Below are 286,288 nucleotides of genomic sequence, written 5' to 3' on the forward strand. Positions count from 1 at the left end.
AAGGATCCACACTGGAGCAGTCTGTTCCTGAAGGATGCACCCATGGAAGGATCCACACTGGAGCAGTCTGTTCCTGAAGGATGCACCCTATGGAAGGATCCACACTGGAGCAGTCTGTTCCTGAAGGATGCACCCATGGAAGGATCCACACTGGAGCAGTCTGTTCCTGAAGGATGCACCCCATGGAAGGGACCCACATTGGAACAGTCTGTTCCTGAAGGATGCACCCTATGGAAGGGACCCGCACTGGAGCAGTCTGTTCTTGAAGGATGCACCCCATGGAAGGGACCCGCACTGGAGCGGCTCGTTCCTGAAGGATGCACCCCATGGAAGGGACCCACACTGGAGCAGTCTGTTCCTGAAGGATGCACCCCATGGAAGGGACCCGCACTGGAGCAGTCTGTTCCTGAAGGATGCACCCCATGGAAAGGACCCACACTGGAGCAGTCTGTTCCTGAAGGATGCACCCCATGGAAGGGACCCACACTGGAGCAGTCTGTTCCTGAAGGATGCACCCCATGGAAGGACCCACACTGGAGCAGTCTGTTCCTGAAGGATGCACCCCATGGAAGGGACCCGCACTGGAGCAGTCTGTTCCTGAAGGATGCACCCCATGGAAGGGACCCACACTGGAGCAGTCTGTTCCTGAAGGATGCACCCCATGGAAGGACCCACACTGGAGCAGTCTGTTCCTGAAGGATGCACCCCATGGAAAGGACCCACACTGGAGCAGTCTGTTCCTGAAGGATGCACCCCATGGAAGGGACCCGCACTGGAGCAGTCTGTTCCTGAAGGATGCACCCCATGGAAGAGACCCCCACTGGGACAGTCTGTTCCTGAAGGATGCACCCCATGGAAGGGACCCACGCTGGAGCAGCCCGTGAAGAATTACAGCCACTGGGAAGGACTCAGACTGGAGAAGTTAATGGAGAACTGTCCCTCATGGGAGGGACCCCACACTGGAGCAGAAGAGTGTGAGGAATCCTCCCTGGCAAGGAAGAAGCATCAGGGACAACTGGGGGGAAGGTGTTTTTAAGACGAGTTTATTTCTTCTAATCCTCCTCTGATTTGATTGGTAATAAAGTGATTTCCCCAAGTCGAGCCTATTTTGCCTGTGACAGTCACTAGTGAGTGATCTCTCCCTGTCCTTATTTCAACGCTCCAGCCTTCTGTTGTATGTTCTCTCCCATGTCCAGTTGAGGAGGGGGAGCAATTGAGCAGCTTTGGTGGGCACCTGGTGTCCAGCCAGGTTCAACCCACCACAACAACGTAAGCGCAGCAGGAAGAATTCCAGATGGATTAATTTTCATGGAAAATTCTGAGTGTTTCAAGTAGCCTTTAGCTTTTCTTTAGCAGGAGCATGAGAATGAAGTGACAGGCATCAGGGAGGATGGGGAAATCAAGTAATATGTTGAATGTTTCCTTTATTGTTAGATATCAGTAACGTTTATCCTAACATGTCACGCAACCTGAAGTCATGTCAATGGAAAGGCTTCACCAGAGACTGCAAGAAATTGTTTACTCAATAAAGGTCACTCAATTGGTGCTGTTCATTATTTAGCTGCATTGTGAACATAAGGCCAGCTCTGACACAGAAGAGTTTAAAGCTAGGTAGGGTTACTGCTTCCAAGACTGGTCTCATTGCCAGATGGAATTCCAGCAAAATTGTCTGGAAGATGCAGTGTGAAATGTTTCTGCTGATTTAAAGGCAGTGTGGTTTTAACAGGTCTGAGCTATGCATTCCGTGGCCTTGTTTATCTTAGTTAAGAATCAAGCGACAATTTGCTGTTTATAAATATGTGGAAAAAGTGTTTCATAGCATATTTTTCCTTTGAAGTCAATATAAAAGGTCTTTAAAATACAAGTAGCAAAATGTAGAAAAGACTTTGCCTGCTTTGGTTTTGTTAGAAAGTGCTCTGGGGAATCAGGTCTCTTCTCACTGCAGCTTTCTGGCTTTGTGCAGAGCAGAAGCTTTTTAAATGACTGCAATGACAGCTTTCTGATGTTCTTGAGACACCAGCAGGTATTCAAGACCGCACCTCCCACCAAGAACTTTGCATTGATTTCCCAGTGATTTCTAACACCTGTGCTCTGCTTCCTAAAAAAGAGAATGAGACCAGTCTTATGGCTGCCAGAAGATACTCTTATCTACGCTGACCCCAAGCTAAAAAGATATCTCACTATCTTCCCCTTCTTTCATCATAACTGATGTCCACAGCCCAGTGAGGAGGGGTGGGGGTGGTGTTTCTGGTTTTGTTTTATAAAGAGGCAGGAGACTGAATTAGGAGCTAAAGAGATGAAGCACAGACAGCAGTCAGGCTTATAGTGCAGCACAGTACTTACAGGAATGCAGTGAAACAGGTTGCCCAGAGAAGTGGTGAATGCTCCATCCCTGGCAGTGCTCAAGGCCAGGTTGGACAGAGCCTTAGACTACACGGCCTAGTGTGAGGTATCTCTGCCCATGTCAGGGGGTTGGAACTGGATGCTCTTAAGGTCTTTTCCAACCCAAACCAGTCTGGGATTCTGTGATTCTAAATGACTGGCTGTTGCAACACTTGAGCAGCAGGAGTGAAGAGGCCCTGCTAGTAGCTGTCTGGTTGTCTTACTATTCCTTTGTTGCATGCACTGGTGCAAAGTGGAATGGGATGGGAATGAAACCAGAGAAGATGACAAAATAAGTTTGTGGAAAGAAAGAAACAGCATGGCAAACAGCTCTTCAGAAATGAAGGAACAAATTATGTACTGTGTTCGTTCATTTGAAGTCTTCAGGACAGTTTCAGTTATGTCTACTTGTAATCTCTTACGCATTGTGAAATGCCTCAATGTGTACTGCAGAGAAGCTGGAGTTTCAGGTACAGAAAGCATACAAATAGAACTGCTGTGGAAAAAGGATTTGTCATGTTTCCCAGACACAAGTACTAAGGACACAATGCAGCTTGTAAAGCATGCTCTGTAAATCCAGTATCTCTCAGATGGATCAGACACACTGCACTTGAGCAGACAGAATCATTGAATCATTTAGGTTGGAAAAGACCTTTAGGATCATCAGGTCTATCCATAAACTCATACTGCCAGGTCCACCACTAAACCATGGCCCTAAGCACCAGTCTATAAGTCTTTTAAATACCTCCAGGGGCAGCGACTCCACCGCTACATTGGGCAGCCTGTTCCAATGCCTGAGCATCCTTTCTGGAAAGAAATTATCCCTAATATGCAATCTAAACCTCTCCTGTGCAACTTGAGGCCAACTCCTCTTGTCCTGACACTTATTAGTTGGGAGAAGAGACCAACACCCACCTCACTACAACCTCCTGTCAGGCAGTTGTAGAGAGTGAGAAGGTCCCCCTTGAGCCTTCTCTTCTCCAGGCTAAAAAACCCCAGTTCCCTCAGCTGCTACTCATAAGACTTGTTCTCTAGAGCTTGCGTCAGTTTTGTTGCTCTTTGGATGTGCTCCAGCACGTCATCTTGTAGTGAGTGGTCCAAAACTGATAATCTGTAGAATGGATGTATGTTAAGTTGACACTTCATACAACATCCAACTCAGACAAAGGCACAGTGGAACTTCTTAGCACATGCCCAGTGAGCAATCTTCAGCATATCTCCCTATACAACAGCCAGTGGGACCTACCTGATAAGAACTTGTACCACTTGACACTGTGGAGATACTCCACACTCCCAGGCTTCCAGCAGATCTGGAAGATCTTCACCAGATGACAACCACGTGTTTCCAGACACATATTTTCAGTTCATAATCTGAAGCCACTCCAAATGTGGATACATAAGCTCCAACTGACATACAATTAGAAACTGTACAAGTGCACATTTCTGCTCTTTGCACTACAGACAAGGTATTTTTCCTTCCTCCCATTCTCTCTGGTCACAGTTCATTGCTACAAAACTCCTGAAGTAAGATGAATCGTGGCATGAACCTGGAATGTAATCACAGACCTTTCCACCTTCAATCTAAAGTACTCCCAGAGGAGTTACTGTAATGGCATGCCTCACATGTTCCAGAGAAAAATTAACTTTTGCCATATTACAGCCTATTGCTCTCACTTCAGCAATGCCACAACACAGTTTCAGTGTATAACTTAATTCAATATATACCTGACCGCAAAGCCTTTTTTCATTCGAGTCACATCTTTCAAATCACATGTTTAAAGGGATATATGCAGCTCTACTGTTTTCCAGGCATTCCTATTATGCAATGGTTATCTAATCTCTCTGTGTGCCAGTCAGTTATAGCCTCAGGACATTTCGAAGCTGCTGCATAAAAAGAGGAACATCCTTTGGTTTCAATGCACGTCCTAGATATAGAATTTCAACACAATATACAATGAAGTGCTAAAAACTCCTGCTAACCCAATAGCCCAGGCAATGTTTTAGGAAACTATATATACTGACTCCACAAAAATGTCACGCAATGGTTTAGAAATAAAATTCTACATCTTGTGGTTGTCAGATTCAGCTCATACATACAAAACTCATATAGCACATAAGTAATTTCTAATACCATGAACTCCATGGAAAATACCTAAGATTCTTCATTCATTTCAACAATTTCCACACTATCCAGATTAATTACTTGAAATGATATCCTGCTCAGAAAGATAGTAATACAACGTAGCAGCCCCCCTCAACAATGAGCACTTCAAACTACCCAATTAAAATGGAGACATCAATAGAAAACCAAAAGAAATTAGTATTTAATTTGCAGCTAGATGAAAAGGACCTTCCTCTGGAAGGCAGGAGTTCACAGCATCAAGACTTTGTAGGGACCCTTCAGAGCTAAAATCAGTTTCAAATGTACATGCTAAGAACAACTGGGAAGCTTTCTAGTATGTGTCTTCTTAAAGCTGGGATTTAGCATCCCACATGCTATGCCTTCTACCATTAGCCTAGCAACATGGGGATTTCTGAACAACCTTCTTCTCATAGGATATGAACATCATTTCTTCTGTATTGGATCAAGGCAGGAAAAAATCTGTGTGACTGTCCTTATAGCTCCTAAAAGCAAAATTGCTTGTGCATGGAAAGAAACCTGACACCAACCACAAGAAAAAATAGTAGAAGGGGTTAGCCCCTTGGATATCAAAGTAAATACTGACATGATTACAGATTAGGCAGGATTAGACACTGCTAAACTGATACCATAGTGAACTGCAGCCATTCGCATCATTGAATAAAGGTTGCTCTAGAAACAGACTGAGGAATGGCATCTTCTAGTACTGCCACACCAAACTCTTAAGCCTTTTGCCCTGATTGTGCAAGCTGTGGCTTTAAATGTCTGAATGCTCTGGGCACTATAGGGGGACAGTCCCATTGTACCACAGGCTGAACAAAGATGATAGCCACCTAAAGGAATGATGAAGAATGGCTATGTTTTATACCTGATCACTCTTGAGATCTCAGGTGACTCCCTGAGTCAGACATCTAAAACAAAGTAAGAGTTCATTTCAACTTCATATAGGTATAGATGAGTACATCTGGAGACAGAAGACTTGGTTTTTTAGCTTGCTGAAGGGGAGAGGAGTCCTAATCAGCAACTTAGAGAATCATGATCCAATTAGTTCTTTCTTTCTGGCCCCCAAAACCATGCACTGTCTCCTGTATGAGGTACTGTATATCCAGCTCTCCCCAGACAGCTGTGGAAGGTTTGAGACAAGTCCTCCCTACAGCCTCTTGGTCAGGCAGCCTTCTGGAAAACAAAAGGTGCAGGATCTAATTGCTGTGGTCTGAATAAGCCAGTGAACCCATTCAGGTATCAACCTTTCGGATTGGGTGGCAGCACCCTTTCCACCTCTGTTTTTGAAGAAAATTTTGTTCAGATTTAGGATGCTTAATTTGCAAGTACAGATTAGGATAAACTATTGGGACATCCAGCTCTGCCAAGAAGGCAGATGTTCTGGGCACAGACAACAGAACATAGAATCATTGAATGGTTTGGGCTAGAAAGGACCTTAAGATCATTCAGTTCCAACCCATGGGCAGGGACACCTTGCACTAGAACCAGGTTGCTCCAAGCCCCATTTAACCTGGCCTTGAACATGAAAGTACTCAGGGAATTTCAGTTGGGTACCATTGAGTTTCACATTCCCACTAGCACACGAAGGTTTTGTAAAGAGCACTCTTAAGTGATCTTACAAATTATTAGGTGCCCTCTTTAGCATATTCTATATTCATCACTTGTTATGCACTATTGCAGTACTGTGGCTCTAGGCTGAAGCAATAAAGGGCACAGCAAAACAATTGCTTATCATTAATATCTCTCAGTTTTATATTTATTTTGACATTTCTCTCCCTTTCACCCCACTTTTCTGGTGAGCAAGATTAGTTGCTCCTCAGCACAGTGACCACACACAGTATTAATCCAATTGGTCTGGAATGAAATGGCCATGAGACTGCAAAAATCTGACATCAAAATCCTTCTCAGTTCAGTGACAATTCAGTGATGATAAAATGGATGTTCAAGAGCTCTCTTGTTGATAGGATTATAACTTATTGTGGAACTTTCAGCTAAAACTCATTTCAGAGTTCTGACAAACTAAGGTCGTTCAAAGCTTTTAATGGAGAAACGTCACTGAGTGACTTGCCATAAAGATTAAGGGAGTTTAACTTGTCTGACACACTGAAGCCATGAAGGTGAAAAGTTTGGTTCCAATTATGAATTGCATTGTTCTGAATCCACTTCCTATAGCTTATGTTGAAACAGTCCTTGTATTACAAGTTACAAACATAAACATGGTTAAAGTAATAGATATTTGTGGCGACAGAAGATTCCAGTGGTTTCAGATCTTTATTTCCATTATAGATAATGGACTGCAACAACCTTCCTACATAAGGATATCTAACTCCTTTGTCAAAAATCAGAACACCTACCAGTTACTTCAGATTGCAAAGCCAAGCCCTATTCTTACTGAAATCAATACAAAATGATCTATGAATTTAATGGAACAGTGTACAGCTCTCTCAAAACTAGTCAGTACTGTGCTTTGCAAATAACGTCATTACTTATGACTGATAGCAAACCACTAAATTAAAGCTTCAGCTTTTATTTATCTGTCTCATCTGTATTTTGCCTGGAAATATCTTCCAAAATAGTCTCAATTCTTTAAGAAACTTTGTTATAAACTACTTTATTAGAAATTAGAAGCATGTAACTTCTGAACTAATAATTTCCTAACTCTTGTGCAAGAAGTTTCTCTCCTTTTCTCCCTCCGCCTCAGACACCCCCTTTTTCCTTGGGTCTTGGTGTCCTCTAGTGGCGAAGGGTTATGACACGTAAAGCTATGGGAGCATTTAAAAGCATTTAAAAGTCCTCTCCTTCCTTACGATATTCATCATCTGTGCTCCAGGGAATTTCAGGTCTCTCAGTAAACAGATTTTTGAAAGAAGCTGATAATCTTAGCTTGACAGCCTGTAATAAGTTTACTGAGTGAAACAACAGTGAGTTCAGTAGCTATTTGAACTCAGAATTATGCCCCAAGGTTGAATTTGTTAGGCAGTTTACAATTAACCACCTGTATGTTGTATTATTTTTAGCTTGAAAGCGAAAAGCAGATGCATTAGAGACTCTCATAAACGTGCCTACAGAGTTTAGATGGGATTTTCAGCACATATCTACAGACTTTGCAGTCCTATTTCTAAAAAATAAGTCTTGCTTTTGAATGTGAATTTCCAACTTTTTGAGCTAATGATGAACTGTAATGAGTTTCTTAGTTACTCTGTCTCCTGTACTCACTCACAACACCTCAAATTACTCAAACCCCAGTTGTACAATTTCACATCAGGTCACAGAAAGACTGTGCAAGGTGTAAGCCAGTCATAATGATGGATATTGCTCCAGCCATGCTGGGTCACATGAAAAAGGAAAGAAGATCTCTACCTGCCCACCATCTAGCAGACATCCCCTCAGCTCCAGAAGCACATCAGTCATAGTGGCTGGTAATCATGGAACTGCTGCTGCTTAGCATGAAGGTCTCAGAGAAGGACAGAGGCAGATGCCTGTCATGAATGAAATGCAGGCGTTAACAGGGCAGAGACAACAAAGTAATTGTCATGCTCAAAGCTAAGATCTAGCAGGTTCGGGCTTCTCTGGAACAGCAAGAGTACCAGATTCAAAACAGATCATCTCAATTGAAAAATTCCCTGACTTCATTGTGGTTTACATCAGGTCTCATGTAATACAAAAGAAAGAAGGTGAGTAAGTAGATCAGTCATTTGGCTTATTCAGGCTTGCACTCCCTGCACAGGGTTGACTACTGGTGATAGCCAGCAAGTTAATAAAGAACAGCCCAATAGCAGGCAACATTTTAGATCAAAGTTTTCATTTTCCAACCTGGCCTTGAACACTGCCAGGGATAGGGCAGCCACAGCTTCTCTGGGCATTCTGTGCCAGCGCCTCAGCACCCTCACAGGGAAGAATTCCTTCCTAATATGTAATCTAAATATACCCTCTTTCAGCTTAAAGCCATCATCCCTTCTCCTACCACTACATGCCCTTGCAAAAAATACATATAATCCAGGACAAAAACTAATCTTTTAAAAATTACCATACTGCATCTTGTCACTGTCCTCTGTAGAACTCTCTTAATCATGTTCCATCAGACACAGATATTTTTGAATAATGAATGAGATCATAAAAACTTATCAACTTGATTCAGTGCAGGCACAAACAATTTAATAGTGATTTATGAAGGGCTCCTAACGTACTTTGCATATGCCTGTGGTATATATACACCTTTTTTATATATATATATATATACACAGTATATATACAAGGCTATACATAAGGTATGTATAAATATATAAGTGATTTATATATCTTATATACAAGATATATAAGTAACTCCAGCATCTGAGCTAACAAAAAGGATGTTATGTAGAAGTTGGGTCAGCTGCCTTTCATTCATCTTCTGCTTTCAGGTCACAATCAACATTCATTCTAATCATAGCAAGTGTTATTTTTAATGGGTAGTCAATCTGCAGCAACCTTTTATCTTCAAATCTTCCTCAGTTTCCTCTCATCTTGTTGCATCCTGATCTTGTGTAGTAAATTTTACAGGAATACATATCAGACACACTGTCATATAAAATGAACACCTGCTTGGTGTTCATTTGGAACTAAACCTAAAAATGCATGTTAAAACACCAACCTTCTTTCAGATGGCCAGTTCCTGCAGTTGTACTTTTCTCAATGGGACAGATCCTTAGATTTTGTTCATTGACAGTCACCAGCAACTCCTAAAATTAAATGGAATCAAGAGTAAGAATCTTCAACAATAAAACATGTAGTAATACAATAGATACATCAAAGACAAAAGCAATACCACTACAGATGCCACATAAATGGTTTTAAACTGTAGCCCAGCAGATTTTAAGAACATTGGCAGAGTAGTTGTTCCATTGCAGATCAGGAGTACAGACTGCATACTGACCCCAAAGGGGTAGGTAGAAGAGTAAATTTGTCAGAGGACCAGCCAATGTACTGTATTCCTCATTATGGGGATTCAGGGATGGAAAGTAGTCGGGTTCTGTTACAGCTGAAGCCAGGAAGGACCTTTAAAAAGTACAGGTTCTCATTTGACAAATAGACGATGCTCAGCAATAAAACCCAGGGGTTTTCCTTCCAGCACAGCTGTTCCCAGAAAACAGCTGCTGTCTAGGAGGTGGTGAGTGATGCTATTTTCTTTCCTTCTTATTTTCTTTCTTTCTTTAAGTAATTAAACTATCTCTGTCTTGACCCACAATTTTCTCTCTGCCCAACCTGTAGCTGTGCCTGGGATTGCCCCGACCCAGGGGTAGCACCTTGCACTTGGCTTGGATGAACTCCATGAGGTTGGCACTGCCCACCTCTCAAGTGTGTCAAGGTCTCTCTGGATCCCATCCCTTCCCTCCAGTGCATCAACCAACCACACATCTTAGTGTCGTGTTGGTGGCAAACTTGATGAGGGTGCTGGATCCCACTGTCCATGTGACTGACAAAGATTTTAAACCAATTACTAGATGACAGTAGCAGAGGTCCCTTCCCACCCCAATAATTCTGTGATTCTGTAATTACTTTCTGAATTATCCCTATCAATGACTTAAAGCAGCCATTGTTAGTTTACAAATGAGATGCTGAAGCAAGCTATTCTAATTTCTAAACATTAGGGAAACCCCTGTCCATGGCAGGGGGGTTGGAACTAGATGATTTTAAGGTCCTTTCCAACCCTTACTATTCTATGATTCTACGAAGCAATAGGGAAGGAGTGTAATTTTTCTGTTTAGAAAGGGTTGTGTTAATATGGCCTCTACTATCCATGCAAATTCAGTAACACAACCAGAGGCAGCATTAGAGAAACAGCATTTACAGTTTTTCTGATCTATTTGTTAAAGTCCAGTGGTTTATCAGAAGGAATCCAGGCGCTCTGGCAATGCTACACTTTTTACTCTAGGCTTAAAGCTTGGAGATTCTGACTTTCACAACTCAGAATATGAGAACAATTCAGCCCAAGCACCAGCATGAACGTAGTTTTAGTCATTGCCAGAGCTCAAGCAGCAGTGCAGAAACAGACTGATACCAACATGTAAATGAAGGAACCAAAGCCTTGCTTTGTTAAAGAACTACCTGCCCATTTGCTGAATCACGTAATACTGGGCAGGCTCTTACTGGCAATATTAGGGGAAACATAGCAGCAGCCTTCCTCTTCCCAAAGTTGTCACATATTCTGTATCTGTCCTTTTCACTGAAACAGGGTTTAAGTGGAACGGATTACCAGCATAACCACAAATGTTATTCTGACAAGAGATTATTTTTTCCTCTTGAAAACAAAGGAGTAAAGTTAAGGAAAACTGCCCGTATTCCCAAATCCCTGAGTTTTTACTCCAGGAAATAAACCAACACCTTTTCTCTGTTGTGCACAAAAGGGATTTCCCCCTCCAATAGACTTTGGAAGTTAGAGGTGTGTTGTTGGGAAGACATTTCTAAGAATGGCTCCCCTGGTCATGGCTAAGAAACCTGGCACATACATGAGGCAAAACTGCTTTAAAATGGTGCTGTGTTTGCTATTTGCACAATGGTAGGGCAGGCTCTGAGATAGGTGCACAAAAGGACACCTGCTCCATCTGCTCCTCCGAAATCCCCAGGATAAGTGAAGGAACCACACAGGGCTTTTTGAAGAGGAAGGGAGGGAAATGCCATTAGGGGCAGATAATCTATGACCGCCTTATTCCTGAAAATGAAGGTCTTCAAACAGAGAGTTTTAGATGAGGCAGCGCAAGGTGCAGGCACTGAACTCAGGCGTGGCACGGCACAATAACCCAGTACTTACCTCTCGGGGGACCCACTACTTGCTCTTCTCAGGTCGTCTTCTTCAGAGTGTGCCTTCTTCACCATGGAGGCCGCCTCACCATTTCAGGGGAGCGAGAGAGAAATCCCCCACGAGGTCTCTACCACACGAAAGCCTGCGTGACCCTGCTCGGCCAAGGCAAACACTGTCCGGCCTGGAGGCAGGGCCGTGCGATGATGCCGGTGGGAATGGACGGCTTTGCCGTGCCTCACATTAGCGCCTGGTTTTTACAGCAAAACCCTAAAACATCCCGACTTTTCCTCACAGGAGCAGCTTCCCGCCCTTCAGCCGCTACCAGTCCCTGCCGCTCACCGCCGCGGCTCCGCCTTTCCCCGGCCCTCCAGGGCTGCTCCAGCGGCGGTGCCGCCGCTACGGGACGGGGCGGGAGAGGGAGGCGGCCCGCGGTGAGGGTTCCGCCCGCTCTCCCTCCCTTCCTTGTCCGGCCGCCGCACGGAGCGGGCCATGGCCCGCGGGCTTGGAAGGCCCTGCGGCTCGGCCGGGTCGGGGGAGCGGTGAGGGGCGCAACCGGGGCGAGGCTAGGAGCAGCCTCCTGTGGGGGCCCTCCGCCTCGGGCATGTCCCCTCCGGCCGGGCCCTCCGCTCCGTGTTAACGCCTCAAGCCGGCTGCGGGCGCGGTCATGGGGACGGCGTCGTCCCTGGTGAGCCCGTCAGGCGCGGTCGGGGAGGTGATCGAGGACACGTACGGCGGCGGCGAGGCCTGCGAGATCCCGGTGGAGGTGAAGCCCAAGGCCCGGCTGCTGCGCGGCTCCCTGCGGAGGGTCGGTGCCTCGCGGCCCGGCGGCCTCATCGGGGCCAGCTTCAAGTCGACGGCCTCGGTGCAGGAGCTGGAGTGCGTGGCCGAGTACGAGCGGCTGAAGAAGGAGTACGAGATCTTCCGCGTCAGCAAGAACAACGAGGTGGCCTCCATGGTGAAGAAGGAGGCCAAACTGGACAGGGAGAACAAGCGGCTGCGCGCTGAGCTGCAGGTAGTTCCCGCTGCTCTCATGAGGGGTCTGAGCAGAGAAGCAGTGGCAGGGAGGTGATGGGTGAGATGGCTTTGCCTTCCCAAGGTGCTGGAGAAGTCGTGCGTGCCTCAGTGCTGTCCTGGTGTGACACTGGTGTGCGGTCAATGTGCGCCTCTGGGATGGGGACCACAGGGTCCCTGGGTGAGGAGGGATGTGTAGTGCTTGGGATAACATCGTTGTATTCAGAGCTGAAGAGGAATCTAAAACCTTTCATCAGCGATTGCTTTCACTCGGTATGTTAAATGTTTTCAGGCACTTCAGAAAACCTACCAGAAAATCCTTAGGGAGAAAGAAAGTGCCTTGGAAGCTAAATACCAAGCCATGGAGAGAGCTGCTACTTTTGAACATGATCGAGACAAGGTCAAAAGGCAATTCAAGGTATGGCTTCACTTCCCTCCCTGGGAAAAAGGACCAGAGAGAAGATAAATGTCATTTGGGTACATTTCCCCAATGAACTCTTCTCCAGTAGCTTTTGTGAGGACCTCTCCCTCTTATAAAAAATAATTGGAATATCATCGCTGTAGCTGTCTATTTTGTTTAGGGTAATCTTGCCATAACATCTCTGTAAGACTCTGAGGAAAAAGGAGAATATGCAGTGATGCATCTTGAACTAAATTCCTGTGTTATTTGAGCACAGAAAGTACTCAGGTTTGAGAGTGACAGGAAAACCTGGGCTGCAAACTGACACATGCTGAAGGAATGTATAAACACAGAGCTCCATTATTTCTGAATCAATTTTATATATAGTATTGTAATGTTAAACACTGCTAGCTTACATTGAAGAAAAGTGTGTATTGGTGCATCTCTTGGCTGCTGAAGTGTGATACCCAGTTAAAGGCAAAAGCATTTGTGCTTTTGGAGAGGTGACTTGAAACGCTAAGCTGATGCTTCTGCTTTTCCCGTGCTGCAGATGGTGGTATTTCTATCACTCAGAGCAGTAGGTCTGGTTTTGCTGGTCTTGCACTGTTTTCAAGATTATCAATACCTGTAATTGTAGCAGGTGTTAATGTTTGGCAGATATATAAAAGGATTGATTTTGACCTTATTGAAGAAAATGAGACTTGAAGATGTCATCTCTTTGAATTTAGGTTCATGTTTTCTTCCCATATGTAAATGTAAAAACAAAATACATGCAGCAATAAAAGGGAGCCTTTGAAAAAAGTTATTACATATGGTGGGTTTAGAAGACAATAAACTTTAAAGGATGCAAAAAGTTACTTACAGTTTTTAATAAACTTCCCAGACTAACGCAAACTTCTAACTTTCAGAACAGTATGCTGAGGTTTAAAATGGTAAAATTGTGAAAACAGATCATTTAAAACTATGTTTTCCTGCTCATTTATAGGCTCCTGATGGCTTCTTGTTTGCATTTTCATGCCTTTGCCGGCTAAGTGACAGCTAGAACCTTATTTTTCCAACTGAACCAGATAGTATGAATTGAGGAACTAATACTGATTATTGAAAGATTTATGGTTTGTGTTTTTCTCTTCTCACAGATTTTTAGAGAAACTAAAGAAAATGAGATTCAGGACTTACTGAGGGCCAAACGGGAGCTAGAAGCCAAGCTTCAGCGACTCCAGGCCCAAGGAATCCAAGTGTTCGATCCTGAAGAGTCTGATTCTGATGATAATTGTACGGATGTTACAGGTGAGAATTTCAGCCTCAATATTTCATGTTGGAATATCGCTGAGGTTTCTGAGTGGTAAAGCACAAGTCAAGTACTTAGGTCGTACAAAAAGAAACATAAAATAGTTTGAAGGGTAAAAGCAGCTGACTTCACAGGCTTGGTTTAGATTGTGGAAACCCCACATTTCTAGTCCTGTGAATGAATTGATGAAGAAAGTAGAGCACTGTCTAGGCACAGTGACTTGAACAGTCTTTTAAATTGTTCCATGAACAAGTCTTTATTTTTCTAGTCTTTTCTGAGTTTTCTGTTTCTAGATCTGAGGATCATGCTCCAAAGTATCCAAAAAGCACACCCAAAACTAGAGGGAATCTTAGACTTACTGTTTATGAATAATGCAGTATGCCAGTCTCAGCTGCTGTCCTTTTCAGAGCAGCAGTTAGATATTTAACAACCATGAATTGACCAAAAGAGTAACTTTATTGAAGAACTTTTTGACAGGAAATCCCTCACAATATTAGTGACATAAAAGGCAAAAGTTTGTTGTAGCTGTAGGAGGTATTTGATACCATGGGAAGGATTCAGATAGGCACGAGATCAGTCCACTGGCTTTGCATCAGGTTCAAAATACCACAATAATAGTAGCAGACTTTAGCACTTTAACACTTACGGGATACCCACCATTATTTCTTGTACCATGAAGGGTTATTGAGGAGAAACTGTGTGCAAGTGCTGTTGCTTAACCTGTGTTTTGCTTGTAGAGATCAACTGTTACATCTTGGCAGGAGCATAAATATGCAATCTTTAAAAGTAGAAACATTTAAAAATGCAGTGATTGGCGTTTTGCATAGTAACTATGCATTTGATGGACTTCTTTGGTACAGCTAGTCTGTTTTATGTATTTTTTCTGTCTTCTTCTGTGTTAAATTGATTTTTTAATTTGTATTTCCCTTACCTTTTTCTAAGTCATTTTCAATTTCCTGATCTTCTCCATGGAAGGTTTATTTAGTGTCTTGAATGTTGTGTATTGATTGGCAGAAGTGTAATCCAAGCATGCTGTGAAGAGATACCATGAAAGCTCTTTCACACAGCATAGAGACTATATTTCAATTCTGACCTACAGCCCCTTTATGCTTTTCAGTGCTGGAACATTCCTGAGCAAAAGTTGTCAATTTTTGTGGTATACCAAATGACTGCAGCAATCCTGATTTGTAATGCAGGTCAGCATCTGAACCAAACAGATGTCAGCAATCTATATATTGGCAAATAAGCTCATCCTTTAGCTTCACAGTACCTTTGAACAAGTGCCTGTTTAGAACTACAGCACACAAAGGTGTGAGCAGATCTGCTAAAGGAGTAAAAATTACTATCAGTGGTATACGGCAGTGGGTTTCAAGTGGAGTATTTAAAACTGATAATTTACCTTGTTTAATGACATTAAAAAGGGGGTGGTTTTTTGTTGTTTTCCAATTCTTAGCTGCTGGGGCACAATCTGAGTACTGGAATGGAGGAGCTTTGGGAAGTGAGCCATCCATGGGTAGTATGATGCAACTTCAGCAGTCTTGCAGAGGGCCTGAGTTTGCTCATAGCTCCATAGATGTTGAGGGACCATTTGCAAATATAAACAGGGGTAAGTAATGGTGGTTTGTTTGGCTGGGATTATAGGCATCTGTGTCATTTTTCTATTCTTAAGTAATTCTGTTCTTTTCTTAGCTCTTTTTCTGTCCATTCATGGGTATGTGAGGGTTATTTGGAATTCTTCATTGTAAAAATCAAAGGAACTGTAGCAGTTCATGCTGTTACTGTTAATATATTTGGTGACTGAATATGTGTAGCAGTGATTTTTAATGAACAGCAGTGACTTGCACTTTGTTGAGGGTAAACCAAATACCATTTTGTTACTTATATTGACTAAGGAAGATACTGAGGGGGCCATTGATGGAAATCTGAGTACAAGACCAGGATGTATGCATTATTGAGTCAGTGTTAGGTATTTTCATGTCCATAGTTGTTGCTCTGGAACTCTGGCCTCTTGCAAATTGCCTTCTGGTGCTCTGGTTTCCCTCACTGTCCTGGCCCTGGAACCCCTCCTGCATACAGTTGACTTTGCTGGCAGTTTCTCCCTTTTTCCTTCAGTCCTTCAGGCTCCAATTCAGAAGTGTGTGCCTGAAAAGTGGGAGGGCAGGGTCTCCTCTATGATGGCTCCTGCTTCATACACTAAGCCTTTCATCATCCCATGTGGTAATGAAAGTAGAACCTGCTCCTATCTTCAAAAAGTGACCAGTCACAAAATGAAGAACCTAAGAAAGTTTTAAAATTCATTGCTTCCATTGCTTCTGTAGGCCTGTATATGCTTCTAGTTGACATTCAGTGCTACAGAAAGCAATGGACTTCATCTCAATGAGAATTTCCTGTAATGTTCCATTGTGATTTATTCACATGGTCTAATCAAAATAAAGAAATGTAAATCTAGAGGGAAAAGAAAAAACAGCTTTAACTATGAATGATTTTATTGTTTCTGCATATTTTTACTTATTTTACAATTATCAGATTGGTTTTGTGGATACTTTTCATCGATCCTCTTTAAAGGGTTGTAATTGTAATGTATTTGTAATGATAATATATTTAACACTGGTTTTGCCACAGTATCAAATTCTATGACATTGCTGATATGTGGACTCTAAATTCAAATTTACAAAATCGGTTTAGTAAAAATATTACTACTATTTTAAATAACACATGATATTTATGATGTTAAGATGTGACGACTTACCTGTTATCCGGTGTAATCAGGTGTGAAGATCTCTTGACTTTGTTTTGTATTTCTTAGATGATTGGGATGCTGCTGTTGCGAGTTTATTACAGGTTACTCCTCTGTTTTCCCACTCTCTCTGGAGTAACACAGTAAGGTGTTTTATTATTGGTACTGATGAGACTCAACCAGAAGTGGACATCTTCATCAGAGTGAGTACCTCACAAACTTACGCTCACTTACATGCTGGTTTGTTTCTACTGTGATACTTACTCAGAAATTTGGCTGATATTTCTTGAAAACTTTAGTGAGTGTAGCCTGATGTCAGTGAAAGTATTGTCAAGGACTTCAGAGGAAGAAACTGCTTAGAGAAAAGAAACTGAGATTCATCCGGTAGGTCCTTAGTGCCATGCAGGTTTAGTAATGAAACACCGTTACTCAAATTTGCTTTCAGAACTACTCACCAAAGCTTCAAAGAGTCTGTGAAACAATGGGGTACTTCTTTCAAGTTGTTCATTTTTCAGAAGAACATGAAAGGCCTCTTAAGGATGTAAGAAAATGGGAAATTGAAAAAAGTTCATTAATCGTTTTGCTCCTGCATTTAACTTTGCCAAGGTGAGTGTTTTCCAGACTGGTAAAGCAAATGGAAACTGGTAATCCATGCAGAGTGCATAGCTTAGTAAAATATATGTGATGCTTTGCTCAGTACTTTTCCAAAGCTACTATCTTCAAAGTGATGCTCCTTCGAACTTTAGGTTTGCTAGTGCAGACAGTTAAAAGAATACATCAGCTTTGTATCATTTCCTTTTTCTTGTGGCTACAGATACTCTAAAAATACAGCATTGAAAGATGTCTTCATAGCACAAAAATGTTTTGCTTTCTAAGAGCATCTCTCGGTCGTGTGTATTGCTAGAGTCTTAGGAATTCAGGATGGCTGGTGTGAACGTCCTCTGTGTTTTTCATGTGCTTATCTAGCTTTACACCTGGCTTTACCATTTTGATTTTATTCTGTCACATATCATTTTCTATCTTTGGCTGGTTTTCAGACTGATTTCTTGGCTCTCCTGTGTGGTACCTTATGCTAGCTTTCTACAGCTTAATTTACTGAAATCATGAGGGTTTATGACAAAAGGTGCTTCCATGTGTTCTTTTTCAGTAAGTAAATTCCTAACCTTCTAAAAGAGGAAACATGACTCAGTAAATGAAAAACACCAAACTAATAATACTTTTAGAATGGTGTTAGGACTGTTTATGTTATGTATTTGGGAAATTTGGGCAGTTTTGATGTTTGGGAGAGGAAGGGGTCTCCTTTTGATGAAGAAGAGAGAAAAAGGGATTAGAAAATGTAATACTAAGGGTCATGGAGTGGTCATTCCAAAACATCTGTATGAATGCAAAAAGCTGGAAATATTGCTATGCATAAAGTTTCATATTAGGAGTAGATTTTGAACTCTAGGGATTTCAAATACTGTGTGTTATTAGAGCTCTTGTATTAACTAGGTCTCCTGTTTCTGTAAATAAAACATCTGTCCACAGAGAATTAAAGACTGGTTTAAGATACTAGTAGCTAAGATTTACAACAGTGGAGGACTTTAGAGAATAGCCAGGTGCTACAGAAGATGGTGGCTTGTTTTCATAGAGGAATCAGGCTAGAGCTGCCATCCATTTATGCTGGTAGAAGGATAGTATAAGCTGCCTGGGTTATTGGAACTCTGAGGGGATGGTGTTACCAAATAACCAGCTCTGTGTATGTGGGTCATAAGTGTTCAATAATGAAATACACAAGGAAAAAAAACCACACACAAAGGAAATGTTCTTTCCAACAGTATTCACTTAGAGAGTTTCTCTCAGAAAACACATGATGAAAATTGCAGTTCTCAGATAAAGAACATAACATTTGAGAGATCCTGTCTTCTGTTGTCAGCATCCTCAAGTTGTACTGTTCTTTGTGGAACAGTGATAGATTGCTGGGAATGATATCCATGGTTATCATTCACATAATATAAATACAAAGAGCCTTTGAGTTTGGAGATGTGTAGTTCTCCTTTTTAACTACTAAAAATGAAAAGATTATCCTACATCTGACAAGTACTAAAGGACTTCTCCTACAGAGGACAAGGAATAAAACAGCCTTCAAATAAGTGACGACAGAGCACGTACATGGTGTTTATTAATCGTGTGACTCCATGTTCTTGCCATGCAAGGCAGTTAACCTTCACTCTGCATATTGGTATGAGAGGAGATCAACTTTAATTTACAAAGCAATGATCATAAAAAATAATAAATGGGTTTAATGGTTTCGGTACAGAGAGCATGTATTTCTCTCTTAGCTTTTCCTTGCTTCAGAGTTTATCTTAAATTCTCTGCTGTGATATTTGCTTGCCCTTTGTTGTAAATAGATATGACTCTTGAATTAGATTTTGCAGCGAAACCCATCTTTGGAGCTTCTGTTGATTGAACTGTTTACTACAGCAGTGTAATATAGCACAAGAATGCTGATTTCCAATCTAGTTGTTTGTTGGAGGACTGTGAAGAAGCCTTCTTGAGAAATCCAGAAGAGAAACCCCGGCTCATTTACCACAGAAAGGAGGATGGCAGAGTCAGTTCAGCTTCAGTGCAACAGTTCATTGAGCAAATTTCTCATGTGAACAAAGCAAAGGTATGCCGTTTTAAAGACTGAGGAATGCTAAAAGGCTTGTTTTCCTGCTATAAACAACATGGAGTGCTAGTAGTCCCACATTTTAGGAGAAACAGCATTGAACTCATTGCTCTGGATGTTCGTTATATGAGCAGATTGCTGAAGCTGGAATCTATGAATGTTATAAATTTTTCAGTAGCAGAGGAGAAAAACAGCCGCTGTATTTTCACTGAAAATAAAATCCCTGTTCCATAAGGATAGAATTTCTCACCTGTGTTTAGCCATTTAAATGTCAAAGTTATTTATCTAAGGCCCCTCTGTAGCCATGGAAGTGAAAGAAGTATGGCTTCAGAGAGACTGCTCCCATCGCAGAATAGATCAGTTGCCATTTATTTCCCTCTGCAAAGAGAACTACTGGAACTAGATGCCCAACTTTTAAAAGCTTAGACAAAGTGAATCCTGCCTAAGGAAGGCAACAGAATGGAATTTAAATGTGTTGAGAATGTTTTTGTTGGAAGCCCTAAATGCTGTTTCCAGTTGGGTTCAGATTTGTATCATGCTTTGCTGTTTACTTTTTCAGATGATTGATCATACTGGAGGTGTGGAGGAAGGAACATATGAAATCTATAACTGTGTGGAAAAGATAATTAAACAGGTAGAATACATGGTGCATTTCAGCTTTTACCTGTTCCTGCCTTGATTTATGACCTTAAGTGATGTTAGTGTGATTACTACATGTTACTTCAATGTAATTTAAAGGATCATTTTGTGGTTTTATCATTAATATTTGGCAAGCAAAGAAATATGCAAGTGGCAAATAAAAACCCAACCTGATGAGTGATTTTAGGGATAAGAACAGGAATGGCAGGGGGAAGGAGTCTGTTTGTGGCTAAAATTCTTTGAATTTCTCTTTAACCATATTGTAGGATAAGGAAAGACTGTATAGTCCATTGTTTCCTTATTCTTCCTTGTGGGGAGTGCCTCCACTATGAGAAGACTAAACCCAATGTCTTGAGACCTGTGCATTCAGAGTTAACTTGGTTTCATGTAGTTGCTCATTTATTTATGTTCTGTGCTAGTCTGAAAGGAAATGATCACAGTGATGTTAATAGAGCTGTGTCATGCACAGTGGAAATGAGACTAACACCAAATGTGCCTGCACATTTATATATAATAAGAATAATAAATAAGATTTATATATGGTAAAAATTATAGTTGCAGTTTTCTCCATGTAATTTTCTTTCTACTTAGGATATATTGGGGTGTGAAATGACGGAACTAGAAGGCAAGGATTTAGGTAATAAGGAAGAGTCCACTGCTCCTGAAGAAGAAGTTTTTGGTGATGTATTGTGGGATGCACATGATGAACAAGAACAGATGGAAGCTTTTCAGCAGGCCTCTAATTCAACATGTGAGCTGGGATTTGAGAAAGTAAGTACATTGGAAATGTATATGGATGAAGACGAAAGTCATCACTCCCATCCATCTCTCGTTAGGCAAGTTGTACTGCAGAAGAAGCTGTGTCTGAGAGCATCCTTGAGGCTGTTACTCCTTGGGCTAGAAAAAGCCATATGTCTTATATATATGGCATACTTATTTTGTGGGAGAGCTGCCAGTTTGTATGTTGTTGAATGACACTGATGAAGAAGCAGTTGTTGTTCCTGCACTGGAAAAAAGAGGACTGTAATGGCGTGCCAGAAGTTGGGTGTCTTAGAAAAGGCTCTGAATGTTTTGGGGTTCTTGGAGGAAATCCGAGCTCTGTCTTGACACCTGGAGTTAGGTCTTTTGGAGATGACTAATGGAAAGATTTCATCGTGCAGCCATATGTATGTGAGAAGAACAGAGAGAACTGAAGAGCTGTTGAATAGCTCAGTACTTACTCATTACTTGTAATGAAACTTTTAGAACATTTGAAATTGGGGATGTCGGGCACAATTATAGGTAGGGAAAGTATAGTGAATGTAGGAAGATGATAAACATTAAAGTGGTTGTGGAAGGTGATACAACAGCTTATTTTGGCAATATTCCTTGATGTTATAATGTAACATAAGCATGCAGATTCTGTGTTAATTGTGTTTAAATTGTTAGTACCCCTATTTTACTAGCAAAATTTATTCTTTTGCTTCGCAATACTCCTATATTGGCAATGGTTTGGAGGATAGTGCCATCTTTACTACATAGTAGAACAGGAATATAATAGAACATTAATAGAAAAAATACCTAGGTATATCTTAATGTGCCTCCACTTCTTTTTTCAGCCAAAATAGTTCTCCCAGATTGATGAAGGGTAGTTGTTTTTATCATCCTAACTCTGCTACAGCATTGTTGGGTGCCCATGTGGTGAAAAAAAACCTTTCTTTTGTATGCTTACTGCCTCAAAATACCATTTTATTACCAAAGTGCCAACTTTGAAGGCTTTGTCCTGGCAGCCATATCCAAGGCAGTGGAGTAGCTTGGGGGGAAAGAGAGGCAAGGAAGCCTGAACAAACATAGTTCCCAGTTGTTTTACTGTAGTAACATTAGTTCAGTTTATGAAGACTGAAAGTTGCATTTTAAATAGTTTTGAAAAAATGTTTAATTTATTTCACTATTTCTTTAAAAGACATAATAAATTCTGTGGTTTCTGTGTTTAATTTGAGCATTTATTTGTACTGTATTGCATTTCAGTAGTTATTCCCATGCCTTAATAAATCTGTACGTGCCTTTTGTGTCTAGATGGTTTACAATACCAAGCACTGCATTTCTCCTTTAAACAGTGCAATATTTGTAATGATTGTTGCTTTTTTTTATAGTACTTTGAACGTCTGAATGACCTTGTAGCAGCACCAGCACCAATTCCACCTCTGCTTGTATCAGGAGGACCAGGCTCTGGGAAATCTCTCCTTCTGTCAAAATGGTAGTTCAAACTATTATTTTTTTACATGAATGAAATTAGATGGATTTAAAAAAAAAAAGATGGTTTCTATTTCACACATTGTATCAGTTTAATTAGAGGTAAAATGGGAGAATTTACAAAGCACTGAAGTTACTGAAGCATCCTGGAAAGATGTGTAATAATTAAGTAGCTAACTCCATCTGGACTGTCTTTAACATCTCTCTGCCTCTAATATCAATACCCTACAGATCTGCCTTTGTGGTATCAGTAGCTTGATAGCTTTGCCCTTCTCTGATACAGAAAGGGGATCCTTTGAAGTCTTTTTAACCAACCTAATAATTTATCATAGAAATGCATTTTATGGTCACTTGTAGGCTATGACAAAATGTGCTGACATAAAAATAAATTGGTAGTGTCATTACTTCTTGGCAGCTTAGTGACATACGACTGTCCAGTGCCAGGAAGGGCACTTTTTAATGGCTCTCAGTTATGAGAGAACAAAACTTGAATCTGACACAAAAAGTTCAGTTGTAGCTCAGGAAATGTCTATCCTATTTTGCAAGATAACCATTGAACACCTCTAATGCAGACCGTCCATCTCCTTTGGCAAAACTGATTGCTTTGATTTGAGATATATTTGCAAAATTACAGTCTGTTAAGTGCCCTTTCTTTTGGATCTCTCTCATTAGGATTCAATTGCAACAGAAGCATTCCCCAAACACTCTAATTCTTTATCACTTTGTTGGGAGGCCCATGTCTACTAGTGCAGAATCTGCACTGATAATCAAACGCCTTACTTTAAAGGTAGGCTGTGTTATTACATACCCTGTATTGTATAATTCTTTGGAAACTACCTCTGTGTGTGTGTTTTTATGTGAAAAGATAAAATCTTCTACAGGTTTCAGGGTTTTCTGTATCATAGAATCATAGAATAGTTAGGGTTGGAAAGGACCTTAAGATCATCCACTTCCAACCCCCCTGCCATAGGCAGGGACACCTCATGCTAAACCGTGCCACCCAAGGCTTCGTCCAACCTGGCCTTGAACACTGCCAAGGAATGGAGCATTCACAACCTCCCTGGGCAACCCATTCCAGTGCCTCACCACCCTCACAGTAAAGAATTTCCTCCTTATATCCAATCTAAACTTCCCCTGTTGAAGTTTTAACCCATTACCCCTTGTCCTGTCACTACAGTCCCTAATGAAGAGTCCCTCCCCAGCATCCCTATAGGCCCCCTTCAGATACTGGAAGGCTGCTCTGAGGTCTCCACAAAGCCTTCTCTTCAGTTCAGAGTAATACAAATGTAAGGCGTTATAGAACTGGGGGAATCAGATCATATATGTTGACTACAGATCAATTAAATAGCATCCCTGGGATATTCACAATGGATTGGCATTGGCAGTTGTACTTCCAGTAGCCTATATTGATTGATATAAAACCATATAAGCTTCTTCCGAACTTTCCTGCCATCTGGCCAATGAGAGAGGCACGTGGTACCTCTTCTGTCTGTGTGTTTAGAAACCTGAGGCTGTATTCACCAGTTGGCACTATATCTGTTCCTGGACTGGTCTCTCTCCTCTGATTATTTATTTATTTATTTGTGGTGTGTTAAATATGTGGGGAATAAGTGAAGAGTATTTTTGTGCCAGGGCCTGAGCTTTCTTCTTCTTTCACAGGATTAAAACCTTTGGAAAAAGGTCCGGTGGAGGCCAATAAGAATGATCAGGGGTCTGGAGCATCTCTCTTTATGAGGAGAGATTGCAGGAGCTGGGCCTGTTTAGTGTAGAGAAGAGCAGCGTGAGAGGGGCCCTGCCTTGAAAGGGGGTTGGACTGGGTGATCTCCAGAGACCCCTTCCAACCCTAATGATTCTGTGTGAAAAATGAAATTGATTGTGCTCTCCTTGCAATTTTCTCATGTATTTTAGAAGTCTTCCTGTTTAATCTCTTCAACTTTTAAGCCCTTTAAGTCTCCACATCCCTTGTCCTCAGGTTGTCTCTCTAGAATTTACACAGCGAGTTCAGTAAATAGTCTTTGTTCTGCATATGCCAGCTTTCTGCATATACTAGAAGGAAAGATTTCTGTGTGAACTTGACTATTTTGTGCCAGAATAGTATGGGGTTTTGTTTGTTTGTTTCTCTCCTGCTTCTGCAGACTTCTTTCATGAGAGTTTTTAAGGTCAAATTTGTTATGTGTGTTTGTAATTCCACAGCTTATGCAACACTCGTGGTTAGTGTCACCTCTGACTTTCGATCCAGCTAAACTTCTGGAAGAGTTCCCTCGTTGGCTGGAAAAACTTTCTGCACGTCATCAAGGCAGCATTATTATCATTATTGATTCTATTGACCAGATACAGGTATGTCTTCAAGATACTTACCTCTTGTCCGTCTAGAGGAAATCTCAACTATTGCAATAGGTTTGGCTACATCTGCGTAACAGAAATATTAATGTTTGCTTTGCTCTAAACAGCACATCTAGAAAATAGAAAATAGTTCTGTAGATAAATTGTGTTCTTTTGGGATTATTCTTCTATCTTAACACCTTAATTTTTGAAGCCTTTTGAAACACCTTTATGTATTGAAAGATTCAGAGCTGGGAGATGATTTATGGGCATCCAAACAGCCTATTCTTTCTGAGGTATTCTATTTGCTTTATTTTATGGACAGTCATGCTCATATATGTCAATGGGTCATTTAGAATGGCTTCAAGAACCACATTATGAACACTTTTTTTAAGGCAGGGTGGTTGGAACTGGATGATCTTAAGGTCCTTTCCAACCCAAACCATTCTGCAATTCTGTGATGCTGGAGAACGTACTGAGCTGCGCAGTTAATGAAATATATCAACTTCCTGCATTGTTTTGAACAATCTTTGTATTAAGTAACAAAATCTGTTTTTTAAGCAAGCTGAGAAGCACATGAAGTGGCTGATAGATCCATTGCCAGTGAATGTGAGAGTGATTGTATCAGTGAATGTAGAAACATGTCCACAGGCTTGGAGGTATGTTATATTTCTGAGTTGTTTCAAAGTAGCCTGGGTTAGAATTGTTGTTTTAAATTACAGTTACTTGGTGAAGAGCAAACAGCAGCTTTGCCAAGACCTGGAGATTTAAAAGGATATGGTTTTGCAACTATTGATGACAGCAAAAGCTTCCCTATTGTGACTGCAGAGGACAGGTTTTAGCTGTTTTGATTTATTGTGATGGGTCTGTCCATGTGACATGTTAAATGCAGTCAGATGCACATGAAGAACCACAATACCATGATGTAGGTCCAGGATAAGGCTAAAAGCAGAAATTTGACTTGTGATGACTAGAATTTCTTAGTGACAGGGAATAGCCTCAATTACTGCTGTGATATAAATCGTCAGAAAGGTCTGGAACTTTGATGTCTTTTTTTTCCTTTTGTGTGCTATTTAATAAGGTCTGAATATGACTTTGTTCTCTCTTACCAAAGGTTGTGGCCCACTCTTCATCTTGATCCGCTGAATTCCAAAGATGTTAAATCTCTCATTAGTGCAGAATGTAACTCTGCAAATGTTAAATTAACTAAAGAGCAGGTATGTCTGTTGCAGTTCTAAAGTACCTTACTCTAGTATAACTTTTAATGGAAACATACAGGCCCAGGTGCCAAAGGAAAGTATTATATTTAGCTAATGAAGTACTAATGCTCAAGACAGTATACCATTTTTTTACCCCATAGCTCATAGCACTGAAACAGATGGACTAGCATAAATTATTAACACATAAACAGTGCAGTTGTACATACTGCTATAAACATGTTACTTTATATTAGAATAATAGAAGGTTTAACACTGTGTAATACTGTCACAAAGATTGGCAGAGTGGGGAAAAAAAGTATTTTACCTTTAATTTTGCCTTAGAGACCAATTCTATAATGACATCCTCATCTTGAGACGTATAATGGTTAGATCTTAACTCTTTTAAATTCAAAAGGAAACTTTCACTTCTGTGCTCCTATAGCCACAAAACTACGCAGTATTTTGTGTGCTGGTCATCATGTCATAGTGTTCACATCTTACAGATAGAAGCATAGCTAGAACTTTTATTTTCTTATGGAATAGGGAACATGTCATTGGTGCAGTTAATTTCATCTTGGCTTACAGATTTTGTTTGAAATGTTGTAGGAGAAGAAGCTTGAGAGACATTGTCGTTCTGCCACAACTTGCAATGCTTTGTATGTCACTCTCTTGGGCAAAACCATTGCCTGGTAAGTTGAGATGATCTTGAAATTATTGTGCTCATCACTAGATTAGAAGACCTGAAGTAGGTTTGTTAGCATTTTGAAATACATTCATTTAACATAGAATGAATCTTGTTAAGAGAAAAGAGTGGAGCAACCATTTCCCCCTTTCACTGACTGTACATGCAATGGGAAGAATAACCAGAATCACCATTTTGATCCTCAGTGAATCCAAATAGATATATCTACCTATTTCTGCTCTTCTGTTTTATTTTTCTGTTACTCTGCTCTCTGGGTATGTCAGTTGCTTCAATGCTTTTGAAAGGTATTTGGGGAATGTTGGCATTGTTTTATTAAACAATTTAATTCAGGTCTGTTGTATTTACCGATGTACCAGATAGTTTGCCTCATGGATTTTTAAGGCTAAAGGAAGTTCAACAACTGTTTAGTGTAACACCCTGCATATGGTACTTTGCCCTATAATTCCTGCTGTGGAGAAAATTAGTCTTCCCTCTTGTGCAAGAGAATACTTAATAAGTGCATTGGCTTATTATTAACCTAGACCTCACCTTGTTGAGAAAGATGCATTTGTAGTTGAGAGACTCCCAGGAGATGATAGACTGATTGGTAATTTACCCTAGGTGACTCATTTTGATTATTTTTTGTTTCTGTTTTATGTCCTAGAGTGCTTAATTGCTCCTGAAAACAGGCTTTGTAAATGCATTAAGTGGAACAGCAGCATGTGGTCTTACCTTTATCTAACCGGGTGTTTTTATTCTGTGCTCCTGTTGGAGGAAAGAACACTGCAACATACTTTCTTTTTAGTAAATAAGAATGTAGCAGTTATTTACAGAAATCAGCCAGTATAACAGAAGGTGGCTTCAGGAATTCACCTCTTCTGAGTTTAATCTCAGCAAGACCTGTGCACCTGTTAAACCCAGTAGGAATTCAGAGCCTTTTTGAGCTCTTCAGTACCTTCAGTTCATCTTACTCTGCCAAATTTGATATTCTAAACCATGCCCTTTCTGTCCTTCTGCTCAGTCTTGGAAATACAAGAAATATAGATGAAACCCTTCAACAGTGTTTGCAGTGTCAAGACACCGTGTCACTGTACAGGCTTGTTCTCAGATCAATTCAAGAATCATTGCGGAGTGATACAGAGAAAGGTCTTTTGAGAGAGGTAAGCAGAAAATGCGTTGCTGTTTCTGCAGGTATTGTACATTCTGTCCTGGAAGAATCTTAAGTTACAAGTAAATACAAATCTGTGTTGGTTCATATGTAGGATTAGAGATGGCTGTGTTATTAGTATGGAAGGGACAATTTTAGTAATTGAACTATATCTTTTGCATAACTGTAGAACGTCTGACTGCTTTGTGTTACATTTCAACTAAGTCATTGTCTCCCAAAACAACTTTTCCACTATCATGTGATACAGAAATAGCATTTCCTTTCTGATTGCTGCCTTCATCCAATGATTAACTACACTGAGTGTAGTAAATGTAATCAGAACGTGGGATCTTGTGAATACAGGGCACTGCTTCCTCTTCCTACCTTTGCAGAATCTCCCTGTTGTGTGGAACACTGATTTGATTAGGAGATGATACTCAGTTTTTGCTAGAAGTTCTTTGGTGCTGGCAGCATAAGGCCTTCAGCATATTTTACTGAGATGGAAGTTCCTTATCATAATGGAGTCATTTTCCAGTGTTTCAGGGGAAGGTTGAAGGAGCCATTCATTTGTCCCAGAGTGTCCCATTCGGTGCTTTATGTATTAGTATGTTAATCCATTAGCACTGAGGACTGTTCTTTGAGGACTGAAGAGGGGAAAGGGCTTGGGTAGGCAGGTGTTGTATTGGCTCCTAAAGTATTTTTTGTGGAATTTCAGCATAAGTAAGCTCTGCAGCAAACACTGCTAACTATAAAATACTTGTTGTGCTCTATGTAGATACTGTGTGTCATTGGTGTTAGCCACAATGGTGTGAGTGAGTCAGAGCTGATGGAACTTTATCCTGAGCTGTCTTCTGCAGCCTTAGCCTCGCTCGTTCACAGCCTGCACAGAATGTGTTTGCTGACATATGGCTGTGGTTTGCTGAAGTTCCAGCACCTCCAGGTAGGTTTTGTAATCCAAGCAAGTGAAACTCCACCCCCTGAGCCCTGGCTGGGTTTTAGAACAGTTCTGTTGTTAACTGGGATGACTGTGTTATGTCTGTGTTTGCTCATCTATTTTCCCTAAGGTCTGATCTGATGTTAGAATCACCTTGAAAACTGCTAGGGCTATGACGTTAGTATTGGCCATTATGGTTCAGCAGTTGAAACCTGGCATTTCAAACCTTCAGGAACTTCTGATCTATTAGTTGTTAACTAACTCCATGTGTTTTAGAACACACAGGGTGCTGGAGAGGGACTCTTCATCAGGAACTGTAGTGATAGGACAAGGGGTAATGGGTTCCAGCTGAAACAGGGGAAGTTCAGGGTAGATATAAGGAGAGTGGTGAGGCACTGGCACAGGGTGCCCAGAGAAGTGGTAAATACCCCATCCCTGGCAGTGTTCAAGGCCATGTTAGATGGACTTTGAGCAACATGGTCTAGTGTGAGGTGTCCCTGGCCATGGCAGGAGGTTGGAACTGGATGATTTAAGGTCCTTTGCACCCTAAAGTATTCTATGATAAAACACTGGTTCTGCAAAAACCAAGCAAAGTGGTAGAAGGGACTATCTGCATAACCAGAGCTCTGGTCTAATATAAGACAATGTCTTGCTAGTGCTTTTGTCATCAAAAGACTTTCAGTTCTATATGATGTGTTGCATAAAGAAATGTTGCATAGCACTCTGTGTATCATCAGCACGTAATAATCAAATGCATTTTCTTTCAATTATACTGTTTTGCAGGCTTGGGAGATGGTGAGACTAGAGTACATGGAAGAAGGTGAAAATGTTCTTTCTGCCTATAGACAAAAACTAGTGGAGTATTTCACCATGCAGCTAAGGTAGGTCAGAATTCCTCAAAACGTGTTAAATTGCAGGCTTTATGCCTTGGGGATATTTTTGTTTTCTTCATATAGCTTCTTTGACTCAGTTTAGTAAATTATTTCAGCAGAGTAACTCTGCAAAACCCTAGTTGTCAGGGTCAGTTTATTATTGATACGTTGCTTTTTAATCTTGGAAAATGCTGAGGACTATGGAGGGGAATGGGAAGGAATTTCTACCACATCAGTTACTTTGTGGTAACTGACCCCATGTGGATTTTCAACTCCCAGTAAATGCTAGGAACTTTGAAGTTGCTTGGAACTTGGAGAAGCAGAGGACAACTTGTGTTCAGCAAGCAGTTAGCACACACACAAGAGGAGGTCCAGTAGAAAAGCTGAACAGCTACAAGTTCACATCCAGCTTGAAAAGTGGTTTGGATTTACAGTCCTGAGTTAGTGTGTCCCAGCTGTGGGTTACTGCTTACTGCTGCTCCACAGAGCAGAAAGTAGAAAGCCAAGGGAGGCACAGTGTGCCAGGGAAAAGTCACAGAGGGATGGAGGGCTGCTGCAGGGCTGCAGTCCTGCTAACAGGCACAGGTCAGCCCATATGGGAGGGAGGAGCAGCTTCCTGTGGGGTACCTGGGGGTTCCACTAGCTCTGAGGTGAAGTTAAAATGAAGATGTGAGAAAATGGAGTACATAGCTCTTATAGGAGTCAGTCTGGTTAGACATTCAGGCATGGCAATTGTGTGCTTGCCTAGTTTTCACTTCAAATTGGCAAGTTCTTCTAGGCCTCTCAGGGTTTTAATGTTTGGTTTTATTTGCTTTTCTTTCAATAGTCGGGACCGAGTGACTTGGAGAAGCGCAGATGAACTTCCCTGGCTCTTCCAACAGCAGGGAGATAAGCAAAAGCTACACAAGTGTCTTTTGAATCTCTTTGTATCACAAAACCTTTACAAAAGGTACAAAAGCAGCCACTGCTTCAGCAGTTAGAAACACTTCAAAGCAATTTTTTGTCAGTATAAATCAGACAGTGACAGATACTTATTAAAAGAGCTGAAATAGTAGAGGCTGAAATGCTAAATGCTGTTGTCACATAAATCATCTCTTTTTTTCTATCCTGTTACATATGGGGGTTGGTAAAGGGACAAACAAATACTGCTGTTGAACAGCGTAGTCTCCGTGGATTGTCTCTAGATGCTGTAGCCTAAAGACAGCCTAAAGACAGCATTCATGCATATGGGCCTTTTCTTCTAAGCTAGCATGAGTCTGAATAGAGGGGTATCAGAGATAAGATGAGCTTCTTATTTCCTTGTTAAAACAGGGGACATTTTGCAGAATTGCTGAGTTACTGGCAGCTGGTTGGGAAAGATAAGAGCTCTATGGCAGCTGAGTATTTTGACTCTCTGAAAGAATATGAGAAAAGCTGTGAGGGAGAGGCAAGTATGATCTGCCTGGCTGATCTTTATGAGACCCTGGGACGGTTTCTTAAGGACCTAGGTCTTCTCAGTCAGGTAAGTGCACCTAGAGATCGTTGTAACAGCAAGAAGGCAAATTAAGCAGAGCTCAGCGTGTGCTTTCTGTTGCAGTTGTGAAGTCGTTGTAGCACGCAGGGTGCTGCCTGCTGCCATCATACACTGACCTCCCTTGTTCCAGGCGGTAGCTCCTCTGCAGCGCTCTCTGGAGATCCGCGAGACTGCGCTGGATCCAGACCACCCGAGGGTGGCACAGTCACTGCACCAGCTCGCAGGAGTTTATGTGCAGTGGAAGAAGTTTGGAAATGCTGAACAGCTGTATAAACAGGCACTGGAAATCTCTGAGAACGCTTACGGAGCTGAGCATCCTCGGGTAGCCCGTGAACTTGATGCACTTGCAACCTTATACCAAAAGCAGAACAAGTAAGCTTAACTACACCGGTATTTGTATGTGGAGGTGCCCAAAAATAACAGCAAAGATTTTCCTCCTGAAGCAATGTTTCATTGGTTCTGTTTTAGAATTTCATAAGTCCCCATGCAGCCGTGAGCATCCCCTCTGTATTCCTGTAGCAAGCCACCCAGTAGGGGCCAACAGCTGTTTTTCATTTAACAACAAAGCATTGTCTGGCCCTAAGCATCTTGAATATTTTTATCTTTGACAAAAAGTGTGATTTCTCCCCCCAAGATTCTTAAATTCTCCTCAAATTTATACACTCCAGTAATTTAGAAGCTTTCCAGAATACTCATCGATGCTACATTTAGCATTCTTCTAACACTGTAATTGTTCTCAGATATGAACAAGCTGAGCAACTGAGGAAAAAGTCCTTCAGAATACGCCAAAAAGCAGCAAGGAGGAAAGGCAGCCTGGTAAGGAGATGTTTGATACTTATAGTACAGGGCATGTTGTGGCTCTGCAGAATGGATGATAAAGTGCCCCTGCAGAGCTGACAAAGCTCCAGGGCTTTGGTTAATTGAGGGCGTAGGTAGTGGAGTAGCCCAGCAGTAGCTTTTTTAACTGCCCTTTCATCTCTGCTGTGAGTGGAGATGCATCAGTCCTGCTGGTATGGAGTTGGGAGGGGTGGAAAAGAAAGAAGTGGGTATGTACATTTTGGGTGTGCAGAATTACTGCTGATAGAGTTGGCTGTTGAACTGGCAGTGGAATAAGGTGTTCTCCAGAGGGGCTGAGGCATGTATCCTAATAGGATGAACAGAGTGTTTTACTGCAGTGAATAATCCAAGCAATAATTTTAGGTGCCATGCTAAGTTTTTCCCCATTTTGTCTTCTGTGTTTTTCAGCTACAGAATTCCTCTTGCCATTCTTGAGCTAAGGCTTTGTTTGTCATGCAGTGCTTGTACTATGAGTTCAGCTAGTAACTTCAGAGCTCTAAGTTGTACCTCTAATAAGAATAGTGAAGGGCCATAAGAGTGTTGCTATTTCCGCGGTGCTTAAGTAGAAATGAATTTGGATCATGGAGATTTTGTCCATTTCTGTAAGGAGTTCTGCTGCACAAATCTTTCTGTTAAGACTGCAAAGATAGAGAATAGGTGGAGTGTGTAACAGTGGCTCCACTTTTTACTTGTAATTCACTTTGCATGTAAGCATTAGCTTGGCAGCCCATTTTACAATGATCCATTGAACATTTTACAATGATCCAGCCTGGAGTAATAGTTAATGTGTATTTGTAAATGGCATTTTAGGATAGAGATTAAATTGGTTTCGAGTATAGAAACCTAAGAATTTGATCTGAATTGATTATTTGAACTGTGGAGTTTAAGCAGATCAGCGTGTGTGATACAAGACAAAGCGCAGTAACTTTAAAATCCTGGAAGCACTTTGGGTGAAATTCCCTGTTAGATTGTAAATAAGCAAATGTTTATGTGCCAGTCAGCTTGAAAACAGAACTTAGGTAGGATTATTGCGCTCCTTTGGTACCAAACTAAATCTTTTGATGTTCTGTCTTTAGCTGTACTTTCAAAGTAATGGGGATTGGCTTATAGTACCTTGTGCTTTGCCATAGCGTGGCTTTGCTCTCCTGCGCCAAAGAGCCCTGCAATTGGAAGAGCTCACCTTAGGCAAGGATACACCAGATAATGCTCGAACCCTCAATGAGCTTGGAGTCCTCTACTACTTGCAGAATAATCTGGAGTAAGTGTTATTAATTGTGATGCATCCACTGAGTGTCCCTATAGATGTAAATGGAGGTAAAGCATTGAGAACTAGCACTAAATGTGAACGCATGATCAAATATGATGTTGTCCCTGATTCATTCTATTGAGGTTTGTTTGCTGTGAAATTCACTCATCATTTCTAGGGTTGATGCTGTTAGCATGTGAGTATTTACTAAGTAAGTCAGTGCATTTCCTGCATTCAGAATTGCTGGTCCATGGTTTAAGGTCACTATCTTTCGTTGCACATATCAGTTCTTTCTTGACATTTGTGCCTCCTCTACTCAGCTTTTCTGTTTTGTGACCCTCCTTTGTACTGTTCGTATGTGAATGGCAGGATTGTTCTGTAAAATACACTCAAAATATCAGTATTAGTAGAAATCATGAGTAAATATTCACTGTGCTTGGAATCCTTAGGCTTTTACCCTGCTGGCCTTTTTAAGGGAGAAAGAGGACAGAGCAGCACAAAGGTGTTCTAAGAGCAGATAAACAGGGGTGTTGAAGGGGAATGAAAGGTGCAGAACAGTTCTGATTGCATGGCAAGAAGTCACTCTTCACATCAGCTTCTTCAGGCCGCATAGTAGTCTAAAAGTATGTGTTGTGAGGGAGTTGTAAAGTCATGTTAAATGTTTTCAGAGGAAAAGGAGAGTGCACAGCAAAAAAAGCACAGAGTAAGTTCTGGAAGTGTATTGCATTCTTCCTATGCCTGATGTTTATGTCACAGTAGTTGCTGGGGAGCTGCAGACATACATTGCAATTTAGGATGTGCACATGGAATCTCTGTTAAATGCAGAGATTATAAATATTTAATAGTTATATATAATAATTACATAATTATATATAATATATATTGTATAAAATATATAATTATATGTATTTCATTATATATTTTATACAGAATATATAATCATATAATACATAATGATATGATTACATTATATAATTATATAGATATTATATATATTTTAAAGTTATATAAAATGTATCTAATTTTACATTATATATAATTATAAAAATATTATATATAGTAATTATAAAGTTATAACTTCTTTATGGTGAAGAAGTTGATTTTTAACAGTATTAGAAATGTGGGGTTTTCCATCAGTTTTCCCTCATGAAGTCATGCTGAAGTGACTGCTAATAGAGGAGTGACACCTATCTAATGTCATACAAGATCATTTTATATTCCTCATTATTCATATGTAGTTCCTGTCCAACACAACCAAACTTCTAGAGTAACTGTATCTCCACTATTTCATAGGTGAGCAAAAGGATAAACTTTGTGCTAGTGAAGCTTGAAGTCCTTGTTTTAACTGGGTATTGTTTCTCCATTCAGAATCAGCAAGTCCGAGATTGAATTTTTTGACCATTTGATGCAGTTAGAATGAAATCAATGACAGAAGGGGTTTCACTTCAGTCGTGTATGTTAGATCACATCATCCCCCAGCCCCTGCGTAGAGTGAAGACCTTCTGACATTTCTCTGAGATCTCCAGAACTGAACCTACAGTTCTGCGTATAAATGACTTTTTTTTCCCCTGTAATGTGAAATGGATTTTTTCCCATTTCCTAAGCTGACCTCTTGGGAATGGTGTCACACAGAATTTGTCTGTATGTCAGGATGACAAACTGCCTGTTTGTGGATGCTGCCATTGTTACGTGGGGATCACGCGTTGCTCCTGACAGAGGTGCTGTAAATCCATAGTGGAATAGTAGTACTACACTAGTGAGACAAAGTATACCCTTTTGATAGGGCAATGCTTGAATGGTTGCATTACAGAGTCTTTTTCTACTTTGTCACTTCAAGACAGCTTCTTCTATGAGAAGCTAGCTCGACACACATAAAATCCCGTTCCAGTCTCTGTCAGCTGGTGTGAAAGCTGTCTGTTCAGCCCTATGATGTGGTTTATGTTCTTTAAAGTCCCTTGAAAAATACGTGTTCTGGACCTTTACCTCATACCTCACTATTGTTTTATCCATGGAAGTACTTGACTGCTGTGCCCAGAAGGCAGTAGACTGTTTTGAACAAGGAACAGTTACTTGCATAGCTGAAGAGGGTAGGTTGAATTAAAGAGCACCCATGAGTTAGGGTAATGTTTGCTGAAATGGGCTAGACTGGCTTTTCAGCCCTTATAACACTGGAGATACAGGATTGCACGGGAATATATTAACCAGCTTGCTGCCTACATCCTAGACACAGCAGGTCTCTGCTCTGGTGTTTGCTTATTCTGAGGAGAGTCCGCTCTCCGGTGCCAGTGTCTGTGCAGTTTCCAAGGCTGAGTTTGTTCTGTTTCAAACAGCCACTTCAGCCTGTACGGCTGTTCCCAGCTTTCAGGTAACTGCTGACTGAGTGAATGTGTTCTGCAGGACAGCAGAGCTCTTCCTGAAGCGCTCCTTGGAAATGAGAGAGAGAGTCCTGGGGCCCGACCACCCCGACTGCGCGCAGTCCTTGAACAACCTGGCAGCCTTGTACAATGAGAAGAAGCACTATGACAAGGCAGAGGAACTCTATGAGAAAGCTTTAGACATCAGGAGGAGAGCACTGGCTCCAGATCATCCCTCTTTAGCTTACACTGTGAAACACCTGGCAGTGCTGTACAAAAAGATGGTAAGCACAAGCCTGTTACCTTTTCTTACCACCTTGCATTGTTGGTCTTCAATCCAGAGGGAGTGGGGCATTGGAATATTGTCAGCTGTTGGTGATCCACACCAATAAAAGATGCATAAAGATGTGGTCAAGTGGCCTTGGTGTGTTTCCAAAAGGCCCACTAGCTTTCTCGAAACACATTTATTAAATACATACTTATTCCAGATGAGTTACTGAGCATCTTCAAACTGGTGATGCTTTGAAAACATAAGGAGAAAATATGAATTTTGCAATTCCAGTGATCCATTTCCCACCATAACAGTGGAAGTCTGCAATATTTAATTGCTATTGACTATGAGAATTCACATTCTAAGAACGGAAGCCTAAGCATACTTGTGAAGTCTAGCCAGTTAATATGTGAGCAGATTGGAATTTGGAGGAAAACAGATTTGCTGGAAAAATAATCTCCAATAAAACTAGCTGGAATGTAAGAGAGGTATTTTAGATAAACCAAAGTCAAGAAGCCAATGCCTCAATATGGCAAATGGGAAGCAACAGGTACTTGAAATGGCATCAGGCACTGTGGTTGTTCCAGGGAAGATGGTGTGAACACCACTTCAGTACGTGGAAAACTGCCCAAAAGTGAAGGCAGCTCCATTCCCATGTCACCAGTAAAATGCAGGCCCTTCAGGACAAAAAATAAGCTCTGTTCTCATCTGTGGCAGGATGAGGAAATACAAATGGACACACTTGTGGAGAAAACATACATTCTAAAAGTGAGCTAGGCATAGCTGAGAAACACATCACCTGGGAGCTGAATGTGCTCAGTGTTGGGGAAAATTGGGTCCTAATCAATATTCATGATAAAGAATCTGTGCAGAATATAACTATGAATTAATCAGAATTAAACCCTTATTCTGGAAACAGCTACATCTTCTCCAGGGCTTTTTGTTTCAAATAGATTTTACTGTTGCTGTTTTGACACAAAAGAACTGAATCATTTCCACCCCTGTTGTTTCTAGGGAAAACTTGACAAGGCTGTTCCTCTGTACGAACTAGCAGTTGAAATCCGACAGAAGTCATTTGGCCCAAAACACCCCAGTGTGGCAACTGCCTTGGTCAATCTGGCTGTCCTGTACTGTCAGATGGTAAGTGCTTCTTGTCTTACATGTTTATTATGCCTGTCATAGGTTGTATAAGAGTAGGACTAGAGCACAACATTTCCAGTGACAGGGGGTTGTCACACTATGGGGAAACACAGCTTCACTGCTGAGTCAGAGGGAAACACAACCCTTTGAATCATAGACTCATAGAACGGTTTGGGTTGGAAAGGACCTTAAGATCATCCAATTCCAACCCCCTGCCATGGGCAGAGACACCTCACACTAGACCATGTCACCCAAGGCTCTGTCCAGCCTGGGCTTGCAGTGTCTGAAGGGGCCTACAACGATGCTGGAGAGGGACTCTTCATCAGGGACTGTAGTGATAGGACAAGAGATGATGGGTTCAAACTGAAACTGGGGAAGTTCAGGTTAGATCTAAAGAAGTTTTTCCCTGTGAGGGTGCTGAGGCCCTGGCACAGGGTGCCCAGAGAAGTGATAAATGCTCCATCCCTGGCAGTATTTAAGGCCAGGTTGGACGGAGTCTTTGGTGAGATGGTTTAGTGTGAGGTGTCCCTGGCCATGGCAGGGGGTTGGAACTGGATGATCTTAAGGTCTTTTCCAACCCAAACCATTCTATGATTCTATGTAAAAGAAAATCTGAGAAGGCTGTAGACTTCCTAGTTTACAGCTAATATGAAATTCAAAAGAGTTGCAATCAATTTGATAAATCAATTTACCACATTCCTCATTTGGCATCAGTAGGAGTGAGCTGTTGATTTTTTTCTCTATTTCTGCAATATGCATATGTGATTTTAAACAGGGATTAAAGTTGTCTCAGGTAAAATTAAAGAGCATTTGGTAACTCAAAAGCTTTCAGGATCGAGATCTTTCAAAACTGCCCAGAAGCCCAGACCCCAATTATTACAATATTGGGGGTGGGATTGCATTTGCAAGGGCAAACCAATTGCTCTGACAATCTCAATTACCATCCTCATCTGTCAACAAACACCTTTCTGGTTAAATATGCATGACTTTGCATCTAGGATGTGTTGATATTCTGTTGGCAAAGGAGTTACAAGTGTAACATACATCTGTAACAAACGACTCTCTCCTACCCAAAGAAAAAGCAGATTGAAGCTTTACCTCTCTATGAGCGGGCGCTAAAGATTTATGAAGACAGCTTTGGGCACATGCATCCTCGTGTGGGGGAAACTCTGAAGAACTTGGCTGTGCTTAGGTAAGATTATATGGTTTAGCCCTATAAAAGCAAATTACTATAACAACTGCTGGATGAAAGAAAACATCCTGGACTTGGGTACTTAATAGGCAAGTGGAGAGCTTTAAGCATGCTTTGGCGACAGCATGGTGTGCATTGCAGTTTAAACGAAACGAGAGACCTGTTTTATTTGCTTGTTTCAACTTTGTTTTACTCTTCTCCAAAGCTATGAAGGGGGAGACTTTGAGAAGGCAGCGGAACTGTACAAGAGAGCTATGGAAATAAAAGAAGCAGAGACTTTGTTGATAGGTGGAAAAGCAACTTCTCGACACTCATCGAGTGGAGATACATTCAGCTTAAAAAGTGCATTATCACCCAGTATTTTCCTGGAACATGGACAAAGGTGATACAAACCTGCTCCAAGGAAAGGCAGGCTCTGTTGCTATTTTAAAGCAGACATGAAATGACTATCTATTTTTCCTGGGATAATGTACTATTTTGGGACCGACCCCTATCTTCATGAAAGACAGGGAAACAAATGTTAAAGCTTGAAATCCTTCCATGTTAACTTTGCAGGCTGCATGGTACAAAGTGAGCTTCTTTCAATGTATATGAAAGGATATATGAAGATATGTACATTAGTTACTAGCTAAAATCAGAGCTACTGCTAAACCCATGGATTGGTTACCTCTTAGCCTAAGTGCCAGGATTAGAACGAGTTCAGTGAGACCTATTGTATATACTCTATGGAGTAATTCTTATTTCTGTGTTGGAAGGGCTTGGCTTGTAGGATTTGTGTATTTCTGGTTTTCATCCATCCTTCCTGCCTTTTTAGAAGCTTTTAAAGGTGTTTCTAAAAGGGGTAATTTTGAATAAGTCAAAAGTTCCACCCAAAGTACCTGCAGGATGGCTTCAGCTTGAAGCAGACTTACATTCAAGGGACTTGTGCAAAAATAATTGAGGAGCTAATATCTAAATATACCCTCATATACCCTAAATATACCCTCACCTACAACTAAAGCTGTTTTCAGATTCAACTGTGTCCAGTAAAAATACTTGCAGTAAGGAACCAGAATGATGATGATGATGATGACCCGATTCCCTGTTGTTAGCCCTTTAGCAATACTTCTGCTATTTAATCTCATAGAATCCCTTAAAACACAACAATATTTGTATTAGCTGGGAAAGCCTAGTAATGCAAACTAGTTTTCCATCAGATAAAAAGATGCTAATCAAATCTACCTGCTTGCTGTATTTCGTGATACTCTGGTCAGCTGGAAGAATCATTCTGAAGTCTGTTCATTCCAATTCAATCATAGAATCCCAGATTGGTTTGGGTTGGAAGGGTTCTTACAGCTCATAGGCAGAGACACCTTCCACTAAGGTGCCCAAGGCTCTGTCCAACCTGGCCTTGAACACTGCCAGGGATGGGGCAGCCACAGCTTCTCTGGGCACCCTGTACCAGCGCCTCAGCACCCTCACAGGGAAGAACTTGTGCCTTAGATCTAACCTGAACTTGCCCTGTTTCAGTTTGAACCCATCACCCCTTGTCCTATCCCTACAGTCCCTGATGAAGAGTCCCTCACCAGCATCAATCCATGAATCAATTTAAATAAATACTAAAAAACCACATTTTTATTAAGTGAAAAATTGAAACTTCACTATAATGTTTTAGTGGCAACTGATGTAAAGATTTACTTGATCTAATTTTGACTGAAAAATGCAAGTGGCCATTACCATCAGAATGGCACTTCCCTTCCACAGTATTTTCTCTCTTTTTAGAGCAGAGTTAAATATAACCTATTTCAGCCCTTGTTCTGGAATTTAACATTTTGGTAGGGGTGTAACTTAGCAGAGGAAACAATATATAAACCCGATAGAACAAATACACAACCCAAATCTGATTCCAAACGTTAAGATTTAGTTGAAAAAAAAAACCAAATAGCTCTTGAAGGTATTACAGTACAGCAACAGGAATTGACACTGTGTAATAGCTCTCTGGGTATTTCATTCTTAGTTCAGAAAATGGGGTTTTAATCAAAGCAGGAGTTTTTCTCCTCTGTTTCAGCCACCTTGAGAAGCTGTGGAAATTGGGCAGTTCTTTGCAGGATTGTTGCTAAAGAGAAGGAAAAGAGGAAAAGGTAAAAAAGAACACAAAAACCACCCCCCCAAACCCTCAACCTTTTCAGCTTGTGGGTGTTTCTGTTGCCTGCTCTGCTCAGAGCTGGGAGTTCCTTCCTCCAAAGCCAGTGCTGGGAATTAGCAGATGTCTGCTCAAGGTTGTCACCTCTGTTCTGATTTTAAAATGTCTAGTGGTGTATCTTGTTCTCCTAAATAGTTTTCCTCAGTGTTGTTATCTTAAATGAGAAGATATGACACTGGAGGTCTAGAAAGGATCAGACTTGCCCCATTCAGTGGTTTTCACTTCTGAACTGTCACACTTCTTCCCTTGAGTGACTTCTTTCGAACTCACTCACAGGCCGCAGGGTTGATTTTAGGAGAAAAAGCAGTCCCTAAAAAGTAGCAGATCCCTAAAAAGTAGCAGATCCCAACCATCCACGCTCCACCAGCAAAGATAGTGAGGAAACAACAGGCTTCAGCTGTCAACCCAAAGGAAACCTTCTACAGGAAGTAAAACAGGACCATGAGTAATGGTGGAGGGTCTTGCAGGCTGCATGTTGGCCATGAGCTGATGCTCTTAAGACAGTTGTCCATGTATCTGCAGTTGTGCCTCATGGACATCAAAAAAGTAACTTGTGTTATCTGGTGTACGCCAAATGATACCTCTATGTAGAAAACAACAAAGAGTGTGACCAGTTTCAGTGGAGATTTCATCATAGTCAGTATGAACATGTCAGTAACAGTCATGATGCACTGTAAAAACAGAATGCTTCTTTTATCAGATTGCCAAATAAACAAAGCTGGGCTAAACCATTGCAAGATGCTTTGTTAGTTCATCATAAAAGAAGTCATAAATCTTCTTTCATATTTTATAGTCAGAGGACATTATACTTGTAAATGTCTTTTTAACTTAAAATCCTTGAAACTGCTTTTTTCTTTGATGCTGTTTATTTTTAAGTCATTTTAACCATTGGCACATACAATCATCTTAATGCATTTTCTGATTAGTTCAAGTTCTTGTATACACAAGCTGAAAGTAGCAGGAGAACCACCCTGCACGCTCTGTAAGTGAGCATATGAAGTGTATTACTTTGCTCATAAAACTCTCCAGGAAGTAGAATGGTAAATGCTTGCATCTTGTAAAGGTGTCAGTCGTGTGTAGCAGTCATGCGAGCAAATACTGAAGAGACAAGAATAACTGAGCTCTTCCAGAAGTGAGTCAACTGTTGGCCTCAGGATCTCCAGAGCCAGGCCTTACTTCAGTGCTCCCAACAGAAAGGTAAAGTCACAAAGGAATGCAAGTAACACTTAACATGCGATTTACACCAAACTAGTTGGACTTAGTGACACAGATTTGAGCATGTACCTTGTTAATGATCTCATCATCCTATTTCCCATCCCTATTTACAGTTCATTTCGAAAATCTGCTTGCTCCAGAACTGGAATCAATCCAAAACCCCACTTCCATTCTAAAAGATAATGCACCACAGCCAAAACCTCCCTCACCACCTGCATGAGTGATTTTTATGTATACAAGACCTAGTATCAGCTGTGGAGGTAAAAGATCGTGAAGTTTATAAGCATTGCTTAGAAATCAAACTGTTTTAAACTGAGTACCAGAAGCACCTGCCCAGCATTGCTCTCTCTTTACATGTTGGTTAGATACTACTACCATTAATTACTACCTGGTTCTGTGCTGGCTGCATCACACTGTGGAAAGGTAGTTTCTGAAGAGCCCAAGGTGGAAATATTTGTATTATAATGCAATGGATGTTCTTCTAATTCTCAATAATGATCAAATTCTGGATCAGATGCCCCCAGTAGCTCACATAGTTGCAGTGGATACTTCCAGTTGTGCAGGGCACTGTCACTGCAGGATGTACATTTACAGGTCAGTTTAACAGGTGACAGGTTAAAGGTACTATGACTGTACTAATGTTATTTACAGGACAAATGCAATAGTTCAGCTACTCCACTGAAGATACTTGCAACACGAAATGGAGTTTGCAGCATCTAATTTTAGAAGCTTGCCTACGCAAACACAGATGAAGTATATTCCTTAATATAACCCATATAATGGGGATGGATCAGAATTCCAGCTGAAATTTAAATAAGCAACAAAAATACTGAGATTTTCAAAGAGATAGACAACATCTCCTGTTCTCTCCAGTGGTGCTGGTAATTCTTAAGACTGTGTCACAAAAAACATCTGCCAGCTGATGTAGTGGCACTGTTAATACCCAGTTTGCTAGTATAATTACTACTAACTAGAGACTTTGCCCTGTTGCAACATACTCAAAGCATTATCCCATACAAAACATACAGGCAGCTATTTAAGAACAAGCAGTAGTAAAACATTGATAAACCCAGGGTAGTTAAAAAAAATTCCATTCCAGCAGTATTTAAAGTAGATTAAAAGGCTGAAATGATCTACTCAGATCAACAGTCACAGCACAATCCATGCCAAGAATACAGAGACCAGTGAGCAACAACCAAGTACAAGTGCCTGGAAAATCAGGAGCAGCAATCCGAGTGAGGTACTATCTGCCCTTGGCCTACCAGGTGCTCTCCAGCAGATCTCATCTTTCACTTGTCTTATACTGTGTTCTGTTCTCATCACATGATGGTGCATATATTGTGCTGTGGCTGCTTTTGTGAGTTTCATAGAAGCATGGAATGGTTTAGGTTGGAAGGGACCTTAAGATCATCCAGTTCCAGCCCCCTGCCATGGGCAGGGACACCTTCTACTAGACCAGGTTGCTCCAAGCCCCTGTGTCCAACCTGGCCTTGAACACTGCCAGGGATGGGGCAGCCACAACTTCTCTGGGCACTCTGTGCCAGTGCCTCAGCACCCTCACAGGGAAGAACTTCTGCCTTAGTTTGTCCATCTCTTTTTATTCCTACTGAACAGCTAGCTGCACACTAGGAGTGCTGAGAAATTAGAGTTTACAGTAGCACAATCCCTATGTACAAAGTAACCGCGTCTCCTTCCTGCCCCTGTAACAGTTCCATTTCATCAGAAACACAAAGGTAAGTTTCAGTGGAGGTAAAAAAAGGAGGAAAAAAAAGTGTGGTCTTCTTATAATCCACTGTCAACCCAAACTCCCCAGAGTTGTAGTTAATATTGCTACATGTTTCTCATTTTGGCCATGAGTTCTTCTAGGCTTTCTTCAGATTCTGCTACCGTTTCCTCAGTTATCAAATTCTCTTCCTATGAGAAACGGGAAGAAAAAGTTGGCGTCACAAGTATCAAACAAAAAGCCCCCCACAAATAAGCTTGATTTCTGAATTGCAACATTAGGCCTAAATCATTATCAGCTTACATTGTGAACTGTTCTGACAGGGAGTTAGAGTGTTCTGGCTGCAATGACACAGATTCTATGTTCCCCAGGTATACAAATTGCTCTTTGATTACACACAGCTTTTACAAGATAAATATGGTAAAAATCAATTAGTCACCAAAATATTAACTGAGAAATTCAGGTTTTCCTTTCCAAACACATTCATTCCTGTCACCTTGTAACTACAGTCACACTGACATCCATCCTTAAGCATCTTCTATAGAAGCACAAACCTGGACCACAGAAGGCACTACTGGGATGAACTGAGGTACAGCTACACTGTGACTGTTCCAGATGGATTTTTAGTGTAGGTTTAAAGGGTAACCAAACTCACTGCTTATTAGGAATGTAATCTACAACACATTTCAAAACTCCATGCAGAATAAATACACTACCTTGTTCGGGAGAGTGTATGCTACAGTAATGCCCTCGGGAAGCTCAGGAACCGGGCCAGATGCAGCCTTCAGCTCATCTTCTGAAGTTTCTGATACTAATTCAATGCCTTTGCATTAAAACGAATTGAGAACTCCATTACAAGTTAGAAGAACAAGTTCTTTACACACTAAGTAACCAAAATGAGAGGAAAACAGCAGAGACTCTCCCAAAAGAGAAAGAAAATTAAAAGCAGGAAGATCTTTGATTCCAGCTTCTCCATTCCATGATCAATACAAAATATTTTCCCTTGACAATGTATTAAAATCTATGGACAAGAATGGCACCTCTCCTATAGGACTTCCTTCTCCTTACCATTTAAATCTTACTGTGAGGGCACTTCTCCCAATGGTGAGCTAAGATTATTTTCTGTATCATGTAATAAACAGAAGATATATGTCTTTTCTTGAAACGGCTATACAAAACACACCATTCCTTAAGGCAATTCCTTCTAACTTAAAGCCCTGAGAGGAACATAAAGATCCAGGGGATGGTTCAGCACAGTGGGTAGGGAATGACAAAAGCTATTGAGTTACGTATTTAGTTACACAGTGAGTAAATCTTCTCACACCTTTTATATCTTCAGACCATCTCCTGAGAAAGTTTCTTATTCCAACAGCTGTTGCATTTTGAGGCTAAAACCTGCACATTACACTAAAAATACATCACTGAGTTGTGGTAACATTACTATCAAACCCTGTGAAAAGCCAGCAGGAGCTACACAGTGTAAGTCACAAAAGCTGGGAACATAAGGAGTCCACGTACCCTGCAGTGTGTTACCCAAACCAAAGACTTTAACTGAATCTCCATACTGCGAACGTCATTGAGTCTCCCGCTGAATACGTACCCCAGTCATTGTCTTCATGTACTATTTCCTCTTGCTGTTCAACTACTTCTTCTTTTGGCTGTGCAGCTGCTTTTTTCTGAGGGAAAACCACAAAAAGATAAACACCATAATGTATGTAATAGTCCCACAACAGCAAGAAAGAACATATCTAATGTTGACACTCCTTTGAATATTTAAGGCATGCAGTCACTATTCAGAACTTTGTAGGGCATAAAAAGGCAGAATACCTGCAAGGGAAAAACCCAAACCTGTTAACACTCAAACCCATGACTGCCAGAAAGGTTGAGTAATCACTGTAGAAGAAAATACTATTTAACTGAATGTCAATTCTGCTCCCCTTTGCTTTGAGATAATGCCAAGTACTGTGTTTTTAGGAACACATCCAACCATCTGAAGACAATGCTGCTGAAAACTGGAGTAGCAATGTAAGTTTTCTTCTGCTACAGATCTGTAGCTTGTTTTGTTCTTAAGACTTTAAGAGAGGAGCAAAAACAAATCAAAACTAGCAAATCTTTTTACCTTATAATTTTCTTGCTGTTTTCTGCAATTTTGGTCACTACATTGTGGGTTTGGCTTCATAGACATAGTTGGAAAGAAATCCTGCATCGCGTTGTAACCGAGATAGTAACTCACAGTACCAAAGTTTAACAGGTACCTAGAAACACGGAGAAAGCAGGTCCTTATGTACAGATTCGTTCGCTCAAGGGATCCTTTTTCCTCAACTTTTAGAATATACTTTCGTACTAATGCAGTTGTAAGGAGCTACTGTAATTGTCCTGAAACAAGCTGTAGTCACCTAACAGTGGGATAACTGCATCAACATAGAACTCTTATAGAGGCTTTTGTGGTGTAAGTGTGAGAACAGGTCAGCTATAGTCTCACAGAAAATAGGTTTAGAGTAGCATATGAGAAGTTTTCTCCTCTGCCTTGATCCACTGCTTGAAATGCTCAGTTGTCCTGTATTACAATGAGAGAGTTTTCAGCAGCTAATCAGAACCAGCTTAATCATCTTTACTGGAGGGTCAGAGATGCAATGGAAATAAACATACAAACCTTGACACACTTGAGAGGTGGCCAGTGCCAACCTCTCAACCCAGCCAAGTGCAAGGTCCTACACCTGGGTCACAGCAATCCCAGGCACAGCTACAGGTTGGGCAGAGAAGAGATTCAGGGCAGCCTGAGGAGAAGGACTTGGGGGTGTTGGCTGATAAGAAACTGAACATGAGCAGCTTCAGTGTGCGCTTGAGCCCCCAAACCCCCCGTGTGCTGGGCTGCATCAAAAGCAGCGTGAGCAGCAGGTTGAGGGAGGTGATCCTGCCCCTCTGCTCTGCTCTTGTGAGACACCTCACACTGGACCAGCTTGCTCAAAAAAACAGACCCATCATCATGACATCTCCCCTCAGGTTTCTTTCTCTCATTGTGCTGAACACGGAATAGCAACAACTTGGTCACTTACTTGAGAACATTTTGTACAAGAATTCCTGCCACAACGCCCATAGTTGTAGGGAGACTGGCTGCACAAACTCCTTCCCGTTTGAGTGTTTTCTCATCAATATTTGCAGCAACTACGAGTGGAGGAGCACACTGAGGGCACAGAAATAAAGTTTTAAGAGAAGTACTACCCCCACCCCAGATGACACAAGATTTTAAGCTACCCCTTCAGCTGTGCCAGGATCACATTCCCTAGCCAGCTCATCTTCACATTCCCAGCCCTGCTTAAGAGCCAAACAAGCAATTCAGCAGAGCAATGCATACCGCAAAACACGCGGATTCCCCAGGTATGATCAGCTGGATATGTCCTGACACTGCGTTTTCACTCACTCCAGATTCCATCCAGATTTGTCCAAGTTCATTGCAGGCCTTAAAAACACAGAAACACCAAAACAAAACCACACAGAGTGTAAATTGAGAGGGGTTAAAAACATGGATCTTCCTGCCTTAAGACAAAAAGGCTATAATCAGGAAAAAATGTAGAACAGAAATTACTCGGCTGAGTCAAAGGACAACTTAAAGTTGTCCTCAGGATGGACATGTCCTTTGTATGGCCATGTATATCCTTTGTGCTTTCCTAAGGACCTGACATTTTTGAACAACTACAGGCATTAGTGATCCAGTCACCAGCACGCTACAGAATCTCATTGCACAAACTACTATTATACGGCGTATCTGTGGACCTTCAGTGCACGTAATTTATGGATCATGTTAGCCAAAGGATAACAGAAAACATGCACTTGGCATATACCCTATGTTGCCTGCTACTATAAACACAATCTGACTAGGTACACAGCCTCAAGGCACTTTATATACAAGTATACAACAAGTCACATGAAGTATACAATGAGCTATACACAGTCTAAAGAGTTTGAAAGCTTTAACATCCCAGGCTTTGATCATACCTTTATATAAACAGTAATTTGGAAAGATGGAGAGGGCTTATAACACATAACTTTTGCTAACCATTAGCTGCTAGAAACTTAAAGGTCTACAGTTATATTCATGCATGTGTTTTATGAGAATGGGGTAAAAGCTCAGATTCTGCTTCCTTAAACCAAGGAGGAAATTTCTTAGAACATTCTGATAAGTCCCTGTCTTTTCTCTAGTCCCCACACTTCCTAACATTATTTATAGGAGAAAACAGACTTCCACAAGCTCATGCCCTCGATGGCCTTACCGTGTTAATTGCCATACGAGCTTCAAAGTTGTCCACGCAGCTCAGAACAAGATCCACAGGCTTCCCCTCCTCTAGTGCCCCGTTACTGAAATAAGCACCAGAAGTTTGTGTGAAACTGCTGGCAGAACAAAATGTCAGTGTGGCAATCCACATGGTGCTTTGGAGCACCTGGGAAGTGTGTATCTAACAAAACCTGTGCAAATAAGTACACACAAAGCCACATTGGACAGAGCCTTGGGTGACATGGTCTAGTGTGAGGTGTCCCTGCCCATGGCAGGGGGTTGGAACTGGATGATCTTACGGTCCTTTCCAACCCAAACCATTCTGTGATTCTATGAAATAAGGCCAACTCCAAAGAAAAGGTCTAGGTAGGAATGTCTCCACATAATATATATATATATTTCCCACTGGTTTTCAATTGGAAGCCATTAAATCAAACCCCCCCACCCAATAAAAGTCAGGCCGTACAGAAGGAACCACAAATCAGCAGAAGTTACCAAGATGCTTTTGTTAAGAGATTTTACCTTATTCTATCCATGAAGTGTTCAAAGTTGTCCAGTGTTGTGATGTTGTAGTTATGTACTTCAAACTGAACATCAGGATTAATATTCCTTATGGAGGAAATAATATGAGCCAATATCAGTAAATATGATAACTTGCATTCTACCCCCTAACTTCACAAGTGTTCCTACAGTGTTAAGCTTCCAGTCTGACATTTAGAATATATCTGTATTTATCAATAATTCACAGATTAGGAAAGCCCCACAACACTGAAGTGGCATAGTTTATACCAAACTTTTGAGCAGAATTAGCCATACTTAAAAAGACTCCCATTAAGGTTTTGGTCAGTATAAAAATTGTCCATAAAGTACCAACCATTCTCACAACTATTTTATACTCACATTTCCAAATGAGATCAGGCTACTTTGCAAGTGATTAAGAGTGAAACATCAGTCTTCTGGAGCAGTATCCTGGGTAAATACATTTTGATACCCACTTCTCTAAGTCATACCTCAAAGTATGCTCTGCTGCTTGCACTTTACTTAATCCAGCTTGATGAGGTTGGAAGAAGAGTCTGTTCATGTTTGCCAGTTCCACTTTGTCATAATCAAACAGAAGCAGCTACAACGAAGATTGGAGATTCACTTATGATAACACAAAGACTGTGCAACCAGAGCATCATGGCAAGGCATTTTATACAACAAAACTCACTCTAAAACCAACAACAAAACCATCCCCAACCAAACAACCCCCACTTCCACAGTTCCATTCAGTTCACATATAAAAGCTCCTAAGATTGTATGTGAAAAACTGAATTCTAAGTACTATTCAACAGGAACTGACCAAGTCATGAAAACCACTCTTAAAAACCAATCTGTCCATTTGATCTAAACTAGGAATATTCAACAGATTATCTACATGAACACTGTAATCTCTGTTACCACATTCCTACTTGCTGTTATGGCATTAACTAGGAACACATCGTTTCTTTCGCTTGTCCAGGCAAGTAGCTCTTCAAAAATAATTCACTTAAAATACCTACATCATACACAGACACGTTGAGTATTATAAACTCTGAATCAACTGTCCAATGTCCTTTTCTGTGCCCAAGATGCTGGTCTTCAGGAAATGCTCCTTCACAGGAAGGGGGAATAAACTTTGCAATCAAAAATTGCATCACCTCTGCATTTAAGAAACTTCTTGAAGTTCCAAGAGTATATGGTCAGGATTTGCCTGGAAATACAAACATCTAAGCCATTTCCCAGATTCCTTCTTTAAGGAAAAAGCCTGTTTTTTAACTCTGCAGGTTCTTGATAAACACATCAAATTCCTTTGAATCGCTGCTAACTTTTTAGCTCCAAGTGCCACAGGACAAACTAATATATGTGACAAAAATACCAGTTCTACGTCTACCATATTTCAACTTCAGGTCTATCAACTTGCTCTCATAAAACTTTAGCATCTATGTCAGTTACCCCCTCCTTTATTTTGTTTTCCTTCTGCAATAATCCATTACAAAGTTTAGATAGATGGGCTGATATAGAATCACAAAATGGTCTGGGTTGAAAAGGACCTTAAGATCATCCAGTTCCAACCCCCTGCCATGGGTAGGGACATCTTCCATTAGACAAGGTTGCTCAAAGCCACATCCAACCTGGCCTTGAACACTGCCAGGGACAGAGCACTCACACTGGAATATCAGAGCAGGAAGACAAGCATCCAAACAAAAATTATTCGCATGACTGAGGATTAAGCCCTAAGTAAATGTGATGTTTACGCAAGTGCTGCTCTTGAATGCTTTCTTTACTACTCTTTTATTGCCTGAAATCAACTGAGTGAAATCAAATCTAGTTCTTTATGAAGACCACTGGTCCATCTACTGTAAAGAAGCAGAGGAAGAAAGCTCTCATTACCTTACCAATGCCACACCGTGTCAGCATTTCAGCAGTCACGCTCCCAACTCCACCTACACCTACGACTGCGACCGTAAAGGTACGGATTTTCTGCAGAAAGAAACCAAAAGCACATCAGTTCATCAGAATTGGTCCTCACAGGGAGGAAGTGCAAGGCTGTTTCAATGCAGACAGAATCCTACCTCATAGTCTTCGACAATTCCCATTCTTTTTAACGCCATCAAGCGACTATGAAGAAAAAACAGTAACATTATATAGACAATGCTCTCTACAGTACTATAAGCAATTTTGCTTTTCAAGTACTTAAAATCCTTTTGCTTAAAGACAACCCCACCAAGCACTAAACTCAAGCCTGCTGTTTTCACTGTAGTTGTGATTGACAGCTAGATATCGCCTAAATGAGATAGCAGATGCTTTCCTATTACTCCTTCAACAGAATACTCAGCCTGCAGAAACTCGTCTACTTACTCAGCTGGTATGAGGTAGCATCACTGAACTCCATAGCTATCTTTGTAAATGAATCCCTGATTTTCACATTGAAACTCTACACATTTTCCTGTAATGAACCACACAGCAGCAGCCCAGTGAAGACTCTTCTTCTTTCTGATCAATTTAATTAGATTAACTCCGGCATCACATTAAAGGAAAATAAACTAAAAGCCAGAGGTTATGAGGATAACTGGAAGAATTTTGAAGTAATCTTTTGTCCTGCTATTGCATTTTTTCATTGAAAGCATCGAAGGAAGTACAAGAATCAACATGTATTAAAGCAATTCATCCTGAAAAAAATAATGCATCAGAATTCCAGAGCGCTGAGCATTAGAAGAGGTTGCAGATGCTCAAGACTTCTCAAATCCAAACTCTAAAATAGTTAAGTTAGAGGAATAAGACCTCATGCAATACCAACACCTGTCACGTTTAGTAGCAACTTAGCTGAAAAACCCAGTCTTCTCTCGCTCCCCCTGTTAAATCTGAGAGCTTCTCTCACCACAGGGCATCTGCCTTCACAGAACTGTCTGACCAGCCATAGAATGATTTGGGTTGGAAAAGGCCTTTAAGATCACCACCTTCCAACCCCTTGCCATGGGCAAGGGTTGTCCCAAACATAAGGACATGGAGCTGTTGGAGCAAGTCCAGAGGAGGCCACGAGGATGATCAGGGACTGGAGCACCTCCTGTATGGAGACAGGCTGAGAACATTGGGGCTGTTCAGCCTGGAGAAGAGAAGCTGTGTGGAGACCTCAGAGCAGCTTCCAGTATCTGAAGGGGGCTACAAGGATGCTGGAGAGGGACTCTTCATCAGGGACCATAGCAATAGGACAAGGGGTGATGGGTTCAAACTGAAACAGGGGAAGTTCAGGTTAGATCTAAGGCAGAAGTTCTTCCCTGTGAGGGTGCTGAGGCGCTGGCACAGGGTGCCCAGAGAAGCTGTGGCTGCCCCATCCCTGGCAGTGTTCAAGGCCAGGCTGCACACAGGGGCTTGGAGCAACCTGGTCAGTGTGAGATAGTTGTGGCCCAAGTGCATGACCCTCAGACCCCCGCCCGCACGGGCCCACCTCCACACGCCTCTTCCCCTTCCCCAGCCCCACGGCCTCAGACCCCGCACCCCTCCCGCCTCCCCACGGCTCGGTCCGGGCGCCCTCCCATAGCCCGACCCCGCCGGCGCAGCCCGCCGCCCCCGGCCGCACCTGTAGGGGTTGGTGTCCGTCACCTCCGGGCTCATGGTCTCGATGCGGGCCCGCGGCTCCGCCCGCCCGCCCCTCTCCCGGGCCAGCTCGTCCTCCAGCTCCCGCACCCGCTGCTCCAGCCGCTCCAGCCGGCCCGGCTCCGCCATGGCAGCGACACGTCTGCCCGGCCGCCTGACGGAGCTTCCGGGTGCGGCAGCGAGCGCCGTCCCCCGACAGCGCCGGCGCCTCAGGAGCGTTCCCGCCTCAAGAGGGGCTCTTGGCGCCTCACAGAGGGCAACGAACGGCTGTGGCCATGGCGGAGGGCAGCTGCCAGCCGCGGCAGGAGCGACCTCCGAGGGGCCGCGTTCTTCCGAGAAGAAGCCGTCCGTATCCGAGAGCCGGTCCTGCACTTGTGCCACAACAGCCCCATGCACTGCTCCAGGGCTGGGGAGGAGCGGCTGGAAAGCTGCTCATGGAAAAGGACCCGGGGGTGCTGGTTGATGGAGCTGAACATGAGCAGGTTGTGCCCAGGCAGCCAAGAAGCCACCAGCATCCTGGCCTGGATCAGCACCAGTGCGGCAGCAGGGCCAGGGCAGGGATTGTGCCCCTGTGCTGGGCACTGGTGAGGCTGCACCTCGAATCCTGTGTTCAGTTCTGGGCCCCTCACTGCAAGAGAGACATTGAGGGGCTGGAGGGGGGGCAGAGAAGGGCAATGGAGCTGGTGCAGGGCCTGGAGCACAAGTGTGATGGGGAACGGCTGAGGGACCTGGGGGGTTCAGTGTGGAGAAGAGAAGGCTCAGGGGGGACCTGATCGCTCCCTACAGCTGCCTGACAGGAGGTTGTAGTGAGGTGGGGTCGGTCTCTGCTCCTAAGGAACAAGGGACGGGACAAGAGGAAACGGCCTCAAGCTGCCCCAGGGCAGGTTTAGGTGGAGCTGAGGAACAATTCCTTCCCCAGAGGGTGCTCAGGCATTGGACCAGGCTGCCCAGGGCAGGGCTGCAGTCACCGTCCCTGCAAGTGTTCACACAGCGTGGAGACGAGGCCTCAGTGCCATGGGTTAGGGGTGGCCTTGGCAGTGCTGGGAACGGTTGGACTGGATGAGCTTGAAGCTCTTTTCCAACCCGGTTGTTTCCATGACTCTATGGGCCCCTCGCAGGCCCGGCGCCGGCGCCCGCTTTCCTGACGGACCGATCCGCCTCCCGTTGCCGGGGCGATGCCGGGCCGGGCGGGGCGCAGCGGCGCGGAGGGCAGGCACAGAAGGTACGGCGGCGGCGCAGGGCGAGGATGGCGGCGGAGCCGGGGACGGGTGAGGTGCGCCAGGAGCACCGCTTCGACCAGCGGGGCTTGGAGCGGTACCTGTGCAGCCACCTGCCCGGCTTCCCTCGGCAGCCCGCGGAGGCGCTCGCTGTCAGGCAGTACAGGTAACCGGTGGGGCTGCTCCCTGGCTGCTGACACGGGCCCTCTCCCGTGGGGCGCCATTCGGCGCGGAGCAGAGCGTAGCCCCGAAGCGTTATGCTGCGGGGCACCCTGAGAGGCTGAGGCGTTGCCCGCTGCCCGGCAGGAAAGGTGGGCAGCGTTCAGGCCCTTTGCCCTGGGGAGAGCAGGCAGCGGCCATCGAGGTAATAGGGCTTCCACTGGGCAGCGGGAGAAGTGAAAGTTCACAGTGGAGGCAAAGGGGACCTATGGCTCAGCGGGTGGCAGTCTGCAGGCAGGAGACGGGAATGTCGGGGTAGGACAAGGGGAATGGTTTTAACCTGCCAGCGGGGAGACTGAGATGAGCTCTTAGGCAGAAGTTCTTCCCTGTGAGGGTGCTGAGGCGCTGGCACAGGGTGCCCAGAGAAGCTGTGGCTGCCCTATCCTTGGCAGTGTTCAAGGCCAGGTTGGACACAGGGGCTTGGAGCAACCTGGTCTAGTGTGAGGTGCCCCTGCCCATGGCAGGGGGTTGGAACTGGATGAGCTTTAAGGTCCCTTCCAACCCAAACCAGTCTGGGATTCTGATGATTCTATGATGTGTTGGGTGGACTTGCCACTGTCCTCAGAAGAGCATGTATGTGGCCCTTTATGGTGCACTCTGCTGCAAGTATACACACGGTTGTTTTATTGCCTACTCATAAATCTCACTTTATGTGATTAATCTTTAATTGAACAGCAAATAATAATGTTCAGAAGCACATACATGGCTTAAGAAATCAATTTTAAAAGCCTTCAGTTATGGCCAGGTAAACAAATCCACAAAAAGAGCCTAACGATATTCTGAGATGCCCAGTAATGCCTGCAGGGCAAAGCATTGCACCAGCAAGGTGCTACCCCCAGGCTCTAGAGCTGCTGTTGCAGGGAACACCTAGCTTATTTTCGCTCAGCAGATCAATGGTGTGACTTCAGATCGGGAGCAATTAGATGTTACATTATTCTAAAAGTATTAATTCCTTTGTAAACATGACTTCAGCTGCTTCACCTGCAGCTTTCACTAAGAACCAGTAAACAAGTTTTCATTGTCTTCTGATGCGAATATAGATCATCCATAGTATCCTCAGCTACTTTAATCCTTCAATTGAGGAAACTGTAGAAGGGGCCTCAGGAGTAGCTGTTACTTAAATCTGCTAAAATACTGTCACTATGCTTCTACTACTTTCTTTGTCTTGTGGTTACAGTTTGAAGCTTCAACTGATTTAAACCTCTTTTGTTCCAGGCAGTGTTTGTCTCTGCAGTATACTCCTTAAACTCTATTACAGGCTATGCCCTTACTGCCTCAGGGAGAATGGAAGTATTGTGGGGAGCATGAGGGCAAAAGTTCACTTGATTTGGGTTTTCTGCTAGTTGTCTAATCTTTTATGGGACTAGGTCAGAATGCGTGTTAAAAATGATCTGGAAGGAGGAGAGGAAGGCAGGTGAGGATCAATAAGCTTGATTGGGATATGATAGACTAAGCCTTGTGAAGGGTTTAACTAGGTTGTCCTTGTCTTTTACACATGTATGTGATTGAAATGTGTAGTTTCTATGATTCCTTGTCACTGTAACATTCGTTCTTTAAAATTTTACAGTTACTATAGGCAGTCCTTTAAGCGTAGCATAGGTATGTGATAATCAGGACAGCATACAGTGGGGTTTGGTACTAGAATCATCAGTTATTTGGAGAGTTTTCTCTGTACTTATGTTATTCAAAATACAGCTTGCCAGAGGACAAATACAGTTCTGGGCTAGTGTGAATTCTGCTTTGTTTGATTTCCCCCAAATCAGAAAGCTTTACAGTTAGTATCTACTGCATACCCTGAAACATTAATGATGTCTCTTTAGGGAGGAGAGGTAAATGCCATCTCCATTTCGCAGGAGACCAAATTGTGTATCTGTGACCTCTCTGTAGTGCAAGAAGACATCTTCCTTATAGGCAGGAATAGAACCTCTGGCTTCTGAATTTGTAGGCTATCACTTGCATCCTTGTAAGACTATATTGGGGGAAAAAAACCAAAAACCAGACAAACCAAGCCAGCATACAACTCTTGAGAAGAGCCCTGTCCTCTGTCTGCCATTTTGTTCAGGCCAAGTCACAGTGCATTTTGCATCGTTTCTGTTGAAAGTTTGCAAAATGGTAAGTACTTGAATTTGTAAGTAACTATAATCTTTCTCTTTGTAGCTCAGGCCAGTCAAATCCAACCTTTTATCTTCAGAAGGGTGAAAAGGCTTATGTGCTCAGGAAGAAGCCCCATGGCCCCCTATTACCTAGAGCTCACAAGGTAAGGAACATACTTCATCAAGGTCCAGACACTTTGTATTGCTAAATCTGGTACATGGTGGTGTGGCACATGGTTGAATGTGTCCACAAATGCAGTGAATTGCTGGATCATTTACAGTTCTCTGTGCTATACTATACGTGTCATTGAGGAGGATACACTGTTGTTCACAGATTTGTGTTTGGGAACTTTTCATTGAACCTAAATTTCTGTGTCTTCTTCAGGTTGATAGAGAATATCGTGTGCAGAAAGCCTTATTTTCAGCTGGATTTCCAGTGCCTGAACCACTGTTTTATTGCAGTGATGTTTCTATCATTGGAACAGAGTTTTACGTAATGCAGCATGTGCAGGTTGGTCTTCTAATGTAAGGGATTTTTTTTCTTCTCTCTACTACAAACTGCTTTTAAATTCTCTAAAACTCTTCCTGTTAGAGCCTTGCCCAGCGTTTACTGCATTTTGTGATATAAACATAAGCAATCCTCTGGTATTTTAAGAAATGTTGGATACTGGAAATTCACACTGATTTCAGCTTCTTCAGGACTTATTTCCCACTTTGTTGAAGTTTTTAGCTTAGTATGTAACCTCTTGGTCTCGTTTAGAGCTCTCAGAAAGATGTCTTGAAATGAGGCAATATTGCTTCTGTGCAAACCATACACAAGGCAGAGTGAGAACAACCAAGGTATAAAGTTATACTGAACCTTGGGACATCCTGGGGCCTCTTTACTACTGAAGACAGGAATCTGCTTACAATCACCTTTTCTTGAAAACCAAGCAGGGTTCCAGCTCAAGCCCGAGTTTCAGAAGGAACATGGCATAGCTCTGTCTGTGGTCCATCACTCTAGGGGTTCTGTGGTAGAGTTGATTCTGTTTCTGCTAGGTTTTGGTGATTCTAGATTTGAAGTCTGCTGTATCATCGCTTTGTTTTTTTATATACTGTGAGAGGAAGATTGGAACTAGGGCCTCTTCCCTTTTCACTGCATCCTTCTCTGTCATGTGGTTCACTGGGAAAATAGAAACACATTGAAGCCATTGTGTGAACCAGTGAAACTGAGGAACTTAAAGAAGAGTCTGCTTTTTCTTTTCCAGTCTGTTACTGGAAGTGTTAAAGGAGAAAATGGAAGAACACACCCATGTTCTAAACATGTTAAACTGCTTCCCCTTCCCCTAGGGTCTTCATTAATAGTTTTTTTCTGGAATTTAGCTGTTAGAGACAACTGAGAAACCTTTCATTCCCCCCACCCCACCCCTCAGTACTTTAGTTTGAGGATATCTGGATTGAGTGCTCCAATTCAGACTTTCACTACTGAATACACCTGTTGTTTTAGTTGCCTTCCAATAGACATACTAATGATCTGAGATTACTGTGAATCCATTCATATGTCCTGGGCAAGGAATAAAATAAGTGAGGAAGGCATTTTTGATTGCATAGGGAGTATTGGTTCCCTGCATTTAGTTTTGCTCCTGAAATGTAGAACTTTAACTTCTCTTTGTGAGATGTGTACATCCCACCAAGTACCTGATTTCTGATGTTTCCAGGGTCGCATCTTCCGAGACGTGTCCCTGCCTGAGGTGGGCCCAGCAGAGCGTTCTGCTTTGTATATTGCAATGATAGAAACTTTGGCCCTCTTGCACTCCTTTGATTTACAGTCATTGGGTCTCCAAGGATATGGGAGAGGACCAGGATACTGCAGGAGACAGGTACAGGTCTTCAAGAAGTCTCTTGTTTTGTCAGGTCTTTGAAGATTTGTTTGATTTGCAAGCTAAATTGTTGTTATTAATGACTTGTGAAGTAACCGTCATATTTTAGCTGTTAAATGCCTTCACTTAGTTCAATTATTTGTGCACAGTATAAAGTTAGTATTACATTCAGATCAATTCTGTAATGCTATACTCAGGAAATTGTATTTACTCACTTTTGGAATAATATTAGATTTGGGCTCTGTAAATAGGATTGAGATAGAAAACAGAGGTAACATGGTAATAGGCAAAACCCAGAAGCATATGCTTCAGAAATTAGAGCTCATGAAAAACTTGTGAACCTGTTGAAATGCTTGTATCCCTTTAGGTATCAACTTGGAAAAGACAGTATGATGCAGCTGCTCATACCGATATTCCTGCCATGAACAAACTGGCTGAGTGGTTAGCAAACAACTTGCCACCGGATGATAATGAAGAAAGCCTGATTCATGGGGACTTTAGAATAGATAACATCATCTTCCACCCAACAGAGGTATTTGAAATATGTCTGTACATGTTTAGTAGGTTCTGGTCCTCCATTTGTTTGTACTCGTACCATGTAATGGGACACTTAGGTGGGTGTTTTGGCACATGATACATGTTTGAAAGGAACAGTGGAAAACTTAACGCTTCTCCATGCTCTGTCTATGGTGTTTAGCTACCTTATACAGTCCTGGTTTTCACTGCAGGAGCTAGTAACTTGATTTATTCATTAGCTCTAGTCCCTACTTCAGAGTCCAGGAACAAGACATTTTATATCACACACACAGTATCACACAGTATGCTAGAGATTGGAAGGGACCTCGAAAGATCATCTAGTCCAATCCCCCTGCTGGAGCAGGAACACCTACATAATGTTACACAGGAATGTGTCCAGGCGGGTTTTGAATGTCTCCAGGGAAGGAGACTCCACAACCTCCCTGGGCAGCCTGTTCCAGTGTTCCGTCACCCTCACTGAGAAGAAGTTTCTTCTCAAGTTTAAGTGGAACCTCTTGTGTTCCAGTTTGTACCCATTACCCCTTGTCCTATCATTGTTTGCCACTGAGTAGAGCCTGGCTCCATCCTTGTGACACTCCCTCTTTATATATTTATAGACACTTATAAGGTCACCCCTCAGTCTCCTCCAAACTATAGAGACCCAGCTCCCTCAGTCTTTCCTCATAAGGGAGATGCTCCACTCCCTTAATCATCTTCGTTGCCCTGCGCTGGACTCTCTCCAGCAGCTCCCTGTCCTTCTTGAACTGAGGGGCCCAGAATTGGACACAATATATATAAATCCAGTTGAATTCAGTGCAACTTAAGAGCATATGAAGGCTCACTTCATAAGCATCTGATCCAAAGCCCATTGAAATCAGGGGTATGGCTTCAGTTAACAACAATGGCTTTTAGAACAGGATCTGAATGGATGATACATGATGCTAGTAGAAGGAAAGAAAAACCTGCCAAAGCTGCTTAGTTATGGAGCACGTGTAGATCACAGAGACCCTGAAGTTCCTCATTCATCTTTAGGGAAAAGGGATTTTTTTTTAGTTTCTTAAATAAACATGTGTTACCTATCTGTCAACACGATTGCATTGTCATTATCTTTTTTTCCTGGGTTTTTCGTTATTTGCTGGGTTCTGAGCAGAACAAATGCTGGGGATTTGTGACCAAGACTTTGCAATTCCTGTTTCACAACAAGGAACAGGTCCCACAGATTCCTATTGTTGATAGACAACATTAGATCAGTTGATAGACACTCTAGGCTTAAATGGGCTGACAGACTTCCTGAGCAGAGAGGATCTGGCAGTGCCAGGAACTCTCTGTGCTGTTCTTGATGCAGTTGAAAGAATCAACCAAACTGTAAATAGGTAGTTTGAAATAATCTGTAGGAACTGTATATGCGGAAAAAGTCTTTTGCCCATAGATTAAGTGGCCCTGGATCACGAGTAGGCTGGAGGTGTCATTCAGGATGACCATACGTGTTACCCAATGCATAATATGAGACACTAGTGTTTTGTCCATGAGTATCTGTGCAACAGAATTGGAAACCAAAAAAAAACCCCCAAACCAACCCAATTGTCAGTACTACTGTTCTTTAGGATACTTTAATCCAATCGTATTTTGACCAGGAGAGTTTAGAACTTTCTGACAGGAAGAACACTACTCAAAAATGAAAAATTCTTACCAGAATTTCATTGGAAAAGTTCTTGTTTTGTGCCCTATAGGAATATTACTTTTCTACGGATCCTTACCTAGTGCTAAAAGGAACCGTGTTTGCCGTAGACAGCCACAGTGTGTGTTTTTAAACATACAATAACCGAGTAAAGCTGTTGGATAAGTGTGTTGTGCATTTGTGAATGGCGAGAATTTATCTTCTAGCGTTCACTTGAGGTTTTTGCTTTTCCTTAAGGCTCGTGTTTTGGCAGTGCTGGACTGGGAACTTTCAACTGCTGGTCATCCTCTAGCAGATTTAGCATATGCCACTCTGTTCTACTTTTGGCCTGCGTCTGTTAAAGACTTAGGTCAAGGAACTATCTTGGGTTTCAAAGACACTGTAGGTATGAAACTGTAATCTTTTTGTTGAAATGAATCCCAGGGTTGATTTCTATTTTGATGTGTTAACTTTATGATAATAATTAAGATATTTAATTAATAAGCACGTAAATTTGCACTTGCAAAGAACTTTTTCATTGTTTTCTTCGTAGGAGAAAACAGGCTGGTAGGGAGGTTTAAGGTCCTGTTTTAACAACCTGTGGTTCAGCCACAGGATGCTACTTCTGCAAAAGTTTATTTTGAACCTTTCTTGGAGATAATGGAAGAAGCCTGAATTGAAAATGTAAATTTATCATTGATTAGGAGTAACACCCCCCCTGCCCCTTGGTGACATTGATTTCCTGATGGAGTAGAGGCAAGGGGCAGTAAAAAGTGTTCTGTCCATCTGAAATTCTGACAACTCCTATGTCCTCTTAGCTCTCTATACCACGCTTAGATCATGAGAAGTGCTAAATCATGTTGTTTACTACGTCAGTGGAATAAAGCTGAAAAACTGTTCAGATATTTAAAGAATAAGGTGGAAAAATAATAGAAAATGTTGAATATTCTAAAATATTCTGTTGTTCTTTTGTAGAAACCCCCTCATTTGAAGAACTGGTTTCCATTTACTGCCGCTGCCGGGGTATCAGCACTACTTTAGCTGACTTTAACTTTTTTCTTGCTTTGTCATACTTCAAGATGGCAGCAATATCCCAGGTAATACACTCACATTTGCTGAAATGTCACATGGTTTTCTTATGAGTATTTGTAGTTGGTAATACTTGTTCAAAATACAGGGAAAGGTGGTTAGGGGCTCTGGGGCTCAGGTTTTTTCCATCAATTCTCCAGGTCAAAGGGAAAAACCTTGGAAAGGCCAGGTGGATCTGGCAGGTTAATAAGTGATTAAAAGTGTGGTGCCATAGTCACAGGTTTGGTTATTTAGAAGATGGAACTTGATCTGGGAGGCCTATTGGAGGCTGGTGGAGCTGATCTGACAAGGGGAAGAGCTGCTTTGGTAGGAAACTTGCCAGGCTGGTCAGCTGATGTTTCCAGTCAGTTGCCAGCACTTGTAATAAATGCTTGGAGCAATGCAGAGCTACTTCAGCCGCTCCAGCCAATGAGTTGACTTTATGTAGAGCTCGGCTCAGATGCCTCTATACAAATGCCCATAGAATGGGGAATAAACAAGAGGAATTAGAGATGTGTGCACATCTACAGGGCTGAGAAGGTTGGGGCTGTTCAGCCTGGAGAAGAGAAGGCTGTGTGGAGACCTCAGAGCAGCCTTCCAGTGTCTGAAGAGGGCCACAAGGATGCTGCAGAGGGACTCTTCATTAGGGACTCTAGTGACAGGACAAGGGGTGATGGGTTCAAACTTAAACAGGGGAAGTTCAGGTTAATTATAAGGAAGAAGTTCTTCCCTGTGAGGGTGGTGGGGCACTAGCAGAGGTTGCCCAGAGAAGTGGTGAATGCCCCATCCCTGGCAGTGTTCAAGGCCAAGTTGGATGGAGTCTTGGGTGACATGGTTTAGTGTGAGGTGTCCCTGTCCTTGACAGGGGTTGGAACTAAATGATCTTAAGGTCCTTTGCAACCCTAACTATTCTATGATTCTATGATACGATATTGTTGGGATCACAGAAACATAGTGGGATGGCCCCTATGATTGGAGTGTTGGAATGGAAGGTTACAGGCTCTTTAGGAAAGAAAGGCCTGGCATAGAGGGAGGGGAAGTTGCTATTTATGTTAGGGATAGGCTGGAGAGTATGGAACTTTGCCTGGAGACAGGTGGTCAGTCAACAGAGGGCTTGTGGGTCAGGGTTAAAGGGAGAACAGCGATGGGGGACATTACTGTGGGGATCCGCTACAGGCCGCCCAATCAGGAGGACTCTGTGGATGAAGTGCTCTATAGACAGATAGGAGCAGCCTCACACTCTCAGGCCCTTGTCCTCATGGGGGACTTCAACCACCCTGATGTTTGTTGGAGGGACGGTATGGCCTGGCACAAGCAGTCCCAAGAGGTTCCTCAGTTGTGTAGAAGACAACTTCCTCCTGCAAGTAATAGAGAAGCCGAAAGGAGAGGTGCCATGCTTGACATCGTGCTCACCAACAGGGAGAGGCTGGTTGGGAGTGTGATGCTCCAGGTTAGCCTTGGCTGCAGTGATCATGAGATGGTTGGCTTTGAGATCCTCAGGGCAGTGAGAAGGGCATGCAGCAAGCTCACTGCCCTGGACTTCATGAGAGCAGACTTTGGCCTCTTCAGGAACGTGCTCAGTAAAGGTTCCATGGGATAAAGCCCTAGAGGGCAGGGGGGCCGAGAACTGCTGGTTGGTATTCAAGGGTCACCTGCTCCAAGCTCAGGAGTGTTGTGTCCCTGCTAGAAGGAAATGGAACAAGAAGACCAGGAGTCTTCCATGGATGGATAAGGAGCTGCTTACTATAAGCACAGGAGACCAATCTTGAGATGTGATTAGAGGAGAAAAAAAGGTTCCTTGATTCATTGTTGCAGAAGTAACTGTTTAATATTCATCCATTATAGGGCATAAGTATATTTTAATGACTTGCAGCATGAGCTCAGCACACCAAATATGGGATAAGCTACCTGGTATTAATACAGAGTAAGAGTGTGTATGTGGGTAGTTAATTTAGTTGTGGATAATAAATATGTGTATACTATTGTCAGTTGGCACCAAGCATGTTCATTATATCAGAGATGGATCAAAACCACTATTAATCTGTCTGGGTGCTATTTTTTTCCTTTTAAGAATATGTGCATTTAAGTGTTACTTTCATAGTTGAGGAAATCACCAGTCTATTAAAGAGACAATTTTAAGTGCCTAATTATACCATATGTGCCTTTCTTTTGTTTTTAGGGCATATATGCTAGATATCTCCTGGGAAATGCTGCTGCAGAGAATAGTCATGAATTTGCTAAGATTGTGAAGCCTTTGGCAGAGAAAGGGTTAGAGCTCTCAGAAAGGTAAGGGTGGTCTAAGCTACTGGTCAAAGGCAAGGCAAAGCTTTTACAACATCCTTACTTTTTAAATGCCTGAATAAGGCAGCTTATATTATTATGAGGGAAAATTTGGTCTTACTTGTTATTGCATTTCATGTCCCTCTTTAGGTCATCTTTCAGCAGCACACGTGACAGCATCTCTGGAGAGCTGTTCCGTCAAAGCAGGAAAGGCCAAGACATGTTGCTGAAGGTGAAGCAGTTCATGCAGCAGCACATATACCCAGCTGAGAAGGTAAAAGCTTTCAGTAAACCTGTTTATAAATTAAAATGCTACCACTAGAGTTTATGAACGTGTCAAACTGCAGAGAAGTCACGTCCTATTTATTTCTTTCAAAACAGCCTTATGTTCATGCAGTGACGTTTGTGGCATTGCAAAGTATTAGCAGAAATCTTTATAGAATATAGCATTTCCTTTTTTCAGAATTCAAATGTTGTCTGTGTTGTGAATAAAACTGAGGTACTTTCAAAACCTTTTAAAGTTCATGAACTGTTCTTTTTTTAAAAGAGTTACTGTTCGAAGGTATTTGCCAGAAGACATTTCCCACTCACAAACCCCTAAAACTCTTGCATACTAAACAGAAAGATGCTTAAAAAGTGGAAACTGCTGGTTTTAACCATACAAGGATGAATGTTTCTGTTTCTTGCCTTATTTTTAAGGTGTGAATTCTATCAAAAAATGGGATTCCACAATGTATCAATTTAGCCTCATTCCTGTATATATCTGATATGAGTGAAGGTTTGAAATTGGATAATAACATATCTACAAAAGTCCCTAATTAGTGGAAGGGAAAATGAGGTGAAACATCTTAATTCTTAGCTTAGGGATATTAGAAATATTCTACTTGGAAAGTTTGGTTCAGCTTCCACCCTAATGGAAGCACAGATTGCTTGTGTTGCAGAATTAGGATTTTTGGCTTTTGGTGGGTTTTTTCCTTGATTTTTTTGCAGTCAGGCAGAAGTGCAGATAACATGAAAGATGTATGGAGGCATCTGCCTGTCACAAGGAAGGAGTGGGAGCAGAAACTCTTGATATGCAAAGTTTCCTGAAAGCCTATTTGTAGTTAGTTTTGGATTTTCCAAGGAAGCCTTGCTATAATTAAAGCACTCACTTTAAAACCGAGCCAACCACAAATAGCCATGCAAGTTTTGCAGATGGAGTAGTGTTGTGCTCCAAAGTTATTTCTGATAACTTGTGGATCAGGACTTAGAAATTCTACTTGGGAACTTGTCTTACTGTGTGATTTTCAGAAGAGGGCACTACTTGTATGCACTCCGAAAGTAGTTCTGGGCCAGGGGCCAGCTTCATGCCTCACTGAAACATGCTTGTGAAAATACTTGGGTTAACTGCATAGACAGTTTTACTTAGCTCAGAATGACTGCTTACATAACCTGTTAGGAATTGTTTTGACAAGAAAATAAAATGTATTATTCGTGGGGTTTTTGGTGTTTGGCTTTTTTCTCAGTTAAAAAAAGATTAATTGGCTTACATATGTGAATGTTATGATGGAAAACCTGAACCTGAAGTGTTAGTGCATCAGGCTTTTATTTGTTGTTTTACTGTAGGGTTCATGCCTCTTACGCATACCATTGGTAACAGTTGTATCACCAGAAAACACTGACACTAATGTCATCATCACATGCTTTAAACCACCCCAAATCAATTCCCTGTATGAAATAAGGAGCTGATTGGGATCATCTCCATGATGCATTTAAAGTCTTACAAAATAAATAGATTGCAAGCAACTATATAATAAAACCTGTTGAATATTTTTACTGGTTTCTTGGGGTATAGGTCTGGAAAAGACACCATGTTATTACTTGTGTATGTTACATGTGTTCTTCATTTAAACAATATCTTTTTAATTGTTTCTCTAAGGAAATAATAGCATACTATGCTGGACATGGAAGTACTGAGCTAAAATGGAAGAAACCACCACTGCTTGAGAAACTGAAGGTATGGGATAATAAATATACTTGAGAACTCTAGCAGTAAAAGAAACAGGCACTGACACAGAGTGTAAGAATGTTTGGCATATCCTGCTAGAGAAGCTACTCCATATGGAAAGAAACAGTGTGAGGAACAGTGAAAGGAAAGGAAGAAAGGAGTCAAAAGAAGGTGAGAGATACAAATGAGAGAGGAGCAAAGCAAAAGTGGGTTCTGTGAGGGATATGTCTGAATTGTAAGTCAAAGACTGTAGCTATTGAAAAGAGCTGTGGAAAATAGGCATGAGGTATTTTGGACAGTGTGTTAGGCAGGAAGGAACAAAACAGGCAGCAAGCCAGAATTTTTTATTTGCTTTAAATTTATTGTTGTTTTTCTCTGTTGATTCTTTCAACAGGAAATGGCCAAAGCAGAAGGTCTGTGGAACCTTTTTCTCCCAGATGTCAGTGGTCTCAGCCAGCTTGACTACGCGCTAATAGCTGAGGAGACTGGGAAATGCTTCTTTGCTCCTGAGGTTTTCAATTGTCATGCTCCAGGTCAGCAGTCCTGTTCTGTATCAAAACCACTTGAGAGCATTAAAAAGTTGGGCATCTTATGCCTTAGGAGTTGTATGTCTCCCGAAGTAAATGTCTGCTGATTTCTTATAGACTCTGGGAACATGGAGGTCCTGCACATGTATGGGACGGAAGAGCAAAAGAAAGAGTGGCTGGAGCCTCTCCTAGAAGGGAGGATTAGTTCTTGCTTCTGCATGACAGGTAAATTTTTCTCCAGAAGAAAATTACAGTGGGCAGACATTTCACATGGCATGTGCAAAAAGTATAGAACTACAAGTTGGCATGTGTTAATGAATTAATACAGCAATCTCCACTGCATCTGTGAATATGTTTGAATATAAAACCATCTAGGAGGCAAAGTGAAGAACGCTTGCTGCCCTTCCCCAGTAGTTAGGGTTTTTCATGGTTACAATGACTAGTATTTGCTTTACATATATTTTAAGTTTATCTTTTTTCCCAGAAAAATACTTTTTCTTTCTTTTTTTGTACCAGACAGGTTTACAATAGAACTTATCCTTTTTTTTTAATGTGCTTTGGGGTTCTCTGGCAACATAAATTAGGTACGATTATTGTGATTAGATTTGTGTAGTTTTGCAGTATGTTATAGGTAGAGGTTTTAAAACATAACGTGAAGATAACTTGCAAAACATATGATGTACTTACTTTACGTTTGTAGCTTAGCATTAGTTTCAATTCTGAAAGCATTGAGCATCTCTGGAAGGCCTGGCTCTTGATGTAGGAAGGTGGCTTTTTAACCACCAGCAGGGTGAGGTTCCGAAAACAGCTTTTCTACTGGGAGCAAAACAGTGTTACTGTCAACAGGGTATATCTAGAGCCTTATGTTTGTGGAGGTAGTACTACCTGTGTGTTTAATCGTGCTTTGGTTTTGGTGTTTTCTTTAACACAGAACCTGATGTGGCTTCAAGTGATGCCACCAATATGCAGTGCAGCATTGAACGAGATGGAAACAGTTATGTGATAAATGGCAAGAAGTGGTGGAGCAGTGGTAAGTACAGAAACCCTAAATAAGAATGTCTAAAATTCTTTCCAGGAACTGATAAACCAAAAATATGCATCATTTTTGAGATGGAAAACTGTCTCTTCTTGAGTAAAAGCAACAGGATGTAAAAAAGAAAGAGCTGAATCAAGCTTTTGTTCTACGAAGCAAAATCAGAGACTCAAATCCAGTTTGGGGTTTGGGGCTCTTTTTGGAACCTATGAATTTTGTTCACAGAATGAAGGCTACTATTTTACTTCATGTTACCTCTGTCCATCAGGTCACTTAAATGTTTATGACTGTAACCTTTATACTTTTTTTTATGTAGCTGTCTCAGGAGCTTGTGTGTGTGTAGTTACAGTAAGATTTGATTGCTTTTTAAAACTAGCCTGTTATGCTGTTGGACTGACTGTTGCAGGTGATTTTCTTGCATTTCATACTATACTTCCCAGAAAAAAAACAGTGGTAAGTGGTAAATGTCCCTGATATTGTAGTACTGTTGCTTTTTTACCACAAGATATGTGACAGCAACTTGAAAATCATCATTCCCTGGACGTTCAGAAGCCAACTAAATTGAGGTGTTAACTGGAGTGAAACTTGAATGTTTCATTTATGTACTTTTGAGTGTATCAGCTGCCTGCCGATACATGCTGGTGCAATACCTGGAATCGCCAGAAGATAGGACTCTCTGTCTTTTCTAGCACTGCAAAACCAGTGGCAGAAGGGAGCATGGTATCTTGTGTCTCCCAGAGTGTCACTTAACTGCTGGCTGCTACCTTTGCTTGGGGTGAGCGTCTCCCAAAGGTGCATTGCAGTTCCTAAGGAAGCAATGGCAAAGTTTCTAGGAGGTTACACACACAAAATATTATTCATAAAATGAGTTACACAAATTATAAAAAGGACAGTGAACATAAAAGTAAGCATGGTTTATCTGATTGCTAATAAAAGTAATTGGGACAGTCACATTTGCATAAAGACACAAGGCATTGCAGTTTCAAGAGGTTTAAGAAACGCATACACGCAGCTTTGTGTTAGGCAGCCTCCTTTTCTGCCCAGCTGATATTTTGGGTGGGTTTGCTTTTTGGCATTGGTCACAATGTCATTCTGGTTGCAACCAGTCTGTGTTTGTGAAGACAGGTCATATATCACACATGCAAGGAGCCGGTTGCCTTGTGGAAGAACCGAAGTTTCTTCCTATGCTCTGCACATCTACAGTAAAGCGCTAACCCTAAACATATTAACCCTGGTTTAAATATCTCAGATTCATTGTGTATGTGTAGACCATCTGCCAAGCACTTCTGACTTTATCTCTTCACACCCTAGTATTTTGCAAAATACTGGGCAGAAATTCTGTTAGCTTTTCTCATCCAAACAGAGGGGAGGCTCGTGGCTTGTTTATGCTACTGTTGTTTCTTCTCTGTCCTTTTGGAGCTTTCTTCTTCCAGTCCCTAATTTTGTAACTAGGAACAATGTCTAAAAATGAGAGATTCTTGTTGGCTTTCGTAATCCATAGCTCGGGCATGTTGTCAGAGCCCACGGGATGTTTGAAGACAGGGGCTGTATGCTGTAATACTGCTGTTCATTTGGAAGCTAATATATCTGTATATAGTTGAAATGCTCCCAGAGGCTCATGGAAAACTGCTGTTTTCCTGGAATCCAAGCCAGCAATGTGGCAGGGGACAGCTTTGGGAACTCTCCATGGAAAAACTCTCCAACTAAATCCTACTGAGTATGAGCTCCGTATGGAGTCAGAACCTCTCTCATCCATCAGCCAAGGCCTTGAGTCATTTCTGGTTGATAAATGACTATGATGAGAGATGTCAATGCCCATTAAACCAAGCCAAACATATATTAATAAATGAAAGGCGGTGCACATTCTGGATTCTTTGATTTTATTGTATCTCCATCTGTTTTAGTAGATACAGTTATGGCGGTGTTCGATTCATTTTACAAAGTGTGACTAGAAATTCCAGGCCCTGTATCTGAAGATTAACTTAACTTTTTCTTACATTTGTGCTAATGCTTGGACTGCACTGCTTTGGCGTTTACAGAGATCTAGAATGTGCCTCCCATAGATAGGGCACTGGCATTGTGGATGTTTAGGGTGAGCAAAACAAGAGACGTGAAAGGTTAGTTTTGGTAGTTACTGGGTTTTGTGGAGGATGTTGTTGTGACTATACATATCTGGAAACACATAGAGAATGTCTCCCCTTCCCAGTTCTCAGCCATGAACTTAGACCTCAATTCAAGCTGCAAGGCTATCTATGGAATGATAGCTGAGGAAAGAAATGGAACTGATTTATTAGGCAAATGTTCCATCTATTTTACAAAAGAGCTGGGAAGACACAAGATTATGAACTTTTGGTACAAATGGTCCTGTACTGCTGCTTTATTGCTGATGGTTTCTGTTTTAATTAGATGTTTAGGCATGTGCAAGTTGGTCATCCTCTAGCTTGTATTTCCACTTGTTTCTAGCAATTTCAATATTTAGTTCTTGCCTGATGCTTCATTTTGATCAGGATGTTCCACTTTGAACTGCTCTGTAGTGACTTGGCTGGTCTGCACGTTCAGGAAGTCATGTGAAAGTTGACTTGCAGAGAAACAGCTGCTGAAACAATACCTTTGTATAACAATAGTAGTAGTTGTTATAATCAATACTAGTAAATAATTCCCTTGGTTACATAAGATGATAAAGAAAGCAGTGGAGAGTCTATATAGTGAAACTAGTTGTTTCTTCAGTATGGTCTTCGTAATTCATGGAAATCTCTTCAGGTCTTCCATTCTGTTGCTGTCTTCTCCAGTATCCATAATTTTTTGCAATTTTCATAATGTGCATTTTAAAAGAGGCTCCCAGAAAGACATAGAGAAGAGGATTCAGGCAAGTGTGAAACAAAGCTATGCTCTTGGTGACCTGGAGTGCAACATCTATGCTTTTACTTGTCTCACAGTCAGTGATCAACATGTAGATGATATCTGTGGCTCGCCAGAACTTGACAATGTTGTAAGGTAGCTGGGTAATAATGAAAGTAGTCACTACTGCCAGCAGGACCATGAAAGGTCGAGACTTTTTAGCACTTGCAGATCTAAAGATAGCTCGAGCAGTAGCTGAATAGCAGATCAGCATTACTAGGAAAGGAAGCAGAAATTCCAGGATAACTTCCAGGATTTGAATGGTTGCTTTTAAGAGCGTTTCCATGTTCTTTGGAAATACTGGAAAGCATTCGTTCCTGTCATTGTGTTTCTTGACTTGATTAAATATCAGTTCAGGGATACTGAGGAAAATGGCAGTCAGCCAGACACAGATGCAGGTAACACTGCAGTGTTGACCAATTCTTCTGTGACCCCTGGATTCATAAGTGGCCTTGTATCTATCCACACTGATACAGGCCAGGAACAGCATGCTAGAGCTGAAATTCATGGTGTACAGAGAAGAAGCGAGCTTGCACATTGAGTTTCCAAGTTCCCACCCCTGCACTGCATTTGCAGCCCAGAAGGGGAGTGTAAAGAGCAAGAGCAGATCCGCAATGGCTAGATGCATGATGTACACATCTGTCTTAGTCTTCGGTTTCTTGCAATAGGCATAAATTGCAACCACTAATGAATTTCCAGCAACTCCAAGAGTGAAAGCCAGTGCATAGAACACGGGGAGGAATACTTTACTGAAGTTTCTCACATCACTTTTTTCACAGAGAAGCTCGTATGTATCGTAATCTATAACTGAGTTGACATCATCCTCCTCATCCTCAATCCAGTAATCAGTTGAGTTATTCATATCCCAGCCCATGGCAAAGCTACAAGACACACACAAAAAAAAGCAGGGGAAGGGAACACCAGAGGAATAATACTGGTTTAAATTTTAACATTTCTGTTGAAACCTAACCCCTTTACTCAGGGTTTAAAGAAGTTAAAGGACCCCTGGTTCAAGTTTAAAAAAGTTGGATATTGAGAGTACTTTTTTGAATAATCAAAGTAGAGCTAGACCATGATGGAGGCACAAAATAGGGTAACTGACTACATGCACCTCCCAGTGTCTGAAGGGGGCTACAAGGATGCTGGAGAGGGACTCTTCATCAGGGACTGTAGCGATAGGACAAGGGGTGATGGGTTCAAACTGAAACAGGGCAAGTTCAGGTTAGATCTAAGGCAGAAGTTCTTCCCTGTGAGGGTGCTGAGGCGATGGCACAGGGTGCCCAGAGAAGCTGCTCCAGCGGCTTGGAGCAGCCTGGTCTGGTGTGAGGTGTCCTTGCCTGTGGCAGGGGGTTGGAACTGGATGATCTTAAGCTCCTTTCCAACCCTAACCAGTCTGAGAATCTCTTAGTGAGTCTTGTCTATGCAATACAAAGTAAAATGGATTCAACTGAAATGTTTTCATTAAACTTAGCATTTGAGATTGCAAGGTGCTTTGAGTGCACCTCACTGGTTTCCACATTTCAGTTTAAGAGCCATCATTGCTTAAACTGCACTGACTCGGCTGTGTTTGACAGTATTCCACTGCAAAATGAATCTGTTTGTACCTTTATAGGGTTGAAATTACACCATCTTTATAGCCTCTTCAAAGCTGACTATCAGTTGGAGGCTGTAAATGCTGTTACAATAGAGTGGATAAGAAATACTAACAGACTAAAGCTGAGAGGAAAGCAGTAGGATTCTGGGTCTACTGTTATAGATTTTGGCAAATTTGGGGTATGAGTATAATATAGGAAGAGTGGGCATGTATACTTACGTGTCTCAGGCACACATATGTATACATGCCCATTACATAAAGCACAGCAGCGGTGGTGGTTGCTAAAGAGCAGCAGAACAAGCTTAGTTTAGTCTCCATCCCACACCAAGTGAGCCATGCCCACAAGGAATTCCTTCCAGAATCAAATTGCTGTGGGTATGCTGCATCTTCCAGCTGGAGACTTTTCAGGATGTTATGACAAGAAAGGAATCTTACCACATACTAAACTGCCCGCAAGTACCCAAACAGCTCAGAAGCACTGCTGCTCTCACAAGTACTCTCTCGTGACACGTTTACCCTGTAAACACTAAGGCTGTATTCTCAGTGCCAGTTTAGGGTTGAAGTTGGAGTGTTTGTATGATTGTGTCTCCAGCAAGTCACATCCTACAGTGTTTTCTTGTTTTCCTGTAATTGTGTTCATTGACTGATTTGATGAAATTCTTTCTGTTGTAAACTATGGTCCTGCACTGCCTTGTTTTCTTGCAATAAATGGGATTAAGATTTCCTAACAGCAGTAGCAAAAAAGGAGCTGAGAATGAAAAGCGCATCTTCTTTCTCATCCTCTCAGTGTTTCAGAATGCCAGGCCATTGTTACTGAAAGCTGCAGTTTGGCTTTTTCAAGCTTGAAAAATCTCCAGATACTATTTCTGGTTTTTAGACAAGTTTTAAATGCCAAACCTTTGTTATAAACAGGATCTCTTCAAATTTCGTCTTATGTATTCTGTCTACCAGGAAAAGTAAGTTACTGATTGAGCTCACAGTCAGGAATACAGACCAATAAATAGAGAGAAATGGATAATTTCTGGTTTTCCTTGATTTCCCCCCCCCCCCCCCCCCCAATCTCCATTTTTCAAAGAGTCTGTTAGAAATTAACTGCTTCATTTGGCTTCATCCCTAATGGCCGTTAGATTATTTTGTCAGCATTTCAAAACACTTCCTCAGATAAACTTTAAACAATGATTACTCCTATTTTAAGTCTTGTAATCTGTCATTTACTGTTGCCTAAATAAGGTGTGCAGAATGGAAAACCACAGTAACTCATGACTCGGGCAGGGGATGTCTATTCTATGCCTAACAAGCTGGATTTTTCAGCTGGGGTAATCTTTTGCAGCTTTATGGTACTTGGAATAGAGATTCAGACATCAGCAGCAAATGCATCAGACAAGAAACTGCTGCAGGGAAGGCTTAAGCCACTTAGCCAAGATGAAAGGTTTGGTTTTGGTCTAAAACACTTATTACAGAACCCACCTGGGAATGCTTAATCAAATTGGCCCCCTGGCAAATTGGCTTGAAAGCAAAACACTGAACATTTCAGTGCGACTGTCAAGGCAGCTGCGGATCACAAAGCAGTTTGGCTGCGACGAGGAACATGTGCAGCTGCCTGACAGGCTTTTGTCTGACCTGGGATTTTGACAGAAACAAAGTTATCTAAAATGCAACAGTTGATATTTTCCCCTTAAAAACATGTTTTGGGTAGCATACCTGTTCCTATTTATCATTCCTGTTAATGTTGTTTCTCAGGCACAGCTATACATGCTTTTACATAAAGCAGAGCAGTCCCATGGGAGTCAGGTGCGGAGCAGTGGTGGGATAAGCTTAGTTGAGTCTCTATCCCACATACAGCCACCTTAATTCCCACATGGAATTCCTTAAGAATCAAATTGCTGTGGGTACTTTGCATTTTACAGCTGGAGACTTCTCGGGATGTTACGCATAGGAAAGAATCTTATCGCATACAGAACGATGCACAAGTACCCAGACAGCTCACAAGCTGTTTGTTACCAGGTGCTGTTCTCTAGGAGGCACATTAATAGATATATTAACAGGCAGCTTTGCGTGTTTTCTTGCAGAATTATTCCAGCCTTCCAGTTACATACAAATTCATTGTTTCTGTGTGTTTAAACTTCACAGGGGATTGTATGTCTACACATTGAAGCGAGTTAATATCCCCAATTTAAACAGGCAGCTTTTGTATTTCAGTGAATTAAGCAGCATTTCAATCATCTACTGAACAGTTCTGTTAAACTGGAAATGAGCATGTGCCTTGGTTAAGTTGGCTTTACAGAGAAACGTCATTTCACTAAGTAAACCCTAGCTCTCCTCTGTATACACAAGATATCACAATATAAAGAGCAGTGAATAAGAAAGCAAAACTAACCTTCTTTTGTCAGCAGGCTAATAGCAGGTACTGCGAGTGAGATGTGCTCTGGTGGAATGGTCTGAATCGCTCTGATATTGCATGTTGTCTTCCAGCACCACACCCTCAGCTGGAAGGCAGTTGCACTTTCATTTTGACTGCTTTCCTGGAAACTCTTCTCACGGTGAACGTGCGTATTCCCTACGTTCCGAGCGAAACGTGAGCGTTCTGTGGGAGGTCATGACTCTCTCTTGCTGTTTTGCTGTGGTGTTGGTTGGTTTGTTCCTGAGAATCCATGTTTGTTGGTTTGGGGTTTTTTCATGTCATCAAAAGGCTTTTATCAAATCACACCTTTAAAGAGGAGATAAGGAGAGAAATGGGGGGAGGTCTGTCGGGGGCTGAGTTACCTGTATGGACTCACTATATTCTTCCCTTCAGTTTTGATGGCTGCCTATATAAGGCTTTAAGGGATCCTTATATTCCCTTTTTAAGTAACATTTTAGGGGATACAGTAGAAAGATGAGTTTGCTTTTTGTGAGATGGGGGAGGCTGCTCTTTCAGTATGTGATATGGAACAAAACCAGGAACATAATAGGGAAAAGATGTGAAAGCAATGATAACTTGTCAAACAGAGTATAAGCAGATATCATGGACCATGTGGGAGAGCTGTCAGGGACTTGGATCCAAGTCAGACTCATAATAAATGTTAGCGTTTGGCAGTGTGTCTGTGGAAGCTGCAAGCCAGGCAGATACTGAAGAAGTAAAACAGAAAGATGTTATCGCATCCATGAGGTTGCTCCCACTTGAAGAGTGCTGTCTGTATTACAGAGTCAAAATTTGGACAGGAAAGGGAAGATGGAGAAATTCTGCAGTTTGCATGCACATATCAGTATTTCTGCACTGAGGCATGGACTTTGAGGCATGGACTTACCTGTGTTAAGAATTCCAAAAGTGACTGGATCTTGCTTCAGTTTCTCAATCTCTACAGCTTCAAATTGGTCTCTTGTGCAGGAATATGTTGTGCAGTGTCAGGACCCTCCCATGATCTTCTGCAGCTTTTGCTGGAATCATCCTGTATACTGTAGCAGTGTACTGCGTTCCAGTAAATGCAATACTGAAGCCAAATAACAGAGATTTCGAGGTGGCCAGAGGTCAGGTTTTGCTTTTGGCACACGGACTAAATGGACACACCTGCCACAGCTGGATTGGCCACCTGTCTGTGCTTCAGCATGTGAGAGGAAAGCTCCTTCAAAATGGGCAGCTAAGGATGGAATGGGCAGATGTTTTCCACATACTTCTGGCTGCATTCACATTCACAACAAGAAAGAAAAACGGCTTGGGAGAGGAATTGGAGTCTAGGGAAAGTGCTGCAATATTTGTGCGTGTTTTGTAGAATCCCAGGCTGGTTTGGGTAAAAAGGGACCTTAAGATCATCCAGTTCCAACCCCCTGCCACGAGCAGGAACAGGGACACAGTGTTTTCATCTTGAGTTCTCTCAGTGCTTCACAAGCGTTCCTCAGAGTTGCAGATAAGACATTTGGGTTGCTTCCAGCACGTCTGCTTCTTGCAAGTTGAGTTGTGCTTAGAGGCCTGAGCTGTATCTCTTTGAAGTAAGTGAATCTTTCAGGCTTTGTCTCAGTATGGTCCCCAGCAAGGTCAAGCTAGAACTGTGCAAGCTCAAAGGAAATACATCTGTGTATCGCCTGCATAAAAGAATGTTGTGTTACCTGTTCCCAAGTAAAGGGTCCTGTAGGCAGGCTGCAGGAAGGCAGTTCATGTAAATCCTGTGCTGTTTGTTACCATTACATTTCAGTACAGCCCTACAGACCCAAAATAACAAAAGATATTTAGTAAGTAAGAGTGAAGGTGAAATGACAGTGGGTCTTGTTTAACAAAGAAGTGCTTGTGGCTGCATAAAAGTGGGATGAAGGTGAGGAAAAAAACATTCCTAAACTCAGCAGCAGCTCTCACTGGCACCGTGTGAGACTGTGAGCTCGAGCTGGGAATAAGCAGCCACATTCCGGGATGGGACTGTGTAGTCCTTGCTGAATACAACCACAGCATTGTCTGTCTGTACTGGTGGCAGCCATATGTGAACTAGATGCCCAGCAGCCTGGCTCCTTCAGTTATCTGCAGAAGATGAGATAAAACTATGGAATACATTGTGCTAGTGAATAGAAGTTACTGCCTGCTCTTGGGGGTCCCCTTTTCTCCATTGGAAGGTATTACACCATTATTATTATTATGACACCATTATTATCATTACACCATATTACACCAATCAATACCATGCTTCCATCCACCCTACTCAATCCAGTTTCTTCTTGTAGGAGAGTCCAGAACACGTGGTTACCAGCAGTCTTTATAGGAAGCTGACAAGTCTGTAATGCCACCAGAGGCCCCTGATCTTTAGCAGAGAAGTAACCCACCAGGCTCACTGGTGCAGCAGCCATCACGGCAAGAGTCATAGGTACTCGGGGCACTCAAGTAGATTATCCTGCCTTAGTTATCTTAGCCAATAATTCAAAGGCTGGAGACTGAAAAAAGGATAACTAGAATGCAAGAATTAAGTGCTGTTGGATTCTGAAACAGGGTTATATGGCAGCTTCTTTAAGTAAAGGTTGTTCTGTTCATGTCTGTGCAATATTTAGTACTCTCAACTAGAAAGAACATGTATGAACTGATTGTGGGAAGGTCAATAGTCCTAAGCATGTTACACTCCTGATAGCAAGGATTAGGCTTCTAACAGGGTTTGGATCAACCCTCTAAGCACATTTTAAAATATCATTGTCTTTGCAGTGTATCTGAAGGGGGCCTATAGGAATGCTGGGGATGGACTCTTCATTAGGGACTGTAGTGATAGGACAAGGGGTAACGGGTTCAAACTTAAACAGGGAAGTTTAGATTGGATATAAGGAAGAAGTTCTTTACTGTACAGGTGGTGAGGCACTGGAATGGGTTGCCCAGGGAGGTTGTGAATGCTCCATCCCTGGCGGTGTTCAAGGGCAGGTTGAGCAGAGCCTTGGGTGACATGGTTTAGTGTGAGGTGTCAATGCCCATGGCAGGGGGGGCTGGAACTGGATGATCTTAAGGTCCTTTTCAACCCAAACCATTCTATGATTCTATGTGTGAGTTCAGTAACATCATGTGTTAGTTAATGATGTTTTCCAGGGTAGCAGCATTATGGTTTAAATGTTTTGGAGAGCTTGTGTGGACGTATGTATGAAAAAGCTTATTTAAAAGCTTAGCAATATGGAATTAGGCTTCAAACTGACCTTCTAAAACCTCTGCTGGTTTTATTTGTTCAATTGTGAGTTTCTTGCAAAACTACTTCTAGCTCCTGCCAAAATGAGAGGCTTTTCTGACTCTTCTCCCAACCTCCAGCAGCTGCTTTGAATTCTGTGAGTAATGTAAAAATGCCATTTACAAATGAGAGGTTTATTCCGTCCAGACACTGTGTTTTTTCCAAAGCACTGGAGTCTTTCAGTTAGAGCATTAGAGCAGAACTTCCTTCTGGCATTTATGGGTCAAAGTTGCATAAAATCAGGTTTAGGTTTTCAGGACTTGAGACTCTAAGGAGTATAATGGCCAGGAATCTGTCTACCTGCCTGTGTTCAGGTGGGAAAACGGACGTATGAAACAGGGGTATTCATTTGCCCTCCAGAAACTTGTCCTATTATTTAGAGCATTTATGTCTAGCTCTTGGTGAACTCGTCACCAAGTTCAGCATGAAAGCTGCTTCTGATTTTGTTCAGACCCTGTGGTAAAAGTTGCCTCTTTTTGAAGCAGGATGTGACTTGAAGTTTATTTACAAAACAGCACTTGAAGGCATTCCAGAAAAGTCAGCATCTCTTTTGTGGTAAACCTCCCTTCAAGACAAATGCGCTTTAGGAAACCTCACTTGGGCAGTTCTTTATCTTCTGTGCAAAAGAAGAGTCAAATACCCCTTGAGAGTGCAGCATTTCTCTTTGCAGGGCAGTGCATTTCAAAGTGCATCTTGTGTTCTTTTGGGGCTGGTCACCCAGTGACCCATATGAGCCAGCTGGGTTAGATCTACCATGTTTTAACCAAGCTGGTTTATTCCCCCCCCCCCCCCCCGCTTTTCTCTCAGTTATTTTAACTCACTTGCATTGTCCACCTCATGGGCCACAAATCCAGCCCCACTTCAGAAAACAATGGCTGAAGAGCATATTGCAGAAGAGGAAAGTAAACAGCCAGCAGCCTGGCCTTCAGAACAGGCAGTGTTTATCAGAATGCAATAAATCTCTCTCCACTTCCTGGCCATCACAGTGGCTGTTGTGAGGAGGAAGTAGCTCAGTAGCCAGGTAGGTTTATTGTCTAGACCAGAGGCTCCCAAACCTTGTGATAACAGCTGCCAGAGAAGCTAAAAGCCTTTGTTTCTGACCTCAAAACAAACCGAGCTGGTGCAGATTGAATCCTGAATTAAATCTGTGCAAAGCTTCTCATCTGCATTGAGACAGCAATAAAACACTCACCAGTTGCTACATACATCAGGTGTAACTGAGCCCCTTTTTCCCTGCTTTATTGTCCGTGTGAGACTTAGAAAGGAATGAGAGCATGCCTTGGTACTAAGAAACCTTTCAATATAGTGAAGATTAAGGCTCTTAGAAATAAGATGCCATTTTAGTTAATGATAGACTCTTCTTTAAGATGTGTACATTAAAATGCTAGCTTTGTGCTACAAAGACATTCAAATAATGTCTTCAGTGGCTTGAAATGCTAAGAGATTATGTTCAGGTAATGATTTCCACTCAGATCTTTCTTTGAATTGCAAACTAAAATCATCCTGAAGGGGGAAAAAAACCTTCATACCAGAGAAGTTACACTGAAGTAGTAGCCAAGTCCTCGTGGCAACCCTTTGATAGCCTGATTTACATGATTTGGTTCTAATGTGGTCAGCATTTTATTCCCACACAGATCCTCCAGTCTTTAGAGCTTTAGGAGGAAGTTTTACTTTTGAAATGGCTGCACCTCACCTTGAGGTGTGCTTTTGTATCACGCTGACTTGCTTATCTGTAATGGAGACTGAAGTAATTAGTCTTCATTTCAAGTACCTTCTTGTTCTCTTTTCATAGGAATAGGTGATAGAGCTGGATCCTGGAGGGTTTGCATGTTCGGCTTTTCACTGTTCCCCTTCCCACAAGTTAACTCCCTTTCATGTGTTAAGCAATAAGATGTATTTTGTTTCAGTCTGATTACTCAGAGTATAAACCCCAAAGTAGATTGTGTGTTTTTGCTCCTGTAGCACGCAAGGAAAGGAGTTGGATGTATTTGTATGAAACTTCACTTGAGTCTACGTAGAGATTTTTATCCTGAAAACTGGCTTTGTGTTTGTGACTTGTTTTAAGGTGCTGGGAACCCAAACTGCAAAGTGGCAATTGTAATGGGCAAAACCAGAAACTCCTCAGCATCCAGGTAAGGAGTACGAGGACACTCTCCATCACCTGGAGGTACTCATGAATCACAGGAGGGTTTTAAACCTGTGCACGTGCCTGTTGTGCCCAAGCTCCTGTTTTGCTGATCAAAGGCTCCCAGCCTTTCACTGTTCCCTGCTTGCAGTGGGTGCTTTGCGCTAGCTCTGCTGTTTGTGCAGCTAACATGAACTGCACTGATGGATTGGATCAGGACGTTTGGGAGGGTTCACTTAGTCATGTTGGTTTTAGTCTGCATCAGTTGTTCAACCAACACCTGTCTCTGGCTTACAATTTATTTCATATAAATCAGTTACCAAGAGGAAGAACTGCTTGCTTAAATGATAATAAACCCCTAACTTTTCAGAGCTTCCCTGAGCAGGGAAGCCACAAGCAGCACAACAGAGACCTGCAGTTATCTACTGAGTTTTTCCACATGGTTATCTTTAGGTGCAGAAGATTACATTTGAAACATAGGATGTTTGTTACATGAAGTTGTGTGAGCAGAGAGCATTGCACATCTTTAATCAGGCCTCTCATTCCATTCCTGTATGTGTAAATATAATACATCCCTCTTCTGATTGAAAGTATGTTGTTCAACCCTTATTACCAACCTAAAATTGCCTTTTACCAAAACCTACACCAGTGATGAATAAAAGGCTTTGTGACTGGTTCCATTAAAATCACACAGCTTCTAATGCAAAGAATTTGGAACATTTATATCTCAAGGTTGGATTTTAGCCCAAATCCAACTGCTTATCTTGAGATCTGGCTAGGTTCCACTGAGCAGTAAACAGTAACTTACAGCATGCACAGGATGGTTTCTTTAGCAGCTGTACAGACGCTCTTGGAACACAAGTTTGTGGAGGGGATTCTGTGGTACTGTGCTTGCTGTAACTGTGTACTGAATTCAGGGCCCTGGGATGGCACCTCCCGTTCTGTGTGACTAATAACTGACCTGAAATACTCTGAAGGAATTTAAACATGGAGATTTTTCCCCTAAACTATAGGCAAGCCAAGATGCTGCTGCTGCCAATAAACATGTTTTGAGAACAGAAAAGAAGGGCAGTGGTGGTGGGGAAATTGGGTGATTCAGAAGTACTTGCACGTGGCAGAAGTGGTTTTGCACAAGTGGTTGTAGTGCACTCCAGTACCAGAAGTATGTTTTTACGTGTTGACTTAGGGATTCAAGGAATGCTGAAGCATGCATGCCATGCTGCATGCAGATGGGGATGGCAGTGATGTGTGTAGGTAAATCACAACATTAGCTTTATGGGACTCCTAAATTGAGGATAGAAAATCAAAGAAGTGGAGGGAGGGGACAGCAGGAGGCTCAAAGCTGATCCTAACTTGTATGTTTGGTCTTGGTCAGGTACAAGCAGCACAGTATGATTATTGTTCCCATGGACACTCCAGGGCTGAAGCTGATAAGACCCCTCTCGGTGTTTGGCTACCTGGGTAGGTGACAATATTCATCAGCTCTATGTGTATGAGTTTGTCAGCAGTCTCAGAAGCTGCAGTAATACTTACAAGTACTGTATATGAAATAAATCTGTGAAGTGCCTCTATATAAAAAAGGTTAGGAATTGAAGGCATGCATTCTTACCCTCCTGCGTTTTACCCTGCAGCTGTGTTTTCTCTGCCCCTGCAGATGAGATCCACGGAGGACATTTTGAGATCCACTTTAATGATGTGCGAGTCCCTATCTCCAATATAATACTGGGTGAGTTTCAGTGTTAATTCCTTTTGAATTCATACAGCAATGAGCCAAATCATATTTTCTGAATCATCCTGTTACCGTGTTGGTTGTGGTCAGTTGAGCCAGGGCCTCAAACACACTCAAGAGGGAGCTCACTCTTCCTTTAGCAGGCTACCTGGTGCTGGAGGTGCACAGCAGGAAGGTGACTGAAGGAAGCTGTAGCTGTCATGTGAAAATCACTACCCTGAAGCAGAGCAAAGCAGAAACTGTCAGTTCTTTCCCCAAAGCCAGTTCTCATAGACTGTATGGGCTTTGAAAAGAGCATTCTGTGGCTATCCATGCCCAGTGTCTGCCAACTCAGCGGAACTGAAAACAGTCATGAAAGAATGGGCAGGCCAGCTCTGTGCCCTTCTGCAGGAAGAACTTTCCTTTGCTTCTCTCACTGACTACAAATCCTGATGTCTTCTATTTATTTCCTCTCTCCTATTTTCATTTCACTGAAAGAGCTTTCTGTCTTGAGCAGCCCTGGGACCTGGAAAACAAAGCCTTCCCCCAGATTCTCATACCAAATCTCTTACATGTATTTTTCAATGTATTGATTTAAATCAGGTAGATCAAGCCCTCTCAGAAACCATCTTAGGGTGTGCTGTGGGCTGGAAGTGTTAACAACAGTGTGTCAACATAGACCTAGGTGGCAGAAACAAGCAAGATTTCTGCAAAATAAACTTGGAATCATAGACTAGTTTGGGTTGGAAAGGACCTTAAGATCATCCAGTTCCAACCGCCCTGCCATGGGCAGGGACACCTCACACTAAACCATGCCACGCAAGGCTTCATCCAGCCTGGCCTTCAACACTGCCAGGGATGGAGCTCTGGTTCTGTGAGGCCACTTCTGCTCAGAGCCAGGGATCACTCCCAAGAGGGAATCAGGGACTCTGCATGTGCTTGTTCTTCTTTCCATCAGGTGAGGGCAGGGGGTTTGAGATCGCTCAGGGTCGGCTGGGGCCTGGCCGAATCCACCACTGCATGAGGTCCCTTGGCGCAGCTGAAACCGCTCTGCAGCTCATGTGCCAGCGTGCGGCGCAGAGGGAGACCTTCGGGAAGAAACTCTATCACCACGTAAGCACCTTCCCTCTATGTCCCCATTCCTGTGCTCCAGGCACCACCCTTTGTTTTGCCTGCACAGAACCTTGGGATTCTGCAGTAGATGTGCCCTAACTTCAGTCTGTTGTTCATAGTGCCTCAGGTAGCAAAGGAAAAACCCTATTGCAAGGCCCCCAGTTTTCACTATAAACTATGGGATTTGAGTGAAATCTGGCATTGTCCCAAGTACCACAGGTTAGGTAAGTCTTCCTGCACCAAAACCATCTGCTACAAACGAATTGCCCAACTGAGGAACCCTCTGTGCTTTAAAGGCATTCATTTCTGTCTCAAAGATTAACCTAAAACCTGCCCATGGTAGGAAGTTGGAACTGGATGAGCTTAGGATCCTTTCCAACCCAAACCATTCCATGCTTCTGTGATTCTATGTCCCCTTGCAATGACTTGGATACCCTTTGCTGGATCTGAACACAGGTTTTGGCCCCATGTGTTTTGTCTTTCTGCTTTCACTCATCAGTTTGGAATGGTATTTTTGTCAGCCATCCACCTCATGGTTCTGTAGTTACAATCCAAATTCCCCATTTTTGTGTGAATTTGTCATCAAGCCATCTCTGTTCGTGGTGACCAGCGCCACTCAAGGGTCTGAATGTAACTAAAACTGTTACTTCTCTGCTCAGTTATTTGTACTTATGAAAGTACAAACCAAACCACGGCCCTATTGGGATTTTTGGTCTTACCTTGCTCTGGAATTGAAATACTGTTGTGTGGGAGAAAGCATAATAAAAAGGTGACACTGTTTTTTTATAGGAACCATCAGCATTTAGTAGTTGCTTATCACATGTCAAGTGTTCCTATGTCTATTTCAAGAGCTAGGATGACTTTATTGGAAAAAACAAGGGCAATGGAAAGAGGAAGCTGTGTCTGGCATAGGTTAAAGAAGTTTGTACAGATCCGGAGGGAATCATCTTACATCCCCTTTTCCAGTTGTGTCAGCGCCAAACAACTTCCATTCACGACCATAACCCAGAGTTCATGCATTGCATGAGGTGCACTCTTATGTCTCAGCAGCTCAGTGAAGTAAAACTGATGTTCATGCAGCAGCAGAGCTCCCCTAGAGCTGGGAGGAACCTGTGCTAAGGGGCTGCCTTGGGGAACAGAGGCTGTCACCACCCTTCTGGAGGCAGCAGGGTGTACCTGAACCCCTCCTCCAGCTTTTGCTGCCATGAGGCTTCACATTGACACGAGCACTGCATGTTTGTTCATGCCTTCATAGCTACAACATCCCTGCTCCAGGCAGCTTTTGCGCTGACAAACGTCCCATGAGCAGGGTTTGGTTTTGCTGTGGTATGTTGGCTGAAAGGGGAATTTGTGAAAGGAGCAGGGAAGGGTTGCCAAGGCCATAACTTCCTTTGGATCAAGGCAGCTGCTGATTTATCATCATTGGTGTGAACAGGCAATTGTGGCAGTTATCAGCCCCGCTGCAGCTGTGCACATGACACACCACTACCAGTACTTGAAACAAAACAGAACCAATTCCTCTCCCTTTTCACCTCCCACTGGCTGGAGCCTGAGGCACGTTAGACAGGGAGAGGGTTGTGAGTCCTACTGGGTAAAGGAAAGCAGTAAAAAGCAGGCTTTGAGGGGCTTTGGGGAAAGGGGGAGCAGGCAGTGGTGTGACCAGGAACCGGGTGTGCCAGAATATGGAGTTTTTCCCCTTTTCCTCTTTCCTGCCAGGAAAAAAACTTCTTTCCATTGAGTATTCTGTCAGTCAAGTAGTTTCTTTCTTTTTACTTCATTCATGCATTAAACTACCTTTAATTTGCACCCAAGTGCCTCCAAGGGATGCTGAAGGTGAGGGGTGTCTTCCTTCAGGCAGGGCTTCCCAGGCAGGCTGGGAGCATTCACGGCCTGCTGCTGGCTTTGCTTTCTGCAGGAGGTTGTTGCGCATTGGATTGCTGAATGTCGCCTCGGGATAGAACAGGCTCGGCTGCTCATGCTGAAAACAGCCTGCAAGATCGATGCACTGGGCAACAGAAAAGCAAGGAAAGAGGTAAAACTGCTTTTGGCAGCCTCAGGCTAGGACTTGGCCCTGCAATAGCTGTGCATCCAACTGCCTGAACCACAAGCTAAAGCACAGCGCTAAGCGTAGCGTAACTTTGTGTTGAAAATAGATGGTCTTGAGTTGTGCTTTTGATTGGCACGAGCTTGAAAAGTGTTCTCAGTTAAAAACTCTGGGCTTCATCTGATGAAGTTGTTAAAAGTTAAAGAAGCTCAAGTATTTCTTCCCTGTCTCAACACAATGAGAGGTTTAGGTGACTGGAAACAGTTCTACCTTATGCAAGTAAGCCCTCATTCAAGCCCAGGGGGAGGAATGGGCTGGGAGCTGCCAATCTCACTAGAAGGGTTAGGTAAGCATTTTCATTTCATTATGAAACTCTTTACTGATAATGTGGGTTCTCGTCTAATTCCAGGTAGCCATGACCAAAGTGGTTGTCCCTCGAGCCGTGCTTAAAGTGATTGACTGTGCAATCCAAGTGTGTGGGGGAGCAGGAGTTTCCCAGGATTTTCCTTTGGCTTTTATGTGAGTAAAGAGAGCCTCAGCTGTAGCTTCTGAGCATTCCTTTTAAAATCATTTTATAACCCATTTCACCTCAGATAGCCTGAAATAATGGTCTTTACGCCTTTAAGCTAGAAAAAGCTCAAACCATTTGGTTTTACAATTCAATTCCACTGCAATTGCAGTGCTTTACCTTACCTAAAATAGTTCATAGCAGCACAGAGGGCCTGTTCCTAAAGCTTTGAGGAAAAGCAAACTTTCCCTTTTCCATCCCATGTACCTCAGGCCTGCCAGGAAGATTCTGCTGCAGTATCTCCTGCGTGATGACCTTTTCAAAGAGGTTATTGTCACAAGGCTGGCTGGAGCAAACAGTGCCGAGTGCTCCTGCTCCCCCTAACCCAGCTCTCCCCACAGGTTTGCCTACATCCGGACCTTGCGCCTGGCAGACGGGCCCGACGAGGTTCATCTCTCGACCATCGCAAGGTGGGAACTGCTTGAGCAGTCCAAGAAGCTAACAGCAAAAATCTAACGTCAGCACAAAGCACCTTGCAGGCAGGAAGGACTCTGGAAGGATGTTGTTCAGTGCAGTAGTGTTGTTTAAGGTAAAACTGAATACAACCACCTTATAGAATCATAGAATGGATTGGGTTGGAAAGGACCTTAAGAACATCCAGTCCATACCCCCTGCCATGGGCAGGGATGCCTTGAAACAATACACATTCTCTCACTCTTTACTTGCATTTTACACTTTAATCAGGGGCTTGCTTTTAAAACCTTGCAGAGTGCCTTGTAAATACCAGAGTGTGGCTGAGTTTTCTAACACTAAATCTATTTTCTAACAGCCCTAAAGTTTCTTCTTTGCTCTGACCCAAAGCCTTCTTTATCCCTTTAGTGTAGGCAAAGCAGTTTTAACTCAACAGTTCCACCCCAGGTAGTTTATTGCAAGCTGGGTAATGGCCAGGAGCCCTGTTTAGCTGTACTCAAGTTCAAGGCTCTGATCGCTCTTGTTTCTCACACCTTCAAAGAACAGCTTCATAAGGCCACCACCTTTTCTCTCATTAACAAGGCTCTTAATTCCCTTTATTTTAAAATTTTCTGTACATATGAATGATCTGTATAATGTACACTCAATATAGAAAGTTTTTATATACTGGATAATGTATAGAACATTTCACAATTACACTAATTTCTTACATAACGTCAACTTTAAGGTTGTTTTTTTGCTGAAGCTCTGTCAATTTGGTCAAGCCAGTTATACATACGAATGTCTAATGGTGTCTGATCTCAGGAAGAGGAGAATGTTAATGATTAAGGACATCAGTGAACCGGTGCAGGGACAAACCCTTTGCAAGTCATGTTCAATGGGAGTGATCATGTCAGACTGGGAAGAGGGGGGGATGCCCTTTTAGTGGGGGTGGGTGAGGTCAAAGTGATTTTAGCCCAATTCCTCTAGACTGTAGCTCAACTCCAGTCGTGCTAATTCATAAAATATAAAAACTAGGAAAGTTTGATTCACAGTCTTGTAAACAAATAGAAAGGAACAAAATGTGCTTACGTACAACAAGAAAAAAAACTTCTTGTGTACCCATTTCAGCTGATCCACAGAGTGCTTCCTTGTGGTACAGTGTGACAGAATCACTGACTTTTCCCTAAAAAAAGAAGAACCAAACAAGTCTTAGAAAAAGGAATAACACTGTCATAAACACTTGGAAAAGGCAGTAAGTTCACTTCAGAGCGTTGGAGGAAAGTGCTGTTCCTCATCACTGGCCACGCTGCCTTTGCCTCTTTCACACAGGTCTGCAGTCCTTAGCTGCCATCTCCCACTTCGTTGTCTACCGGGGGTGGTACGTGGGGCATTACAGATGCTGTCGTCCCTGCAGTGAGGTAACCAGCGACTCCAGGGCCTTTTGGGAGGAAAACACAGTGCTGGTGAGGAACCTTGAACCCAAAGAGCAACTGAGCAGCTTTATCCCCTCTGGTACCACTCAAACACATCATTTAAATCAACCAGACACCTAAACAAGAACATGTCAGAGTTTCCATTTAGATTCTTTGGAATCTGGGAATAGCAGGAATTCCAGCTAACTCAGCCCACCAAGTAGAGTAGCTTGTGGAGGCCGTTCTCAGACTTGCTCAGCATTTTTTATTCTAATGTGCCAAATGAGTTCCAGAGGAACCCCAACCACTCTCCATCCCACCTGCACCGTGGATGTGGCACTGAGGAGGGGGTGCCCAGCCTTTACTAATGGGGGGATCCACTGCAGGAGCGAGGTGAGTTTGGGTGAGCATCCCACCACTGCTTCAGCACTGCAGGGGGTCCCAGTGTGTAGTTAAAGGAAGTGCAGAGAGCTGCCTTGTGCTTTAGGCAGCTCTTAGTGCCTCTGCCTAGGAAGAGGAACAGCATTCTTGGGATACACAAACTGCATCAGAGATAACTCCTCACCGTCAATACATCTCGATGTCAGTAACTGGAGGGGTGGGCAGTTTTGCACTGCAGACAAAGCCCGTCTCCATTGAAGCTTAAGAGTTTAAAATGTACTTGTATAGAGACTTCCAAACACAACCAGAACTGCTGCTGCAGCAGGAGGCGTTCCAACAGCAGCTCTTACCAGATTAACGACTGTAATAAACTGCCAACCCACAACACGCTCCTGCATCGATACAGTGATCAACTTGGTGTTAGACCTTCAACCCACTGCTGATCTTCAGCAGGGTAAGTTCTGCTGCATCCTTAATGTTCCCCCCTTAAGTCACCCTCACTGAGTTCCCCCAGATTTGCTACCCCTTCATGCCCAAGCCTCCCTCCTCACACCACAGCCTGGAGCCATCACATGAGTGGTGTTTGTCTTCTTGCCAACAGTCCTCCACTTGTCCTGCAAGCAAGAGAGCAAAGCAAAACAGTGTCTGTGGTAACAAAAGCTGTCTGGCTTCAGAACAGGCTTCTCTTTGCCAGCCCAGCAACAGCATCTGCCCAGGGCCAGTCCCACTTCTACATGTCCTGCTGCAAACATTCCGCTAGTTCTTTTGTCTCTCAAGCTTTTCCACCACAGGATTCCTAATGCACTTCACAAGTTTAGTAGTACCAGTGAGTATCAGCCACTGCAGTTGTTAGTTTTATGCTCCTGTGTGTTGAAGGTGGCATGTTTATCAGTGCTCTGCAGTTCAGGCCCACACGTTTGTTACAGTTCTGACATGCATCTACAACTTGGAGTGCACCGAGTGCAGCAAGTGTGTTTGCAAGATGGTATCTACCTGCTTTAGAGAGCTACACAGAAGTGAGCAAGCTGCCTGGCAGAGCAGATCTAAAGCCCACTTCTCAGGTGAAGGGGACTGCTGCCAGTTAGAAGGGAAGGAGAAGAGACACCTGAGGGAAGAGAAACAAGCAAGGGAAGTTTCAAGGGAAGTGCAAATAGCAAAGCAACTTGAAGCAAGACATAAGGCAGAATATAAGATAAAGCAGGTTAAAAATAAAGCTTGTAGTTTGGTTTCCATCAAATACAGCTTATAGTTTAGTTTCCATCTATACTTGGCATTTCTACAGCATCTTCATTCTACATTTGCAAGCACTTAAACATTAAGCAATTGAAATGCAGCAGAGGCCTTAAGGAACTGGACAGCTGTATTACCCCCAGTCTCAAGCCTGACAATGCCTGGTAGAGTTTCAGTTCTTGGCCAGTAATCCACCAGCATGTACTTCATTACATTTCTCATTACAGTATTTATGAGATACCCATGAAATTCAGCTCCAAGTGAATCAAGTGGTCTTTGTCAAAGCAGCATTAAACGGTACAATAAACACAAAACTCCTGGTCAGAGCTGAAGTGCTGAGTCTTTCCTGTGTGGAAAGTCTTGCCATATACCTGCTCTCAAAATACTAACCATCACTTCCAGAACATCTAAAGCCTGACTTGAAAGGTTCTTGCTTCGTTTTCTCAAGACACACGCCAGAAAACCTTCCCTGTCTCTGTGGCCATCTGATGCGTACCTTGTTAATTCAGTCACACTCAAAAGCTTTACCACGATTCCTACACTGGGTTGTAGCATGTGGCACACGGGAGTGTTCATACTGTCACAAAGGCCTTGAAAACCTCACCTGGGAGCCTAGACTTGTAAGACTGAGCATCAGCTGATAGCTACTGAGGAGTCAGACATTTGTACCATGCACGGCTTTAGACAAAGCTTGCTATGATGTTGTTACACAAAGTATTTTCAGATACAGCAACAACTCTGTGACAGCAAAGTTCTGGACTGTGATACAGCAGAATACAGTCAAAGATGTGTCTGTCAAGTGCTGCGTGTGAATGAAGGGAGAACCAGAATTTGATTTGTTATGACTTTACTGTCCCAGGATTATGTCCCCCCAGTGCAAGTCCCAGCAAGGACGTTCACAGCAGTTGCTATCCTTTGTGGGTTCACAGTACATCGCACAGCTACAATGCTCTTCTGCACTGTTCAGGATGCAGTAGGACTGAGGTGACAGCTCAGGCTTGGTGGTGCCATCACAGGCTTGGTGGCACCAGCAGGGCACTCCAGGGTGCACCACAGATGCATTCAGGCCACAAGCTCTGTGTACAGGTACGAGGCTGTCCCCAGCAGAGGGGCCCTGCCAGTGCTCCGAGTCTGACTGGAACATGGGCTCACACCTGAGCTGTTCACTTTCACGCTGCTCCAGACCTACCACTAACACACCCTGATTCATGTGGCACAGTTCAAACAGTCTCAGTGATTCTGAGCAAAGTTCACTCCTCCCCAAAACCTTGGAAAACGTCATGCTCTGCAACTCAGACTGATCCTGAGAAAGCCTGGAAAGATACTGTCATCCATTAGTTCTGATCACACCTCTGCTTTATCACTACAGGGTAGTGGCAAGACTTGCCAGTGTCCAGACTCCACTGCACTGATACATAGGTACAGCGAAGACACTGCAGAAAATAGATTCTCAACCACAAAAGTCTGGCTTTTGATGAGTGTTTTAAGAACTTACTGTACTTTTACAGCACTGTGTTCAGGCCACACGATGGCTCTAGAACCTGAGGATAAGCTGTATGTCCAGAATCAGTGACAAGTAACAGTTCAATAGGATGCAGGACATAAATAGGAAAGGGTTACTAACCTGTGAGGTATCCTGCTGTTTGTGTCTCAGAAATGAACAAGTCATGTTTCTGATCCTTGAAGGCACTCCACACAGAAGAACGAGACAGGATTTCATTTACCTACAGTTGTTGAAGAGATTAGCAAGATGAGCAAGTGACATTTGTAACGTTCCAGGGGAACAAACCCATTCTCTAGAACCAAACCATTGCACAGGTATTGCACAGCAATAGTTCAGGCTACAGTGTGGAACCTCACAGTTCCAAGGAGACTGTATCAACTGTTTTTTCCCTGTGAATTGTGCAGCTGAACTTCATGAGCCTCCTGCATTATGTGAAGTCATTTAGTTGCTTGACTTTCTTCCCCATTCCCCAGTTCAGGTGACAAGGAAAAGCAAACCCTGCAAGCAGCCACTCGCCATGAATCTAGAGCTGACCTACAACAAGATGTTTCCTGTACTACAGCAAGATAGGGACAGCCTGGAGGAAAAACCCATCCCCACTTTCCCTTCTACTGATAAAGCTTTCAACACAAGGGTAAGAGAAAGGCACCAAGAACTAGCACAGTTACTGGGACAGATTTTACTTGCTTCAGTATAAATCCCTAACACTGCTGCAGTTGCTTGGGATTTGTCTTTTATTGGCAATCCTCACAGGAATCAAACCAATGACTTCTTCACCAGAGATGGAGACCTTCCAACCCATAATGATTCCGTAGTTTCATGACGTTAATGTTTTAGGTGGAATGATGCACATGAGAGACAGATGATGAAACAAGAGATGCTGAGTTTGATGCCCAGGGAAGGACTGGTCAGTACTCACCTGCTCTCCATACTGCAGGCTGCGAGACATGGACTTCAGAGTTTTAACAATCTGAGCTTTTGTTGCAGCTGGGCTTTCCAGGTTCTCGAGACCAACCCCTTCAAGCAGCTTTAGAAGGTAGGGGACCAAATCTGCCTTCAGAGCCTGCACACATACCCAAAGGAGTTGTCTTAACATAGGCTAGGAAGTTCCATACAGAGGTTTTACATTACTGTGTTAGTGTGAACCACGAGTGCCAAGAGCTATTACTAAGTATGTACAGGAGAAAGCAGAGGTACTGTCCAGCAGTTCTATGTCTAGCTCTAAGCTCAGTTGAATTAGTTGGCATTCCTCTGTTCTGCTTTCTCAGCAGACACAAGCCAACACTATTCTTACGCAGTAAGGTTCACTGCTAGGGTAAGACCTTGAACAGGTCTGCATTTTGGAGAGAGGACTGACTTCCAACTTCTCCAACATGAAAAGCACGCTAGATAGATGGCTTCTGGGAAGCCTCCTGCATACTGAAGTTGAACAGTCGTCCTGTTCTTATGAACAGTTTAGATACCCAAATGTAACCACATATTTTACAGTCTGACAATGTACTACTTACTTGGGCCACCAAGTCATTTTGTTCCTTCTGAAACATTCGATTAAGTGCTTCACAGGCTACACCAACTATATCTGATCTCTTTTTCATCCCATTCATGAGAGGGCTGATGGTCTCTAGTGATGCCATTGCTCGAACACAAAGCTACAGAGAGACAGAAACATCCAGAGTAAGCTTGATGAGTATGGCAGATAGGGGCAGCCAAGGCCATCAGTTTCTCAGTGTATTTAATTTATCAACTCCCCATCAATTAGCTGCAAGTCCCTGCTCATCTGGCACAGTATTTATCATTACAGTAAGGCCCTTCTAGGAACAGTGCTAAACAATAGCAATAACTCCAGTGATGCTTTTCTCTCCCCTTGAGCACTCAGAGGATTCCTCACCTCATTGTCAGACAGTATGTGCACCACACGAATGGCACTTTTAGGAATGGCGTTGTTCTTGTGATTCATAGCTTGGATTATCTTGTGAAGATGACCAAGTGGAGGAACTTGATCAGCCAGCTGAGGCTGGGCACTGAACAGGCACACAGTTGCTGTGGTAATGGTTTCTAAAGTTTCCCCCTGCAGAAGACAAGCACAAAGTGTAACTCAGCAAAGCCTCACGTATCACACCATCACAGCAATGCTCCTCACTTGCTCTGCATCACACATTTGTTTTCCTCTGATGCTTTTATCACATCACTTTACTCTGAAATCGCTAAAACAAGAAGTTCAGAACACGATCAGCTCCAGTAGTGACAGACATTCACTAGTTTCATGAACACACATCACAAACAAATCCTAAGCACTATCTCCAGTGGCTAGAGAAGCCAGTGTCCAGCTGCAGCCTCTGTGTGCACAGCAGCACACACGCCAACGTGCTTGCTGGAAGCGGATGTTTAGGCTGACCACCTGAATCCTTAAAGGCTTCGCTTGCTGTATTCTGCATGCCTATACAAAGTGCTGCCACATCCAAAGATGACCATTACATTCAATGTGCAAGTTCACTCCCTCCCTGCGATACTAAGGATACATCTGGACAGCATTTAAAACACATTTTTTAGTAATATCATTAAGTTAGACTTGAACATTGTTCTTATTCAAACTGTAACACGTTCGTTCTACTGCATTCCACTGACTGTTAGATGTCAGTCTGGTGTAGGTCACAGTTTACACCAGAATGGGAAACCAGTGTTGCAGAAGGACACGAGAAGTGTCAAGAGTTGAAAACTTCCAAGCAGGATAGAACAAGTGCTATTTGCTTAGGTTGGTGAGTCATGGGATAATTTAAGACACTTTATTAGTTAAGCCTCATCTTTATCACAGAATAAGCCTCTAAGACCTACTGAAGCTAGTTCTATGCCTTCAGGGACTTTAAATGCACTGACTCATGCTCAGAAGTCACCTAAATACATCTACATGCTTTTATAGAGAGCCAGAAAAGAGACCAAAAAGCATCATGTAAGAAAGTGCAAGAATCCAAGTTACTCAGATACTAAAAGACTAAAAGCTTAAAACTGCTAAAGAAATCCAAAGAGCAGAATCAGAAAATCCATCTTACATGGGGGTTATTCTTCTCCAGCAGTTCAGTAAACTTTTCCAACAGTGCAATGAGAAATTCTCTTGGTTTCCGCAAAACCCAGGCCGGCTGGGCAATAAAAATCCTTAGGAAGACTCCCCCCACTGAAAGTTCACCTTCTGCCTCACCATACACCACAGCAAAGTCTTCAGGAAGCTGTTGATTGGAAAGCAGAGTTATTGGCAAGGGCATTTGTGAGAGCTGACATTGTTCCTTTAACATCACGGCTCTGGGGGTGAGGGCCACTGAACTAAATGTATTCTTCAAAACCAAGGAACACTTCATCTTGAAGGAGCACTAGGTAAAGAAGCAAGAGAACAGTGCAGGCAGTACTGCTACAGTGGAGCTTTCAAAGAACGCAGGTAACTGAATCTACATCTATCCTAGTTCAAGAGAAACACCAGCAACAAGACTGATAAAACAGCCCTTTCCCTTCTTCCTTGTACACCTCAAGGGATGGCTTCTCACCATCAACTATCAAAGCTTCCAGTTTCCACCTGCATCTAAACAGCCATCCTTGCATGTGTTCAGTTGTTTTCATGTTGAACTGTTGGCAGGAAGTCATACCAGGCCTTTCACAGACCCTGGGAAATAACTACAGACTGAAACATCTCACTGATGTACCCAACATGATAGAACGGACAGTGATTTTGGAGACTCAGTGGCCTCCTGAACATTCACCAAGAGCAAGTTTACTGCAGCAATATAACCAGTGACAGGACTTTACCCAACAAATCCATATTCTCCTTTGCTGCTGACTTTTGGTGAGTTTTAGAATGACCTGAACTGTCAGAAAATTCAGGCTATTACTGGCAAAACCACTGCCAATGCAGTGTCTGATTTCATGGTACCAGAAACAACGAAAGCATCAATTCAACATTAAAACAGTTATGTTAGCACAGAAGTTAAGTTCCTGTTGGTACTTTAAGACAAAAGCCTGCCAGAGAGTTACATACATGCAGATACTATCAGCTGGCTTAAAGTCTCCCTGGATGCACTCAAAGCAGAAACGGTGTCCTCTTACCTTCCAGTTAGTGTCAGGGTTGTCCCTCTGAAGTTTAAAGTGCCTTCAAAAAGAAAGTACATTTAAACAAGCAGTGAAAGAAGCAGTTTTTCCTGCTTGACACCTCAGTCTGCCCCCCTTGTTGTGAAGGAGTTCCACTTTTTGACCCCGTTTTCTCCTCACTGTAATCCCCCTTCCAAATCTTACAGCAGTGAGCAAACACCTGGACTGTGCATAAGCTGCACTTTGCATCACTGAGTAACAGCTACAATATACAGTGAACAAGTTCCTTCTCACTGAAGTCTGCCTTTTACAGGCAGAACTGTCTGACAGTTCTATAGCAACTCTGGTTTACTGCCACCAAAAGAGCCTCAGTTAAGGAAAGAGTTAGTAGGTCTCCACATACTCAAGCATCATTTCTCGAACTGTTGTTGATACTTTCTCCCTGGAGTTGTCGTTCCAGATTAACTCGGGATTTTCATGAGTTCCCTCAAAGATATGAACGGCAGCTTCAGGGTTGTCTCTCATGGCATCCATGAAGACTCCAGGTAAAAACTTCATCAGTGTAATTCTAACCTAGAAGTGATGAACAGAATTGACATTTCGTACACTGTGAGACACACTAACTGACAGAACAGAGAACTCCAGGAGGTCCAAGTATCTGTAGTACTGTCATGCCAACTGCTAGAACACAACGGCACCAAACAACAGTGCTATCGTTTTAAATAGCGCTAGCCTCACACTGGTGACGGGTCTCAAATCTGGGGACCTAAAGTCATTACAACTAAAAACCAAGCTGCGTAGAGCAAGTACAGTAAATACAACTGCTGCTAGAAGTCTGCTCACCCTTCTGAAAAAGCCACATTGCTCTTCACATGAATGTTTCAGTCACAGAACAGGTTTTACTCTTTCGTTCTGTCTTTACAGCAAGGCAGGTAATATCAGGACAAGAGTTCCAACAGACCTCTTAAGATCCTTACCTTTGGACCCACCAGTTTATCTGCAGTCATTTTGGCAAAGAGCTCTGCTGTTTGGGCTCGAACCTGCGGGTGAGTTGAGTTGCAAAACATATCTAGTAAGTAGATTAAAGCACCTGTACAAAGAGATGGGAAAACAGTCAAGTTTTCTGCTGGTCACAAGTAGTATGTATTCACCAATTCCACATTGATTGTTCTAAAGGGAAGAGGAGGATTTGACCGCTGTATTTACTTTAAGTCCTGTGCTGCAGAACCATTTGCTTTCAGTGAGCACTGTACCTTTTGCCATGGCCTCTTTGATTATTTTTGTGCTAGATGTCAAAGCATACAAAGTCTCAAGGACGAGCTGCCGACCTGTCAAAACCAAAAGCATCAAGAACTTTGATTAGTTAATAGTCTTTATGGCACAAAGAGGAACTGAACGAATCTTAACAGAAAGCTGTATCGAAACCGCAGTTAAGCTTGTGATAATTTCAAGCTTAGAGATTTCTGGTTAAACTCAGTTAAGGAATGTCCTGTTGTACATTCTAGAGTGGCACAACTCTTAATCTACCTCAATTGGGATACCTCAGTTCCTTAGTCAGTAAATACCACACACTTCAAACACTTGCAATGCATATGCTTCAGCTCACGCATTTAAGACAACAAACAGGTTACTGAAATGCTGTTTTAGCCTAAATCTCAGTAGTAAGCTCAACCAGCTGCATTCTAACTGATTTGAGTTGGAAACTCTTTGCCTTGCAACACTTAAGGATTCTATAGTACATACTTGAAGGTAAGGAATGCAGGAGTGCCAGTAAGTTCGCAAGAACCATTGCCTCAGCAATGTTGTTAACACATTCTTGGTTACTTGTCACTATGTTCACCACCTGTAAAAGACCACAAACAGCACTTGATTATACTCCAGCTGTTAAGACACTGCCCAGAAAATGCAGTGTAGGAAACCAATCACCTCCCTGGCCAACACAGCTAGTATCTATAATGCTTATTCCCATCACCAAATTGTCTTCTCACCTCAGATGGGAGCAAGGACAGAGGCAAGAAACTGTCACTTATTCCTCCAAGGAGGAACTGACACCTTGGAACCCCAATCTTGATCCTTTTTAGGTAACTAACAGTTACCCAGTCAGTTTTGTTTATGCTGATTCTGTACAGCATCCAGACAAGGGGATTTGTGGTTGTTTGTCTGGTTGGTTGGTTTGGGTTTTTACCTCCAGAGCCAACTGCTGCACCTGGCCAGCTCCATGAACACGCAGAAGGGAGAATATCAACTTAAAGTGACCTATGCATTCACACTCAGAACCTGCAAGAGACCAAGGAAGTTATTCTCCTCATGTTAGCCAAGGCATTTACTGAAGGCTGTCCCAAGACCACATTTCACTTTACAGAGGTGTTAAAGAATGCACGTGTGTATATAGTCTGCCACAGTAGTTAGAAGATCTAAATGCTGACACTGTCTATTAATGCAGCTTCTACAAGGTCACACTTCAACAGTGTTTCAAAAGCAGAGGATACTTCCTCCCTTTAAAGCTAGTTCTCAGACTCCCTAGTTACTTGCATTCTTACAAGTTATCATCAATCATCAGTACTTCTTGTGTTCAAATACACCTCCCTTTCTGATTTTCCCAGCTCAGAGCAGGGTTGCTATCTGCTGCCTTCAGGCTTATAATTACCAAATACAGAGAATCCATTCAGAGAACAACTTAGCCAGCCATTATTAGAAGCCATGATAGTAACATGATTTGCTTTTAGAACTAACATAGTACAGTAGGAAAACACCCTAATCGTGTCTCAGGCTTTAAGTCTGTACATTGATACCTGTTCATTAACCTTCGCTGGTATTAGCTGCCTACTCTCAAGAACATCTTTTCCTGCTTTCATAAAGCCCTGACACGTTTTTAGGTTTTACCAGTAGGCAGTACTCAGCTCAAGGAGGTTCTTCCTGAAGCAAGGAAGTTTAAAAATCAGCTAAAGATTCTTCGAAGGACTACAAAAAGTTGTATCCAAAAGGTGTAAGTCTTCCTGGCAAAAGCAGGCTAGAATTAAACCCCAGTGTTTCAGAAAAGAAAACAGATAAGGCTTGGATTTCACACAAAACTAACCCATCTACTGATAGTGTTCTCTGGGCAGAGAGGAAAAGCCTGTATGGCTTATCAAAGTGCTAGTCTGTCAGCCAGCAAAACAAGCTTGCTTCTGGCTGGAAGATAAAGACTACAGAGCTCTGCATTTTGAAGGTTGTCCACAAGAAAGCTACCAGGGAAGTTCAGTTTTAAGCCTACCTGGGTTGTGTTTTATCACGTTTCTCAGAGCCTCCAGGGCCATCTCAACTCTCCGTAACCGATCTCCATGTTGATTGGACTCGACTTTCCCCGTCTGGGTTATTGCCATTAGCGTATGAAGGTACTGTGCTTGTGAGCCTATGTAATCCAAGAGGCTTGCAGCAAATGCTTTAGGAAGCTTTAAATTAGAGATGAGAGCATTTTTAGCTGTGTGATGCAACAGTGTTCACACTGGAAGAAAGTGCACCCAAGTAACTTGGCCTACATTTCACAAATCCCTTTCTTCCAGACAAGCAGCCAGGAAACACTTTGCTACTACGATCACTATAGTATCTGGAGCATATCAACCCTATTTCAGTCTAAACACACCCTTACAAAGCTGCTGCTACTTCAACAGCACTCTTAAGGTGTGTGTTTGTCTATATATATATGTAGACAGCAAAGCCATGAGGCAGAATCACCACCTCCTGCAAGTACTGAATCAATCCGAGTATCTGCAGTCCAAGCTGTCAGAGAACAGGCATTAAGACACCCAAAGCAGCACGTTTTATGACAAATTTGGACTTGTTTAATTTTATCTGCTCCAACAGAGATATTCCATAACATGCTCATCCCATTGAAGGAAGCTGCCATAAGCCTTTGTTTTTCTCCAGTCTGTTTGTACTGACAGATAGATGAAGAGGAAGAAGTAGCATTCCAAAGACTTTTTTCAGTAGGAAGGTTTTAGCTACATCTCACCTCTAGTTGGAAGGTAGGGACCTCATTGTAGACTCTAACAAAAATCTCTCCCACAATAAGTTCCTTTGCATGGTCACTGAAGACAAAGTCAGATCCATAGCTCTTGTCACAATCACCCTTTAAGCAGAGAGAAGCAACACAAGTTCAGATAGAAAACAATCTTATTGAGTTATAACTCAATAACAAAATAGACAATATCTGAACAGAAAACTTACAGATTTAGCAAAATCACAAGCTCTCATTGAAACATTACAAGAAATAAATACACAAACTCTTAGATTTTAAGACTCCTAAATGAAGAAAGTGACTTAGGCATAGACAACAACGAACACTTGTATTAACTACACCACTGCATTACAAGTGGACACACCAAAACATGAAAGAGGTTTAAACAGACAGTAGTGGGATTTGAAATACAGAGTATCTTACTTTCTTAATCATGCTTTCTTGTTGAGATTCCAAAAACTCAACTAGTTCAGCTCTTGTCCCATTGTTCCAGATTAAGTAGGGGTTCTCTGTGTTACTGTTAAGCATCTTCAGAGTCTAAGAAATAAGGAACTGATGTGATGTAATGCATTTACAAACACTTTTCAATCACTATGCACAATAATCAGCGTGTTTCATGATACTAGTTAATCACATACTAGAAAAACAGTATTTGTAAGTTATTTGGTACAGCACAATGTACATTTTCATTTTTCTTTATGCTGCTTGGAGCCATGCTTAGTTCAACTGCCCTTTTACTTTTGATAGTGAGCAGCAACTATAAAGTATCTCTTTGTAGATGACTTCCTTGGTACCACTTGTGAAGAGAGATCTGAAGGGGGCCTATAGGGATGCTGGAGAGGGATTCTTCATTAGAGACCGTAGTGACAGGACAAGGGGTAACGGGTTAAAACTTAAACAGGGGGAGTTTAGGTTGGATATAAGAAGGAAATTCTTTCCTGTGAGTGTGGTGAGGCACTGGAATGGGTTGCCCAGGGAGGTTGTGAATGCTCCATCCCTGGCAGTGTTCAAGACCAGGTTGGACAAGGCCTTGGGTGATATGATTTAGCGTAAGGTGTCCCTGCCCACGGCAGGGGGGTTGGAACTGGATGATCTTAAGGTCCTTTCCAACCCTAACGATTCTATGATTCTATGATTCTGTGTTTAGTGTTTGCTCTCTATCATCATTATATCCTTAAGCCTTGAACAATTAACTTTTGTTCCCATATTTGTTTTGCAAATATTATCCTACAGGGTACTGTTCCTGCCCATTGTGTTTGAGGCTAAACCAACTTCTTTTCCTTGCAGTTACTCCAAATGCAAAGAAAACCAAATTGCACCGCTATTCTCTGTATCAAGTTGGTCTAAGAGAGTTTTGGTTGGTCTAAGAGAGTGTTTTAGAAGTGAGCAGGTATTCCTTTCATGAATCACTAAGGTAAGTTTTGGCCAACAGATGCTTACCTCAGTAGGACTGACCACAGAGAGCTTCCTTGCAATGTAGGGTGTCAGCATTCCAGCCAAGCTTTTCCTGATCGTTGGGTTTTCAGGCGTAGCTTGTTCTTCAGACAGATAGCCTCCAAGGCGACTCAGGGCCAGGAGACTGAGCTTAGCAAGGCTATTTGCTACCTCCTGAAAAATACAGAGTTAAAAAACCTTAGAGCTCACTGGAGAAACGTCAGAATAGCCAGAAAGAGTTGTCCAACATTTCTACACCAGAGCAAACAATTGGTATCCTCTATTTGCCTGCACCACTAATTATGTACTGATGTCTAATAAAGCACTAGGTGCTGCAGAACAGCACATATAATCACTGTGTTGGGTGCAATAATAACTGACATGAGCACTGATAAGTAAGAAAAACCGGGGCACCAAGATGAGCTGAAAACTACAAGAGCTCATAGTAATAGCTGCTGACCAGTCCACAGTTCTTACTAGCATAATCAAATACCAGCATAACAAGCCTTCTATGACAGTGATACAAAGAGGTAATAACTCCACACTGTTCAAAGCTCATCTCATCCAGTAGCTGAGGATGAAATGCCATAGAGGCTCACCATTCAAGGAAATGAAGTGTGAAGCTACTTTCACAGCTGTGGGGCAAAGGGACAATACAGTCCTAAAGTAGATATTTCGGATAACTTCATGGTTATCAATAGAGAGCACCTTCAGTTGAGCTTCAAGAGGCAAAAAAAACCCCCCAACCAAACAAAACTACTTCTTCTGATTGCAGAAATGTACTTTTTTACTGTTCCTTGTAGGTAAAAATCTCTTGCATTAAGTCTACCAGAAACTCCAGGGTTTGGCAGCTTTAACATTTGAACTCAAAACATAAGCTACTCAAAAAAAACCCCAAACCCCAGCATTACACTGCTACATAAAGGTCTCCTTCCAAAACTCTTCTGTTATTGTTCATGTAATTCAAGGACTCTCACAAGTATTTGAGAACACTTGGTTTGTTACCAGGAGATGCAAGCAACAACTCTTGGTGCCTGAAAGCATTCACCTTGTTAACATTACCTGGTGATTTGAATCTTCACTTTTCTGAATACCACTCTCTTCTAGTGTATAGTCGTAGTTGAAGAGGTAACCCAGTAAGTACCAGAGAACTCCAGCTTGGAATAAGTGTGTTTGTAGCCAGTAGTCTAAGGCAAAGGAGCTCACACACTCTACTCCCAAAGCAGCTACTCGTGGTATATTCTGAGGGAGGGAAAAGAAACTTGCCTTAGTCCCTGTGACCAAAGCAAGCCAGCTGGCTTCATTACCAAAGACTTAAAGTCAAAACTTGCTCATTCTAGAATACTATCTAAACAGCACAAAGATGAAATCTGAAGTAGACTGAACACCATCTGTGGTCAAGTTCAGTGTCCAGTAGCCCAAACCATGACTAAGGAGTCAGCATCCTTCAAAGGAATAGTACTTGAATAGATATTTCATATGATTATAAAGGAACCCTGAACAACTGGTGGGAAAACAGTTCAAGAAGGTGACAGAGATTCCCAGGTGAGGTTTTTGTGCCAATACATTTGCTCTGCAGGGACTAAGGAACACACAAGCATCTACAGTCAATACTATAGTCTGATTTTAGTCTTGTGTTTTCTATAGTCTTATGTTTTCACATACCTCATATGAGAAGCACAAAGACAAGTTTTCCTTTCTTAATACAGACAAATCCCAACATTTATATAACATGAGGCGAGTTCTGAAGAGAAACTTCTTGTATACCATTTCCAGTGTATGACGATTTAGGAGTCTGCTTATATAACATCTAGCTCTAGTTCTTTATCTGCTGATTTAGTAAACCAGTGAGCTAGACATGTCAGTTAAAGAGCAAAAGTAACTGAATCCTTACAGTGATTGTATTTTAAGTGTACTAAATGGATTCAACTATAAGCATTGAGAACAAAGCAGCAGACTTCTCTATCCCATAATGATTAGCAGGGATCTTACAGAAGGATTTAAACAGTCTCTAAAATTGCCCTATCTCCCTTAAAAGCAGAACATTCCCCGTAACATTTAACAGCTAAATACCCATTTACACAAAGAAAAGGAGCTCTTACCTTGCCATAATACAGTAGTCTACAGAGGTCCTTAATGATGTTAGGCTTTTCTGTAATCTTCTCTCTGCACTCCTCAAACTGAGCTGCCACACTGTAACACTTACTAACATAGCCACATACCTACAAAAAGCAGTATTTTATTGGCTCCAAGTGGAGGGGAAACGCATGTTTACAATCCTATTTTTAATGTATTTAATACTACATTGATATTTTATATTTTTATATATATATATACACACTTCTATAATATCGTATTTTATTATATGTGCATGTATTATTATAGTGGTAAATGCTCCATCCTTGGCAGTGTCCAAGGCCAGGTTGGACAGAGCCTTGGGTGACGTGATCTAGCGTGAGGTGTCCCTGCCCATAGCAGGGGGGTTGAAACCTGATGATCTTAAGGTCCTTTCCAACCCAAACCAGTCTGTGATTCTATGCTTCTATATGAACTGTCCTTGGAGAAGCTATTGCCATCAGTGAAAACTGCTGTGACTTACCTGCACAGACATATCATCTGGTTTACTAGAATGAGTCAGGACTGCTACACAACGATTAAATGCTTCTTGCAATACCTGTGAGGATTGGATGATGCATAAATTCAGTCACAACAAAAACTGATAAAGGCTGGCAGAAATACAACATTAGCTGGTAAACCCATTTTTAATGGCTGAAGGAAAACACTGGACAAAATCTACTGCTTGCTCCAATGGTTATTAGAGGAAAAATTCCTTGCAAGAGCTGGTATTAGCCTTTGGTGCTTTAGAGTTGGTGGCATTCTCACATGTGAGCTCATACCTCACGAAGTTTGCAGATGACACCAAGCTGGGCAGGCGTAAAGATCTGCTGAGGGGTAGAAAAGCACTAGAGAGGAATCAGGACAGGCTGGACTGATGGGCTGAAGCCAGTCATGAGGTTCAGCAAGGCCCAGTGCCGGGTCCTGCACCTGGGCCATAACAAACCCCAGCAATGCTCCAGGCCTGGGGCAGAGTGGCTGGAAACTGCTCATGGAAAAGGCCCTGGGGGTGCTGACTGATGGAGCTGAACATGAGCAGGTTGTGCCCAGGCAGCCAAGAAGCCACCAGCATCCTGGCCTGGATCAGCACCAGTGCGGCAGCAGGGCCAGGGCAGGGATTGTGCCCCTGTGCTGGGCACTGGTGAGGCTGCACCTCAAATCCTGTGTTCAGTTCTGGGCCCCTCACTGCAAGAGAGACATTGAGGGGCTGGAGGGGGGACAGAGAAGGGCAATGGAGCTGGTGAAGGGCCTGGAGCACAAGTGTGATGGGGAACGGCTGAGGGACCTGGGGAGTTCGGTGTGGAGAAGAGAAGGCTCAGGGGGGACCCGATCGCTCCCTACAAGTGCCTGACAGGAGGTTGTAGTGAGGTGGGGTCGGTCTCTGCTCCCAAGGAACAAGGGACAGGACAAGAGGAAACGGCCTCAAGCTGCACCAGGGCAGGTTTAGATGGAGCTGAGGAACAATTCCTTCCCAGAAAGGCTTGTCTAGCATTAGAACAGGCTGCCCAGGGCAGTGGTTAAGTCACCATCCCTGGGGTATTTAAAATACCTGTAGGGACATGGTTTAGTGAGACTTGGCAGAGTTATATTAGCGGTTGGACCTGATGATCTTAAAGGTCTTTCCCAACCTAAATGATTGTACTATGTGCAGTGGGGAAAGCCCTTCTGCTCAACTGATTTGTTCATCTATTCTTTCACATACAGAACGCAGAAGCTCTCCACAGAGTTTTGTACAGAAGCAGAGAAACATCACTTGTAGTTTGGTTATCCACAGTTCAACAGACAAGCCTACATCCAGAAAGGGAGGCTTCTCCTACTGCATCCAGAAAAAGGGACAGTAAGAACTGAGAAGTGTCTCGACAAGACCAAAAGCGATTTTCAGTTGCATCTCATGTCTTACGCATTGAGGACTGTGGGAAGTTATAGACTAAAAGAATTCATTTAAGTAAGTTTCTTTCCAGTTACCTCAATTCCATTTTCTCTTCTCAGTTCCTCTGCATTTAACGCTGAGCAATTGACAGTATGAAAAGCAAGTTCTGTAGCAGCGGGCAACAGAGGAGATTCTTTGGAAAACAAAAGGTCATCTGATGTTTCTATGTTAATAGTCTTTATCAGCATAGGATAGCCTGCATACTTGTAAGGTTTTAACTCTGAAAGAGGAAAAAAAAGTCAAAGGTTACACAAAAGCAAATTAAACCACTGCATAATTATCAGCAGCAGATGTGTCAGATATAGAATGACTATAGAATGGTAAAGAAAGCAAACACTTGGGAAAACTGAAGCATGACTAAGCAGTCCACATAACCCAACTCCTTGGTCATGTAAGACTGTTCAATGAGAGAAGCTGAAAGAACTCATTTAAGATTAGACAGACTTATCTCCATCTCAGCAAAGCCCCAAGCTCAGAGCCTCTCAAATGATGCTTGTCTGTCTCCAGAGAAACACAAGTATAGCTTATTCTGTCAGAGGCCAGGACTGTTCAACAATAAGCCTATAAGGGCCTTTCCAGTTTGACATGTTTTAAATGATTCTGGTTTTTATTCCTTTAAGGTTCAGCGGTGCTAAAGAACAACTATGCAAGTCCACATCAATGTCACTGCCTCCACACAACTGACAGACCTATGACTGCATACGAGGGTCTTAGCTCACCACTTATGCAGCACAATACTGCAACTCTGCAAGACTTGGACACTCCAGCAGCTGCCAGCCAGGTAGTCTATCTAGAGCTACAGGTAGAGGGTTAGGGTACTCCAGTTATCCCTCTTTCCTAGCTGGGTTGTGAAAGAGGTACTGCTGCAGCACAATCACCACAGGGCTCTAACAGTAGTCAATTCCTGCAAGACTGTCTCATTTTTCATAGCCACATGAGTGTAATCTCATTTATACCCAGAATCTGCCATCTGGGTGACCGAGTGAGGACTTTTCTGCACAGACAGAATGTAAACCTAAGTTATACAAGGAGGAAGAGTCAAACTGATTACTATTGGAGCAGAGTGTTTCAGAACGCACTTCATGCTTTTTTTGAAGTAAATTTTACTTCAGATCTATTTCCTTCATGGAAGCAAAACCCCTGTTTTGAAGCCCTTTACCATAGCTACGTAATGCTGCAGCAAGACAGAAACCAGATCAACAAAACAGACTCAAGAAGAGAGGAGATTAAAACTACCCACAACGGCCACTAAAGAAATGAACCTCAAACATTCTCCTGAGGCAGTATGCTTACCTTCCTTATGCCTGTTGAAGAGGATGCTTTGAGTTTTCAAGATCAAAATTATATTTTCTGGATCTGGCCCATCTATCACCTTGGCAGACTTTGTGCACAGAAACTCGTATGCTTTATTTACTTTCTCAAACATATCCTGCAAATAAAAAGGAATAGTCTTAACAGTTGCCAAGAACCCCCTAAATTACTACAAGCCTTTAGATGCAGGTAAAAATAGAGCATTCCAGGTTATTAACTGCAACACTAGCTTTGATGCCTTACTACACTTCAGTAAATACTTCAGACAACACTGGTGCAGAGATCAGTTTTCTTTTGTCTCCTAAACTCCACCCTAGGCAAGAGACTAAAATGAATTCAATTCCACTATGATAAAAGCAGTAAGTACAGTTTAATCAATTGTAAGAATGGGCAGAGGATGCAGTCTGTCTTTGAAAGGGAGCAATTAGCTTATTTAGGTCCTGCGTAACTCTAAACCAGATGCTTTGAGATGTGGGTCTGACCCGATTACATCAGTTTTCTGTAGAAATCCTAATATTCCTTGGCTGACACCAGTTCAATTACTCCTCTGTGGTATTAATCTGTATTCTAGTACTCATCTAGGGTATAGCTTTTAAAAGGGAGAAAGAAAACGGAAGTTGGCATTTCAGAATTCTTAGTACACAAACCAGCTTGATTTGCCCCCAGTCTATTAACACCATCAATTTGTGTCATACATACCCTGCCTTCTGGATTCTTGTCTGGGTGGTATTTTTGTGCCAGCCTGAAATAAGCTTTCCTGATCTTGCTTTCATCATGCCTACAAGAAAACAAGTCCCGTTGCATTAAATAACATCGAAAAAACCCCAATCAAACACAAAAACAAGCCTGGATTTTGACAGCAGTACTAACAGTAACTGCAAGTAAGTGAAAACTATAAAGCTCTTCCAGTTGGAAAAATCCTGCTTTATCAGCTGACATGGAATGGTAAATTTAGAGGTTCATGATTTGTAGTGAGTGCACTGCTCTGGAAGGAAGAATACAAAGTCCTGTCAGTCCTCTTCCAGAGGCCTGAAGTGAGAAACCAGTGGCAAGATAGGAAGCAACAAATCCCAAGGATATTGTCACCAAGAAATGGAGAACATTTGGCAGGGTGAAGAAGCATGATTAGCGAAGCCAAGTTTCACTGTGAACGTATTCAAGTTCTGCCATATTCTTTGCTCACTATGATTGAGTCTAATGCTTGTCCTGTAAAATAGCTTAGTGAATGCTCTGAAGCAGAGCTCAAAATACTTCCCCCCTGCCCCAGTTTCAGTTTATCTGAATGTTCACAGGTATTCTCTCGAAGGCTGGAGCTGGATTTTCAAGCCTTGATTCTTTTTAGATAAGGCAGTCTTCCCCTGTGAAAGGAGCAGGTGCTAGACATAACCAATACCACTAACTGGTTGCTAAGTTCTGATGTTTGCTCATCAGTTTGTTCTGTGTACAGAGTTTATGTAAATGTAGCTATACAACTTTAAATGCTGAAAACAACTTACTGGCCTTGTCCTTTGGGAAGGTTAAGGACTTCATAAGCATCATCTATTGACATGGTAGGTGGCTTCTTTTCTACCTCCTTTTTCCAAGCTTCTAGTGTATCTTTCAAGAGTTTAACCTAAATAAGTACAGTTTATTAGAGGTTTATTTACACTGACACAAAGTGCACATCTTCTTTACTAACAAAGTGCTGCTTTATTAATGAGTCCTAATCTTTTTACCTTTATAACCATGGTTGCCCTCAGGTCACAAAGCCATTAAGACTTTGCTTCACTGCAGTGCTACATTTTATTCACAGTAAGAATATCTTAAGATCAAAACGTCTATGCAAGAGTCACATTAGGAGAGAAACCCTTAAATGATATGCAGTTCACATCTCAGTACTATAGAAGTTGCATGAATAAGTAAAGCTGCTTAGAACATAAACTTCTTCCCCAAAACCTCATCAATTCAGTTAATGTACTGATACCAAGTTAGCTCAGTTTCTTGTACGTCAAGGACAAATAAGAACCCAAAAGTGAGGATTCCTCCCCCCCACCAGTCACTTGAGGTTCATTGGAACGCTATCTGAAGTTTCTTGGCTGCTTTATTTTGCTTTCTTAGTAGTTACCACAAGGAGGATCACTTAACACAATTGCTATATGGCATGAAGTCTATTCTGCTTCAAGATAGAGAAGTGTTTAACATATTTGCTTATGAACTGAAAGTCAGGATTTACCAATTACTTGCAACAAACCTAGCATTTGATCTCCTTAATTTGTTACAAACTCCACTTTTAGGGCTTTGAAAGATCAAGAACAAAATGAATCCTAATATACTTTACTTACTGGATCTTTAATTGGCCAGTCTGGAAACCTGAATGTATCACAGAGATGTTTGAGGTAATAAATGTTACAGAAGAGCTCATTTTCCAGTTGTGGATAGTTGATAACTGGGATTGGACAGTACTGGTAGAGTGCTCTTGTATTGCTCTGAAGACGAGGAGTGAAGTCAGCAAGATGAGCCGCAATCTTCTCTATCATAAGACGCCTAAAAGTTAGAGACTTTGGTTTAACACTTGCCAAGCAGTCTTCAATCTCCAGTGACCGTACAAGTGTGGGCAATGATTTCTTCTGTAAAGACTGATCTTTGTAGTTTCCCACATTTTAGAAGGGTTCAGAATAGGCTTTGGTCCTATTCTGTTATAAAGCCATTTCAATTCCATGAAAATCAGATTATTAAAAATGATGTAAAGTAACATTGTGCCCTCCCTCAACACCTCTTTACTTTTTGGGAGACCCTAAAAATACATTGTAATATTAGGGGTATAGGTCTTAGATAGGTGCTGGCAATAAATGAGTGCAATACACGTAAAAACAGTCCACATACCTAGTGAAGTCTCACTCATGAAAGGAACTTAATCAAGTATAATAGAGGCAGATGTAAAAGTTACAGATATTCAGAAAAAGATTCCCCCTTCCACTGCCAATTCTGCTCCTCTCCACCCTGTTATTTTTGAGAGAAGCAGAGGGCAATGCAGGACACTGTCCTTGCAGAAGGCAAACACGGAGAAGGAATGAAACCATGGAATCTAGGTATTCTTGGCTTTCTTTAGAAATGGCAAAGCTAAGACCTCTTTAGCATGAGGTGCAGTTCAGATTGGTCTCTCTGAAAGAAAACAGTTACCTCATTTCATTGCTCCAAATTGCTTCTGGAGTGTCAAACTCTCCAAGGAAAATCTCTGAAAACTTTTCTGGTTCATAGTTTTCCAAGTAACACACCATTGCTTCAGGAAGAACATGTCCAAGTATACTTCTTTGAACTATATCTTGACCTTTTGTCTACAGAAGAGATCACACTGTCATCACAAAGGTAAGCAGTCTTGATAACCAACTTGAGATCTAAAACACTCCTCCCCCGTTTCCCTTTTAGCTCTTAAATGCTAACTCTTGAGACCTTAAAGAAAGAACAAGCATCAAGTATTGTTAAAAGGACTACCGGTGGTCTGCAAGATTATTTGGAAAGAGAGGCAGTTGTTTCTGCAATCTACTCACTTCTTCAGACTTGAAAGCTTGTTTTGTATGTGTGTATTTCAAAAACCTACAAGAGAAAGAGTAGTTATTTTCTGTTTGATACTTATGGCACCCTGCAAAGATAAGGAGAACAACACAGTCCAGCTGGCGAGGCTCAGACATTTACTTTGAGATAAAAAAGTAACAGCAACAACTGCATGATATCTGTACAAAGTCCATCAAACCCATAGGAACTCCAAGTTAAGCACTCCCATGTTTTAGATGTTGCCTTATGTTCATCACTTCAGTTTGAAAGTCCTGTTCCCAAAAGCTTCTTTTCTCCACACAAAAGAAAAAGCGGCAGAGACACAACCTTTCCCTATCAACCTCTCCTTGCACTGTTAGATCATCCTTGCAGAGATGGAACAAGATGATCTCACACTAACTGCTGACAGCCCTGTTGCACTACAGTCATCATGTAAACATGCAATCATTTCCCAAGGCATTTATGAAGAGACTTGACTGGAATTCTACAACAGCTTTTTATGAACTATTGACTTCAGAGGAAGAGCACTGGAATGAGCTGCAATAGCCACCTGCACGTGCAGTGTGGCTGTGGCAGGCAGTACAGACTGATTTAACTACTTCAGGCTTCAATACTAAAACAGGCTATTAGATTTTTCCACCTCTTTTGATAGCTGCTTACTATCAACCACCACATCAGCACATCAGTAGCATATATTACTTCTCTTGAGTGCTAGTAAGCATTGCTCTACAATAAGCCTTGCCTAGCTGTACTGCTAGAACTACATAACCAGACATGCTCTCCTTCCCACCCTGGCAGGGTCGTAAACAATTCACTTTTTTAATGCTGACTAAACCATATGGATAGAACTCCTCTACAGGGTGTTTGCTCACAATCTCATATTGGTTCTAGCAAGTCACACTCCCTGAAGCATTCAGAACAGCAGTCCTTCTAAGGACCCGTCGAGAGGCAGTTTTACTTTTCCTTACCTTGCAATAGGAAGTACATTGGAACCCGTGTACATCATGATAAAGAAGAATACCCCGCTCAGATAAAAGCGAGGTAACTGAGGGTTATCTTGCATGACATGAAGTAGCAACACAGCGACTTTTTCCACGAGGATAGGATCAAAAGTCAGTAACAGCTGAAATCCAACACAAGCATTTATATTAGCTGCACGAGTACTGCAGTTACCTAGCCAAAACTGAAGTTTTTGCTAATTCACTACTAGAACAAGCCAGTAAACTTAAAGAGTTTCAGTTGCCTCAAACCAACAAGTTTTAATCACAGAATGTTTTAAAATTGGAAGGGACCTCTAAAAGTCATCTTGTTGAACCCCCCTGCTCAAAGCAGGGTCATCTCCATAACATTCTCCAGACTGCTTTTCAGTGTGTCAAGATGGAAATATTATGAATGAGATATTGGCTGAAACAACATGAAATGTGTAACACCCCCCAGTGAAATAAACAATGTATTGTCCAAAGATCTGCAGGATGTTACACATGTCATTTCATGTGTCTGTCCCACTTACAGTATCCACACAGGTTAGATGGTGGATGAAGTCAGATTTTAAACTCGGACGCATTTTTGGAGAGCTGCTCACCTGAGTGATGTGAGGAAGGCAAGTACTATCTGACAACAGCCTCTTCACTCTAGGCAAAGGTCTTATAATAGCATTGTCTTGATCCCTGAAAAATAAAGTGGCACAGCAGTAAGGACACCTGTTGTTCATTCTTGAAAGGAAAAAGGCACGTAAGCCACAAGTATCAGGCTACTGAGATCACACTCAGTGTTGTTTTTTTGTTAACTCCAAAGCTTGTTGTTAAAGTAAGCGTGATTTAATGTCATGCATTAAAGCAGCTTTAAGTTAAACAAGAGGCTGCCTGCTAGAGTAAGACTATGCCACTGTGCATTAGAAACTCGGGTAGCTTGTGCATTCATTCTTGCAGTCCCTTTCACAATATTAGTGTTGTTTCATTTACAAACTCTATTTTTGCTCACAGAATTACTTACTACTACATAAAAAGGCTCTTTACTACAGTTCATTCTTGGTTTCCAAGGAAAGCTTTAAGCTAGAATATATACAACTATGCATCTGCCAGAGACAGTTAACCACTTTTGCTGAGAATTAGCGTTTACCTGCTGGGAAAATATCCACACATTGTGATGAGCATGTTGAGTACAAGTGTGGCAAGGTCAGTCTCATTCAATACAGGCTGGCCGCTGGCAAGCAAGCACCACTTCAGCTGAGGGATGACCTGCAATGGTCGCCAGCCATCCATACCTTGAGCCCAGCAACGTGTTTTGGAAGTCAGCTTTCCACTGTTCCATAGTTCCTGCATCTATTGCAAGGTAAGAGATGAATTTAGTTGATTCAGTATTCAGAGCTACCGCTGCTCCTAAAAACTCACACTCAAAACAAGCTTTTCACTGCTGTACAGTAGACTAACAACACTTAACATGAAATTCCAACGTATTTACAACTCTGAGGAAACATGAAGTAGAAGTTGTTAGACTAAATTACAGCATAAGGGGGCATGGAGGGGTAGGCAAAAAGGCTGTGGCTCTTAGCACAATGTAAATCTCTTCTGTAGCTTTAGTCCTTACTTAAAGAGTTGCTATGAGAATACAGTTCAGCGTTGTTTAGAGTTTTACCTCTCACTGTTTAAACACACTCAATCACCAGGATGGAAATGATTTGAGAGTTTGAAGCTGACAGGTACCTCTTGAAAGCTGTAAGGACCACTCCTTTCTTTGTCAGCATTGCCAAAGTACCATTCTTTCTCGCTCTCCCTCTTCATATCAGGTGCTGCCTCAATCACATTGCTCTAGAAGTTGAAGTTTAGAAGAACAGCGTTAGCTTCAGTGCAAATATCAGGAAGTCTGAAAAGGATACTGATTTTTTTGGTTGGTTGGTTTTGTTTGTAAGAATTGACCTTTTAGCAAAGCAATATATGAGTAGTAAGAAACAAAGACCACATACCTGCAGAGGGACTGTTGCTCTGCTTGTGTGAAGATGTGCTAGAGTAAGCAGATCTACAAGGATTCTAACCCCATTTGAATCCATAAGGTCCTTCACATTTTTCTGTTAATGGATGAAGTGAGTTAACAGAAGCATTTTCTAGGTAAGAGTTATTACAAGTACTGAACAGTTTTAGTCAAGTAAGAAATGACCATAAGAAAAGGCAAATCATTCTCTAAAGTGGCTAGAATGGTACAATCACCACAATATCTACACGTTTCCCTCAGTTTTCTCAGCAGCAAGCAACATCTACCACACCCCACAAAGCTGCATCAAACACTGTTTTAAGACTCTCAAGACCTGAGTATCTATTCAAGTTAACTGAAAGACCAGTTCAGACCATTTTCTACAGCTGAAAGACCAACAGGCTACTGTTAAGCACACATGTCCACCTCACCTTATTCAGGATCAGCTTGTTGAGAAACAATATCAACCTGTCCCGCTCAAGCCTGTCAGTGCACTAGTGCAACAGAAGAGAACAAATTAGTATTTGGTAGCACGTATTACAAGTTACCTTCAAAAGTCAGTACAGTTGTACCTGAAAAGACCCTTTTACCTTTTTCATGCCCAGCATAAAACTAGTACCAAGTGTCCAGTTTCGTGCACAGCTAATAAACCCAGCTTTCTGCCACTGAGGAGGAAAGCCTTCCGTCCCCTTTGCTGCTCTGGGTCTGCCACGTGAACCCACTTTTCTGCCAAGTCTACTGTTCTAAAGGGACACTGGATTCCCCAGTGAGCTGGTTAACACAAATACAAGAAGGCTTTCAGCCAGCAGGCAGAATGGGTCTTTGATGTTACATCCCTGCTGAGACTATCAAGACTAAAGGCTAAACAACAAGAGAGCATTGGTTGTTTCACTTGAAACAGCCATATCTAAAACCCACACTGATGTTAGCATAGAATCCCTTCTTGACCCCATAGAAATGCAGTTTTGCAAGCTGTATCAGTTCTCAGACACTTAATAGGTGAAGGAGTCACCACTAAAAAACTAATCCATCACACGTGCCCATCTAAGACACATTTCATTAGCTCAGGGGCTGTTGCTACTACTCTTGAAGTCAGTATTTCAAAACAATGTGATATGGAACAAAGTTCTCTGCTTAAAAGCTTTCTGCTTCTGCGTTTTTCAAAAGCAAGCACGAGATAACCACACAAAGTTCCTTCACACTGTTTCTGTACAGCCTGAAAACCTGTTAAGGTCAATAGAAGGCAGGTAATAAAGAGACTAGATTGAAATACCACTATGACCAGCAGGGGATTTTTTTAATGAAACTAAATCAAGGAAAGATACTAGGAACACTTGGGAACAGCATGGAAAAGACATACTCATGTTGATGCTTCACTTTCTATAAAGCCAAAATTTGAGTTTCGCAGCAATCTGAAATATCTGAACACATGCTGGACTAGCTGTATGTTAACTAGTGTATCAAGTGATTTTAAGTAATTCTTACCCTTTCTAACATCCCGACAATGTACTTGGTATCAGAAAACGGTCCTATTTCTTCATGACATCTTCCATAAACTATAGCCAATGCTTGCAGACATAAGCATTTCATATTCACTTTTGGGGTAAGCAAGAAGCGGTGGTAGAGTTCATTGAAGAATTCATATCTAAGGAAGAGATGAGATTTTAGCAAAGGAAACAAATGGAGACCCTGGGAATGAGAGAGTATTTTAATAATGCCTCACGATTTTTTGATTGCTCCACTCTCTTCCGTTTCATCTTCTTCCAGCAGCAATCTTAGATAATAATCCCCTATTTTTATTTCCTCAGAAAGGCACTCGTATTTTACCTGCAATGCAGAACAAGTTATTTAACAGTAAAGATTGTTTCTGCTTCATTAAGTGTTCAGTTGCGTAACAATACTGTACTTGCTTGTCTCCATAAGCTCAACAAGGTTAGCAACCTCTCCTACAGTCTAAGGAAGACTGAAATCTGTGAGTTTGCTGTTAAAGAAACACACCTCTACAAAATACATGCCGTAAGCTTTCGTTTTGCTTAAGTTCCTTATCTTCCTGAAACCCCTGTTTCCAGCCTTTAAGTAACTTGTTTCTGATATCAGCTGGTTTCATTAGCTGAACTTGGATAATACATGATGTACTCAGTGACTCAAGCTTTAATAAGTAGTTATTCCACTGCAAGGTATTTCACTCAGTGTTACCACACATATAAAATACAAATATGACTTAATTACTAGTTTTACTTGCTATTAAGCTGGGTAATAAAAGCCTAGAGGCATCAGGATACACAACAAGACACTGAAGTGAAATTGCACAGTGAAACCTGTTGTTAACTTCAGAGCAACTATATTAATTTTAACCATGTGCCTCAATGCTCAGTGGTTTTAAGCATTTGGCAAGTGCTCACTTACAGGTACCTCCAACATACCACAAAAGCCACTCTTTACTTTGTTTTTTCTTATCTATAGCTTGCAGGGCACTATGATGAGGCCAAAGTTGACAACAGATTTGAACGCAGCACGTGATACAAAGACATCCCACTAAAAAGTACACTTCCAGAGCAATCTCAAGCCACCATTCCCCTTGGCACAGTGACAGGTCCCACAGCTGACAGATAAGCCTTTAACACCACTATGTAGTTAGGTCAAATACTAGCATTGCCTGATGAAGTATTCATTTAAAATATATAAAAGCAAGTCTATGTGGCAGCAGTTGTTCAGGGTTCCCCGAGCCCATCCCAAAGCCCTGTACTGGGCTGTAATTGGAGGTATGCTAGTGGTGCATTCCAGTCACACAAGCCGCACTGCGGCACAAAGTGCAGGTGGGAAGCCTGCATTACTAAGTTTCAGACCTCTAGTTTTGATTCTGCCCCAGTTAGCACCTCTAAAGTGGAGAGACAGAGCTGGGATAGCAGACCCCAGAAGCCCTGCACCTGAGCCATACCTGAAGAAAACTTGGAAAGCTAAATGCCAGTACAAGAAATACCAGTCCAGCCCAAACGCAGCTATTTACTGCATCAAGAACTGATCTGCAGCTGTGTGATAAGTTGCATACACAAAATCATTCTTTCTCCTAAAGCATCAGCCTCATGCGTTGCAGTTCTGATTTGCCGGAGTAGTCAACTGAGAATTCCTCAAAAGCAGTTTACTCTTGCTTTACTAGTAATCCTCTGCTTGAATTTTAACTATAAAGCTGTACCGTGACCAGGATGGCATTGGGAATATCTAAGAATATCTTGCAGTTGAATTCAAGCATGGTCTTGCTTTGCTTTAGGATTACATATTAATTAAAACTTTGTGGCACCATAAGAACACAGGAAGTGCTTATTAGCTCAAAAGCATCTTGCAAGTTGTTTTGAGAAAGGCAATTAGGGCCATACCAATTGCTTTGCAGAAGCCCAAAGGGTATTTTGACTCTAGGTACTGCTGTGCCTAGAATGTGAAAACAGCATCCTCAGTTTGCAATTTACAGCACAGCATGGTTTTAGCCACATAACCTATTCATGGCTTGGCAATGCAGTATTTAACAGCCTTAAGATCACTGAGACATAATGGAAATCAAGACAAAGAACTCACTATCGGGAGGAGGTGACTTGTGAAACTACCCAAAACAAGTGTGATGGAGCACATTTAAGAACAAAAATCTTGACCACGGAACTCCAACTCTTTTCCTCTTAATGCAAGAATACATCAAGGGTTCTCATCATTGTTTCATCTCTACAGTGTCATTTGTCAGGCTGAAAAGGTTTCAGTTTTGCAGAGTGACACTGGACAACAGTACCTGTTCACAGCCCCAAGGCCTTAGAACACTTTATATCAAAACTCTAGCTTACAGTCACAAGGGATTGTCAACACAAGATTCACTCATGTAGAGACAGAAAAGTGACATTTAAAGTAGACATTTTACATACACAGTTTTCGCTTGTTTACCTCAAACTCCTGATGGTTCCATGAGATAACATTAGCACTACCAAGTTCTCTGTCAATATTAAATGCTCTCATCTCAGACTCAAGAGTATCTCTCAGTTCTTCCCGTGTTTTGAAGTTCCAAATCAAGTTTGACCTAGCATGATCCTGAAGAAATCTAAGAAAGAAGTTACATGGTTTAAGCCCCTTAAAACACCATCTGAAAGGCAGACAAGGCTCAGCTGGCAAGCTACAGATTAGCATCAGTGAACCTTAATTACAAAGCACCGAGTAGTGGTCCCTAATCTGTCACAGTAGTTACGGTTGTTCATCTACATGTTTTCATAGTCATGGAGGTCACAGAATCATAGGATGGATGGGTCAGAAAGGACTCATCCAGATCCAACCCCCTGCCACAGGCAGGGACACCTTCCACTTGAGCAGGCTGCTCCAAGCCCTGTCTAACCTGGCCTTGAACACTGCCGGGGATGGGGAAGTCACAGCTTCTCTGGGCATCCTGTGCCAGCATCCTCACAATGCATAGTTTCTTCCTTGTATCTAATCTAAATCTCCCCTCTGTCAGTTTAAAGCCATTTCCCCTTGCCCTATCCTTGGTCAGCCTAGACTAAAGCATGTGTATGTCATCCTTTTTCACTCATTTGTTATCTGCACATAGCTGATGACCAGGAGGCACGCAAGCTATTCAACATATCTGCCACTAAGGGCTCCAAGTGAACAACAACCCAGGGCAGCAGACACACACAGACCCCCCCCAAAGTTTATGTTTTAAACAAAAAAAGTAGTTCAAGCAGCAAAACAGAAGTCGATGCCTTGAGTGTCACAAACAGTCTGTGGACATTCTGCAGTGGCAGTTACAAAACAGCCTTTGGATCCAGAGACTGGTTGAGAGCAGCATTTAATACTCAAGTTTAGGAGCATGCCAATCTTCCTTTCATACATCACTTGTGCAGAATGGACTATATTTGCCTTTTAGAAACATTAAGCATCTAATCAGCTAAGTCTGCAGAATTTCCCCAAGCTCTTTTTCATAGTTTGCCAGTCAAGCTTTATTAGCCCATTTAATATAACACCTCTAGATAAAGAAAACCATTAATATTCTTCAGCTGGAGGCCCCTCCCTTGTAACTTTGAGTTGTAAGAACTCACAGGTAAGCAAGCCGCATTTACAACCTGTGGCACTATTCCAAATCCAGTACCCACGTGTTTGCTTTTTGCTGGCCTTAAACTCATTTCTATTCCAACCCAAGTTAAAACATCTTGAGTAGCTGATGGTGATGCACCAACACACTACAATGATTTTCAGTGCTGCTTTGCTTAGCCTGCAGCATAATGCAGATCTACACCTGCAGTTTGTTACTCATTCCTCCTTTTGATTCAAAGGAAAAAATGAAGTAGTTTGATGACATTTGGCAAGCTTTCCAAATCTCCCTCTTTCTTAAACACAACATAAACCCTTAAGTATACCTTCGGATTTCATTTCTCGTAAGTTCCATTTACAAAGCACAGTTTCAAGGCAGGCAGAAATTGGAATCAAGCCACAGCAACTCAGAAGACCTTAACAAAAAGAACAGCCAGCTAATAATTCCCATCTGAGACCACCATACCAATCTTTGTATCTTACCTGTAATAGAACAGATCCCAGTTTGCTTCTATTTTTATTCTTTGGCGTCGTTTCCTCAGTATCACTGGCTTTTGAATTATATTCTGCAAAAGAGCCAAAAGAAGTCAGTGGAAACAGATACTGCCCTTTTTTCCCTTTTAAAATAAGAAGCTAGGCTTTTTTTTCACTCCTTCAAAAGCCACGCTGAGTTAAGCCTCATTAATAAGGTCTACTTTCCTAGCAAGTTGTAGCAACACACTTCCACAAGCGTTATTTACACCAAGTTAAATCATGCCAGAGAAGCTTTCAGCTGTTTAATGAGTCATTAATTCAGAAGCAAGTTACCCCTGAGAAAAGCTTAGTGCCCATCATCATAAACACTCATCAGGTCCAAAGCTGATGAAGGGGAAACCCCCAGGAATGCTTTGCTCTTGAAAGGCAATAACTGGAGCAAGTCCAAGTAAGTCACAATCCTGACTTGGCCACTGAAAGGTTCCCTAGCTTGACCAAGCATGAAATCGATGCTATACTCTACATGAGGCATCACATGCAAGCAGAAGTCTGAGCAACATAACCCACAAGCGGCAGGGATACAGACTCACCATATTGTTTCTGTCCTGATTGCGAAGGAAAGTTGGAAGAAAAAGAAAAGGTACATTTAACAAGCCACAGCCACTGAAGTCATTCCAAGTGGTAACACCAAATTTGCTACTCCCTTTGCCAAGCTACACTTGCATACGTTGACTGTGAAATTGAACAGCCCAGAAGTCCGGACAGAAAACTGCCTGTTTAAACTCAGTATCCAGACAAGATGTTTAAACTGCAGTTTGCCCTTCCGCCACTGTTGCCTACATTTCTGCATTAATACTTTGTTTGGAACCTAGGTCACCATTACTCCAGAAATATTACCTGTCAGAGTTCTGCACCACAGACTAAACCTTGAGCTAAGTTTTACCAAGTTAAGGTTTCCCTAGATTAAAGCTTGTTACATCCGATCAAATACAAAGGCAGGCATTTTCAATACTCCACACTGAGCTGCTTTTTTCATTCTTCCTTGCATAAGTAAGAGTGTTGTTTCATTTCCAGAATGCATAAAACTCAAGCTTAGCCAGAAGACTAGAGAAAGTTAAGGGAAATGCCTCATTATTCAAGGAGTTTATCATACAGAACATGACAATAAAATTAGAGGAAGAAGAGACCAACAGTAAGAACTCAAGCAGTGATTGCCTCTTATAACACCAGATGAAAACAGTCACTTATCACTTCAATGTTAACCACGGTTTATGTAGGCTATTATGCTGCTATTTAAGCACTGAGATACCTATATTCAAGGTAATACTAAGCTTCTTCTAGCAGGTTCCATAACTAAACCACCACTAGCATGAAGCACAGAATTTTGGATGCAAAGACCTAGTTTCTTCCAACTACAGCTTAAAAACTGGTTTGTCTTATTTCAAGGAATTTCCTATTCTCCTGTATAATTATCTTGGAAGAAATGCACATCAGCTGCAGTCCAGTTTGACAAGGTCAGCTAAAGCAAGAATAAGGTAAAGCTTAATACATATGCTGCTTTACATTGCTGCATTTACATGGAATACACTTCTAACTCAAAATGAAGCGTAGTAAGAGGCAAAGTTTCCTGAAAGTAAGCAGGACCATGGAGTTTCTCACATTCCTGCACTTCTATTACTGTCAAATCTCCCTCTGATTTCATGGACTTGTAGGTGTTCCTCTTTACACTTAGTCAAGTGCCTGTAGCAAAGAGCTCCAAATCCTTTTACCTCTTTTTGAGCTATGCCCATTCGATCTCTCCAGTGCATCAAGACTAGATCCACCTTCTCTTTGGCAAATTTTTCCACTTCTTTTGCAGCTTTTCCAGCCAGTCTCTGCCACTCTGGCACTTTATTAAACTTGCCGTACTGATCCTGCAGAATAAATCCTATTAGTTATTTGCAGTTGCACGTCTATCAATGCTTGATGCAGGTCAATGCTGCAGTCAAGTGTCTGCATTAGAAAAGTCAAAGACTGTACATCTATAAAACGTAAGAGAAAAGATATCTCCATTTACTTACAGTTGCAATTTTTAAGTTATCTCTAACATGCATCCTATCAGCATCTTTTTCAGGAACAGGATCAGCGCTGTCAAGGTATGCCAGCAAACCTGGTGGCTAAAAGCATTTAAAACCAGCGTAAATACGCATGCGGCTAATGGAACAGAAACCATCACATTAGGTAACAAGATCGTTTCTTTAACTTAAGATATTTCAAACCAGAATTTGCATGCTGCTCTAAAGTAAGTACGTAAAGCTACAGCAGCTTTCTGTTTTTATTAGTGAAATGCCACCATCTTCAACAGAACCATTCAATAGATGCACATTATCGCCTTCAGTAAAGCAGAGCTCCTGCCTATAGCCATTTCTTAAAGGAGTACTTAATGAAGCTAAGGACTTCAGGAAGAAGAGTTGATCCCACAGGAGTATTGAGGTGGGTGAATGCTGTAACACTTGAATCCATCCGTGTCCTCTGATATGGACTGAATGTTGCATGTGACATTAAGAGATTAGAGTCTCTCATCTGACTCAGCCTTCCGGAAGATAGTGATCAAGACTAGGACAGTCTGCTCTGCCAAATAATGAAGGAACTGCCATTTTGAATTTAAAAGTCAATTAATTAATCTGGTTAATTAAAAGTTAATTAATCTGCTATTTTTCCAGATTTAATAGTTCATTACAACACTGTTTTTTGAACTAGTTTCACTGAAGTAACTTGAGAACCTTTGAGGAGGCTGTAAGGGTGAAAGAACATGGGAACTATGAGCCAATATCTAAAGCTGTGTTATAAGCTAAGTTGGACAGGCATGAAAGAACAGACAGAATTGTTGCCTTAATTTCTTATTGGCACTGAGCATTAGAGGCTACGTTTACTGTGCCTCCAGATTTTTGTCCTTTTAATAAAGAAGTCAGACACCTTATTTTTGTGTCATACACCGGTTCTAGAAGTGGCAGGAAAATAACAGAACACTTTAGGAACCAGAGATGATTTCTACTAGTCATCAATATCTGTTCAATAGCAATGCCAGACTGCTATCTCCCAGGCTAGACCTCCCCCATGGAGCAGAAAAGGGTTATGCTTGCTCTATAAACTATCCCAAGTTTTCTAATACTACAGGCTCTCTGAGTTTATTCTTTCCCTACTCCGTATCTCATTTTTACTCACCAAAATACGTTTCAACAAGTTCATGGCAGTTTTGTTCTCAGCTGTCCAGAGGCCAACCAAATGTCTACTTAACTGCCTGGAAAAGCCATTGAAACTGCCTGTTAGTATTTTAAACAGCATTTTAAGCTACTAAACCAACACCCTTACCATGCTGGTGAAATGAAGACGAGCAAAAGCTTCATGCTCTTTAGTGAGTAAGAGCACAAAGCATTATATTGTTCCAGTTCAAGTATATGCTTAGCATGCTTTAAAGTGTTGCCTTTATGAAGTTCCAGTGAAGTTAGTGGAACAGTATCAGCACATGCTTTTTGATCTAGACCTCAAAAGAACACTTGAGCAATAGAGCAGAAACTAATAACCTAATAACCAAGAGTGAGTTTATCCACTCAATCTCAAGTTACAGTTAAAGTTAAGAGTCTAGAAACCATCAAGAACTCTTAACCGCTCCACTGGAAGCTCTTTATACCAGCTATTGGCTAGGAAAGCCTTTCTGGGAGCCCACCTTCTATGCCAACTGACACTTGCTGCCAACGTTTGTCTCTAGGGTTCTACTGCACTGAACTGAAGCATTGCTTACAAGTGAGTCATAAATACCAGCTCCAAACAGAACTGGTATGACAGAAGGTTTCTTACTAGCTCCCTCCTGGACAACACACAGAAGCAACAAGTTCCACTTGTCACTCCATTGCTTAGCAACTGTTCAAGCGCTTCAGAAATGTGTGGCTAAAAATGAAAAACTTCTATAATCTTCTATTTTGGTGGAACACATTTGAATTCTCACTCATCTTCCCCAGCACACCCGGAGGTTCGGTCTCACAGCTCCCAAGTTCTACTGACTGCTGAATTCAGGGAATGATTTCTGTATGAGGAGGCTTTTCTCAGACAAGGATGGGTGATCCTAACTGCATGCAAGATGTCCAGGAGCACACACCAGAATCTATACAGTTGTATAATCCAAGCTGAACCTTTTTACAGTTCCAGACATCCTACTTGCCTTTCCTTTCCCTGGATGTTTTCAGAAAAAAAACACACAAAAATCAAAACTCAAGTCTTAATGAGTTACTTAAGTGCCATTTTTTGGGGAAAAAAATAAGAAATCAAAAATTTATTAAGTGGTTGCAGTCTCAGCTGAAGTTTGATCTATTTAAACACAACAGCTGAAGGAAATATTCTCCTAAAGAACTGCAAGCTTTCTTCCTGACCTCCCAACTTTTGTAATGTTAGCTAGGCCATTACTTAAGACTTCTTAAACACAGCATATCAAGCGAGATGGACATACCTATTCGTAAGCATCCTCTGATCTGTGCTTATTGTAAACATAGCAGTGTGCAAGTGACGAGGTAAGGCACCTTCACTGAGGGCAAGATCTTGCATTTTGGTAGCAATCTCTTTGTCTCCTTCCTTTGGAAACAGGGCAAGATGATTACTAAAGAAAGAATCTTAGTTAAGCTGCTTTTATCTTAGTCTATAGTTCCAAGGCCTTCTTAACCATCAGTTACGTCAACTACTATCCAAAAGCCAGGAGCTAGAGTATGACGGGCTTTAAGTGCAAGTTCTCAACAGCAACTGATCAAAGCCATAGTAAAGTCATGGACCAGATAATTGGTAGTTACATCTATGAGGACAGTAACTGGACAGGGTAAGATGCACGTCTCCCATCCTACTTCAGGAGGTTTGTAGCATACATTTTACGAGTACCATTTCCACACTGCACTTGCAAATTAGGGTTAAAAAGAATGACAGCCACAGACTGTTGCTTGACTCTGGTCCACAGTAATAATTTAAGAGTAACTGGTGCTGTTTGGTTTAAGACAGCCACATGGATAAGACTGTCATTCAGGCAAGGTACAATAGTTGCAATGAATAATTAGAAAAAGCTTTCATTGCAGTTTTACTTGCCCATGTCCCACTGTAGTTCAAATGACAGGAGCTGTAGTAAATGGGATAGCAACTTTTAACTAACATTATCAGGTCTATCAGTGGAAACTTGCAGATTTACAATACCTCTATTTCAAGTGTTCATTCACTTCCATTCGAAGAATTTCAGATGCATAAGCTATTGTGATACAATGAGACACTAAAGCCCTGAATTTCAACACAGGAAGTGTCGAGAGCCAGTTAGCAAGGTCACCCTGCAACAATCATGAGCAGCCCTTGAGAAGTATGGGCTTGGCCCATACATCATGTGGTATGGAAACTAACAAAGCCAAATCACTGAAGCAGAGAGCAAGAACAGGCTGACATCACTAGTCTGCTCTGGGACATTACTGCCTGCTAATCCCAGTCCCATTCTGTCTGGCAGTGCATCCCAGGAAATACAGGCTCTCCCCCTTGAGAGACCCTCTTCAACATGCAGGAAAAGTCTGGTGGCTCTGAGGTATGTGACTGAGCTACACACAACATTAACAGCCAGATCTCAACTGCAGTACGAAGACATGCAAGGCGCTACCTAATGTCCCAACCAACTCACATGCCTTCCAACCCCCCAAGTGTCAGATAAAGCAAGTTGCTATATTAAAGCACTTACAGTTAAGCAGGTGTCCTGTTCCTCACCTTCCCACTCACCTCCCTCCCCACAAGAAGCCAATATACCAAACTTCTATTGCAACTGAACTTCTGAAACAGACAATACACAACAGACATGTATTATGCTATCCCAGGTAACGTTGATAAGGCTCACCTCTATTATTGCCTTCATTACCAAACCTGCTCCTTTCACAATTGCCATGGAAGGGTGCTAAAACAGAACATTGACAAAATCATTATCCAAGTGCAAAAATGTGAAGATCAGATCATCTTCCAGTCAGTTTCTTTATCACATCTACCTGGCTCTTCTACCTCCATTTCTGGGCAAAATTTAGTTCAGTTCTGTGAAAGCTAGCCCCAGGAAGAGTTCCTAGCCTATGCTTTTAAGCAAGGGTCTCTCATGCAAGTATCAGATGGACTTCTGAACAGCAGTATATAGCAGAGAAGCTGGAATAAGGCTGGGAAACTGTCTGACAAGCTGACACCAACCAAGAAGCAGAAGAGCATCCTGTGTTTTCAGAAAGAAAGCACTGACATTTTAGCTAAAAATCCTCTTATTCTTACAGGTGTAGCATTCAAGCAGATGTTACTCTTGTTTTGTAACTCCCTTAACTCTCACTTACCAAGAAACAAAAAGGTGGCAGATTCACCAAAGAGAAGAAGTCCTGTTCATCTGCTGAATCTAGCTTAATATTTAAGTGGTATTTTCAAGTGTATCTAGAAACAAGCCTTAGTCTATTCTACAATGATTTGGCATATCATCCACTATGGAATAACCACCTCAATCCAGTATTTGATGGTAAAATCAATAGGTCACTTAACTCACCACGGCAGAAAAAGTTTAGGCACATTAACCAGCTGAACAGTACAGAAATGTGTCTTTCAGGAGAAGAAGAGAAAGTTCACGTTCACTTACTACCTAAGGCCTCTAATGGTAATAAACCCCCCATTAAATCTTACCTGAAAGAGCTTAAATAGTGTTCTTCCATTAGATGCCACCATTTCCAACAACATGTCAAACTGCTGCCCCTCAGTAGTCTCACTATATGGAGCACATAGGGCAAATGTCAGGAAGTCCAGAAGTGAACTAATTACTAGGGCACCTGTCCCATGATCCTGAAATTAGGAAGACAAGTATGTAATACAGATACAGTGTTTCTCCCCTGCCCGGGGTCCTCATGGAAGTCTTAGTACCCATGATGCTGAAAGTGCTCCTCCTTGCCACATCTGCAAGCAAACACTGCAAGCTTAAAATATGCCATTACTCGAGTATGGCAATACTCTGGTAAAGTATTGGCTCCTAGTACATATCAGAGGCTCATGACCTCATATACTAGCGTGCTGAAATTACTTTCTCTAGTTTTAATCCCATAATTACCAGTTTACCCAATCTTCTCAGTTCCTTTTAGTTAAAAGGAACACCCAGTTTCCATATTAAACACGCCGACATCTGCTGCATGACACTCAAGTTCTGCAGCACAGACAGCTAAATTCTCACCTGTCAAGATCCAAGCTTATTTAGAACAAGCTTCAGTGCCAGACAGAGCTGTATTTCCTTTGCTTAGGTTCCAGGTACAAACACATTCAAAGATCTACCCAAGCATGATAGAAGTGTTTTCAGAGCAATTAGGAAAGACACTTAGGTAAGTTATTCGTTTGCAAAATTTGACTTACCACATGGGAATTGAATTTCTCTAGTAGGTTTTCTAGAAACTTCTTCGAAGAAAGAAGGGAAGCTTTGTTCAGCTGCTCCTGCCTCAAGTCATAGTCATCATGCATGGGCTATAAAAACAAAACCACCAGTATTCACCATGCAGTCCCATTTCAGCCCTTTGTTCTTAACAGCTGTAGTCCAAAAGCTGCACTCTGAACCCATAAAAAGTACATCCTACTTTAGTTCAAGTTCAGCAGGAAGTCACTGTAGGACAGGTTATTTCACGTTTGAGCACGCTGTGAGTTACAGGGCAGACCCTATCTGGTTCCTATGTGGTAGAAGTTCACACATTCCAAACTGAAAGAGCTGCAATTTAATACTTACACACATCAGAGCACAAAGCATGTCAATAGAGGCATGGGTTACTCCATCGTTGTTCCTTTTGAGGGCTTTCACAACCTTCACTCCTAACCGTTCTCGGAATCTTTTGAAAGGAAAGCAAAATCACCAAGATCAGAGAGGAAACAAACCCCTATTCACAGAGAAACAGCCCGAGACCTTTATCGGTTCTAGGTGCGTCCATCAACCTTTACATCATCCAGCTTCCCCATAGTCCAGAGTCAAAAATACTCCAAAGAATTTTTAATTTTCAGAAGAACAGCAGGCAGTTTTCCTGCTTTCTTACGTTACCCAATAAAGACAAGCTCCAAGCAGCCTGTACTTGCTGTAGGAGTACACCTCAACTTCTTAGAACCATAGAATCCCAGACTGGTTTGGGTTGGAAAGGAGCTTATGATCAACCAGTTCCAACCCCCTGCCATGGGCAGGGATGCCTCACACTAGACCATGTCGCCAAAGGCTCTGTCCAACCTGGCCTTGAACACTGCCAGGGATGGGGCAGCCACAGCTTCTCTGGGCACCCTGTGCCAGCGCCTCAGCACCCTCACAGGGGAGAGTTTCCTTACATCCAACCTGAACTTCCAACCATTAAGTTTTATCTTCTGTTGAACTGAAGCTAGCAATGACATCAATATACTTTAAGAATGAAGAACTGCCTACTTCAAGGACATATGAACGTATCATTTTTGACTAGGGAAAACATTAAGCTGTATTTGAGTCCAGCAGAGAGTATTTTGTAGCAAAGGAAGAATCAGCTTTACATACTAATGCTCATTTTCAATTCACATTAAAGCCTGATAGAAGCCAGCATGTACAGAATCTTCCAGTCTTTTTCAGACTCCAATTCTCAGTTTTTAAGTTAAGACATCACCAACAGCTCAAGAACTGTTTTCACCTATTACTTCCAAGCTTGAAGAGACTTCTCACTCACTTTGGAAGCTGAGTAAAGGCAAGGAAGCCTGCTTTTGAAGCCACTAGTCGTCTTACTGCTTGGAACTGGCTTTCAAGCTCTGCATTAGATGCTGCAATATCTCCCTCTTGTGAAAGCAATGCTGTTATGGCATTATTAATGAGTTTCTCCTTGTTTTCTGAGAACAGACCCTGGTTAAGAAATAAAAATGATTAATATCTTTATGCACTAATGACACCTGAAGAGGTCAGACAGAGGATTTATTCTTACATCTTGTGTAACTGCATGTAGTACCCCACTGTAGGAAATGTTAGCATTGAACCTGAACACAGCATCTGCAAAGTTACCATCTGGAAGAAAACATAACAAAAGTTAAGTGCACAGTACCTGGATGTTCCAAACAGCACTATAAAAACCATGTAATAAGCATTAGCTTACTTGGAGGAGCAGCCAAGAACCTCAGATGAAGGCTCTCTACTTCTTCATCTACAGGCATACTGAGTAATCCCCAACGCTGGCCTTTGTGTGTGGAGGTCATCTTCACACAAACATCTCTATTACCAGAAGCTCTCACTCCATCCAACAAGCTAGCCAGGAGAGAATCTCTGGGTTGGGTGAAACACATAGGAATACAATTTAGATCAGAAAAGTGATGCCAAAGATCCAAGCTGTAAGAAAAACAGACCAAAAAACCCCACAGAATGAAATGCAGCAATTGGAATCTCTTACTAACACAGGTGCTAGCAGCTACACCTCTGGAAGTCACTGACTTTCAAGTGTTCCTTTATTCACTGTAAGAACAGAGCTGTCTTACACCCAGTATAGCCAGATGCAGCCTTTCACTAAAGGGATAAGCTCTGGATTATCTGTTAATGAGTGACACATGTTGCAAGCCAATTCATCCCTGTGCCTTCTGCAAAACCTCGCTTAGGAGGATTAGACTGCATTACAGCTGCAAGTCCTCTTCTGTTGGTTGTTTTAAATAGAATCAACCAAGACCATCTCAAGCAGACAGCTCAAAGGGTTTACACAGCCTTCACATTTCCAGATCACTTAAATTGGGCTTTCTTTCCCTGTCTTGGATATACTGCTTAACCAAGTCAAATATACACAGAACAACGCTGCTTTGGAAAAGCGGGCTGTATCTAACTGTCCAACACCCTTACATGTTGATCTAAAACCTTTCTAGACAGATATGCTTAAAGCCGGGATGAAGGTAAAGGGGAGAGACTTAGGTCTTGAAACAAGTCTTGATTTCTACAGTGGCAGACCAGCAGAATAGCAAGGCTTTGAGTTAACACTTCCAAGGGTCAGAGTTTATAGGAGCAAGGAACACCCATGGCAACTTCCATTGGAATTCATGACCCACCAGAGCTCCAGTTACCTCTCTGTTGAAGAGTATTTCCGAATTTGTCCTTTGATAAATTCAATGGTAAAAAGCTGGGGATTTTCACAGTCGCATACTATTGCAAATACCTAAAAATAAGAGATAAGGATTTCATTCAGGAACCAGTGTTATTTATCTACTCTACCAATTAAGGCCATCTTATCTATACTGTCATATTCCTACATTGATCTTTTAGAGCACCTACTTCAAGAAGTCGTATGAGGAGGGTTGCCTCTTACCTCGCCTAAAGGTTTCAAAGTTGCAATGTTATAGGTAGCTGGATCCCGCTCAACTAAGCAAGCTTCCGTAAGAGCTAGCACTCTTTTCACAGGTTCCTTAAGCAAATGGAAAAGGCATGTTAGGAAAGAGAATTCTTAGCACTTAGGAGGAACCAAGTAAGTTTAGTGTGATATCTTACCAAATGTCTAGGTGTTATTTTCTGAACAACAAACTCTGCTAGAGATGTCACAGATTCATCAGTGCTGTATTTGCCAAAGCGAACATTCAAGTATTGCTCAAATTCGAGGGATTCTTTCCTTATCCGCAGAGAGATCCCTATGAAGTTGCCAGCATGTTCTATTGCACTTTTGATAATCTCCTCCCTCTGCTCAGATGCAAACAGGTGCTGCATGTTTCAACAGGAAAAAAAACAAACCCACAGGTAAAAATATGGCATAGCTCAAGATATCATAGTTCTGTAAGTAATCCCCCCCTATATACTAACAGAGAGAATCTTTCCAGCAGCTGGGCTTGACTTGGCTAAGTCCATGGTATAAAGAGGTTACTTATTACACAAGAGATTCGCTATTAGGCTCACATTTGCTCTTCAAAAACACCAATGTACAGCAGCTATTCCTAAAGGATACCCTGCTACACATCAGTGTGGTATTGAAGTAAAGGCCTGTATGCCCTGCGTTGGCAACAGATGCTGACAGGCTGGCAGGAGTGAGGAGCCAGAGCCATAGGGGCAGCCCCAGCTGCTATCTGTAAAGGCTGCTACCCAGCCTTACTAGGCAAGGTGAGAGGTTCAATTCTGTATTGCTAGTTTTATGCCAGAGAAAAGCACGCTGCAGTACATGAGAAGCAGAAACCATGATCTAGAGTGCAAAGTCCTATTTTGTTAGTAGTGACCAAGGTAACAGTATTTACATCAGTGACCATGAATTAATTCCTAAAGATTCACTTCAGCTGCTTGGCGTATTGCACACAGAAAGCCTGGATCCCAGGATTCTGAAACCAACATTACACTGCAATATTTCCCAAGCAAAGCTGCTGAATATCAATCACAGACCTAAAAAGGAAGCACCACCCCTGACCAATCTATTTTTGAACAGAACCTCTTCATCACTTAGGCGGATTAGGAACACTGACTGTCACTTCTGTAACTTTGAGAAATGTCAGGAAACTCCCCGTCCAAATTACAGACATACCATCCAAATATAAATAACTGGGTATTTCATGCTAATAAAATAGAATACATTTGGGTCTCAGAGATGCACATACTTACATGACCAAATTCTGCTGAAGCTTCATTATTAAATATACAGCTATAAATAATCTAAGCACCATACCAGGATCTTTTGTTTTAGTACTCACCAATCTACTAAATCCTCCATAGAGGATACAGAAGCCTCCCTGATAGCCAGCAATATCAACAAAGCCTTCAATATTTCTGTAGTCATAGGAGCACAGGACTTTATTCGTTGCAGGATCAATTTGGTCAATACCTCCAGGAGTCACTTCCAGAATCACAGATTTCCTCGTATCACTCCAGTGATGTTTATAGCAGTTGTATCTCTGCAGAGAGAGCTACTTTTAGATATCCACACACGCTCCTTTACTACACAGCAACAGTTCTTTCCCTGTCTAGTAAGCAGTGTGGGTATAAAGTTCAAAACCTATGATTTCTCTTAATGCTCTTATCTATGTTTAGAACACTATGAACCCAAGTAGCTGTCGACTGACAAGGAAGTCAGCTCTGATAATGTATTCTGAAGAGAAAACAGCCACTCCAAGAGGAAGTTGCTACAGAAGGTGATCTATTCACAGATAACGTGCACTGTGGTTAGACAAGGAAATAGCTATTGCACCAGGTCCTGTTTTTCAGCTAATCAAACTAAATTAAGGTAAGCTTACCACTACACTGTGTATTTTTCACCTCCTGCAGCCACATTCCTTTACAACCACACTTACTAAGAAACAGCAAAAGCTAGAGCAAGACAAAGGAGACACCCAAATTCCAGCAGTCTTGCTATGCTCATCACTAAAGATCTATTCTATGCAATAAGTGCTATCTTCTGTGACAGGAAGGCATAAAACCAAATATCAAGTCCAGTACTCCGTACTGCCTTGATCATTACTACATAACCAAGATTCATTACATAGCAATCTTGTCTTTAATTTGACATACACAATCTTCCTAGGAAACAACATTCCCACACCAAGCATTCGGGATGTTACACAGAAAATTATCCAGCATTGGAAAGTAAAGTGTTGGAAGTAGTAAACACTGAATGATCAAAGCTTCTGTTTTAGCTCTTCCTTCTCTCCAAATAAAACACCACGTGGCAAAGGCATTTATTTCAGCAGTAACATTCAGAGTCTTTAAGTGTACCGCATAAGGCTTAGACCAAGGGGAGAGAACTCAAATAGTCTACTGTTGAGAAGGTTCCCATTGCTTTTGATCAAACTCTTGACTTTCTCTTCTCAAAGCAAGACTTCAGATACAAATTTGCAAGTGTTTTAAGTAGTGTATACAGCACAAGCATCACATACATGAACAAAGTAGTTTAAGTCTTGAGATCATTCATTAATGATCCAGAGAAGCCAGGCACTCACCCTTCCTGTGATTTTTCCTTCTGAGAAGTCTGTCCTGAATCTCTGTATTTAAGAAAGTTAAAAATGAATGAATGCAAATGACAGCCAATCTATCCAGAAAGCCTACATTTAAGCTGACCCCGTTTTGAGGGACTTGAACTAAGCCTCCTTGAAAGCTCACCATTTCACTGCAGTTCAATGCAGTCAGTATTTGCAGCTTTACTATTTAAGAATCATGCATTAATTGCTGCAACTGACATTAGAACAAGTACGTTAACATAACACACCAAAAGACAACCTGCTTTTATGTAAGGAAACAAAGCAGAAGAAGCTACCACAAATGGTAACGATAACCAAGTACTTACTGCTTGCTTGTAGAAAAAATCATCTTACCAGTGCCTCTGTAAGGAGTTCTGTTCTGTGCTCTGTGGAAAACTTCAGAGTTTCAGACTTTTTTCCACTCCCTTTCCGAAAAGTGAGGCTAAATTCTGTTCCTTGTCCTTTTCCAACAGGGGAAATACTACAGATATCTCCATAAGGCCACTAGACAATTGAAAGTAATTAGGTTACCCTGTTAGTAATTTTAAAGCTCCATCTCCTCCACTCAAAGCCACTTAGTACCTATAATAACTGAGTAAGTTGCTGTAATGAAACAGTAGCTAGCATGCTACGTGACAGCTTTAGCTTGAGCTTCCTATTTGACACTCTGCAAAGTAAGTAACTGCCCTGACTCCCTCCAGGGACATAGATTTAGAGTGATCAAACTTACACCAGTTCATTCAGAACAGCACACCCAAAAGCAAACTACTACCTAGTGGCCAATAAAGACAAATTGCCTGAAAGTACAAAGCCCACTGGATATTTGTAGAGTTAGTGAAGGCAGCACCAGTTTTCTGTTCTGGTTTTGCCAAGATCTCAGACTAGATAGTTTCTGACCCCCGAATGCCACTATTCACTCTGGATGGTGAATGCAAGTCAGAAATCAACTTTAGAGATGATAGTTACCTGATTTGTAACTTCTAGCGTGTTGGGATTGTATGTGGTGATGGCATGGGTTCCTACTGAAAAGACTCGCTTATACCTAGAACACAGAAGAATGTTAGTTTCTCCAGAAGTCACAGAGAAACCCTGCTGAAGCTATACACAAATCATTGTCAGGAAATTGATACGGAATTTTCTTTAGCTCCTCTGTTCCATATAGCCTTAAAGGGCACATACGAGTTAAATACTACTAAATATATTTCCTTATGCATATCTTCTCCCAAGTTACCAGCTAAGTCAGGACCAAAGACTCTTGGAACGTGCACTGAAAGGCACTACCAGATCAGAAAAATTATAATAAAAACCCAAACCAAACAAAAACACACCAAAAAAAAAACCCTACACAGATTGGAAATGGTCCCTGCAATACTCTAAAGCATCTGTCTGAAGCTGTCTCAGACTACAACTGTAACATGAAATAATCCAATTCACACACCCGTTCACAATACTGTAACAAGTCAAAGTGTTCCTATGGCCAAGCCTGATTGTCTTCACCTTGAGGAAAATTAGGGTTACTAAACTCAGAGACACTCAGATTGCTGAAGCGATAGTGCAATATGCAGCTAGTCATTGCCTCTCAATATCACAGGTATTTTAACTGCTATAGTGCTTAAAGAACAGTGTAGCATGGTAGCTGCTTGCATTTCAGGCATGTCAGAAACAAGCAGCAGTGAGCTAAAGCTAAGAAATTCAGATACAGCAAGAGCAAAATGGAAACTTTACCAGTTTCATTTCCTAGACAACATTCACAGCATACCCTGAACCATCTCTTTATATAGAGACTTATTTACATATTTCTGCATCAGAAAGTTTTGCAACATAACTAAGCAGAGTTTGAAACAGAAGATTACACTAAATCCTTACTACTTGTACAAACTTCTTGGTTTAGGGGACTTTATCTGGAACCAGTCCTGCCCAGAAAGTCAAGCAAAACCTGAATCAGAACCAGTTCTAGTAAGTGTTCTTTGACCAAAGAATCAGAATCTAAACACGGGTGCCTTTCTTGAATTTGAACCAAATAAAAGCAATACAGTTTCAGTTCTTGGTAACCTGTGGGTTTGCTAGGGATAGGACCAAGCAGATGGGAGACTAATCAGATGCATCAAGAAACCACTTCTTTATACTCTGGCATTACAGTCCCTTCTCTCTCACATCCCAGGTCTGCAGCACAAGCCATCATTTCTATACAAGGTCAAACTTTGCATGAGTTTCGGATACATTCAGAGCTGCTGTCTCATGTTATTTGACCTATCCTCTCTTGTCTCATAATAGCAAAGTCAAAAGTATCTCCCTGACACAGTCAATCTGACAAATTTCATTCCCTACCATTTTCCATTATTCAATCTGGTGCAGGTTTAAGCCATTACTGGCCCAGAAGAATTTATCTAGGAATTAAAGCATGTGCTTATTTTCTTCAAAGCTTAGAAAAAAATCTGTAATACTGAATTGACCTGCCACCTTAAAGATGTTTAATCTATTTGAAAAGCCTGCTTGGCTTTCCACACAGTTGAATTTTCCTTATTTAAGATGCAGGCGAAAAGAAGTTGTAGCAATGAAGCAGAGCATTTGAAGTCACTCTAGCTGCTAATAATTCCACTATATTCGGTCTGTCAAAGAATGCTCCAACTCTTAGATAAGAAAATCCTTTGAGCACCCCAACTCTTCCCTCCTCTCTTGTTGCACAATTTAGGCAGGTGTTGTGTCTATATAATTTACAAATAAGGCTTCTTTATCCTACTCTAAAGAACTTATCACAAGTAATAAAGCACTTCAGTACTTGTTTAAGGATTAGTTGTTTACTCACCATACTAAAGAGCTTCACAGTGCTTTGTGGCAGAATAAGGATATGCAATGAGCACATGTAACTGAAGACTAGCTTCCATATGGCCTCTACCCTTCCTCCCCTCATGCTCAAGCCAGCATTTCAACATCTAGGAAGCATATTGATTACCCAGCATTCTTAATAAGTGATGTGACAAGGAACACAAGACAGAACAGCAGGTTTACTGAGTTACCATTTCTTTCATTTCCTCTCCGTAGGTAAATTCAGAAGACCCAAGTCTTGTTGCACGAACAGAAGAGACTCAGAAGTCAGTTCTCATGAACGCTTAAACATACTCTTGTCCAGAACCTCACCTCTACACAGAAAGGTATTTATATCTCTGGGCCTTGAAGGCTTACCATTAATTCTCTCTCATAGTCTGCAGTACAGGCTAATACTAGGCTGCTTTGAGAAGAAGAATTTGAAGCAAATCTCCTCCTCCCAGTAAAAAGGCGTTTGATTACTCACTACTTCCTTCCAAGCACTCTAGAAGTCATATTTTTTAATTAGGATCAACCTGGTAGACAAATTTTATACCACCACATTCAAAAGACAGCATTCATTAATTTTATAGAACAACAGAAAAACACTGGAGCACCATCATCTGTGCTATTAGAAAACACTTTAACTGCTATGCATGCAGCCCTTGAAGAGATTCAGGCCATTTAGCACTACACATTAAGTTACTGCCTTTTTTTTATGTTATCCATAGATTATACTGAGATTATAACTATGAACTGAGTGGACTTAAGTATTTAAATATTAGCTTACTAAAAGCCATATAAGCTTCTGCTGCAACATGAGGCAGCTGCTCACAAGATACTGCTTTCCCCTTCATTATGTGAAAAGTAAAGGGTCACTGAGTTTTAAACTAAGCCTCTGTCGTAGACTTTAGACTTAGTGAGAAGTTCTAGAATACTTCACAGTTTATCAGACCACTACTGCCAAAGTTCAAGATCATACTACTCTAACTTCAACAGCCTGCGTCATGTAGGAAGAGGCTCTTTAATGGAAGGCATTGGGTAGCAGAAGCAATCCGAGTTCTATCTAATTGCCACCAAGTGGCTCAAATCACACGCACGCTAGACTTGCATACAGGCCACAGGAACTGCAGAAGAGGACATCAGATATTTTCTGCTGGGCAACAGAAAGATTAGGAGGGACAAGCTGTCCTAACATTCTACCCCACCCTAATATCTTTTTATTAGTGAAGGAAACTGTTTCTTCACCCATGCCCACACAAATCTAAAAGCATGGATCTTAACTCGGGTAGGACCCAATTTACAGAAGTGCTGAGGTAAAACTAAACACTAAACTTCTAATTTCAAGTCAATCAAGAACTTGTCTTGATAAAGGAAAGATTCTGCCCTCAAGAGAACTGCTCAGTCTAGTCTCGACTCCGAACTACGCAGGGCTTTAAGTTTTGCTGACAGAGGCAGGGAGCAATTTGATTAGACACTAAAGCAATCTCATGGTTCTTCAAAGAACAGTTGAGAAAGATCTGTGGCTGCCACTCCTTGCAATCCCATCCTCCTTTCCTTCCCAGGATTCCCCAAAACTGATAGGAAAATTTCATGAAGTATTTATCAGCAGACAACAACAAAAAACACCAAGAAAACCAAACCCAAAAGAACCCAATCCGTTTCATCTCACTGGTCAAACAACATCATCTCTTAGCGCTGTCATTAGAATAAAACTGTACTCATGCTCCTGAAGTGCAGACAACACACCCTGTTGGTTCTGTTGATGTTTAGGTAGCAAGGAAAAACCCCAGTTCCACAGCACTACTGTGCATGTGAGAAGGAACAACCAGTAAGGATACCAAGGAAAAACCTATGAAGCTTTATGTATGTATGTACTCAGCCTAACAGCTATGACAATTTAATGGACAGCTTTATTAGAAGTTCCCTAGCTTCTGCGGTCAGATGCATCACTGAAAAATCATTTTATAGATTCCAGACCCCCTTTAGGGTTGAAGTTTATTTGTAGTAACAGAATTCTTCAATCCCACCTAGTACTTGGGTAGATAATCTATTACACAACGTGTTAAGTATATGCATGGACTGATCATGCTCATCTATACATAACATACTACTCCTCCAAGAACCTGTTCCAAGAAGCAGCATTTCCACTTTAAAATTAGTGCTTTATACAGTAATTTCAAGACTCAGAAGCTGAGTAAGTCAGGTGGTTCATTCCAGAGCTACAGAGTGTGGGAACACGGGCAGGGGAAGGCTAAACCACAAAACTGATTCTAGTGAAGATCCAGTTCACAGGCTGAGCAGCAGGTGCCTGTAGTTCAACTTCCATCCATCAATACAGGAACTACACAGTAAAATCCAATACTGGAGAGGAGAAATTACACACAAAACATTAAAAGAACCCCCAAACTTTAAACCACTTACTTTCCCCTCCATGAATGTTTTGTTGTGTAGAAACAAGCAAGATCTCTGTTTTCTCGAATTATATTCATGCTGTGCCAAGCCCTGAGAACAAAAGATACATCCTGTTAGTACTCATGATTTTCCTTTAAAAGCGAAGTTCACTCATCATCAATATGCTTCAAGACAAAAAGACTTTGTTCTTGGAAACTCAAGTCACTGCTATGTCAATTCCAAACAAAAAATATTAGGAATACTTGTTTATCAGACAATGCATGGACTACGTGGCACATGGAGCAGAAGCTACTCTGCAAGAATTCATATCCATAGCTTGCTTGAAGCTATGCTGAAGTAATCCGGCCCCAGCCCTGCTATAAAGTTAGACCTAACCCCAGTTATCTTTTTACATTCAGCTAATTTTCCTTGATTCAGCAAAGGAAGGTTTCTCATTTTGAGATGGATGACCTGTAACATTAGCTCATTGCTAATTCCTATCCTCTGCAACTTCAGGCTATTTTCTTGCTGTAGTCATTACGTAGTCATGAACACAAGAATGGAGAGCCTGGCAGAAATGAACTTGAGAATTCCTGCCCCCAGGTGAATGACCAGCACAATCATCACAACCTACTGGAGAGAACTGGTGGTACTGCTGCTGGAAAAGGAGAAAAGAGGTATTTACACATTTCAGTGACTCAATTTTTGAGTCAAGCTTTCAGAGTTAATCCCCCACTGACTTGTGGCAAGTTAAATTCTCTAAATCCAGTTTTGGGGAACAAAATTTCAGGAGGGGCAGATATCCAAGAGCATATATACATATACCTGAACTCCTCCATTCTGCCCAGTGTAAGAACTACGTTGCATTGTAATTGCCATGGATAAGCATCAAAACACTACACTCCGTGTGTCCCAACTACACAGATATTGTTGGAGAGCAGGACACATTAAAATACAAAATTATCAGATCTGAAGTTATCTTTCAGAACACAGTGCCAGATACTCAATCCCAATAACCCTCTTTTCAAGCCATTTTCTTGACATTAACTAATGTGTTAGTAAAAATAAAATAAAAGGCTTATAACAAGACTAGCTCCACTAAGCATAGGATTATGAGATCTATTTTGCTGTAATTCCAGGTTCCCTAATACCAGACTCCTCTGACCAGCTCTATTAAGTCTCCCAGACCTGAATGCTACCTGCTGTAGAGTATTTAAAGCAAGATGTTCTCCCACTTGCAAACATCTGGTCTTAATACTGAACTGAGAAACACTCATTTTATGAGCCTCCATTACTTTCCCTTGGCTTTACCACCAGCACGTCACTGCTGGTCAGGATACTGCCACATGAAGTACTGTACATGCAGTGAAGTGACAAATTCCCTAGACTGCTTTTTTTATTTAATGGAAACTATTCAAATGATAAAGCTTTGATGCGTTACTCACTGCTCTTCTGGACAGTGATTGTAACTCTGTCTCCCACTGAGAAGACTTAACACAGAGACAATATATGCCAAAATCTAGTAACAATTAATTCTTGCACACATCTTCCTGCAGTTTAACAGAGAACAAGGCTAACAATAGCCCAGTGTTCTGAGCTGCCGTGTTGAAGCCCAGCAATCATTTTTCAGTTGTCTTTGGTTCCACAGTAAGAGCAAGATGAAAGGAAATAGTTCATCCCAAAGACAAAAACATTTCAGAAGAAACCAGGAAGTTCTCTTCCTTCCCTCATTCTGGCAAAAGCAGCGTAGCATCGCTTTTACTACACTATCTACAATGTAGATAATCAAATTATGATGTAATTTCAGTACCAAAGATAGAATTACCATTGACTTTGCAGAGCACATCAGGTTTTAGTATTCACAAAATTCAGCCTTATTACCAGTGTAAGCTATAGTGGCCTGCTTATAGTGGTCATATCACATTAATTTTCCAAAATAAGAAAGCCTCCTGGCTCCCCTTTACCTCTTCTTTCTGTACTCAAGAGACCTTTAAGAAGTTGACCAACATAAAAATTGAGTTCAATTCTTTATTTCACCCATAGACTTATCCAGGACAAAAAGGCCCCAATTTTAATGACTATCTTAGCATCCTGGGATACCTGACAATAGAAAACCACAACTTCTAAGGTTATTTTGCACATTTTGCAGCACAGCCATCAGCTATCTGATACTGATGGCTCTCAAAAGCTTAATACTAGAGACACCTAGTTCAGACTTCTACTTCCTCTGGGTAGAAGCAACAAGTACTTTGGAAGTAGCAGCTTATGAACAGGTTTCATCTGGTTGAGGAAGAGCGAGCAACTCCTTTTGGGTGCCTAACTACAGCACTCCCTAGTACCTGGATATTTGAATTAGCTTTCCCACAAAACAAAAGTTCAACAATACTTTCCTACTTGATTCTTGTAGTACTGCAAATAGGAGTGAAACAGCTTTTTGGTGAAAAAACCTGAAACCACACTTCTGTAAGCTGCCTGTACCAGAACCAGCAACCCCCAAAGTGAGAGGGCCTGAACTGCTGCCAGGACTCCCCCTTGCCTCAGAGTTTAAGCTATACAGATAGGTATATTACACAAGGTGTGTTCAACTTGCATACGCTTCCCACTTTTCCAGGATTTCACATTCTTCAGACAAAGCCACTGTCTGGGAAACAGAAGCTATTTCAGGAAACAGAGACAAGTCAGTCTCAAACTAACGAATGGAGAGTTAGAAACAAAGCTGTGACCTTGCAGGCATCAAAGCAAGAGGCAGAGCTGTAATTATACATACATCCCTCAGTTTAAACAGTGAGAAGTGTGGACACAGGTTCACAGAGTTTAGTGCAGTACTTAGATTTCAGTTTTTCCTGATTATGTTATTCCTCTGCTATTACAAAGCTTCTGTATTTTTAAGTGCAGGTTTAACCTATGCTAAGGTAGCACTTCAAAGCTTCACACAGGATTACTCCTCTATTCCACTGGGGTGGTAGGAGTATTACAGCAAGGCTAAAACACAAGGTAGAGTTCCTGGAAAGTCTATATGACACAGGTACAGATCCTCACATCAAGCTCAAGTGTGGTTTCTCAGAGAGAAGACATAGCAAGAACATAAAAACAGGGACCAATTGGAAAGAAATGAGAGCAAAGCACTGAAAAAAATCCACCAAGGTTCTGGGGTTCTACACACGTACCTTTTAGCTTCAAGGTCTGAAGCCTCATTTCCAGTCATCTACTCATGGAGCTTTAAAGGCATTCTTTAAATACATGGTTTTTCTGTACCAAAATGCTTTGGCCATCTGCCTCTTTTAGTGCTGTGTGTGCTAAGTGGCAGGTTTGCCTTTTGCCAGATTCTTTTTAACAAACACTAAACTTTTTCCTTGTCCCTAAACAGGAACTCTGCTCTTTAGGTATTACAGCCTCATCGCCTCTGGAAGCTGAGATTTCTTAACTGTTGTGCAGAAACTCATAGCCCTTAATGTAAGAGAAGGAGAAAGACAAGAGATCCACCAGATCCTTAAGAGAGGATTAGCACAGTCTGCCACACTCATCAGCATCGCATACTTCAGTGGTCCAGGCTGCAAATGGGCTGAGAATTTCAACCTCACTACTACTAGAAGTGATGGTCCATCCTCCAGCTGACTGCCCCATTCCCTCACTGAGGACAACCAGAATCTTCCACACTTGTTTTGCTTTTCCATCTACATTAGCATGCTGCTGTATCAAGGAACCAGTCTCATTCCCCAGCGAGGCAGGTCAGGGTCAGAATAGAATGGTTTACTCACTAACAGGAGGAAGAAAAAAAAAAAGTGCTTCTTTTCAGTCATGTTTTGACCATCTTGTCATATTTCTCAAGAAAATTGTTCTATTTTAAGTCTTACTAGTGAGGTGGGATAATTGGTAAGTTTTTTATGGCATGAGAGTATTTTTGTGATGCAAATCAAGAGGTTGAATAGTTGAAAGTTAACACTGCAAGATACAGCTGAATGCCAGCTGAAGAATTACTTCATTACCTCAGGAAGCTTCACTTACTGAGCCTCAAATCACCAGCTCAGTCTGAAACACAGATCTGCCCCTTCAGACCAATCCCCAGCACACTGCTTCGAATGTGGAAATTCCCAGTGATTCAGTCCCTGAGGACAAATACGTGCTCGGAAGCTGAAAAATACCACCGTGACTCCCAGAGGAGCGAGCTGCACACACGAAATAAACCTTCCGAGAAGTTTATTCCAGCAAGGCTAAAAGGCAAGGTAAAGTTCCTGGAAACTCTGTACTACCCAGGGACAGATCCTCAGCTCTGAGTCTCCAAACACTTTGAAATCTGCAAGTGGAAAAAGCCTGTCAGCAATAACAGAAAGGAGTCGGTAATCTCTGGTTAAGTGTTTTGGCACTTGGCTGCCTTTAGCAGGCAGGAATCAGACCAAGACGCAGATCTATAAACTGAAGCCAACTAGAACCAAGCATAGTTTTTACATCTATAACACTGGTCCTGTTATTTTGAACCAAACCACGGCAGACTGTTTGAACAGCATCTTCCAAACCCAATTCAAAGACAGAACTTGAGCCACTAGCATCCCTTCAACAGCCTTCCTCCTTTCCTGTGGACGTCACTGCATGCAAGTGGCCTGCACAGACAGTCTTAATTAACAAGAAAAGGCTTTGGCTTCAAAGTATTTCAGTTCCAAAGCAAGGACTATTTTGTGAAACACAGTATTACTTAATTGGTGCTAAGCAATAGGAAACAAAGCCGCTACCTACTCAGCTTCTCAGACTCACTGCCACAGATCTGATTCCTGAAAGAGCACAAGAGAGCAAGCAAAAATACATTTCAGATTACATTAACTTCAAAACCAACCACGGAGCAGAGAATAGCTGCACTAACAGCAAGGCTCTAAATAAATGTATATGCCTATGTTTCCCTCTGAACAGCACGCTCAAACATTCATTGGGCTTGAGGGCACTAAGCTGAAAACAGAACAAACCCTCCCCACCCCAAGTGAAGCACTGAGCACATTTGTACAGCTCAGAGCTTGGCCCTCAGCAGAGACAGCTATCAAGGTGCAAGCTCCACAGCACCTGACAGGAAATCTATCTCAAAGGCTGCACGCAGCTCACTGCGGGCAGAAAACCATTGAGGATGTTGATTTGTTTTGCCTTGAGGAAAGCAAAAAAATATCAAGTAAAAAGCATCCAGGGAAAAATTTAGAAACCTCTGGAAAAATAAGCACATTAAGGGCAGATTTTCTGAAAGACACATGTAGTTCTACTCATGCTCTTCAAGCATATTATTACCACTCAAAAAAGACATAAAATCTCATCTTTGTGAGAGCAAGTCTCCTTCTTGTCTCTCCCACTCTTCCCAGAGCATCTCATGAAGGGTATATTTTGATCTGAGGCCTGAAGGCAAAAAGTAACATATCTTTTCTCACTGGACACGCTAGAGCTCATCTAGGAAAGCGACAAACTCTGCCCCACGGCTACAGAAGCTGCATCACGCACAGAGCAGTGAAGCACCAGGCAGGCTGAGGCTGGAGAAAAGCCCAGCCTTTCCCCTGCTCCGAGATACAGGAAGAGAAGGGCTCGGGAGTGCAATAAAGCAGGTTCCACAACAGGGGAGGAGCTGGCTGCTCACCGCCGCAAGCCGCCCCCCGAAGCCCGCCCCTCGCCCCTCCATGGCTGGGGCAAGACACGGGGGGGCTTCGCGGGCGTAAGCATCTGTCCCCGGCGGCAGAGCGCTGCCGCGCTCCCCACACCGCCCTCACCCGCAAGGCCTCGACAGCGCCTCGGTGCCGAACGGCCCGCCCGGGGCTGTAAGGAGGCAGCGGGAGGGACACACCGCCGCCTCCTCCTGCTCACCTCCCCCGCCGCTGGGATTTACCTGGCCGGGGAGCCTTGCGCTGCCCGGACCTGCCCCCAACCAGCACCGCACTTCCCGCCGCTGCCGGCGATAAGGGCGAAGGGCTGCTGAGCGGAGCCCTCGCCCCTCAGCCTTCAGCTGCCCCGGCAGCAGCCGCTACACCGCTCCAGCTCCCTCAGCGCCTGGCGCTGGAGGCCGCCATCTTAGCTCCGGCACCGAGACCGCCCTCCCCACGCAGCCGCCGTCGGGCCCGGCACCGTCACGAGATGCGGTCAGCTGACACGCTCGTTCACGCGACCCCAGCCACCGCGCCCTCCTTACCCCGCCCTGCCGGGAGCCGGAGCGCTGCCGCCGGGCGCATGCGCAGAGCCGCCGGCGGGCGGTGGGGACGTCGCGGGCTCGGCGCCTCAGGCGTGAGGTGAGGTGAGTGGTTGTGTAATTGCCGAAGTAGCATCTTATGGCGCGTTAAATGTGGCTGAACCCTGGTTTGTGCGGTTGTGTGGCCACCAGAAGAAGTTCCTACGGGACCATTAAACTCTCCGTCAGCTTCCCTCATTCTGTACTGGACATAAGACTTGCCAAAGACGGTGTAAACTACAGCAGCATTGTAACAGCTTGACACGCTTGCCTTAAAATGCCTAAAGATGTAAGTGTTTTGGAACATGACTCATTAGAACATATGAGCTTACCATGCCTTTACTTTAAAATAGTGTTCTTACAGTTTGCCAATCATGGAAACAACCGGGTTGGAAAAGAGCTTCAAACTCACCCAGTCCAACCATTCCCAGCGCTGCCAAGGCCACCACTAACCCATGGCACTGAGGGCCTCGCCTACACCATGTGTGAACACTTGCAGGGACGGTGACTGCAGCCCTGCCCTGGGCCGCCTGGTCCAATGCCTGAGCACCCTCTGGGGAAGGAATTGTTCCTCAGCTCCATCTAAACCTGCCCTGGTGCAGCTTGAGGCCGTTTCCTCTTGTCCTGTCCCTTGTTCCTTGGGAGCAGAGACCGACCCCACCTCACTACAACCTCCTGTCAGGCAGTTGTAGGGAGCGATCAGGTCCCCCTTGAGCCTTCTATTCTCCACACTGAACCCCCCAGGTCCCTCAGCCAAGAAAGAATTGAGGAATAAATAGAACTATTTGTATTTTAAGAGAAAAAAAAAATAATTAAAATCACAGGCAGTATATTGCTAATTTTCAATTATTAATTATTTATTAATTTTATTGTAATATATTTTATGTAAAATATTCAAATCCCAGTTAGTCCTTCTTCTGATAACTCTGGTCCTCTGAGTCCAAAATAGCGGTAATGGGAAAATTACATTACATTGAGGAAGATGATTAATTACTTTTTGGGCACAGAGCCTTGAGGGTGAAAAAGTTGTATTGACATACTAGGAACTGCAGAAATGTAATTTCAGATGGAAGTGATATGATTCAGGAAATTTTCTTTGCATGGAAGAGGTTTTGGAGGGGCTTGGAGGGATTTTTTTCTGTTCTCCTTGGTTAGTTGGCTTTGAGGGTTATTTTGTTCTGGGGGTTATGTGCTGGGTTTAGTGCTTTTGTGTTGTTAGCATAGGGTAGGTAAAACAGCAAGCAAAGCAATAGCTTGTTGGATGTTTATTACTTGAGGCCAAAGAATGACATTTCCATAATGAAATTGGTATAACAGACTAGTAGTCAATATTTTCATAGCCAAATTTCAATCTGACAACATAGATTATGTTTCAGCATATTTCTTCAGCTCAAAATAGTATTTCAACAATGAGCTATGTGTTTACTGTCTATTTTCCTTTAGACGCTATCTCTATTTTTGGACATGCTTTTGGGTGAGTAGTGAAGTTGCCTTTGGTTATAATGCAGTAGGATGGTAAAAGGAAAAGAGGATACAGATTAAGAGTGAGAAGATCCAAAAGAAAATGGAATAATAACTTTGAAATTATTCAGAAAGCAAGCAAGCAGGAAAGGTGTGTTTAGCAGTTGAGACAGGAAGTTATGGAAATGATATTGTACAACATGGGAACATATCTTCCAGAAATTGAAGTAGATCAGGGTTTCATAACCGTTTAATTGTAAAGCGTGTGTGAAATGATAATTGTGTGTAGACAACAGCATTCTAGGTTTCTTGGTCATTGTTTCATGTGAGCTGCTACTACTGGATGTTTCTTCATTTTCTGTTTACCTAAAGATTTGTGGAAAGCCTGGAATACAAAAATTGTGGGCCTTAACACCATCTTCCAATTTTAAAGCTTACAGTTTTATTTTAAAAAGCCATAAAAAAAATAAGAAAGAATAAAATTCTAACTCCATTAATGTCAATGGCAGTTTTATTGTTGGCTGTGACACAGGTGGTGTTTCACCCTTACATTTCGCAGTCACTTAGAGAGTAAGCAGCCGTTTACATCCATTGTCATTATTAAAATAAGAATAATAAAGCATAGCTTTGATGCGTTCCTGAAAGATAGAATGTTAGGTTGCTGCAATCCCCTTTGGAGAAGCAAACTCACCTTCATTACTTCTGGATCTTTCATCTGAAGAACATCAACCTGACCTTGTCAGCTTAAATACTGTCATTTGCATACAAGGTCAGCCCACCTCCAATCTAGAGAGCAAGGTTTCTCCTTACCATCCAATTTCTGAACAGCAGAAGGAATACAGAGTTCCAGTCCACTACTGAATAATTAACAATGCACTGGCTATTTCTGTGATCAGCACCTAATCTGAAAGACTGTGGTTAAGGATTCATGAATTCTTCAAGCACAGTACAGGTACAGTGGAGAGCCAGTGCTAGGATTCTCTGCAGCAACAGTAACTATGATGATTGTAAAAACCAACCTATAATAGCAGAGCTCCTGTTGTGTTTCAAACAGATGTGTTGTGGTTTATAGCAAAACCAAAGAACAAGTTTCTACCCAGCCTGCCTGCAGTGAGCAAAGGACAAGACAGCCCCCTTTTCCAGTACTGATTTTGATGGGGCAGAATTTTGTGACAGCTTTCTAGAGAAAGGTGATGTTCTTCCATCCTTCCTTGTCTTACCAGAAAATAAGTTCCTAGTAGAATTGGGAATAGTTACTTCATCTTCTTACTTACAGCATATTTACAGTGTAGGAGGTTGAAGAATGATCCGCTTTGAGGCCAGCTACTGTTTTTCTGCCATAAAGTAATGGGGATCTAAAGATTGTATCTAAGTGGTTCACCACAGCTTAGTGTAAATTAAAGATAATGAAGAGAGAATATGCTTAATAATTGTATTTTTAGGTTGCCAGATAACCTTAACAGTAATACTTTGATACCTATTTATAGGACTTGACTGATAGAGGATCACAGAAGCATTTGCAAAGGGATAGGAAGGGGGGGTGTAAGTGTACAAATCCCACCTGAAGCCAATGCAGTAAGATGCCTTTGAAAACCTCTCTCCTGAATCTCAACACTGTTACTCCTAATCTGTTGCAGATGCCAAAATAACAGGTTACACAGACACTCTTCTGGAAATCAGACCCACGTTACTGGATCAGTCTTTGTTCTACTCTTTGTTATCCCAAAGGTGCATTAAGACTATGCTGACATTTGCCAGGAGTTCAAAGCTCACATCAAATTTTTATGTATCTTGACATATGTTGTCTAGAAATAGACACAGATAATACTGATAAGTTAGCTTCTCTGTCAGCTTCATTCAGAGATAACTTCTGGATACTCCCTGTTAATGATTCTTTATTTCCTGATACACCCATTAAATGATAAGTTGTTTGTTACCTCGGGTATTAGGTTGGTAATTATGGCAGCCTATACTAATGAACTTCATGATACTCTTACTGAATTTTGTTGAATTATTAAGAAGGAGCATCGGCAATACAGTGATTCATGCTAACTTTATTCATATTCCTACCATTTATTTTGTCTACAATAAGCCCTGTGGATAACCCTTTCATTCTGGCATCAACATATATGCAGTAAATACTGCCATCCTAACTTTTCATCTCTTTATCCACCTAGAGCCCTGGTCTTTTTGTTTTGTCTTTTGAAGATAATCTACCCATTCTTTTGAACTCTTTTACCTTCCAGTAGATTTCAACATTACTTGCAATCCAGTCTTAGTAGTTTATGTGGGTACATCTGGAATAAGAACAGTGATTGTAATAGATTTACTTAATATCTTAGTTGTAATTCTTAGTACAATGAGTCTTTACTTGGATCATAATAGCAATGGACAATGATGTGACAATTATTAACAGATTTCTGTTGTTTGAAAATGTGTGGTTGTATTTTTCCAAAGGAAAATGAAAAGGAGAAACATACTGTTTATTGCCTATAAAACTAGCAACCATTATAAAGTCTGTAACCCCCTTCTCTTTTGACTTCATTTAACCAGGTTGTGTATATCTGAAAAACTCCATTCACACATGCTCAGTGGAAACCTTGATAAAATATGACAACGAAAACTTCCACATACGTAGCTTCATCTTGGTATTGCAAGCCTGCTTAAGGTAAGTTGCTTTTTGAAATGTCTGGCTCTTGGGGACCATTTTGTGATTGAGAGTACTGAAGATATGCCAGTCTTTTTGTCTTCCTGCTGTTGATACACAGCCCCTGCAGTGAAATGGCCAAAAACACTGAAGAAGGAGCAGACTGTAAGAAAGACAGGAGGCCTAAGGAGAGAAGAAATTGGAGTGTAGGAAAGGAAGGCTGGAACTGGGGAGCAGGTGCTAGGTGAGGCCAATGTGATATGATTGGGTTTTGCATATAGGAATCATAGAATTGATAAAGACCTTGGAACAGCTGAGAGGGGAGACGGAGTGTGACCTTCAGCTTCAACAGAGACGTGAGAGCTAGGCAGTTCGGAAGAGCTGTGAGGCTGCAACTTTGGAAAACTTGAAAAAAGTAATAGACTATGAAGAGATGAAGCACTGATGTAGGAGTTTTCCTCAGGAAGACAGGTACAGGCAACTCAGAGAAGAGGGAAAGTAAAAGAAGAGTAAGAAGGGAGGCACCTAGATCTGGCATAGGGAGACACTGCAAATGGTATAGGTAGCTGAGAAGCAAGACTGAGAATAGCTAGGGACTGAGCTGAAGAATTCTGTGAGAAGAAGGAGCTGAGCCAACAAAAGATTGCAGGAAGAGTCAAATTTAGAAGTGAGGAGAGGGAGAAAGGGCTTAGCAGAGCAATAGGCTGAAAAAGACACGGCAAAAGAAGCAGTACCCACAATGGTTTCTCCAGGATGACTCCAGCTGAGAAACCCAATGCCCAAATGTATGTAGCATCCTCTCTATGGATGTCAGCTTAATTCTCCTGCTAGTTCTCTTGTCAGAGAGCTGTGGTACAGATCTGGATGTGGTATATGATATAATCCCACATCATAATTATGTGGATGTTTGAATTAAACCCAGAGAATTAGACATCCACACATATAAGCAGCTATGCAATACTGACATGATAAACCTAAAAGACTTTGAAAGTTTAAAAATTCCAGAAGATGAGGACTGCGTTTTCAGATAGTTGCATGCTTATGTACCATTTTTTTCCTATGGGAATTTTGCCTTACTCACTCCACAAGATGAAAGGACTTATTGAATCAACATGTATGCAATGCTGTGTTCTACCCACAGTTGCTCAGTTTGCTGCCCCCAGATTTATGTAGCTATATGAACTCTATTATTCAAGCTCCAGATATATTAATTTCCATATTAACATTGCTGTGCCATTCTTTAGTACACTCTCTGAGGGCTCCAAAACATGAATTAACTTATTTTTGCAACATCCATCTGCTTTTAATAATTGACTGGTTGAAAGTAAATTGATGTGTTTTTTTCATATATATTCTTGTGTGTAATTTCCAAATATCCTAGCACAGGCTTTAAATATCATGTGTCTCTTAATGAAAATGGACTCCTGTAAAAAAGCAAAATTGCTGTTTGATTCTTTCCCTGTCTCTTTTTATGGACAGTAGAACCAAAACAGATGATAGTGTACACTGATTGATGATTCTGTGATTACAGGCTTATTCAGTGTATCAGTCTATGTGACCCCATGTCATATCTTTTTTTCATGCCTTACCTAGAATCATAGAATGAACAAGGTTGGAAAAGACCTTCAAGAACTTCAAGTCCAACCGTTCCCCAGCACTGCCAAGGCCACCACTAACCCATGGCACTGAGGGCCTCGCCTACACCATGTGTGAACACTTGCAGGGACGGTGACTGCAGCCCTGCCCTGGGCAGCCTGTTCCAATGCCTGAGCACCCTCTGGGGAAGGAATTGTTCCTCAGCTCCATCTAAACCTGCCCTGGTGCAGCTTGAGGCCGTTTCCTCTTGTCCTGTCCCTTGTTCCTTGGGAGCAGAGACCGACCCCACCTCACTACAACCTCCTGTCAGGCAGTTGTAGGGAGCGATCAGGTCCCCCTTGAGCCTTCTCTTCTCCACACTGAACCCCCCAGGTCCCTCAGCCGTTCCCCATCACACTTGTGCTCCAGGCCCTGCACCAGCTCCATTGCTCTTCTCTGCCCCCCCCCAGCACCTCAATGTCTTTCTTGCAGTGAGGGGCCCAGAACTGAACACAGGTTTTGAGGTGCAGCCTCACCAGTGCCCAGCACAGAGGAACAATCCCTGCCCTGGTCCTGCTGCCGCACTGGTGCTGATCCAGGCCAGGAAGCTGGTGACTTCTTGTCTTCTGGGCACCAGCTGCTCATGTTCAGCTCTGTCAGTCAGAACCCCCAGGTCCGTTTCATGAAATTCAACTCTTAAGACTTTGAATTGTAAATTTATTTGTTAAAGGTTGCTTCCTGTGGAAAGGGCTGAGTTAAATTTCAGTACTAGCTCAGGAACAGGGATGCTGCTGATTTGAGAAACTGAAGGTTGACAGAATGGCCAAGATTTATGTTCAGCAATTAAGGTAACAAAAAAACCCAGCCCTGCTTCCCAGAAAGTGCCTTTGGACACTGTTCAGAGGTTTTCAGGAGCTGCGTGAATTAGTGGGACAGTGGGAAAAGTCAGTCAGAGGGACTTTTTGGTAGAGCTACTCGGGGAATCACAGTGAGGTTCCTTGAACATATCTGTAGCTGCGGTGCCTCCCGGGTATCTAAACTTGGTCATCCAAACCAAGAGGACCCTCCAAACCCAAGCACCAGGTTTTCTGCTTATCCACTGCAGTTTCTGTCAGTGAGACTTGTGAGGGAGTCATTTGTAGGTGCTTGATTTCCCACTTCAGCTTTAGAGCATAAAGTATGTACTAATCCTCTGATGAATGTCTGAAGCTCACTGTGCAACACCAGTGATCACTAGTGCTGGTCTGAACAAGGGTGGAGAATATCACCAGGCAACATGCCCTCTCCTCGGAAGATGGGCACAGGTGATGTGCTTATGAAGCTCATGTTATGGTGGGCTGTTTACAGCAATAATTGGCTTGCATCCATGTTAACAACAGGAGAGTGTAGCATTACGCTGCAGTAACGCTGAACTCCTGCTTTGCAAACCGCAGGCATGGAGAAGCTAATGGTTTGTTTTTCCCCTGTTACTGAATGACACCTTCACTCTAAGAATGCCAGACACAGTGAGTCACGAAAAGAGCATCAGTCAGCAGAATTTTCAGGCTCTTTCCCTTTTTCTGTAATAAGCAGAAGCAGGACTTTGGAAATTTCAGTTTTCTTTTGGGTTGGTAGATATTTTTTCTTAGGTCTTTACAGTTTCACCTTCGTTTTCCTCATGCTGTTGCTGGTTTCGTTTCTCTCATTATGACTGAATTGTTAATTCCTTACCAGTTTCTTGGTACTTCAGAGGTACCACCATTTCAGTTTTCAGAAGTGTTGCTTCTGACAACCAGAGGGTATTTCACCTTTAGTATCCTTAAAATGGTCTGTAAGCAGGTCACTGGTTGAAATGAATGGAAACAGAAGTCTATGAGTCTGAGAAAGCACAAGAAGCCAGGCAGAAGTGCACTCAGCAAGTTAACACCCGTTCTAGCATCCATTTCAGGCAGTATATTATCCACATTCTCTTCCCACTTCTTTTGCTTTGCTTTGACACAGATCGTGACCAGTGAATGGTATATAAGGCATATGCTGTTGTCTTTAAGCAGAAGCATATGGATACTTATGTAATCTTATTTAGTGCTAGTTTGTAATGATACTATTAATGCTTTAGGTTTTGGCCAAATTTCCCTAAACTTCTGCTGTCCCATTTTTAGTGTGTGACAGAGAGGCATGTATGAAAAGAAACTTGACTATATCCCCATTTACATCTCTATTTCTGGAAAATACTGAATTATTATTGCATTATAGCAATAAAGCAGGTTTGGACTATAGGAATTAGTTAGTTATTTTATGAATGACTCAACAGTGAACTGAAATTAGCTAGGACATTTGGTTAGTTTGCCAGCAGTGCTATCCACTTGAGAGAAGGGTAGTCTAAGGTGTTTAGAAATGGTTGAACCCCAGTTGAGGTGATGTTATAGCGGCCATGAAAAGGTGCATGTTCTCTATCATACAAGCACAGAATTCTTTTGTTTCTGCTCTAGGTCCAAATTCCATTTTGACAATTCATAGTTTACTATTTCTGTTCCACTACTGCAGTGTCACAAATAAAATTAATGGATGAATAAACCACTTTCATAATTGCTTGAGCTTTTCACTGATACTTTTTCCTCACAATATGCAGAACAGGTGGTTTGTTACCAAAAAGGCGCTGAGCATGTTCAAACTGAATCTTTCATGAGGTGGTCATTAGTTGACCTGACCCTTACAAGAAAACTTCTGTGCAAAAGATTGAAGCCAAGAACATGCTCTATACAGAAACAGCCTAAAAATGCATGTTGTTTTATTGAATTTGAATAAACTAAGCATTTTAGTAGTCGTTAAGAGAAACTCATGTATTGGATTTATATATTTTCTGCTCTTTTCGTATGTAAAAGTGACTAGAAATTACGGCTTTAAGAGAATTTGTTTTTCTCTCAGGCCAGTACTTAGAGATCTGGTACAGGCAGTTTGTTGTTGCATGTTATTTGTCTGTTAGAACACTAATAGAGCTTTTGACAGAAGCACAGAGAGATGACTCAGTACTCGGCAGATAAAACTGTTCAGTCATGGCCCTAAATGCATTTTATTTTAGTTCAGCCAGTGAACAGGGGCACTGCATGGACTTTGCTGATTAAAAACAAAAGTAAGGAAACAGAAGCTGGGTTTGACAATGTTAAGTGGAAAGCTGCAACCACAGAGAGCTCGGATAGGCAGTAGGTGGCAGAGTGCTCCCAGTAATCGGGAAGAAGTTGTGACTCAAGCCTTTTCCTGATGTCCCCGGTTTTGTAGTTCAAGCTGGTGTAAAGATGAGAGATGTAAAGGTGGAGAGAATCATAGCATTCAAACATGCTACCTACTTTTATAAAGTATGCCAGGGATACTGGGGTCAGCACTTGCCAGGAGAGGGGTTGTTGCTTCTATGTATGCTGCGTTATCAGTTCCTAAAGTAACTGTAGCAGTTTATCCTGCCCTGCAGCAGTTGGGTGACCTTGATCTTGCTTTGGAGCATTTGCCACCGTTGAGACTAAGCTAGTGCTTTGCCACCTCTAGAGAACAATATGTACATAGTTTACTCACTACTCAGAAATCCCTCTTAGCTCCATATACCTCAAGGAGATTTTAAACCAAAATGGAGTTTAACACATGGATTATTATGTCTGAGGATGTCTATAGATAACCAAGGCCTCCACTGTTTTCTGCATACATGCAACATAAATGATGTGTCTAAAGTAGTCTCCAAAGAGCAGACCATCCCATTAAAATAGTTTCTATACAGTACCCAAAAGGTGGGATCCAGTCTTCTGGCAAAGCCTTTTTTCCATGCTTGCCCTTCCCTAAATGGTGCTAACCTGGAACAAATCTACCTATCTCTATTAAGCACATTGGTTTAAAACAAGTTCACCTTGAGCAGTTTCCACAGTGCCCTGCTGCAAATAATCAATCCACTCAGGGAAATACCTTGTCCTAGGGAAACTTATGGTGCTTCCACAAACTCTCCCATCACATTTGTTTTTCATGTCGTTATTTTGCTGACTGCCAAAGGCTCTCTCTAGTATATACTGAGAAGTTTTATTACCTACTTAGGACTAGGCTGCTCTATCAAAGTAGGAGTGCCCAAAGACTGCTGAAAACCACACCAGGAAATGGTTGGTAAACACTTGGGGGAGCTGCCCATCCACTGTGTGAAAAGATTTATGGAATGATATGCTTAGCATTCTTCAGATAATCTGGAGCTAGTTTTGTCACCAGACAAGATTTAAAGGCAAAAGTATCTATAGGCATAGATTTTTGTAATTGGAAAAGCATTATAAAACTACAAAATAACCAAACCTTATGGAAATGATATTTTTATTGAGGTTATGCTATTTTTAAAATTATACTTCCACAGCTGCTTCTATATTTAAGTTGGCTTCTGAGACTGACCCTTTAGGCTCTGCTAATAGTTACTGGGACATCACATGGATAGGCAGAAACTTAGTTCTTTTTGCTTTTCTTCTCAGGCTATTTAACATTTCTACCAAGTGCTTTGGTTAGACTAAGATTATACCAGTAGTCTTCAGGATGCTTTCTCCTGCTTGTATCTTCCTTAAGTCTTGATGGAATAGCTTTACAAATGATACATCATAGAACATAGAGATTGTCTGAGTTCCCTTCCATTTGCAGAGTTAGCTTGCTATCACTGCATCAATTGCTTAGCATATAAATGAAAGATTGATTTGAGAATGGGTGTCCAGCTGTGCGTAGCTCCCCTCCTTCCTCCCTCATACACACTTAGTCAGACTTTGGGGAAATCAGGAGCAATGCTGTCGCAGGAATGTTTACGAGTGCTCAGTGCACATGGAAGCACATGGTGGAAACCAAAAACATCTCTGCAAACAGAAAAAGTCGCTCCAGGACCATCCCAATCATGGTCATCCCAATCTTCCTGTCAGAAGAGCTAGTTTTCAAAAGTGTTAGGTTTTATTAGAAACCTCCCCAATTTCATCCTATTCTATGAGCATTCCTATTGTATTTCCAGTTGTTTTAGGATTTGCTTTGGACAGATAAGAGTCTGTAACATCTTTCTGAGTCAGCAGTGCAGTTATTTAAAGTTTAGCATTGTTATTTCAGGATATGTGGTCTCTTTCTTCCTGGCAGTGTTGAAGGCCACTGTTCAAGTGTTGGACAGAGCCTTGGGTAACATGGTCTAGTGTGAGGTGTCCCCGCCCATTGGAGGGGGGTTGGAACTGGATGACCTTAAGGTCCTTTCCAACCCAAATTATTCTGTGATTCTATGATATAATTCTTTGTGGTTTTGCTGATATAATTCTTTGTACATTCTAGAACTACATCCTAAACCAGAAAGATATGTCATTATAAAATGACACACTCAAGAAGAGTGAGTGTGTTTGCGCTCTCCAAAGTGGCACTTACTTCACTGAAATGAAAGTTTGTTTAGAGTTTTTATTCTACTTTTGCTAATGCAAGCTGTGGTTATGAAAGCCACCTAGTATTTTGTTGAGATACTGGTCTGAAGCATCAGGTAAAGAATTATTAGGTAACTACTCTTTTGCCTGCAATTCTGCAGAAAATAGTATTGTTCTTAAGGCTCAAGTGAGACAGCCATTAGTGACAACAGCACTTCATGGTGGAGAATGGTCTTCTTGACAAAGAACTGGTATTCAAATCATAGGGAAACATCAACCAGATAACCAGACTCAAAAACAGCTCAAACTCAGCCAATGGCTTTTTTACATTAATGTGTGGTGAGAAAGGGAGAGATCTAAATCAGCAGAGACTATGCTTTGGTACATTAAGGTTGAGTGTGGTTATTAGAATGAAGAGTTGGGGGATTAAAGACCCATTTGGTTCCCATCTATAACCAAATAGGTTTGGTGGTTAAAATGTGTAAGAGTAAGCAACAGCTTACTCTTGTCCTGCTCACTATATTTCAGTATATTTGTTGTCCTTCACCTACCATGTCCTGTCCTGTCTATCCTACCAGTAGTTCAGAGGTGAGAGCAAATAGGCATACGAGAGAAGACAAACTGATAACTGTGTTGGAGATAGGCTAACCACCACATAGTGAGGCTTAATATATCCTGTCTTTGCCAACTCCAACTTTGCAAATAGTGTAGTGAAAATTAGGTCTTCATTTGTCAGAAGGAGGTTTTCATGTGCTTGTTTGAAGTTGACTTACGGATTAAGGTGGATTTTGATCCACATTTTCTCTTACCAAGAAAAGAGGACTTTGTGTTCCTTGTGCATAAATGGATTGATAAGGCTCTCTTCCGCCAGAATATTACAGAGGATGCACAAGATTCTTACGAAGGGCTGCTTATATCAATGGCAAGTAGTCTCTTCTTTATATGAGTGTAACATGATGTATTTGAATTGTTCATTTAACTCTTCTGCCCTGGCCTGTATTGTAAATGTACTTCTCTGTCGATTTCTAAGTGAAGAAACTGTTGTACAACAAACAGTAACTTACTAATCATCGCATCCATTTTAATTTTAAGTGTGTGTGGTTCAAAACTCCTGCACAGGAAGTAGGCTTTTTATCCACTTCAGCTCTTGCTGCTTCCTGAAGTGCACCCAGGAGAAGCCCTGAGAAGGTCTTAGAATGAAAAGAATGGAGAAGCTCCACTTCCAAGAGGTACTGGAAATGTCCTCAGTCAGCTCAGTAGTTGTAGGTGTTACAGAATTATGCTAGTCTTCCTATAATTATAGATCCAAATGCTGTCAAGACTAGTATTTCAGAGAAGAGAGGACATGTGCTTGCCTATTTGAGTCTTAAGTTACAGGGGTGTGAGTCCATATATCCTTTTAATTCTCATCTTCCTAAAGAAAAGGCTTTATGATCATCCTGCATCTTACAACCTTTCTCTCCAAAATTTATAGGGTAGGTGAGCTAGCAGAATTGCTGTGTCTTTTGAAGCCAAGGGCTCCCTGTAAGAGGGCAAGAGCTTTAGCTGCCATGAAGAGAACACAGGAAATATCCTTTTTCTTTTGACGTGAACATGACTGGCTAAATATAGAGAGAGTTGGAGCCAGTACACTTTTCTTTTACCTGTATCTGTTTTGAACTGATAAATGTTATCTTTCTCCTCTCTACAGCTTTTTTAAAAGCTCACTGCAAGCTCAGTCTGGAGGATGGCTGGGTTTGACTATGTACTCTCAGCTTCAGGAGAGAAAGCAGTGTCATTATTGCACTTTAAGAGAAAATACAGAAATTAGCACAACTGGACTTTGAACATGGCTTTTTAACTGACTTTCCAACTGTACCTGATCTCCTAATTGTGGCCTTGCAGACCTTGCCAGTGCAAAAATCCCTCTGGAAAGAAAGTTGCCTTGTCACAGAAGAGCCCATGTGATGTAAATAGTTCCAATGGTTTGCTATTACTTCAGGAGCAACTCATGTTTATTTATTTGAGTCTTAATACTTGGCAACTAGTGATGAAGAAGCATTATTGTCTAAATCAATAAAGCTAGCCATTTATAGCTAAATGTCCACCTTTCCTCCCCAGCTTGATAAGAAATACTCCAAGGAGTACAGTAGTTTTAGCTAGTCTATGCCAAGAATACAATCTTAGGCAATATTGCTAACATCACCTCAGCATGGATTCATAAGGGCCAAAATTCATGCATAAGAATAAGCCAGCCCTACCCTCATCATCACTGTCAAACTCTATCACTGTTAGTCTTTACTCTTATTTGTAGAGTAGAATTTTTAGCATTTTTGGTTTTGGAGAAAAAATCAGAATCATAAACTTGTCTTTTAATCCAAACTCAACATTTTTTTTTGGACTGAAGAGATTATTTTTTTTTTTAATACAATGTATTTATTATCCTGTTTTCTGTATCTTTACCACACCAAAGCAAATGTGTTTAATGAGAAGAAAGGCTATAATTAGGATCAAATCTCCCTACATTACAGGTACACATGAACTGAAACAGGGGAAGTTCAGGTTAGATCTAAGGCAGAAGCTCTTCCCTGTGAGGGTGCTGAGGCGCTGGCACAGGGTGCCCGGAGAAGCTGTGGCTGCCCCATCCCTGACAGTATTCAAGGCCAGGTTGGACACAGGGGCTTTGAACAATCGTGTGAGGTGTCCCTGCCCATGGCAGGGGATTGGAACTGAATGAGCTTTAAGGTCCTTTCCACCCCAAACCATGCTATAATTCTATGAACATTAGTGCTACAGACTGAGCTGGTGTTACTCTGCAAGCCAGACAGCTCTGCTGTACTGGTGCAGTGTGGGCAATATTCAGGACTGTGAACAAGTTCCAGAATGAAATCAATGCAGACGTTGTTGCTGACCGAGCTGGAGAGTGCTGTGTGTGCACTGCTGTCTACCATATGCACCAGAAAATCCTGCTGCAGAGCTTCTAGTTGCCACCATGATTATCATAGAGGCAGATGATGTCACCGCTAGAGGGCAAATGGAAAAGGTTTTTGTCATCGTTAGTGTTATTTATGTCAAAGCATCAGTGCTTTAAAAATCTGTTTTTAGAGAAGGAACAAACCTGAACATTCACTTTTGTTTGGGAGCTCTGGGCACACTGAAAGCTCCATTATTTTTTACTTAAATAGAACTGCAGCTGTTGAATGGTTTTCTATAATGTACTTTATTGCAGTGCTACAAGTTGCCTGGAGATATTTTCTAGTCACAAGCAGTCTGCAAATTATACCAAGCAAATTGTAAATAGGGCTGAAAAATTAAGAAATCCACAAGCTTGTCTGACACAACTTTTTACTCCATTGGAGAAATTTGGCTTGATTTAATCACAGCAAGACAAAGCATCTTTACTATAAGTGAGATTCAGGGCCTACATTACTAATGTATTACATCTTTATTGTACCTTCATTAATTCTGAAGTTGTATCGTCTGAACCTCTCCATTACATTCTGTGTAACTTGTGTTCACTGCATCCTTTCTAAAGGACATTTTCAAGCATGACTATCTGTTAACAAAAAGATGTACCTACAATACGATTACTTAATGACAGCTCCTGCCACAGCTAGAATTACCTCATCTCCTGAAATCCTCTGTAACGGCTTAGGCTTGAGAAGCATAACCCACAGAAGATATCTCAGACATTTCACATTTTACTTTCTGTCCAGATGTACTTCTTGTAAGAACCAATTTTGGAAAAAAACATGCCCCATACTACTTCTTGTGGACTCCAACTGACTTTCTGCTATTTCACAACCAGTTCTTCCTCTAGTTATCAGTCACTGATACATCTTCACTTGTCAAGCATCTGGCTGCCTCTAATAAAAGACATACTCTCTATACCCTTCAGTGAGTACCAGCAGCACTGTGGCCATGGTAATGCAGAGCTCAGCATCACATAATCACTGAGTAGATGTATATTCAGGACACAGGATCAGTTTTGCAGTTTGCCCTGAGCTTTTCCCCATTCTGAGTAAACTGCTAATAGTAGGCAAGCCAGCCCAGGCTTGTTTCCTAGAGCTGCTGTAACATTTCTCACTGCAGTGTAGACATTCCATTAACTGTTTTCACTGAGGATCAGAGCAACTAGTTACAATGTGAAGCTTGTAAGTCCAAAACGTCTGATTTAAGGATAGCCTTTTATCCTTTGACAGCTTTCCCCCAAATTGTTATACAATAAAACATCCTTACCGTGTAAGAATCAACTCCATCACTTGATTATATTTCTTAAATCAGATAAAATAGAAATGTCAGAGATACTAGTAAAAACTTCACTGAGTGGGAATACTGCCTCAAAAGGTGGACACCTCAGTAGCTGGAGTAACTACAAGAAAATGCAAAGTGCTGTATTTGCACTTGCTACTCTGATTTATGCTGTTTAATATCAATACACCTAACTCCAGCACATTTTAACTGTGTCCATAGCTGTAATACTGAGGGCTGATCTCTAGATCTGTGGTAGCTGACCCAAGCTTTTAGGTTCCACCTTGCAAGCTACAGATGTGCATCAAAGTCAGCCTAGAAGCTGCCTGTTCACATTGATGGGATGCTTCTATCCCTGAGCTAAGCAGCTCCATCTAAACTTCTGCACCAAAACAGGACTCATTAGCCTGAATATGATTGCTCATTATGTCTGTTGGGCTGAACCTTCTGTTATCACCTGTATGTATAGTTGCCTTGATTTATAAAAAGGCTTCTCCATGGCAATGTGGTTCACAGTATCCTCTGCAACACTACAGGATAAAAACATCTTGGTTCAGTCCTTGAAACGTGTGATGATAAGCAGTATTTTATACAGCAATATTAGTGCTTATGATACTAGTTTATGGTATAGAGAGCAATTAAGGGAACACATTTCCTGCCCTTAGGAGCTTACAATCTGAACAAAATACATTGCACGGAAGAGATGAGCATACAAAAAGCAGAATCATTGTTTTCTTACTTTCAGTGCAGGTCTTGCTATCATAAGGGATTTTGAACAGAACAAGGAGTTAAAGGTGTTACTGTAAATTAAAATGAAAGGTGATAAACAGAGTGATAGCTCAAGGAATTAGTATAAAAGTGGCTCAAAGAAATAAATTATAGAATCAATTAGGTTGGAAAAGACCTTTAAGGTCATTGTGTCCAACTCTTAACACTGCCAAGGCACTAAACCAGAGCTGTTGAAAAGCAGGCTGCAGACCTTTATTAGCTGAAGGCCAAGGTCAAAACTCATGCATAGATTTGCATGAATAAATGCTGAAGCAGTCTGCACAAGTACTGGCTTGAATCTTTTCACACAGTAATTGCAGCTTCTGCTCACTGAAAACATTCCCTTATGCGTCAAGAAAATAGCCATTTATAAGATGTAAGGAAAATATTACAGACTGTGATTTTCAAGAGACTCATTGAGCAGCAGAGGGACAAATAGTAATAGGCAATATGAGAAGAAAAAGGAAAAGCATAGGCAATAGCATCCCTTCACCCCATTACTTAACTTCAGAGTGATTAATAGTAGTAGAAAACCTAAGTGCTAAATTGAAGTAATTCCATCTTCCTACAGAAGTGAGTTCTTAGCAATAACGTATTTCTACAGTATTTCTCATTGCAGATGTTTAGTGGTTTAGGAGTTAGGCCACAGATACCTCAGCTCTTCAGACTTTTGGAATATGCTTTGGAGATTAATTTGGCCACAGCAAACTGAGGGATATAATGAACTTAAAGGATTTCTGCTCTCTCTTTCACTTCTTTACCTCCCCTTTAAATGTCTTGGTAGTTGTTTCTGCGCCTGCAGCGTCCATAATGATAAAGGAGGTAGAGCAGCACAAGGTCAAAGATGAACAACAAGCCAACAGCAACGTCAAAGCCAATGAAAATATCTGTGAAGGAAAAAGAGTAAAGGAAAAGTGAGTTGATAGAGACATACATGGGTATTATTTTAGATAGAGTTAACATTCAAATGTACAATGTACAAATGTACAATGGAAATAGAGTTGCATTTGGTCATGTTTCTGGCAAGATCACGTGGCCTGCATTTACTGACATACACAACACAAGTATAAAAACATATACCTGGAAATGCATATCTATGCTTTTTCTTTCTCCTGTGCATTAATCTTTCTCCTCTGTTTTCACAGGCCAAGAAGGAAACGTGTAGTTAATGAAAACAAAAGCATTTCATCAGGGATCAGCAAAACACTGAATAAATGCAGGAAGGGGAAAATACCAGGACTATTGATTGGAAAGTAGCATGTATTGCCTTGCCCTTCACTTCGCTCCTGGAAATAATACTCAGGCAGGAAGAGGTTATCAGCTGTGGGTAGTCTGAGGCAAATAGCTGCTCTCTGTGCATGGATCAGCTGCACTCTGCACAGTGGAGGTTTAGGTGTCCTCAAAACATCGTACATGTGCTATCAATATACATGCAGCAATCTTACTGTGCATGTGCAAGCCATTTTTGCTTTGCATCTACAGAGGGTCTGATGTGTCCAACATGCACAGGACTCCTTGCATAGTACCTGCACCCGTGTTTCCCTTGGACATTTCCAGCAAATGGAGCTCTCATTTTGGCCATGGCCTTTTGGTAGCTCCTTATGTGAATATGCTATTAAGAACACTTCCTTCACACTGCTGGGCAGATCTGCTCTTCACATTTTCAGAGAAATTTAATTTCTCTTGGCTTTCCCCGTCCATAGTAAAGCTGGTCCTCACTAGTTAAAGGGAGATCTCCCTCCTGTATGAAAGGTACAAAGTTTGGAGCCAGTGATCCTATTTCTGCCTCAGTGTCTTGTGTAGAAAATACAGAGCTGTTACCCTACCTTTCATTTTGTCTCTATTCCCACATTCTTTTGACCAGTTTTCTGTAATCACAGGAGAAACTAGTTCAGCAAACTTCTCAAGTGGACAAGAAGAGGTGCATCCTGGCAGGGTCAGTGGGTAAGGAGCCTTTGAGGAGTCGTTCCGATAATGCATTTCAATACTGTACCGCCTGATGAACAACATCGAAAAGGTGTTTTTGAAAAGGTTCTTAAATAGAAGCTATCCTGTTTAGAGACAGAATGTTGGAAACATCCTACTCTAGAACCTGTTTGTAAAGAATGGCAGCTTTGTGGAAGACATCTGCAAAGCCCACTTTGCCAGTGCTGGTTACATTATTTACAGATCGCTAGCGAGCTCAAAAGGTCCTTCTGAAGGTTCCTTGAGTTGCAACAGCGCCAGGGTCTTCTAAGCCAACTGGTTTACCTTGGGATTTATGGCATGTCTTGGAAATGGTTTTGCTATCATTTGAAGTATTAGGAAAATGTATTTTACCATTTACTTCCTGCTAGTAAGGACTGTTTTCTTCTTGTTCCTGTTTTTCAAAGCACACAGATGCATGCATCAAATGTAATTGCTCCTATTTTTAATCTAAGTTTGTATCTGTTTACTGCTCAGTGAATTATCAGTTTAAAACAATATTTGAGAGGAAAGTGATTTGGGGGAAAGGGGAAACCAATTCCAAACACTCCTTGTTCTGGCATACGTAAGAAGATACTTGCCCACTACTTTCTTGGTAGAGTTCAAAGAACTGGCAAGCAGCATATGGTGGCAGTTTTCCATTGAAAATATTGAGAGCAATCTGGAGGGCCCCAACTGTGGTGTCATGCTATTGGAAAGAAAAAAAATCCCATCCTTGAAAGTCCATTTATCCAGAGTAATGAAACAAGAGTAGAGGGGGAGCAGAAATCAAGATAAATCCCTATATGCACCATTGGGAAAACCACCTTACTACAGACAGCAGGAGCATTCTCAAAGAGTTACTGCACAATGTGTCTTACACCATCTGGCAACATTTTGGCAACAGAGATACTGGAGGAAAGCAAGATGTGGTCTGAGTAATAAATCTAGTTTTTCAGTGCATATTGCTACTCCTTCTTTCGGGGGTGTTAGGTTAAGGCAGCATAAGGTAGTATATCCTGTGGCATTTCAAGTGAAGATACAAGTTCTTGTTTTTAGGTAGAATAGCAGACAGATAGTTGCATACAAAGACTGTCCTCCACACACACTGCAGAACTTTAAAAATTGTTGTTCCTTTTGTTTGGAATTACACAATAAAATCTCAGTTTGGCTTCTATTTTGATGGAATCGGTTACCAACCCAGCTGCAGTCTCTTCCTCTCCCTATTATCCCTCCTCTTGCAGGGTATGCCAGGAGGAGGAGCTGAAGGAAGTCCAAACAGCCTGATGTCTAAATTTTGCAAGCATCTTTATATATATATCTGCAAGGCTTATTTATATTATAATCCAATAGCCATGTTTTAATTATTATTCAGGATCTGGAACTTTCTAGTTTGAAAAATAAATGTATACTTGGCCTCAGGGCATTAAAGCAGCAGTGAAAATTCTGGATGCACTTCTTCCTTACCAGAAAGAATATAGTAGGGCTAGAAAACATGTTGAAAAGGCAGCAAGAAAGATTTAAGGTAATGAGCAGTTTCTATATGAGGAAAGATTAAATAGGGTAGGACTGTTGTCTCGGAAAAGGAAAGATGGAAGAGGTGTGACAGAAAATAGGAAATTCAGGAGTGACCCAGAAAAAGGGGCTAAAGAATGATTATTCCCTGTTTCTCACAATAGAAATGCTGGGAAGGAGCTAAATCAGTATTAAGTTTCAAAAATAAGAAATGAAGTACTTCTTTTAACACACAAGTCATTGCCACAGAATGTTGCAGAGGCCATAAGTATAAATGCATTCAAAAAGGGATTAGATAAATTAATGGAAGAAAGTCTGTCAAGAGCTATTAAACACACAGACATTCTATCTCAGAAGTCCCTTAGCCACAGATTGCAGGAAGGTTGTATCAGGGGGAGCATCACTCTGTGCTAGCATTATTCTCGCATTCTTCCCTGCTCTTGGCCATGGTTAGAGACAGGATAATGAATGAGCAGAGTGGATCTTGGTCTGATCCAAATGGCTGTCTTCATTCTCTGAAAGAATCAAAGAAGAGCCCACAGCTGTGTCATCCCTTCCTAAGCAGAGGGAAGGTTTGGAGGTGCAGCTGAAGTTCTGCTGTTTGCCAGCATCTCTGGGTTAGGAGCACTTCAGGAAAGATGCAACTCATCTTTCCTGATGCATCACCCTTTTCAAGTGCAGAAATGGATGATCAACCCCATAGTTTTCTTTAGCAAGTACAGTTTGACTGTAACTGAGATTAGATCCATGCTCCTGCTGTGTTCTTGTACTGACTGGTGTTCAGCTTGTTACCTGAATTGAATTCTATTATATTATTCTTTAACTTGCAGGGAGACTCGGATTATTTTCGTCAAGGGTCTTTTACTGGCAAAACCATAGCAAGATTTATGAAAGATGAAAATACTCACTGCAGAGTAGACCTCCATTTTTCTTTGTTTTGAAGAATTGGCAGCTTGCTTAATACTATTTAAAATAATATTCACAAGGACACCTTTAAAATGTGGGAACAAGGAAGAGGAAAGTGAAGATATAACATTTGCATAGAAACCAAAAAGGCAAAAGGTTTTGCATATCAAACAGAAGGCATCTACTCAGGCTTTATACTCTTTTTTTAGCTTACTACAATTTCATAACTAGAGAGAAGGTATTGCAGAGGAAACCGTCCAGAACTATCCTGAGAACTGGGGCTAATGACATTTCCAGTTTTGTTAGGCTGAAACCTCCTCTCCATCATTTTCTGTCTGTTCGGAGCGTTGCAATAATGCAAACTGTACTAGCCTCTAACTACCGCCAAATGGCCCATGCTGTGGATATTCAAGCTCATTTGTTTGGGTTTACTGCTCCTGGACACCTGGGAATCATATGAGAAATTCCTGGGTTGTGTCCTGAAGTTGTATCAGAATGGGCATAGCCTATGTGCCCCAGTTTTGGAGGTAAGCACTAGTCCTAGTTCTTGCAGTTTAGAAACAACTTGAATCTCCCTCTTCTGATCAGGCTGGTTTGGAGCAGCTTTATATCTGTCTCTCAGAGAGCCACCAGTGTATTGTCAAGTTTTTGGCACAATATATAACCAGTTCATCAAAGGAACGAACAAAGATCAGGAAGCAATTAGAATAAATGCTGGAGAAACAGAACTTAACCTAACCTAATATCAGACAAGTAATGGCTATACCCATGAGGGCTTACTTTTTCCCCCTTGAATTTCAGTACTCTTAAAATCCTGGAAAAGCATAGGATAATTAAAGACATTAATGTTTACACCTGTTTTTAATATCTCCACCATGCAAATGCCAGCATTCAGCACATATTTTGGTGCCGAATATGGCATCCAATGTCCAGAATTACAAACCAAGGTTCTGTATCAATGCTTTTGCATGAGGAAGGTGACAGGATGTTGCATGTTACCGTAAGCATTGTCTCCTCCTGTCTGAGAGCTATGCATTTTATATTTACCTCCTTGCAGTCGTGATTTCTCTTCTGTCTTATAAATCCCAAATAGTGATAATAAGGACAATTCTGCCAGTTCTTCCATCTTGTTGATTACATCTTTGGTAGCCCATACAGGGAGAGTGAAATTGTGAATACCCTGGTGAGAAAGGAAAGCAAAATCATGGTTTTTTTTCCTTCTATTGCCCTATTGCCCATGCTCACACTACTACATTTAGACTCTTTGAGGCTGTCCTGCACTTCTTTGCCAAGTGTGGTATCATTCATCAGCATGCCTGAAGTGGATGAATGGGAAAAGGGAAAACACCTGTGAAGGGAATCCTTTGTAGATATAACGTGTTCTTTCTATAGAGGTATACGGGTTTGGTTTTGCTAGTGTGAAAGATTGCAGACATGTCTTATCATCTTCTTTTCTTCTTTGTCTTTATGGTATAACCTGGATCCAACTTTTCCTGCCTTTTCCATACACTTGTCCAGATGCCAGTTTTATCAGTGGCCATTTACAGACAAGTGTCACTCTCCAGGCATGTAAGAGTGACAGTGTCTTACAGTGTTTAAGTGCCTCAGTGCCTAGAGGGCATGTTCAAGAGCCTTTATGTGCTGCTCATAATGACTGGGACCAGATGGTACCATGCCATGCTTGGGGCTAGTCTGATTTTACTCACTGGAAGGTATCATTGTCTCCTAATTTTCTAACTGATAACTTATAATCTTACCTCTCATTTTCAACATCTCCATATTTTGGTGGTTACCTGTTGGTAGGTGAAAGCAAATTATTCCCTGTTAAAAATCATAAATATGTCATAGGCAGCACACTCGATCCTATAGCAGGTTTTTTGGAAGGAAAAGGAGGCAGTAAAGGGAATGGATTTCAGTATCAGTGCTTCAGGATAAAACGTGAAATGGAAACAACAGTTTCCTGAGCTGTGAACCATGGGTTTTGGTTATCCTTAACCAGTGCTCTGAATCAGAACTTAGATTCAAATTTAAAAGAATTAAATAAGTAATAATAAAAAAGGGCAAATCCAGAAGAAAAGGCAACTCCTTCCTATGAAGCCACATGGCCATGGTTTAACAGAAGCACCACTTGGGAGTCATTCCTTCCTGATTCCTTCTCAGTCGCCTTATTATTACCTCGCAGTGAAGAGTGTCGTATGTATTCCAGAGCTGGAAATTATCCAGTATTTTAAGATGATTTAGTTCAAGTCCTGTGTTAACTGCCATCGTTTGTATAAAATCCTGGTGGAAAAAAAAGTGCAAAGTGTACCACAAGTACTCAATACATATGGAGCATAGATGCATACAGATACATTTCCAACCCAGAAACACAGTAGCATTTAATTTTACACCAGTGAAACCCTTGTAGCAGAAGGTTTTCATTGCAGATTTGATTTTGTAACCATTTGAAGGTTCTGATCTCTATTTCAGGTGCACTTTTTTCAGCCCTGCTATGGGTAAATTTGGTGCTTCCTCTGCTGCACTCTTCTCTCCCTCTTCTGACTGCTCCAAGAGGCTACCTCAGTCCCCTCAAGCCTTCAGATACAAGGAAGGGGAAAGCACTGAGGGAAAAGGAAAATGAGAATAAAGGTGAGGAGAAAATACAAAATTAAAGAGAGCTGAGGATAATACTCAGGGTGAGGTAAAATGAAATTGAAAAGGAAACGAGGTTTTCTTTCTGCCCTCAAAGGGAAGCTGAATGTCTGAGTAATAGTTCCACAATAGTTCCCATAGGGATTCGTTCTGCATGCTGCTATAGAAGAATAAAGGGATTCCCTAGTGTGCTTTATTCCCATGTTACCTGTTTCCTACTAATAGCTGAAAGACAGGATGACTTTGAAGTCAGAATTCACTTCCCTGTGTACATGTGCTGTCAGGGTTTGAGGAGCACAAGATCCCTGTTAGATTTGTGCTTGTACAAAGTGCATGGTAGGCAAACAGGAGAGCAGCAGCAGCCGCTCTCCAGAACAATTGTTATCGTCAAGAGCATGGTTGCTTGAGGCAGGTACACCATCCATGTGCCTACATCCTGCTGCAGCACTGGGATGGGAAGTTCTGAATCTCTTGACTGTGGCATGTTTTGTGATGGATCCAAAATGCACCTCAGAGAAGTCTGCATAAGCCAGAGTGTTCGCCAGCTCGGGCAAGCTTTAGTTCTCTTCTGTAGTGTCAACAGGTTTCACAGCAAGAAGGCATAAACCTTCCCAAGGCTCAGATTTACCAGATTTCTTAGACTCGGTTTTGTGCTGCCCATTAAAACTAGAAATCCCTGCATCCAGAATTGTCTTCTCCCCTCCCATCATGGCACTTTCCTTACATGAAGCTCTAAGTAGTCTCAGCAAATTAATGTTAAAGTCATATCAAAGACTAATATAGGAAAATAGGAGAAATGCCTGAGAATATCGAACACACTTTTTGACTGTATTGGTCTACATTCCTGATTTTAAGAGAGTCCTCAGGGCTTTATTTTTGCATTTTAGGAAAAGGAAACAATGCAATTCTGTAACTTCTACCTCTGAGTTACTTTCCTTCTTAGATTTTGTTTCCTTCTTCTTTTGTCTTACCATGTATGGTTGTATTCTCCTTTGAAATTCACTTGATGTTTGTGTTTCATTCTGAAGTTCATCAAAACGGGGACAGTCACGCAGAGGAAAATGCAGCCTCTGAAACAAGAGAAGTAAGCTTAGAATAGTTCTATAATGAATCAACACGCCGCTGGTTTCTCTGTTGCTGAGGTTGCCGATGTAGTACGTTTGATAGACTCACGGCTGTGCTACTGCTACTCCATAATGATTTGTTTGGGTGCCTTGGTCATGAATTCATTTAACATAAGCAATGGGCTGTGGTAGGTTGACTTTTCAGTGGCTACTTGTGTCTATGACAGCTCGATTTCCGTCAGTTTAACTGATTTTGCCAAAAAGCGGTTGTGCATGTCTGTCAGAGGATTGCTTTGGGAAATGAATCAGGATCCATGATTAGGAATTTAAAATGCTACGATTTCCCTCTTAATTTCTGAATCCCTCCTGATTCAGCTTGCCTCCACCTGGTGTGGAATCTTAATTGCTTCTGCATCTATACATCCTGCTCTCATCTCTTTGGAGGTAAGCTGCACATTATGGTAAGCATTTTAAGTACCACTTAATGAACAGAACTTGAAACAAGAGTGACAAGTAAATCATGTGGCTGAAATACCAAAAAGCTGTGAGCCTAATGGCTCTGCTCTTGTTTAGGGTTATGGTTCACTTTTAATAACTCCAAGGGTATGCATTACGAGGTTACCTTGTACTTCATATTTGAGCTGAACCATGTATACATACATATGTCCATGAAACTGTGCTTTGGTAAATATACCTTATGCCATTTCCAGCACAGATGATACCTGCTCCAGCACTAAGTGTCAGTGAAAAGTTAAAATGAGCAAATAAGCTTGTGCTACTTCAGCACTTTCTGTCACATCATTAGAGCATTTTTGACCCAGCACTAATATCCTATAACCATATAAATCATGACTTAGTATACAGTGGAGAAATCAACCTCAGTAGCTATGGCTTCTGTATGTGCAAGAAGCTCTGCCCTCACTCAGGCAGACATTTGCAGGCTGCACTTGGAGCACGTCTCTTTTCTCTTTGATTTATCAACGTGAAGCTTGTGGCAGCCACCAGCTGACACTGGCACACTTGCACTTGGACAGAGCTCCAAGGGTGCATTTTTCCTGTAACAGCAGCACACTGGAAGGTGAAGTCTCAAAGCTGCAATATGAAACTTGGCAGTGTTGTTTAATTACACAATAATAAATGTTTCTCTCGCTGTATGGCTTAATTATCCCCCTCTAGGTGTTATTAACGAAGCCACTCCCTTTGGCTTCATGATGCAATGCTCAGGACTGGTGCCTCTCAGGTCTCGATAGATCTCAGTGGCTGAAAAAATAAACTATGATTAGGGTTTTTTTACAGGACAGTACTTGGCCTCAGCTTCCCACTTTGTGTTGCTTAGGGCTTGAAAATACCCTCAAACATCTGCTTGGCTGAACAAGGGAGCAGTTTCTTTTTTCAGGTGGTTTGCATATTTAACAGGAGTTCTAAGTTGCTCCAGGGGTGTGTTTCAGTGACGCATCAATACCCAGTCCTGAAGCAGCAGTGATGAGGTACTAGTGATTCCTACAAAGGAGCTTGCCTTCTCCAAACAGGTCATTGTGCAGCACTGTGATTCTCCTAAGGGCTTTGAGGTTTTATTTGGCCAAAGCTCTGACCACTTTGATGCTTTTTTGGTCTTCTGGTGAAAGAACTTCCTCTAGTGTCCCACATTTAAATAACAGTGACAGCATTCTTTTCTGTTGAGAGACGGAGTTACGTTTGAAGCTGAATCACGCTGTGCCTAATCCAGTTTGTGGAAGCCCTTTTTCTCTGTACCTGCTTTCAAGTATGGCCTCCAAGAACGGAGAAATGCCAATGGGAGGCAGGTACAGCCACCCCCTAATGACAGAGTCTATCCTGTGATGTTGGTGACTGGACAGGCAGTTACTTAATAGGGTTTTTGTAAACATCAATTTCTGTACTCAAAGGCAGAAGAAAATTAGCCTTTATGTCATTAGACTCAGTAACTTTTTGTCCTTGTTCAACACACTGTTCCTTACACAGTCCTTGTCACAGGAGCCACTGAAATTCAAAACCTAAACCTGAGTCAGGCAGAGATACAGTAATACTTCTACAAGACCTTATTCAGGTAGATCTGCTCTTCGTATGAACTGCAAGGCAAGTGCCAGGGTTTCATTAAATGTTTGTGTAGTGCTGAGCATAAAAGGGCCCTTGTCTGTAATTAGGGTGCCTAAGTGCTACCAGAAGAGGAAAGTAATAATTGAAAGGTCATTACACTGGCTGGTGAAAATTCCATTGCTTGAATAAACTATGGAGCAAACTTCCTAAGTAGGGGAGGTCTGCCTAGCCGATTGCTGCTTAGAAAAGCACTTGTCCTCTCTAAAGGTCAAGGGCAACTTTCCTTTAATGCTGCCCAAAAATGTCCTTCCCAGGAGAAATGTTAGAGCTGTACCTTGGAAATGGTAATGTGTGGTCAACAATTCAGGTATTCTGCAACTACAGAAGGAGGACTTTCATGCTGCTACTGCATCTCACCTATGATATGCTTGTCAGCCAGTAGCTGCAGGTGATGTTTTCTGTTCCATTGAACTCAAAAAGAATAGAACATACTTTTTAGCTTCCCCCCCCCTTTTCCCTCTTTTTTTACTTTTGGGAAAGTTTAAGGTGTTACAAGAAATGTTTGGCCAGTACTCACCCGATCTGTTGATTTTTGAATAACATGAACTGGAATGGGTTGCCAGAGAAGCTCAGGGTTCCAAATTTGGCTGCTAGTTGGTGGAAAGAGGCCAGAAAGGTATGACTGGGCACTCATAATGGTGCGGTCATAATCTGTACTTTGGATGTAAAACTGAAGATAGAATGGCAGAAAGTTACGAATAAAATGGAAACAATACAAATAATAAGGAAATTCGACCCAACTCATCAATCCTGCCTTCTTGGTTTCAGTTTTGTGTTTCTGCATAAAGTCAAAACAGTGAAACTGTAACTCAGCTTTCAGTAACTCAGTACTGCATTTAGCTAAATGGAATTGCCAAAGCATCTCTCAGTTTGGAACCCAACCCTCAGACTGAACTGAGGATAATAAGAAAGCATGATTTAAAAGAAGGAAGCTTTTCATCTTCTGAGATTCAGAGGAACATTGATGTGTGTGCATGGGGTGCTAAGGGACATGGTTTAGTGGTGGATTTCCAGTGTAAGATTTACATCTGGGACTCAATTATCTTAAAGGTCTTTTCCCACCCAAATGATTCCATGATTCATCTGCTATACCTGAAGAATAAAGGCACTTAAAACTGTAAATCTCTCTTGGAAGCATGGAAAAGCTGTGGTTTTTATGTTTTTTTCCATCAATGCATCCTTCATGTATAGATCAAAATGGCAGTGTTATCTTCCCCACAATGATCTGTACTGTATGACAAGCATATCCAAACAACTGTTAGACCCCTCTTTTACAGGATGAAGTATGTGACATGGCACATGGATGCATTCGCCTTTCAGTGGGGTAGAAGAATACTGGGTCATTATGTATAAATTGCCAGTTCATTCAGTGGTTTGGAGCTGTTCAGCCCTGGAGAATTGGGCAGTTGAAGACCCAAGTTGAACGTAAGAGCTGAAAGTTAGACTTTAGTCTATGTTTTACCTTGACATAAAAGCCTGACTTGCAATAATGTTCTTCTATTACCTTAATTTTTCCATTAATGAAATGAATATGATGATGTGGTTTTATCTAGCACAAGTCCATGGTTCTGCTATGCCGGAGCAATGTCCTCCAGACAGTCTGCTATGTACCTCTTGCCGGTTGTATGTGCTGTTCAGAAAGCCGGAATATCTTTCCCTCATGTATTGTCCAAGTTCATATAGCTGTTGCATTCCAGTCTGTGAGGCAAGCATACAGATGATTATTAGATTAAGGTGACTGGAGACTTTTAATGTAGAAGTTTATTTTCTGTGTTCTTTCTTGTCTGCAGCAATCAGTTTCTAAGTGAACATTAGCCATTTGCATGCTGTAGTGTTGTGGTTTAAGCCCAGCCAACAGCTAAGCACCACACAGCTATGCACTCACTCACCCCTAATATGACTGGGGAGAGAATCAGAAGGTTAAAAGTGACAAAAGTCATGGCTTGAGATAACGACAGTTGAATAGGTAAAGCAAAAGATATGCACACAACCAAAGCAATACAGGGAATTCATTCGCTGCTTCCCATGGGCAAGTGTTCAGCCATCTCCAGGAGAGCAGGACTCCATCACACCTAACAGTTACTTGGGAAGACAAATGCCATCACTCCAAATATTCCCCCTTCCTGCTCCCCCCACTTTTATATGCTGAACATGATGCCATATAGCATGGAATATCCCTTTAGTCAGTAGAGGTCAGTTGTCCCCACTGTGTTCCCTTCCAGCTCCTTCTGAACCCTCCTCCAGCTCACTGCTGGGGTGGTGTAAGGAGCAGAAAAGGCCTTGACTCTACAAGCACTGCTCAGCAGTAGCTAAAACATCCCTGAACTATTAACGCTGTTTTCCAGCACAAATCCAAAACATTACTCCACATCAGCTACTGTGAAGAAGATGAACTCTACGTCATCCAAATCCAGCACAACTCTATATGTTGTAGGTGATCTAAGTTTTAGCAGAAATACTAAGTTTTAGCTATGAAATAATTATACGTCGTGAAGTGCTCAGGCTCTAACATCTGCTACAGGAAAAGCAATGCTCCTGATTCTATACGCGTACATTTGCCACAGAGCATAGCTCTGTAGACACTCCTGGAGTCACTGATGATCAACATTGTTCTTTAAAATGCATGTCAGTGAGAGCTGAGAAAGGATGATAAATAATGTAATAGTTATTATTGTTACTGCTCTGCTATTTGATCAGCCTCATAATCTGTGGCTTGCATTTCAAGTAACATTCTTCCATATTTGCCTTGGTACACCTGCAGTTGTCTTCGATTGCACACCGTCTTTCCTCTTCTTCATTACCAAAGCTGTGAGCTGAGCTTTTTAACTTCTAGCTGTTGGAGAAGTACATTCTTGCTTACTGTTGCTAAAAAGATAATAAAGTAGCAACAAGCTCTCAAAAAGAATCTGTGCCAAAGCAAGAACTTTTTGTCTTCTTGCAACATAAGCCATGTCCCTGGGGATAGTAAGGTGTTGTCCGAGTGTCTGAATTCTACAGGTCCTTCAAACACTAAATGCTGAACTGTCTCTGATTCATGCTTCTGCATCATGCTGAATTATTATTAGGAAATACATTGGCCTCTCTTTTCGCTAGACTTGCATATGTCAAATACAGTTAAAGAGCTAAAGCTTGATGTTGAAATGCCAGGGCAAGAAGCAGGTTCACTGCATCCTTGTGAAACTGGTCTGAAAGCAGCCTCATTAGAAGACACATTGTGCCCTGAAGCAGCCTTCTCCTGCACCTCTTCCCTTGTTTTGTGAGTAGATAGTTGCTAGTCAAATGATGAGATGGCACTAGGCCTGATGGGCAGGTTTCATCCCTTTGCCCTGTCACAGGGCCCAGTGCTTAACGGTCATTAGAACTTCATCAATGCTGAGTATAGGCAATGTTTAAACTTGCCATTTAAGTGAATGCAGACACACTATGAGAGAGCTGTGGGTTTTAGGAAGGGTTATAAAGCCAAGATGACCAAGATTTCAATTTAACAGAAGTTGGATGGGTAATGTTGCAAACATCTTTATGAATTCCATGGCGTGGCTAATACCAACTGTCAGTTCTTTGCATTTGCTGATGTTTCTGAGACACGCATAAAAAATCTGCCCACTTCCTATTTTAGTAGTATATATAAGTTCTTCTAAATAAGTCAACATACCTTGGTAAGTTGTCCAAATCCCTGGGGCCATTCACTTTCCTTGTGTAGATCAGTTGGAAAATTTACAACTGGTGTTCGATCACCATGTCGGAAAACCTAACAATATGACCAATAAAAATGGAGTTAATTCCTGGTAACATCCCTTCCTTACCTAGCTAGAAGTCAAGCAGACACTATCCTTCCAGGGCCATTTTTCAGATGAACATTCTGGAGAGTCTGCAGAAACCTAGTCAGTAAGACTGCAGTACATTCTGTACACACAAGAATAGGTATAATTATATAAGAATGGGCATGAGCTTGATGATTCTTCCTCCTAGAACATAAAATTAATCAGCCAAGATGTTAATGCTGAGATGACATCCATAGCTAGGCAGCCAGACAAGAAAACTGACTGAATTTTGGACACTTGGCACCTCTGAATACTAAACCAGTTATTGATGTGCTCATATTATTTAATTATTTTGGCATAGGCACTTGAAACTTTTGGTAACTACTTTCATAGCAGTATCTTTAAAAGCAATTCCATATACACATGGATCTTATGTGTGATTTCTTAATCATCCTAAAATATAGATGTAGATATATATAAACATTACACTGTTATCTGACTTAATATTTATTAATTGGATGCCAGAGACGGACTCTTCATCAGGGACTGTAGCGACAGGACAAGGGGTGATGGGTTCAAACTGAAACAGGGGAAGTTCAGGTTAGATCTAAGGCAGAAGTTCTTCCCTGTGAGGGTGCTGAGCCGCTGGCACAGGGTGCCCAGAGAAGCTGTGGCTGCCCCATCCCTGGCAGTGTTCAAGGCCAGGTTGGACAGGGCTTGGAGCAACCTGGTCTAGTTGAAGGTGTTCCTGCCCATGGCAGGGGGTTGGAACTGGATGATCTTAAGGTCTTTTCCAACACAAACCATTCTGTGATTCTATGAATTGTTTTGCATACACGTATGAAAATATTTTTTAAGGTCTGTAGGATTTTTTCTGTTAAACTCAGTAAGAGCAAAGGGTATGGTTGCTTTGCTACCCTAGACACTCCAGCATGGTGAATATTAGCGTGATATGTACAATCCTATGATTTTTACATCAGAAACCTTATATGAGTCTTTCTGGATTTTTATTCCAGCAGCCAAAAAAAGTAAAACTCCCAAATTAAATAGTTCTGACAAATTCTGAATTACCCTCCCTAAGCACGTTAGGTGTGGGATTAGAAAAATGAAGTCACAGAAGTTTCATGTGAAAGGAAATGCTGGAATACAGATTCGCAGGACTCTATCCAATTCAGTATTCATTTATTTACATATATTCAGTAATACCTCACTGGGATGTAGCCTGACTTAATGAATACTCTCCATTGCCTCATGAAGCCACATCGTTCTTGCCCTAACACCAGAGGTTTGTACGCATTTGTTTGGTTGGTTGGTGTTTTATGTTTATATTCTCCACAATAAACACAAGCAGTGTGGCTTAATGTTGTAATTACAACATACACCCTTTCCATCAGCCTCCTGCACTAATGTCGACAAACCTGCACTAGAGTAGGTGCTTCAGAGATGGAAAATACTATCCTTTAAAGGCAAATGCAATTGGATTTCTCCCTCTGTTCACTTTCTATACTAGACAGCAAGGTTCGCTAGAGTAGATGTTACAATTAGAACCACGTAGAAACCTGCTTATTATTATTTTTTTGCTTTGCTAGCTGAATTTTGCAGATGTGGCCAACCCAAAATGAATATTTTTCAGGAAATCAAGGAGGTTTTTTCACCCTTTTCAATAACATGTTGATCAACATGAATTTGAACTTTCAACAAAGCAAAACACCTTTTCTTTTATGAGAACTCATAAAAAAGAGCAAAAAAGTCCATAAAAGCTTTACTGTAGATTTTATCTTTGCTTTTCTATGTGATTTTTCATTCTGTGCATGTTCTTTTCTTAGTAATCTGGAATCTCATTTGGTTTACAATAGCAATTTCTTAGTGAACCTCTATTGAACAGGAGAATATGTAAAGAGCTACATTGTCTGCTGCCTGATTCAGTTGCATGCAGGAAAAATGAGAGAGGAGGACTTCTGTGTCACTGCTATTTCCTTGGTGTTTTGACATGCTGACATACATTGGTGTCAGGTAGGATTCATTAGCTTTTCTGGACAAGCTGATGCCTCTGTAGAGAATGAAGGTTACGTTCCCAATTGCAATGTGTGTGCATACTTGTTAAATTATCCAACTTCACAGAAAAACATTTTTATGAGTAACTGACACTTGCTCAAACCGACTGACGTGATGAAATGGCTGTTATTATTTCTTTTTAGGAGGTATGTAGCAATGGATCAACACTTGGCCAGTGAAAAACTACTGAAAATGTGCTAGATTTGAAATAGTGGTTTACAATACTTTATACTTAATGTGCAACGTAACCCTTAGTGTGTATTTCAAAGTCACATCACTGAAACCCTAAAATCTTTCAGTAAGCCAGAACAGAGGTTAGAGGGCAAAGAGGTCAAGATCAAAAGATACTCAAATCTATGTAGGAGCAGGAGACGTAAAGGAAAATATTTTCTCTCTTTGTGACCTTAAGAAATGGAAGCAGTGGAGGGTGTTCATTCTAAAAAGCAGCACAGTTTCTCCAAGTCCACACAAAATAGAAGAGTTCAGTTCCTTGTTTGTATTTCTGCATCTTCATTGCACAGTGACATGGAAATATGATATTAACACTAAGCTGGAACTGGGAAGAAAGAAACGACGACATCTAAGAGCAAAACCCTGCTTTTGGGAATTGAAGAACTAAGCTTTTCAGACCTCCTTGCTTGCTACTCCTGAAAATGACCTTGCTTCAGCTGTAGCTGGAAATGAAACAGTGACCTTATGAACAACCATTTAACCTAGAAGGCTTAACTTGTTCAGGCATTGCTACTTTTTAATAGACTTTTTTGTTAGAAAGTATTAAGTCTTTAAGAAGAGCTTGTGTATTTGGAAGTTTGTATTTTTCATTAGAAAGCCTGATACTGTTAGGGAAAGAAAATATATCCCTACAAAGCTTCAGATTAATTTAAAAACATACATGCTGCAGCATTTATTGCTTCTGGGCTACACATTGCCTTCCCGACCTTTCAGAAGGCATAGAACATGGCAGGGTGAGCAAAAAGGAACAAGGAGGCCTCATAAAAGGTGAAAAGATAACTAGAAATCAAGAAGGACGGGAGGGCAAGGAGGATGTACACGAAGAGAGCAAAGCAGACCTGTTTGGCATGTTCATTTCAGCACTTTTGTCTAGCTGCAGTGCTTCACCTCAGTTAGTTCTCCAAAGGAACAGATGGATAGTTACCAAATACCCTCTCCTTTAGCTCTAATACAGCTTGAACCTGATTTGGTGTCTGGATTCTCCCATTCACTCTTTGTAACTTGGTGAGGGTGGTCTCTTCAGATCAGAGTGGCCACAGGACTCAGGTTTTGGCCAGCATTTGCTTCTGTTATCAGGTGAAAAATCATGTTGGAAGAAAACTGGTGTGAGGAAGAGTGAACTGAGAATAAGGCATATGTAGTATATGTAGCACTTTCATTCAGAAATGCCATGGATTACTGTGAATTATCTTACTTAGAAAACTTAGATGTTTTCATTGACAGACTCGACTTACTTACAAGAAAAAGGTGACTTGTTTTGAAGCCAGCAATAGGAGTGAAGAAACAAGAGAGAAATGAAACCAATCATACTGCCAGTGCAGGGAAACCAGAGACATACTGAGCAAGTCTAGTCAAGTTTCCAAATGGCTTGGCTTGATTAGACAGACAGATAACATGCTCAGACAACGCTTCCTGTCCTGAGTTACAAGAAGAAAGACATGATGAAATCGCAGCACCTCAGAAACCACACCTCTTTGTATATATGACAAGTGAAATGCATGCCTGTGCAGAGGCAGAAGTGAGAGGTCAAAACTTCTGTATACCAAAGCAATAAATCAGTATTTCATTTCTAGTTGGGTAATCGATGGTCCTGTGTATTACCTGTTTTCTTCTCTTCTGCCTAGTTTAACTTCAGTGTGCAAGAATTATGGTGAAGATTAACGTGTACATGTGAGGACGAAGATTGAGAGAGCATTTTGACAAATTGTCTGGAATTAGAGGTTTTCAGACAAATGGACTTGTGGCCAGTAACCATAATGCAGAGAATCAGCACAAAGATGGTAATTGTGAGGAGAGGGAACACAGAACAGTTCTAGAAGTGAGCAAAAGAGAGCATTTGTCTGAGTTTTACTCCCCTGCAGATGGATTTTATATTGTGCAGTTCTGCTAAGAAAGTGTTAAAAAGCCATTATGACATGCTTTCACAACGCAGTAATAGTCTCCTATGAAAATATAGAAGTTGCCTGGTACAGCTGGAAAATGGCTATTGAATTAGGAAGATGCCTTTCAAACTTACCTTAACTGTAGCCACACAGTCATTATATCCCATTATACCAATGAAATGCTCTGGGTCCAATTCCTATCTGATTGATTTATGCTAGCAGTTCTGTTCCTATGAAAATCAAGTCCGCGAGTACAGAAGGCAAAGTTCAGTTGAACGCACAGAAACCATGCTTTGTTAAAAGAGATGTATGTTGATCATAAGAATAAACCTGTTGTAATGTTTTCGGGAGATTGGTCAGTCTGAGGAAAGTATCAGGGATAAAAGGAAGGCAGTTTAAATGGAATTTACCTCTTATTAATTTGGGATAAGCTACCCTATAAATAAATGATGTCATGTCTCTGTTTGTTTGGTAGGTGGCCATGTAGTTGTGGTAAGCAGCTGATTTTGGATAAGAAGCCTCTGTCTCCATAATGGGGAGCATTTCCTGTAACTCCTTCTGCAAACCCAATGCTTGTTAGAACACAAGAACAGCTACAATTCAATAAAAGTCTCCTTCCCTTCATAGAGCTAATTCTGCAATGCTTGCTGACTGCCTGATTTCATCTGTGTGTCCTATTCTCCCTCTTATCACTGAAACAACAGTTCAGTATATTGCTATACACAGAACATTACTGGAATTAGTGTTGAGTTTCTGCTGTGTGTAGTGTCTATTGGAGCCATAAGCCTGAGCAGGAGTAGGAACTGGTTTTTCCTGTGCTCTCTGGCCTCTCTCCAAGTGGCACATCTACAATGCAGCCAGCAGACAACTAGATGTGAAATATTTTATGTGGAGCTAGTTGATATGTTTTGGACGCAGTACTTCTATCTGTTTTCTGTATGTGCACATCATGTCTCAAATAGAGAAAGAAGGAGGAAGACCTTGAAATTCCTATTTCTGATCTCCATGCCTTTGTATTGAGAAGATCCCTTTAGATATTTTTATCATAATACCTCTTATTAAAAAAAGAAATTGGAATGAAAAGGGGGGTTGGAACTGGATGATCTTAAGGTCCTTTCCAGCCCTAACTAGTCCATGATTCTAGGATGCAGTCTTCATGATCTAAACTAATTCATTGAATTAATCTCTCTTTCACCTGAGGTTCTGGGCAAAGCGACACTGAGTTAATGTCTAGTTACTTTAAAATAAGAAATAGCCCAGCAAAATTCCCCTATTGAAGTCCATTTTCAGCCTCATTAATATCAGTTAAAGCAACATGTATCTCAAATCTCTACATAAAAATAAGCCTTTCTGTTTCTCAGTATACTGCTGTGCCAGTTCAGTTATTCTGAAACGGAAAATACTTTTGTTTTTGTGGTAACTTCTGAAACATCATAAGCTTCAGCTTTCAAGCACAGAAAGGGTAGGCCATAATCGCCAGCTCTTAGAATATGCACCAGAGTCAGTTAAATTAAGCAAGAACAGGTAAACTTAGACCTCAGATCTCTTAACTGCCTTGTACTATGTGTCTACGACAAAGCTAAGTTGTTCAGTTATCTTGAAAGAATAGCTAGGCATTAGGAGATGGAAATTCTCATATCCAGAGGCATTTGTATCTTTGAACTCAGCAAGCAGAAGGGCAGCAGTAGTTATTCCTAAGTCTAAAAAAGAGGCACAGCTACTACACACCTTGTTTGATTCGACAGCCATTATCTAATTCCCCATATTCCATGCAGCAAAATAGGAAACAAAACTACTTACTGCAACCACAAACTTCAGTTCTCTTTCTGCAGTAGTCTGTTGAAGCAGAAGGAGGGCAATATGAAAGGAAAAACACAGGATCCTGGATGGGTTGGGAAGCCATATCACTCCCATCCTGGCAGAGGATGAAAACAGGCTTTGTAGCTCCAGCAGCTGCTCAGGCTGAACAGCCCAGACGTCAGGCTGTACTTTCAAAAGGGGTGGAACTGCTGCTGGTGAACTTCAAATCCAAGAGGAATGTTGTGTGACTACACAACAATTTGCATTGCCCTTTGTTTTCAAATGACTGTTTACATTCTATTTAATAAAATCATAATTCAGTTCCTTTTTCTCTCTGATATTTTTCTCTTTTGGAGTTTAAGGATGAGTTTAAAATAGAAGGAGTTACTAAGCATTCCTAATTTTTTAACCCACCTGTTCTGTTTCCATTTCTCAGAGCTTGGAATTTTTCCAGACCATAGCATAGCCATGAGGATAAACTCAGAATCAGGAGTAAGGTAAAACTCTTTCCTTTCTGCTGCTCAGCTAGTCTTCTTTCCGCTTCCCTCCCTTTTTTTCTTTCCTCTTCTGCACTGTCACAGTGAAATCAGAGTAATTATTTCAAACAACACTTCCTATAGGTTAAGATTACCAGTTCCTCAGATAGTTGAATAAATCTTGCAACAAATATGTTCTTTAAGATCCTTGCTAGGCAGTTATTTGCTCTTCGACTTGTGTGTGTTGCTTTGCTTCCACTTGGAACATATATATACTTTTGTAACTGCTTACGTCAAGTTCTTTTTTTGGCTTCAATTCTCTAAGAGAGGAACCAGCCCTGGAGCTCACGTTTTTATTGTTACTGATTGAGAACACTCTTTCTGACAGGAGCTCACTGGCTTTGAGAAGATCACTCAGCTTGCCTCTGCTGACTTCCTCTTTATAAAATAACAATACTTGTGGACTTGATTTCTTAAGGATTTTCTGAGTAAATGAATCACATTTTGCAAAGGCCTATAAATAGAGTTCTCTAAATGTAAGAACTTGAGATCTCTTGTGTGTTGTCCAAGTCACTCCATTACTGTCATATCAATACCTGTCTTGGGGTCTTCTCTCCAGCTCTCTGCAGCAGTGGTCTCTACAGCAGGTATTTTACCATGTACCAGAAATGCTGTCTCTAGGTCCCTAAGTCCCACTAAGCCTCAAGTGCTCTCTTCTCTGAGTTGTGTGAACGACCTTCTGCATCTATTTTTTCAGATGGGTGTGAGCAGAAGGGAGGAGGACCACAGCTCCCAGGCTTCCCCAACTCTCCTGTCAGTTCATGCCCAGTTTTGAGCCGTTCCTTAAACATTCTTCCTCCACTGATAACTCCCCACCGTCCTTTTTGGTTGTAGTGATTGTGCCTATGCAGAAAGTATAAGAAAATAACTTCATGAATATATAATACTTTGCCTTTTTGAAAGCAGAAATAAGTTGATCATCTTCCTCTGCTATTCAAGAGTGCCTCAAAATCAATAATGCATATCCTATTTTTCAATCTATGTCTTGTTTTAGATAGGTGGTTCCTAAGCTTTTTGGATCAAGGAATTCTTGTTGGCTCTCAGATTTGGTTGTTGTCCTTCCTAAGCCCTTACCATGAGATTCATAACTGGTTTGTTTTTACAAGATTTGTTGCTTTATTGTCTTTCTTCAGTGAGTGACTATGACCAATGAAGCCTCATTATTATGGAACCCTTATAGTAATTTCTCTTTAGCCTGGAACTCAATTTGCCATCCAGCATCACAGGAATTTCAAACAGGAATGTTTGAAAATATACAACAACTACATTTTACAGAAAATCTTCGCTAGCATCTCTTGATGAAATTTCAACCCAAGACCAAGAATGTGACAAGTAGTTCTGCTTTCCATGGCTTCACTCTTCCCTTTGGCGTTATACTTCGCTAATGAGATAATTTTATGCCAAAAAGAATGGACACCACCAAGTCTTAAATAAACCTCTACACATTCCAAAATGGAAGAATACCCTCATTCATGTGCCATAGTGGTTAAGACAGCATCCTGTAAGAGTCCTGTAGGTAAGCTGTATGTTGTTAGCATGTATTTAATTTGGGAACTTTCTTGCTTGTCTTGATTGTTTCCATTTTTACTGTGCATTTGGCAGATGGAAACTAGTCATATTCTGCAGCCATCAAGTCCTTATCCTTTTGGGGAAAAATAGCTTCAAAAGAAAAATGTAATTCCTAAATCAATCTAGTTACAACTACCCAAGCATTACCATGCAAGTGGCCTGAAACAATTTGAATCATGTTTATGTTAATTTGGCTTATTGGCATATATTTTAATGATGAAATTGTGGCATTAAGTAGGATTAGCTTAAACATAATTGTCCATTTTAAGTGCATGTATCTGTCTTGAAGGCTTGCTGAAGCATAGCTAGATTGGCTTTGAAGTGGACTGGTTGCAAAAGAACCCACGCTTTTCTGTACACAAGGGTTACCTTAGGTAACTGCTGCTGGTGAAGCACAACCTACACACTGAAAGGGTGGAAATCGTTGCAATCACGGCAGCAGGATGTAAAACTGCTGCTTGTGCTTATGGACCAGGCCGCTCACATGGAGAAACAGCTCAGGTTTTTTTACTGACTGAATTTGCAGATCAGCACTTAACCTAGTTTGCAGTTTATCTGCAACCATTTTTTTCAGGCTTTATTTCAGTTGAAAAAGGGAAAGATATGAAAAAGGGAAAAATGTTGGTTTCAGAAACCAAAGTGATACATTTTCTAAGCACCATTTTGAAGCATTTATGACAAAAGCAGAAGACTGCCTTGCAGTCCTGTGTTGGGGTGACTTCCCCCTATGCGGGGAGTAGGAAGGGCCAAAGGAGTTAATTTGTGACATAGGAAGAATTAACTTAAGCTGATGGCAACACATGAACCTGTATCTTGTACTACAGGTGCAAATGCCCTAAGTACAAAGTTAGTATTCTACGGCAGGAGGGGGGAAGAAAGTGACTACTCCCTTGTCTTCTAATAATTTCTTAGTTTAACCCAAATTTGTAATATTCACCTGGTTACAGGGCACTCAGAAAATTTATTTCTGGTCTTATGATTAAGATGTTTGCCTAAGAAACAAGCAGCTTAATTTGAACACTAGGAAATATGTAAGCAAAGTGAACAGCAGTGAGGAAGAGGCAGAAAGCACTATTCGTCTTCATTTTCCTTCTGAAACTCTTCAGCCTGGTGGTGATTTTATTTTCTGGAAGGTGTAGAGCCAGATCCTTTTGGGAAAGGAGGGATTTAACTTGGGTCTGCCACATCTCAGTTGAGTCCCTAAGCACCGAGTCAAAAGAAGGAACACGTATTTGTAGTACTACTTCCATAGAGTCATAGGATCAGCCAGGTTGGAAAAGACCCTTACAATCATCAAGTCCAACCTTCACCCAGGGCTGACAAGTCCACCACTGTATAACAGGAAAAATAGTGAACATCATGAGCTACACCTCACCTATATTACAGCATCTATGACTATTCAGGTTACTGTACTATAGCAAGCCTTCTTTAAATCATGACTGGACTGTCTATGCATTGTTCGTGATGGGAGGGAGTTGCATTTTCACATGCTTCTGCTTTTGCAACATGATATAAAAAACCCAAATAAACACAAACCTTTTACTTTGTATTCCAAATAATTCCAAAGCTGAACTGTAATGTGTTGGTCATTTCTTCTTTAAGAGAAACTGAAATGAAACTGTGGTTTCAAACCTACAAAAGACTATGGGACAGAGTTTTCAAATGGAGTCAGCTGGTGCAGTGTTAGGAAAACATCATTTAGAGTGTTTTATTTTTCATCCAGTGACATCCCCAATTTATAGTCATATAAGAGCTGGAATTGATGTTTAAGACTTAAAGAACACTGTATTTATTTTTCCTTGGAGTAAGCAAGGTATAAATGAAGTCTTCCTTTCTGTGTTTCTACAGTGACAATCCTGAGAGCAAAAAAACCTCATAAAGAATGGGATGGGGTGATGGGGTGTCTGTTGAATGGGGATTGGGGGAATAAAATAATTCTGAAATCTCTTTATTTGCAGATTAAATTTGAAATCTGATTTTACTTAATAGGAATCGGAATGTTCAAGGTACCTTCACTAGGACATGTGGTCTGATGATGTGATGTAAAAATGATGAAAACCACCTTCTATTTGTGTTCTGTGAGCTGTGGCCTTAGCTAGGGTGCACTTGCATAGTTGCGCTGCAGTGGTCCAGCTCCATGGTCACCCCTAACAGACAACTCTGTAGGACAAATGAAGGGTCTTCATGCAGAAATAGGAACAGGTTCAGAATAGAAGAAAGGATGCCTAGGAATTTGTTTCTGGCAGCCAAGTCGACAATCTTAATAGAAGCCTAATAGCAATAAAGATAAAATCTTAAACTCTCCTCTCTATTTGCTTTCTTTCATCAATTTTTATTTGGATTGCTTCTTGTTACAGGAGGAGTGACAATCAGCTGCATTGGTTTGAGATGAAGCATTTAAATGGCTTGCACTACCTGTCCTATGAGGGCTGCCAGAGCTAGGAAGGCTTTCTGCTGGTGCCCATTTTGGGTGTTAAGGTAATATGGAAAAAACAAGCTTGTTTTAATGTGTATTAAGAAAGAGCTAGAACTGATTGTTTCATGCAGTTGGAAAACATTTTATCCTTGTTTGGATGCTATGGTAAAAGTGCTTGCATTTTTTCACTAGAGGGAATAATTCATTTTTATCTATGTGTTACAATTTCTTTGCTGTGAAATCTGGCTATAGCTCTTCTGGTTGAACTGTGTTTCTTATGCTGGTTTAGGAAGCACAGGATTTGTTGCTGGGTCCTGCTGAGAAGAGAAGAGTTTTACAGTGAGAATTCTGAAACTTGAGTTCTTGCTGAAGGAGAAGGGGATCTTTTGATTCTTTTGTAGCTTATGGGATAGCAGTTATCTGCCTATGCTGTATTTCTAAAAAGGGATATACATTTCATAGGCTTGGCATCCATTTTAGAAGCCTGGTCCAAGGGAAAGAGTCTAAAATGGCAAAATTTTCTGCATGTCATCTGTTACTCTTTGAAATGACCTGAGAGCAACCAGATTGTTGGAAAAAGTCCTGTCCACTGTGAGAAAACAAAAAGTCAGAAAGCCTAGTTCTGCAAGCAAAGAAATCTCCACTGTTTTCAGAAGGTAGTTGCATCTGGTCATTATGATCCACCTTTTGTTCACATCAAGAACAGCATGGGCTGACAGTCTTTCCTGAAGAACAGACTTATATGATCAGATCAGGGTATACAATCAAGGTAACATAACAAAAAGAAGGTGTTTGAAAAGGTTTTTGAAACCAGAAGTGGTTTTTCTTTCAAAATTAACACTTGGCCTTGCTGTCTTTTTGGAAAGAGGTAAAATGGCTCAATATTGGAAAGCCTTGTCGGATTAGACAGTTGCCTGCCAGGTCTTCATGGTAGCCATCCTGGCTGTTTATAGGCTTCTCTTAAGTCTACAGCCATGGCCTATTCTTTCTGGAAGTCTCACCTTCCTTTTGTGTAGAGGTGGGGTATTTGTGCATGTATAAGAGAAAAAAGACATTTCTTAGCTAAGTAAACGGCCATTATCCTAATTTTTGTAGCTTCTGAGATATGTTTGTGTTAAATACTTCATTACTTCTTGAATAAAATAAAGCACAAATATGCTGGGATGACTCCTCCTTTTGGAAACTTCTTTTGAAGCGCTGCTTCCGTCACGAGTTCTGGAAGTTCTTGTCTCATTCTTTGAAAGAGAGCAACACTCCTTTAGAGGTATTTTCCAATTTTGCTGAAATTTAAGGCTATAGTCCTTCATAACACTTTTACATTCTTGAATTAGTCCTGCCAAAGTCCTTTTGGAATCAAGAGATGTTGAAATAGTACTCTGGTTTTGTACTGCATTTGGGTTTTACCGCTTGATAAAATGAAGTGAATGTTCATGAAGGATAAATCACCACTTCTTACAATTTTAGCATGTTTTCTTTTGATGGAGATCAGGAGACTTGTTTGTCATGTGATGGAAGTTAATGAGAAATGTTAGATTGTTGTCACGTCACAGTGTGGGAGGAGATGTTTCATGAAGCTAATCACACTGAAGACCATGGAGGGAACACCTAAAAGTAAGACAAAAAGAAAGAATCATTCATAGCAAATGGCCTCATTCTCCAAAACCATGGCAAATCTGTTTAGCAGCACCTCAAGAAGTGCATGGCTCAGCTTAAGTTCAGAAGTGTTAACAAATTTGCTCCCATTTTGATGGAATTAGGAAAAGTCTGTTGAAACGGTGAGACAGTCCACATCAAAACCTTCCTGAGCAGCCAGAAGAGCACAGAGGGATCTCCTTGCCAAATACGCTGAGCTGCCTTCACTTCCTGTGTTCCACACTGTGGTCACTGTCATGCGGTGGAACTTGGTTCTGATTTATACTGCTATTCTCTTGTGTGACCTGTAATAGCAATGCTTGCCTAACCTCTGTATTTTCATGTACTGCACATATAAGTCATCTCCATGAAGCTTCAATTCAGCATTTTCTGGGAACAGCTCAGTTTGGGAAATGGTATCTCCATGTAGAATATCTATGCTAGTGCTGTAACTTCACTGATTTCATTAAGAAGAATCACATTTATGGGCTTCTGTTAATCAAATGCTCTGAGGCATGTATAATCAAAGTATTAACATGTGCTTTAGCAAAGGACAATATTTGAGATTATTATTGACAAAGATGACAACAGCTGAAATCAGTGTGTGTATTTGGTGCAAACGTGACCTATAAACTCTGCATCACTTTTCAGTTCAGTTCAGCTCCATGGTGTTAAAGATCAGCTGTTCCAGCCTATCTGCAGTCATTGAGCATTGGCAATACCCGGTGGTTTAGCTCTGCTAGCAGGCTGTGTTGTGCAGGCTCTGGGGCTGTGTGCCTTGGAATTTCCTCAAGTGCCACTCATGCATAGCAGAGTTTACAGCTTCTGCCTGCAGGAGGAGAGTTATGAGCCCCAGAATTGGGATCTGGCCCCAACAGTTACTGAAATGGAACCATTCTGAACCATGATAAAATTGGGGAAAGTGTCAGATTTTGATATCACAGAATCCCAGACTGGTTTGGGTTGGAAAGGACCTTAAGATCATCCAGTTCCAGCCCCCTTGCCATGGACAGGGATGCCTCACACTAGACCATGTCACCCAAGGCAAATATTGTTTGATTACTAATGAAGGCAGTTGTGAGCAGTGATGCTGGACTTGGTGTAAATTGCCTGAACACCATCTAACTTCTACTTAAGCAGAATTTGAGAACTGAAACAGTGCACAGCCTTTTTTTTTTAACTTAAAAGGCTAAATATTTCTATCTTTATTCATGCCAAATTTTGATTATATGATTTTTTTTTTTACTTAATTACTCTGTCAGTTTAACAGTTTGCTTTGTGAAGGAAGGGAACTGATTTCCACAAAACTTAGATTACTAAGTACTGCAGTATAAACATTAAATACTTACCATTGTCTTCCATGGCTAAATTAGTTGTTTGGCCAAAAAAAGAGTCATTAGAACCAACCTCCTCCTTCCCCTAAGGAATTAATCACCTTCTGCAATTAAATGTGGTCATTTCCTGATAGGTCTCCTGAGAATTTGTGAGCAGTAAATATAGTGAAGAAATGTATTTAGTGAATCGTTTAGTTGCTCATTTTTCATTCATTCTGACTGAACTGTTTCCAGTGTGTTCATGGATTGCAGACATTGAACTGGAAATGATTTGTAAGCAGGCGAGTTGGCTTGCCTGCATTCTTCTGATCGCTAACATTTCAAATTCTTCTTAAGCTCAGTGATTCAGAAAGCCATATGGTATTTTATAACATTAGGTCGAACATTTGATCATCAAAAAAAGTGGGGACACTTTTGAAGCCTGGGGCCTGTTTGCTTTTCATCTCCCTTAAGGAATATAGAGCTAGCTACAACAGAGAGAATGTAATTATCTGCCTTCGTGTTCCCTCTTTCTGCCTGCAAATGTAAATATCATCAGTAGTCAAAATGGAAAGTCAGACATCCTAATATTGAGATAGAGACAACCTACCAGGGGATGTGTTAGTATGCCAATGTGTGTCTGTATATGTTTGTCATTCTGGTAAGTACCGGTTGGGTATACTATTCAGTATTCATCTGTTTTGATCTCTGAATGTCTCCTACAATCAAGGGAATGCATAATGTTGTTTATCAGCTTCTATTTCAGCAGAAAGTTGGGCTGGAATGGATAAATGTGTCAATGGAGTAGAAATTATGGCCAGTGGGTACAATTCTGTCTTAGTGGACCTGCATATTTTTAATTTCATACCAGACCCTTATGAAAATGCTTGTTACCTCAAGTGAGCTCTTGGCAGAAGATGTAATCCTGACTTTACATTTGGCTACATGTCCCCAGAGCACTTAACTTACCTCGTTTTATGTCCTACATCCTACATTCTCTTGTCCAGTAGTGTACGAGGACTGGGGCGACCAACTGAGTGAATCTCTCCAGTGGACAGCGAAATCTGCAGCCAGGGAGAGTGAGGGGGTGAGGATCTCTCTGAGTATTATTCCGATAGTACATTTCTATGGTGTATTGCCTGTTCCAAGATACAGAAGGGTCAAAAGTTAGGTATGCAGAACCACTCCGACTTTCCAGGATGTAGGGGTAGTACTTCGGGACAAACTTGTAGCCAGCTAATTTTTCTGGCTGTTAATATGTGCCATTAGTACTCTGAAGGGATCTTTTAAACAATAGATGGTCCACAGCAACTTGCATGTCATTTGTCTGCTTGGGAGAGAATCAAGGAGTTAAATAGATACAAAGAGTAGAGTAAAACCTCTCATTACTGTAATGAACTAATACATAGAGGGTGTTCAGGCTGCAGTGCTGTGATTCCGCTACTATCAATAGCTGCTAAATTGAGTCAAATTGTAATAATTCCAATAAATCTATAATCTTTTTGTGCATAGTGAGCCTTGTTGCATCCAGTTCAAGTCATCTGGGGTATTGCTTTTTAGGAAGATGGTAAGTTCTCAGTCCAGCGTGCAGATACTTGCCCATTTTTTTCCTGGTAAAGTTCAAAAAAGTGACAGGCACTGTAAGGAGGCAGTTTCCCATTGAAGACATTGAGTGCCATCTGTAAGGCAGCAATGGTGGCTGCATGCTGTAAATAGAAGAAACCTTTCATTAAAGGCCTATTGAAAATGCTTGCATGTACCTATTACCTAACAATATGTTCAGCACATTATCTGTTACCTGTCCACTTAACATTATTGATGGGGCCTCATTAATACTTGCCCTCTGCAACATTAAGCAGTTCTATGGTGGCTGTATGAACTGAGATGCTACATGTGTAAAATATGCACATCTCTAAATATCAAAGAAGTCTTAGTCACTTGTACTTCTTATTGAGGTTAGTAGGAGCTATAAAAACTTCTAAAAAGAACTAGTGGCTTTGCATGTTAAATAAAGAGTATTTTAGATCAGATTAGTTAGCTGTTTGGCTGATATACACCTGATAGGTCATAATCTTACTGCTGTTTATAAATAGGAGCTTTTTACCAAGAGCAACCCAACAATTTCATTCTCCAGTGACAGCATTTGCACATTCTAAACAAAACAGTTGAGTAGCTGCCTTCATAGACCTTCTAAAATAACTACTTGAACTTCATTTCTCTTGTCTGAAAAAGATGCAGGAAGCAGGGGTTTGTTTCTGAAGTATCTTTGTGATAGAATTTCAGTAAAATAAGGCATGGTTCCACAAAACATGAGGCATGGTTTTCTCCAGTTCTCTGCTTGATCAAAACAATATTACAAGGAAACATGCCGTGGCATCAGGTGAAAAATGGAATGCTGCAGGTTTCAAAGTAGGATCTGTTCATTACAGAGTGAAAATAATCCAATTATATTGAAGGTTAACCAAATAAAAAGTGCTTGTAGCGGTATTTCATGAAGGAAATAAAATTTCATAGCTTTCACTGCATTTAATAACTGCAGAAAAAGAGCATAAAAGAAACAGAAGGGACTCACCGCAGAATACATAACCATTTTTTGCTGGTGTGAAGGCTTTCTAGCATCTGAGATATGCTTTAGAATATTTTTTAACAGAATACCTGCAACAAAACGGGGAGCAGTGAAAATCAGAGGAATGCTCATGGTAACATCTGTATCACTTGTTGCTGGTTTAGCACAGTCTGTCTTTAAACGCACCAGATTTATTCAATTGACTTTACAGGTGATTTGTGCAGAGTGCCTTGGTTAATTCTGATAACTATCTTTTATGTGAACAGCAGGCCTATTTTACTTCTATGTCAAATGTTTTGGGGACCCGTAACAGCCTCAACAGCTTCAAACAGTGAATTCAAAGCTGCTATGTGCCAGCAGAACAGTGCAAGAAGAGCACGGTAATGAATCATTCTACCCTCTTTTGTGTGTAACTCCACGGGCTTCATGATTTCCAGAGAAAGAGCATATCCACTGGACTCTGGGCCTTCTTGAATTATGTGGTTGTCTGTGTTTTGTTAATGTTAGCTACTAAAACCATGAATTAAATCAATGCCTATGCTAGTATGTTAGCATAAGGTTGGAATCTTGACAAATTAAAATCCTAAACTAAGAACTGCCCATGCTAGCAGAATAAGACACATGTTGTCTTCAGCTACTGATGCATTTTTTAACAGCAGTTGTTGTAAGGCAAGAGCAGAGGTTTGAACTTTGTACTTGGCTTTGTAGGTTGGAGCTCCAAAAAAGCGAACGAATTGATCCATGCTTCCTGACTGTACAGTGTCCATATGAAACAAAACCAAGTAACAGTGAATGAGTGGAGGAGAATGAGTGATTAGAGAAGGTATAAACTATTCTAAATTTCAGCTACAATTTGCTGAGCAGAATAAAGTTTAGAAGCAGTTAAATAATCTCATTTTAGTACTTTCAGTAATGGAATATGAAGGCAATCAGGCAACAGAAGTTACATCCTGGAGATTATACAAGTAATACTTTCTTAAGTAAGTTAAGCTTGGTGGCTTACATTAAATTCAGACTTCATTCAGTTCAGCAAGAACCTGCATATTACTTTGGGTTTCTTATACAGTGTGATCAATACGGTATCTCCTTTATAATGTTGCATTAAGACATTCATGATTCATATCCTCACCACCTCTCTTCCCATCAACCAAAATCTGGGCTGATCACCAATATCCACATCATGGCATCTTTTGCAGTTTTACTACAGAACTGGTGTCAATGTTTATTATATATCCTTCTTTTCCATTCTGTTGTAGGTTTTAAATGGGGTAAGAATACAGCTTACCTCCCTGCAAACGTGATTTCTGTATTTGTTTGTGGAACCCAAATTCCGCGTGCAGCAACAGTTCTGAGAGCTTTGTTAGCTTGGTCCTGACACCATGAGTAGCCCAAACAGGTACAGTGTAATTGTTAATATCCTATAGCGAAGAGAGAAAACATGGTGATTTTCTTATTGATTCCTGCTGCTAACTCTTGTTTGTTCTGGTACAAAATGCTTGTCAGAGTAAATTCTGAGTATTTCAGTCATGTAACACTTAATAATGACTGTATTTTGCATTTAGACAGCTGTAGAATTCCGGTCTATGGCATCACGCTGCTGAAAACAACTTTGAAGGGCAGTGTTCAACAGCAAGAGGAAAAATAATAGTAAAGAACATGCAAAAAGCAACTGGCATTATTTATGCCAATTGCTAATGCAGTTGTCTAGTGCAAAAAAAGTTCACTTGGTGACTCTTTCAGCCGTCTACTGGGATATATCCTGAGATGCTTACTGAATCAAATCCTATATACATGCCAGAATTTTAAGGGCTGGCAGTTGAGATCCAGAGATGAATTAGGAATATGTATAGGTATAATTCAGGCATACTGGAATATGAGGTATATGCATAGGGATTAGCTAGATGGATGGAATTCGTACCTACTCATGCCAGCTCTGTTGGATACTGCTGTAGTCCTCAGGCTAAAGCGGGATGGATTAGTCTTTCCTTGGGGATGCAGCCCAAGATACATTAATGGTCACTACTGCAAGAGGGGAAGATACACCCAGCTCTCCTGGTTTCACTTATACCCTGGATTCCTGTTTAAGCAAGGTTGGTATCTCTCCTTTAGTGCAGGGTAACCATTGGACTGATCTCACCAAAGGGAGTGTTCTTGTAACAATGACTTCTAAGGAAAATGCCAGCTACTTGAAGGATTTGTTTAAACAAGTGAAACAATAGAAAATGTTTGGTTAAACCAGCTCAGGTCACAATGTCTCACTTTCTCCTTTAGCAAATGTGATTTGTGTCCTGTGACTTGCTATTTAAGACAGTGCTGTAGGCCCACAGGCACCTCAGTCTCCAAGGTACCTGAAAGTCAGATGACACTTAGCCAAAAGTAACAAATACAGAGAGATGCATGCTCCTGTAGTTTCATGAGTTGTATTTAAAAATCTATGTAAGAAAGCTCTTTTTGTATGCTTGAAAGGGTGAGAGTGACCTTTCTAGCAGCTGTCTTAACTGATACCCCCAGTCTTCACCGAGTAGTATGAAAGACCAAAGCTCATCAAATTTAACACTAGAAGGAAAAAAAAAAAACAGTTAATTATTTTGTCTTGCAGCATTTAGCTGGATCCCTGATGGCAGCTGTGGATTTTGCACACCTCTCTGGTGACACAGGATTCTCAGTATGACATAACAATTGAAATAAAACGTTTTGGTCCTGAGCTATCCTGCATTTAAAAACCATGGAAGGGTGATCTCACTGAAATTAGTGAGATGTCCCAACCTGTTAACATTTCATGTAGCTTAAGGCCCTGGCTGACATTCCATTCACGACCGCTTTCGCCAAAGCCGGACCTTTGCAGAAACTGCAGGGCAAAAGGTAAACTCATTATGATTACACCAAAGTATTTCACGTTGCTTGTGAAATCCACCTTAAACTGCCTTAGTTTTCTAGGGGATATCCCAGTACTAATCATTAATATTAAATGTTAAAAGAATTATGCATGAAAGCATTTGTAATGAAAGCTGCCTGCAACAATAACTTCTTAACAGAAGACACAGCTGTTTTCACTTGCTCCACCTGAGATAAATCTACACTTTGAAGTGACAGGAAGCGGGGCTTGTTGTTACATTAAGGGCGCTCAGGTTTTTTCAATCCCACTCAGAGGTACCAGGCTGTGGGACCCAGGTAACAGTTGGGCTCCACAGCACCCTGTTTGTTATAAAAATCCATGCTTCTGTAGGATGTGCCTGGTTCCTTTGCTTAGAAAAGGCTCCAGACTTTCACAAACAATTGTGTCATTCCAATGTCTGCTTAATTCATGGCCACTCCTGTCTGTATGCAAAGAATGACTTCTCTTGCCTATGCAATATCTTTGTGGAAGCATGCTTGTTTTATTCCTGTGTTCCATATTTTATTCGTGTGGATCTCTGTGATGGGCTTTGGAGGAGAAACAAGACCCATTTTATCTTAAGGTATGCTTTTGCCTAATTCTTCATATGTAGTCACTGATAGGATCTTGAATTCAATAGGCTATCAGTTTGTGTTCCTTATAGTGGTGGACAACCCAGAGCCTCACACAGTCATAGTGTCTTTACAGGATTTTCAGTTGGAAGTTTGGTGTTAGGTGAGGGTTTCTGATGAAGCCAAAAGCAGTCTGTGGCTTGAAAAGTTTGGAAGCATAGACCTACCCTCTATGGATATCAATACAATAGAATTAAGAGCTAAAAATCCCAGTTTTGAGGAAGCACAAGGATATCTATTGGACCTTGGGAATTTTCTTTATATTATTTACCTCATGTTGTAAAGTGTCAGAGAGCTTCCAGATTCTTTCAGTGTTCAACTTCTTCAATGGGTATCCTGTATGGGTGGCTAAAAACTTCAGAAATGGCTGGAATACAATAAAGCAAACTTGTAGTACACAGGTCCTCTTTACATTGTTTCCACACACTGCCATACTAGTACACAGCAATTTTTAGAAACAAGATAGTCTTCACACTTAAGCAATGAGCCATTCATTACCTATTAGTGAGAGAATTTGGCCTGTCCTTCTAGGCAAGCTTGGTTATCTGAGTTCAGATTTGAAGTATGGTGGTGGTTTATGCTGGGTGGAAATGTTTGGAAGAGGGTTGAATAGAAGGGACACAGGTATCTGGGGAAGTCTGGTGTAAATCCAGAAAGTGCTTAGAGGAAGTGTGACACAGAGAATCGTGATGATGTTTGTATTCAGCAGAAGGGAGATATAATGTAAGTTTCATAAAACTGGGAATTGTGATTCATTTGCATACAAGACCCAGATGCGGAGCCACAGAGAGATGGCTGAGGTCAGTGGTTAAAGATTACACGAAATTGGGTGAGTTTGATAGTGTCATTTTGAATAAACTCATGAAGAAGTTTACAGCAGAGCAGACAAGTGGTTACATACGCATGATGATTCTGATGGTGGAGGAGGGAAGGAAAGGGATACCTTAGAGAGGCAAGAACAAAATGTGAGAACCTGAGTGAAGACTTTGGGTGTGAAACATGAACAGGTACTTGAGGAGAGCACTGAGGCTGTTAACAGAAAATCTGGAGTATCGAGCTGCGAGCATTTTGTGGTGAAAGAGGAATCTGAACAGAGTTATAGAGACAGAGACGTCAGAGGAGTTGCTTTACTTTGGAGTAAACAGAGCGAGGTATTGGCACTGATTTGATCAGAGTTTTTGTTTTGTCTGCTCTCCTGGAAGGTACACAGACTCTTTTGTTGCAAGGTAGTCAGTAGTTTCTCCTTGCCATGACTTGCAATTTTAAACTGATGAGAAGAGCCCGGTCCAGATGGATCCAGAATGTTGTAATAGGTTTTTGGTATGCTGTCTACACTCAGTGTGAAGATCAGAGATCTGAAGGAGCACTTATTGACTGCCATTATTTAAACCTACCTGTTAGACAATGTTGACAGAAATGGTACATTTGATTTCCAGAACTGAAAATACTTTACCCTGTACTGCTTGAGTTGCCTTTGGAAATCCCTTGTTGCAAAGGTTTCTCTCAGAAGCTCGTTGTATTTTGGACAGTGTGAGAAAGGGAAGTAGAGCAACTGAAACAAAAATTGCAGAACACTAGTTAGGCAAGGTGCTTCTTGTTCTGCAGTCCAGTGTGCCCTTGCAGGGTTGTTGTTACGATTGGCTGCACTAGTTGAGACAAGCTGAAGAATAATTTGGGAATGTCGTTTTCAAGGATATTCATCTTGAGGACTGTAAGAGTCATACTGATGACTACTTACAAACTAAGCTTTGAATGTTCAGAGGAGTAACAGCTGCAGTAGTTCAAAGTTAAAGGGTTCATTTACACAAGATGAATTTGTTCCTTGACAGAACGCTAGCACAAGCCCTCGTGAACTGCTTTGTGCTTGGCTTCCCCAGGGATGATTTCACTCCTTGTGTTCCATCCTCATTTAAACACATCGTCACCTTTTACTAACAAATTACCCAGAGCGGCTGGACTGCAATAGGAGTCTTTGTGCATACTCAGCTGTATTTAGTGGCCTTACCACAGCTTCATTTAGTTCAGCTAAATTGTGGAAACTCCTGAAGTTTCTATAACTCAGTTTTGTCTTTCTTTAATTCAGGACATATGAAGGTTAAAGGTTACATGCGACTGGGATTACTTCAGACTTTGTTAATTCATTTATCTCAGCTAAACTGAGTTTATTCTTGTTTGAAGCTTTTAATGTTACAATTTAAACAAAAGTTAAAACAAAATTTGACACTGGGATACTCTCACTGTTCTTCTATAATACACTTTTTGCCCTTTTTCCAGTTCTATATAGTTCCACAGTTAAAAGAACTTCAGAAAGAGCTTGAGAGCCCTGAAGGGATAATTGGCTTGGAAAGCTTCCCAGCAGTTCCTCAGTCTTTTTAGAAATAGAATTTACCTATTCCAGAAAGTAGGAAATTTTTTCTGAATAAAACCCAGAGATTCATGGACAGGCATGACTACAAATCAATGTGAGATAGTTGTTTTGGTTATATATGGATATATGTGGTCTCAAACGTAGCCTGTGTATGTAGTAAAGATAAATATAGTTGAACAAAGTGTGAAAAACATGTATGTATTCACGACTTTAGGATTTGTTTGAATAAACTTATTTGCTCCCCTAGATGTGACTAAGGTGCAGCACCTGTTTGCTGAATTTGCTAGAGGTGTTGATATCGGCCACGTGTATGCTGGAGTGTCTGCTGGGGTACCACCATCTGTACCAGTGTCAGAAGGAGCTCCTGACTCTATGCCAGCTGTGTGGATGAACAGGAAGACATGTGTCTCCATATCCTCTGTCTTCATGCTTTCATCACCCCAAGGTGAGAACCATTGCTTCATGGCCTATTTAAAATGATTCACTTACCATCACAGGCTGAGTTTGCTAGACTTATAAGCCCACACAATTTATCTTGGATCACATGTGCAAACCTCCTCTCTCAAACTGGGACTTACTTTGTACACTCCTCATCTTTCCTAGCTTTTTACCATGGGTTTTCCACAAATGGGAAACTCCAGCTCCACTCAGCTGCCTAGCTTTCCGCTCTAGGACGAGTTTATGCAGTTACAGAGCTGCTATCCACAGTTTCTTATAGCTCCAAGGTGAGGAGTTGAGGAAGAGAGATGAATAAATACATTGCCCTGTGAACTTATGCTCTTAAAGCTCTGAGTCCTCCTTCCTTTTCCCTTTTACTTTTTCTACCAGCCCTCAAAGTGCAGGTGCTGACCTTCCAAGTGCATGAAAAACAGTCCTCTGACTCAATTCTCACAGCAATGAGAGTCCCAAAATAATGGTTTTGTCTTTTCGTGGTTGACTGTGGATTAAGAAACGTTGAAGCACTAGTGAGAACAGTGCTTCTGTTCTCCCACAAAGTCACGTTTGTGATAAATCTACTTCTGTCAGTGTTTATTCACATTATAGGTTAATTCTTTTTCTCTGTACCTAGGACTTCTGCTTTTCTTCATTCTGTGTTAACTCCAGGTCACTGTAGAAACTCTCAATATTTCTACTCGGCTTCTTTGGCCTTTCTGCACAATGCCTGTAACGTTATGTACTTTTCATTGCCTTTACCATGCCCTTTGTCCTGCCCCTTCAGCTCATATCCTAGGCATTTTACTAATGATTAAAGGCAAGCGAATGCCCCTGCCCCTGCAAGTTTATACTCACCCTATCATGTGACAGTGGCACCGTGTGGACTGGAATTGGCTGCCAAAGGATTCCAGGGTTCCAAATCTGGTCCTGTGTTGGTGGGTACAGCCCGGCAAGACTTGCCTGAGCACTCGTAAGTGTGTAATCACAATCAGTGCTTTGAACATAAATCTGAAGCAAGGAAAAAATAATAGTTGTTGAAGGTCATTTTTCCTGTTTTGTTTTGGGTTTTTTCCCTTGGTAGGAAAGGAAGGGACAGGTACTACGCTGAGAAAGCTGTCATTAAAGTGGAGTGGAGTGAAAGAAATGATAAGGAAGAAGGAGGGAGAAGGAGTGAAGCTGGAACAAGGCCTTGGAATAAAACCTTGTTGGACAAGGAACCTGCAACATGGTAGCATTTCCCTTAGAAGTCCTAGTGAAAAGCAGTAGGACTCACTCCATTTGAACATGTAGGCTTTGGCACAATGTGTATGCACTGGACTGCTGGACCCTAAATGAATACTCAGCTGTATCTGCACTCCATATGGAAGTATAGCATTGGAGATATCCAGTATCCTCAGAGCCAGGAAACACTGAGGCATCTGAACCTGATATACAGCCTAAAAAGCTTTCACATGGTGTTTTTGAGTTAACCAGCAGCCTGAGTAAAAGTTGAGCCACAGTTTCAGAAATACTTTGGAACGACATTGGATTCAATGGATATTACGTTTTCTTGACCACCATCAGCTTCAGATTCTCATACGTTCAGGAAGTTCCATTAATATCCATGAAAAACATCCTTCCTCCCAGATACAGTACTTGCCTCACACTGCTTGTATGCAACACTCAGGAAATAAGAGTATCTCCTCCGCATGTACTGGCCAAGCTCGTACTGTTGCTGTATGCCAAGCTGTGGAAGTAACAAAACAGTGTAAGAGGCTCCAGAAGTGCATTATGCATCTTCTTCTACAACCACAAATTGAGATGATTTTTCATATTATTCTGAGGGAGACCTTTTTCCTTTCTAAAGTGAAGGAGGACAGAAGACAGGTGAAAAAAGCAGTAAAGTTGCTGTGTCTGCAGTATCAGATAATGAAAGATATGCCTTCCTGATGCAGCTTTGCATTTTGCTCTGTGGAAGGCATGCTTACCCAAACTAGTAAGACTGGCTGAGGGGCAGGGGGACTTAACGCAGGCTTATAGATGTCTCAACACCGTCTGCATAGTGGAACCACCTGTCCATGAAGATGTGTCCAGGATGTGAATCACAGAAAGTATTGCCAGCAGTTCCCTATGGAGGCCACAGCTGTAGCTTGAGCAAGATCTTATTTCTCAAGAAGATTGAAAATCTTAAATAGAAGACTTCATGTAAAAGCCCTCCAAGCTTTCAGGTATTTTGTGCAATGGGTAATTATATCAGCAGCCTAAAATGTATGATTCTTGGTTCTTGCCTAACAGTGTCCCTATCTTTAACCACTGGATCCTGTTAGGCTTTGGAATGACATATTCTATACCATCACAGATCTTATTCCTAGTAAGATAATAATAAGATGGAATCAAGTCACTTAATCTTTGTGTTGAGCTAAATAGATGACAATTCTCTACTCTCATAGCAAAATGGGGTTTCCAGACTCAGCATTTTAGTAGCTCTTTGCTGAACATTTTCCAACTTACCAGCATAATTTTGTAAAAACATGACATGAAAATCACATGCAATAGCCCTGTACTGGCCTCCGTATTGTCATCTTTTTACTTGTACTTGGTTTCCTGACCTAAATTGAAACATATTCAACTTTGCTGAAATAATCATTACTCTGCACTGGAATCTCAAGTACAGTGATTACTCATTGCTTCCTGAAGTTCTTTTCTAAGTCATAGGATCATAGGATAGTTCAAGTTGAAAGGGACCTCAGGAAGTCTCTAGTCCAACCTCCTGCTCAAAGCAGAGTCAGCTATGAGGTCAGACTGAGTTACTCAGGGCTTTATCCAGAGTGTCAGACACGGCCCACTTCTGTGTGTATGTGCTCACCTCTTTCTGTCGCTGGAATTGTGCATCCATTTTCCTAGGGCATATGCTTGGCATAGGTTTCTGCCCCAACTTGCCTTATATGTCTGTTGTTAAATCCTGACACCTGAGTACTGAAACCTTCCATGCCTTGGAGCAAGCTGGCATGTAGTGCTGAACTTGCATAGTGTGTCTGTGGAATGAGTGAGTCACAGCTGAATTAGGGCACAAGAAGCTGGTCTGTTACTCCTGTTTCTTCATGGGAGGTGATGTGAGAGGAAACAGGCCTGTCCTTGCACTGAAGATCAGTTTGGCCTCCTAAGAATGTTGATGAAGAGGAACCCCTCATGCAGTTTGTTCTGTTTGGGTTGTTGGAGACCTGGCAAATGACTAGTTCCTCTAGGAGAGAGAAACATACGCCACTGTGCTGGACATAAGGTGTGTGAGTGAACTTATTCTAGAGCAGCCTGCGACACACACTTCAGTCTGCCTACACATGCATAATACCCATTTATCTGGGACATCCAGACTTCTGGCACTTCTTCGGCTAGACTGCCTGGTTCCCAGAATCCTAGGCAAATAACTAGTGGATTTTTCCATCCAAACAACATATCCTGGGGGAATGAAGCACAGACACAGTGAGTGCTACCGGTGGGAGTGAGCAGAAGTAGGGTTCAAAGCATGTAGTGCCCACGTATTCCCTTCGAGTCTGATAGTACAGGAGTTCACCCTTGGCTCCATTCACAAGAGGAGGCAGTTACTTACAGTTAATGCAAAGACACAGTTTCTGCAGTTGGCCTCTGGAGTTGCCTTTGCTGCTGCTAGTTACTACCATCTGCTGATGCTTGTTTGCGAGCTCAGCTCTGCCGTATTCCACCACTAAAATAGCTGAGCTCTAAAGCTATGGCTTTAAACTTCCCCTGGCATAACATGAGAGAAGATTCAGCTATTACTGATCTTAGTAGTTTGTGAGCTAGGAAGTGCTCAGCAGAGACTGAGGATGGTTTATGAGCACTTCCACCACCTTATCCTACTGATGTGTTTGGCCTCAGGTGAGCTGTGATGGTCACCAGTGCCTGGCTCCTTCCCAAAGACCCTAGTCTGCAATAGAACAGGTCAACACATGTTGCTCTTGGACTGGAACACGCTGACTCAATGCCATTTAAAATCAGTGACTGCTCATAGCTGTAGCCTTTTAGTAAGTTCTTTGGCTGTCCTTTTGGAGATCTGTATATGGCAATTTAATATGGGCTTTTTCCAAGTGAAAACAAAATTCCAAGAGCCAAGTATCAACAGACCACATTCCAATAGTTCAGTGTATTGGCCCAGGTAAGCAAACGCACCTTGGTAAGCTGTCCACATCCTTGCTGCCTTCCAGCTTCTCTGTGCTTATCAGTTGGAAAAAACTCCTGTGGGGTATGGTCACCATGGCGAAATACCTGGAAAACACATGGAATTCCCTTTGCTTTAATGGGATCCTTTGTGATGAATGTAATTAGTGCAGTCACAAGGAATGCAATGACAGTGAGTACTGTATCTGACAGATGCTAAATATATTCATGGTGCTTTTCTTGGGTCTGGATAGCTATAATACCTGTTTGATTTAGTTAGACAAATGTAACTCTTTTCTTCCTACCTTTTGAAAAGCAAGCAGCTCAACATCTTTTTTTTTGCATGTTAAAAACCATGCCTATAAACCCCCCATGATGTATCTTAATATATTGCATATATATTTATATTTTGCATATAAAACCCATGATATATCTTAATATATTTTAAATATATTTTAGATATTTAGGGAACTATAGGCCAAAGCATTAAATAAACAGGAAACAAACAGAAGCATGTAAGTAATTTTCCAGAAATATGTTGATAGAACTAACTGGGAATCCCTAAGGAAAAACACCCAGCTACTTCTCTAGCTACATTTTCTGTGCCTGGCTGCTGTGAAACACTTTCTGGTCAGAACTTAGCCTTAAAAAACTACTTGTTGACTTTTTCAGCATTCAGAGGTGATAAAAGTGTCATCTAATCTAAATAGCAGACTAAACTGTTAGTCTGAAAACATTGAACCTGTTCTGGAATTTCACTTCAGATACAGATCAGCCTATAAAGATACTTGGAGATTTTTCATTCCTGTACCAAATCCTTGCCTTGCCCAGCAGAATTCCTGTAGATACGTGGATTGTCGTTTTAAAATCTTACCACCAGATGGGTTTGTTTTTTTACTTCTTAATCAATGTAGAGAGAGCTAAAATGGAAACCTGCAGCACAAAGAGCATGGAAGTGATTTGCAAGCTGGTGTGACATTCAGAACAAGAATCAGGCTTCTTGCAAACAAATGGTACAGCACAATCATTGCAAGTAGCATCAGTTTCCCAGCACTGACTCTGTGTTGTTCATTCAGTGCCACTGTGCCCTTGTTTGGGTTTCAGCGAGTGAAATTTGGTTTGCATGGTAATCCATTGAAACCACCGGAAAAGTGGAAACCCTTCCAAGGCAATGAGGGGGTTTGCACAGTTGATATTTAGTTATGCAATCCTCTTGTACAGCTCAAAAAGGAATCCTGTGTAATTCCCCTCTCAGTGCTATAAGAAAAAGCTCTCTTTGTCAATCCAGAAAGGGAAGTTCATGTAGGACTGCACACGAAACAAAATGATAGAATCTGATTGAAAACGGAGGATTTTTTTGTACAGTGCAGTAGTGAATTTTGAATGTGCAGGAGCCAAATATTCAGAAAGCCCCCCCCAGAGGTACAAGAAGAGCAGGAAGTGACAGGTTTTGACAAGTTCTATTTGCCCGTGAGCTATCTACTTACTACAGACACAAACTTCAGTTTTCTTTTAGCTGTCGTTTGGTGAAGAAAGATGCAGAAAAGGCAGAACGTGAAACACAGACTCCAGATTCCACACACCAGCTGCCTCGCTCTCATCCTGATGGTAGCTTTCAGCTGCTTTGCACACTAAGGTCCCTGGATGTGGTGATACAGTACGTATGCATCTAAGAGGGGAGGAGCCAGTTGTGCTCAGTGAAGTCTGAAAGTGGGCTGTGAGCTTCCCTTCTCTCTTCTTTCCCTTCTTGGGTTAGTGCTTTTCAGGGAATATGTGAAATGAAAAGTGTATTTTGCAATTGTATTCCATTTCTGTGTCCTTTGTATAGCATGCCATGGAATCTCAGCCCTCTAATTCCTACCCCTTGCACTTGCAAGGCAGGTGAACGTAAAGAACTAGAAGTTGCCTTCTACTGTTTAACCTAGGATTTAGGATGGGTCAGTCAGCCTTCCCAAAAGTGAAAATGCTGCAGATATGCTGTCTCTTGCTGTATGCAAAAGAACTAGTAAACCATCCTCCTTCCTAGTGCCAGGAGAGTCTTCTCTGAACGCATTGTGCTAGAAAGCTAGAAGGAGCAGTGCTGACAAGTGTTCTTTTATAAAGGGTCCCTGGATTTTTCCCTGGGTTTCTGTGGTCTGTAGAAAGAATAAACAGCAGAATGTTTTGTTGCACAGGAGCAGGGTTAAGCCTAAAGTCAGGGCAGGAAAATAAAGGTACATGGATGAAATTGATTGACTATGTCTCTAGAACTATCCCCCAGAATTTCATAGTTAGGTACATGTTGTAGTTTTATAATGTCTCTTGCTGCAAACATTGTTACAGAATGCACAAATCGAGTTCTTTCTGCCATTTCCTTGATAGACCTTAAGTGAAGAAAAAAGTCTAGCTCAGACGGTGTTGCAAGAGACAGGATTGATGTTACAAGCTTATTGGTCTATGTTCAGTCACATTCATGTGTTAATGAAAGCCCTGTTAATATGTAAAAATTGAGGATGATTCTTAGTGATCAAAAGCTCTCTGTGTTTCAGAATTCAGAAGAAATGACTGAAAAAGAAAAGGCATGTTGCTACCCAAAAAGGTTATACAATCACAAGAGAGCTCAAGCACAAATAACAAACCTTCTCTTCATAATTATTAGATATAGGCTTCTCTAGAGGGATCACTTCCCCAAAGTAACAATGCCAGATCTTTCCCATCTGTCAGAGCTAAAGAGATTCCTCTATGAAAGATTCAGAGGTCAGACGTTGCTGGTGCGAGGTGGTGCATCTGTCATTTCTGCTTTTGTGCCTGACAAGTCTAACACACTCATGCAGAAATAGAAGATATGGGGAGCTGCCCACATTTATTGAGAGAGAAATTAAAAACCGAGGGACCTGGGGGAGATATGAGTCAACTGATTAAAGCTATTCACACCCGGTACGTTCTCCTGCCTCCACTGGCTGTCATACTTCAAAAGCCTCTTTGAAGAGACTATGGTGTTGTGCTGTTTCTACAGGATGTGACACCAGATGCTGCTCCTGAAAGACACTGCTCTGCAAGGCTAAGTTTTTAATGAGACCAACTTGTATGGCTGAGGGAAAAGAAGTGATTTCTCAGAATCACAAGGCTCCATTTGGGTTCTTCTGATACCGTAGGTATATCTAGTAGTGACAGCAGATTTACAACAGGAGCTGAAAGGTACAACTTGAAGCTTTTCAAGCAGCCTCTGCCTCACCCTTTCTGTGAGATTAACAAGAAAGGTGAAATTACTCTTACTTTGGTGATGCAAAATATTAGTGTAAAATCTGATACTTACTTCCTTTGATTTGATCTTGGTGCTGCTAGTTCTGTGGCAAGAGATACATAAAAGGCTGGAGTTATTTTAAAGTAAATCAAGTTGGTTAACTCTACTTCTTTTGAAGGTCACAGAGGGAGAATGAAACAGTGCTGTGCCATGTACCGGTGTTCCTGAGACTAAAACTCTAGAGAGCAGAAGATGGAGCTTTCTTGGCAGCTAACTCATACCTGCAGAAATCCCTCATTGCATGTGGTGAGAGGTGTGAAAACTACAGCTACTTTCAAAGTCGAGGTAACTGATTCTTTAATATGCCTGCAGCCTGTGTTAAAACAACAGTGGAAGGTGGAAGAGGAGGAGGTAATGATAAAGGCAATAAATGAACCTCCCTCACTGCCTTGGGAGTACAAAGGAAAATACATGAGGTGTAGATCATATGCCTTTATCTTACCAATAAACTTGGTGAAATATTTATGAGATTGTGATAAACATGCTATTTTCAAACAAGTAAAAGTACAGCTTTGTATTGCATCCTGTATTGTGCTATCTGAGAAGTCGGTGTCCTAAGAAATGCTGCTGGTCCTTTGACATTGTTTAGGGATTGTAAGTTTTCATTAACAGTCCTTCAGTGCTTTAAAGTAGTTTCATGGTAGTGCTGTTACTGTGTTTAAAAGCTTAGTAATCCAATGGACAAAACTTAGCCCTCTACCTCAAAAATGCAATATGGAGAATCTTCTCCAAGCTGTGATGCTTGGAGAAAGCCCCCTTCCCCAGCTTGTAAGTGTAAAGTGAAATCTGCTTGGTATTCAAACACAGTGTAGGATTGGCCTTGTGGCTTGAGATGCTACTTCATTGACAGTGGAGGAGGATCAGAATCAGTTGAAGATATGCTGATAAAAGCATGTTAGGAGAAGACTGCAGTGTAGAATTAGTGAGGGGAGAAGGAGGTAGGTATAGGAGGACTTCAACCCTGCCTCCCCTCCATTCCCCTTGCTGAAATGTCCCTTAGTGGGGTACTCATTCCAGCCTGTGGTGTTGAAATCATGACTCTGTGGCTTTTGCAGTTTTGATGTTCATGTCCACTTCCATGCCTTTTTCATGTCTTCTTTTCTCAGCCCCAGTCAGATCAGGGCTGTGCCTGTCCCTGAATAGAGTCAACTGTGTCCTTTGGTTTACAGTGTACCTGTTGGTCTCTTGCTTGCACACTGGGATTAAACAATAAAGAAAAGTGAGGGTATCATTCATTCAGGTGTGGTGAACTAACAGACAGAACAGAACATTTCCAAGTCACTTGCTTAGTATCTAAATAGATAGGTATCAGCTGCCTCTGTTTGGCTAATGCTTAACGTAGACTTCTTTGGTCCTTTATGTTAGGAAAACAAAGGCATGTTGTGTCACCATGCCTGTGCCTCAGGGACACATTACCCCCACCTCAAAAAGCATTCTGCCCCAATCAGATACACGCTTTCTGTTAATGATTTCAGTGCTAGCATGCAATATTCTTTCAGTTCATTTTAAGACCGAGTGAGAGGCATGTTCAGCTGTCCTGAGGAGCTGGGTTGAGACTTGCCAGAAGGATGAACAAAATGGAGCATCTGCACCCTGCAAATAGAGGAATCTGCAGGGGTAACAAGGGCCCTAAAAAGCTGAGCATGAAGTTCTTGCTGTCGCTTGGAAGGAGTAGGGCTGTGGTTGTTCTTAGGCCATTCAGTATTTTGGGCAATTGCCTTTCTGATGTCCATCTGAAATAAAGTACTTGTTTTGCACAGTAACCAGCTTCTTCTTCATTACACTAATGCAAATATAAAGTAACTGCACAGACGCTGGTGAACTTGTTCTAAATATATTTCCCTTGAGGGTTGCACAGCTGTTCTTGCACTGATGTTTTTCTCAGCACCTTCTGATCTTCTGCATTTTTTTGGCTGTGTTTTGGATATATGTATTTGCTGCTCCACATCCTCATTTGATATGGGTTGGATTAGCTCTTTATCTTCTATGGAGTAGCACTGGCTTACAGGGGCTTAAATATACAGGAAAAGGAGGATGTTACTATCAATTTCCTCCCCCTGTTCTGACAAAAAAGCATTATTAAAAAGCTGGCTCCCAGTGATGATACAAAAAGAGATCAAATTCTAGATCCAGTCTTCATGTGGAGTTTTGCTGGACTGCAAAGCTCCCTCTTCTCAAACGTGAGCGCTTTCTCTCCAGTCCCATGTGATTCACCTTTGTCATCATGAAATAATGACTCCAAGCAAGACTGACATGGAGGAGTTCCAGATTAACATGCAGCTTGGTAGTTGTGTCTTAACAGATGATTACTATAATATCAGAACACAGGGATTTAGCAGACATTATTCCAGAGTGGTGGTGATTGTCTTAGGCTACCAGTGAGTCACAAACCTGAATTTTGGGCAGTGTAAAAGCCCTGTATTCTTTTTTCTGTGGATGCATTCCAGCAACCTTGTTTTGGGTATGATGGATGGTTGTACCACATAACCAGACTGCCACTGCAGGGAACACTTAAAGTTTATAGCAAATTGGTAGGAGACAAAGGCCTTTAGACCACTGACACTAGGCAGTCATTTAGACTTACTAAGGAGTTGTGTGGGACTGAGAGGGTCATGTTAAATTTGACAGCATGAGGTGAGACAGTTCTTGTATTAGAGGAAAGGAACATTTTCCTCCCGCCAGCCATCATCACAGCTGTCTAGCTTGGGCATAAAGCTGAAGTGTTTCATCCAGGTGCTGACATAAGTCCAAACAACAACCTCCCTGTGTGTAATCAAGCATCAAGCTATTGTCCATGTGCACATTAGGATACCTGAGGGGTTTGGGTTGCTGCTTTCTTCAGACTTTAATAATTATATTTAACTTTGAGGTAGGCTACAATAACTACGATTAAAGCAATTGTTCTGCTCAGCTGGAATGATTTCTGATCATGCCCTAACACAATGCTGCAAAATTTGAAATGCAAATATGTGGGAGGCAAGAAATGTTCTTTTGATAATGTTTTTATTTCTATTGGAATGAAACAAAAAGTCCTTTATACAAACCCAAGCTGAGGTCAAGCACAAGCCAGCGATTGCTGATAAATATTGAATCTTACTGGTAACGAGCATCATCTACCCATGTAGTTTAGTTTTTGGTACTTAAATCCTCAATTAAGAGTGAAGAATTAGTAAATGAGCTGCTTACTTCAGAGCTAGCATCCCCTCCATCCTTCTTTCCATTCTGTGCTGTTATCATCCTTCAGTCTCTTTGGATTCTTGGCTTTTCTGGTCATTTCTGCTCTTGTTCATTTTGATCAGTGAAGCATTTTCTGCTAGGACGTGAGCATCCTTTCATGGCACATTGCAGATCGTTTTTGATCAAGTGTGTTTTGAGAAGCTGGTGATTGATTTAAATATTTTCTGAACGAAACTGTCAGAACTGTTGCAATGGAAGACTTTGGTTTTATGCCACTGCACTGCGCTTGTTAATACTAACTAGGCTTCACGGTGGCATTACTTCAAAGCTCTCTTGGCATTTCCAGTGTGACCTTTATCAGTGAAGTTTTCGTTGACTGTCAATACGGTTGTTAGAAGCAACTGTGGTTTTGCTTTAGGCCATATATCCAGTTTCTCTCACATTAAATTAGACTAAAATAAATATCGTGTATCATGGTGATAGAAATTGAGATGTTTTGCAGACTTCCACTGAATTTAGAAGTGGCATTGGGGTTGTTCTGTAAGGTATTTTGATCTGCCTCTACAAAGCAGCCTGAAAAGATGTCCCACTCCCTTACCTACTATAATTCCTGTGTTGTCCATATTTGTCTTCAGACACATCCATAAAAAGTACAAACGGTGTAAAAGTGCCATTTGCAGAAATGTGGGACAGACTATCCAGAGGGCAATAGCTAAAATGATATATGGGCAAAATGGTACTGGCAGTTAACCTGCTGTTTTGTTTTGGGATCTCTTGCTGAGTTGGTGGGAGAATAAGTTGTGTGTGAAAGTGGTAATAGCTTCAGGGACCCATCTTCATATAAAAAGAAGTGCCAGTAGAAGGGAGGTATGCAGGTATTGGCCAAGGCCTTTCTGAGCTGCTGCTGCTGCTGAGACAGATTAATGTTACCTTCAGATACTGATCATTTTTGGAAACAACCAACCAACCATTCATTAGCCACTTAGTTGATAATTATAATGCAGGTTTAGTTTTAAAAAGTGTGGGTTTATAGGTTTGATTTAGAACATGTTGGGCTTTCCAAGGAATTTGTGAAAGCACTGCACTAAGCACAGGTAAACCAGCCAAAGTGCCTTGGACAACTGGAGTATAATCCAGGATATTCTGCCTTCATAACTGACTTGGATTTCAGTAGAGCCTACATGCTTAGGCAGGAGCCCAGAATAAATAACCAGGATTAATGCTTCAGGTAGTGGGGGAAAATGTTACCCAAAGGAGCCCTGAGTTTAAGAGATAAATGTTTAGTTTCATGGTCTGATTTGTATCAGTAGATGCAAGGTGGTAGCCCACAAATTCAGCTTTCTTTTGATGTACATTTCACCAAGCATGATAGAATTGGTCAGTGTTCATCATGTAATTCTGCACATGTTTTCCACACACACTGAACAGTGAATAATTCATAGTTTACTTTCAGCTAAACAGTGAATCCCTTCTGTTGGGCCAGCTCTAGATCGGAATATCATCTGAACTTGATTTAAGCCAAACCGTGAGAAAAATGCAATAGCATGGAAGTTTATTTTCATGCAAACCAAATAAAACCTGTATGCCTAAACCTCCACAAGAACTGAGAAATAGTATAATAGTTGGGAAAATATTTGCCTCTATCTACAGGCACCTCAGAGAAATAACTTGCAAAGGCATATTGCCATCTAGTGTTAAGCTCTCTTCCATTCGTTGTACTTTGGGCTAGTGTAGTTGCAGTAGATTCCTCCAGTAGATTCTCACTTGTGCGAGAATCATTGGAAACCCAGTCATACCTTGAGAAATGCAGGACATCATCACTGCAACCAGACATGAAGAACACATGGCCACACTTAGATTACATTTAGTGGTTTTCAGTCCTGTATTCAGGGTTGCTGGCAATATAAATTTACTCTCCAGAAGGATTTTGTTAAAGTCAGCATCCAGTTCTTCTTTCAGCATTGTGAGAAGGGGTGAAAAAACAATGTAATGTTTTCTCTATACCTGTAGTATTAACTCTTCAGTCATTTTCTCTTTGTATGTTTTCATTGCTGTGGCCATAGGAATTCAGCATCTTTCACCAGAAGTCAGTATCTTTGTAGAGAGGACTTGAGTGGCCACAAAGATCAAAGTGGGGTATTTCTTCTCCTCTTTACACATAGCTTTTTGGTTTTTTTTTCTCCTTTTCTCTTGCCTCTCAGTTCTGAGTTTTAATGTTAAACAGAGAAATTCTTGATAGTTTATTTTTCAGGGTATTCAAGGATATTTCATATTCATATTCAAAGTATTTCATATCTCTCTTTCCATGTTTGCTCTTTTGGACTTACCTGATTTGTAGCAATGACTTCCAGCTAGTGAACTGGAGATTAGAATTTTATCAGCTGGCTGGAAACGCTTCCTCTTAGAAAGGACTTTGCCTCTGTGATCACCTGCTTTATAGTTCTATAAAACTTTGCCATACTTTAGAGATTGAAATTGTAATTTCCTTATCTGTATGAAGTAGGTTTTAAAAAAATAAAGTAGCTTTACCTAGGAACAGTATGGCAAAAGGTCCGTCCAGCTTTTGTGCATCCAAAAGTACATCCAGCTAAGCTACCTTCTCTGTTAAGACAATTTTTGTAAGTGAGGGGAGGCAACAGTTTCCAACAGTGCAGACTAACATTATTTCCATATGTTGAAAGTTACTGGGTGGGAGAAGGAAAAGAAAAAGAGAGTTTATTCTTTATTTCGTCATCTGTTGACCTTGGAAAGGTAAAAGTAAATACGGAGGTTTATCTGTTTCCTAATTCTGTATGTGCAACTTAACTATTAGACTGCAAATACATCTTGGTTCTTTCATCCTGAGAATAAGCAACTGGAGAGTCAAAGAAGCTTTCTTAACTCTATGAACATACATAAGAATAGCAAGTATAGCTTTTGTACTTGCACCCAGACGGAATTGTCCAAGTCAAGTTTGCAGCATCTCTTGTGTTTGCTGTCCGTTACTAAGCCAGTTAAGGAGCTGGTTTGGTTTAACTATGTTGTTCTAAAATCATGGCTGCAGTGGATTTTGTTCTTTTCATACAGTGCCATATTCTGTTTGCTTGTCTTCCTCTTTTGACACATAGCTCTGTTCCTTAGTTACTCTTTTTCAAACAACTATCACTCGTTGATTGCTAGGTTGTTCATTTCTGATAGATTTCATAACACTTTCTTCACCTCCTGTCAGTAATGGCCTAACAAAATTACTTTCAAGACATTTCTTTATTTTTTTCCTTTCATTATCACCTTGTGAAGCAAAGAATAGCTAAATCTACGCCCTGCTGGTTTGATTTTAGTTTCCTGGAAACATCGTTTGCTGACGTATTGGAAAGCTTAATATTGTTTGATCTGTCTAAGCTGTTAATAATATTCTATTGGTAATCTATATTTTACTGAATTCATTCTATTACAGACACCAAGTTTTGATAATGCCATAAACGGTTTTAGATATTTGGGGGAAATTGTAAGTAAATGCTGGTTTGGAAGTTAGATAAATGATTTCTGGTTAAGAACATAAGAAAGGGAGAGATCCCATTGGCACGTGTCATTATGCATTTCTAATTGAGTTACCATCCATCTCCACAACCATGAGACAGACACAGCATTCTGGGATTGACCTATGGTTTATAATGGCTCCAGATTTATTCTGTACGTGAGTGACACTGCTATGGAGTTGCATCAGTGGAACAGTGCAAAAGGATGATACAGGCATTGCGATGTCAGTGTTATTTGACTTGGCTGTTTTGTCTATTGGATAACTTAATTTCCATTCCCTTTTCTTTAAACCCTTGGCAGATAGTATTGCTACTTCCCTGAAGAGCCATTATTTCTGCTCTCATTGTCCCTGAAAGTTGTTTTGTTTCTTTGTTTTCTCCTGTTTAAGCTGTGGGCTATTGGTCACTCTTTCTAGGGAAGAGGAAGCTCTGAACTGAGGCACATAGATGCTGGAGGATTGCACTGCCAGGAGGCGCTACGTACAGAACAGTTAGAGAGCACAGTATCCTCTTAGAATAGTAATCAAAATTCTTTCCAGGAGTGAATTGAAAAGAAACTAAAATATCAGCCCATCCATACTGCATACATTTACACAAAGCACAGTTCCTCTGGTATCAGTTGATCTCCTGGAGACGTATAACAGAAGGAACTGTGTGAGTCTTATTACATGGGGTTCCCCATTCCCTCAGTAGTTTTAAGTGTGCCTCCCCAAAACGTTAAGTAAATTCTCCTACCAGAAGGGATTTGCAAGGGTATCACTAAGAACGTGTATTTTTTCCCTTGCTTAAATCTGAATAGAACAGAGAGAAGTGAAAGAAGCAAAGAAAATACACGATGTAACAGGCACTGCTTATGAACTCTGAAGTGTCTTACCTTTAAGTAAGCAAGACAAAAGTGTATTTCTGGTACACAATATACAAATACTTCTGCCTGTTCATAAGACCGTGTCGTTCCTAACCAGTGTAATGAGACTCAAACCTTATGTCTTTGATATACAAAAGAACATGGGAGGCCTGTGGCTTCCCACGGCTCTGATTAGAACAAGAAAATGTTTATGAACTTGTATTCCGTGAAGCTAAAAGACTGCACAAGGGAAATCTCTTGGAGGAATGTGAAGTCTGGCTTGCAGCTCTGAATACACAGTTGTTTATTTTACTGTTAACAGCTTCCTCTCAAAAACCAAGGGCAGCATTATAAACTCTTTGTGCAAATACACTTTCCACCCCTGTTTTTATAATGGAGAAATCCTCTTCACTATATTCTATTTAATAATTACAGAAAAAGTGAAAACCCAGACTAAATTCTATGTATGAGATACAGTGCAAAGGTTAAAGTCTTTCTATCTTCTTCAGTGCTCCTGAAATTTGAATGTTCACATTCACTGCCATTTAGGGGCTGAAGGAAGTGGGGCTATTCAGGCTAAAGAAGACATCCCAATGGTCTTCCCATCCTTAAAGGCTGCTTCTGAGAGGAAGGTAATAATCATCCCCATGCTGAGCAAAAAGAAGCATAGACTGGAATTGCAGAAAGGCAGACTGAGGATAGACATAAGCACAAACTCAAGGAGAGTGAAGGAGTAGCTATGAATATTGTGAAATTTCCATCACTGAAGATGTTTAAAAGTGAGTTACACGAATCTCTGCTGTAAGAATATAGCTGTAGACTTGCTGGGTGGAATTTGGAATTGACTAGCTGACCTCTTGGTTTATGGAATCAGAGAAGCATAGAATCGTAGAGTGGTTGGGGTTGGAAAGGACCTTAAGCTCATCCAGTTCCAACCCCCTGCCGTGGGCAAGGGCATCTCACACTAGACCATGTTGCCCAAGGCCCACCTAACTTTCCTTTTTACTCCTATTTTTTACTGATATTATGATTTTGCAACATAAATGTCTTAGGGTGTATTATTTATTAATATTTAGTTTGAGGAACCAGGTTTTCTTTTAGGACTGAAAAGTCTAGCAATTGAAAACTTCAGTATTGGGTCTGTGTAACAGAGAACAGTTCTATCCTGTCGCTGGAGGCAACGACACCATTTAAAGCACCATCTCCTGGGTGCTTTTAATTTCTGTGCATTGCAAGTAATGGTTTCTAATGAATTAAGTTCAGTTTTAAAACCTGAGTTCATTTTCACCTTTTTGATGTTTACCTCCCTTCTGCTGTAGTACTGTTGAATAATTGAAGCGAATGAGTTGGTTGAAGGCAATGAAATGAAATTCAGAGCATCAAGCCCAGTTACTGTAAGCCCAGTGCTCACAATTAAGAGATTACATTCCCTGCCAAGGTTTTGTTTTTTTTTTTTGAGTTGAATTAATAAAGCACATCCTGGATGTTTCTGTTGAAATTAATTTTGTCCTCCAACCCCTTGTCAATTATTGGGATTTTGCCAAACACTCCAAATTCTTTCCATAACCAAGACTTGTGCAGTCAAGGTATAAAGGACAGGCAGCATGACAGGAGAACATCTAGACAGCTGAAGATCAGCTGTCACATGGGATCAACAGGCATGAAATCCACACTGTGCACAAACTGAGTTCAAAGACACCTGGCTTTGGTCTAAGACCATAGAATCACAGAATCACAGACTAGTTTGGGCTGGAAAGGAACTTAAGATCATCTGCTTCCAACTCCCCTGCCACGATTCCCTATGTGGCTTCCTACATGAACTTTATGGTGTATCTAAAAATCACAGTGCAATGAAGAGGTAAGGAATTGGTACTCATCTAGCTGCTCCATATACCAGTACAGCTATAAGATCAATGTGCTGTCCCTAGAAGTGTCTGTTGTAGCACCCTGTGATTGCCATGCAGAGCCTGCTCTGAGACACTGAGCTAAGAATAGCTGCCCAAGAAGCCAAATGAGTGAGTTAAATTGGGGTTCTGTGATTGAAATCTTTCGGGACCAGTCCTGCCTGGCTTGTTGCTGCTCAAGTTTGAGCGTGGATGTACCTTTTTCTGTCTGTGGAGGTCTGTTACTACTGGTGAGATAATTCGTTTAGTAGAAGAGCAGTAGGAAACATGCCTACTCCGTTTTCTAGTTCTTTGCCCCAATTCCTTGCACTTTAGACCCAATATTAAATGTTCTTAGAAATAACACCTTTTTGTTTCCTTTTAAGCTCAAAGTGGAAACTTTTCTGGATAGGATTTCTACAGTACTGCTCAGGAAGCATGTTCTCCTTTAAATGTCCAGAGCATAAGTTGATCACCAGTTCAGACCAGAAAGAAAGGTGTCTCCATGACTTGTTATTGTATGATTAGAGGCTCTTACTTGAATTTTGTATCTTTTTGGGTTTTAGACCATTTTATTTTGCATGGCTGACTATTACCAGGCAATGCTGAATTTTAAGTTGCTTTTCTTCACTGCCAAGACCTTTCTATTGGGAGAATAAATTCTGCTTCTGCTCATATTGGTACTAGATGTAAGACATTGCTGTTACAACAGTCCTTGAACCTGTTGGAATGAAACAGTTTTAAAGTCCCTACGATACTTATTCAGCAAATTAAAACTTGAGTTAGTATGGGGATCTTAAGGATAAAAAGGATTAATAAGGATTATTTATTATTAAGAAGGTTGAATGCTTCAACTGTATTTAAACAAAACCCAAACAAACAGCACAAAACAAGCCTCATCTCAATGAAAGCTGACCTAACTCTCTTCCCAGGTCAGGAGTCATGTGTGGATACAAGGTCCTGAAAGTGTTCTTTGTATCTACTGCTTTTATGTGTAAGCATTTCTCTACCTCTTCTAGTGACACCTATTTCAAGGACAGACACTAGTGTGTAGGAGTGAAATTCGTATCTGCAATGCCTTTTACCACTTACGGATAACCGAATCTGCTGCCTGCCTATAGATCCTTATCCTTGCCTTATCAGAAAAGGGGAAAACCCTTCAGATCTCAACTGCACAGACTTCAGGCGGAGAAGCAATTCAACCTTTGGCTTCTTTCCACTACTGCTGCCTGGAAAGCAACACTTAGAGGCTAGTGTTCTGTAAGAGTGGAGATGGCCAAACTTTCAGTGTCTATGAGCCACAGACTGAGATTTTCCTGTGGCAAAGAGCCACATGAGGCATATATCAAAGACTTGGGAGCTTTAGGATTGTTTCAGAGGGAAGGGACAGCAACTCCTCGCTTCGGATCACACACTTTGCTGTGGGAAGAAGCAGACTGAACATGCAGCGGAAGGCAAGCTTTTTAGGTTTGCTTATAGAGTCACAGAATGGTTTGGGTTGGAAGGGACCTTCGAAGCTCATCCAGTCCAACCGCCTGCAGTGGGCAGGGACATCTTTAGATCAGGTTGTCCAGAGCCACATCCAGCCTGGCTTTGAATGTCTCCAGGGATGATTGATCTTTGCCACCTGACAGTGAGAGCTCAGGAACATGATATCTCAATAAAGATTACTCCAGTTAACTCAACACACCCTTAGGCCAGAGATGCTGGTTTGTTTCTTCACATAGTTAACAATTTGTGTTCACTGCTGCTGATTGAAGGATGGAGTTTTGGCCTGGGACCCTTTTACTAATGAATGTATTGATTCCTTAAAAGAAAAAGGAAGCTCTCTGATTCTGAGGACCTTCATGTGAACACAGTCCTGCTGCAGGAAGAAATGCCAGTCACTTCAACAGTGTGAGAGTACCTTGGAAACTGTGACATACCCAACTGTGAAGTTGTGGGGAAACTATAACATCTCCTACTCCAGGGAGGAAGGCAGTTAATAAAACGGTTATTGTAATAGCCAAGGATTTAAGGAAAGGAAAGGTCCTTTCAAACACTTGGTCTCCATAACACCCTGGCCAGGTGAATGGCTGAGAGTGCTTATGGATAGACTGGCTAAATAAAATAGGTTTCATAACAGCTGGTCAACAAAGAACCAGGTTCCCGTAACTCCATTTTCATAGGGAAAACTCTGGTTACATGGTAAAAAATCAGAGCCCTTGACGTATTGGTACCTATAAACCATCCGTTTGTCTGTGCAGTCAGCTGCAGAGTAAGGTGGGACTGCCAAACTGAACATGGGAGGTTTATGTGCTATAAAATTGCTGCGTAGAGGTAGTTTGTGCAGTGTTTGATGTGCTCCTCTTTACATTAGTCAAGGAGTCATTAACAAAAGTCAGATGAGAGGGAAACTCATAAAGCAAATGTTCCCTTTTACAGTTCGTCTGATCTCTGCTACTGATTTTTTTTTTCTCTACTTTTAAAGCAATGTTAGATGCATCCAGCAAAACAAGCCTGGCGGCGTTCTCTGCTTACAACGGGTAGTAAAGGTGTTTCTTTTCCGAGGCACATCTATACTGGTTTTGGCTAGTCTGTTGTTCATGCCAGCAAGCTTGCCTCGAAAAACAAAGGTCTTTCTTTTGAAAGCTACTATAGGATGGAATAGAGGAACAAAAATATTTGCTGTGGGCAAACAGTGCATTTGTTGCTTCTAATCACATCTGTGACTCGGCTGCAGTGTCTATACATGCATGCTTGTGCATGGCCAGACACACGCACTCAGCTACTGGTCTCCAGAAGTCTTTGCAAGAAAGGGTAAGTTGTTTTGCTGTGTTGTATAGAAACATCTGATGTTTGCTTGCTTCAGATTCTGACATCTCTGATCTGTAACAAATTTTTCTTCCCTCAGGGTTTGTCACTCATGGAACACAAGTCTGTCTTTAAAGTTCTTTTGCTGGGAAAACAGAGCCAGGTCAGATGTGTGCTCTTCTTGAACTTCAGTGGAAGTGAGGCTGTGGAATATCAAACATGATACCCTCATTCTGGCGATTACCTTGCAGTAATGAAAGTTCATATCCACCTTGTTCTTTGTAAGAATCACAAGTGAGTTAATTTCCAACTTCTGAAAATAATGCATTTGCTGCTGTAGTGCCTTAGAGGTACATTTAGGCCTAGAATATCTTCACTGAGCACATATAAATACGAAAATAGGTGTATTCCTCCCCTAAAGAACAAGCAAAAGCAACCTGTTAACAAAAAGACCTAATCTGGTTTATCTGACTTTCCCCTTTCAGTCTTTTATGCTCTACAGCATTAAATTACATGTATTTGTCACCTCTTTACAATGTTACAAGAAGAACATTGCACAGTAGACAAACTGTTCATGTTTTTAAAATGATTTCTTAGGGTGAACATTTAAATCATGAGAAGAAAAGCAAACGTAGATTTTCTGTCAGTGTTCCAATTATATGAAATATTCTATACTAGATTATAAATTATTACAAATGGCCCTCAGTGATTTACATAATTTGGCTAAATTATAGAGGTCGCTAATATTTGATCTAAGCAGTCTTCTTTTCATCATTTTTAAATAGGCATACCTGGGGCTTTCAGTTTTGTGCTGCTTATGAATTGTGAGGGTGTTTCCCTAAGAGGCATCCTTCCTTTGAGCTCACCAGCGTTAAAAAGCATGTCTAGCTTCAACTTGAAAAGGATGGCAGAAGTGCATACTTGCAGCAGGAGACATAACAGTGATGATCTGATGGAACAGTTTCATTCTTGGAGCTGCAGCATGATTGTGTTACTTTGAAGGAAACAGAAATGACTGGCGTGAGACAAATAATGAGGGAGAAAACAGGGAAGAAGTATATTTTCTAGTAGCTAGTGCAGTAGTTGGTCAGAAGACAGTTCCCACAATGACTTCTGTTGATCTTGTGCTGCATACCAGGTTGAAAAATGCCAGTAATAGTTGTAAAACTGCATTATTTTGCTCCTATAATTGAACAAGTGTTTCTTCACTAACTTATTTCTTTTCTTCTCAAGGATAGTCTCCTTCCTGACCACAGCAGTGTGCCTGTGACAGGTTCTATCACCATAGAAATTGCTGTTACGTGCTGTTCTGCGATAGGAGCAGCCTTCCACATGGCCAGCTACTCAACTCTCCCAAGCTACTTGACCCAAGCAAGAATGAGAAGGAACAAATATCTCCGAAGTATTGCCCCTTTCTGAAGTCCTCACAGTTGAAGCCTTTCTGATTCCACAAGGTACGTGACCCCTTTTCCTTGTGTCAGTTAGGACCCCTCTGATCATCTGATCTTGTTCACAGCAGCTCTATAGTAATTTTCAGCTTCTTGTAGCCTATTTTGTGTCAGTACAATGCACATCCCAAAGCACCAGCTAGACCTCTGGTAGCTTTTCAGAAGAGACCTATGTTCTCTTAAAAAGTGCAGTTCCCAGAAGGTGGACTAAATAACATCAGTAGTTGTCTGCTAGAGACTTACATGGGCTTTTTATCCACTCCAAGACTTATGTACTTTTCACATCATCTCTGATTTGTGGCTTGAGGTAACAAACCTATGTTTGTGTAGCTAAACTAACACTACACTAAGCATCCAAGTCATTGTTCCATGCACCATCCTTCTCTAGAAGTTCACTTAATACAAGATGATGTACCTCCACAGCTTTGTGTTGCTAACTTTCAATTACATACTCTGAAAGATGTAGCTGCCTGTGCAGTAACTCCACAAGCTAGCGTGGTCTAAGGAGAATGGGAGGATCAGGAGGTTACTTTAGTACAACTCAATGGTATTGCCTCTCCAGTCTCTGATTTTCTGGTGAAAAAGAAAAATGTTAAGAGTACATCTTCCCTTGTTCCATTCTACTCCTCTGGGCATCCTCTGTGTTTTACAGTCTACCTCAATGACACTTCTGGTTCCTGCCTTCAGTTTCCCAGCTGATTGGCTCAACAGGCCAGGTTTTCACATGAGATGAAATTAACACATTTGCAGCATCTGCACAGAGCCACAACAGCCATTGTGCCTTTGCTCTTTTGCTTTCTCTTTCTTTCTTTGTTCTTTCTTATTTGCCTTGAAATATAAACTCTCATATCATGTTATCTGTGTGGATATATCTGGTCGCCAGTATTGGTTGATAACTTGAGGGCAGAGAGAATGGACACATAGCATTTTGTTATTTCCAGGCAATGTTTAAGGAGAATCCAGAGAACGCTGAGGGAGCTTTTATTGTTAATCTCCAGGCAGGAACTCGGGAAAACTCAGACAGAATAATGACAGATCCTGTTTTTTTTTTTGCAGATTTTAGCAAAAGGTGTGAAATGAAAATATCCAGACAAATAAGTATGACAACCAGAAAAGACTCCATCACAGACCAGCCTTTTTTAAAGGTATAGCAGGACAGTCAACACTTTTGGCCAGAGTGTCAAGAAAAAAGAAGTATTCAGTGCCTATAAATGAGTTAGTACAGATTTGTCTGCTTCAGCCTCATAATCCTTGCATCTAACTGATACTCAGTCTCTCCCCCTGTATAAGGACATTTAAGGTCTGTTGCTGAGTGCTTGCATATATCTTTGTATTCAGAAAAGGCATTGCAGTATTTCCTAGCTCATGTTTGGCTGTCATGTGGAAATATTTCAGCTTCACTGAGCTATTTTATCTGTATTCATCATTGTTTCAAAGTCTTTTTTCTCTTTGTTTGTTGATCCTATTAGCATATTTTTACAGCTGAAAACCATCAAACAGTTACTATATGAAGGTCAGGGTATGATTATTGTGCTGTAGACATGGTCTCCTTCCTTATTGAATTGTGATGTGCTGTTTGTCCTTGATTTTGAAGTATTAGCCAACTGGTAATTTGGCAGTCCCTGTACTGCATTTCTAATTGGGTGATAGTACAATGGATATGTAGTGGGGGGGTTTTATGGCCACTGATACTATTTTCAAGCTTCCCAGCAGCTACTAACTGAAGCTTTCTCTCTTGAGAAAGGACATAATTATTCCAAGTTGTGAGTAAATACAGTTTTCATTAAACAAATAACAGCTTGGTCCTCCCCCTCACACCCCTGTGAGTAGAAACCTGGGAAGGGGTATAACTGCAGCACCTCTGTAACATTCCTATATGAGCTTTTGAAAAGCTTTACAACTGGTAATCACATCAGGATTGTCAGATTCCTGTTACACATACATCAGTTCCAGCTTACTCATGCGGAAATCAAGGCAAGAGGAGAGGTGACTTGTTCATGGATTGGCAGGAAATGAATGAAAAAGGTGAGATTTCAAAGCCAGCTTTGTTGCCTCCGAGTCCCCTCTCCAATCACAAAGGCTGTGGTGTAGAAGCCAGTCTACTTTTTCTACTACTTTTTTTCCCTTTTAAAGATACCCATGCTTTCACTTGCTGGGAATATGACTTGTGTTCAGTCCTGTGATGACTGATCCTGCACCAGACAGAGGCCAAAAGTTTAATAATATTTTAATAAGGAGGTATGTCTACTGTTTTATGGTTACAGGGTAATACTGGGTTTCTCATGATTACCTCTTACCCATCCTGTGCTTTTTAGATTGGTTACATTGAGTGAATGCTCCATCCCTGGCAGTGTTCAAGGCCAGGTTGGACAGAGCCTTGGGCAACATGATCTAGTGTGAGGTGTCCCTGCCCATGGCAAGGGGTTGGAACTGGATGATCTTAAGGTCCTTTCCAACCCCAACCATTCTGTGGTTCTATGATTCTAGACTGTCACACTAGGTAACTGGATTAGTTTGTTCCAGTTAAACACTGTTACAGTGTGTGTTAATTTTACCCTACTGAGCAGTTCCTCTGGAATTGTTAGAAGATACCGCTAAAGTAGTAAATAGGAAACTAAGTCAGGAATTCACATTCATCTGTTATAAATCTGCACAAATGCTGAAGAGCAGCCTGGAGCTGACCTTGCCTTGCTTTCTGGGCCCATAGTTAGTATTTTATTTATCCTTTGGCAGAAAAAGGCGACCCACTGTCAATAAATATTCTATGGGGAAAGTGTGACAAGAATAGGGTTTCTATCTCAGTTTTCTGTTAGAAGGGATGACGTTGTGAAAATAATTATTGCTGTTTGTGGGTGAATTATGGCATATAAAATCAAGGTATAATGAAGCAAAAATGGACACGGGGAAAGACTGGGCTTGTGTAAGAGAGGAAGAGCTTAAGGAAAGTCAACACCAGAAGTGTTAATGGCGATGAGAGTTTATTGTTACTGAGCACAGAAGACCTGTGGGAAACACTGGTGCCAAAAAAAGTGTCTCCAAGAAGTCAAAAGAGGATACAGAATTAGTATTGATTATTTGAAAATCCGTATTTACATGAAATAGAATGAAATAATATCTACATGAAAACTCCTAGTATTGGTTAGAACCTAATAGAAAAGAAAGAGAGAGAAGTTTTAACAGTGGCCAGACTGTTTCCAAATTGTCCTTCTTTTCTCTAATATATTCCCCAAAGGGCCTGCTTCTCTTCAGGGTTTCTTAACAGATACACAGACTAGGGGTTTTGTAGGGAGTGTTGGAATAACTGATCCTGTGTCTTGTCCAGTTTTACTCTTCACCAGAAATGTCGGTGCCAACATGTGCTGGTATCTCTGTCTCGCACTCTACTAGTATGAGTTGAATAAAAAACGCCCATTTCTGCAAGCAGCTTTATTTGGAGCGTTTGAAAGGTTCTTGTCTTTTCCTTTTCTGGATTTTGTTATCTCCACAGAAATGCAGTTATCAATGGCAAGACCCAAAGAGCTCACTGAGTAGTAGCAAGCCAGTAGCAAGCTTCCACTCCTAATTCTCACCAAAAAGAAAGGAAGAAGAGGCCTGATGGAGGAAAAAGGAGAAAAGTGACATTGACAGCTGAGTATTTATTAGGTACTGTTTGCTCAGCCAGTGCTCATTTGGGAATACACTGGTTTACCACACTGAATCATCCTAAAACACACAAGCCAGGAAAATGGATCATCTTGATGCTGAGAAGGCCTATTTCATTTGAATGTAGTATCCTAACTATCGATAAATACTCACAGAAAATGAAGCAGCTCTTCTCTACCATCAATTAACTCTTCTTTTTGCTCAGAATTAACTCTTCTTTTCTTCTTTTTGTACAGAGGTGCAGTTTGCCCAGTCATCCGCTGTGGACATATCTAAAGATATGCTTCTCATCCTTTATATTATAAAATAATCTATTGGCAGCGAGGTTTGAAATGCTTTACCCAACTTCTGCCATAAGGAAAAATTCCTTCTTCTCACCTCCTGCTTGACTGCTAAGGTGAGAGCTTTGAAGGCAATGGAAACCAAGCAACACTGTGGGATTCTGGTCTGAGAAATGTTAGTTCCTTTAAGTCAGCTAGCCCAGATGTCTGACAGGTACTGGTGGAAGTCTTGAGGAACTCCTTTTGCAGGGTGGCACCCTGGAACACCAGGTTTTGAGATGGATTTCTACCCAAGATCAGAAATCCTGCAGTTCTCACCAAGGCTCACAAACTTGCTTCAGCAGAGATGAGGTGCTGCACCAGCTGAGATTGAAGCTTCTGGGGATTTCACACACAGTACTATGGCAGGACCACAGGCATTTCCAAGGCTTAGGTCACTCTAACTTATGGTGTGTCCCAGGTTAGTGACTATGAAGCCCATTGCATAGCCAGGGAATCCCACTTTTGATTTGCCTGAAGTTCACTATCCAAGACACTCTGGCAAAACACTGAGGTATCACCCAAGCAGCAATTTTAGAAGTGAAATTCTGTTTCACACACACAAAAGTAACAATAACAACTACAACCAGCTAGGTCTATAGTGGAGAGAGCTGCTGGTAACAGATGATGAGGGTCCCAATACCTCTGACAGTACTAAGGGTGGTAGAGTGAGGAGAAAAATAAGAAGGGTGTAGGCTGACCAGTCCTGCTCTTTTTTTTTGCAAAGAACTAAAATGTAACATATATTTCCAGTAGTTGATCTTTATCTTCCCTTTTGGGATAACATACAGTGTTTTCCATACAGGTCTTTTCTGGCTGAACTCTAGCATCCTTGGTCATCCCAGAGTCTCTGTATATAGGACATGCATGAATAATCTCAGAACCATTTTTAATGCCAAAATCTGGCCAGAGGAGTTCAGTGAAAAAAAACATGTGTTTTTTACTGTGTCTGAATTTGTCTCATAACACATTAGAGTAATGTCCCTTCAAGAAAGAGCTGGTGGGAAGCTTTGTTCTGCTTTGCTGCTGTTCTTCTTTCTGACATCAAATTACTCAGGGAAGATGTTTCATTTGAATATCTATGGTATAAATTACCAGTGTTGTTCTTCCCTACCATTTGCTTGACAAACTAATTACCAATAGTTTTGTGCAGCCTGTGCATTTGCAGGGCTGTGTAAGGTGGCAGCTGAGGGTTCTGCTTGTGTGAATTAATCATAGGTGCAATTGACCTTGTGTGAGAGTGGCTGTGGCACATATAAGATTAAGAGCTGCTGTGTTAGGCTGCCACTCTGAAGCACCTGCTCATAGGGTGCGTTGTAGCACCCTGTGATTTCTGATTGAGTCAGTGCAATGAGCAGGATTGTATCTAATAAGCATGTGATATCTTCCTCTGGGAATCAGGAGGACAAGAGAAGGGAGGTAATGTGGGAAGAAACTGCATCTCAGGAACCTCCGCTACCTGATACCCATATGTAGATGGGGTTATGCTCCAATTTTATTCCCATAGGGTGATGCATTTAATGGCATTCTGGAGATGTTAGGACTAGCCTGAGCTGCTGTGAGGGATGGCAGTGCTACACTGGAGTTGTGCTAGCTTTGCACTTGTGGGTGACATGCACTAGTTGGTGGTACCCATGAAGCCTACTTAGCTCTCCTGATGTATCTGCCATGTAGGAAGGAGTCTTTTGGTCAAGGAAATTCAGAAAAGTAGAGGGGACAGCGTAGCTCAGTACTGACTTCAGAGAGACATGCATTGAAAGGAGCGTAACCAGCAGGTGGAAGGAGGTAATCCTGCCCCTCTACTCTGCTGTCGTGAAACCCCACTTGCAGCACTGTGTGCAGTTCTGGTGTCTTCAACGTAAGAAGGACATGGAGCTGTTGGAGCAAGTCCAGAGGAGGCCATGAGGATGCTCAGGAGCTGGAGCACCTCCCATATGGAGACAGGCTGAGAACACTGGGGCTGCAGCCTGGAGAAGAGAAGCTGCGTGGAGACCTCAGAGCAGCTTCCAGTGTCTGAAGGGGGCTACAAGGATGCTGGAGAGGGACTCTTCATCAGGGACTGTAGCGATAGGACAAGGGGTGATGGGTTCAAACTGGAACAGGGGAAGTTCAGGTTAGATCTAAGGCAGAAGTTCTTCCCTGAGGCACTGTCACAGGTTGCCCTGAGGTGGTGAGGTGCTGACACAGGTTGCCCAAGGAAATGGTGAATGCCCCATCCCTGGCAGTGTTCAAGGCCAGGCTGGACAGAGTCTTGGGTGACATGGTCTAGTGTGAGGTGTCCCTGCTCATTGCAGGGGGTTGGAACTGAATGATCTCAAGATCCTTTCCAACCCAAACCATTCTGTGATTCTGTAATTATATGATCATCATATTGTCTAGATACTGCAGTACTTTGCTGAATTAGGACTATCATCTGTCTACTTGTTTGTCAGAATGAGTTTGGAACTGGTTACATGTATAGTTTTCCTGCTGTTCTGTTTTTTAGCTGGAATGGGGGAAGGTTTTCAAGGATGCTTTTTTTTTTTTTTCCCTGCAGGTTTCATCATCTCCTGCTTATTCCTCAACAGAAAGAATAATCTATGAAATCAGTTGGTTGCTGCAGGAATGATTACACACCTTGGGATGATTGTGATTCCAGGTAGGGGATAAATGAAAGAGTCAGACACTTCTGAAAGAATAAGTAGCTTGTAAAATTTCAGATGTCCTTGGCAAAAATACATGGATAGTGCCCTAATTTCTAAGTGTGGCAGTGCCTTCGAAGTGTTACACAGGGCAGAATTACAAATACAGACATGAAAATTGTATGCATAAGCTTTACAGTAAGACCTGAAGCGCTGAACAGTGCTGAGGCAAGTGCCAGTTCCATGCTGTGGGGATGATGCTTTATGGAAAAACTTGGACAATTCGCTTGGCTGGATGTGATTTCTAGCTACATCAGCATCGGCTGGAGTCAGGTTCCTGGAGACAGTGGCAAGGGCAGTTCACTGGTGCTGAGTGAGGTGTGAAGTGAGAAGTTCATCTTTCATGTATAAGGAACTCTGCATAGTTTTTCCTGTTCTTCCTTCTCAGTCTGAGGAAATTCTCTTCTCACTCCATTTTTTTCTCTTTTCTTTACATCTTCCTTCTGGATTCCTATTCCTGGGCAAATGAGTATGACCCCTAAAATAAGATGAAGCTCATCTGCTGTTGCATGGATGATTGGTACAGAGGAACGTCCTTAAACAAAAAGACATTGCCCAGGTCTTGTTAGGGCCCTCAAAGCACTAACAGACTCTACTGGCTCTGAGCAACCTCACCCAGGGCTTCCACCCACACCCACTGATGCCTAATTTAAGCTCAGCCTTGGGCCTTTGGTCCATTCCCAAGCTATGCTGTAGGTTTGTCTGCCTCCTGGCTGGACCTTTGCCATGTACTGCAGGTAGGTTGTCTCTTGGATGAACCCCTTGGATGTATCTTGAAGTCTTATCTCTGGCCCTATCTTCTTTTGCTCCGGACCAGAGCCCCTGCTTGAAGCTTGCTCCTCATTAATCACTTTCTGGGGCTACTGAAGGGCCCTTTTACCAGTCATGGTCTGCCTGGTGTCATCAGACCCAGATGGTAAGAGCATGTCATGCACTGGGATTGCCATTAACTCCTGGCTCCATTTCCCTGGCACTTGCTGCTCCCTGATGCTACTGGGGAAAGAGAAAGTCAACACCTAAATTAAGTCAAAGCTGACTACTCCTTAAATTGTTTCCTGTGCCTGGATCTGGTTCCCCTGGTCATTTCCTATTACTCTGTTTGGAGAGGACATTAATTGGCAGAAATAGATTTATAACTGTTCCCATGTGAATATCCTTGTGCTGATCTTTCTCCCAGATGTGTTCATATGTCAGTTCCAGACTCTAAACATTTGCAAATATTCAAGTGCCAGAAATCTCTGATAGGAATGTTCATAGGAAAAGAAGAACATGCTAACTCCTTTGAGAACTGTGTTGTGGTTTCCATGCACATGTGGAAATGAAACCCAGGGATTATTCTGATGTATGCACTGTGTTTCTCAACTGAACAATAATGTGAATGTTTAGAAGCAACATCCTTTGTTCCCAGTTGTTTGGTGCTGCCCTGGAGGAGGATGTTACAGTAGGTACTTGTCCAAAGGTAGGTGCTGAGCAAATGTGAAGTCTGTGGAGTTTGGCATGGCTGATGCTCATTTGTTCTGATGTGTTGCTAATTTTTGTCACAGAAGTGCATGGTTTGGGTGATTCTGGGCTCTTTCCAGTTAACAGGACTGTTAGATCAGTATTTTATCTTCCCAATATGTGGAAAGCCAAAAAGTTTGGGAAGCCCAGATGTTGTTTAGGAAAAACACCAAACCCATCAGCTTTGTACTGCTGGTTTATAGCAACCACGTTGAATGAACTTCTGTCTAAACAGCATGCGGAGATGCTGGAAGAGCAGGCGATGAAGGTTTGCCACAGCTGGGTGTGTTTGCATAGGTGGGCAGTGTGTCAGTCGTTAAATCACCAGAGTTGAGGTTGTACTTCCGAATGAGTTTGGAAGTGCATTGGGGTGTGCAGATTTCTTAGCGGTGTGCAGATCTAGATTTTCATATAAACTGAACATGGGGTTTGTACAAGGGAAGGAAATCTGTGTGATTTCCATATGAAAGGCCACATCAGCGATAAATAAGCCCTTCAAAATCAAGATACATTTTGTGGCTTATTCTCAAAATGCTAATTTGTAAAACATGACATGTTGAAGAAAATGTTTGGAGGAAGTTTTATTTTCCTCCTGTCCTTCTTTGAAGGGCTGCAATTTCTGTGTCCAGATTTGTACCTACTAATTGTAAATCTATGTGCATGTATATACAGTAATATATACAATGCAATGGGTGGAGGTACTGTGAAACAGTAGTATGGATCCTAGAGTTGGGTTTATGACCCTTGTTCTCTGGGTTCTGGTGGTAACCATGGTTTTGCATGAGGTGACTTAGAGTTGTCTGGCCTCTGTTATCTGTCCTATTGCCTCTGGGGATTTTTCTTTCCAGAAGCACATGGCAATGAGTATTGGTTACCCAAACCTGAGGCATTCACTGGTCATTATTACTGGTGGTGGTTCATTTCTATCTTCTCTTTCTCAGGTCTTCTTGACCTTCTGTGAGAACTGAATTTGCTGTCTATGGCCGGCCTTTATTTTAGCTGCAAGCTGTTAAGCTGATGTAGCAGTGTACTTCTGTTTAGCATAGATTCTAGTCCTTTCCCATTTTGGAAAGAGAGATACTCGGAAAGTTGGTGAGGTGAGAAGAGGGGTATTTGACATCTTTTTCTGTGTCCTATTCCACTAAAGAACGGGACTGTTTGAAAGGCCTCAAAAGTAGTAGTAAAAATTACTGACATTCAAGGGTTTGGCCTTTTTTCTTCTTATAAATTTCCAATTATACGACAGAAAAGCTTATTTTTAAGTATGATAACCACTTGGATAATATTTTTGAGATTGATCATGAAAAAAAAAACAAAACTTCTTTTCTTAAATTGAAATAGAGAATGTAATTTTGAGAAAAATGAATTTTTGTCTAAAGATTTGTTTGAATAACAGGGTGATGCCTTTTTTTACCCATGTGAAAAGCTTGCCATGGGAAATTCTTGCCATTGCCCCCAGGATATAGATACACTCTGGCCTTATGCCTGGGATATGTGACTTTCCACCTTGGACCGTCTCTGCTGTTTTCATGCCCTTGTGTGCCCATGAGGAGGTGAGCAGCCCTGATTACAGCTGCACTTTAAAAAGTTAGTTCTATACAGCCCTGTTCACAAACTGGTTTTAACTCTTGAAATATTCTCTTGTTGACTCTGTTCCTTCTTTTTCCAGTGAAAGCTATTTAGTGCTGAATCTTTAGTAAGGTAGTGCTTCGTCAGGAATTTCTTCCCTTGCAGACAGCAAGTTCTTCATATTCTTCATTGCTTCTCTGTGCATGTCCAGTCTATTGGTCAGGGAAGAGGGATTTTAATGTTCTTTCTTGGCTATTTAGATCATGGTCTCTTTAGATAATTGAACTTCACTCTTGTGGGAGAAGCTTATGAAATCACAGATGGTATTCTCCTGATAAGATCTATGCTTCACCAAGAGCTATGCGTAAAGTAATTGATGAAAATCTCTTTTGGGATAGCTTAGTGATCTCACGTCATCAGCCTCTTCATTTAATTCTGTGAATGAATTAATTAATAGACTGCCAATAATTCATTTGCAGGTAGGCTCTGCGTACAGTACGTAACTGGGTATAGAAGAATCTCTCTCAATGGAAAAGTGAAACCTCCACCTAGAAATCAAAATCTCCAGATATCTCAGTGATGAACTACTGAGGTTCACAGTGATTTAGAAGAACTGTTAGTTCTTTTTACTAAATCAAGGAAGACATCATTATTTGGATTCAGACAGGAATGGGAGAGATCGATGAACTCTTAATGTCTTCCAGTAAAAATGACTTATTGTAGATGGTGTAATAATTGATGATCATCAGATGTCTTAGGGCAGTATTTCTATGGATGTCTGTGATAGTCCCTGTGCCATCTAACAATGCCTCTGACCATGAAGTGTCACTGGAATTCATGACAAATACACAAAGGAAGGCATTTAATAGTGTTTCACTATTGTTTTTTAAGGAGTATTTTTCTGAGAGCAGCATGGAGCGCTGCCACTGGGTATTTATAACCTTGTGGCCAGTTGCCAGTAATGATAAGTTACCAGCAAAGAAAGGCTGGGAAGTTTAGCATTTGGTAAGAGTTAAGTAATGAGAGGACAGATAATAACATTGGTGTGTCGGGACACAGATCTGGAATTGTAGCCAGGCCCAAATCTTCCCTTTCTCCACTGCTCTTTGAGACATCTTAATTACCCCCTTACTTTCTGTGTGATGAATTAACTCTATAGACCACAGTCTCCTGCAGAAGTCTCTAGGGTGACTAGAATGGCTCTCTGCCCTCAGTAGCTCCCATTGAGTTGATGACAATTCTCTCTGAAGCAATTTTGTAACACCGAGATTTTATGTTTAATACTTTGAAATTGTCAATTTTGGGTGGCCAGGAGTCTGCAGTGGGAGTTGGTGGTTGCAGCAGCAGGCTTGGCACTAGACTGAAGCTAAAGAGCTCCTCAGCAGTCATCCACAGGGCATTTCTGTGTGAATGCAGAATTTGGGCAGCAGCCTCCAGAGACCAGTCCTGAGGCAAACACCTTGGGAGAAACGCTCCAGCGGGTTTCTTCCTAAGGAAGCCAGTTCATATAAGCAGCCTGAAATAAATCTTTAACCTCAGGAGTTTCTTGTGCTTCTTTAAGCCTGACCTAAGTGAAAGCCAATGCTGCTGTTAGCACACTGCACGTGAGGCCACCTGCTTTAGACCATTTCTGTCTTGGAGCCTGAGCAGTGATGTGCTCCTAGGGGTGCAGGGGCAGCAATCTACTGTGCATGGACCTCACATAGCCTAATCATAGAATGGTTTGGGTTGGAAGGGACCCTAAAGCTCATCCAACCCCCTGCCATGGGCAGGGACACCTTCCCCTAGACCAGGTTGCTCGAAGCCCCTGTGTCCAACCTGGCCTTGAACACTGCCAGGGATGGGGCAGCCACAGCTTCTCTGGGCACCCCGTGCCAGCGCCTCAGCACTCTCACAAGGAAGAACTTCTGCCTAAGAGCTCATCTCAGCCTCCCCTCTGGCAAGTTAAAGCCATTCCCCCTTGTCCTGTCTCTACAGGCCCTTGTCAAAAGTCCCTCTCCAAGTTCCTTGTAGGTTTCCTTTATTAATGGTGCTCACTTTCATAGATGCTTCTTATTATATATATAAAAAAATGCATAGATAATGATCAAGATAATTAATGAGTAAATTCCATTTCCTCTTAGAGTCACAATTTGCTGATACAACCTGTGCCATTACATTTTATTTCTGAGGGGTTATGACTCGGTATGTAAAAGAGGCCGCTACAGAGCTCCCTCATTCCTGAACTGGCTATTCCTGGTTTTGTTTCTCTTACTGAAGTCTGTCCAGCAACTTTGAAATTGCAGTTTCTGGTGGTGGTGAATGTAATGAATGTAAATACTTTGATACTTTCTCATCAGACTTTTTCCTACTTTAGTTGCAGCGTATGGATATTGACATCAAATGTGGGAGAGTCACTGTGGTTTTGTCAGTGTGTGTTTCTAGCTTAGCATTTAATAAAGGGTTACACCAAGGGCCTGTAAGGATGCTGGGGAGGGACTCTTCATTAGGGAATGTAGTGATAGGACAAGGGGTAATGGGTTCAAACTTAAACAGGGGAAGTTTAGATTGGATATAAGGAAGAAGTTCTTTCCTGTTAGGGTGGTGAGGCACTGGAATGGGTTGCCCAGGGAGGTTGTGAATGCTCCATCCCTGGCAGTGTTCAAGGCCAGGTTGGACGAGGCTTGGGTGAGATGGTTTAGTGTGAGGTGTCCCTGCCCATGGCAGGGGGTTGGAACTGGGTGATCTTAAGGTCCTTTCCAACCCAAACTGTTCTATGATTCTATGATATTTCACTATAGAGAAGAGCTACTGAAGATCTGTTTTGAACTTGGCATTTTAGGGAAAATCTTTCCTCCGCAGGCACACTTCCTGAAGAATGCCACCAGGTGAGCTAACGTGTCCAGCTAGTTTTGTGTGAGGATGAAGAAGTATGTTAAAGGAACTGTGTCATCCTATTCACCTAACATAGGAAAACAATCTGTAACCACACAAATTCAAACAGCTAAGGTTTTAATAGGGCAGCCAGAACAGAAAAAAGTATATGTTCTCATCTTTATGGACTTCTATTACTGTGCTCTTTGGCTGGTTCCCGTGAACACTAACATCAGGAGCAGGAGTTGTGGATAACACAGGCTATATTTCAGCTTTATGGCAATCTCTTTCCAAAAGTGGTACTTGAAAGGATGAGGCTGTTAAGGATGGTCCTGTAAGGAAGATATGTGGTGTTTGTGACAGGGGAGGAAAAGGCTGTAAGTTTATCTAGCTATCGATATCAAATCATTTTATCTTTGAGCTAGTATAGCCAAGAATTAATGTTCTGGAGAAATACTTGCTGTATCTGTTATATCCCTGGAACACTATTATGCTGTCAGAGATAACTACAGAGTGTCATATAGCCTTCATATTTTACCCACTGACTTTGTTTGTTTGTTTGTTTGGGCTTGGTTTGGTTTTTGTTGTTGTTTTTTAATGTCTTTTATGTTCTTGATTGCTTTTACCTGTCATGGTTCAGAGCTTTGATTCGAATAAATATTTAGGAACCTAGATGCCTTGTCTTAAGCTTCTTCAAACTCCATTGTTTGGAAATATATTTCAAGGACCACAGGGCTGATCAGAGTTCTGGAGCATCTCTCTTATGAGGAGCTGGGCCTGTTTAGTCCAGAGAAGAGCAGGCTGAGAGGGGGTCTCATGAATGCAGACCAGTATCTCAAAGGTGGGTGCCAGGAGGATGGTGCCAGACTCTTTACAGTGATGCCCAGCGACAGGTTGAGGAGCAATGGCCATAAACTAACACACAACAAGTCTCACCTCAGCATGAGGAAGAACTTCTTCACACTGAGGGTGTCAGAGCACTGAACAGGCTGCACAGCGGGGTGTGGAGTCTCCCTCTCTGTAGGCATTCAAACCCTCCTTGACACGTTCCTGTGTGACCTGCTCTGAGTGGCCCTGCCTTGGCAGGGGGTTAGACTGGGTGATCTACAGAGGGCCCTTCCAACACTAATGACTCTGTGATTCTGTGTCAGACTTCTTGGGTTTTGTTCAGCAAGGTCTACCTTGAGGAGGGCTTTTTAACACTGCAGTACTTTCATCCTGTGAAAAGCACAAATACCGAAGTACAGCTGTGTCACCTTGAATCACACTCCTGGGAAAAGGTGTGCAAGAGCTGTTCAGGGCTCCCTTGTTTCCTCTGTCAGGTCAATCAGGCACAAGCTAAGGGAAAGGCTTCAGCTATATCCTGCCTATGCCTGTGCCCAGCCATGTATCTTATTGATGAACCCTGATCTGTAACTGTAGTTTCCAGCTTGACCTCAACATGCCTTTTTGCTATGGATTTGTCTGACAACCACAGGCTCAGTTGCTTTACCAGGTTAGCATCAGCAGCATTGAGCTCCTGCTCTACTTCAGGTGCCATGGGACTACACAATTCTGTTTGGCAAGGCTGTTCTGCTGGCAGGCAGGGTACTTAAAATGATCACATGCTAGCTATATAACACGCTAACATGGATTGGGTATATATAATAAAAAAGTACAGTAAAACAAATCGGATATATATGTATTAGTAAAGTACAGAGGAAAATTAGCAGTGCATCAAATCATTACTGCATAGAGAGAACAGAGATTAAGCAATACATCACCAGTCACCAGTGAATCATCATCCAGGCCCACTCTTCAGGCTGGGAAGCCCTGTTGCAGCCGATGCTGAGAGTCATGTAATCAGGAAATGGGTATGAACATACACATGTATACTCTACTGAATACACTGTGATAAAAACTTACTCTCTTATGTCCCTCAGTCACAAGAGGGAATCAGCTCTCAGCTAGGTTCCCACCCATTACAGAGGCCGCTTCCTATTGTCTGCTTTGGTGTCACCTCGGGCTCCTAACTCTCCTCTGCTCAGGGTGCAGCTCTCTCCTGCGCCTCCCTGGCAACAGACACCAAGAGATTCTTCTGGTCTGGCAAACAACTTGACTTTGTGTATAGAATAACCATCCCAAAATGATGAGGATGCTGCACTAAGCCATCTTTGAATGATACATGTTTTATGGTTGACTACTGTTATGTAGCTTGAATTTATCAGCTAGCTTGTTTTGATGCCAAAAGGGGAGGAAAAAAGCCTGAAAGCCAATTGTATCTCTGGTGTAATAAAATATTATTGACTTCAGTAGAACTATATTGATTACAAGACTGCAGAGTTTAGACTAGTGTCAAGCTCAACAGAAATATAGTTTTATTCAGGTACTGTTTATTTCAGTGAGGATAAGAAATGTCCAGGACAATTTGTCTCATATTCTTCAGAATATGAAATATCCTGCTACCATACACACTTAACAACATAACTGCAATTTCCAAACACAAAACCTAATAATAAGAATTCAGACTACTTTCAGTCTGTTGTTTCAGTGTTTCAGCTTATTTCTCCTCGTGAGAGCTAGCCAGGAGAAGGCCTGGTTAGAGTGAAAGGTCTGTTGGGATCACATGCAAACACTTAGGCAAAGACCTGGAGTTCTCATGGCCTTTTACCAAAGGCAGATTTGGAACTTCTGTAATTGCCAAGCACTAATCAAAACTGGGGAACATCTGTGTTGGGTTTTTCTTGCCAATCTTTGGTGTAAGTGCAGTAGTTAAGGAGGAAAATCTCGGCTCGTGAGTCTAACTTACTCTATGTCTCTAGAGAATTTTAGCTTCCATTAGCTCTAAATCAGTTTATAGTGACATGTCTTGCAGATGGTCTACCAGCAACCATTTAGTGCAGCTGTCCATATCTCAGGCATTCAGGTGCCAGGGTATAATGTCCAGTTTTGTTTGCTGGACATTCAAATAACAGAACAGCTGGTTAGTATCAGTGCCATGGCACTCAGGCAAAATAGCTCTGTCATTTCAGGTTCAGGGCTATAGCCAGGTACACAGTGGTGTTTAATTTACCTGTCTTTTAGGGATTAGCACAGTGTATTTGCCTTCTATAATGATTAACATAATATTGAGGAGAGACTCCCTCACAAACTGAGGTGTCAACAAAGGTAATAGAGACCGTGACACCAGATGGAAAGAAACAGTACTTGCCACATGAAGGGGAAAAAGGCAAAAAAAGTTAACTGGTATTGATTGTTATGGCACAGACAGACGTTAAACATACACAGCAGACAATTACAATTATAGAGCTGGCCTCTCACCTCAATTAAAAGGAAACCTGGTGTGGGCAATGTGAAAAGGAGAGGAACTGTTCTCTCCTTTCATCTTGTGAAGTGCTTCTTTCTCTGCTTCCATGGACTGTTTAGTCTGGTCTCTTGTTTGCCTTTAGTCGAGATGTTAGTTCTTCCTGCTTTCCTGTGGGAAAATCCATGCTTAAGAAGAAGAAAATAGGAAGAGTCTGAAAACTGGGAAGAAATTTCAGTGGGGATGTGGAAAGGAACAAATGGTATCTCAATTGCTATTACCTGTTGCAGGTCTACTGACTTCAGTAGACTCCTCCACAAATCTATTTCTTCTCATCCTTCAGAGCCAAAGTGACTCCCCATCATCATTGGAAGAATTAGAAAGGGCCTGGATGTTGACATCTGTGATAGCTCCTTAAATCACTGTTCAACTCCTTTCCAAATGAGCTTTGAAGATGGACAGCAGATCTCCAAATGAAGGTACTTAGTAGTACAGAACAGCTGTTTCTCACCACTACCCAGGGACATATTTAGCATCATATCCTGTTACGTATAGAAATGTCTTTTGTTATTCTTAGTGCTGAAATATAACCTAGTAGGTCATTTTGTCGCTTCTCATCCCCGTCAGTATCACTCAGCAGCATCTCGGTTGTTGACATTGTGGGTGAAGGAAGGATGGATGTGTTTTTAATAAAGAGGCAGTGCTGAACCTAGTGTTGAAAATTGAATGAATCATAGAATAGTTAGGGTTGGAAAGGACCTTAAGATCATCCAGTTCCAACCCCCCTGCCATGGGCAGGGACACCTCACACTAAACCATCTCACCCAAGCCTCATCCAACCTGGCCTTGAACACTGCCAGGGATGGAGCATTCACAACCTCCCTGGGCAGCCCATTCCAGTGCCTCACCACCCTCACAGTAAAGAACTTCTGCCTTATATCCAATCTAAACTTCCCCTAAGTTTTAACCCATTACCCCTTGTCCTGTCACTACAGTCCCTAATGAAGAGTCCCTCCCCAGCATCCCTATAGGCCCCGTGCTTCAACTGCTAAGGTAAGTTGTCCATTTGACTCCGTACTTATGACATGATGGATGTCTGAGAACAAAAGAGTAGTTCTGAACAGAGACTGAACTTACCTACTTATTCACATGACACTTTGTTAACTGTTGGTTACTGGAAGTCACTCCCATCAAGTAAGAGCAATATATCTGTACAGGAGTTAACATATACCAGAGTGTAAACATCTATATGTATGTGTGTATATATATGCAAGGGCACCTTCTACATTCCGTGTGTAACACATGCTTAACCTTGGCATGATCATAGTTGCGTAAGAAACTAATGGTAATGTGTATTTGTAGAGTAGATGGGAATACTGCTGAAAGATACAGCAGGATAATTTCTGAGCTCAGTGCAGGTGATACCATGACTCTTAGAAGTTTTCTTCCAACTCTTGCAAGGTCCTCACAGCGAAACTCTCTTTTTCAGTTTTAAGATTATACACTATTTAGCTCTTGTTGCAGGGGCCAGTTTTCTGTCTATATGGACTGTCAGTGGTTTTGATTTTCTAGACTGCTTTATATCCGACCTGTTTGATAGAGTGTTTCCTTTGGTGTGCAGTGGCAGTGAATAACTGGAAATTGAAGTCAGTGAATGAATGCCAAGCTACCTCTGGTGAGCAAAACCCAAACCCACCTGTTATTTACATCTTAACATGTTCAAGCTTATTCTTGTGGGATACTGCTGGAAACTAACATATAACTTTGGTTTAAATGGATTAGCTGAGTGTATTTATTAAAATGAGCATTATTCCATCTTCCCATGTTTTGCATAAGGGCATCTTTGTTAATTTGGTTTTCTTTTTAAGGGAATAAACTCTTTTTGTGAAATCTTCATTTCCTTTAGCAGCGGATGACATGAAACATGAAAGATGTACCTTAATGTTGCAGGTGGCTAGTGTATAGCTCAGTTGATCTTACTTCACCTTTTACTAATAAATGAAGGAGGTTTTGCAGATATTTGCTCAGCATAGGCGATTGGAAATATGGGTACCAATTTCATCAAGGCCAATTAGAAGCAGACATTCTTACAAGCTGCAGATCTTCTGACATTAAGACTTTGCATGAGATTGGTCTTGGGCCGCACTCTTTGCTTACTCAAACTCCTGTAGGTAGATGAGAGGTGGTGTAAGGTGTACTTTAATAAATGTTTAGGATCCTATATGAGTGCATGAAGGCTTAAAGTTTTATTATTTTTTTCTATTTTGGGGACAACTGCATATTCTTGGCACACAACTGAGTTTGCAGTAATGGAGACTGGAGAGCTCTGCTTAGAGCCTTCGAGCAGTAAATCTGCTGTTCATCTGAGAACCTTCAATGTGACACACAGTGATGCAGTGGATGCTCCATCCACATCCAGCTCTCTTTAAAAGTTTATGAGCTTGTTCACTAGAATACTGTGTCCTTAAGGAAAGAAGCCCAAATAAACACATTTAGAGTTAGCAGGCTTTGATTCTGCAAAAATCCTGTCTTATTCTTGGTGAACAAAGGTGAAGAAATGGACTCTGGAAACATCTGTATCCACAAGACATTCCAGACAAGGGCTTGTAAAGGTCATGAGAAATTTTGTGCCCACAGAACAAGTTGATCTTATAGAAATACTACTGTGTCTGGACTTGATTGACTGGTGAATAATTGAAAAGGAAAGGGAGTTTGTCTTCTCTGATTGTGTGAGGGAAAAATGCTGCTCAAACTTAGATTTGTATAATGAGTCTTATGCAAGTATTCTACTTATTAATAAGATCCTTCAGGAAGTTACCCCAGAGCTTGGAAAGTGATCATGTAGTTCAAATGGAACCTCTTGGCTCAAAAATCACAGGAGAATGGTTCCAATACCTAATTTCTAGTAAGAGCCTTGTGTTGTATTCACGTGATGATAAAGACCCTTCACAAGCTGTCAGACAGCTATAGCTGAACTAGTTAGGCAGTTTTAAGGTAGAAGTGCAAGTCTGGATCCTGATACGGGAACACCAACCTAAACATAGAATCATAGAATGCTTTGTATTGGAAAGGACCTTAAGATCATCCAGCTCCAACCCCCTGCCATGGGCAGGGACACCTCACACTAGAGCAGCTTGCTCCAAGCCCTCTCCAGCCTGACCTTGAACACTGCCAGGGATGGGGCAGCCACAGCTTCTCTGGGCACCCTGTGCCAGTGCCTCAGTACCCTCACGGGAAGAACTTCTGCCTTAGATCTAACCTCAACTTGCCCTGTTTCAGTTTGAACCCATCACCCCTTGTCCTGTCACTACAGTCCCTGATGAAGAGTCCCTCTCCAGCATCCTTGTAGCCCCCTTCAGACACTGGAAGCTGCTCTGAGGTCTCCACGCAGCTTCTCTTCTCCAGCCTGAACAGCCCCAAATTCTGAGGATTTCCTGAGAGAAAAACAAACCAAAACGAGAAATCCAACCAAAGCAACCCAAACTGATGCCTGGAGGGATGGTGTGGGCTGAAATACTTTACCCTTGACATTTTGCATTGCAATTAATCAGCAGCATGGATATGTCTTCTCTGCTTCTATGGTGATAAGCCTTGGCAGGTGAACCTTCTCTAAACGGAAAAATTTCCCTTCTGTACAACCAGTCTGTCACATTTTGAAGAGCACTAACTTAATTTTTAAAACAAACATCTGGAAATAGAAATGTAGGTGAGAAGAAATAGAAAGATGGGGTCAGAGGCAGCAGCCTCCCCCCAGCAGTCTGTTCTGAAAACCCAACAGTTTAGTTTTCTAATATTGACTTCACTCCTACAAGGAAAGCTCCAGGTTAGTTTTCTGATCAGGATGTGGGAGGTGGAGAACCCACTGAAGTGGTTCACTGATCAATCCGGAATGGCCCAAAAACTTAGGGTGAAACTTCATGCTTCTGATGCTTAGTGTGGAAAATGTGGTTTGTAAGATGGCAGGAGCACTCTGCCAGGGAGAGGGGAAGGGTTAAGATCAGTGTTAGAAGTTTACATAAAATAATTCCTTTCTGAATCTGGTAAATGCCTAGAAATAAAACTGTGATTTCCATGAGGCAGTGTTACACGTGGAGCTTGAGTAGCGTCGTAGTTCCTCTGCCAGAGGAAAGTAGAGTTGCAGGTAGATGACAGTTATTGAAACTAAAAGGATGTGATTTGTTTGTAACTCCTCAAAGCCTATGAAGAGAGGATGAGTTTAGTGTTTGCATGGGACTGTGTTAAACGTTTCATTTCCTGATGATCAGGCAATTAGGGTTGCACAAGACAGGAGCAAAGACTGCTGCTCATTGTTGGACTGTAGGATTCAGCAGAGTTAAGCCAGGACTGGTATTTCCAGTATCTCCATTATTGTGCTCACTGCTCAAATCAGTTCTGTCACAGGAAGAATTTGGGTTAGAAAGAAGGGCAAAACAGTCCGCTTACATGGACCTTGTGTGAGTGGTATGGCTGCAAATGCCACCTCTCGTCATAGCTTTGCGCAATACTCTAGGATGCCACAATGAGCTTGTAGGCTCCTTCTTCCTCTAAGCTTTTCCATGGGACTGATAATGCTATGTGCATGGGGAAGAGGGAGCCTCATCTTTGATACAATTCCAGTGAAGCCACTGGGCATATCAGGTGTGACTTTACCTATTTTGATGTCCCGGAAACAATAGGCTTTCAGAGTGTGTAGGTACTTTTACCATAAGTATATAGATATACTATATAGATATAGATGGATATAGAAAGGTCACAGGTGGTTGTGGGAATTCGATGCTAGATTAATGAGACAAATTGAGTTTTCACTCACTGTAAAATGCTAAGGGGTTTGGGAATGTCAAAAGTACTTTGGCCCTTAAAATGATGTGATGTAGCTTATCCCCTGCTGGAAGAAGAGCCAGTAAAGCACTTTCTGAGTAGGTGCTGGTGGGAACTTTGGGAAAAATGCAGTTCATCACTACTCAGCACTTGCCTTCTTAATTTTATTGAGTAAGGAAGTTGCAGGCAGCCCTTTCAGTGATCTCAGCTATGCACAAGAGATTCAAAGCCTGAAATCCAATAGTTTGTGCTCTCCTGCTTCCTGGCTAATCCTGTCAGATGCAGTGGGTTGAATGGATGATCTAATAAGAGACCATAACTGCAGTCAGCTCAGTCGTGTACAGAAATTAATAATGAAAGCCCGATGAAATAAAGAGAAAGAAGCTAATTTAGGAAGGAATAATAAAATAACATAGTCAAACTGGAAAGTTGCCTATTGTCAAATCAGATCTTGTAAGCAACTGCCTTAAGTATAGCATATATCCACCATGTACCATGCACATTGCAGTGTTTCCCGTGACTGCGCCTTCTAGTAACCACGTTGACAGAAAGTGCCTCGGGGAGGTGGTTCAATGCAGGACATCATTCAGAAATTTTGGGTGCAGAATCATTTAGAAGCAGAAATACATCTGAGAGACTTCCTCCCTGGCCAAGGAGGTTTGCAGACCAAATTGCTACCATAGACACACGAGTAAAAACTCTACATCTGCAGAAGGAAAGAAAAGGTAGACATGGAATTTCAGAAGCTGGTTATTGGGTCAGTTACTAAATTGTTTCTCTGTAGCTCTGTTAACTTCCTCCTTGCTCAAGGACTTGCAATCCTCCATGCCTTCTCCACCTCATCTTCTCTCGTACTCCTCTCAGCCCCCCCCCCCCCCCCCCCCCCCGAACCCCTAATGTTGTTCCAAGCTGGTGTAGAAGCCCCAAAGTGGAATGATATACAAAATGCAGGTCATTCTTCACTGCAGCTTCTTCACCTTCTGCTTTGGCCGCAGCATGATGGAGCTGTCTAGCAGTTGGCAGTTTACCATGCTGCAGATACATAGATATACTGCAAGATAAATCAGGGGCCAAGACTCATCAGCTTTTCAGTAAAGTTAGAGATGAATTTCCCTGGAAGGAAGTTCAGCCCATGTTGAGGGACTGTCTGTACCAAAGCACCCTGAGGCATTGTGCACTTGGAAACTTACTAGGAGCAAATTTAACTTCCTTTGTGGAAATTTTTCAGGGAAGTTTGCATCTGCAGTCACACATTTCTCTGTGGTGCATTGCAACGTGTACGTCCCTTCCACAGACCTGCAGCTGCTTGCCTCAGTGCCTCTGGACCAAGTGCTTTTGCTCTTCCCAAGGAAAAGTGAGTGGTAAATAGCTTCCTTTTCTTTGTGAGGGTCTGAGAGGCCTGGGCAAAACAGCAAAGCTTTCTCTCATACAGAACTCAGTTTTGGCCACATTTCAAGTGAGGAACAGGTTGGAAACATCTCACGTAACTATTGCTTAAAATCAATCTGACAAGCCTATCTCAGTTACAGTCCTCTGTAACAGAGAAACAGACTCCACTGAGCGTAGAGGCATCCCTGAAATATTGCTGATCTCTTATTTTGTGCTTCAAGACCCTTTGAGCAAGGGCTCTCACTGATTTTGAGCAGTGTCCAGCACACAGGAACTTTGATTTGAATGTAACACTAAGACCTGTGACTGTACATGGGTAGGCTAATGACACATGAGGGTTCATTTGCTGGACCAGAAAACGGTCCTAAAGTTCCCACTTTTGCAGCAAGACCTCAGAGCCCCAGGGCTCTTCTCTCCCATCAGCTGGATGAAAACCTGTCACTGATCACCAAGAAACTGAGAGGTAAAAGAGGAGTCCCTTGTGACTCTTGGCCATGCTTTGTTGCCTGGCCATCCATAGGAGCCTGGCCATCCATAGGACATATTCTTATCCAAAATGGCATCAGATGAGGTACAGTTTAGCATGACAATATTCTCTGTGATAAGAGTCAGTTAGACTCCACTATTTTACAATTTCATAGCTACAGTGGATCAGTAATAAGTTTATGTTTTAATTCCTGATATTATACCTGTTCAGGTTCTTGAATATCCTGAGGACTTTGCCATTCATTGCCTGAAAAGCCACTGTTCAGAAGGAGATCGCTATGCCAGGCAACAGCAGTGTTCATGTTTCAGGCAGTACGTACTCATAGATGCTTCTTATTGGAGGCTCTTCTGAGGCCTGATTTGTTATGTGGAGTGATTTCTCATCTAGTTTCTGGTTCTGCTGTTGTTTTTAGGTACAATGGGATAAACTCATTTGTACTCTAGCTCCAGGTTAGTCAGTGGAGCTTCAGTTGGGATTAATTAGGAGCAGTGTTTAAACTTCAGGAGTCAGAAGCAGGGTACTTAGCTATAGGTTGTGTTACTCCTGGGGCTCGTTCTGTACCTGCCAGAACAGTCTTTTAGCCAGTTTTTGTCTGATCCTTAAGGATGGGATTGGAAGGAAGCAGACTGGTTTGTGGTGCAAATGCTGTGTCCTGCAGGAGCTGATCAGGTCACAAGCACCTGCTTGCTTTCTATAGGCAATCACATACCTTGTCATTATCACAGTTAACGCTTTATTTGAACCAACACTATTACTCTGAAGGGCTTTTATATCATGGCTGGACTCTGCTCTTTCCTTTTACTGAAAGAACTGAGATGTCTTTGGCCTGTGCCAGCTATTGCTCCCACAGACATTAGCATCCATCCTGTAGTGATGTCCTTTGGGGATTTTGTTTCATTTTTCTACAAGTCTTTCCAATTGTATGGGGCTTTTACCTGCTGAACAGTGAAGTTTGTGAGTGCAAAGGACAAAGCTGAGCTTAGCTGTCTGCTGCATCTGATCTTAAACAGCAATGGCAGGACAGCAGTGAACACATTCACATTAGCTGCTGATACCAAGACCACCGGGTAGAAAGAGTACACTTCTGCTTGTGTGTGTCCCTGCAAGGGATGGGCACACTCTACATCTTAATAAATGTGTTTTCCTTCTTCTTTTATATTAAGATCTAAAGAATGAATCACAACACAGGCCTGGTGCCTGTATTATACTCCTACTGCATACACCTACAGCTATCTCATGATAAACCAGCTCACAAATCATGGCTTTCTCTCTGCTACTCTGTGGCACTGGTACTGGTGTTAGAATGCTAACTTATTAGCAGGCAATTGTCTCTAATCCAGTAACAGCAACAACACTAATAAGTGAACTGCCTGAGGGCTGATTGAAAGCTGTCAAATCTGCTCTTGATTTCAGGAAGAGCAGTAGGTTTAAGGTTGATAAGAGAATAATTTCCTTGATAAAATCAACCATGAGATATCTTCCTTTTCCTTTTTTCCTTTTTTTTCCTTTTTTCTTTCTTTCCTTTTTTCCTTTCTTTCCTTTCCTCCTTCCCTTCATCCCTTCCTTCCTCCCTTCTTTCCTTTACAGGGACTGTTAAATTACGCTATTTCCTTGTGTATGTATTGTCACTTCTCTTGATGTTTTCCCAAAGATAGCCCATTTAGGGGGAAACCTGTTCAGTCCAGCATCACTTCTCTTCCTGTGCACTAAGGGAAAACAGACATATTGTATCATGAAAAACAGCATCGCCTGACAGCCTCTAAAAATACATATCACACATCGCTTGCTATTTTAAATAGCTGGCTAAAGGAAGAAAACCTCCCCAGCACATCTCTGGTATAAAGTATTGACACATTAACATCTTACATAAGGGAAACAGCTCCTTATTACCAGAAACTTATAATGAAGTTGCAAAGCATTTTTTAGCCATTTTGAACAACAGAATAGAGAGCTACCTTAGACTGCTTAGATCCTCTAAGGATACAGATTTGGGAATTGTTCACAGAGAAATTAAGTGAATTGATACTCTAGGTACTTCCTCCATCCCCTAGAGAACATAGACCAGTTATTATATGAGCTCAAAACAACCGTAAATGACCCAAGATCAGACCAAAACACTGAGCAAAAGTCTGTAGTGAAGGTGAAGGAAAACCATACACATCATGGGGTACAATCATCCTGAGAGGCTCTCTACTCCAGGGGAGTTATTTAGCATTTATTCTGAAATACATGGTGAGAAGAGCAGCAGCTCTTGAGGGTAGATTTTGCTCTCTTCAAACTTGCCTGGATTTTGAAGCTGGTAGGAAGCGCAGTCTCCATAGACATTCCAGCTGGCAGGATGGGGTTAGGGACCTGAGTGTTGCTGTTGCTTACTCTATTTACTCTTACAGGGTACCTGACCAAGCTGTGGGGTATGAAAATGTGCTGCACCTTTCCATTGACCACACTGGTATCCTTTCCATCTCAACTATTACCTGACAGTACAGGAACGTCTGCAGTTCGCTGTACTTTTATTGGGGGTAACACCTCGATTACTATCTTTTGCTCAACAAAGGGCACTTTAGCTTTTGAGTGGGATCAATTTAATCACTTTAGAGCAAGCCAGAATGCTTCCTTTCGAAAACCCTTCCTCTTAAATTTACTGCATTGATTTTCTGCAACTCCCTACTTTGCAAGTGGTCACCGTCATTTTTGCTCTGAGAGGTTGGCAACAACAAGTTACCTGCAGTCCAGTATAACTTACAGGGCAACGGCACATCCCTGTGGGCTCTGAATGCAGCTCGACTGTCAGGTTCAAGGTGCTTAGAATATCCCTCAGCAAGGATCTGATATCAGGGGTCTTCTGAGGGTGTCCATCTGATCTTTATTGCTCAGAAGGCTGAAGCACGTTATTAGGATGTGTCATGGAGTAAGAAATCCAGAGCTTTCATTCTTTTGAACTCTTAATCTCCCTCAACACCATCCTAAAATAATACTTGATTTGAGATTAGCAGTTTTTCTGGATATTCCCAAGGTTTTATTCTGTTAAGAAATATCTCTTGCCGACACCATGTTAACAAGGAGACAGATAACATATGTGGAGTGATCTCCGATCTTCTTAGAATTGCATGGTATGGAATGGTAGGGGTTTTTCAGGGCCCATAAAAATAAACCTCTCCTTTGTAGACACTGTAGTCACCAAAAGTAGGGCCTGGGTTGTGAATTAGGAAAGTCTTCTATTATCAGCAATGCTTTTGACTTGCTGTGAGATCTTTGCCTCAGTTTACCTCCCCAGCCACTTCTCCGTGTGCCTCTGAAACATTTGGACCACAGATTGTCCCTTAAAGGAAAAATAAATAAGCAAATCTGTGTCTACAACAGCCTTGCGGTTGCAGAAGGTTGCAAGAGGTTGTCACTTGTTTTCTCACTTTTGGAATTGCTAAATCCATGGAACTGAAATACATAGACTTTACTCTCTATACATTACAGAGCATAGGGAAGCCATATGAGTTACCCAGCAGTAAGGAGCACACAGCATGTACCTGTGTTGTTGGCATGCCAGTGATTATTGTCAGAGTTTTGTGATGTGGCTGGTGTTAGATGAATGAAAAACAATGCACTTGACTAAACCTGGTTGATCTGCTTTGCTAATGGATCGAGTGATCCATTTTTCTTAGAGAATGACTAAGAAACTCACTTTAAAAAGCCCCTGAAGTTCTAGAGTACCTGAAACTTCGCGTTGTTGCAGCTTTAATGTAGTTTTCTCTTAGTTTGAGAGAAAACATTTTCTCTGTTCTTCTTTGCCTCCCTCTCTGTCTCAAAAGAGAACCTTTCCCCGGGAGCCCCTGTATCTGCTCTTGCTTCCTGCTATTATTCAGGGAGCATGCAGGGAAGTTTTACTGTCTGCACATAAAGGTTTAATAGCAAACTGCAAACCAGCATAACCTGGTCATGCTCTGCTTCATGTCTCTAGATGTATTCTCGGGACAGCCTCAAAAAGTGCCGCTGTTGTGCCAAAGAGGTGATGTGAAATGTGTTCCACTCACTGATCGTATCCTAAGCTCACTTTCTGTTCTCAGAACTGTGTGATGTATTTACAGGAGGCTTAAGATTTACCCAGTGGAACTCGCATAACTTATTCCTTTATAGAAGGGCTGGAATATTTCTCTCTGAGAGCTCTCTGCTGCAGAATGGAAGTTAGGGTACTGCAGAATGCCTCTCTCCCTTTAGAAAGAGGCACATAATGGTTTGGAAAATGCAGTGTACTGTACTGAGAGATAATTATCCTGAAGTAGGCATCCCTCTGCCCCTCAGTTTCACCAGGTAGGTGTGCCCTGGTGGAGTCATAACGTGCAATAACATGCAATCCATTTTAATCTGGGCAGATCTATGGGGACAACACTATCAGTGTGTAAGGTCAGCCAGGAAGAACTAGTGGGTCATGTGAGCAGATAGGAGACTGGTTATCTTCTTCCCCAGAAATTTGTCTGTGAGCTATACACTGAGTCCTTTTACAGCATCTTTAGGGTTAAAATGAAGTCATGAGGGTTTTCCTGTTTAATTTCTGTAGCACTGAGAGTGGGAAGTGTTTTCCACATTCAGGTCTGCGTTTTATGAATAGATAAATACCTTTGGTTAGTGGTCAGATAGAAATATAAAAGTAAGGATATTTCAGAGTCACTGAGGCTAGGGATCTGTATTTCAGCCCCCATCTGCAAAGTGCATGCTTAAGCTGTATGATGGAGTGGTAGCCACCTCTCCATTTTGACTACTACAGAGTTTTGGCTTTATTCTTTATACTCAGTTGTGGGTTTCTGGATGTCAGAGAGGGACTCTTCATCGGGGGCTGTAGCGATAGGACAAGGGGTGATGGGTTCAAACTGAAATAGGGGAAGTTCAGGTTAGATCTAAGGTAGAAGTTCTGTCCTGTGAGGGTGCTGAGGCGCTGGCACAGGGTGCCCAGAGAAGCTGTGGCTGCCCCATCCCTGGCAGTGTTCAAGGTCAGGTTGGACACAGGGGCTTGGAGCAACCTGGTCTAGTGTGAGGTATCCTTGCCCATGGCAGGAATTTGGAGCTGGATGATCTTAAGGTCCTTTCCAATCCAAACCCACATAGTCCCTCTCCAGCATCCTTGTAGGCCCCCATTGGTTGCTGGCCCAACTCCAGAGTCCTTAGGATCCTTGGCACCAGGTTTGGAGATGGGTTGGCCAAGAAGGGGGCTATATCAGAGAGCTGGTTGGTGTGGTGGATGTGTTCTTCCTCTCTTAAGGACGAAGAGCATGTTCCAGCTGATGGGCAAATCCCTGGATGAATCAAGACATCCAGTGCTCAGGCTGTAGGACAGATGTAGCTTCAGAACAGTTGCAGTTGTACAGACACTGAACTGTGGCTCACCTGATCCTGTGCATCTTGACAGGGCTTTTACAGAGACCTCTGTGTGGCAGGTCCTGTTGCCTTTGCAGCTAGGAAGGGTGGACGTCATAGAGCTGGGAGGGAGGCCCACTGGATGCAGTCAAGAATAAAGACTGGACCAAATGGGAGCAGGAGAAGAGATGACAGCTGCAATACCTTCATGCTGCTTTTATCCCATTCAACTGATCCCTTTTATTTCTTCCTGATGATCTGTATTTGTTTCTGTCTGTAGCTGGGACGAATAACTTCCTTTATACTTCAGTCTGAGAGGAGAATCTCTCGTCCTCTACAGTCAGGAATGGGATTTTTTTTGTTTAGCCGTCAGTATCAGTGTCACCGACTCTTCCAGTGGGTCTGGCATGTACAGATTTTATGGTGATTCCCGTCAGGGTGCTGCAAGGGCCATCTACTCCCTAAGGGACAAGGATCCAAGGGAACTTCCCAGGGCAGCAGAGCAGAACCTCACAAGCCAGGGCCCATCTCACTGTCTCAGTGAGGAGTGAAGGCAGCCCCAGCCCCGGGCATCAGGCAGTTCCCTGGTGCTTGATGGGATGGGATGTGGGCCCAGCTCAGTGGGGCCCATGGCCAGGCAGAACTGTGGGATGCTGGAGACTGGCCCTGCTGCATTGTTGCTGGGGCAGGGTCTGACAGTGTTGGGCAAAGAGCAGGGTGAGGAGAGTGCCAGGCTGAGGCAGTCAGGGCTGGTGGTCCCTTCAGGGCCTGGCTGTTACTGTGGACTGCCTCCAAGGACCTGGAAGGACTTCATAGAATCAGAGAATGGTTTGAGTTGGAAAGAACTGTAAGATCATCCAGTTCCAAGCAGTTGCTCTGTGTGTGGCTAGAGTATAGCATGTAAGAAATGACAGGCTCTTTCTTAGCTAATGATGACCCTTGAGGGGAGTTTGTGGACAGCAGATGATGTAGGCTTCCTTCCAGTAAGCAAGCACAGAACTTTTGACAGGAGCTTCTAAATCCTTTGATTTATCACTGATGAATTTGCTATGGGAAATAAACACCATGACTAGGTAGGACTCGGTACGTACGGTCAGTAGCACTCAGGCTACTGCATGTCACAAGCTGCCTTTTAATGGGAGCCTTCCTGGGGACCACCTTTTTCTGGAGTTGAGCCAGTTTGCTGCTCAGGCACAGAAGGGGATTGGTTTCCTAATTGCCTTCAGCAGTACAGCAGGTGTGTAATAAAGATTGTTAATAAAATGATAAAATATGTCATTAATGATAATGTTGCTAGTCCTGAATATCGTTTGGAAAGGAAAAATAAACCCAAACTTAAGATGAGTGAATCAAGCTGGAAGAGGAGAGTCAGTAGATGGGGGTGAGGAAAGAGACAGAAGAGAAAACAATGGAAGCCCGGATGAAGTGCCAGTGGTGAGATGCATGGAAAGAGGCAGGATATGTACAGAGAAGATAAAAAAGAAGCCTATAAAGGATAGACCAGTGAGTTTCTGGTTTGTCCATTGGCTTCCTGCACAGTGTCAGAACGGCTCTGAGGCATCGATACACCCATGTGCCCTTTCCCTTTGGTCATGTATGAGAACCTCAGCTACCATTTTTGGTTTAAGCAAGGTGCTATATCAAAATGCTTCTGGCAGGTGGTTGAATGTCTTCTTCACAGGTAAACTGTTCAGGTGCATCAGGGTAGAGTCTTGGGAATATCTGTTAACTTGCAGAGAAAAAGAAAATACAGTAAGAGAGAAGTTGTTGCAAAGGGGCACAGCAGGGATAACCCTTCCTCATTGAAACTGAGGGGTAAATTCATGTGAAATTCCTCTCATTACCTTCAGCCTCCACCTTCAGCAGCTATACAGAAAAATCTCAGCTCAGCAGTGTTAGCCATAGTACAAAGGAAAGCCTTCCTGCAGGAAATCTAAGGATTCCTCAGCCCTTTTATTTATGATGCAAAACGACTGAAACACGGGAACATCACGGACCCCGGTTTTGGAAGCCCTGTTACACGCATGCACAGCAGTCTGACGATAGGAGGATGGCATTCTTTTTCATACACGTGGATGGACTAAAATCAGGTAGGATAAAAGTCAGCACTTTGGGGAAAACCTAAAGCAGCAGCATGGAAGAACTTTCATGCTGAATCAGACCGATGCTTCATCTTGTCCTGACATCTCTTTGCGAGTGGTGACACTGCTTCAATGGGTAGCTGATTAATGTACAATAACCTATGCATAGGCAAAATTTCTCCCTAGTCTTGTCATGTAGAAGTTGGGCTTTGCTGTGTTGTGTGAAAATCTGCATTCTTACACAGAACAGTCATGGGTTCTGAAAAGTGTGGTTGCAAGTATAGTGGGGAGGGTGGATTTCAAGCCCTTGCCTTGACACGTGATTTGTTGTGACTGCTTCCCATTGAATTCTGCACAGCACCCTTGTCATCTGACTGGGCAGGAATCTCCCTGTAAGGGGCACCTTATTCTGGTTTCACTCAGCATGGTTTTATTTTCTGTTTGAATTTCCATCGCTCAGACCTGTTTGAAACGCTTCTCCTGTTGCTAGGAGAGCAGAGAGAACGGTCAGCACCTTGCTTCACATGTTACTATTCAAAAGAATTGCAAAGAGCACATTTCATGCTTCCTTTTGTGTAAAATGCTTTTAGAGTGTGTTTTCATCACCCCTGAAGGACCCTTCCATCCTTGCCACTGTGGTAAGTCTTTCTCTTAGCACTAGCCACAGCAGCTGGCAGAGTGGCTCAGGATGAATCTACTTAGACCTTACATCCTTCTCACCCTGTCCTTGCTATAGCTCTCCCTCACCAGAGGTGAAAACCACATACTATGCACACACATTTTGTGTCTCCTGTAAATCCAGGGCTCACCCCAGTCTAAATTACTCACATCATCTTGAAATGTTCACTGGGATAGCTATGCACTTCAACTGTAAAGCTTACCCTTTCCTTGAATAAGGAGCAGTTGCTTCATAGTAAGTACTTCCCTATGCTCAAAACGTGTAGGTGGGTTGTGATCACCTGGTTGTTCCTGGCAGCACACCAGGTGCTGAACTGGGAAGGGGTGATCGGAAGCTATGGATCTTCTGTTGGCTCTGACACTGGTTTGTTAATGAATCCTTTCAATAGATCTCTTCATCTGTGCCACTGTGCCCTCTCATGTCCACCTTCTCCGTTCAGCTGCTTTGGGACAGGGACAGGCTGCTTGTTGTATTCCTGTGAAGCACCAACAAGGGAGGCTTTCGTTCAGCTGGGATTCCTGGGTGCTACTTGTAATACCGGTATTCAGCAGTTCATCTCACCAGTATATGCTTTGCAGAAGAAGGCATTTTTATCTATGAACCCCTGAAGCTGTCCATTTGGTGGCTACTTTGCTGGAAATATGCTTTCTCTTACCTGTTCCAGGTGACCAGCAGTCTCTTTAAAGATTGAAGGGTGAAAAGCAGAAGCAGCCGTGTGTAATAACATTGCAGATGAACATACTGATTCCATTGCACAACACAGAAATGAAAATCAGGCTTTGCCTGCTTCTGGGTCAGCTGTGGAAGGAAGCAGGCAGACGTGTCATTGTGACTAGTCTGTGAATGACCACAGCCAGAAATTGGTGAATTTAGTTCTGATTCCTTAACTGCTTTGCAAGGGTTCTTGATAAAATGATGCTCTTCACACTTTTGCCTAGCTGGTTTGCAGGGAATCTTAAAGGCTTTCTAGCTTTGCCCATGAAAGAGAGGAAATACGCCAGGGTGATGTTACTTTTCCTCCAGTAGTGAAGTCAACCCTTCCCCTGCTCAGAGTACCACCTTCACAGCCTCTCTTTTCTTGCCCTGGCCACCACAACTGGCTTTCCACATCAAAGGGTAAGAAGATGGAAGCAATGGTTTCCGTGATCATTATTGCTAAAGTGAAGGCGCTGTTTAATAGCATGACTACAAGAAGGTTGCACTAGAGGTAATTTTGGCCTTGGAAAGCTGCTTCTGACACTTAAAAAAACTAGAGAATGTAAGAAAGAGTCAAATTAATGTTTATTTCTGCAGTGAAATACTAAAGAATCTTACCAATAAAACTGGAATTCATCAGCTACATTAAGCTGTCCCCTTACTGTGTTAAACTCTAAGCAGAGCAATTAGTGTCTTCTGATGCAATGCAGAGCTTAGCTTTGCATCAGAGACACTGAACTTACTCTTTTCCTCTGTTTCTTGTTTAGAGGGTATGCGTAAGAGGAGTTCTCTGTTGTGAGGCTGCAAACCTGATTTTACATTCATAGAGTGCTAGGTTATTATAGAGAACAGGCTTAACAGTATCTTTAAATATTGAAGATAAGATATTTAAGGGTTCTGAGTGTGCTTTTATTGGTAAATTCCCTGTTGGTACAGTACCTCCTTATTCATATTCTCATAAAAACAATAAAATTCACTATCAGTAGCATACAGGGAATATGGGATATTAAATATCTTCTATGATATCAGGGCTGTCAGGATCCAAGGTACCTTGTAAAGAAATACCTCTGACCGTGATGGTAGAGACTTTTTATTACTGAAACACTGAGATAGTCTCCTGCTGCGTGTGAAACTTCAGCACAAAAGGAGCTGGGTGTTTTTAAGCAAACCATTATTTCTAACAAAAGATGCTTTTTCTCTCTCTCAGCCAATTGTCGAGAGAAAGCGACAGACACTTACTGTTAAACAAGCTTTAGATTTTTCTGTTTCAAGGAAAATAGCATGAGGCTGGCATAATCAATTGCTATTTGACAGAGTGATGGAAATGCACATGCTACGCAGCAGATGAAAATCTGTGAAGAAGCAGCCAGAAGGGCAAATGACTGACCACATAGCAGCGACAGGATGGCCAAAGTGTTACATGGAGCATCATCTTTCCCTTTCTTAGCTAACGGGTGCACAAAACACAACTAAAGTGAATCATAGAATCACAGAATAGTTATTTATCTTTATTTCTAAGTGAAATGTTGTGTTTCATTCAGAAAAAATAAGGCTGTGGTGGATTCTCAGCTTCTTTTAGGCTCTGACCTTTTCTCATTCTCTACTTTGCTCTAAGGGCAGCAGCAAAAATTATTGTGGGCTACCAAAACAAGAGGCTGGTAAGAGAAAAAGTATTGTTGTATTAGTGTATCCTTGCCAATTATCACCAAAGTATATTAGATGAGGCCTACTGTATTTCCTTCCCCTTTTTTACTGCTAGAAGGATTGACTTGATGTCACTAAGCAGTGCTGGCTTTGTGAGATTGCATAATAGGGATGCATACCCTGGAGAAGGGTATTCATGTACCACCCATGGCAGAATGGTTTGGAGACCCCTTAGCAAGCTGGGCAGGCAAAGCTGAGGTGATTTTGTGTGCCTCGGAATCTTCAACCTTTATCACTTTTCTTATTACCTTCCTTTTAAAATCATTTTCTTCAAGACAGGAACCTTTCAGAGAGAAAGAAGCAAGGATATCTTTGTCTTTTTCCCATTCTTCCACCTGGTATCACTTCCCAGAGATGTCAGATAGCTCGGCAGATAGCACTGAGGATAGCACAATCTTGCCAAGTCAGTGGCATCGATTCTGTGTCAGTTATAGCTTGTGATTGTCTTGCTTAGAATAACTCCTGTCTCCTGGGAGCCGGTGGGCACTAGTCAGGCTCCTTGCAGTTATACCACGGCATGAGTGACTGTGATACAGCAGTGGCAGGCAGCAAGAGATGATACCACTTAGCAAAGCCAAGGGAGCTTTGCTAGAAAGCATGGTGCCTGCCTTCAGGATAATGTATACCTTCTCCTCTATCCCATTACTCAGTACCACATTCTGCTGACAGCAGTGGTGTCAGCTTTACGGCCATTTGGTGCCACAAAGCTGTGCTAAGGGAGCCCAGAATAATTAAGGATTGAAGCCAAGAGAGTCCAGTAATGGTTCAAGTACTGCCACATATCACAAGATCACCTGGTTGGTTTGTGATGCCGTTGGGACTCAAAGCTACAGCTCTAGCCTAGTGTTTGGTGGATTTCTTTTTCTTTGTTGTAATTCCTGCATTGTTCTCATCTTCTTTAACATGTTTTATAGCTCCAAGTCTTCTGAAGATAACGATGTGTTGGCAGAGACTCTTGGGAGCTGTTGGTTAAAATGCTGCTGCTGACATGATGAGAGTTTTAGGGTAATTTCCTGGACTGGGAGATCATCTCCTCTCTGAATACTATCAAAGCTACCAATGTGTGTCTATTGTGCCTATCTATGACACACATAAGGACCACATACAAAGCTAAGAATAGCATCACTGCTTACAAGAAAAAGAACACTCGGTCTCTGTGCCACCCACTCACGATGACTGTCGTACACACAGATTCATAACTCTCAATCTCAGGAGAACAAATCTTGCTTCATTAAGGATAAATTCATAGGAGGAAATGGAAAACTGGAATTGTTCCTATGTCAGCAGAGATCAACGATGAGTTTTAGGGCAGCATATGTGATTTCTGATCCTGGAAACGGCCTGAAAGAACCCAGTTTTCAAAAGGCAGATGAGCTGAACCTCAGCCTTCTTTCACATAGCTAAGCTTTAAAACAAAGGGGTTCCACCTCACTAGTCCTTGTGGAAATCAAGTATTTGGTCTCTAGTGGGATTAATCCAAGTCTTTTGCAAGCAACAGTGTCAACCAATGGTGGTTTCTGGGCATTAGTTGATGAAGCTCTATTGTGGCTGTGGTCTCAGGCTTTACAATTTAGTCATATGGGCAACTGAGCAGTACAAGGCACTCTCTCAAATTCTGAGAAAATCAAAGTATGCTAAAATCAGCACAAGAATGGGCTTTGTATTGTCATCTTTCATAGCCTTAAGAAATACTGGCTATGTAATACTCTGCAGGTAAGGCAGTCAGTCATTTAGCTTTGGACATTAGCACTTGTGTGCTTGAGAGTGCATATTGGTGTGGGGGAGTGCACTCACTTGTCTCAGTGTGATAAGGTCTTTACTATACAGCTACCAGAAACATGCATGACACTTGTAACATGGCAGTTTAAAACTGCAGGACAACCCTGCTCTGGTTACAAGTGGACACCTTCAAGCTGTAGTTTCTGATATCCTGGCTTGCACTTACTCTTCTGTGTCCTCTTGGATGACCATGGCAATTCACTCGTGTTCATCAGTTTGAAGCCTACATGAAAAGATAGGCAGCTACTGCTGGTGGTGATAAAGTGCTGATTTTGCTGAAGCTGTAGAAGCCGAGAGCTCTAATTATGCATTTGCATCCTCCTCTTGTGATAACTGCAACGTACACAGGGCATGGGCATCGGTTGTGATAGAGCTTTCGTAGTCAGAATAAAAGGGGCTTGTGCAGTGATGCTATTCCTTACTACTTTATAGAACAGTTCAGATTGGTAGGGACATTCGAAGGTCATCTAGTCCAACCCCCAACATATATACAACCTCTCAGAGAGCAAAACAGCAGCTTTGAAGTGTCTCATATAGAGCAAGTTAGGTAAACACCTTTAAATAAAGCTCAGTCACCCTCCAAATCCAGGCAGGGTAGTTACGGCTCTCTTTAGCCTGTGCTTTGTGCATCTTCAAAGCGGTCTGTGAAATTAGTGATATCTTTGCCACTAAATTTCTTTCCTTTACAACACTTGGTGACAACTTCCAAATAACTGGGAAGTAGCACAGCAACATCAACCAGAACATCCTCCCCTCTCCAAAGGCAAACTGCACAGCTTGGATTTAATTTGGATCTATATGCTTGCGTTTTCCAGTTTAAAGCTAAATGTGTGGTCTAAGCAAAAACCTCAGACAGTCTCCACTGCCTCATCCAAACTACTTGGATTCAGTGGGACTCACGTCCAACTGAAACAACCAGGACCCCACTTGGGCCCCGAAATCCCTTTACTTAGAGCAGTTTGCTCTATAAGGAGCTCTGTAATGCTCCATTCAAAGATGCACAGTGCTCAGAAATCTTGGTGGAAGCTGTATTTAAAATGCTATAACCCATTCATATAATGTAAAGATCTGTTGGTTTATATGAGCTCCCTAGAAAAAGCAGTACTCGTGCTGTGATGATCATCACTGTAGGAGTATCATCCCTCTCCTCTCTCTTGCCTAAGCAAGCCTTGGTCCACTGAAGATATTCTGATGCCACCCGCAGGAGGACGCAGGTACTTTCAACGATTCTGTCCTAGTTTATTGCAGCTCTCTGCCCTGTGAAGGGTTCTTCAGCAATACTAGCAGACCAGCAGGCAGAAACATCAAGGCATTGTAGCTGCATGGGCTTGTAACTACAGGGTGATGTTCAAGGCCCTTACTGTATCCGTGCCTCAGAAGGGGAAGTATGATTTGGGTGATGGAGCAGAAATCTCACACTTGGTGTTATCTGGGCTCAGCTAAGTGCTGAGTTGGAAAGGAGCTTAAGATTATCCAGTTCCAACCCCCTGCCATGGGCAGGGACACCTCACACTAGACCATGTTGCCCAAGGCTCTGTCCAGCCTGGCCTTGAACACTGACGGGGATGGCACATTTACCACTTCTGGGGAGCCTGTGCCAGCACCTCACCAGCCTCACAGTAAAGAACTTCTGCTTTATGCCTAACCTGAACTTCCCCTGTTTCAGTTTGAACCCATCACCCCTTGTCCTATCGCTACAGCCCCTGATGAAGAGTCCCTCTTCAGCATCCTTGTAGCCCCCTTCAGATATTGGAATGCTGTTATGAGGAATGCTGCTCTGAGGAAACATCCCACATCCTGGTGCAGAGAGGCTGTGTGCTTCTAGCAGGAAGCAAACCCAGTGTGCTGTCATAGCTCCTAGCCATGACACCACATGCAGTCTAGGAACTGAGCAGCTTTGCCCAGCAGTTATCCTGGGACAGCACAACCTGCCTTTGCACTGATACAAAGGTGCAAAGGTTTTCCATGAAGGCATCACCAATATATTTCAAGTGCTGTATGGTTCTGCTGTTGTTGAGCTCAAAGAATTGTGAAATCCAAGGAAAACTAAGGGAAAGCTTAGCTTTCTGGAGAATTTGGTTAGTTCTGTGGTTAGGCTGTTATGCACTGGGTGCATGAGGAAAGAGAAAAAGTCACAGCTTTACTGTTACAGAAATAGAAACAGAGAAAAGGTAAGCAGAAAAGACATGGGAAATCATACTGTTTACAGCAGTAAATTATATTTAGATGAGTTTTGTGCAGATTTCACTGGGCTATAAAAGTAAATGAAGTTTCTTTCTGTGGATGCATAAATAAAATGACTTTTTGATTTTAATGCGATGAACAAATTGCTGATGAACGATACTTTCTGCATAATGTACTCGGTAAAATGCTGCTTTTTCTTTGCACTATCACAGGGTGAAAAAACACCAGGTTGGCAGTGTGTTTTTCTACCACGTGCAGTGGTATGATGCTGAAGCCTTTAATTAGAGAGTCAGGGCTTTCTGGCAGAAGATTGCAGCTACACCCAAGTAATAGTTATTATTTTTACTCTGGAACACTTGTGATGAGTGTTCCTGGCCTGGGCTAGCAAATGTGTTTGATTGCCTACTCTCTGTTTCACACCTTGCAGTGCTCAGGAGCTGGAGTCCAGGATTTGCAAGCTCAGCAAATACCTGACATCAAATTCACAGCCCCAGACTGATCTCTTTGTTTCGTGGTCCTTTCCTTTCCCGGCAGATTTGCATCACTGGAGATACCTTCTTTTCGAAGCTGTTTTGTGTATGTAGCTTTATGCCTATCTGGGGGAGGAGGGGATGCCAATGCAGCATCTCTCTCGCAGCGGATATGGTCCAGGAGCTCTGTCATTGTCGGATCATCGTGCCTAAGAGAGGACAATGTATTTGTCTTCATGGATTCTTGCGAGGTAGGGAGGGAAAATTAGATTATACAGGTGGGGAGCTACGGCACAAAGATGCTGTATTCCACAAACACTTAGGCACGTGCCTAACGGAAAAGTGCAGATCCATCCTCTGCGTAATCCGAGGATTTCTGGGAAGCTAGCCAGGCTTTCCCTAAGAATACGCATCGGCACTGCCACAGCCGTTGATCCACAGCCGTTCGGTGGATCAAGAACGGAGTGGCTGACATGGGTGGGAAAAGTCAAACCAGTGAATCCTAATATCCCAAGTCCTTGTGCTGCATTCTAAAGACTCTTTTCTGCTTAGTTAGGGCCATCCTATCCCTGTGAGGACATCCAGAGAGGCACTGCAGGCTCAGCAATGCCTGCATGGCAGGAGGAGCAGTGGTCCATCAGCAGCCATCTGAGCCATCAGGCAGCTTCTGCAGGGCAGCACTGCTGCTTCCCTGCCTTGCTTGTTGGCATGTGGATGTTGCAGCCTGAAGTTAACCAAATGCTTAACTCCAGACTGCAGGCTCACTGAAGTATTGGTTGGACTTAGTTATCCCTGTGCTTGTGGCATGCAGTTTCTCCCTTGGTGACCAGGTTAGCTGAGGTGGCCACAGAGAAGAGTTCGGTGCCCCTGGCTGGAAGGGTGGAAATCATAGAATCAGAATGAACCAGGTTCAGGAAGCCCTTTAAACTCATCCAGTCCAACCGTTCCCAGCACTGCCGAGGCCACCACTAACCCATGGCACTGAGGCCTCGTCTCCACGCTGTGTGAACACTTGCAGGGACGGTGACTGCAGCCCTGCCCTGGGCAGCCTGTTCCAATGCCTGAGCACCCTCTGGGGAAGGAATTGTTCCTCAGCTCCATCTAAACCTGCCCTGGTGCAGCTTGAGGCCGTTTCCTCTTGTCCTGTCCCTTGTTCCTTATCATAGAATCAAAGCATGGTTGGGGTTGGAAAGGACCTTAAGAACATCTACTTCCAACCCCCTGCCATGGGCAGGGGCACCTCACACTAGACCCTGTCACCCAAGGCTCTGCCCTATGCAACCTGGCCTTGAACACTGCCAGGGATGGGGCAGCCACAGCTTCTCTGGGCACCCTGTGCCAGCGCCTCAGCACCCTCACAGGGAAGAACTTCTGCCTTAGATCTAACCTGAACTTCCCCTCTTTCAGTTTGAACCCATCACCCCTTGTCCTATCGCTACAGTCCCTGATGAAGAGTCGCTCTGCAGCATCCTTGTAGCCCCCTTCAGACACTGGAAGCTGCTCTGAGGTCTCCACGCAGCTTCTCTTCTCCAGGCTGAACAGCCCCGATGTTCTCAGCCTGTCTCCATACAGGAGGTGCTCCAGCCCCTGAGCATCCTCGTGGCCTCCTCTGGACTTGCTCCAACAGCTCCTTCTCATGTTGAGGACACCAGAGCTGCACACAGTGCTTGGGGAGCAGAGACCGACCCCACCTCACTACGACCTCCTGTCATGCAGCTGCAGAGAGCGATCAGGTCCCTCTGAGCCCCCTTTTCTTCCCCGGAGCCCCTCCAGCACCTCCCGTGCCGGGGAGGCCCCGGGCCGCCCCCCTGCGGCCGCGGTGGGGATCGAACGCGGGGCCGGGCCCGTGGCGCCCCTCTCCATCCCCCGCGCCCCACCCGGCCGAGGGCAGCTCGGCACCACCGCAGCCCCCAGGGGGCGCTGCCGCGGGCTACGGCCGCTCCGGCACGGGGCGGGGGAGCGGCCGCCATCCCGCCTCCTCCCCGCGTCCCCTCCCCTCAGCGGTGGAGCCGCCGGGCTCCCGCGCTCCTCTTCACATGGGGCTCGCCCAGCCGAGGGGACCGCGTTCCTGTCCTCCCGCCCACCGCTGAGAAGGACGCGGCGCGGGGCGCTCCCGCCGCCGGCAGCAGGCAGGTAGGGGCGGGCGCACCTGAGGGAAACTTGGGGAGCGGCCGGGCCGGGGTTTGTGGCTCCGCGCTTCCCGCTTGTGGGGCACAGTGGAAGCGGGGAGCGGCGCAACTTGGGGCAGAAGCCGAGCGGGGAGGCCGGCGGTGTAGTTTTACTCGCAGAAGCGCGGGTCGCCCTCCGCCCGTGCCTCTCAAGGGTCGCCGCCGGGAGCAGGGTGGTTGTTGAGGGAGCTCTTCGGTGTCGGTTTAAGAGCGCTCATGAGGTGAGTTTCTGCGGTTGGGAAGTTAAATGCAGGGCGAATTCTTTATGCCGTTGAATCGGGGGTGACAGACTCGCCGAGTTCATCTGATCCGCTGTTCCCGTAGCGCTAAATGAATCTTTTCGTTAAAAGGGAGAAAACCGGGTGCCGTTGTTGCAGGTTTTGGTTGTTTCGAGCTCCCTAAAGCCAGCAGGGAGTTGTGCCGGATGAAGACCCGTGATATTGCCCTGAGGTTCGTTACACAACTGGCTGTGGATGTGCAGTACGGGCTCAGTTAGGTAACTTTGCATCTGGCTCTTGCTTCTGCCCATCCGGCTGAAGTACTTCCAAGTCGCGTTAGTTGCGGTGCTCCACTTGAAGGAGTCGGCTCCTTCCCCTTGCCATGTTTCACCTGCAGGTTTACGAGTAAACCTGATGGTTAAACAGAGAAATAGGTGATGCCCGTTACAGCGATTCGAATCTAGATATGATGGCAGTGAAGTCAACTGCTTTTACCCTGACCCTGTTTTGTGCTTTATTGCTTGTGTTACAGCTGAGCCTCTCAACCCATAGCCAGGAACCAGGGACCCAGCTGTAAGAGATACACAGGGGTGCATGTAGCTGTGGTCTCTCTGCTGAAGAGCACTGCTGTCTGGTGTGATTGTTCAGAAATGTTACAGAAGACAGAGCATTGCTCCCAGAAAAGCTTGCAGTTTTCACACAGGAGCTGACTATTCACTTCTTGCTGTTTCGTCTTTCCTGTGTTCCTAAAATACCTGACAGTAGGCAGATCAGGGATTCTAGTCATTTGTTTGTGGAGCTTTTCTTGTTGTCGCAACTGCAAATGTTGCTGTCAGATTGCTTTTTTGGAAGGTGAGAAAGTCAGTAAAATTGAATGGAAACTTTCTTGTACTTTAAATAGCAGCGATATAGGAGCAGACTCGTGGAGGGCAGAACAAACAAAAGGCAACACTTTCTCTGTGCTGTAACTACTTTCACATGAGAAAACTCCTTTGGGGTGGCGTTTATCAAGCTTGTTCTTGGGTCCTTGGAATTTCAGGTTGCAGATGATCTAGCTCTTCGAATAAGAAAAAGGCAGTGTATTGTGGTCTTTGGTGTTCCAATGCACGTTACTGGAAAGCTTCACATAGCCTTAGGTTAATCCTGACTGGGGCAAGTGTATTTGCTATGTTTGGAGCAGTTGGATTTGGTTATAGAAGAAGAGGTGGTGTTTCGGAAGCAGAGGATACCAGCATAACTCTTTTAGCTTAGGTACATCAGTACTGGTGTTCCCAGTCTGAGACCATGATCCAGTACGAATATGTACGCTCAGAGTCTGTAGATAGATGTGTTGGTACTGCTAACCTCATGGCCAGGCTGGAGTCTTGGATGCCTAGTATCCTTAAGGACAAGTCTATGGAAGAGCTCAGGTGTGTGCTAAACAGCTTTCCTGGGCTAGGGTGATAGAAAACAAGTTGTGTATCACTAAAGTTAAAAGCATTCAGGGAAAACTGTGAATAACATCCCAAAAGAGTATGTGCATGTGGAGAACATTATCAGTTTGTGGGGTTCAGTAGCCAGCATGTAGCTGGGCTGTCATGCCTATCTTCTGATCACCGGGGAGAGATTTTTCTCAAATAGGGTGCTTAAACCTAGTTGAAAATACTGAAGTGATGTGAGTTATAGTGAACTAATTCTACATACAGGATTGGATGTTTGTACCTTGGACAGAAAAACTAGCTTCTTAGCAGCATGCCAAAGCTTGGAGCTCGCCATACACAGAGAAGCTAATGGAGTATGTGTTGTAGTGTTCTGTGTTCAGTGCTGGTTTGCATTTAAATGTCACCTATCACTGATACATTGCAACTGCTGATCTGTCTTCAGAGTTCATAGAGGTGAGACAGGAAAGCACCATGGATGTAGAGACTTTTAAGTGCCTTGCCAAGTTAGGAAGTGTGAGAGCAAGAAGTGGAAGCCAGATGGAAGCAAGGTCTAGACTGCAGTTCTGCTTGCCTTATCTGCCTTGTTTGCTGTGGACTGTTGGAAGTATGCTGTAAAATTAAGATGTTTCCAGGTATTGCATCCAATAATTGGCTGACAATGCTCAAAGTTTACAAAGTGGTTTTCTATTATATGGTTTTCAATGCCTTTGCATGCACATGGTATTTGGTAGGCATTGTTATTTTATTATGCTGTCGTAGCTTCCCTTTTCCTAGGTTTGCTATTGTAATGTTTTAAAATCATCTAGTAGACTGAATGCAAAACCAGCCCTCTGATAACAGAATGCTAGGGTGGGGAATTTGAAAGTGAGCTAGCCAGCAGTCAGCATTATGTTCCCAATGCAACCATTAGTCAGCAGCACTTCACAGACATACCCAAGCTAGAATTTAGTATCCTCTGCTATACCATACATCATCAGAAAGGCGATTTTAATCAAGCAGGAAGTTCTAACTTGGGGGCAGAGAATACATGGGTACAAAAAGCTGTGCTGAGGTTGCTGTACAAATGGTAACTTTGGGGTTTAAGCGTGTGTGACTCTAAGTCTGTTTTTGCACTTAAAACCTGCAGCATGCAATCTTTAAGAGTGGCTAAATAGTATTAGTTTCTTACACGATGCCTGAAAGCAAAACCTCAGCTGCTCTGAGGAGCTCTGCTTTTCCCTGCACTTGGAACTGAAGTGTCCTTTGCTGGTTCAGTTGCAGATGCTAACTCTTGGCAGTGCAAAGCATTTGTTCTGTGAAAACTCAGGTCTGAGTAGCTTCAGCCCCTCATGTTGTGTCCCGCTGATCAGCCAAATGTAATTCCTGTGTGCTTACTGCAAATCAACAAAATGAAGTTGTGTTCATTGCCTTCTGCTTGCCTTTTTATGCTGCAAATGCTACACAGCTGTGAAGTTGCCCTCCAGCTCTGGTTTAGGAACTTGCTCTTCTTCAAGGTGGTGTGCACATCCTTAAAGAGCCCTGATTCTCAAGGAAAGGTAGGCTTGAGAGTGGCATTTGTGCCCCAGAAAAAGCTATACAGAGGTAAGGGAAGCGATGTGCATGCTGAAAAATGAATGCATGCCCAAGTGTTTTGGTGAACAAGCTGGAGTGCTTTGCTGAATCACACAGCTCTGAGCATGCAGAAATACTGTATCTACGAAGGCTGAGTACAGCACTTGGAATTCAGTGCAGGTGTTTGGAGACCATCTGAACTGCAAAAATGAACTAGGAGTGGGACTGTATCAGGCAAGAATGGGAACCTAAGACTGCAAGTGGCTTAATTCAAGCTTTGCTGGGAAATCTTACCTGGGCTTCTCTCCCTGGTACCCATTGAGTACTGCGTGAAAACTGATGCAGTAAAAGACCAAATTCCCATTGATTTCCTTAAGAAAATGACTATACAAAGGGTGCAAGTCCAAGTAAACTGCCTTGGCAGTTCCACCAGCGCCCTGCAGAAAGTGTAGGATTTGCCTGATACTAACATTTTTGTGGCATCCTGATTTGATTTGTGATACTGATTTGATAAGCAGGACTAGCAGTGGGAGCGGCAGCCCCGGTACCGGCCTCTTCACTGAGTTCATCCACCCAAGACCCCCTTCCCCTTCCCCTTCCCCTTCCCCTTCCCCTTCCCCTTCCCCTTCCCCTTCCCCTTCCCCTTCCCCTTCCCCTTCCCCTTCCCCTTCCCCTTCCCCTTCCCCTTCCCCTTCCCCTTCCCCTTCCCCTTCCCCTTCCCCTTCCCCTTCCCCTTCCCCTTCCCCGTCCCGCCAGGGGGCGCCCAAGGACCGGCGGAGCGCGGTGGGTCTCCCAGGGCTGGGCTCACCCGCTCCCCCCCGCCTCCATTCTTCCCATGGGAATCCCGGCTGGGATTCGGAGCGGAGACATCAATCCCGATTTACCCGATCCCTTCCTCTGGTAAACTGCATCCTCCTCTGCTCACAGTGAGGGGCTGCGTTCCTCTGGTCCGAGCTCACTGAGAGTAGCGAGGTGGAGACCGAGGCAGTGCCCAAAGCGCGGTGCAGCAGGTTCTCACCGCGGTGTAACGCCATCCAAGAGACACACTTGAGAGCTGGGTTCAGGTCAATTGTGCTGCGTATCCCAGCAGCCTGGTGCTGCAAGGCTCTGAATAGAGGGTATCTGAGCACCCCAGCTGGTTCCCCTGCGTTGGTGGGAGAGCTGCTGGATGGGGGGGCTGTGGGGCAAGGAGAATGCTGCTTTGGCAGAAGTCCTTCCACAGCAAATCCTTTCATTATGTGTCTGGTTATAGACAGGAGCTTGTCTGGCCAGGAGGAGTTTTCTCCCCTAATTTAAATCATTGCCTCCCCCACCACTGACATCTTCAACGTGCCCAGCTGTGGCTATGTTCAAGGCCAGGTTGGACGGGGCTTGGAGCAACCTGCTCTAGTGGAAGGTGTCCCTGGCTGTGGCAGGGGGTTGGAACTGGATGAGCCTTGAGATCCCTTCCAACACAAACCAGTCTGTTATTCTTACCACTAAGAATGAGCCCTCCTAAGCTGGAAATGAACTGGCTGACAGCTTTTTTGATAGCCTGACTGAATTGAGTGCAAGAAGTGCCTCAGGATCTTTGGCCAGACCAACCTTGTATGACTAGAGCAGTGATTCCTAGCTGTAGCTACCCATGTTGCATTGATTCCTCATTTATTTTCAATAGGCACATGATTGACACGGGGGAGTATCTGACATTTAATTTGCTACTGAGTGTCATTGATGGATCAGCAGTCTGTAAGTGGCTGCTGTGGAGGGTTGGGGTAGTATGAAATAAGATTCCCTTCAGTTGAGCAACGGACAAGTGGGAAACGGATTGGTCCAAAGCAGGAAATGATTTCTTGGAGCAAGGACTGTGAGCTGTGGAGCTGCTCTGGCATGGCAGCTGTGCCGTTAATCCATGCTTTCCTGACCTAATGCCTGCTGTAATTTCCTCCAGTGAATGATGTACTGTAAACTGATTGCTAAATGTGACATGGGTTGTCAGTTGTCAGGCAGCAAGACAGACAGACAGACATTCTCTGTATGCCTGGAGAGGGCAAAAACCCCTTCTCACAGGTTGCAAAAGCCAGTCATTTGGCTCTGGGGTGCAGCTTGGACATGGGTGGTATTTGGGGTTGATTTCCAACTCTTTTTGATTGTCTGTTTACCCAAGAGAGTTTCTTCTCTTGCATTACATTGTCTATATGATGAGAAAATGAACATGAGCCGGCAGTGTGCGCTTGCAGCCCAGAAAACCAACCATATCCTGGGTCGCATCAAAAGGAGAGTGACCAGCAGGTCGAAGGAGGTGATCCTGCCCCTTTACTCTGCTCTTGTGAGACCTCACCTGGAGTATTGTGTGCAGTTCTGGTGTCCTCAACATGAGAAGGAGCTGTTGGAACAAGTCCAGAGAAGGGCCATGAGGATGATCAGGGGACTGGAGCACCTCCTGTATGAAGACAGGCTGAGAAAGTTGGGGCTGTTCAGCCTGGAGAAGAGAAACTGTGTGGAGACCTCAGAGCAGCTTCCAGTATCTGAAGGGGGCCTATAGGGATGCTGGGAAGGGACTCTTCAGTAGGGACTGTAGTGACAGGACAAGGGGTAACGGGTTAAAACTTAAACAGGGGAAGTTTAAATTGGATATAAGGAAGAAGTTCTTTCCTGTTAGGGTGGTGAGGCACTGGAATGGGTTGCCCAGGGAGGTTGTGAATGCTCCATCCCTGGCAGTGTTCAAGACCAGGTTGGACGAAGCCTTGGGTGAGATGGTTTAGTGTGAGGTGTCCCTGCCCATGGCAGGGGGGTTGGAACTGGATGATCTTAAGGTCCCTTCCAACCCTAACTATTCCATGTTTCTATTCCATGTTTCTATTCCATGTTTCTATTCCATGTTTCTATTCCATGTTTCTGTTCCATGTTTCTATTCCATGTTTCTATTCCATGTTTCTATTCCATGTTTCTATTCCATGTTTCTATTCCATGTTTCTATTCCATGTTTCTATTCCATGTTTCTATTCCATGTTTCTGTTCCATGTTTCTGTTCCATGTTTCTGTTCCATGTTTCTGTTCCATGTTTCTGTTCCATGTTTCTGTTCCATGTTTCTATTCCATGTTTCTATTCCATGTTTCTATTCCATGTTTCTATTCCATGTTTCTGGCAAGATTGCTTGTTACCGTGGCTCAGCATAATGTGAAGGACTAGGGTAGTTAGTGTTAGTTGCTACCTAGAAGGATTCTATCAATAAGCAACTGGACATCCTGAGGCATGGAGAATTGGCTTGCTGAATTAAATAATAGGTTGTGAAATGTCTGCAGTAAGATAAATATCTGTCCAGTTACATGAGGGCTGAAAGTGACTGGCACTTTAATGTCAATGCCAGTAAAATACTTGGAATTGTGGACAAATAACTAGCACACAGCTAACAGTATGCTCAGGAATGTAGACAGCTGATTCTTGTTTGGGTTAATGCTCATCGCTGCTGCTATTACTGCTGCGTTAGAGTTGATGGAGTTATGCTTCATTTGTGTACTTTGAGTGGAAGTGTTGCCTTGGTACATCGTGTGTTAGTAGCAGATAAAAGCAGATGCTTTCACTTGGCTGTTAATTTATGGAGAAAGTTTTATGGGAACATTAAGATTCACTAAAAGATTGAAAATGACTTGAATATCTTGCCAGATGTTTGGCCACATACACTCATCTTTGCTCAGAAATGAGGAAGAAAAAAACCTCCCCCAAACCAAAATTATTTATAGAATCACAGAATGGTTTAGGATGAAAGAAACTTAAGAGCATCCAGTTCCAACCCTCTGCCACAGGCAGGGATACCTTCAACTAGACCAGGCTGCCCAAGGCTCTGTCCAGCCTGGCCTTGAACACTGCCAGGGGTGGAGCAGTCACCACTTCTCTGGGCATCCTGTGACAGTGCCTCAGCACCCTCACAGGGAAGAACTTCTGCCTTAGACCTAACCTGAACTTCCCCTGTTTCAGTTTGAACCCATCACCCCTTGTCCTATTGCTGCAGTCCCTGATGAAGAGTCCCTCTCCAGCATCCTTGTAGCCCCCTTCAGACACTGGAAGCTGCTCTGATGTCTCCACGCAGCTTCTCTTCTCCAGGCTGAACAGCCCCAATGTTCTCAGCCTGTCTCCATACAGGAGGTGCTCCAGCCCCTGAGCATCCTCGTGGCCTCCTCTGGACTTGCTCCAACAGCTCCATGTCCTTATGTTGAGGACACCAGAGCTGCACACAGTGCTGCAAGTGGGGTCTCAGGAGAGCAGAGCAGAGGGGCAGGATCACCTCCTTCCACCTGCTGCTCCCACTGCTTTTGATGCAGCCCAGCACACGGGGGTTTCTGGGCTGTGAATCCATTTGTATGTATGGCATTTGTATGCAATTAGTGTATGAATGAAGGTGAGAAGAAGAGTAAGGAAAGGGGAAATAGGTAATAGGAGTAACCTGCCTGTCAGAGTGGTTTAAGTAGGGTCCAGTTCCCTGTGAGGGATTGCAGGCAGCTTGTAGAGTGCCTGGGTATGTTCCTTTTGAACTTGCAGAAAGGCTTTCCGTTTTAAACTCATGTTAATGGTCTGAGCTGAAGCTCAGCTCCACTTGTGGTGAGGAAATAGAAGAAGGTGAGGAAATAGAAGAAGGTTTGCTGTGCCGCAGCTTGGTTTTTGGTTGTTGTGCAGATGTGTAATATACAATGTCAGCCCTTGTGTTGGGACTGACAGTACATGCTGGAATTGGCCACTGACAAGCAAAGAGAGCAAGCAGAAACTTTTAAGGCCCATGTAATGTTCTCTGAATTAAAGACCTTTTGTATCTTCCTCTAGAGGAACTGCTGCTTGACTAACTGTAGCTTTAAATTTGCTTCTCTTTGTGACATAAGCAGCCATATGCTAGAGATCCTAAATAATTATTTCTGTCAGTTTTGATTCGATATCTTGAATGCTCAGGTGCAACTTACAGGAAGAATGACAGTATCAGTCTTTGCTTCTCATGCCCATCCAAGTTTGGTCTTCCAGAAGAAAGAATTGTGCCATAGGACTACATAGCCTGAATTGGGGAAGCTGGTGAGCTGTATTTGAAACTCACTTTCTCTTCACGAGCTCAGATACTTTCTATCTCACAAAGCAAATTAAATGTTTGTTCTGTGCATGTTGTAACTGCCGTTTGAAATGTCAGATGCAGCTTATAATTAGAAACAAGAGATGGAAGCTTCATCTCTGAACATGGATTTGTAAGGAATGGCTGATTCAGAGCAAACTATACACAAAAAGGCATGAAAAATGTTTAGACAAATGTTTATAGGAGATTATCCCTTAGTACGGAATGAAGTATTGTCTCACTTCTGTAATTGTAAGTGCCAAGAATGATATAAAAGTGACATTATACAAGAAAGTCCTTTTTTGGGTGGAATTTTATTGATGTTGTTTATAGGTGGACTATGTGGACTAAAATTGATTACAAGAATAATTTTGTTGAAGTAGTCTGTAGGAGATTAATTCATAGATATCTTCCATGGACTGGTAAGGGAGATGATATTCTGGGTTTTGCCTGCAAAGACAAAATGTTTAGTTTGTAGGGACTTATGATGAACAAAGGCTTTCTTACTTAATCAGTGCATTCATAACAGTAGAACTTTAAGAAGTATTCGGTGTACTTGGTCAGCAGCATAGGCCCTGTTAGACAGAGAGCTTGGTAGCTGCCCCCATAGGGAAAGCCAGTGCAGTCGTCAGCTGTAACGCTCCCTCTCAGTCACTTTGTTCACCCTTTCCTATGCACAAAATGACTAGGAAAGCAAAATATACCTAACTTTAACCTGGTCATTTTTTGACTGAGATGTATGGTAGATAACTAGGTTTAGCCATCAACCAGGCAAAGCATTGACATACCACCTCCAGGGAAGGCATCTAGTTCACAGGATCACAGAATAGCTGAGGTTGGAAGGGACCTCTGGACATTGTCTGGTCCAACCCCCTTGCTTAAGCAAGGCCACCTAGAGCCAGTTGCCCAGGACTATGTCTAGATGGTTTCTGTATTTCTTCAGGGAGGGAGACTCCACAACTTCCTTGGGAACCTCAGGTTGCTGTGCCAGTGCATTGTCACACAGGGATGAAGTGTTTCCTGATGTTCAGGGGGAACCTCCTGTGTTTCAGTTTGTGCTCATCGCCTCTGGTCCTGTCACTGGGCACCACTGGAAAGAGTCTGGCTTCATCCTCTGTGTGCTCTCCTTTCAAGTATTCTACACATTGATAAGATTCCCCCCCCGAGCCTTCTCTTCTCCAGGCTGAACAGGCCCAGCTCTCTCCAGTTCCTCCTTCATCCCTGTGGCCCATTCATGGATTCTCTCCAGTATGTCCTCTATGCCCAAAGGGTGATGAATGCTCCATCCCTGACAGTGTTCAAGGCCAGGTTGGACAGAGCCTTGGGTGACATGGTCTAGCGAATGGTGTCCCTGCCCACGGCAGGGGGTTGGAACTGAATGATCTTAAGCTCTTTTCCAATCCAAACCAGTCTGTGATTCTATGATCTTATGTCTAGTTGCAAATTCGCTGTCCCTATGCATCGTGGCTATAGCCTAAGTACTGTCACACAGCTTTCTTGCAAGCTGGCAGCTTCCTTAGAAGTTTCATCCAAGGTTACTCAGTTCTGCTGTGTCAGAACGAGGCTTTGGATCGCAGGCAGCTGAACCCCTAGGAGGAGGATTCACACAAAGCCGAGGTGCGAAATCAGTATGGGCTGTGGCTTGCCAGTTCCCTTAGGAGGACACACAGTGAACAGTAGCTGCAAGGTTATTTGAACTGCTTTCAAAATAACTGGATGCCTGCAGGAGAAGCCTTGTAACTTCAGCCATCTCTGTGCTTGGCTTTTACCCATCACTGTGGTTTTGTACGTATTTCTGACACTGATGTGGTTTATAATTCACTTTTTGCCTTGTCTTACACAGTGACAAGTGGTGCTGATAGGGGTTGCCTATGGTGAGGAAAACTCTTCTGTTTTGTTGGTTTTTTTTGTGTCAGGGGAGGTTTAGGTTAAATATTAGGAAAAAATTGTTCACCAAAGGGGTTGTGAAACTGGGAGGAGCTGCCCAGGACAGTGGTTGAGTGTAGAGGTGTTTAAAAGACCTATGGATGTGGTGCTTAGGGACATGGTTTAGCGGTGGGCTCGGTAGTGTTATCTTTATGATCTTAAAGGTCTTTTCCAACCTAAATGATTATTCTATGATTTAGAAAACCCCAAACCACAAAAAGCATCAAAAGGACTAGAGGAAGGTGAAGCGCAAGATGTTGACACGAGTTGTGAAGGAACGATTGAGGGTGAGAACCAGCACACTGTTATATGCGGTATGATATCAAGGACTGAGTGGTAAAGTAGGTAAAAAACAGAGTGAAGGTAAAAAATAAGAACAGGTTTTATAGAAGAGGAGAAGATACTTTTGATATTTCCTGAGGGTTAGAAGGATCCAAGTTACAGGTGGGTTTTAATGACAAAGCACCTAGTAAACTCAGTGCAGGACATACATTGCCTTCAGTGAGGGTGGAATGATTCCTGTCTTGAATGTGAGCAAAACAAATTAAACCTAACTTTGTTGTATTTCTAAGTTTAACAGACCTAGAGCTTCTGTTATCTGCAATGGAAAATGAGGTCAAACACTGGGAGAAACTTTCTCATTGGGACAATAGTGTAACTGGGAAAGATTTCTGAAGAAAGTGAGTTTTTAATCATCTGGAAGTTTTAAGATCAGAGAGTCTCTACCATGAGGTTTTGAGATACAGTTAATAGAATCTTAGAATCATAGAATGGTTTGGGTTGGAAAGGACCTTAAGATCATCCAATTCCAACCCCCTGCCATGGGCAGGGACACCTCACACTAGACCGTGTCGCCCAAGGATCTGTCCAGCCTGGCCTTGAACACTGCCAGGAATGGAGCAAGTTCAGTTTTGGGAGCAGTTGTTTCAGCAGCACCCTTTGTGATTTTGTAAGATTTTCCAGGAAGTAGACTTTCAAAGATGTTTGATCCTTTCTACGCAGGAGGCAAAGCTTTCTTACATTCTTGATCTCTATGCAGCGTGTCAAGCAAGCCAACGTATTTCTGACATAAAATCATGAGAGTTAACAAGCTGTGCAAATAGTGTGGTTTAGTTGGTTGGGGTTTTTTTCTTTCCTTCAGCTAAGCTCTCTGCCAGTGTGCAGCAGGTCGTGGTTCTGATTTCTAAACTGGCTGTTTATCAGTGCTCTTTGATCTTTTTGCTGTTGCAATTTTAGATACTTATTTTGACAACCGGAAGTGGCCGCTACAACTTGCTGTTGTGTGCAAGTACTGGGGTGACATCCTTGAAAAGTGCCATCCCATCTTTTGCTGCTAGACAAAGCTACACATCAAAAGACAAAGTTTGATGTGGCTTTCCACTCCTTCTTTTGAATAGGGACAGGGGCTGTGGTCTCTTCATTTAGGAGGTGACACTTAAAGCTTCAGACATTGCAGCATAAGCATTCATCAGGTGTTATCGAAGTGACTGGCACATCAGTCATCTTCTAACTACTTTGGCGGTGAAATGTAAGTAATTGGATTGTTGTATTTTACACCCTGGAGCGGTGGTGTGGGTGTTTTGTTTGGTGTGTTGTGTGGTCTGTTGTTCTGTTTTGGCTGTGGGTTTTTAGTTTTGTGAGGCAGTCAGTTGGAGAGCAGTTAAATTGCTTTTAAATTCAGCAGTTGTCTTTACAGGGCAATCGCTGCTAGCTTTGTTTGCAAAATCAAGTGAGTGCATGACAAGACTGTACCCCTCCTGAAATCCTCATTTGTATCAGAACGTCATGCAGAGGAAGGCTTTTCTTCCATCCGTCTATGATCTTCCTGCTGCAGCAAACCAATAACTTGCAATGCTTCTTGCATTCATTTGGAATTGTTTCTTACAGCAGTGTTTTTTCCTCGTGTTCATCTAATTGTGGGTTGAATTTGCTGCCTAAGTAGATGGATTTGCATTGTTTTGAGCAGTGAGTCTCAGGAGGGTTGACTCTGTAAAATTAGCTATTCTGGTGTGCAGTGGAGATGGCTTTGGTTTGAACCAAGGTTAACCAGTTTAACAAAGTTGAACTGGTGTTCATAGAAAGTAGTTAAACAGTGAAGATGCTTTCTTCCTTCTTTAAATGAATGCTTTAATTCCTACACCTTGCTACTTGTGATGTTAATGTATTGGTTTCCTGTCCTGACCTACTAAGCTACATTTGGCCTTCTTTACTGAAATAAATCTGATCCTGGCACTTTTCTTACATAAATACTACCTACATAGTATTAAGAAAGTCTAAACCTTGTCTGTACTGAGTGTAAGGTGAAGCATGGCTTTTGTAAGTGATGATGATGCCAAATGTATTCTGTAGGCATTTAGGATAATAACTGGCCAAAAGCAGATTTTTATATGACTTTATTGCCTTCTTAGATATAATGCTTTTCACTGTGAGCACAGCTACTATATAATCACTCTCTTTAGTGAGTACCTGGAGTCAGTTTACTTGTTTGTACTTATGTCTTGGTGGCATTTTTATTGTGGAAACAATTATGTTTAACAGCCCATTTAGCAGGTGAATAATTCTTCCATGCCATTGTAGCCATTTCCTGGTGACCATCCATGACTTGTCAGATAGTAATTTTTCCAAAGGGTGCTGTTGTATGTCAGTGACCAGAGGCTAAATTGTAGTTCAACAAAACAGCAAAGAGAGAGCGTTGAGGGTCTGATCAATGTGAAATGGCCCGTTTCTCCTACAGCTTAGAAAAATGAGGGGAGGTGGATGCAGCAAGTGACTTGCAGTGTGGCTTCACTGGCAAAGCAAGAGCTGCACTCAAGCAGAGTTCACCAATCACTGCTGGGGAGGTTGCCAGCAGAGTGCATGAGATCTGCAGAAGTGGCAGTGCCCAGTGGTTTCTGAAAGATAGAAGTAAAAGGGAGAGCAGCTGTATTATTTTTCATGCAGCTGCTGCCAAGAAGCTTGAGTTGAACATAATCTCTTCTTGCTTGTGGTTTCTTTGGTTTAGGGATGATGTAAGTTAGACCGCAAATGCAGTTTTGCTAAACTGATTCTGATGTGACCTGTCCCTGCCTCTGGCAGCAAAGAACTTTTGTAGTGTGGATTTTGTGCCTTTTTGTTTTGTTTTTTAACTGAGTATGGATACTGGAAGCAGATGGAAACCACCTACTGGAATTGCAGGTGGGAAATAAGGTAGCCGTTCATGCTGCTCGTGTGTTGGAGGAAAAATCAGTATGCAGCTAAGAGCTTATGAGTAAGTGAAAGGTTGCTGTTAAATGTTCTTAATAGCCATAGGATTATAGAATTATAGAATGTGTTAGGAGAAGAACAACAGGAGTTGACCTCTGTGGAAAAGGTCTGCATTACTGTATATATTAACAGCATTATATATGTATTACAGCATTAGCTGCCACTATCAAAAATCCTGTGAGCTTGTAAAGAGCAAGGCAGTTACATCTGGTTTAGTTGGTTCAGAATCCGCCATGGAGGGTGGGTTGACAGGATTCCTGCTGCAGAGTGTGACCCGTGAGCTGCAGAAACTTTGGAGCAGAGGGCTGAAAGCTGTTGGTAGGAGTGGAGGCGAATGGAACTACTGAGGTCCTTATAGGGAGTCCTGAGTTGTCTCTTAATACCTACTTACCTGTACATTTGGGCTTATATAGATGGTAAATGTATAGATGAAATGGGACCCTTGTGTCACCAGGGTGTGATTCGTGAGAGCTTTTGTCATCCCTTTCCTGATGCATGATCTCTGGGGTTTCTCTTTAAGTGTCCTTGGCAAGTGTCTTGAAGCTGTCTCAGTCAGGATGTTTTACAGCTGGGAAGGTTGGCCATGCCTGTTCTAAATAGTTTGCTAGATCATATTTGATGCTTGCAAGCATCCAGATATGTTTCCAGGGATGCAGTCAGACCTTAAACAGAAAAGGTTAAATAAGCTTTGAGCATGAGTATGATTTAGCAACATAGGTTTCTCCATCTGTCACTTGGCCTTGTCTCTGTGCTGCACTAGTCACCAGCCAGGTATTAAGGGTACACAGAGAAAGGCTGTGGGGTGTAAGGACATTGATTTGGTGTCTTTGCCTTTCCTAATTAGTAGAATAGAGATGATCAGAACATTTCCTTGTTGCAAGAAAGAAGCAAGGATGCTTCAAAAACTAAGCCCAGTGAACAAGAAAATAGGCTAAGACACGAAGTATTTCATACATGTGGAATGCTTTGAGAATGGAAAGTGAGACAGGAAACAGTATTTTCCGGTATGGTTTTTTCCTCTGGGAGTTTAAGGCATCATTTGGGGATTTGATAGTTGCTTTGTGACTTACCTGCTTTTCCTACCTATTCTAGGATAAAATGGTGTAAGTTGTGAGCCATAAGGTCTATTGATTTCTAGCTATTATTTTGAACAATAGATACCTAACTTTGTGCAGAACTACAGCACTTGCAGGGCCCTTTATTAGGCCCTTTAGTTGGGACTGACTTTTTCTTCATCAAAAATGCTCACAAAGCATCAAACAAAACTGAGCTGGGTAGAAAAAAATGGGGAAAGCAACCAAACTATGGCGTGCCATAGGTTAACATTAGACATTGTGCTCTTAGCTTGATTTCTTGTTGGAAGTGGAAATTAAAATGAAAGTTATGAGCAGTGTCTTAAAATGAGGTGTAAACTTCTGGAAAATGAGGATTTTTGTATTCTGTTTAAACAAATGATTTTTAAGGATTTTCAACTGAGTATTGGGGGTTTTTGTGTTGTATTCTGATATAAAAGTGATCGGTTTTTAGCATTAATTTAATATCTAGCTTTTGCTTCTACCGAAATCTTACTGCTAGTGCATTTGAAAATAGAATTTAAGGGGTTTATGGTTCTTTATCATTAAGGGTGAAACAGTTTATAAACCAACCAACCAAACTTCAGAATTTTATAATAACTCTTTTATTTTCCTAATCCTAGAGTTTTTAATCCATTGACCTGAACGGAAGCAGATTTGCTTCTGGTTTTCACATGTCAGGAAACATTTGTCTTTGCTTGCAGGGTTGGGTGAATAAAGCATTGTATTTGTTTGTTTGGCTGCTGAACCAAGTAACCACAAATGCTCATTTGGTTTGTTCTGATACAAATCTTCATCTAGCTTGTTTTTCAGTTTGAAAGGTGCAGTGCCTCTGGCTTCAGCTTGGTTTCATGTCATATGGGAGTGCATCACTTGCATGGGTATGCTGTCTGTGCGCCAGGCAAAGGCAGGATCAGTAAACTGAATTAATAGCACTCACTAATGTTTGGAAGGAGAGAGGAAAGCCTTGGAATCCTCTTGGCTCCTGGAAGGACTTGAATCTCATTCTTGCCTGGGGCAATATCCTTTAGACAGTAGCTGGGGCTGGCAACAACCCTTCCCTGCAGATTGTCATTTGATTTTTATTTGAAAGCTTTGATTTAGTCCATTCACTTTAGCAGAGTGAGTGGAACTCAAGAACAATTTGAGAGACAGAAACTCTGGGAGAGTTGGGGTTATTGTTTCTAGTGAATATTTTTGGTACCTCTCCCCCCATCCAATCCCACTTGATTGGAAACTTCACACAGTATTGCTGTTGCACCCGGTATCACTGGCTGTCAGGGAAAGCAATGGCTCTCTGCTTATTGTGCTCTTGTTCCTGAAGAGAGAGACTGAGGTATCTGGGGAAAGCAATGCAGAGTGACAGATCTGCCTTCACTCCCTGCCACAGTGTCTCTTCTATGTGAGGTGTGTATCTAGGAGCAGGTTTTAACCCCCTGGGAAGGAAGAAGCAATGTGAAAGGCTGAAGCAGGAAGAAAAGGAAGGGAAGATTAAAAACTGCCTTTGAAGTCACCCTTTGAACCAGCATATAAATTCTTACAAACGTAGTGTGAAGGAATCGCAAACATTGCTGCTGTGCTCTCTCAGTTACTGTGTAAAGAGAGGAAGTAATGCTACTCCAACTCTTCTAGCTGGGATCTGAGGGACAGCAGAGCTACGTGAGTTGTCTGCAGCCACACTAGGGATCTGTGGCAGGGAGGCACCAGAAGAGAGGGATGTTTGGTCCCCAGTTCAGCGCACAGCTATATGCATTTCCCCTAAAAAAAACAAAAGCACTTGTGCAATATTTTGTGTCTACTGGAGAAAAAGAGCAGCGTTTGATCCCCAAATTCTGATTAATTTCTAGTCAGACAGCTGAAGTGACAGGCAGAAGTAGTTGCTTGTGATCTCTCAGTAGCACAGGAATGCTTTTGGACTGTGCAGAAGCACTTGTGGAAAAACTAGTGTTTATGAAGAGATTCAGAGCTATTTCTCTTCCATGAGCTATTTGCTTCTTCAGCTGAGCTAACATCTATTAAACATTCATTCTAAGTAAAATACCCTCAAGAGTCAATTTAGGTAAACTGCAGTACCTCTTTCTGGACTAAAAACTGCTTTGCATAATGCACGTAGAAAAATCCATTAAATTATTCCCTTCCTCTCAGTCCTTATTATATGTTGAGATTAATTTTATGTTTCTTAGGAGGAAGTAGGGACAGAGGGAAGAAAGCTACTTTGTCAGCTGCATCAAGGGACCCTCAGAGATTTTGTGTGTAAGTTGGGGGTTTTTAATCATGTCTTCAATTTTCTTGAGTTGAATATGTTGTCATGACTGCAAACTTTCACACTCCCATTGTCATTACCAGTAGGCTAATAACCTGTAGAGCTTTGGCGTTTTCCAGCGTGGCAACCTGCAATGTGTGGAAGAAGGTTGAAGGCAGTGACTTCAGTCATGTACACAGGTAGCTTGGCCTTCAAACACTGTATGGCTTGTTATAAAACCATGTGCCTGCAGCAGTGGATGATGTTTGAGAATTAGCATCACTTCTGGTTACTGTTTTTGTGGTCTCCAAGCTTTGTCCTGATGCCACTGGCACTGTCTTACAAGTCAGCTTTACTCTGCATTTGGGTGTTACCAGCTGTTTAAAACCCTAAAGTTTAAGACCTACGTGTTGAAGGGATAGGTCATTAAGTGGCACAAAGAACTGGTGCACATCAGAAGTAGAGAGATATCATTAAGGGTCGGGACCAAAACCCACTGAATTCAGGGAATGTTTTTTCCTCTGTCTCTAGTTTATTTTTGGTGAGATTATGCAGTTTTGCCCAGGTTGGGTATTCCTGTGCATGTCCTAACATTTTGTTATGAGGACCTTTTAAAGTGACAAAGCCAAAAATACCACTTTAGGACTTTGTGCAAGGTTTCTTTGGTCATTTAAATGTGTTAATTCAACTTAAAACGGTTCAGCATTGCAGGGGAATACCAGAAGCCTATCAGTAAATGGTAACATTGCTTTTGTTGCTACAGTTGTCTAGTAAAGCTAATATTTACCTGTACTTCAGTGAATCCATTCTCCCCCTCAGTTATTTCTAAACCTAAGAATGGGATTGAAGTAATCAGTACCAGGCTCTAAACTCCGGGTCAAGGAGAGCATGCATGTTACTGTGAGTCAGGAGAGTCATGCTAGCTCTCCATGTTTATGCTTTCAGCTCTTAACTGCATCTCATTTAGACTACTTTAGTTGAATGTTGGATATAAAAAAAACTCTGGCTGCAAACATTTATTTTGCTGGACTACTTGAAGTTGGTGTCACCTTCTGGTACTTGCCACGTTGCCAGGAATTGTTCCTCTACAGCTCTGCAAGCAGAATAGATGTGTGAGAATCGTATAATCCCAGAACGGTTTGGGTTGGAAAGGAGTTTAAGATCATCCAGTTCCAACCCCCTGCCATGGGCAGGGACACCTTCCACTAGACCATGTCGCCCAATGCTCTGTCCAGCCTGGCCTTGGACGCTGCCAGGGATGGGGCATTCACCACTGCTTTGGGCAGCCTGTTCCAGTATGCTAGTCCTGTACTAGTCTGCTTCAGACTAAATCTGTGAGACCAGTTTGCATGTGGGAGCGGGTTTGAGTTAGCACACTGACTTTGCTGGAAGGAGATTGGAGAGTACTTTCTGCAAGCCATAGGGAAGGGACAGTGACAGGTAACACAACTGCAGAGGACTTCTTTGTAAAGCCTATGATTCATTGTTACAACAATACAGGTTAAAAATGTTAATGTAAAAGTGCTCAAGGAGGTTCAGACTACACCACCGGTTTTGGTTTGGTTTATACCTGTTGTGACCATTGTGGAGGAGTTCTTACATTTTGGTGTCCCAATAAAGTCCTTTGAGTGTAGATAAAGGTACAGTGTTGCTTCCTCCACCTCATCTCGCTCTACTTGAAAAAGCTCTGCTTGATAAGAATCCACCCTTATCAGGTGATGCAGCAGCAGGAGTTTGCTCAACTCCCAGTCCAGCTGAACAAGTTTAAAGCTGTTTTCAAGCAGGCAGTTCTGTGTAAGCAAGTCTTATCTCTGTAAGCATCCAACAAGCCCAGCCAGGCTGGCTTGAGATGATCTTAATTGTTGCTGGGTTCTGTTGGTTGGGTTTTTCCTCCCTCTTTCCCCCTCTACCCTGTGTACTGTACTGCGCTGGCAGTATTCAAACTCCAGTTCAAAACACAGAGTTTGTTTTCTACTTGTTGTTTTCTCACTGATGACACTTTTGCCATCCATCTTTCTTTATAAAATACTCAAATTGTAGGAACCAGACTTTCCCAGCTAAAAGTCAGGTTTTTTTCTCAACAGGAAGCGGAGGCACAGTATTTATTGCCACGTAAGAGTGTAGTTGTAAAAGGTGTCTCATATTAATTTTTTTCCCTTGGTCTTTCCCCTTACAAAAGTACACTTTAAAACAGCAGCAGTCTGGAAGTTTGGTGATTTTTTTTTTTTTTTTTTTTTTCCCCAAAATATAGTTGCTTAAAATTCCCAATTTTTGTATTTTCATATTTCTGTACATGAATGATATTATTTAAAGCTGAGAGATAGCAAGAAGTAGCAGAACACTTGGCAAACCAAGCTCGTATAACATTAAATAAGAAAAGGAAAATGCAGAACTTATGTTGTAACCAGTTATGTACAGCTGAGCATACGGAATAAAGCAGTCTTGCAGTAAGGTGTTTGTTTTAATAATGAGAGTATTTAACCTTTGGAAGTACTTATTATGGATGCAGTGAATTCACTGTTATTGTAAGTCTTACTCGTAATGCCTGTCTTTGAAAAAGTTTGTCCTGTCAGTGATAAATCAGAGGCTTGCTTTAAAACATAGGCAAAACCATTATTTATTCACTTTTTGATGCAGAGTTTCAAGCTGCTTGTTCACAGTGTTCTTTCCTGCCCTTCAGATAAGAATCTGATTGCAGAATGAGGACTGGAGTTGCTGTCTTTGTCAGGGGTTGGATATCCTATTTATGTTGTATTCTATACGTGTTGTACTGCACTCACCTGGCTGCATCTATGCCTGGGGTTTGGTGTAATTAATATGCCCACTGGTTTCCACAGTGTACAGCAGAGTCTTGCAGGTGTCGGTGGAAAATGAAGTTGGGGAAGGAAAAGCTCAGTATGTTGCACTGCTCAGGTGTTAGGCGAGGGTTGAGCTGAGGGTTTAGCAGCAGTGATACAAGAAACCGGAAAAAGACTTGTACAGTGATTCATTTTCTCATCTCTGGCAGCCATAGAAACAGATCCCGCAGCCTGTATTTCTACTTACACTCTGATACTGTGTCTACAGTATATTGGATAATAAAATGTGAAAACAGGTCTTCCCTAAAGACTACTAGTTTGTAAAGAAATGAGATTTGTGAATATACATAGATACATGTATGTATGTGTATTTCCTCCCTGTTGACACTTGAGAATTGTTTCTGCAACTCTGTCCTCGACATCTTGTGCTTTGCTGATGGCAGTAGAGTGAAGTGAGCCTGCCTCAGAGTCAGCAGTTTGTTTATGGGATTGTGCCACAAAGGGCTATGGGGAAGATAAAGCTGCCAAAGAAATCTCTATGTATGTTTCCATCAAAGGTTTCCAAAGCAGCACGAAAACAAATGTGTTTAAGTCAGGTCTCTTTGAGGATGTGCTGGGGGGGTGCAGGGGCACTAAGTACTTGTTCACTGTGTTATGTGTGTCAATAGCATCTCATTTTAGACTTGCCCTGACCTGAATCTGTCATCTGTATGAAAAGGCTGTTTTAAAGAGCATGGAGTCCAAAGAATGCTTTTCCCAGCCTCTCCTGTACATTGTTTAGTTCTTTATATTAATAGATGCAAGTAAAATACAAACAGTACGCAGACTGCAGTAGCTGAGTAAATGTTACGGCTGGGGGGTGTTCTAAAAAGGAAAAGCAGTTTTAGGAAGGGCTGTTTTCTTCTTTGTGAAATTATAAGTTGCCAGTCGCAGTGGGTATTGTAGCCCCGTCAGATGCTGCTCATGAATCAGAAAAGGAGATGGGAGAGTTGTTGGAAGGGCTAATTCTGAAAGACTCAGTACGTGCAAGATGAATTTTGAATGACGAGGTAGAGCTCTGCTTCAGGTCACTGGTGCTTGTATGGAGGCTCGTCAGTGTTGTGCAATGAGTGACTTTGCTTGGTGCAGGAACTCCTTGTGGTCTGTGTAGGAGGCTGCAGAGGGTTACCTGTCAGCAGGCAGCTCAGCTGGCCCTGATGCTTTGCCCTGATGGATGTGAGGCACTGTGATGGTGGTGCGGCACTGGCACAGGTTGCCCAGAGAAGTGGTACATGCCCCATTCCTGGCAGTGTTCAAGGCCAGGCTGGACAGAGCCTTGGGTGACATGGTCTAGTGTGAGGTGTCCCTGCCCATGGCAGGGGGTTGGAACTGGATGAGCTTAAGGTCCTTTCCAACACAAACCAGTTTGTGACTCTATGATGTGTGCTGTGGCTGGTGGCATCCAGTGAGGCTGCTGCTGAGGAGTGGCATGTAAAGAACCTGCACTCAGTAATCCTTGAATGAAACAAGGTGGCTCACCTCAGGACAGCACTGAAGTGCAGGGATTTGCTATGTATTTAAAAACACAAACTAAGCAGGTAAAAATCCACAAACTCCCCCAAAACTGAAAAATGTCCCTGTTTCCTCTGAATCTCCCTTCCTCCCTGGTTCTTGTTTTGGCCTATGCTTCAGAAAGTCTGCAGTTCCCCTTGTGCCCATTTTATGTCAAACACCATCTTCTCGGCTCTGCAGTAGTTGAGTGGCATGCTCTGAATGCTTCTAGTGCTGGTATCACATCTCTTCTCATGCAAAGCGCATCTAGATAATGATCACAGAATCTTAGGTGACCAATACAGTAACGTTACTAATGCACTGCTCATAATACTACTAAATTGCATTGCCCCTACATTAACAATGGAGAGAATTGCTCCTAATTCACACACTAAATGATTGTCAGTGTGGTCATGCTTGAATTGACCTTTGCTGGCGCTGTCAGTGCGTTGCTTGCTTTGCAGTCCTGTTGTCAGGGCATCTTGGATAGAAGTTGGAAATGTGGAGGATTTGAAAATGGCAATCTGGAAATATCAGTGTGAATACTTCAAAGTGGTAGAGCGGAGGGAAATGGCCAGAAAGTCCTTGGTTTTACCCTATTTCCCTCCACAAGAGGTACCGGTGTATCTCTGAAGTGCTGGTACGGTGGGTATCCCAGCAGACTCTGTCCTTTTAACGGAGAGCAAGCGCATGACTATCATCTTTTCTATTCAACTTACGTGGGTGCTTTCTCAGTTCAAATTCAGCTAACTCACTCATGCAAGTCCTTGTGATTAGTTACTGCCCTTATTGAGTGTCATTTTGAAATGAAAAGGCTGAAAAGCTCCAACACAGGACCTTTGCTGGGCCTTTTTATTGAGCAGCCCAGTCCTTCCAATCCAGTTACTGAATTGCTCTGTTCCATGAGGCGTGGCTTGGTCTCCTGAGTCTCAAGGAGCTTGGTTGCAGGGAAAGGGGTATGTTAAACCTATTCTAATTTAATAATCTATGTTCAGAAAAGGTAACATTGCTGTTTAAATAAATAGATAACAAGAAACCCATTTGTAAAGGAATTACTAAGTTTCCAAATATGCTTTGTCAATTTTTCATAGCAAATCCAAGTATTAAGGTAATACAGTTTTCAAGGTCTTGATTTATATGGCCAGTTTTACAGTTCTGCTTTACTGTGTAGAGCAGGGTAAAGTGCTGTGCAAAAGTCATCCCGGGAAGTTTAGTCGTTGTGGTTGTCTGAAACTGAACTCTCAGCCCAATAAACACTGCTACGTAGAGGCTGTGGACAGGGGGGACAAGGGGACCATGTTGTCTGCTTGGTGCTGAGTAAATGGGGAAAAAACGCCTTGCTGAAACTCCTCAATGAGATATAAAATCTGTTGGGAAGTTGCACTGGGAATTTAAATGGGACTTTCCCAAATCTTGTTCCACTGACCTATCATTCTGAATAACCTTTCCTGATCGAAGCTAATGAAAAGCTAACAGCAAGCATCTGTGGCACTGAATACTTGAATCCTCTGTTGGCATTGGTGGGTATCAGTGAGAAGCTGAGCACCAAAATGAATGTGGAGCTGTCCTTAACTCTTTATTTAGTGTTGTATTTCATTTTAAAAAGAAAAAGAAATAGCAGTTACCTAAAGTTAATAGCATCAAAGTTCTACACTGAGGTGTGCATTGTCGCACCTCATGCTGTAACCACAAGAGGAGGTAAGTGCTAGGTATAGAGGTGAAGTAGTTTAACTGTAGTTGTGTTCTCTCTTGTATAACGTGGAGGAAGAATGTGAGCAATTGCAAACATGCAGCTTGATTCTATGAGCTTCTTAGAATTGCTTCACCTTGAAGACTAGATCATTTTAGGGGACTGTATTGATGCTAGTATGCTAGAAGGTTTAAAATAGTCCAGAACTTCCAGCAGTCTCAGATCAGAATGGGCATATGGAATTAATCATGCCAGGAGATTATGATGAGTAACTGAATACAGAAATCTGTTTAGGAACCTCTAATGAAAGAGCATACAAAAGATGGAGGAGCTCTACTTTAATGTGCTATGAAGACTTCAGTCTTAGCTCGCTGACATTGGTACATCAATCTGTTAAAGTAGCTTTTTTAGAAGAATTTAATGAATAAGTGCTTCTATATTAAGATTTCTCTCTGTGCCTGCCTAACCCCTAGATCTTGCCATTTCCCCATATTTAAGTATAAGCAGCGCACATCACATCCCTCTCTAGAATGCCTTAAATAGAGCTGACAGAACCGATCGTCCTGCTGCCCACTGTGTGGCAAGGGCTTTTTCATGTTTTCTCAATTTTCACTGTGACTCTGAGGTCTGGCGAGATAGAGCTGGCAGAACAGAAAGGATGTAGGCTGCTCAAGGTTAATTCTGTCCTCATTTCCTGAAGGTGCTTTTATCTGGAGAATGTTTGGGTTTCGCTTGTTTTCCAGCGGCCGTTCTTGAACGCAAATGCCTGGATAAACATTCTGGTAATTCTAGTTTAGTTATTTAACCTAGGACAGTAATTAGGCCTTGTGTGCTTTAAAAACTCTCATAGCTGGGTCTGGAGCACAAGTGTGATGAGGAATGCTTGAGGGAACTGGTTTAGTCTGGAGAAGGCTCAGGGGGGACCTGATCACTCCCTACAACTGCCTGACAGGAGGTTGTAGTGAGGTGGGGTCGGTCTCTGCTCCCAAGGAACAAGGGACAGGACAAGAGGAAACGGCCTCAAGCTGCACCAGGGCAGGTTTAGATGGAGCTGAGGAACAATTCCTTCCCCAGAGGGTGCTCAGGCATTGGACCAGGCTGCCCAGGGCAGGGCTGCAGTCACCGTCCCTGCAAGTGTTCACACAGCGTGGAGACGAGGCCTCAGTGCCATGGGTTAGTGGTGGCCTTGGAGTGCTGGGAACGGTTGGACTGGATGAGCTTAAAGGGCTTTTCCAACCTGGTTGTTTCTATGAATCTATATTGCACCTGCACATGTGGCTGTATTACTGACCTGAGAACAGGAAACCTCAGCAAATGGTGTCACACAGTGTGAAGACATAAATATATGTGCTATAGTGTAGGATCCTCATCATCCTGTAGGTGACAACCAGTACAAATGGCTTTACCCCAGAGCAGTGTGTAAGCATACACCTCTCCTTTCCAGTGCTTTTTAAGGAATGTTTTCACTGTATGGTGAAAGCACTTTTTTCAGTACTGTTGTCTTAATGTGACTTTGTAGTAAAGGCCTGAGTACTATAATTATTTTTATTAGTAAGTCTAATACATTAAGTATTTTTCAGGTCAGTATTAATTTAAATGTATGGTGGTTATGGGTGACAGCCTATGCTTTATACAGAATCACAGACTGGTTCAGGTTGGAAAGGACCTTAAGATCATCCCTGGGCAGGGGCACCTTCCACTAGACCAGGTTGTTCCAAGCCCCATCCAACCTGGCCTTGAACACTGCCAAGGATGGAGCAAATTCACCACTTCTTTGGGCAACCTGAAGTATATATATTCATACATAGGCTCGTGTAATTCACTTATTGCCATGGGTCAGTTGCTGGCCCCTCTTTAGTGGGTGCCAGACACTTGCAGCAAATTTAAACACCAGAAAAGAATGGATCAACTTTCTATATTATACTCATTTTTAATGAGAGCCATTGGGAATACTGCACAATGCCAGGAAGCCTATTTTGTAGAGCAGCTAGGTAAGAAGTATTCTCAATGTGAAAGGAGCTATTGATCTTTCTGAAACTTACACCTCTCTTGAATGCTGTTTCTCTGAAGATACTGAATTCCTTTCTGAAGGACACTTTTGAGGATCATGACAATTCTTTGATTGGTTTGGGGGTTTATTTAGGTGTAAATATAAATGCATTTATATCGTCAGCTGAATAAGAGGATTTCTATTTCCTGTGGCAAAAACTCAAGCCATTGCGGATGTAAGTCTGGTTAGAGCCAGTTGGAAATGATGAATAACACTGCCAAATGTTACCTGAACAGAGCAACTGGGTGAAATAGGGCAAGATGAGTTTGAAAGTACCAGCTTCCAATGCATGTTTTTAACGGCAGATTTGGATGACAGTCGTGTCACCAGAGACTGCTTCACCTGCAAAACGGTTCTGCAATGTTAAATTTAGGCTTTTAGACTAGTTCTAAACTAGTGCCTCTCTTGGGTTTGAGCAGCTGATCTCCAGGGGTCCCTTGCAATGTGAAGTTACTCTGGCTCTACCTTCTTTTATCTGGCCAAAACTAGTTGGTAAATTTAATTTCAACTCGTTTTGCTTCCCATGCAAATCGACTTTGTGAAGAATGTACTGCTTATTTAGAACAGGCAGTTGCTTTTTTCCTCCCCTTGATAATGATTGTGAATGGAAAGGTACAAACTGAAGGAGGACTGTGCTGCTAAAAAGAGTGTCAATACTGTGGGCGTATGATCAGAAGTTAAGATGAGCTGACGCTTGCGGCAGCTATGTAAAGAGTTCTGTTGTTTGGCACAGATTTGCTTGAAATCAGTGGCAACTATATTGGCATTTCCTTTTTACCCTTTGTCTTTCAGTCATTTACATAACCCATAAATTCACTTCAGTCTAGCAGAAACCTCTCCTTGTAGAGCTATTTCTGTACAGTACAACTGTAGTGCAGTCTCTCCGATTTTGTCATTCGTTTTTGTACTGAGAATATAACCCCACTGTTGACATGTTATTGAGGTCTCTGCACTCAAAGGTCAGCTCTCCCTGGAGTCTCCTTTTGTCTGGAAGGTGGCATATATTAAAATTTTATAACCGTTCCCATTAGTTCCAATCCTATATTCTTGGGATCAATCTGGCTGCCCTTCCTCACAGCCTGTCAAGTGCAATAAATGCCTTAGCGAGCAATAAAGAGATGGCAATTAGATTGTTGTAAGCAAGACGTGTTTGCATGAAGGTGTAAACCTGGCCACAGTTGTGCTGATAAGGCTCCTTTCACTTCAGGTGAAGGGAGCTGCTAACACTTTCACATATAAACCAGCTGATCTTATGAAAGTAAGTATGGGTGCCTGTGGATGCTATCATAGAATCGCAGAATGGTTTGGGTTGGAAAGGACCTTAAGATCATCCAGTCCCAACCCCCTGCCATGGGCAGGGACACCTCACACTAGACCATGTCACCCAAGGCTCTGCCCTGTGCAGCCTGGCCTTGAACACTGCCAGGGATGGGGCAGCCACAGCTTCTCTGGGCATCCTGTGCCAGCGCCTGAGCACCCTCACAGGGAAGAACTTCTGCCTTAGATCTAACCTGAACTTCCCCTGTTTCAGTTTGAACCCATCACCCCTTGTCCTATCGCTACAGTCCCTGATGAAGAGTCCCTCTCCAGCATCCTTGTAGCCCCCTTCAGACACTGGAAGCTGCTCTGAGGTCTCCACGCAGCTTCTCTTCTCCAGGCTGAACAGCCCCAATGTTCTCAGCCTGTCTCCATACAGGAGGTGCTTCAGCCCCTGAGCATCCTCGTGGCATCCTCTGGACTTGCTCCAACAGCTCCATGTCCTTCTCACGTTGATGAAACCAGAGCTGCACACAGTGCTGTGAGTGAGGTCTCACAAGAGCAGAGCAGAGGGGCAGGATCACCTCCCTTGACCTGCTGCTCAGGCTGCTTTTGATGCAGCCCAGCAAACAGGGGGGTTTCTGGGCTGTGAGCAGCTCATGTTCAGTTTCTCATCTATCCTTTTAGCTATAATTTCTTTCACTTCGTGGTCTGCTGTTTGTATACAGTTAAAAAAAAAGAAATATTCTTCTTGTAGTTTGTGAATAGATAACTTCAGCAGGGTTTCAGAAGATAAATGATATTGCCGTTCTCAAGAATCAACATTCTGTTCCCAAGAACCGCATCTGCCCTTTCCACTTCTCTCTCCAAGTCTTTGCTTTGGATTTGCTCTTCGTTTTGGTGAATGCAGTTCCTGGGAGAACTGGAGTTGGAGAGCTGCTTGGAAAGGGTTCCAGGTCATCCAGGAATCTGCTTGCTTTGATTTGTATGTGAGAACACTGGCCCGTGGTAGTCTAAGCAAGGGCTGTGGGTTGGCAGTTTTGCTGGGAGTGGCCTTGACAGCAGAGGCCAGAATTCTGCTTGTCCTTCACTCACTGTAAAAGGAGGGGATTGAATAAACACCCGTGGCTGAAAAACTGCATTTCAGATGTTTCCCTCAGAAAACTTTAGATAAGGTCAAGGCAATTAGTTCTTTCCTACAGACTTACTCTACTGTGACTTACACAATGGGCTGGTGCCTCTGGAGAGTATTATGCCCCTGGACGTTATTATGTGGATAATAAGATTAGCTTAAAAGCTTGGAGAGAGTCACTAAATTCCTATTTTCAGTGTGGGATAAATTTTTCTCAGCCAGCAGGACTCTTCATAATTGATTGCATGTTTTAAAATGTCAGGCAGTGTCCTGCTAAGTTTATTTATGAATGCAATGGGTGAAACGCAATGTTAAGGGAAAAAACTAACACAGCATCTAACAATCAAATCACGGGGTTTTTTTAAATCTCCTCTTGTCAGTGGTCTCTTTGAAGGGTGCTGCAACATATCTTTGAGAACAAATACTGCAGCTCACTGAGTATTTGTGAGTGAGTAAGATGTCTGTTCTCTTGGCCAGCTCTTTAACAGGGGTGATGTTGCCAGGGCCAAAACTCCATGAGGAAACTATTTGGATGCGGTGCTCCTTTTTACTCTTGTGAAGAAACCAAACTGTCAAATACCTTAACACTAAAGAGATTTATTGAGTTATGCCACAGTTGTGAAGGGTTTAGATAGCTCCTCTCACCACCATTTGATGTGATATGTGCCCCACTGGGACTAATTGATCACTCAGGGCTTCTCGGTGGATAAGCATGTGAACTGGACTGAACGGTAGTGATTGAGCTGCCAGGTGCTATTACAGCAGCTTGTGACAATTCCAGGGTTAGGTGATCCTGTGCTCTTGTGTAATGTCATTGCTTTTTGGACTTAAGAGAGGGGGAAAAGGAGTTAGCATCTTAACAGCTTTCTCACTGCAAAATAACCAAATGCCAAAAGATTTTTGTCCCCTTCTCCACTCCTATGTCTATATATAACTCCAGACCTGCCACCTTCTGTTCTCATGGATAAATGAATAATTAAGAAAACCCAAAGAAAGCCACGTGGATTAAATGAAGCACTTAATTTCCTCAGAATGCGGAGAGCCTTTCACAGTGTCCTGTGTAAATTGAGGAGTCCCATGAAATGAATTCAGGCAGCAGTGCTAGCAGAAGTTCAACTGGGTGAATGCTGAAAGTGAGTTTAAATGTTACTTTAAAGAAGCACTGATAAGCTCAAAGGGGTTGGTTATATTCTGATATGTTAGCTGGGGGAGAAAAATACCTCTCTTTAAACTTCAAAGTTTACTGGTTTTCTTCTGAATGTATGCTTTTCTTGCTGCAGATTTCACAGCACTGTCTTCACAACAGTGTCGTCTTGGGTGACATGGTCTAGTGTGAGGTGTCCCTGCCCATGGCAGGGGGTTGGGACTGGATGATCTTAAGGTCCTTTCCAACCCAAACCATTCTGTGATTCTATGATCCATCCACTGAACAGTCTGCCCATCAAATCTGTCTCTCTGATTTAAGAGAGAAGGATGTTTTGGGGGACTGTGTCAGAGGCTTTACAAAAGTCCAGTCAGACAACATCTGTAGCCCTTCCCTTTGCACTGATGTAGTCACTCCATCATAGAAGGCCGCTAGGCAGGTAAGTCAGGACTTGCCCTTGGTGAAGCCACACTGGCTGTCTTTAATCAGCTGCCTTTCTTCCATGTGCCTTAGCACAGCTATTAGAAGGATCTGTTCCATGATCTTGCCAGGCACAGAGGTGAGGCTGACAGGTTGTACTACCCAGGGTCCTCCTTTCTATCCTTTTTGAAGATGGGTGTGATAATGCCCTTTTCCCAGTCACCAGGGACCTTGTCTGACCACCATGAATTCTCAGATGCCATGGAGACTGGCTTGCCAATAACATCAGCCAGTTCCCTCAGGGCTCTGGTTTAAATCTTAACAGGTCCAATAGATTGTGTATGTTTGAATTCCTCAAATGGTCACCAGTCTGATCTTCATTTACAGTGGGAGGTTCCCCAGTTCCTGCCTTGCAGTTCATCCACTGGAGGTATGGGGAGAGAGCTCCCAATTTAAAAACCCTTTGTTAACCAAGTGCTTGCTTCCCTTCACCTCTGCTGCTCTAGCTGTGCTTTCTGGTGCAAGAACTCCTGCGTTTAGAGTACTTGCTATAAAGATGGGAGTATTGTATGCCCATGCCAGCAACTGTCCTTGCAGGGTAATTGCTCTACCTTGTGACATGAACTGAAAGAAGATGAGCAAAGCTCCTCCCTACAGAGCCCACAGCCACAGGTTGTGTTTTGTCACAGCTTTTACTTTGCTGTGGACTGCAGGAGAAAGGAAAGCCTGCTCCTGGCATAGGGTTCCACTTCAGCTTGAGCAGCAGATACCTGTGCAGTAAATCGCCCTCCGTCTTACTGATGTCTGCATTTGTTTGGTACCACAAGTGTTTGTTGGAATGGATGGTCTGCTGATGGCTTGCTTTCTCAATACCTCTGGCATATTTCATGTAGCTCCCCTCTTTGAAAAGCAAAGCCAAGTACTTGGGGGTCGGGAAATGCCAGAACTAAATATGCCATGTGGGCTTATCTGAGCCTTCTGGTTAGTTTGTGTTGTGACACTCTTCTATGAAGTGATCAAATGTCTTTTTCTTCTGTGACAGTCCTGCAACAGGAGGGCCTTTGCCATCTTAGGTGGCAATTTCACCCTCTTTTTCAGAGCGTATGAGTTTGTAGATGACTCACTCTATGGTGTTCCTGGACTAAAGATCAGAAACAAGTGACTATAGGGACTCCGCAGCCCTTTGAAGTAAATGGCATCTCTGCCTTGACTTCAGCAGACTTTAGGCTTCAAACTGAGGCAAAATTTGGACTGGAATTTTTTCCTTCTCCAGTGACTTAACTGATGGGAAGACATATAGAGCAGTGCAGCTCCAACAGTTTTACAGGCATTTTTTTATCCAGACAATAAATAATACAAAGTTGTTTTTTCTTGTTTTTAAACATTCGTTTGGGTGCTTCACTGTTCAGGTGTGATCCTTGATCCTCATTCATTAGACTTCTCCTTAGGTGGAAAAATACCCCCAACAGCAAAGATTTATGTTCCAATCTAGTAATGCAATTCACAGTGATGTAAAGAATCTAAATATAGGTGAAGAATCAATTCCTTTTATGATCAAGGGAATTGCAAAGCAGAAAGCATTTGGTAGTGCAAGCTGTGTGTAACTGTTACATAAGATTCATGATACTTCAGCCTTACGTGGTCACTTCAGAGCATTGTAGGGAGCTCTGGAATGCTTTGGTGAATGAGAGAAGGCGCTCTGGCTTGGAGAGCCACTGGAATCCTGCAGGATTTCCTCTGGGGAAATGCAGCTCCATAGCCACAGAATAGGTTCAACTGAGCAAATGGGTTTGAATGGATATTTTCTGTAATGGATATTTGTCTCCCAGTGTTAGGGGAGCATGGCCATGAAGAAGGTGGTAATGTACTTGCTGTGTTTGCTGTTCAGTAACATTTAAGTAGCGAACAACAATCTTGAATAACTGTTGATTGCCATTTGTGTTGCATACCTGTGACCGGCTAGCAGGTGATATGTCTTTGTGATTTGACCTTATATGACCCAGATCTCATGGAATGGGGTTTTTTCTCTTTAAGAGGCATAACACACACACACACCCCCTTCCCCCTTTAATAAGGTTTTGTCCCTTGTTGCACTGCAGGGGAAATGCAGAGATTTCATTCCTTTTGTGAATGAAGATGGGCCAGAGCCTGGTATAATTAAGATCATATGGTAATCCTCATCCTTTTCTGGGGCAGCTGCAGACTAGAAGTTTACTGGACACATTTCCCTCAGCAGTCCAGCATACTTTCTTCTTTCTCTTGCCAGCTGAATGACTCCTGTCCCATCTCAAAAAAGCATCTGTTGGTGCTGGAGACAGAGAACGTTAGTGCCACACTGAGTTCAGCTTCTGCATTCCACCTCTTATACATTAAAGCTCTCTCTAGAGCAGTAGATTCAGCTGCCTGTAGCCAGTAGGAATGACATTGCTGTGCTGCCAAAACAGGTTGGGAAGCTGGCCAAGGTGGAGATGGGACAGAAGGGCTGTGATGAGCTTGGCAAAGAGAAGCAAGTACAAAGGGAAGTCAGAGGTAGACAGTTTTGACAAGGGTTTCATGAGAACTGCCGCTCGCTGTGGTTTTTGAGGGAAGGAAACTACTTCTCTGTGGTTTTCTCTCTCATTCTAAGGATAGTATTACTTCTCTGTCTGTAGATGGGGAGAGCAACGTTGATTTTTGATGTCTTGGAGCTGTTTGGGGAGGTTGAGGCAGTTGTGAGAAGAATACAAAGCAGAAGAAACCTCTAATATCTGAAATCAAAGGTGAGACTACTGGAGATAAGGCTATAGAAAATACAGCTTCTGCTCTCAGCTTTCTGGTTGTGGCTTGAAGTACTTGGGAAAGGCAAGGCCAGCATCTGTCAGACATGCAAGTTCCAGCGAAGCTAAAACCTCTGTGGCAGATTAGAAACCCATGATATTATTGACAAAATAAGAGCCTTTATTAGTCTGTATCAATAAGTTTATTTCCAGACTTTCTTTGTCTTTCCTAGACAGTTGCGTATAATGGGGAAATCTGAAGTGTTTTCATTTTGGACATCGGGTCGAAGCTAAGACAGTGATTTTGCTAGCAAACTGCTAAGTTTCATGCAAGAAATACTAATTGTGAAGGGCAGCAGATAGATAAGCTGAAGAAACCAGGTGAATAGCCTTAAAACTGCAGTTTTAATTAAATCTTTAATTTTAAAGTACTGCAGAGAGCAGTCGTAACCCATTTTGAACAATTGGAAGGTAAAAGCAACTTTAAATACTTATTTTTTGCTAGTGCAATCTTAGATTGAACTGAGGGGAAACAAAAATCTCCAGATACCATCTGTCTGAGTTCAAGTGTGTTCACTGACTGAAGCTATTCAGGAATTCAGGAATACCAAGGAGTGAAAGAGAGTTTTGAACAGTGCTCCCTATTTATTTATCACTGTATTCAACTAAACCACCTTTTCATTCGGAAACATCATTAAGATAACCAAACTTGCACTGATTTGTTTTACCTTTCTTGAGTGTCCCTTAAGGGAATGCATGGGAAGTACTACACCCCCATAAAAGATGTTTGTCTCTGTATTAATAGTTACTCTGTAGGCAGTGTGCTAATGAGATGTTCAACAGTTCTGTTTGTAGGGTTTGACCAGCCGAAGTTGTCATGCGTTGCAAATGGGTTCCTGTAAAGTAATTTATGGATACAGCTCCCAGCTGGAGTATGCTGTTTGTTTAATGTAACTACAGTCTTCTAAAGCCTGTTTTCTGCCCGTAACATGCAGAAAATGACAGTGATCTTTTACTTCTTTGTCCTAAATTGCTTTATCTGAGTCAACCAGATAAGTCAGTGAAGTCACAGGGAGTCTTGGAAGGATCTGAGAACAGACTTTGTTCAGTGTTAAAAGGAAAACGCTAAGGAGACGTGGTCTTTGTGCTGTCATCAGAGAAGACGGAACCAGGTTCTTGGAGGACCGTGGTAGTTGAGTGGCAACAGGAACAAGCTGCAACAAGGAAACTTAGAATAAATTGTTCCCAGAGGTGGTGGTCAGACACTGGAAGAGAGGCCCAGAGAGGCTGTGGGATCTCCATCCTTGGAGATAGTTAGAACTCAGCTAGATTGGACCTGCTTTGAGCTAGGGATTGGAAATAGAGACACCCACAGGTCCCTTTCAACCTAAATTACTCTTATCAGACAATTTGCTTGCATTAACTGTATTGGAGCCCCAGTGCAATTTGACTTTAGCAGTACAGTACCTTGTCAGACACTGTCACTCAGTGTCAGTGACTGAGAATTAAAGAACACCTTTGTGGTATCATTGTCTAGCATGGTATAGATATATTCAAGACTATCTCACTTGGAAGCATCGTCTTGACAGACGCCTGAAGTGGAAGAGGCAGCTGTAGGTTACTTACCATAGATAGAAAGAACATAGGCTGAAAAAGAGGAGGAATGGAAAAAAGCAAGCTGAAACTTCCTATCTAAAGTAGCAGCTAAATATGAAATGCTGCAGTAATCACTTGGCTGAAACAGTTTGCTTCACATTGCAAAATGCCCATGTTCCTGGAAAGGGGAAAATAGCCAGCACTGAGGGTAATTTAGGTAGGAAATGTGCTTTCATGCCAGACTCTAGCTTATGGTAAAAATCTCATTGGAAGAATAGGAGTTCTCCTCTGGTAAGTATTAAATACTTGTCTGTGCTATTTCTGCCTTTAACTAAGTTAATGTTTAAGATGTCT

The 286,288-nt window shown here is 42.1% G+C and overlaps 7 protein-coding genes and 4 long non-coding RNA genes across 18 annotated transcripts; 6 read left to right on the top strand and 5 right to left on the bottom strand.

The window, feature by feature from the left end:
* The first annotated feature begins 11,505 nt into the window (after positions 1 to 11,505).
* NPHP3 (nephrocystin 3) lies at positions 11,506 to 40,476 on the top strand. 3 transcript variants are annotated; one of them, XM_061464549.1, is made up of 28 exons: positions 11,506 to 12,315; positions 12,607 to 12,732; positions 13,851 to 14,001; positions 15,456 to 15,608; positions 16,809 to 16,942; positions 17,185 to 17,345; positions 19,242 to 19,389; positions 19,949 to 20,023; positions 20,620 to 20,799; positions 22,161 to 22,264; positions 22,933 to 23,047; positions 24,454 to 24,597; positions 25,144 to 25,241; positions 25,697 to 25,799; positions 26,388 to 26,470; positions 27,485 to 27,623; positions 28,386 to 28,550; positions 29,328 to 29,425; positions 30,243 to 30,365; positions 30,728 to 30,917; positions 31,060 to 31,301; positions 31,670 to 31,745; positions 32,897 to 33,024; positions 35,410 to 35,650; positions 36,652 to 36,777; positions 37,854 to 37,969; positions 38,175 to 38,351; positions 40,017 to 40,476. In XM_061464549.1, the coding sequence occupies exons 1-28, from the start codon at positions 11,968 to 11,970 to the stop codon at positions 40,066 to 40,068; spliced, it is 3,996 nt and encodes a 1,331-aa protein (XP_061320533.1). In that variant the 5' UTR covers positions 11,506 to 11,967; the 3' UTR covers positions 40,069 to 40,476. The 3 variants fall into 3 exon arrangements, with proteins under 3 accessions (XP_061320533.1, XP_061320534.1, XP_061320535.1); XM_061464550.1 differs by having other exon boundaries at positions 19,242 to 19,374; XM_061464551.1 differs by lacking the exon at positions 40,017 to 40,476 and having other exon boundaries at positions 38,175 to 39,189.
* Positions 40,477 to 40,806: 330 nt separating this feature from the next.
* UBA5 (ubiquitin like modifier activating enzyme 5) lies at positions 40,807 to 51,661 on the bottom strand. Of its 3 annotated transcripts, XM_061464559.1 has the most exons (12): positions 51,462 to 51,661; positions 49,957 to 50,002; positions 49,775 to 49,864; positions 48,373 to 48,482; positions 47,885 to 47,971; positions 47,361 to 47,445; positions 46,445 to 46,549; positions 46,146 to 46,273; positions 45,209 to 45,344; positions 44,690 to 44,765; positions 43,806 to 43,912; positions 40,807 to 43,280 (listed from the first exon to the last, which is right to left on the bottom strand). In XM_061464559.1, the coding sequence occupies exons 1-12, from the start codon at positions 51,605 to 51,607 to the stop codon at positions 43,197 to 43,199; spliced, it is 1,200 nt and encodes a 399-aa protein (XP_061320543.1). In that variant the 5' UTR covers positions 51,608 to 51,661; the 3' UTR covers positions 40,807 to 43,196. The 3 variants fall into 3 exon arrangements, with proteins under 3 accessions (XP_061320543.1, XP_061320544.1, XP_061320545.1); XM_061464560.1 differs by lacking the exon at positions 49,957 to 50,002 and having other exon boundaries at positions 51,462 to 51,589; XM_061464561.1 differs by lacking the exon at positions 51,462 to 51,661 and having other exon boundaries at positions 49,780 to 49,864; positions 49,957 to 49,983.
* Positions 51,662 to 52,689: 1,028 nt separating this feature from the next.
* ACAD11 (acyl-CoA dehydrogenase family member 11) lies at positions 52,690 to 84,775 on the top strand. The gene is made up of 20 exons (XM_061464553.1): positions 52,690 to 52,861; positions 55,072 to 55,171; positions 55,393 to 55,518; positions 56,705 to 56,866; positions 57,234 to 57,398; positions 59,298 to 59,445; positions 60,015 to 60,136; positions 62,287 to 62,393; positions 62,538 to 62,661; positions 64,306 to 64,383; positions 64,769 to 64,907; positions 65,019 to 65,126; positions 65,833 to 65,931; positions 78,152 to 78,218; positions 79,587 to 79,672; positions 79,866 to 79,937; positions 80,878 to 81,032; positions 82,948 to 83,064; positions 83,486 to 83,595; positions 83,986 to 84,775. Exons 1-20 carry the CDS (start codon positions 52,725 to 52,727, stop codon positions 84,098 to 84,100), a joined length of 2,337 nt encoding a protein of 778 aa, XP_061320537.1. The 5' UTR covers positions 52,690 to 52,724; the 3' UTR covers positions 84,101 to 84,775.
* Positions 67,798 to 69,945, bottom strand: ACKR4 (atypical chemokine receptor 4). Its single transcript, XM_061464562.1, has one exon. It carries the CDS (start codon positions 69,704 to 69,706, stop codon positions 68,633 to 68,635), a length of 1,074 nt encoding a protein of 357 aa, XP_061320546.1. The 5' UTR covers positions 69,707 to 69,945; the 3' UTR covers positions 67,798 to 68,632.
* DNAJC13 (DnaJ heat shock protein family (Hsp40) member C13) lies at positions 84,618 to 139,708 on the bottom strand. 4 transcript variants are annotated; one of them, XR_009745340.1, is made up of 58 exons: positions 139,439 to 139,708; positions 133,618 to 133,698; positions 129,355 to 129,430; positions 128,743 to 128,892; positions 128,371 to 128,412; positions 127,129 to 127,329; positions 125,951 to 126,157; positions 125,772 to 125,867; positions 125,530 to 125,621; positions 124,584 to 124,750; positions 124,416 to 124,495; positions 124,167 to 124,336; positions 123,221 to 123,320; positions 122,857 to 122,964; positions 122,143 to 122,298; positions 121,337 to 121,393; positions 119,936 to 120,057; positions 118,657 to 118,732; positions 117,513 to 117,608; positions 117,222 to 117,365; positions 116,043 to 116,057; positions 115,462 to 115,544; positions 113,845 to 113,998; positions 111,644 to 111,747; positions 111,406 to 111,565; positions 110,352 to 110,414; positions 109,916 to 110,017; positions 109,656 to 109,760; positions 109,072 to 109,274; positions 108,536 to 108,620; positions 107,922 to 108,076; positions 106,950 to 106,995; positions 106,582 to 106,736; positions 105,744 to 105,945; positions 104,919 to 105,034; positions 104,122 to 104,200; positions 103,405 to 103,540; positions 102,147 to 102,331; positions 100,666 to 100,740; positions 100,169 to 100,288; positions 99,129 to 99,308; positions 98,073 to 98,240; positions 97,056 to 97,169; positions 96,627 to 96,743; positions 95,889 to 96,066; positions 94,821 to 94,912; positions 94,379 to 94,478; positions 93,889 to 93,963; positions 93,613 to 93,725; positions 93,039 to 93,208; positions 92,654 to 92,696; positions 91,612 to 91,785; positions 90,453 to 90,632; positions 90,073 to 90,213; positions 89,484 to 89,627; positions 88,685 to 88,784; positions 86,824 to 86,935; positions 84,618 to 85,475 (listed from the first exon to the last, which is right to left on the bottom strand). XR_009745340.1 is itself a non-coding variant. In XM_061464546.1 (57 exons), the coding sequence occupies exons 2-57, from the start codon at positions 133,683 to 133,685 to the stop codon at positions 85,378 to 85,380; spliced, it is 6,738 nt and encodes a 2,245-aa protein (XP_061320530.1). In that variant the 5' UTR covers positions 133,686 to 133,698; positions 139,439 to 139,708; the 3' UTR covers positions 84,618 to 85,377. The 4 variants fall into 4 exon arrangements, 3 of the variants coding, with proteins under 3 accessions (XP_061320530.1, XP_061320531.1, XP_061320532.1); XM_061464546.1 differs by lacking the exon at positions 86,824 to 86,935; XM_061464547.1 differs by lacking the exon at positions 86,824 to 86,935 and having other exon boundaries at positions 139,417 to 139,708.
* On the top strand, positions 117,569 to 142,867 carry LOC133274942 (uncharacterized). The gene is made up of 4 exons (XR_009745341.1): positions 117,569 to 117,672; positions 117,774 to 117,924; positions 142,290 to 142,425; positions 142,723 to 142,867. It is a non-coding gene; the product is annotated as an uncharacterized LOC133274942 (long non-coding RNA).
* A 13,580-nt stretch (positions 142,868 to 156,447) lies between these two features.
* ACP3 (acid phosphatase 3) lies at positions 156,448 to 176,598 on the bottom strand. The gene is made up of 11 exons (XM_061464544.1): positions 175,733 to 176,598; positions 169,655 to 169,750; positions 167,614 to 167,700; positions 166,520 to 166,672; positions 163,795 to 163,893; positions 162,368 to 162,472; positions 161,240 to 161,372; positions 160,195 to 160,277; positions 158,374 to 158,480; positions 157,654 to 157,823; positions 156,448 to 156,714 (listed from the first exon to the last, which is right to left on the bottom strand). Exons 1-11 carry the CDS (start codon positions 175,844 to 175,846, stop codon positions 156,596 to 156,598), a joined length of 1,266 nt encoding a protein of 421 aa, XP_061320528.1. The 5' UTR covers positions 175,847 to 176,598; the 3' UTR covers positions 156,448 to 156,595.
* LOC133274932 (uncharacterized) lies at positions 156,842 to 180,388 on the top strand. Its single transcript, XR_009745339.1, has 4 exons — positions 156,842 to 157,771; positions 171,649 to 171,776; positions 174,408 to 174,480; positions 180,211 to 180,388. It is a non-coding gene; the product is annotated as an uncharacterized LOC133274932 (long non-coding RNA).
* A 1,240-nt stretch (positions 180,389 to 181,628) lies between these two features.
* On the bottom strand, positions 181,629 to 197,827 carry LOC133274929 (prostatic acid phosphatase-like). Its single transcript, XM_061464545.1, has 11 exons — positions 197,714 to 197,827; positions 196,239 to 196,334; positions 193,714 to 193,800; positions 192,930 to 193,082; positions 190,725 to 190,823; positions 189,543 to 189,638; positions 187,050 to 187,182; positions 185,771 to 185,853; positions 184,798 to 184,904; positions 184,168 to 184,337; positions 181,629 to 181,858 (listed from the first exon to the last, which is right to left on the bottom strand). The coding sequence occupies exons 1-10, from the start codon at positions 197,825 to 197,827 to the stop codon at positions 184,181 to 184,183; spliced, it is 1,125 nt and encodes a 374-aa protein (XP_061320529.1). The 3' UTR covers positions 181,629 to 181,858; positions 184,168 to 184,180.
* On the top strand, positions 181,762 to 194,112 carry LOC133274931 (uncharacterized). Its single transcript, XR_009745338.1, has 4 exons — positions 181,762 to 181,864; positions 187,021 to 187,160; positions 191,887 to 192,084; positions 193,156 to 194,112. It is a non-coding gene; the product is annotated as an uncharacterized LOC133274931 (long non-coding RNA).
* On the top strand, positions 197,754 to 215,121 carry LOC133274930 (uncharacterized). The gene is made up of 8 exons (XR_009745337.1): positions 197,754 to 197,887; positions 198,330 to 198,439; positions 198,755 to 198,804; positions 199,628 to 199,794; positions 204,750 to 204,817; positions 211,822 to 212,015; positions 212,955 to 213,175; positions 214,226 to 215,121. It is a non-coding gene; the product is annotated as an uncharacterized LOC133274930 (long non-coding RNA).
* Positions 215,122 to 286,288: the final 71,167 nt, after the last annotated feature.

This window comes from Pezoporus flaviventris, unplaced genomic scaffold (genome assembly GCF_033815535.1).
Source record: "Pezoporus flaviventris isolate CSIRO_AGI_PZ_B2104156 unplaced genomic scaffold, CSIRO_AGI_Pfla_v1 ptg000037l, whole genome shotgun sequence".
NCBI classification, from domain to species: domain Eukaryota; kingdom Metazoa; phylum Chordata; class Aves; order Psittaciformes; family Psittacidae; genus Pezoporus; species Pezoporus flaviventris.

Coding starts and splice junctions, on each gene's coding strand:
- NPHP3 (XM_061464549.1), top strand. CDS start 11,968: ATGGGGACGGCGTCGTCCCTGGTGAGCCCGTCAGGCGCGGTCGGGGAG. Junction 33,025..35,409: donor TACTTGCAGAATAATCTGGA/GTAAGTGTTATT, acceptor TGTGTTCTGCAG/GACAGCAGAGCTCTTCCTGA. Junction 35,651..36,651: donor CAGTGCTGTACAAAAAGATG/GTAAGCACAAGC, acceptor TGTTGTTTCTAG/GGAAAACTTGACAAGGCTGT.
- UBA5 (XM_061464559.1), bottom strand. CDS start 51,607: ATGGCGGAGCCGGGCCGGCTGGAGCGGCTGGAGCAGCGGGTGCGGGAG. Junction 44,766..45,208: donor AACAGCAAGAAAATTATAAG/GTAAAAAGATTT, acceptor GTTTTCCCTCAG/AAAAAAGCAGCTGCACAGCC. Junction 43,913..44,689: donor ACATGAAGACAATGACTGGG/GTACGTATTCAG, acceptor TTTAATGCAAAG/GCATTGAATTAGTATCAGAA.
- ACAD11 (XM_061464553.1), top strand. CDS start 52,725: ATGGCGGCGGAGCCGGGGACGGGTGAGGTGCGCCAGGAGCACCGCTTC. Junction 52,862..55,071: donor CTCGCTGTCAGGCAGTACAG/GTAACCGGTGGG, acceptor TTCTCTTTGTAG/CTCAGGCCAGTCAAATCCAA. Junction 62,394..62,537: donor GGGTTAGAGCTCTCAGAAAG/GTAAGGGTGGTC, acceptor GTCCCTCTTTAG/GTCATCTTTCAGCAGCACAC.
- ACKR4 (XM_061464562.1), bottom strand. CDS start 69,706: ATGGGCTGGGATATGAATAACTCAACTGATTACTGGATTGAGGATGAG.
- DNAJC13 (XM_061464546.1), bottom strand. CDS start 133,685: ATGAATATAATTCGAGAAAACAGAGATCTTGCTTGTTTCTACACAACA. Junction 99,309..100,168: donor GACTACTGTATTATGGCAAG/GTAAGAGCTCCT, acceptor TCCCTCCCTCAG/AATATACCACGAGTAGCTGC. Junction 94,479..94,820: donor TGCAGCAGTTGGCTCTGGAG/GTAAAAACCCAA, acceptor GGTCTTTTACAG/GTGGTGAACATAGTGACAAG.
- ACP3 (XM_061464544.1), bottom strand. CDS start 175,846: ATGGGAGTGATATGGCTTCCCAACCCATCCAGGATCCTGTGTTTTTCC. Junction 161,373..162,367: donor ACGACACTCTTCACTGCGAG/GTAATAATAAGG, acceptor CTTTCTCACCAG/GGTATTCACAATTTCACTCT. Junction 160,278..161,239: donor GAAATCACGACTGCAAGGAG/GTAAATATAAAA, acceptor CACATTTTAAAG/GTGTCCTTGTGAATATTATT.
- LOC133274929 (XM_061464545.1), bottom strand. CDS start 197,827: ATGAGAGCGAGGCAGCTGGTGTGTGGAATCTGGAGTCTGTGTTTCACG. Junction 190,824..192,929: donor TGCCACTGTCACATGATAGG/GTGAGTATAAAC, acceptor TTTTTGTTTCAG/TTGCTCTACTTCCCTTTCTC. Junction 184,338..184,797: donor CTTTACCAGGAAAAAAATGG/GCAAGTATCTGC, acceptor ATCTTGGAACAG/GCAATACACCATAGAAATGT.